The following is a 288,358-nucleotide window of genomic DNA, read 5'->3' as shown; positions in this document are numbered from 1 at the left end:
CTTAGTGGGCATGGCTCACGGGCCCAGCCGCTCCGCGGCATGTGGGATCTTCCCGGACCAGGGCACGATCCCGTGTCCCCTGCATCGGCAGGCGGACTCTCAACCACTGCGCCACCAGGGAAGCCCTGGCCCTAGGCATTTTGTGATCTGAGCCTGGACACAGTGTTTGCTCTTGAACAGGTCTCAGTAATTAATGATCTTAAGGGAACAAAGGAAGGCAGGAACAGAGAAGAGGCAGTCAGACAATAGCGCAGTGATAAAGCAGAGTCCTGGTTCCTCCTCAAGGGAGAGACATAGTAACATATCTCTGAGCTCTGCAGGAGCTGAGTCCTCCACCCAGGTGGAGGATGGAATGATGATGTTGACCATCCTGACGTCAGTCACTAGAGCCTGGACTCTGTCGACCTTTGCCCCAATTCTATGCTGAACTCTCCTCTGCTCAAGCCCCTTCATGAATATGCATGTACCCTTAGCTTAAAACTTCCCCCATTTTTTTTTTTTTTTTTTTTTTGCGGTACGCGGGCCTCTCACTGTTGTGGCCTCTCCCGTTGCGGAGCACAGGCTCAGCGGCCATGGCTCCGCCCCGCGGCATGTGGGATCCTCCCAAACCGGGGCACGAACCCATGTCCCCTGCATCGGCAGGCAGACTCTCAACCACTGCACCACCAGGGAAGCCCACTTCCCCAATTTTGCTGTAAAGATCCCCAGGCTTCCCTTACTTGCTACAAGCAATAATAAATCCTTCCTTCTCCCAATCTTTGGCTTGGTTGTGTCTATTGGCTCAACACCCACCAAGAGGCAAACCCAGTTCTCTGGTAACGTTAGAGGGCTTGATAAATGTTTGGTAAACTTGAATATGAATCTAGTGGTCAAGGGATTCTCCTAGGCAGCTAGGTGTGAGGAGGGCTGGTTTCTTTGAACTGCCATCCTGGCTGTGGTTGCTAGAGAATCAGTCAGAGGTGGGGATGGCGGCCACTGCACAGCTTGTGAGGACACAGAGGCGGGAGGCACAGGCACGCTGGCTCAGGTGGTTGGGGGCAGAAGGCAGGTGGGAGTGGCGGCAGGGGGACGGGACCGTGGGCAGGATCCAGGTGGGGGGGACCTCGTGCTGGTCATGCTTGGAGCTTGATTCTCATCCTGAAGGTTCTGAGAAGCCAGTGGAACATTTTAAGTGGAGAAGTTTTGGAACTGCCCAACTCAGATTGGGACTCGAACCCAATCGCACCTCAGATGGGATTCGAACCCAGCCAGAACTCGGGACTTAATGCAGCTCAGGTTCTTTACGTCTCAGCACAGAAAGAATTCACTGAGAGGCAAAGTGATAGGTAAGAAGTGGATTTATTCAGATAGATACACATTCCATAGGCAGAATGCGGTCGGTCTCGAAACGCAAGAGTGGCTCCCAAATGTGGGGTGGTTAGTTTCTATGGGCTGAGCAATTTCATAGGCTAATGAATGGATTATTCTGACTATTTCGGGGAAGGGGCAGGGATTTCCAGGATTTGGGCCACGGCCCACTTTTTGGCCTTTTATGGTCGGCCTCAGAACTGTCATGGCGCCTGTGGGCACGTCACTTAGCATATGCTGATGTGTTACAGTGAGCGTACAATGAGGCTCAAGGTCTAGGGAAGTCAAGTCTTCCGCCATCTTGCGCCTAATCAGTTGTAACCAGTTTTCGTTGCGTCCTCAAGGGCTGTGTTCTTCTTTGAAAGGTTGTGCCCCCTTCCCTCCTGTCTCATTTTCATGCCTGGCTTTCTAGTTCAGGAAGATCCCTCTGGCTCCGCATGGAGAGAGTGGATGAGAGGGAAGGCAGACCGAGGTGGGGAGCCCAGCTCTGAAGCCAGTTACAGCAACAAGCAGGTAAGAGCAACAGCCAGGTGAGAGATGACGGGCGCTCCAGGGCGGTCAGAGCTTTTTGTCTTTTACAAGGAAAAAGGCTTCCGAATGGGGACTGTGGGCAACAGCTCCAGGACTGCTGAGATGTGACCTTGATTGCTGCCACGCAGGGGTGTCACCCTGATACTGTTTAGTATTCTTTCTCAAACCCGATGAGACTCTTCCTATGGTGGGGTTGTTATTTTGAATTTTAAAAATCCTTCAGGGGGAGATAGCTGCCCTCACTGTCAGGTGGAGAGAAAGCCAGGAATGCCAGGGCTGCGTCCCTCGCGGGTAGGGTCAGGATCCAGGTGCGGAATGAATTCTTAGCAGTAGTGGCTGCAGGGCCAGCCCTGCATTCCCCCAGCCAAGATCTCCTGATTCCCCTCGTCCCTGGGCCAGCTGTGACTTACCACACTGCCCTGGAAGGGCAGGAAAACCAGGCCATGCTGGCTGAGGGGGACACTGGCGACACGCTCCTCAAAGCAGAGGTGATGTGGGGTGCAGGCTCCAAAGCTGTCGAGCACTAGGGGTACAGGGATACTTGAGTTCCCTGGGGGCAGGGCCTGCCCCAGCCAGGGTCAGAAGTGTGGCTCCAGCACCCAGCCCAATGCCTGGGCAAAATAATAGCCCACAGATATTTGTCAAATGAATCCACGAATAGCATGTTTTATACCTTGAAAATCAATCAGCGTAATTCACCATATCCACAGACGAAAGAAGAGAAACCCCATGATCATCTCAGTGAGTTCGGGAAAAGCACGTGACAAAATTCAGCATCCGTTTATGACAAAAAAACTCAGCAAATGAGAAACTGAAGGGAACTTTCTCAACCTGATAAACAGCCCTGTGCAAAAACGCACAGCTAACAATGCACTTAATGGTAAAAGACTCACTGCTTTCCCCCTACGATCAAGAAAAAAGAAGGATGTCTGCTATCACCACTTCTGTTGAGTATCACCCTGGAGGTCCTGGTAGGACAGATAGGACAGGCACAGATAGGAAAAAAATGGCAGATTGGAAAAGCAGAGACAACGCTGTTCCTATTTGCAGATGACAAGACCGTAGAAATTCCCAAAGAATCTACCTAAAATTACTAGAATAAGTGAGTTTTTCAAGGTCACAGAATACAATATCAACATACAATAGCCAATCAATCATATTTCTATATTTTAGTAATGAGCAATCTGGAATTGAAAAAAAATAGTACCATTTAAAATAGCACCCTAAAATATAAAATATTTAGGTATAAGTCTAACAAAATTTGTGCAGGATCTCTATGCTGAAAATAACAAAACACCAGCTATGTTCATGTGGGACCTGGCTAATTCGAGCTGACATTATATTTAGTTCCTTTTGTTGAAATGTGTTTGGGGATTTGCCGTCATGTCTGTGCATATTTAAGGTAATTCTAGCTGTTTCAGTATAAGAATGACTTCCAGGAATAATTGTATCATCCACCTACACGGCATCATGACCCAGATTGTTTTCTAATAAGAACGTGTCCCTCTGTGAACAGCATTGGAAGTACATATGTAGCCATTGATGAGATAAGGGTTGAAGTATACAAGGCCAGCTTGTCTTTGGAACATGTTTCCAATGATCAGATGTGTATTCGTGAGCAGAAACTTTGCTTTCTATTGATGCCTAATCAAAATAAAAGTTACTGGGAATTACCTGGTGGTCCGGTGGTTAGGACTCCAAGCTTCCACTGCAGGGGGCACAGGTTCAACCCTGGTTGGGGAACTGAGATGCCACATGCCACTTACGATGGCCAAAAAAATTTTTTTTTCTTTAAGTAAAAGTTCTCTTATTTTGTTAAATGAATGTACTTAAAAAATCTTTTTTAATTAAAAAAATTTAACTAACTAATTAATTAATTAATCTTATGGCCACACTGTGTCCTTGCGGGATCTTAGTTCCCTGACCAGGGATCGAACCCAGAACCCCCGAAGTGAAAGCACCAAGTTCTAACCACTGGACTGCTGGGAAGTCCCTAAAGGAACATACTTGGTCATGAAGCATATTCAATTACAGACACATCAAAATCTTTTTTTTCTCTTTAATGAATTTATCAGAATTCCTGTGAATACATTTGTGTGCCAAGTCATATGTTTTATGTATTCCAATGATCAGGAATAAAGAACAATAATTTAAAAAATTTCAATCAGCCATATTAGAAGAAAGGCTGAATTGTTTTTCTGTTCTCTCTATAGTAAATGATATTACAAGATTATTGCCATATAGAAAAGCAGCACAAAAAAGTAGGGAAATATTATAGAAGTATGTTAGGTCAAAAATATTATGTTTTTTTTTTCTGGGTTTGGTGATGTTTGTGATATTGGTCAGCTTTTTAAAAGTTGAAATTTGTTGTGATTCTCTCTCTCTCTCTATATATATATCCTTCTTATTCCTAATTTTATATCTATAATGTTTTATTACTTTTCTTTTTTTCTTTTTCTTTCTTTCTTTCTTTATTTTTTTGCGGTATGCGGGCCTCTCACTGTTGTGGCCTCTCCTGTTGCGGAGCACAGGCTCTGGACGCACAGGCTCAGCGGCCACGGCTCACGGGCCTAGCCGCTCCACGGCATGTGGGATCTTCCCAGACCGGGGCATGAACCTGTGTCCCCTGCATCGGCAGGCAGACTCTCAACCGCTGCGCCACCAGGGAAGCCCTACTTTTCTTTTTTTTAAAACAATTTATTTATTTTTGGCTGCGTTGGGTCTTCGTTGCTGCGTGTGGGCTTTCTCTAGTTGCGGCGAGCAGGGACTACTCTTCTTTGCGATGTGCGGACTTCTCACTGCTGTGGCTTCTCTTTGTTGCAGAGCATGGGCTCTAGGTGTGTGGGCTTCAGTAGTTGTGGTGCATGGGCTTAGTTGCTCTGCGGCATGTGGGAACAGAGATCGAACCCATGTCCCCTGCACCAGTAGGTGGATACTTAATCACTGAAACACCAGGGAAGTCCCTATTATTTTTCTTAATAAAGGCACTTGAAACTGTATAAGCTTTAGGTCTCCAGAAAACCTACATATACCTCTAACCAACAAGCTAAAAGAGTATGGAAAATATAACAACAAATAGTTAGTTAACTAATACAAAAGAAGGCAAGAAAGGAGAAAGGGAATATAAAAGATGTAGGACAAATAGGAAGAGGTGATGATGAGATGGTGGATTTAAATGGAAATATAACAATAATTACATTAAATGTGAATGAACTATATACACAATTAAGATTTAAAATCAATAAAATGGGTTTTTATTTATTTATTTTTTCTTTATTTTTTCTTTTTTTTTGAAAATGCTAGCTGAAGCTAACTTGAGACTTGCAAACAGGGACCCCGTCCTTAACAGCTGTGAGGCCTTGGGAAAGTAGAGTAATCTCTCATGCCTCAGTTTCCTTGTCTGTATGGGGTAAGCAGTAGTTTCTAGCACCTGGAATTGTGAGTAAAAAATGAATTAACACAGAAGAGGTCCTGGCACATAGCAAGGGGTCATGGAAGGTTAGTAAAAATTATTGTTGCTCTTGTTGTTTTTGTTTGCCAACTGCAGGCCTGTCTGAGCTGTAAGTACTAGAAGCTTCTGGTTGACCTCTCCTGCTGTTCACTTTCTGTCAGCCTTTCTGAATCTGTGTCTTTGCCTCAACTAGACATAATACGAGGCTCAAATGTGAGTGTGGGTGTATTTTGATTTGTACTTTATTTATGCATAAATAACAATTTATTGCACAATTTATTGCTTTTGTTTCTGCAATGAGTTATAATTCCTTTCTGCTTCTCTCTACTCACTCACGTTCCCTTCCCTTTCCTCATCCTTACTTCCCCACCCCTGCCAAAGTCACACCAAACTTAGCTGAAATGGCTCTTTGTTGTGAATTATCTGTGCTGGATCAATAGCTTTCAATGGAACAAAAACGTTTCCTACCTCCCTGAAAGTTCACTTTGCTTTTTTTTTTATTTTTTTATTTTTTTATTTTTTATTTATTTATTTTTAAAAAGATTTTTTTTTAATTTTACAAATTTAATCAGTTATACATATACATATGTTCCCATATCCCCTCCCTTTTGCGTCTCCCTCCCACCCTCCCTATCCCACCCCTCCAGGCGGTCACAAAGCACCGAGCTGATCTCCCTGTGCTATGCAGCTGCTTCCCACTAGCTATCTACCTTACGTTTGGTAGTGTATATATGTCCATGCCGTTCTTTCACTTTGTCACAGCTTATCCTCTCAATAAGTGTAGAAACAGCATTTGATAAAATTCAACATGCATTCATAAAAAATTCTTAGCACACTGAAGAAAGAAGTGATCTTCCTTAATCTGATAAAAATATATCTATCTTAAACATCCATAGCAAACATATAAAGGTGAATTTTTAATGTTTTCCTTCTAAGAACAGAAAGAAGTTGAGGATACTCCCTTGAATAGCCCCCTGCTATTCAACATTTTACTTACGATCATAGCCAATGCAAGAAGGCAAGAAAAAGAAATAAAAGGCATAGGGATTGAAAAGGTAGACATAAAACTAGATTACTTGTATGTTACATAATTTTATATTTTAAAAATCCCAAAGAATCTACAGGTAAGCTATTAGATTTAATAAGTCAATTTAGCAAAATTGTTGGAAGCACAGTCAATTTATAAAAGTCAGTTGTATAAAATACAATTGTAAGTTGTATTTAAAAGATAGCATTTTAAACTCTAATAACCAGAAATAAATCTAACAAAAACACAGTTAAGACTTCTGTGCTGAAAACTATAGAACATTAATAATAAAAAAAATGTAAAAGACGACCTAAGTAAATGGAGAGATGTTCACAGGTTGAAAATTCAACAATCTAAAGATGTCAGTTCTTCTCAACTTGATCTGTAGGTTCAATGCAATCCCTAAAAAATTACAAGAGGTATTTTGTGAAAGTTAATAGTCTGATTCTAAAAGTTATATGATAATAGGGAAGGACTAGAATAACCAAGCAATTTTGAAGAAGAAGAACAAAATTGGAGGAATTTCTCAACTGGATACCAAGACTTCAGAAATACTTCAGTATGGTATCGACACAAGAAAAGACAAACAGATGACTGGAACAAAGCAAAAAGCTCAGAAGATCACACATATAGCAACACTTGATTTATGACAGAAGTACCTCTGCAGAGCAGCAGGGCTGGGAATGTCTTTTCAGCAAATGGTGATGAAATTTGGCCACTACCTTACACCAGACATAAGTGAAAGAAGCCAGACACAAAAGGTCACATATTGTATAAGGCCACTTATTTGAAAGTTCAAAAGTAGGGAACACTAACATATGGTGTTAGAAGGAAGAACAGGTTAGTCATTGGGAAGGGCCAGAAGAATAGCTTCTGGGGTGCTTTTCAGGTTCCATTTCTTGTCCTGATTGGTGGTTACATGAGTGTATTCACTTTTTAATAATTCATCAAACTGTACCCTTAAGATGATGCACACACCTCTGTATACATGTTGCATTTCAATCTAAAGTTTAAATATTTTGGCTTTGCCACTTTATACCTTTATAATCTTGGGTAAATTACATAATCTCTCTAGGACTCCTTTTTGTTTCTATCTTACAGGATGTAAGAATTAAATAAGACATGTTTCATAAATAAGCATTTTGTTCAGTGACTGGCCCATACTGGATGCTTCTTAAATATTCAAAATTATTAGGTGCTAAGGTCACTTAGTTAGTAGCAGAACTGGGATTAGTCCAAACAAGATACTTTTCTTATCACATATCCTGTATCACATGACTGTTTATTAGCTGGACTTTAAAGGATTATTGGATTTAAATGGCATTTGCTGGGAGTTATCATAGATAGTCTGCATGTTCAACTTTATTTTTTGCAAGAGATCAAGCATCTTAATTCCACTCCCCCGCCCACCCTGTCAAAGTTCCTATGAGTATACTTTGGAATCTCATGTATCTTAGTGTCCTTACCCCTCACTAAAAATGGAAGTAAGCTCCTAGTATTCCAATTACCAAGTTAGAAAATTGTCCGGAGTTGTTGGCTCCATCCCACACCCAAAATAGAAGGAACGTGTTGAACGTGTACATTTGGCCAGGTTTACACAGCCACCAAGAGCTATCAAATGACTGGACCTGTGTTAAATACAACAGCATTGTTTAGCATAGCTCCCTTGAATCCTGTAGCAACCAAGATCTCATTAAGTGGAATAAAGAAAAAAAAATTTAAACCACATTAGCTGTTAAAGGGAATGTTTGGAAAAGTACTCAAATATGAAGCAACTAAAAGGTGTATCTTATTAACTAGGACATCAGTGGACTTCTGTCCAGTAGATTTTTTTTTTTTTTTAACGCGGTCCTCTCACTGTTGTGGCCTCTCCTGTTGCAGAGCACAGGCTTCGGACGTGCAGGCTCAGCGGCCATGGCTCACGGGCCTAGCCACTCCACGGCATGTGGGATCTTCCCAGACCGGGGCACGAACCTGTGTCCCCTGCATCGGCAGGTGGACTCTCAACCACTGCGCCACCAGGGAAGCCCTGTCCACTAGATTTTATCACAATGAATGTGGTTTTGGATGTGAATCAGTTCTTGAATCTTAATTAAATCAGTCACCAAAAGATAATTACATATGGTTCCTGAGCAGCAGTGAAGACAGGACTCTCTTACATAATCTCATTTTTTATGGAATCACACTGTCTGAGACAGACATGAGGAAGGCCTTGTGTCCTACTAAACTCATTATCAGAAAATACATTAATGCTACCAAGAATCTGTATGCAACTTTCTGTTTGCAAAGAGGGTTGATGAATGAGCTGTTTATTGGAATGATCTGGGATAGGTTAATTTTCTGATCATCTAGGGTAGTCAGCACATTGGAGAAAGCATGAACTTTGGAGTGACATACCTGGATTCAAACCCTGGCTTAGCCAAATTATGACCCATAGGATCCTGAGTAAGTAATTTGTCTTCTTAGCCTCAATTTCCTTTTCTATGGGATAGCACTACAAAACACATAAAGGGGTTGGACTTTATGGAGGCCATTTGTCTTCTACCTTATGGACTGCACTGAACATAGCAACAGAAGATAAGCCCTCTCTTTCAGCAGAATGAGAGTAGAGAAGGGGAGAAAACCCATCATGACATAGAGATTTCTAATTGTTCAATTAGTGATGAAGTTGACATAGGGGGACAAAATCAAAACTTCTTCAGTCAGTAGGTGGACTCTGGTTAGTTTACTAGTTTACTAGAATTACTGTTATTTATTTCATTCCTTTTTGTTTTATTTTTAGCACTCTAATAATGGTAAGTAACTCCATACAGAAATGTTTTCTCCCTAATAACCAAAGGAATGCAATTAAAGTAAACTCCAGGGAACTTTTGCACTAAATCATCAAATCATCTAAAAAGTAGTAATGCTCTCTGGTGGTAAAGATATACTGAAACTGGAAGTTTTAGCTAGTACTGTTGTGCAACCTAATTAGAAAGAAAAATACTGATGTTTGCTTACTGCCATATTCTCTAGTACATCAAAAGCTATATGTAACTAAAGTATCCAACCACAAGAGAATATCTGAAAAATTATAGTTTATCAGCCTGAAGACTTTGAAAAAATGATCATTTTAAAGAGTATGTATAAACATCACAATATTTTACCTTATAAAAATTTTAAAGCAGACTGCAAAAGTATGTATATGGTGTGATCGCAACAGCATGGAAATGTTCATATATGGCCAAAGAAGGGTAGACATGTAAAATTGAAAATAATTTTTATATTAGGATGGTGAGATTATAAGTATTACCTCAAAAATTTACTTATGTTGTTTTAAAAAGAGAACAGTCTTGAGAGCTCTGATTTTCTGTTCCTCTTTCTTTGATGTATATCTTACTGTCCTATAATAATAGTAAAAGTCACTAAAGAAGTATTTCTTCCACCCAGTATGATTAGCTGATGAGATAACGTAGCTACCATTTATATAGACTTTGTGGCTAAAATCTAAGGTCAGTGAGTTGAAAAGAAAATCTTCTGGGTAAATTGTTCACATTTTAATTTACCTTTATTTGTACTCCGCCTCCATCCTACCAGGAGTTTAAGGCTGTGGAACTTACTAATATGGATAGTTCATTCTCTCAGTAATAACTAAGTAACTGTGTGCTTCTGACTGTAAATCTGTCTACAGTTGTGAAGTCAGTTTTATTTAACATTGGATTGTTATTTTTACCTCCAGTACTTGAGGCTTTTAGCATGGCTCTACTGTAACATAGCTAGAAATAGAACTAAAGTGAGATTCCCTTGCTAGACAACCCAATTGTTAAGAAAAATAAGAAGTGGGGAGGGGGTGTGCCTACCTCCTTCCAAAAAAAAGCATCACTCTCCAGAGGAAGGAGGTTTTTAACACCACCTGACATCCTAGGGGGACAAAGCACTGGAACACAATAACCCAATATTGAGATGAATTTTGTTTGTCTTCTCATATCTGAGTTTGATTTAGTTCTGAGTTTTCACCCTTAACATTATTTAATGAAATATGTAAAGTCATGTTACCGTTATTAGCTCTTACTTATGAGAAGTACATTCAGTCCCTTAGCAAACAAATCCCAGGGACCTAGATTACATAATGCAAAGACTATTGTTTCATAACCATTACCCACTTTTAGCCTGGGATCTCGTGCTTGTCAGGAGGAGGAAGAGAACCTAGTTAGAGCTGCGGTCAGTAAATTTCAGCATTTTGTCTCAGCCACTGCTGGCTTTGCTGTGCACTCTCTCCTGGAAGACTCCCATATTCTCTCTAGGTTTCCATCCCCCACCCCGCCCCGGTACACGGACGGCCCACTGCTTCCCCCATACTCAGGCTTCACATCACACAGCCAGGTTTCTTCGCCGGACATCTCCCAGAAGTCCCATGGACACTTTAAGCTTCATTCGTATGGCACCTGACCCATCTAGATATCAGACTTGTTCTTCTGTGTCCATGTATCCATCCACCTTCCCCTCCCCATCTCAGCATCGCCTGCCTATGAGACACAGCAGGATGACCCCCAAGTCCACCTGGTGTGACACCCTTCATAGTCCAGCTCAGATCCCTCTTCTCCATCCCCACTGTCAGTTCTCAGGTCAGCTTCCCCCCTCTTCTGCCCACCCTGCAGCAGCTAGGGCTGCTCCAGGGTTTACAGGGACTTGGGCAAATACGTTTTGGCAGGGCCCTGTTATTCTATACACAACTTGATTAAATATGTATTACAAAATTTATAGACCACACAACTTTTAGTGCTTTATCAACAAAGATTTAGGATTATTGGTAGAAAAGAAGTGCTTGTGGTTTTGTTAATGACCCAGTTAGTGCCTGTCTGGGTACCATCTCTTCCTGCACAGCCCCAGGAGCCGCATCTTCATGCTCTTTTCTGTCACATGCGCCTTTGCTGCTAGTTTCATACTTCCCACCCTAAAGAAAAAGTGGCAACACTGCTCTTGCTTGCCGTGCCATGGCTTTCTGGTCCTGTTGGTATGAAAAGTAAACTTTTCCCTGAAGTTCCCTGATATCGTGTGTTGAGTGCTGGTTGCATCATTACTCATGACGCTGCATCCTCCCTTATGGCCCTGGTGAACATGGGCTTCCAGTGACTCCCTCAAAAGCTGTTACTGTGTGTGGTTTATGATGCCCATGAATGCAAGTCTTAGACAGAGTGTGCAGGAGAATGTTTTCTGGTCGCCTTAAATTTACCAGTTGAAATGAGTATAAATGTAGAACAGTACATCTGTTCTATAGTCATGCCTTTAGCCATGTCTTCTCTTCATCTCCTTGGTCCATAATTGCTGCATTCCTAGGATGTGATATCTTTTCAATGCTGACTTCACTCCTGCCTTCCACAAACCACCACTAGCGGGGAGGATAGACAAGGGGCATTGACCCGAAGAATGTCTATCCCTCATCTGGCATGGTTCAAGACTGACCTGTGAACACAAAATGTCACCACATGGTCAGAGGCAAGAGAGGACATCACTGAGAGTGGGGGCAAAAGAGGACATGGATGTGTCGCTGCTGACATTGTGGAGCAAGGGTCTCAAAGCCTTTGGAGGAAAGAGGTGCTGTCACCCCTAGAGGATTGCCCTACCTGTGGCCCAGATCCTTCAGAAGGTGGGGTGGCCGCCTGGTGTGGCCAGCAGCAGAGGGTGCACAGGTAAATCATGCCGCCACCTCTCTGCCATCCTCGATGCTGTAGACCAGAGGCAGCGCCATGGTTGGAACCTGGAAGGGCAAGAGCCAATCCATGGGGACACAGATGTGGATCCAGCCCAAGGTCAACCACGGACTTTCAGTAGCCCAGAGCCCTGAACTTGTCTTGTGTACAATGTGAGTGAGAATCAATGTGAATCAGCATGTCAACACCATTCTGGTGGCCCAGTCTCAGGATCCCATGAAAGAAATACTGGGCTGGCCAGCTGGAGCAATGTGTTGGCCCAGCCATTGTCCTAGTCCCTGGGCCCTGGGAGACAACACCGTTGACATGAATCTTGGGGCTCCACAGGACATCTGGTCAACCCCACGTGCATGCTAGAGGGTTGGAGAGCAAGCACCTCAAAGGGAAGGAATGGGGGCTGGGTCCGCACAGTTCTTGGTCCAGCTTAGTGCACCCTTCTCAGATGGCTCTGCAGATCCCAGTCAGTCCCAGGCACTGAAGGGGGACTTAGAGAACTTGGAGGAAGGCCCTCCAAAATATGAGGCACCTAGAGGCTAAGGGACTGAGCTAGGAGCCCTGTTTGGCCAGATCTAAGGGCAGTAGTGGCTGCAGCTGCCACCTAACTGGGCTCCTGACCTACACATCACACTGTTACTCAACTCTGGGCCTTTGCTCATGATGTTCCCTCTGCCTGGTAGCCCCTTCCCTTCATCCCAACTTTACCTGGACAACTCTTACCATGATTTAAGATTCAGTTCAGGGACCACTTTCTTCAAGAAGCCTTTACTAATCCCTTAGCCTGGGGAAGGCACCCCCTCCTGTGGGCTTATCTTTATCACAACACTCACTACGTGGTATAATAATACTGTGTTTCAGAATCTGTTTTCATCTTTGTATTTTTAGTCCCCCGCAGAGTAACCGGTAGATAATTTGTGTTCAATAAAGTGTCAACTGAATAATAAGTGATTAAAGTAATGGGTGAAGGCCATGACACTCTTTCTTCAGAAATAATTACGAGGGTATTTTCATTGACTCGCTGTCATTTTAAAACCTCTAGTTTGAAATGTCTCTTCCACCATAAACATGAGGTACTGTTCAGCTCTCATTATCTCTACTTGAGTTGCCCTGGGATTGAGAACTTGCATACTTCAGGGCCCAGACCTTCCATTGTTCCACCAAATAGACAATGGATAGAACACAATTAGGACAGTGTAAGCATGCATTAATGTATTATTTATTACTGTGGTGGGGAGACTTGACTTCCAATTTTTGGTTATGGTGGACTATTTTTCAGGCCCCCAAACTCCCAAATGAAAAACAACTAAAAATTCTAAATAAGTTATTTTAAAGCCATCAGAGATCTGAAAATATATTAAAGAATAGTCAGGCCAAAATTTAAGGAAAAATGGAAATCCAGAAACAGACTGGGAAACTTGAATTTTTTTTTCTTGGCTTCATGGAGTAATAGAAATCAAGACCCAGGTCTGCACTAGGTGGAGATTCTAAGAGATCTTCCAAGCATGAGCTGGGGCCCCACTGAGATTCCCTTTCATGGTAAGACTGAGATAAAAGTCAACCAGCCCGAACAAGGTTAGGCAGCTGGATTGACATTGCCTGGTTCATCAAGAAAACCCCCGAGCCACAGCCTTGGTTTAAAATGGTCCCATATTGGTCATGCTTACAGATGTTTGGAAAAAGGCAAACACCAATCCTCTCTAGATGAAGCACATTCATTACAGTCATCAATTTTTTCTTAATAATACATTTCGGGTCTAAGGCACAGCACATAATCAAACATACCAAGCATACAACAAAGCATGCAACATGTGAGAGAACCATCTGCAAGAATGGACCACAGAAACAGACTTTCCAATACTTTTAGATCTTGAAATTATTGGACACGGACTATAAAATAACTATGCTTGCTGTGATCAGCTGAATAATGGCCTCCCAAAATGTCCACATCCTTAGCAGGCCTATTTTGCAGTATGGATCTGAGAATTATTCTCAGGAGCTAATCCTATAATCTGTTTCTTCAGCTCTCTCAGTGATTCTTTCAATGATCTCTATCCCTTTCTGCTAAAACTAGCTGGAGCAGATTCTGCTTTCTGCTGCTAAGACCCTAACCAATGCTGTGATTATACTAATTCTCACATATCCACAGTATCTTTTTTGTTCGTCTTGGCTGCCTATGGGATTCTTGTAGACATGTTATTTTTTTCCTCAGTGGTTTATAGATTCTCCTCTGTTGTTTAGCTTCCAGAGTTACAGATAAAAATCTGATGCCAGTCTGATTCTATTTCCTTTGTAAGTATCTTGTTCTTTCTGATTGGAAGCTTGGAAGGCTTTATCTTTAAGTGGGTCTGTCATTTTATGATAATGATCGATGTTTGGAAAATTCCAACACACACCATTAAGGGATATGAGGTTTCTTTAATTGCAAAGGATGTGAAAACTTTTCTGCAGAGGTGGCTCCTCAAGGAACAGATGATGGCTCTACAGGGGCAGCAGTGTCACAGGTGGACACACAGCATCCCAGACCCCCTGAATCTTCATGGACGTACCCATTGCTTGTCAGTCCCCTCACGGAGTGTCAGCCCACCAGGCATGAGAAGCCCACTTTGGTCTTTCTTAGGTTTTCAAAGCACCTTCTTGGTCCCTCTGGATTCTTCTGGAAATCTGCCCATGTGCTCCAAGGGCAAATGACAGGGGCAAGCAACAGCAGCACATTCCTGAGTGTTCAGCGTGTGACTGTTTGAATATAAAACCCAAGTCTCCAGGCATTCCTTAGTTTAAAGCATCTCTTGGAAGAATTTCTGCTCTTTGGAATACTGAAATTTTATGAGAATATGCTCAGATGTTCTTCTCTTCAATCTTGCTTGATTTGGGGGACTTTTAAAATTTTTAGCTTTATCTCTCATTGAAAACATTTTTTTCTATTATTTTATTATCATTCTTCTTCATCTCTTATATTTTTCACATTCCAGGCTTCATATTGTTCCCTGTTAAGTCTCCTAAATCTCTCCTCCAAGCACCTTTTTTCCATCATGATTTTCAACTCTATTTTTGCTCAGCATTTAGAGAACCCTGTCTTCTTCCTTATCAACCAGACCAAGACCATGATCCAGGCCACAGTGAATGCTCTTTCTCAGTTTGACTATTGAATTCCCCCCCCCCCTAGTTTTATTGAGATATAATTGACATGCAGCACTGTATACGTTTAAGGTGTACAGCATAATGATTTGACCTACATACATGATAAAATGATGACTACAACAGGTTTAGTGAACATCCGGCATCTCATATAGGCACAACATTAAAGAAATAGGAAAAATTTGTTTTCCTTGTGATGAGAACTGTTAAGATGTACTCTCTAAGAACTTCCGTTTATAACATACTGCAGTATTAGTCATGTTTATCACGTTGTGCATTCATCTATCAGTGGGCACATAGGTCGCTTCCATATCTTTATCCCTAGTACTTATTGATGTGATAACTGGCGGTCTGTACCTTTTGACTATCTTCATCCAGTTTCCCCTCCCAACACCCCCTACCTCTGGTAGCCACAAATCTGATCTCTTTTTCTATATGTTTCGTTTTTTTTCAAAGTATAATTGACCTGCAACACCATGTTAGTTCCTGGTACAAGACATAGTGATTCAATATTTCTATACATTTCAAAATGACCATCATGATAAGTCTAGTTACCATCTGTCACCATATAAAGCTATTACACAATTCTGGACTGTATTCCCCACACTGTACATTTCATACCTGTGACATTTATTTTGTAACTGGAAGTTTGTACGTCTTAGCCTCCCTCACCTATTTCTCTCTTCCCCCTCCCCGCCTCCCCTCTGGCAACTACCTGTTTGTTCTCTGTATCTATGACTCTGTTTCTGTTTTGCTGTGTTTGTTCATTAGTTTTGTTCTTTAGATTCTACATATAAGTGAAATCATTCAATATTTATCTTTCTCTGTCTGACTTTTTTCACTTAAATAATACCCTCTAGGTCCATCCATGTGGTCAAAAATGGCAAGATTTCATTCTTTTTTTATGGCTAAGTCACATTCCATTTTATATATATATATATATATATATATATATATATATATATATATATATATATATATATATATATATATAAATATATATATAAACCTCAGCTTCTTTATCCATTCATCTATCAGTGGGCACATAGGTCACTTCCATATCTTGGCTATTGTAAATAATCCTGCAATGAACATTGGGGTGCATGTATCTTTTCAAATTAGTGCTTTCATTTTCTTCAGATTTGAATTTCTAAATTTGAAAAATATTTCATTGTAATTCTCAAAAGTCTGTCTTATGATCTAACCAAATCTCTGTAGGTGCTTTTCTGTTATTATTTGGCTCTTCCAAGAATTCATCTTCAGTGGCAGCAGCCTGCTTCGAGTGGGTCCACTGGTCACCCAGTGCTGAGCAATGTTTCTGACTCCACACATTTCCATCTTTGAACCTGTGGGAGTTTCATCATTTCCTTTTCTTTAGCTCACTTCTGAATTCTCTTTCCATATATATGAGTATATCCTGCCTTAATTCTCAGCAAGGCAAATCTTTTGTTTTTTAAGAGGATGGGAGAAGGAGGTGAAGTCCCGGCAACATTCGACCAGCACCTCGGTCATAAGGAAGCACCACCCATTTCCACATGCTTCTCAAACGCCAGCGGTCAGTTGGAGCACCCAAGGAAGTCTGTCTCAGGGTGTGACTCTTTAGAAGGCTGGCTATTTCCTCTTCGATCTTTTTATGTCCTGGTTAATAATGACTGAATTACCTGGGACACTTACACACCATTCCTATAGCCTATTATGGCACATACCCTCTCAAAGTGGCCATTTATGCTGTTAACATTTCACAGTTTATAGGAGCAACTTCAATATTAGAGTCTTCTGAACCCATCTGGTAGGGAGTTAGCTAATGCGGCTTCAAGAGAAAGGAATAGCTTTTGAATTTCTCTCAGGGCTTTGAAGTCTCCATGTGTGGGGCAAACTGTTCCACAGAATTGTCTTCTGAAATACGGTGGTAAAAACAAATTGGATGCTGTTTTTATGGCTCAAGATAACTGGGGTCACATTGCCAGTAGTACAACCTCCATACAACCCAGGTTGCAAGGAATAATTTTTAGGTCTTTTTTTTCCCTCACAGATAAAATATAGGCCTTTCAATGCTATAAGAGCAATTTTGTTCAATTCACAGGAAATTGCATTGGCATAAGACCCAAAACTATCTGTGGAACAATTTACCCATGATGATTTTTAACATGTCACAGTGGAAAATGGGACTCACAGCCTTTGGAAAGTCTCCAAGCTGAGAACTTTTGAAAGCAGTGCTGGTATGAGGTAATTGTATTATGGCATTGAATTTCAGACCCTTCCAGCTGTCTCCTGAACTTGTTGGTCACATGAAGTAGCTTAAACTGCGAATTTCATTTTCTGATGCCACTGAGGTTAATGGAACACAGGCTGGTAGAACCCGCTGGCTGGCTCAGTAAGTATCTGCCTTTCTGAAAGGAAAGGGGTGAAAGGGTCCATTCCTTGTGTGCTTGTCATAACCTTGAGTCTCTAATGGGCTGCCTAGAGGCAGTCATGTACAGCACCATGGCCTAACAGAGCCAGATCAAGGGCTTCTCCTGCAAGGATCCCTGAGCTCAGATCCGACACCCTGAAACAGGGAAGTCTTCCTAACTGTGGCCTAAGCCTTACTGCATGGGTGTCACAAAGGGACGGCAATGTGACAGCTGGAAAGATACATAGTTAGATGAGGTGATCAAGTTAATTTAATGACGAAGGATAAAAATTGTCTGGATATCATGATGTAAGGCAGAACACCACAGACACCAGTGCGGGTCTCCTAGACCCCCAAGGGCCAACCTGCTGACACTATCACGGCCTGGTGCCAGGACCCACCAGGGAAAAGGAGCTTGCTTTTGCCATTCTTATGGGGAGGGCGTGACTTAAATTTGCATCCCCTGCACTACTGGACCTCACTTTGGAGACTGTCTACGTGCCTATGCCTACCCAGCCCCCGCCCATCGCACACAGAATGTTTACTATGACTGCGGATTAATCAAAAGATAGTTTCCGGGCTTCCCTGGTGGCGCAGTGGTTGAGAGTCCGCCTGCCGATGCAGGGGACACGGGTTCGTGCCCTGGTCCGGGAAGATCCCACATGCCGCGGAGCGGCTGGGCCTGTGAGCCATGGCCGCTGAGCCTGCGCGTCCGGAGCCTGTGCTCCGCCACGGGAGAGGCCACAACAGTGAGAGGCCCACGTACCGCAAAAAAAAAAAAAAAAAAAGATAGTTTCCTACCCATCATGTCACTCAGCAGATCCTGGAGGTGGGCCTGCTGGAGGTCCATTTCTGTACTTCAGTAGAAATTATTTTCCTGTAAAACCCCTTTTGGGCAACAGAGCAACTGTAGCCTCGGTTCATTCTGAACTGGGGCCGGGGGCCACAGTGTCTTTGCTTTGTTCCTTTAACACAGGGTCCCCAACCCCCAGCCCCTGACAAGTACTGGTCCACAGCCCGTTAGGAACCAGGCCGCACAGCAGGAGGTGAGTGGTGGGCCAGCTGAAACTTCATCTGCCGCTGCCCATCGCTGGCATTACTGCCTAAACTGTCCCCCCACCCCTCATCCATGGAAAAATCGTCCTCCACGAAACCGATCCCTGGTGCCAAAAGGGTTGGGGACCGCTGCTTTAACATACAGCCAGGAGGCTTGAGTATTTGAGCGTCTCTTTTCAGTCCTCATGAAGATGCCCTCCCCTCTCATTTTCCTGGGGAAGATGCTGCTCGACCTCCTGCAGTAACAGTGTAGGACAAGGAGAGCCATCCAGGCGCCAGACAGCTGCCGCTGCTGTGTATGCAAACCAGTCGACAAATCTGAATGAGGTAACACCCGTGGATATCAACTCTTTAAGGCAGAGGAGATACTGCTAACATCATCTTCCTGTCTTCAGAGCTGTGATCACCAAACTCAGGTTCCAGGCAGCTAGGGCTGCACCTGGTCTGTATGGACCACACTGCTGGACACGAGGCCAGCTGAGAAACTCCTGGTCTAGAATGGGAGTTTCACTTATGGAGGAAGGAAGATCCCCTTACCCTCCAAGCATGCGGTACAGTAATTGACCAGCACGGTCATGTCCACCCACGGTAATTGGGGCGTGGGATCTGTTTCCACAAAAAGGTAAGAGAGGTGTTCTAGGCAGAGAATAGCTACCACATGGATGTGTTGCAAAGCCTGCTTTTCCTGCCTGCAAAGATGGCACGTTCCATCTCCACAGAGGCCGTGTTGATCCACTGGGATTGCCAACCGGTGCAGGGTGTGCAACTTAGCTGAGCAATTATTATCCAAGTCTCCATAGTTTTAAATGACCATGTACAGAAGACTTGTTCTATCGGGAAGTAATCACTAAACAACTGACCACTTGTAACATCAGTCTCCATTCATATGTCACTCCTACTTGATATGAGCATAACTATCCCCTATCCTGCTAGCTACATTCATCACTCTCTCACAAATTGTAATTGCATATGGAAATATAATGCAAATACATGCAAATAACTTGTGAAGTGATGTTGTAAAGTTTTCTAAAGATGTAGGACTTTGATGAAGTTGGTGAAGTGAGGCTGGAGAAAGGCTGGTACCCAACAAAAGAACTAAGAACACAAGACTAAGAACACAAGAACACTGCTTGAAAGGAGGATTTGAATAACAAAGGATTAAGAGAAACCCCTGGGAAAATTTATGAAGCTCTGAAATGTTTCTGCCAAAGTGCTTCTCTTTAAGATCATTTTTTGAAAGTCAAATGGGAAGTGAAGGATGTGGTTTGTTATTATGGCAAAATAATGCCAGTAAAAGCCATCAACATTTAGTTCTTTCTTTGTTCATTCTAAGAAGTAGTTTGTCATGGCAATTGTAAATATCAGGTACACTTTCATTTTTCAAGATAAAGTCCCAGTCAACCTTTTTTCACTATTTTCTGTAAAAATTTAGTCCCTATTTTATTCTTTAGTGATTCTTCCCAGTATCAATTATCTTCAGATAATGATATTGCAATGATATATATTTGATGTGGTACACATAATACATGACACTTGTAAATAATTAGAAACATTTAAACACAAGGATTGAAATATAATTTCTTTTTTCCACTTACTCTTGGTCAACTTCACATTCTTGTAATCAGCATATCCAAATCATGAGTGAATGCAGATGAACACTGGTCAGAAGCCTGTAGATTTTCTACCTTGTTTTCTAAGACCATAAAAGAATATTTGTGCCAACTGGGGTTACCAGGTGAAGTTAAGAAAACCTCTTAAAACCTGCAGTGCTACTTAATGCCAGTTTTATATTTTTGGCTTTGTCGCTAATTAGCTGTGTGACCTTTCAAAAGTTACTCCCCTTTTCTGGGCCTCAGGCTTAAAGTAAGGAGGCTGAAATAGATCAATGGTCTCAAACCTGGTTAGACATTAAAGTCACCTGGGCAGATTATGAACATGTGTTTTCTTTTAAAAGCTCAGAGTAACCCTCCCTCTCCCTCCTTAGATCAACTGAACAAGAATCTCAGGGACCCTGGCAAGCTCCCCAGCTGATCCTAATCCAGTAGGATGTGGAATTTCTGAACCAGGCAGTTCTTACATCCATTCCACTTTTATCATTATTTAATTGTCTTAGGGTTTAGTTTTAGTCCCAAGGATGTGTGTAGGTGCAAAGGAAGTGTTTATATAACCCCATCCCATTCTGATTGCGTTTTAAACCTTCATCCTAAACAGCTTCCTGATAAACAGTGAAGTTTAATGGGGGAAAAACACCATCACTGTTTTCGCCACATTTGTCGTGAACACAGCCTTCTCTCTTCACACAAATCGCTGTTCCAGTGAAACAGGATGCTGCCACCTTACCGTAGAAATGTCCTACAGCTGCTGTGAATAAAGGGAGGTGACAGACAGAGAAGGGAGCGGATGGGGTAACACCGTGGATTGAAATAGTCTTCGGACTTTTCTTGGCCACCGTTGGCCCTGGGGCTCCCGTGTCGTTTGACTCCTCCGGGTCGTTGGAAACTGCCTGACGAATATCTTAACGGGGACAAGTGCCTGGCACTGTCAGATCCAAAACCAGTGTCGCTGGGTCAGTACCATCAAGATGAGCCTCTCTGCCAGCTGACCTCAGGCATGGACTGTGTTCACAGTAGATGGTGTACAGCAATTAGACCGAAATCAAGAGTCCAAGTCCTATTACTGGGTTCCCATCTTTTTTCCTCTTGTAAAATGAGATTATCTTGAAATTACTTACTGAGAAAAAAGAAGATTGAGTGATAAAGATTTCACAGCAGCTTCTTCTTATGATCGTCACAGATGGACCTGGTGACAAACCAAACTTGAATCAGCCTCCACTGAGCCCTCTTTTTTTTTTTTTTGCGGTACGCGGGCCTCTGGACGCGCAGGCTCAGCGGCCATGGCTCACGGGCCCAGCTGCTCCGCGGCATGCGGGATCCTCCCGGACCGGGGCACAAACCCGTGTCCCCTGCATCGGCAGGCGGACTCTCAACCACCGCGCCACCGGGGAAGCCCTGAGCCCTCTTTTTGACCAGGCCTTGTCCTTAGGCCTTGTCTTTAGCCTGCCGAGCCCAGTTTTAGCAAGAATCCTGCTAAGTTATTTTAGCAAGTATCCTCCCAAGTTACTTTAGCAAGTATCCTCCCATCTTTGGTATTTGACCAAATTCCTCCCTCCTACCCCCACTCTTATGATCTGATCACTCTGCCCAGCCTTCAGCAAGAGTCCTGTTAGGTCTGTTTATCAAAGGCCCCCTCTCCCACCTCTTGATGTCCCCTGTTAGTAATTTTGCATCCACTGACCCTCTCGTTCTGTTCCTTGCCTATCATAAAACTTATCCTTGCTGTATTCGGAGTTGAGCCCCATCTCTCTCCCCTGTTTTAATAAATTAAACCCCTATTGCAATACTCCTGAAAAGTCTCGCTACCATTTAACAAGTGTCAGGATAATTTTCTTTTCATATTGGAACATGACACTTCAGCATTGTCCAAGCAAGAGCTGTGGAATATTAGCCCCTCAGGATGTTTATGAAGGTTGCAAGCTGGGAAAGACTGTCCTGGGCTCCCATAAGCTTAGGTTAAACCAACAGTTTTCTTTCCTATAGGACTTTTTAAAAGATCCTTTCAGATGCTAATGGGCCTTACATCTTTCCAAAAGTGGGATATAAAATACAGTGTTTCCCAGATTTATTTGACCTCCTTTTGTGGAGGTGTCCGTTATCTTTAAGTTCCAGCATTGCACAAAGCACACTTTGTAAAAGCTGGAATAGAGTTACTCAGTTGGGGGTTTCTAACAGTTTTATCAAGCGTGGACTCAGAAACTGATTGCTTAAAGAGGATCTAGTCAAAGCCTTTCATTGTATAATATATAAGGAATCCAAGGTCTAGAGAAGTTACATGGCAGTTACCAGGCCAGGTGGACAGTAAAGAAATTAAAACTAAAAAAGTTGGGCTTCCTTGGTGGTGCAGTGGTTGGGAGTCCGCCTGCCAATGCAGGGGACGCAGGTTCGTGCCCCGGTCCGGGAGGGTCCCACATGCCGCGGAGCGGCTGGGCCTGTGGGCCATGGCTGCTGGGCCTGTGCATCCGGGGCCTGTGCTCCGCAACGGGAGAGGCCACAACAGTGAGAGGCCCGCATACCGCAAAAAAAAAGAAAAAAAAAAATCATTCTTCAAAAAAGTACACAGGGCTCCTTAGAGAAATGGCTGATTCTAGGACTGGGCAGGAAATATATGAGATGATTCTGGAGCATCTTGCAGTGGAAGAAAATAAGGAAGTGTTAAAAAAAAAAACCCCAAACCAAAACCGCACATTGATCGCGGTATGTTAAACGGACAAAGGAGCCAACTGAAAGAGCACCCAAAGTCCAAAGCTGAAACAATGTGAGCAACAAAATAAATAAAATAGTTCTGGATTACAACCCAAAGTATAAAATAAATATCCATGAGTGCATACTGATATAAAAATGAGTGGGGGCTTCCCTGGTGTCACAGCGGTTGAGAGTCTGCCTGCCGATGCAGGGGACACGGGTTCGTGCCCCGGGCCGGGAAGATCCTGCATGCCGCAGAGTGGCTGGGCCCGTGATCCATGGCCGCTGAGCCTGCACGTCCGGAGCCTGTGCTCCGCAACGAGAGAGGCCACAGCAGTGAGAGGCCCGCGTACCGCAAAAAAAAAAAAAAAAAAGATTGAATAAATACATTCATGAGGGAAAAAAGACAAATCTTTCATGCATAAGAATCCCAAATGTTCCACGTAGATACCCTGCCCTTTCGGAAGTGGAGCGTGACCTCCCCCTCCTTAAATGTGGGCTGTGCGTAGTGACTTCCTCCCAAAGAGGACAGTATGGACAAGGGGGAAAAGAATAACTTTACAGTGAGAAACCTGACAAATGTTACTTCCGCCGGGTGATCAAGGTCAACATCAGCCATGATAAGTCATATTTATGGTCTGTACCCTTGATATGATGTGATGAAAATGGCACTTTACATTTATGTTTGTCCTCCCCCAAACCTAAAACCCCAGTATTATAATGAGGAAAATACTAGACAAATCCCACTCGAGAGGCATTGTAAAAATGCCTGACCAGTCTTTAAAGTTGTCAAGGTCTTCAAACACAAGGGAAGTCTGAGAAACTTTCACAGAAAAAAGGAGCCTGAGAAGACATGATATTGTAACTAAATATAATGTGGTGTCCTGGGTGAGATCCTTGAACAGAAATGGGATGTTAGGTAAAAGATAAGAAAATCTGAATACAATTTGGGACTTTGGTTAATAAGAGAATATTAATATTGGCTCATTAATTGTGATAAATGGATGTTACTCATGAACAGTGTTAATAATGGGGAAAACTGGGTATTAGGTATATGAAAACTCTGTACTATCTTCGCAATTTTCCTGTAAATATAAGCCTCTTCTAAAATAAGTGTAAGTAACAAAAACAAAAACAAAACTTATATGTTGCTGGCACTCAACCCATTAAAGGGTTGTGTTAATAGTAGTCAGTGTTTATATTTGGTTTTCTGTTTTCTTGATTCTGAGCCCATTTAGGTGATAATTATTATATAATGTAAATTGTCATTCAGGATAGGGCAAAGCTTGCAATAATTAAAATTCTAGAGGAGAGACTCTAAATTTGAATTCCAAATCTGACTCAAAAACATCAGAAATTCACATTTCAGAAGCCCATGTTCAAGGCTTGATGCTTTCATTTTATTTTACATTAAATAAAATTATACATCAAAGTGAAAAAAATGGGTTATGGTTGAACAGGTAGCATTTTTCCTTTCTCAATGGCTCATAACATGATGGTACATCATGTAATTAATGCATCTTAGATTTGATTAAATACAATATTATCTTTTAAAAGTGTTTAATAACCGATGGGGAAAAAGATTTCTAATTTAAATTTGCAGTTTGGGGGAAGGTTTAGTATTTGTATTAATTTGCACATTTTTTAGTATATTGGAATATTATTTGTCCCTCTTTTGTAATAAATATTTCCCCCCGTTTTTTTGCCTTTTAATTTTAATTATGATGCTTTGTTATACAGCACTTTTTGTTATAGAGTGCCTTTGTTACAAGTAGCCTGCTTGGGGGTCCCCGCTAAGCAGGCTTTCCAGGGATGGAATTTTAAGTGATCCCAGGGAGCAGTGGGAGGGAAGGAAGGAAAACCAGTATGGATGCATTACTGCATTGGCTATGTAAGGACAAATACAAACTAAAATAAGAGTCTTAATTCTCTCTGCTGAAACAGGGAAAGAGATTTGTCTCCTCTCCCTTTTCTCAGAGCATTTACTTTAGAAAACCTGTATGTACTTTCTCATCTCTTTAAAATGTGTTCCTTTGAATACATAAGTCTTTTGTCGGCTGGCTTTTTTTTGTTCTTGATTTTTTTTTTTTTTTTTTTTTTTTTTTGCGGTACGCGGGCCTCTCACTGCCGTGGCCTCTCCCGTTGTGGAGCACAGGCTCCGGACGCGCAGGCTGAGCGGCCATGGCTCACGGGTCCAGCCGCTCCACGGCATGTGAGATCTTCCTGGACCGGGGCACGAAACCGTGTCCCCTGCATTGGCAGGCGGACCCCCGACCACTGTGCCACCAGGGAAGCCCTGTTCTTGTTGTTTTTTTAAGCTTTATGACCCAGGAATGTCTTTCTCAAGAACCTGGGAGACATCTCTTAAAAGGCAAACATTTTGAGAACCATCTTTTGAAATTCAAGCATCAGAAGAAGTAGTTCCCTATCGTTAGTCAACTATACCTCAAGAAATAAAATTTTTAAAAGAGGTAGGCAAAAATCACTTGTAAATTAAAAAAAATCAAACGAACAAACAAATAAATGGCAGAATCTATGGGGAAAAAAGAGGTAGTTCCCCTACTTTCTAATTCCTATGGAAAGGGAGGAGCCTCACTTTGGTGGATGCTTTGTCCCAATTTGAGAAATGACTTCCTGTCATAAGATAGAGGTTTGGCGGCTTCCCTGGTGGTGCAGTGGTTAAGAATCGACCTGCCAATGCAGGGAACACGGGTTCGAGCCCTGGTCCGGGAAGATCCCACATGCCGCGGAGCAACTAAGCCCATGCGCCACAACTACTGAGCCCTCGCGCCACAGCTACTGAAGCCCACGTGCCTAGAGCCCGTGCTGTGCAACAAGAGAAGCCACCGCAATGAGAAGCCTGCGCACCGCAACGAAGAGCAGCCCCCGCTCACCGCAACTAGAGAAAGCCCGCGCACAGCAACGAAGACCCAAGGCAGCCAAAAATAAATAAATAAAGTAAATAAAGTTATTTAAAAAAAAAGAAAATAAGATAGAGGTTTCTTTTTCCACTGGATAACCCCAACTACAGGTAAAGTTGAGATGAACTCTGTGTGACCAATGGTACTGTCAGGTCATTGCATTGCAGGACGAGTTATTTTTTACCTTGAGAACATGCCTGGAATGGGCTGTATCTACTTGGCTGTGTGAGGCCGTAAGATTCCTTGTGTCTCTGCCTTCTCTTAGCAGATTGATTGCCTGTGATGCACGTCACATTCTGGTTTAATGCTTATTCAATAATAAAAATGTTTTCTTTTTCTACCACCACGGTGGAGAGGAGTTCTGGGTTGGGAGAAGATCTTGGTTCTGATTCTCCCACTGGAAGCAGCCACTCCATCACAGGGGATCAGGGCACGTGAGGACCACTGGAGCCTCAAGTAGGCGCATCTCAGAACTCCGCGCAGGGTTCAGGAGGAACGTTTAGCCATCGGCTCCCACACCCGTCCACTCTAGGGACCTGTTCAGCCCCCGCGCTGGTGGGTGGTGAGTGCCTGAGCGCAGAGAGGACCACGGTTTCCCCCTTGGGGAGGTGCCGGGCAGGGAGAGGTGCCGTGTGTGGGTCTCAGGTGAGGTCGGTCCGCTGCACCTGCGTGAAGCTGGCCAGAGCTGGAGCAAAGCCAGTCTAGCAGCAGTGGCTGGAGTGGAGCGAGAAGGTGGCGGCACACGTAGGCCTTTTTTTTTTTTTAAGTAGTAAAAATATTAGAGTGGGTTTAGCTTTGATCCTAAGATACCATAAATTAACAGGTCCTTATTTGGTCCTGCTGCCTTGCAAGTGTTTGCTTAGAAATAACACCGTAATGGTGATGGAGAAGGAACGGGCCGAAAAGGAATACACTGGAGCATTGCAGAGGAGTTGAGCAATCCTGTGCACCTTAGAGAACACGGAATCTTTGTGTTGGGGACACCCCAAGAACCATCCAGGCATGGCGCCCACCTAAGACATGGATTCCCTTTTCAACACCGCATCCTTTTTGTCACCTACGCTTTGCTTCCAGATTTCTTTCTGGCAAAGAATTCCAAATTATGGTAACAATTACTGTCTTCAGCTAACGTTGGCAATGTTGTAACATTCTTTAAATTCTTTTTCTAATATCATTAGAAAATTGAGCAAGTGAACTATTAGGAAATGTTGCCGAGGTCAAGATTAAATTAGACAAAATCTACTTATAATAAAATGAGGGCTTTGCTGCCTGGATAAGGAAACCGGATACGTCTTGTTTAAATAGACCTAACTAGAGAAAATCCTGATCAGCCATAGCATAGCCTAATGAGACAGATATGTTATATAAATATACTCCTTTAACTATAATAAATGATAGAATATTTGCCAGAAACATCAAAGAACAACACACCTACAGTTGCAGAAGCAACAGAACTGTTCAAAGGAACCTTGAATGAATTGATAGCAACCACTTTTTTTTTTTTTTTTTTTCGGTATGCGGGCCTCTCACTGTTGTGGCCTCCCCCGTTGCGGAGCACAGGCTCCGGACGCGCAGGCTCCGGACGTGCAGGCTCAGCGGCCATGGCTCACGGGCCCAGCCGCTCCGCGGCATATGGGATCCTCCCAGACCGGGGCACGAACCCGTATCCCCTGCATCGGCAGGCGGACTCTCAACCACTTGCGCCACCAGGGAGGCCCGCAACCACTTTTATAAAGGAGAAAAAAGAGACTTACAAGAGAATGAATGCTCTGTACCTATAAGCATTCGTACACTAATGTTTTCAGAGAAACCCAAGACATCCGGGTAGTTGTCAAGAGCAGAACTACTGCAGCAAAGACACAGTGGGGCTGATAATATACCAGCAGAGAGAACCCAAATTACAGCTAAATTATATGAACAGATGATAAGGATGCCAGTTAAATGAACCACCCTAGCTACTTAAATAAGATCCAACATAGCAATAATATTGGTACCAAAGAAACCAGACACTGCAATTAAGAAGTAATTAAAGAAGGTATTCCTGACATGAAAGCCAGTTTATTTGTGGCTCTTGAGGGGTCTTTCGACAAGGGACAGAGGAAGCAGACACATTGTTCTCAGAGGGTGGAGGGCTAGATTGAGATATTAATTTACCTTTCAGAATTGTGTCAGCTAATTTCCTGTGTCTAAAGTTAATGCCCTGATTAGAAAAGACTGGGTGTCCTGGCAGATGGATGGAGCGCTCCCTGCATGTGGGATGAAATACGGCGCTCTGATTCCCCCAAAACCTCCATAGTTTTTTCCAGCTGGAGTTGGGATGCAGCCTGAGTCTGTACACAATGCAAAGTCCTCAGCCGTCGTAACCTGCGGTTCCCCATCTGTGCTGAGGCCCACACTAACGGTTAAGAAGAGGAGAGTGTTGCTAACTGATCTCAGGCCAAGATTGTTAAACAAAAGGAGCCGTGAAAATACGGCTGAACACTCTTACTTCAATTTCTAAGAAGCCTAAGGAACATCACAATAACCATCATAAATAATATTTGTTCCATCTTTTATATTTTCCATGCCTAAGTGTTTTATATGCTCCTATCACAAATGACTGGATGTGAGCACTCTCATTATTCCCATTTATAGACTTGGAAACAGATTCAGTTAAAATTTGTGCAAAAGCACATCATTGGGAAAAGCCAAGATTCCAACACAGGTCAATCTGACTTCAGAGCCTAAGCTCTTATGCATCCCACGATACGGCCCGCAGCCTTGTAGGCGTGGAGGAGCTGAGACCAGTTGAGATTAAACCACTGACATTGCTTATAACAGAGTCTCCCCCAGATGAAACTGATGGACATTTCCCTCTGGTTCTCCAGGAGTTCTTTCCAGAAAAGAAGTTCTTTCCAGAAAAGACAATCCAATCCTGGTGATGAGAGATCCATGCTGGTCTTAACAGAGAATCTCAGCCTCTGTACACACACACACAGACACACACACACAGACACACACACAGACACACAGACACACACACACACACACACACACCCAATCACTCACTCACTTTCCCAGCCAGAGGTAGTTCTTTATTTATAACGCTCCTCTCAGATGTGCTACTTAAGCAAATCAGAAAAAGCAAATATTCCCAGTGGTCAAAACGTGATCAAGAAATCCACTCCTGGGCTTCCCTGGTGGAGCAGTGGTTGAGAGTCTGCCTGCCAATGCAGGGGACGTGGGTTTGTGCCCCGGTCCGGAAAGATCCCACATGCCGCGGAGCGGCTGGGCCTGTGAGCCATGGCCGCTGAGCCTGCACGTCCGGAGCCTGTGCTCCGCAACTGGAGAGGCCACAACAGTGAGAGGCCCACGTACTGCAAAAAAAAAAAAAAAAAAAAAGAAATCCACTCCACTGCCAGGGAAGAGAAGCTCAGCAAACTGACCCTCAGGGGATTTTTCAGGCCTAAACCAAAGGCCAACACACGGTGCTACTAAAGATCCTTTCCTCCGTGATCACCTTCTCTTCTCTAGATGGTCACCCTCTTCTTTTCTCTTTTATTCTCCTCTCTTCTCTTCTCTTTTATTGTGTTTTTCTTCTGTGCTGTGCCCCAACAGAAGTCAGAAATTGAATACACTCATGTTCAGAACATAATTTAGGATGCTCAACTTCATCTAGTTTAACGGATCTTCATCAAATTTAATGATGTATCAAAATATAGTTATTACAACCAATTATATTAGTTTGCTAGGGGTGCCATAAATAAGGACTACAGACTGGGTGGCTTAAACAACAGAAACATATTCCCTTACAGTTCTGGAGGCCAGAAGTCCAAGATCAAGGTGTCAGCAGGATTGGTTTCTTCTAGGAGGCTTCTCTCCTTGGTTTGTAGACGGCCGTCTTCTCCCTGTGTCTTCACTTGGTCTTCCCTCTTTCATGTCTGTGTCCTAATCTCCTCTTTTTATAAGGACACTAGTCAGATTGGATTAGAGCCCACCCACTCTAATGACCACATTTAAACTAATTATCTCTTTAAAGACTATATCTCCAAGTAAGGTCATATCCTGAGGTATTAGGAGTTAGGACTTCGACATATTTTTGGAAGGACACAATTCAGCCCATACACAAAGTGAGCTTTATATAACAGTCTGACTCCATTTTTTTTTGAGTGAAACTATGTATCCTTTGACCAACACCTCCCTCCTGCCAGCCTCTGGTAACCACCATTCTATTCTCTGCTTCTATGAGTTTGACTATTTCAGATTCCTGGTATAAATGGTATTGTGTAGTATTTGTTTTTTTGTATCTGGCTTATTTCACTTAGCATAATGTCTTCCAAGTTCATCCATTTTGTAGCAAATGGCACAACTTCCTGATTTTTTTTTTTAGTGGCTGATTTATCTTCCATTGTATGTACACAGCACATTTTCTTTATCCATTCATCTGTCAATGGACATATCTTTGCTACTGTAAATAATGCTGCAATGAACATGGGAGTGCAGATATTTGAGATCCTGATGTTAATTCTTTTGGGTGCATACCCAAAAGTGGGATGGCTGGAGCATATGGTAGATCTATTTTTAACTTTTTTGAGGCGATTCCATACTGTTTTCCATAGTGTCTATTACCTTCCCACTAACAATGTACAAATTTCCTTTTCACCACATCCTCGTCAACACTTGTTATATTTTGTTTTTTTACTAATAGCCGTCCTAACAGGTGTAAGATGCTATCTCATTGTGGTTTTGATTTGCATTTCCCTGATGATTAATGATGTCCTGTACCATTTCATATACCCATTGGCCATTTGTCTTTGAGGAAATGTCTGTTCAAATCTTTTGTCTATTTTTTAACAGGTTGTTTGGTTGTTTTTTGTTTGTTTGTTTTGGGTTAGTTTTTTTGTTGTTGTTGGTGGTGGGTGTTTTTTTACTATTGAATCATAGGAGTTCCTTATATATTTTGAATATTAACCCTTTATCAGATATATGGTTTGCAATTATTTTCTTCCAGTCTGTAGTTTGTCTTTTCACTTTGCTTATTGTTTCCTTTGCTGCGAAGATGCTTTTTAGTTTGATGCAGTCCCATTTGTCTATTTTTGCTTTTGTTGCCTATGTTTTTGGTGTCATATTCAAGAAATAATTGCTAAGGTCAATGCTAAGAAGTTTTCCCCCTATGTTTTCTTCTGCAAGTTTTATAGTTTCAGGTCTTATGTTTAAGTCTTTAGTCTATTTTGAGTTGATTTTTGTATATGGTGTGTGATAAAGGTCCATTTCATTCTTTTGCATGTGGATATCCAATTTTCCCAACACTACTTATTGAAGAGATTATCCTTTCCCCATTGTGTAGACTTGTCCCCCACCCCCCTTCAAAGATCAGTTGACTGTAAATGTGTGGGTTTGTTTCTGGGCTCTCTGTTCTGTTCCATCCGTTGATATGACTCCATTTTTGAAGTTTGACTGCTGGTAGATTTCAAATTCCACCCTTCTCTCTTCCCATTCAGCCCCACATTTGGACAAGCTGATAAGAAAGCCTGGGTTCTCCCTCCTTTGGCTCCTGAAGGAAGTTCAAGTCCTGTACAAGTCCCAGACCACACAAGTTCAAACCACAGTCTCAGCCTTTAACCATAATAAAAGGCAAACCAGTCTCCCTTTCCTCTCTCTCAAGCCACTGTTTTTTTTAGTTTAAGTTTATTTATTTATTTATTTATTTATTTTTTGCGGTACGCGGGCCTCTCACTGTTGTGGCCTCTCCCGTTGTGGAGCACAGGCTCCGGACGCACAGGCTCCGGACGCACAGGCTCAGCGGCCATGGCTCACGGGCCCAGCCGCTACGCGGAATGTGGGATCTTCCCAGACTGGGGCACGAACCCGTGTCCCCTGCATTGGCAGGCGGACTCTCAACCACTGCGCCACCAGGGAAGCCCTATTTATTTTTTAACATCTTTATTGGAGTATAATTGCTCTACAATGGTGTGCTAGTTTCTGCTTTATAACAAAGTGAATCACCTATACATATACATATACATATATCCCCATATCCCCTCCCTCTTTCATCTCCCTCCCACCCTCCCTATCCCACCCCCTCTAGGTGGTCACAAAGCACCGAGCTGATCTCCCTGTGCTATGCGGTCTCAAACCACTTTTGTACCAACTTGGGAACCTGCTCTGCTCTTCCCTAAAAGTTTCATTACATGAGTAATAAATCTTTAAATACTTTTTGGTGTATGTGTGGTGTCATCATTCTCAACATCCAAACCAAATTTCACATGGAGTGGGGTTCCATCCTGTTCCTGCCAGATGGCTACAACAGTCCACTTACATTTAACTAAGATAACACTCGTAAAGTCAACTATATTACCCATAATAGTAACACAAAAGTAATAAAAATGTAGCTATTTTGATAGATGTCAAGAAGCAATGTCTTCTTGACAAAACATAAATATCTAAAAACAATAGGAATGGAATATTCATTTCTTTACATGATAAAGAGTACATATTTAAAATGGATTCAGCATTATACTTGATGGAAGGTACTAACATCACTCCTCTTTTAAAATATAGGAACAAAGCCAAGATATGGTCTATCACCACTCCTTCTTCATATAGCACCTGTGCCAGTTAGTAAGCCGTTGTCTCTCAGCCCTAAATCGACTTTTCTTTGTGCTGCTCTGTGAGATGTAACATCTCTCCTTTGCCACATGGCTCCATGTTAGGTGTTATCAACAGGAGGTACGACAGGAGCCTGAAAGATAGACTTCCCCTAGCGCTCCTATTGACAGAGCCAGGCACGGAGTTGCTGGCAAAGTGGAAATGTGGTTTTCAGAGTCCTAGCTCCAACATCACAGAGTATGAAAGGGTGATTTTCACACTAATAGACAATAACGCAGTCACTGGCACAGGTCTCTTCAGCCTGTTCCTCCAGCACGCTGAAGTGGATTATTACCTTGCCCCAGTTGGGTTTTTTGGTAAAGAAAAACTCATAGACAGAAGTTATTAAGAAGACCATACTCCTGAAAATAACAACCATAATGGCATACTTCACATAAAGACTTTCCTTGCTCTGCGTTTATACTGCTCCACTCAGCTGTTCTTCTACACATACGAAGTAAATTTGTAGTTGGAGAAAAGCCTTGTAATGGTATTAAAACCCTCTAACTCGCTCTCCAATTCCCAAATACTTAGGGGTTATGTCAACATGATGCTATAAGGATATTAAAATGACAAGTGTGCTAACTAACGTTAGTACATGGACGTGATTATATAAAATAAAAATATGAAAAAAACCCAAAACAGAACATATTAGGTGTATCTTACTTATTACCATGTAAAGTTTATAAGTGTACATAAAAGGATTTGAAATAAAATTGGAATTATTTTTTATAAATTTATTTATTTTTATTTTGTTTATTTTTGGCTGCGTTGGGTCCTCGCTGCACGCGGGCTTTCTCCAGTTGTGGCGAGCGAGGGCTACCCTTCATGGCGGTGCGCGGGCTTCTCATTGCTGTGGCTTCTCTTGTTGCGGAACATGAGCTCTAGGCGCGAGGGCTTCAGTAGTTGTGGCTTGTGGCCTCAGTAGTTGTGACTTGCGGGCTCTAGAGCACAGGCTCAGTAGTTGTGGCGCACAGGCTTAGTTGCTCTGTGGCATGTGGGATCTCCCTGGACCAGGGCTTGAACCCATGTGCCCTGCATTGGCAGGCGGATTCTTAACCACTGCGCCACCAGGGAAGCCCTAAAATTGGAATAATTTAAATAAAGTTGCAATAATAGCAATTGCAGTTTAATGCTACATTGTTTTCTTCCTATAAAGTCACACAAGTTCATAAGTTTCTTTCTTTTTATATACCTTTTTTCCCATAAATTTATTTATTTTATTTATTTATTTTTGGCTGCGTTGGATCTTCATTGCTGTGCGTGGACTTTCTCTAGTTGTGGCAAGTGGGGGCTACTCTTTGTTGCAGTGCGCGGGCTTCTCATTGCGGTGGCTTCTCTTTTTGCGGACCACGGGCTCCAGGCACACGGGTTCAGTAGTTGTGGCTCGCGGGCTCTAGAGCACAGGCTCAGTAGTTGTGGCGCACGGGCTTAGTTGCTCCACAGCATGTGGGATCTTCCCGGACCAGGGCTCGAATCCGTGTCCCCTGCATTGGCAGGCAGATTCTTAACCACTGTGCCACCAGGGAAGCCCCATAATTGTTTCTTAAAAGAAAAAAAACGATATGAGAATATTTGCTCGTTTACATTTCTCAGACTGCCTTCCTCTCTGATCTTAATGTTCCTTTTAATTTGTTTTTTTAAAAATCTTCTTTGAACAAATGAAGTAATATTGATTTTGCCTGACCTCTCCTCACAGCTTTTAAAACAAATCTTGCTTTTACAGCTGCTTATTCTAATACTAATAGGCTGAGTGAAGTTTGCCCTCTGAATTAATTCTCAAAATAAAGTCAGATTGAGATGTATAATGAAGAAAAATGAACTATAAAAACTAGGACTCTCCAACATACAATGAATTGTTCTTTCCCCTCTTTTTTTTTGTTTTATAAATTTATTTTTTATTTATTTATTTTTGGCTGCGTTGGGTTTTCTTTGCTGCATGCGGGCTTTCTTTTTAGTTGAGGTGAGCGGGGGCTACTCTTCACTGCAGTGCTCAGGCTTCTTATTAAGGTGGCTTCTCTTGTTGTGGAGCACGGGCTCTAGGTGCGCAGGCTTCAGTAGTTGTGGCACATGGGCTCAGTAGTTGTGGCTTGCGGGCTCTAGAGTGCAGATTCAGTAGTTGTGGTGCATGGGCTTAGTTGCTCCACAGCATGTGGGATCTTCCCGGACCAGGGCTCGAACCCGTGTCCCCTGCATTGGCAGATGGATTCTTAACCACTGTGCCACCAGGGACACCCTCTGCCGTTTTTAAAAAGAAACAGCATTACCTGACTTTGTCGTGCTCTGTGCAGAATGAGACATGATTAAAGTAGTTTGTGTGCCTGATGATAATACAAAGCAGAGAGGAAAGGAAAAACCTCCTCTGATGAAAATGTGTTCCTTCGATAGGAAACTTACCATCTCTGGTTGCACAAAAGGAAGAGAAAACAGCCAGAAATATTGTTTTCTCTGTCATAAACGTGCCTTTTGGGAATGGTCAAGGTATCCCAAGGAATGAGATGTGGAGCAAAAGATTATTGAATTAGAATGACCTCAACTTCTCTTTTGTTGAGCTCAAAGTCATCTAATAGCTGTTCTCACAACCATCCTCTTCTCCTCATCACATCTTTTGTTCTTCTCTTTATTTTTCCCGTCCATGTTAAAGGAAGATTATTCTAAAACCTCAATTCAATATAACAGCTATATGCAAAGTAATTACCATGTGCAAGATATTCTGAATTCTGTAAGAAATTCCTCTTGCTGGCACTTCCCTGGTGGTCCTGGTGGTAAGACTGCACTCCCAATGCAGGGTCCCAGGTTCGATCCCTGGCGGGGGGAACTAGATCCCGAATGCCTGCCACAACTAAGAAGTCTGCACGCGGCAACTAAAGATCTCTCATGCTGCAACTAAGACCTGGTGCAACCAAAACAAACAAACAAACAAATAAATAAAAATTTTCTCTTGCCTTTTAAACTAGCTTGAATTTATTATGTTATATGCAAAGTAATTTTGACTAATGTATGTGCCTTTTTTATTCATTTATTTTTTAATCGAAGTGTAGTTGCTGTACAATATATGTTACAGGTGTACAAAATATAGTGATTCACAATTTTTAAAGGTTATACCTATACTTACTTATTTCTTATAAAACAAAGTCCAAATTTCTAAGAAGTGCACTCAAAGTTCTATATAATCTAGACATATCTTACCTTTTTGACCTTATTTTTTATTGCTTTTTAATTGAAATTTTTTTCTCCAAACAGCCTGGCGTACCCTGTATTTTTTTTTTTTTTTTTTTTTTTTTCTGTGGTACGTGGGCCTCTCACTGTTGTGGCCTCTCCCGTTGAGGAGCACAGGCTCCGGATGTGCAGGCCCAGAGGCCATGGCTCACGGGCCCAGCCACTCCGCGGCATGTGGGGTCCTCCTGAACCGGGGCACAAACCCATGTCCCCTGCATCGGCAGGCGGACTCTCAACCACTGTGCCACCAGGGAAGCCCTATTCCCTGTATTCTTAAACACATCCTTTTCACTCTATGACCACACCTCTGCTCATTTAAATATCATCTTCACGTCACTTTCTCCCTTTAAATCCCATCCATCCTTCAAAGCCCACTTATCTCAAAGCTCCCTTTTATGACAGAGACAACCCTTCTTTTGATGATTTATAGAACTTCCTGTATGTGCAATTACTTTGGCATTTGTCATATACTCTCATGAACCATTATTCATTAAAACATTTTTAAATGTATGTGAATAAAACTGTAAGATCCTTGGGGTCAGAAAACACCTCTTTTGCTTGTTTGTGCTCTGAAGGAGACACAGAAGTTCTTTCTGATTATTCACTACTTATGGTGGGCTACTTCCAAAGTTATACCCAAAGAGAAAATTACACTTTTACTCAAGGAAATAAAATATAACCCTTATATTCATTCATTAAAATGGGTTTACTGAGTACATTCTGTAACAGGGGAGAACATTTTGTATTCTATTACAAGTTAATCACTAAAGGGATGTTGCCTGTAAACATAAATGATACATAATGACCCATCTCTGGGAACACTGCCTCCCAGGTAATGGGCATTAAGCTAAAATACTTTTGTGTAGCTCATAGGAAACATCCTGACCAGGCCTACCTGTGAATGACTGCAGGGAGGAAAACATTAACACATCCCCTCTGGAGGCTGACCAGAACCAGGAAATGTTTGACTTTACTCCCTCCCTTTTTAGTATGAAAGAGGCATGAATTCTTGCTCAGGCAAGATGGTTCTTTGGGACATGAGTCCACCATCCTCTCAGTCTGCTGGCTTTCCGAATAAAGTCTCTATTCCTTGCCCCAGCAAGGAATCGTCTCTCAATTTATTGGCCTGTCGTGTGGCGAGCAGTACAAGTTTGGACTCGGTAACAATTCTATGTGCCAGGTACCGGTGATGAGATACACAGTAGGAACCTGGCCCTGCAGACCCACAGCCATCAGTGGTGACACAAATGGGTCACTGGGAGCTGAACCCAGAGCCCAGGTCACAGGGCACACGGACTGTCACAGGAGAGAAGAGCATGTATGCATGGAGCTGACAGAGAGAGAGGACAGTCTGGAGCTAAAGGTCATCACGTGCAGGCCAGTAGCTCCTTTCTGCGAAGACTCCACCCATGTTGGGGCTTTAGTGGGGATAGATATACAGCACTGATTTCTTCCACTTCAGAATCTGAATTTAACTGAGAAATAGACACAGGACCGAGACTGAAGGAGATGAGGACATGGCCTAGACTTGTGGCAAGTGGGATGCTATCAGCCCCTGAACTGAACTTACTCGAGCCTTGGCTGTCCTCACCTGCAGACAGAATCTGCCCTGCTAAGCTCACTGTGCACCAGATAGCAGGCCAGGATCTGAGGTGAATTAACCTCCAGCCAGGTGAGAATTTGGGGAAAAACAGAAAAGGTAAACTATAGTCCCAGACTCTATATGGGGCTGAAAACCACTGATGCATAATGTCATCTCCTCACTCTTCTCTGGGCCTCTGGGGAGTCAGGGAGGTGACCTCTGGCAACGTGTTGAAGGCATCTGGAGAGGAAGTGGGAAGGCATCTGGAGAGGAAGTGGGAGTGGGAGAAAGCCATGAAAGGTGGTGTCCTGTGAAATGCTGAGTGGTTTGGGTTTAAATACCAGTTCTGTCGTTCATTCACTGTAATTCTGTAAATAACAGAGTGTCATTTCCCTCATCTATAAAATGGGAATCTAACAAGGTTTTTGTATGGTTTATTATTAATCAGTATTTTTGATACTGAAATCCTCAAAAATGGGATTGAATTTGATTCAACAGATCTCAAAAAATGTTTTCAAAATTTTTATTTTAAAGATTCCTTTTGGGTCTCTAACTTACCTTCCGATTAAGTAAACAATTTCTTCTCTAGTAATAAAGAGATAAAAGCTATCTTTCATTGCAAAGTGGATATTGTACAGATTAGTTAACATGAAGCTTATGTGTTCCAGCTTAGGGGAAAGGGTAAAAACACATCTAGTTAGATTTAATTTCTTCTTCGAACCTGACAAAATATCAAAATTTGGGAGGAGTTGGGATGGGGAGAGTTGATAGTTGATAAAATATGTTTTAAATTATAGAAGCCCAAAGGCCTCATGTGTTTGTTTAGACTTCATCTGGTAACACTGAGTGTGCATTTCAGACATTTTGACACTTTATTTCATCAAATGGATGCATAGTCCTTCTCAGTGACATTGAACTTCAAGGGTATAATCATTCTATATGTGCCCCACCCTCTTGTGTTAATTACTGTGATGAACTGTCTTTCTCTAAGAGGTGATATTTCTTTAATTTTTATTCCAACAGAGAAACATGAATCTACCCATTTAAGAGCAAGGAGCATTTTGTAAACAGAACTTAATATTTGTTTTTTATTCAATTAGATACTATAATACAATTTCAATAAACAATCTCTAAATTAAAATGCCACTTTTTTGGATATTTTTATTTTTTAATTTAATTTAATTTTTTAAATTTTAAAATGCTACTTTAACTCCAAGGAAATAAAGCAGCTTGAAAATCAATAAATAAAAGGTGATTTGAAAACCAGGAAAAGAATGACATTTTATCAAAAATGATAATCAAATTGGCCAAAAGCCAGCTAGTCATCTTGACTATTTATCGCTAGAATTTCCATTTGCTATAGTTTTGTAAGGGTTTGTCTCCTTATTTTTGGTGGTATTTATTCCAGAGTTTCTAAAATTGGTGATATGTTGGTTGAAAAATTGACAGCATAAGATCCTTATTTTCTTCAACAAACTCCATTGACCATAATGTGATCTCATATAACCACAAAAGACATTCCTCTGAAGCAGGAAACAGACATATGAATTGGGACTATCCAGAGAAAGACAGAGGCCCTGCATCCCTTCCATTTTTATGACGTACTTAAAATAAAAACAAATAATAATAAACATTCTCAAAGCAGGATTCTCCAAGTTGCGGTATATTTTGAATGTTTACATTTAACCATGGGAGTGGCATGAGGGAAACCTTTTAATCCTGTCAGTGTCTCTGTAGTTATTTATAGAGATTATTCAGAGACAACTCAGGACAGCTGAATCTGAGGCCGTGTGTAAATTAGGCCCTGCTGTGCACAGACAATACAAGAGATCGGCCCTGGTCTTCGTGGCTGCTCCTGGAAGAAAGATACACAAGTTTTCTGGTGACGGGAGAGGTTTGAGTCCATGTTTACATGGGCCAAGATAGATGAGATATGAGATGAATATCTGGCTAATTCTAACACCTCCCCTGACTCTGCTTTTAAAGACAAAGCAAGAGGCTCGAGCCTAAATTAGGGGAACTGGATGAGGAACCAGGACAACAGCTGTTGCCCTGCTCACATCACGCCTCTAGCCCCGGACAGCAGCAATTGCCGTGGGGCGCCCAAAGCCACACCCATCCTCCCCACAGGTTGTCCTCCCTCACCCACTAGAGTTCAGGGCACCAGAGACCCCATGGTCCCTACTCAGCCCAGGCAGAAGGTCATGGGGCTTGGGGGACGAGGGACAGCTCTGGCTGGCTTTGAGTCCTGTCTCCAAAACACGTGGCCTTGGTTGCTTCATACCTAAATTTCAGTTTCCTTTTTAAAAAAAAAAATTATTTATTATTTATTTTATTTCTGGCTGCATTGGGTCTCTGTTGCTGCCCGTGGCTTTCTCTAGTTGCAGCGAGCAGGGGCTACTCTTCATTGCGGTGCGCGGGCTTCTCATTGCGGGGGCTTCTCTTGTTGCAGAGCACGGGCTCTAGGCACGCGGGCTTCAGCAGCTGTGGCACGTGGGCTCAGTAGTTGTGGTGCACGGGCTCAGTTGCTCCGCGGCTTGTTGGATCTTCCTGGACCAGAACTCGAACCCATGTCCCTGGCATTGGCAGGCAGATTCTTAACCACTGCACCACCAAGGGAGCCCTAAATTTCAGTTTCCTAATCTGTAAAATGAGGATAAGCATAATGGTAGCCAGCTCACTGAGCTGAGATGATTAAAGAGGAATTAATTGTTTAGCTCCTGGTAAGTGTCCTCTCAAAGGCAGTAATTAGGGCTGAGAGACCCACAACTAGACTCCTCATTCATTGATGATTCTTGCCTAAATCAATTATCCATATGATAGTTGCAAAACGGTAATTTTCTCAGTCCACCGTTCTCTCTAAATTTGTTAGTTGCATTAGATGACCTTTCCCTTCTTGCTTATGTGCTTTTTTGTTTCTTGTTTAATCAGTATGAACAAATGGAGTCTTATTTTACTTAGTGGGTTATGGACCACTCTTATCACTGTTACTCAGCTTTCCCAGCTGTTGGTCAGTGGGAGCTCCTCCTTTCTGGCTCCTGCGTCCTTTCAGCAGCTCCTGCCTGCACCTCATGTTTTGAGCACTTCTTTATTTTATAGCCTAACAAAGCAATTCAGCTTCATCTTGTGCTTTCCTTGCCTCAGGTTTGCTGTCAGCCATTTTTTTCAAGAAGCTCTGATTCTTTGTGGTGGAAAACAGTATTTAGAATCCAGCACCTGGGCACTAGATTCTTTCATTGCTTTTTGGGTATCACTGTTTCCAGGCCCTTTCAGCAGACAAAGCTAGAGAATATGCACACACACCCACAAATATAACTATATCTCCATCTTTTAAAACCACGAGTTCATGCTAATGCTCCCATTCTAGTGCGGCTCGAGGGATTCTTAGCCTTCTGCATTTCCATATTTGTTTGTCACGACATTATCAATACTTGCACTCGTTTGTTCACCTACTATATGTAGCAAGCTGCTTCAGAATTGCTAACTCACATCACTGCTGAAACAAACCCTACAAATAGAGCTTGAGATTTGTTTGCAATTGGTTTTGTCTCTATAGTAAAAACGCTGTGTTCGAAAAATTCTTGGGAGAGGGTGAGTTTTATGATATGTGAATTATACCTCAATAAAGACATTAAAAAAATTTCCATGGGTTAGTTCCCCTCTCCTTCAGCATGGCTACGCTCTCCATTTTAAATGCAATTAAGTTTATTTGCTTCTGTTTGTATTCCATTTTAGATTTTTTTCCTTCTCTGTCGTATTGACATTTAATTTTGGAGTATATAAACATGAATGTGGTTCTAAAAGCCCATACTATACAAAAAGGTATACTCAGAGGTATGACATTCCCATCCCCTTTCCTTCCACTCAACTCCTTTCTACCCCAATAGGTTACTAGTCTCATTAGTTTCTGCTCCACCCGTCCTGTTTCCTTTTTACAAAAATAAACTGGTGGAGATCTCTGTTCCTATCTGTCTATCTATCCATGCATCCACCCATCTCTCCATTATCTTCCATACACGAAAGATAGTAAAGTGTACTCTTGTCCTTCGATTTTTTTCCTCTGCTTAACAAGGTAATCCTGAAATCACTTTACATCAGTTTATAGAGATCTTCTGTATTCTTTTCTCATAGCTGCATAGTACTCCATCCTGTGGCTATTCCATCACTTAGAGCTTGTCTTTTGCATCACAGAGTTTTAATAGATTTTCATGTCTCATTGGATCCTTGTAATAACCCTGTGAGATGGGCAAAATGTGTGTCATTATTCCCATGTTGCAGTTGCGAAAATAGAGATTCTGAGAGGCGACAGAGGTGAGTAATAATGGAGTGGGGTCTAGAAACAGACATCAGAGTTCAAGGGCAGCAGCTGTCCCAGGACACTGTGCTGGTGGCCTTCATACCTCTTCATCCTGTGCATGATAGGGAAGCTCAGGCTTTGTGGAAATCTAGTCTGGAACAGTGACCACTATTCATAACATGTCTCTAGGTTTAATGATAAAAATAAAATAATGTATTCTGAGTTCCAAACAGCTACTTCAAAACAAAAATTTTTAAAATGACCTGTATCAGGACCCTGGCATACTTAAATTTGGTAATTTGAGGAGAGTTCATCAAGGACCTTGATGTCAGAGGAAATGGAAATTAAAACAATAATGAGATACCCTTTCCTAATCATCAAATTGGCAAAAATTAATGAGCCCTACCAGACCAAGTGTTGGAGAAGGTATGAAAAAATAGGAATGCTTGTGTACGATGATGAAAGTACACCTACAGTCACTTTAGAGAACAGTTGGCAGTATCTTGTAAATTTAAAGCTATGTGTAGTTTTAATGTAACAACATATAGTGAATTTATTGTTGCTATTTTATTTATTTATTTTTTATTTATTTAGGCCGTGCCACGTGGCTCACGGTATCTCAGTTCCCCGACCAGGGACTGGCAGTGAAAGCCCAGAATCTTAACCACTAGGCCACCAGGGAACTTCCCTTAATGCTGTTATTTTTTTTTTTTTTTTTTTTTTCTTTTTGCGGTATGCGGGCCTCTCACTGTTGTGGCCTCTCCCGTTGCGGAGCACAGGCTCCGGATGCGCAGGCCCAGCGGCCATGGCTCACGGGCCCAGCCGCTCCGCGGCATATGGGATCCTCCCAGACCGGGGCACGAACCCGTATCCCCTGCATCGGCAGGCGGACTCTCAACCACTGTGCCACCAGGGAGGCCCAATGCTGTTATTTTAAATGAATTAATAAATTTAAAAACTCTCAGTTTTTATCTGTAATATGATAGATATTAATAGCTCTAACACACGTAAACAAAACCTCTTTGGGGTCCTAAATAAACTCATGAATGTAAAGGGGTGTTGAGACAAAAATGTTTGAAAACTGTTTCTTGTGATGAGTTGTAAGAGTTGTGGGGACTTCTTTATACTTTCTGGATACGAGTCCCTTATCAGATATATTATTTGCAAATCTTCTCTCCCATCTGGGAATTATCTTTTTACTTTTTTAAAAAAAATACTTAATTAATTTATTATTGGCTGCGTTGGGTCTTTGTTGCTGCATGCAGGCTTTCTCTAGTTGCGGCGAGCGGGGGCTACTCTTTGTTGCGGTGTGCGGGCTTCTCATTGTGGTGGCTTCTCTTGTCACGGAGCACGGGTTCTAGGCACATGGGCTCAGTAATTGTGGCTCACGGGCTCAGTAGTTGTGGTGCACGGGGTTCAGTAGTTGCGGTGCACGGGCTCTAGAGTGCAGGCTCAGTAGTTGTGGTGCATGGGCTTAGTTGCTCCGTGGCATGTGGGGTCTTCCTGGACCAGGGCTCGAACCCGTGTCCCCTGCATTGGCAGGCAGATTCTTAACCACTGTGCCACCAGGAAAGTCCTGTCTTTTTACTTTTTTGATGATGTCCTTTGAAGCACAAAATTTTTTAATTTTGATGTAGTCCAGTGTATATATATTTTATCTTTTTTCACTTGCACTTTTGGTACAAATCTAATCTAATAAACCACTGCTTGAAATCCAAGATCACAGAGATTTCCTCTTATGTTTTCTTACAAGAGTTTTATAGTTTTAGCCCTTACATTTAGGTCTATGAGCCATTTTGACTTAATTTTTTGATATGATGTGAGGCAGGGGTCCAATTTCATTCTTTTGTACGTGCATATCCAATTGTCTCAGCGCCGTTTGTTGAAAACCTCATATAGTTTTACAAGTTTTGGTTACATCACTATTTAGTGTTTACATTATTATGTATATGCAAATATATTTTCTGCTGAGCCAAGAGATATACTGTTATTGTTTCCTTTCTTGTTAAAAAGTCTGCTTTTCTCAGAGTTAGCAGTAGCCTAATTTAAATTGTTGCTGTTGTTTCCTTTTTTTGAACTCATGCTGACATCTTTCCACACCCTTCAATGGCCTCCATTTCTACAAGGCCAAACCTGGGGCTTCCCTGGTGGCACAGTTGTTAAGAATCCACCTGCCAATGAAGGGGACGTGGGTTCGAGCCCTGGTCCGGGAAGATCCCACATCAGCCGTGGAGTAACTAAGCCCATGCACTGCAGCTACTGAGTCTGGGCTCTAGAGCCAGCGAGCCACAACTACTGACCCTGTGTGCCACAACTACTGAGCCCGTTTGCCACAACTACTGAGCCCGCGTGCCACGACTACTGAGCCCGTGTGCCTGGAGCCCATGCTCCGCGACAAGAGAAGTCACTGCAATGAGAAGTCCATGTACCGCAGTGAAGAGTAGCCCCCGCTTGCTGCAACTAAAGAAAGCCCACGCGCAGCAACAAGGACCCAAAGCAGCCAAAAATAAATTAAAAAAAAAAAAAAAGAGACCAAATCTGTTTGCTAATCTATCAATACCTCTTGCTTTCTAAAGAGACAGTGCTTTGGGGCGTCTGTTCCCTACGCCAATCCACACTTCCTGCTCCCTAAAAATGATTCTGCCCAAACCTCCACAGCACTCTGCCTGCTGACACACGTCATAGCAGTGCAGCTGCATTTTTTCTTTGGAGATGCTCCTCCAGCGCTCTTGGTTCCTGCCTCAGCTGGCTGGCCCTCCCCTTCATAATCCCCGAGGATCACCATGACCTCTCTCTCCTTTTAGTTCTCTCATTTCCTGGATCCCACTTCTCTCTCTTTTAACTTATTCCCTCATTTTGGTGGAGTAGAGATTCCAGTAGCTTCCCAAGAAAATGCATGGGAGATTAATTATTTTTTATCTTTAAATGAGTAAAAAATGTCTTTATCTCCACCCTCATATAAATAGTTTGGCTGGGATTAGAACTCACGTTTAGAATGCGTTTCCGCTCAGCACTTTGAAGGGGTTTCTCCCCTGTCTTCCGGTTTTCAGCGCTGCTTTTGAGAAGTCAGTGCAGTTCTCATGGGGCATCTGAATCCTTCTGCTCCATTTTGTTGCTTCAGAAGTCTTTATGATCTTTTTTTTTGTACACTTGATACTGTGAACTTTCATTATAATATGCCTTATTCTGGGTCTCTCGTCATGCATTGTGCTGGGTACTTGAGGAGTCCTTTAATTCTGGGGACTTGTGTTTCAGTTTGAGGAAATTCCCTCGTATTGATTCTCTGATCATTTCTTCCTCACTCTTTTCTCTGTGGAATTCCTATTACTTAGATGTTGGACTTCCTGGATGATCTTTAAAAATTTCACCAGTCTCTCTTCTCTTCCAGCTTTATCCCTTTATTACTTTAGAGGGTTTTTTCAACTTTAGCTTTCAATCTTTCCACTGACTTGAAAATTCTTTTGGCTATCTATTTTTTTAATAAATTTATTTATTTTTGGCTGTGTTGGGTCTTTGTTGCTGTGCACGAAGTTTCTCTAGTTGTGGCGAGCGGGGGCTACTCTTCATTGCGGTGTGTGGGCTTCTCATTGTGGTGGCTTCTCTTGTTGCAGAGCACAGGCTCTAGGCACGCAGGCTTCAGTAGTTGCAGCACATGGGCTCAGTAGTTGTGTCTCACGGGCTCTAGAGTGCAGGCTCAGTAGTTGTGGTGCACGGGCTTAGTTGTTCCGTGGCATGTGGGATCCTCCTGGACCAGGGCTCGAACCCGTGTTCCCTGCATTGGCAGGCAGATTCTCAACCACTGTGCCACCAGGGAAGCCTTGGCTATCTATTTTTAATTTCCAAGAGATGAGGTCTTTCTTGCTCTCTAATGGTACCTTTAAAAAAATTTCTGTTCTTGTTTTGTGGCTATAATATCTTTTCTCATCTCTCTCAGGATATTAACATTAACAACTCATATTAACATTGACTCATTTCCTCTGAATTCTTTTTTTCTCTTGGTTTGTTTTAGACTCTTGTTTGTTGAAATGTTTCCTCAAATGCCTAGAAATCCTTAAATCTCGTATTTAAGAGTGGGACACAAAAAAGCTGACTGGAATTGTGTGTGTGAGTGTGCATGTGTGGTATGTGCTTATGTGTCTGTGTGTGGTGTATGCGTGTATTTTGTGGTATGTGTGAGTCTGTGTGGTATATGTTTGTGAGTGTGTAGTATGTGGTGTGTTTGTGTGTGTGACTGTGTGTGAGGGTGTATGGTGTGTATGTTTGTGAGTGAGTGTGTGTAATAGGTGTGACCATGTGTGTCTGTGTATGGTGTGTGTGTCTGTGTTTAGTGTGTGTGTCTGTGGTGTATTTGTGTGTGTGGTGTGTGTATGTGTGTGTTATGTGAGTGTGGGTGGTCGGTGTGTGTCTGTGTGTGTGTGTACCGGGGTGGGGCAGGATGGGGAGTAAGGGTTGTGGACTGTTGGGCCTCACGGTTATATGATCAGGAAGCAAGTCAATTTTTTTTGCAGGGGAGAGTGGGGTTTGGGTTTGGGGTAACAGAAGTCTCCTGACTTTATCAAAGATGGATAATTTTCTATTTTTGTTTTCTTTTTGTTTTTGTTTTTGGATGATTTTCAAGAGAAGAAGGAGGTGGGAATATATTTCAGTCATCTTAAGACAAGGAGTTTCTTGTTGAATTATTTCTAGTGTTTCCCAAAGTAAGAAGACCAGCAAAAGAGGAAAAGCAAAAGAAGCCCCATGGAAGAAAGTCATTACAAAAAAAGCTGTACAGTTCTTTGGTGTTTCTTCTCAAGACTGTTACTGTAAGTGCCAGTCACACAACCAGTATAATGAGTAAATGCAGGATTTCATCTTCCCGGGAGAGCAGTCTAGCACATTTCACAAACATTTCTTGAATAGAAATTGCTCTTTACTGTAGGTGAAATGCCACTGGATTTTCAGTTATCTTGGAAAGAGTTCCATATTGTAGCAATAAGAGGTAGTACCTTTCTGGGTCTTTAAAATCTCAAACTCCTAAAATTTGATGACACCTAAACATAGAGCAAAGAAGTTCTTGGAAAGTTAAGTATGTAAGGACAGGAAAACCTCAAGAGCCAGCGTTCAAAATCATTGTCCTAAGTAATTGATAAAAATTGGCAGACAAGCAGAAGGCCCAGAGGAGGAGGCTGTGTAGTTCGACACAGAGCTTGGAGTTGAGCAGGACTGGGTCACTGTGCTCTGGCATGCAGAGTCAGTTCAAAGGCCAGCTTTCTATACATGTTTTTAAATTATTTTGCTTGGCATAATAGTTTTTCTCAAAATGCTCCAAGAAATAGCATAATGTGTCTTCATATATCATCATGAATTAAACGTACCCAATTACTTATTTAAACTGTTGCTTGGCCCTGTATATTCGTTTCATAGCTAATATCTGCATGCTTCACTGAGATAATTTCATGTACTTAGTAGATCTGTGGTTCCCTTCCTATTTACAGTGTTTTAGCGCTGACTAAGAAATGTTTTAGAGCTTCAGACTCATACAAGTAAGAGTGACTTGCAGCTTTGTCTCAAACAAGCAAAGCAGATTCATGATATCTTTTCCTAAGTTATTCAAGGTGTCACTAAAGATCCTATGTCCTTTATGGGGAGACTGTCTGAAGGCAGTAATTACACTCTTAAAAAACAAAATGACGTAGTCTAAAAACTAAATTTTGTATAGGAAGGCCATTAAAATACTTTGAGCCATGAGATAAACACTTTACATATTATGTAGCCAGGATTCTGAAATGTGTTGAGATACTCTTCGGTAGAGGCTACGCAATTTGGATTTGGAAGCAGATTAGAATTACTTCCCCAATATAACTGGCCCAGGGAAAATGGTATTTCCAAAAAGCATGGAAACAAAAAGAAAGATTGTTTATCCAGCTCTTTCAATTGCACCCTTAAGAATATATCAAAAGCCCTTGGGTGATGTTTTTCTTTTTTATGTCTTTCTGATTTCCACATACTCTGTAATGACTATATATTTTGTTAATAGTTGCATCAAGATTAATGAATTCTGCTTTGAAACCTTTACAATCCAAAATATATAAGTGAAGTTATGGGAGTTTACAACAGTAAATATTTCTGATATACCCACAGATAGTAAAACAAATTATTATCATCTAGGTCATAAGAGGAGAAAGTTCTTCTGCCATCTGTCCTACATTCTTCCACCCTCAATTATGCCATGATGTCCTAAAGGTAAATGTTAGAATCTTATCTCTCCATACACAAGAGAGAACATGAGCATACTCACTAGAAGATACCCTGAAATTCTGCCCCTCCCTCATGAAAATAGATGTTTCTCTTTTAACCATAATCTCTTAGAATTCATATTTCAAGGGTCAGACTCTGAACTATATTTGAAATTTTCCCCAGCTCTTTTCTTGGTGCAATTCCAAGTTGGCAGGAAAGGCTTTGCTTGCTAACTGCCAAGTAATTATTTCATTAGAAGGCTCATGAGAGAAAGAGTTTCTATTACCTTTACTTGTGAGGATGCATCTTCCAAAAAGGTTCAGACTCATTACACAAGAGATGGAAAAAGCCACAGATGCCCGTGATTTGACTTTGGCAGAAGCCCAAACGCTTTTGAGATATTAGATTTTCCAGATGCGTAGCCTCGCAGAAGGAGATCTGCCAAATTTGGAGAGGCGTGCGTATTTTTGGTATATACGAACAGTGTTCTGTTCATAGGGGTAACAAAGGTGGGGGGAGTCCTATGTTGTAGGAAGAAGACTGACTTGTGAAACACTTAGGTCTTGGACCTCTGTTGCAGATAGTATATATCATCTTGGATAAAGTCCCTAAATGAGAGCTCTGTGCCTTGGTTTTCTTTAAGGTGAGTATATCAAAGTCCACTACTCTGATGCCTCTTTTTAGATATCATGAGGAAATAAGCACTGGATTAGGAGGCAGACACAGGCTCTGGTCCCATTTTTGTTACTTACTGTGGGGCAAGACATCTGAACTTTGAACTTCAGTTTCCTCATCTATAAAATGGGGATACTAGGGGCTTCCCTGGAGGCGCAGTGGTTGAGAGTCCGCCTGCCAATGCAGGGGACACAGGTTCATGCCCTGTCCGGGAGGATCCCACATGCCGCGGAGAGGCTGGGCCCATGAGCCATGGCTGCTGAGCCTGCGCGTCCGGAGCCTGTGCTCCGCAGCGGGAGAGGCCACAACAGTGAGAGGCCCGCGCACCGCAAAAAAAAAAAAAAAAAAAAAAAGAGAGACCTAAGAGATATTCATCAAATGTAACACATGAACCTTGACTATCTCTTGATTCAAACAAACAAAATGGCAAAAGAGTTTAATAGGACAATCAAGGAAATTTGAAAACTGGCTGACATTAGATGACATTAAGTTACTATTCTTAATATTTTTAGGTGTACATTTTTTAGAGCTACAAATTGAAGTATTTATGAATTAAATAATATAATATCTGGGATTTGCTTTAAAGTTATCTATGTGGGCATGGGGGAGTGGGATGCATAAATGAAAGATTTGATCCATGTTGATAATTATTAAAGCTGAGTGATGGGTATTCCTTATACTATTCTCTCTACTTTTGCATGTTTGAGAATCTCCAGAATAAAAATAAAAATAAAACCGAGGTAAACAGAGTACGTATAATAGACTTTATACATACATTCTGTTGACGGAAAATTTTTTTATAGGATTTAAAGGATCATTGAGTCTATGATATTTCTATTCAAAGTTTTCTTCCTGTAACTTTGCTGAATAGCATCCCAACACTGCTGGACAGGTAGTACCTGTGGCATGTCTGTATTCTGCGTTGCTTATTGTAATGATCCGTTAGTGTGTCTGTCTCTCCCACTGTGAGCTCCTGAAGGGTAGAGGTTCTGTCTTTCTGTACCTGGTCCATAGCACAATGTTTGATGGGCACCAAATACAGAAATGAATTTGCAGGAAAAATGTTTTTCTCTTTTGCTATTGTAATCAAGATTTTGTTTAGTTATGTTGAAATGCAAATCTGTCTTTGTTGTTGCTGCTTGTCATTCTGCCCTTACTGAACATGGGAAACAATGTTTAAAAGAATCAAAAAAGAATAATCAAATCCCCATCTATAGTTCCCGCCTTCTGCCCCCATCCTTTGATTTTCAAAACTTTCTTTATGAATAATTACTTTAAAAAAATTATTTCTGTGTATCTGCCTTGGAACGTTTTCAGATTCTTAATCTCACTTAAGCTGAGATTTTTTTAAATTTCAAGATACCTGTACAAATTATTACAATAACTTTTGAATATTACTTTTCATCTTTCATGAACAGAACTCTCACTCGATGTAGGGAAAAGGAATTTATTGATCCTTTAATGATCACATTGTTCAAATAAAAGTCACATAATGCTTTCCTATTCAGCTATCTGAAACTCTCCATTTCTTCCTTTCCATGTTGGAATTCAAAAACTACTAACTTAACTTCAAGAAATTGAAAGGGTAAAAAAGGATGTGGTTGATTGTGTTCAAAGATCTTCCCATCCTATACATGCATGCTGCTCCTTCCATCAAGAGGTGGGGTGTATTTCCCCCTTTCTGAAACTGGGCTGACCTTATGACTTGCTTTCATCAATTGAGTGCAAGGAAAATGACCCTATGCCAGTTCCAGGCCAAGGCCTTAAAAGGTCTGGCAGCTTCTGCTCTCACCCCCTTGGAGCCCTGGGCTGCAATGTGAGGAAGTCAAGCTCTCCTGATGGAGACAGAGGCCACATGGAGGAGCATCAGTGCCCAGTCAACAGGCAGCACCAAGATCCCAGATGTGGGGCCATCTTGGATCCTCTAGCCTTAATTGAGTCCAGCTGACACAAAGTGGATCAGAGACAAGCCATTCCCACTGAGTTTTGCCTCAACTGAAGATCCACAGAATGACTGTTTTAAGTGATTATTTTTAGGTGTAATTTGTTACATAGCTGTAGAAAACTTAAACAAAGAGGGTAAGTGAAATCCTTTCTCTGTGTTCAGCATATTTCTTGTTTGAACCTGAAATACTAGTGTTCATTCTCTCTGCCTATCAAAATTCTACCCATCTTGAGAAGCTACCCGAAGGTTCAAGTATAAGAGACTGGCTGTTTCCAGGTAGTTTCCTCCCTAGGGCTGGGACAGAGTAGGTGTGAGATGGGTCTGGAACATACTGTTCCATAAATTCTTCCATATGCCAGGAAGTAAGGAAGTGATCAAAAAAAAACTAGGGCATACCCTAAGGACATAGGCACCAGCTTGAAGGCTCCCAATGACCAAATCTGGGAAATTTGCCTCAAAATAATTAAATACAAGAATGAATTGTAAAGCATTTAAAAATAGGAAATCAGCAATTCCTTGGTGGTCCAGTGGTTAGGACTCCACGCTTTCACTGCTGAGGGTGCAGATTCCATCCCTGGTTGGGGAACTAAGATCCCACAAGCCGTGTGGTGCAGCACAAAAAAAAAAAAAAAAAAAAAAGGGAAATCATTATTATCAAATTACAATAGACAAGAAAGAAAGGAAAGAAGAAGGAAAGAAAAAGATAAGTCAATCAACAGATAGACGGGTGAGAAGAGGGGCTCTGTTTTACACCAGAATGCTGAAGCCAAACATTAAATGAAGTGGGAGTGCTGGAGTTGGAAAATCCCCACTTTGCAACCATCGTTGTAAAGATTGACTCTGGAAATCAATGGCTACTAAGTTTAAGAGAAGTATTGATGAGGAGCAGGATATTTGAAAGATCTTAATATATCATTTCCTAATAAAACTATTTATTGGTTGCAAGGGAGAAAAAGAAACAAAATTGTAGAGTGGGGAGATTGGACAACACCTTGACCAAGTGATCAAAATGAACATCACCTCTGAAGGACAGATGGCTATCACGGGCAAAGAATACATTACCCCAATGCAATCATGAAGAAACAGCAGATAGGCACAAAATGAGGGCTGTTATATTAAAAGCAGAAAAGATAGTGGAAGCTAGAACTATTGTCTTCGAAATTGTCCATGTCACGAAAGACAGGGATAGGCTGTGGCTATATCCCAGGTTGATCAATGTTCCAGACTGATTGAGGCTAAAGAGACCTGATACCTCAAGGCAATACCTAACCATAGACTGGATCCTATACTGGGAACATGTCCTAAGATTTAAAAATGCTGTTAGATCAACTGACAGAATTGAAATATGGATTGTAGATTGTTAGCTTAGATAAATGCATTATCTAGCAACAGTTTATAAAGTTGATAACTGTGTTGTGGTTATTTAAGAGAAAATTCCTAATCTTAAAAAATACACACTGAAGTATTCAGGGGTAAAAAAGTCATCATGTATGTAACTTACCTTAAGTGATTTGGAAAAAAGTGTGTGAAAAATAAATGAATGAGTGAAGGAATAAATAAATAGTGCAGATGACAAAGCAAATGGGATAAATGTTAACAGTAAGTGGATCTGAATCTGGATGAAGGGTATACAAGGGTTTCTTGAACTATTTTTATTTTTGTAATTATTTTAAGGCTAAAATTATTTCTTAATAACAAGTTAGAAGAAAAGTTCTACTGTTCTAAGATATAGTTCATGAAACTATTTTTCGGTCCTCAAACCCAGGGTTCCCCAACCCCTGCCACACAGCAGGAGGTGAGCAGCAGGCAAGCCAGTGAGGAGCCAGCGAGGCTTCATCTGCTGCTCCCCATGGCTCCCCATGGCTCCCCGTCATTCCCCGTGGCTCCCCGTGGCTCCCCGTCACTCCCCGTGGCTCCCCGTCGCTCCTCATGGCTCCCCGTTGTTCCCCATCGCTCCCCGTCGCTCCCCGTCTCTCCCCGTGGCTCCCTGTGGCTCCCCATGGCTCCCCACCTCTCCCCGTGGCTCCCCGTCACTCCCCGTGGCTCCCCACCGCTCCCCGTCACTCCCCGTGGCTCCCCGTGGCTCCCTGTCACTCCCCGTCTCTCCCCATCGCTGGCATTACTGCCTGAACCATCGCCCTCAGCACCGGTGGAAAAACTGCCTTCCATGAAACGGTTCCTGGTGCCAAAAAGATTGGGGACCGCTGCTCACACCTACATTATTTCCCTTCTCTGAACACCTATAGCACTTCACTGTCTTGTTTTTGGTTTTTAATTTATCACATAGAGCCTTGTCTTGTTATTTAGCTGTTTCGGGTTGTTTTGGGTGTGGAAGGCTGTACCTCATCTTCTTAACTGCACGTTAAGTCCTCAGCACGCTCTTTGTGACTCTCTCATGTCCCCCGTAGAAAGCTGACACAGAGGAGGCTCTGCACCGTCTGGAAAGAGCTCTGAGCGGGAGATGTGGCATGAAGTCCCTCCCCTGCCACTCGATTGCTCTATGAAATTGGGCAAATTAATACATGTCCCCGTGCCTCGGTTTCTCCATTTGTTAAATTGGCGGGCTCTAAGGGCTTTTCCTGTTCTAAAACCAGGGGCTAAATATTTGGTTACATGGGAGCAATTTTATATTCTAGAAATATCTTGTAAAAAAATTAGGAATTAGAATATGAGTTTCTCTATATTAAAAAATGTTTATTAGCATAGCAGCTGCAGCTATTAAAAGTAATTCAACAATTCTGGGGAGTCCAAAAATCTTAGAAGTGACATGTTGAGCAAATCTGTTGAACCACACTTAGATCCTTCTGCTTGTTTCATTTTGGAAGCGTGTTTTCTTTACCATGAGCACCTGATAATTGTGGACTGAGAAAGCTGATGCCCCTCACCCTACACGCTTGCATTGTCTTTTTCAGCTGTTGTTGATTTTATAGCAATCCATCCACACTCTACCCAGCTTTCCTGTGGCTAATGAAACACATGTGTAAGATACTTGGCTGAGGTGATTAAATATGCCCGAGGTCCTTGGCAGTTTGATGTTCACTTAATAATTCTTCCTTTCTGACTTTATTATTGATGCTGATGATTTTGAGCAAAAGCACCAAAGAAGAGTTTCAGTCTTTCTCGCTCCCTCTCAGGGCTAACAATTGCTCAGTTTTCAGATTGAAGCTCATTCAAATACATATTTTGTTACTGAAAGGTTAAAGTAATGGACATAAAAGGAGTCCCTCTCTTTTATTGATTGAAATAAATGCTTTCTTTTAATTTGATCTTTGCCTATTTCATACCTATCTAATCCACCATGATATTAGAATTTTAAAAGGTGTCAGCCGTTTTTGAAAAAATTTGATCCATTGATGTAATAACAAAATATGCTCCAAGTTTTATTTATATCTACAAACAAAATTTCAGCTAATAAAAAGTTATTTGAGCATCGTGCTTTACAATTGTCGAAGCTCCTATAATGTGTATGAGAATTAACTTAAAGGTGGTAGGTGCACTAAAATTAGACATATAGTTAAGGAGGTTTGCAGTTCTTGGAAAGACTGTTAGATATATTTCTATTATCTCTTCAATAAACAAAAATAGTTTCAGAGTAAATGAATAAGTGTGTAATAGCTAACACTTAAGAACATATTAACTTAATGCACTTCATATGAATTTTTTAACGTTCTCTAAAAACTCAGTGAGCTGTTCAGTTATCAGTGAGCTGGTTTCCTCTTGATCTTGTCATCTGTGGAAGTTTCTAAAATTTTTTTTAAAAAATTAATTAATTAGCTAATTATTTTTTATGGCTGCATGGGGTCTTAGTTGAGGCACGCAGGATCTTCGTTGAAGCATGCGTGATTTTTCGTTGTGGTACGTGGGCTTCTCTCTAGGTGAGGCGCACGGGATTAGTTTCCCCGTGGCCAGTGGGACCTTAGTTCCCCGACCAGGGATCGAACCCGCATCCCCTGCATTGGAAGGCAGATTCTTTACCACTGGACCACCAGGGCAGTTTCTAAAATTTCTAATATTGGCATCACTCATGCTAATTTTGCTAATCCATTCAGGTTGAATCAGAGTTATTTAATTTTTCAGATGGGAACATGTGTAGTCAATTAGAATAGTTATGACGTCAGAAGGAATATTCTTTCGCACCTTTGTACCCTAGTTTTCCTCTACCGCATCACTGTGTTTGTGCTTTATATTGGTTAATTTAACTTATATTAGGGATAGTGGAAAATTTTCCAGGATTGAACTTGTTGTTTTCATTGCTACTTTCTTTAAGGTTGATGAGAATATTATCTTGTGCTATAAGCTCTTACAGACATCAAAATGGCCACGAGTGAAAATATTGTTCAGAATTTCTATCTTGTTAGCAGGAAACAGTGATGGCTCGTTTGACTCTGTCACTGTTACTTCTCTAAATAAAAGTATAATTTTTGACTTTGTGAATATGATATCTTGGGGAGTAAATGTCTGATTTGTATATAGAGAATCAAATATATTACACAGGCCATCAAATGAGACCACTGCCCAAGGTCAAAGATGCATCTACAGCAATACCATTAAGGAGAAGTAATACTGTGTGAAATTTATATCCATGTTATAACCGACTGCCCACATCTTTAGCAGGAGTATTGGTTTTTCTGAAACGAAAGGATTTTCAGTACGTTGGTGAGTTTATAACCCACCATTCTCCTTTTAAATAAAGGGTTTATCTTTTCTAGAAATCCAAGATTTGTTTCAACTTGGAAATCCAGGGGCTTATTATGAGATTGCATACATTTTAAGATGAAGGTGAAATTTTTTTCGCTAAATTGTTTGCCTGAGAAAATGTTTAGACCCCAAATCTGGACAAATATCTTCATTCAGAAGAAGTTTATACTTTCATATCTAATAGGTGGAAATTTGGCATTGGAAATACTACTGTAAGTTTGTTTAATTAATACACTTAATAATTACCTTTATAAGAAAATCTTGATGACATAAATATAACTTAGGAAAAAGTAAACATGGTCCAAAGCTTAAATCTGAATATTGTTTATGCATAATATGAAATATTTTAAATTATAAAGATGCATGTGTGTTTGGTTTTCTTTTCTAAATAAACTGTAATTCTTAACGAGTATACAAATATGAATTTGGGGTTAGGTATTTGGAAACTATTGATGGGTGAATTCAGATTCTTTGATATGGTGTTATGTCTTAGGTAAAGTTGGCTGATTTGACGAGCATGTAATTCAATTAGAACATGGTTCAAATCAATACTTTAATATGTGTAGGTATTACTCTTAGTGATATTTATTTGGTGTCTTTATTACTCATACTATTTTACTAGAAGTTGAGTCAGATTTTCCTTGAAAGTATAGTGAAATCCACTATTTCAGCAAAACCTGCTCAGCAGGCTCTAAGAATTGTCTGCTTTTTACTTTGGAAACATTTAACATTTAGAGTCAATAAAGATACTATTATGAGTCTAGCGCTGGCATTGTGAAAATTAGAAACATGAAGTGGATCTCATATTTCTTAATGTTCTCACTTATATTTCATAAGTGTTTGGTCTAGTAATTATGCAAAAAATAAAACACAGTCAGCTAGTTGATGGATATGTCTTTGCACATACATTTGGGTGTGTTCTGAGTGCTTGTTTTCTTTTGCTGTACAAATTCCTTTTCTTCTAACAGGAAATTTTTTAATGTATGAAACATATGTCACTGTTATCTCATTTTGTTACTTTTATTCATTACAAGAATTTTTGATGAGGGAAATGAATATAATTTTTGTCATTGATTTAATGAAAAATATTTGAAGGAAAAAATTAATTAGGAAAAAGTCAGAAGATAAAATTGAGGCAGTCTTATATAAGAAAAAACAAAGAGCTGGAAATAGGGAAAAAATTAAATTAGAGGATCAATCCAGGAAGTCCAGTATTTTACAAATAAGAATTCCATAAAGAGAGAGCAGACATAATGAACGGGAGAAAAATATCAAACAAAGAAGAAAATTTCCCTGAATTGAAGATCATGTGTTTCTAGAATGAAAGAGCTCACAGAAATATCCAACAATGAATAGAAAAGACCCACCTCAAGACACATCACTAAAATTTCAGAACATCAATGATAAAAAGAATATCCAAAAAGCTTCCAGAGGAGGAAGGAGAACCCCCCCCACCAAAACCCATAACAGGTCACACACAAAGAATCAGGAATTAACATGGCATTTCTTAGCAGCATCATTGGAACTTATAAGAAGATGGAGCAATGGCTTCACAATTCTAAGTGCAAAATGGTCTCAATCTATTCTAGACCCAGCTTTGGCAGATGTTACAGATTGGTGAACTCAACACCCACCCTCCCTCTCCCTTTCTGACAGCCTCCCTCTGCTTTAGACTCTAGAAAGCTAAAACCATATTTGCCAGGCTCCCTGGCAGTCACAGTTCTGCATGTTACCAACGACCCATCATGCAAACTCACCCATGAGAGACTTGCAGGGCTGAGATGTGAGAAGTGACAGCTACCTGGGGTATCTGACATTCTGGGGCATCTGTGGCAAAGGCTGTACCATCTCAGCGTTCCTCAATCTTTTTTCCTTTTATTATTGCTCCCCTGAGGAGTCTTTTTAGACTGCCCCCCAATTAGTCCCACTCATGAAATTTAAATACTACAGATATATTATATATCTGTTTATGTACTAGATGTATGTGCTTTGTATTTTAAAGAGTAAGTTTTCTTGGCCTCCCCCTTCCTCCAAAACAATTTTTGCCCTCTGTTGAGGCAATTGCCCCTGTTGCGAATGCATGTACCATCTGGTCCCTAAAATCCTAAGTATCAAATAGCAGGGGGTAGTTGGGCAGGGAGTGGTTACTGTTAGAACAGCCCAGTGGTGTGACTGAGTGTTGCTCCTGGCTGTGCAACATCCATGTGCTCCAATGTAGGAGAGAACTGAAAGGGGTCCTTCCATGACACCCTAACCCTAACCACCCCTCTCAAAAAATGAATCCTACACTGAAGGCTTGGTTTAGAGTTTAGCGAGCAGACAATCCAGAACAGATCAGAAGGAAGTAGGGTTCCAAGACTCCTGCAAAAGCATAGAACTGATAGATTATACAATGCATGTGATCGTGGTGATAAAAGAGTTTTAGAGTTGTGTGGTAGGATCTAGAGATGACTTAGTGATAGGTACATGGAAAACTGAAGAAAATGAAAAGCCAAATGTTAACTCTAGGAAAAATACAAAGTAGTAGAGAAATGGAAACATAATCATAGTATATATGTGACTTATCTTTGAACAATATTTATGAGGTCATAATAATGGAAACTCTGACTATTTACTTAACCCAAAGGAGTGATACAATTATATTGGGAGGATAGGGTTGGAGGGAGGATGAGAAAAGAGCTGTATTCTCACCAGGCATAGTAAAGTAGTCAATGTATAATGTTTAAAATGAGAAAGCCTTGAAATAGCAGTATAAACTTTTTTTTAAAGAAAATGTAGCGGACAATACAAATAGAAACAGTTATAAGAGTTGAAAAGGTTGGCTATGGGAAGCGAAACAGGAGTGGGGAGAGGTGGGACAGGGGACTTTCCTTTTTTGTTGACCACAGTGCTATTTGATTTTTTTAAAAACTTGTACATGTATTACTTTACAAAAAATAACAATGAAATACAAAAAATAAAAATGAAATTCAAAAAATAGAAGCCCGAGGAAAAAAAAGTCTGCATTGTTCTAAGACATCTTAACTGCTCCTTTTTTCATTTTCTCCCTGGATGGTCTTGTTAATATTTGTCTATAATTACTTTTTTTTCCATAGAAGACCTTAGATATACTATTCCTTGGCAAAGACTTTACATATGCATATTGCTTATAGGTCTTGATGTAGATGAGGCTCTTAAAAACTGAACACTGTGGTAAATGAATTCCATTTGATTTCCAAATTCTCTTCCTGGTCCTAGTTCTCTATCATATGAATGGTGCATTGGCCAATGCTGGCTCTCAAACACAGAATCTTATAGTTGGCAGATTTTTGATATTTGTAAGAAAACACAGAAATACAGAAGAATATTGATATCTTTATCTTTATTGCACATATGCAATTAACTAGAATGTACTCAGCACTTCATTTTGACTTTCAAAAGCATTCTCCTCCTCAATGACCAAAGCAGATGTACAACGCATGTCTGAAAGGCCACAAAACAGGCCACTTTGGTCAGTAAAGTGTAAGTTAAACCATGTATAAGCCGGAATGACTTCCCCATACCTCATTATGTGCAGATTTTCCCATCATTTCCCCTCTTCCTTACAAGTATTTCAATAGAAAACATCAATGATCAAAATATCTGTCCCTTGATGCTGGGGTGATTCAGCTGCTTGCCCTGGGTGTAGATCATGTCCCTCAGTGCTAGGCCTCTTTTATATTTGCCCAGTTAATCCACGTTGGGGGAAACTGATTAGATACAGTGAACAAGCTCAGAGGTATGTTAATAGGGAAACACTTCTTAAACTTTAGTATATGAGTAAGAATTACGCATTGGTAAAATGCAGACTCGAGCGCCTTGACCTAGAAATTATGGTTCTTCGTCTTATTTTTTTTAAAAAAAATTCTGATTCTTTATGTGTTTGGTATGGTACAGGAATCTGGATTTTAAACAAATGTCCTGGGTGATTCTGATTAAGGTGGTCCTGTGGAAGGCACGGAGACACACTGACTTGTTGGGTTGTGTCAGACATACTGGGGTTGATTTTATTATTTGTTTATTTCTCAGTGACACCCAAGCAACTCCAAAGGGAACAATTTTAAGTGCTCTCTCAGCTAAATATCTAGGGACCAGTAGGTGAATATATTTTATACAAAGAGGAATGGAATAGCTTTATGCAATAAGATCAAGTTCCTGGCTCCTATCCTAGAATAATGTAAGATCATTTCATTGGTTACCAGCTGGACATCAACCAGAAAAAGATAAATATTTGTGGATTCAGAGATGGTATTCAAAGAAATACTGTATGGAAGGATGAAGTCTAATGCTACTTGGAATTTTCAAAATCATCAATCAGAGTAATAATTTTTAAATGTGTCACAAAGTAATATGCCAAATTATAAATTATGCATTCATTTGCTTAGTTCTTACCCGTGAAATTCTTATATAAATTACCATTTGTCTTTTTTTTTCATCCTTTTCCTACTGTGTAGGTTGTAAAGGCTCAGAATAGATACTGACAGTTAAAAAACAAAATAATATAACTTACCATAATATATTCCAGCATCTAAGATGTAAAAGTTTAAACCTAGCTGTCATTTATTTTTGTAAATATAAAGCTCTGTTAATGCTTTCAGGTGAGATAGGCCAGGACTGTCATAAATCATTTAAGTTAATGTACTCTTTATACTCCAAATCTTAGCCCTTGGTGTCCCCACCCCCCCTAAGTTTGGAGGAAGAAGCTAAACCAGCCTTTGCTGCTAAACTACACTTCTACTTTGTATATAGTACCCATGGTAAATGTGACCATATACTGTAAGACCAGCAATTCCTATAATAATAATGGTGAGGATGATGATCATGATGATGGAGGTGATGATGGCTAATATTTATTGAGAGCTTACAACGTTACAAGCATTAAGTACTTTATGTGTATTAACTTATTTGAATGGCACAAATTATTATTATTCCCATTTTATAGATGAGAAGATTGAGGCTCAAGGAGGTTAAAAAACTTGCCCCAAATCAATTAAGTCATAAGTAGGCTTCAAACTCAGGCAATCTGGTTCCAGGGCCCAACTTCTTTACCTGGTACTTTCTATAATCCTAACTTCCCAATGCCTCAACAAAATTTGGGATATTTCAAATGAAGAATCTAAGAAAGGGGTTTCCACTGGAGGTTATTTCCACCAGATCTGCATTCTCATTCTGGAAGTGGCAACACATTATTTATAAATTTAGTAATACAATTGGTTTAAACTAACTTGGGAACATTTGGTACCTCTTTCATTACAGTTTTCTCCTTAATTTTATTTTATTTATTTTAGAAAATTTAATTTTTATTTATTTATTTTTGGCTGCATTGGGTCTTCGTTGCTGTGCACGGGCTTTCGCTAGTTGCAGCGTGCGGGGGCTACTCTTCGTAGTGGTGCGCTGGCTTCTCATTGCGGTGGCTTCTCTTATTGCAGAGCACGGGCTCTAGGCGCGCGGGCTTCAGGAGTTGTGGCTGGCGGGCTCTAGAGCGCAGGCTCAGTAGTTGTGGTGCTCGGGCTTAGTTGCTCCATGGCATGTGGGATCTTCCCGGACCAGGGCTCGAACCCGGGTCCCCTGCGTTGGCAGGCAGATTCTTAACCACTGCGCCACCAGGGAAGCCCTTCCCCTTAATTTTAATGTGTTGTGATTTTCATAAGAACTGTCTGTTATATACAGTATTTTAAACCTGGGTCAGAATTTACATACAAAAACCCAAATAAGAGAGAATAACTATTGGCTTTCAAATGGAAAATAAGATATTTGATGAAATTGAAACCATGATCTGTTTATAAGGACCTTCCTTAGCAGGTACCTCATGTTTAACCAAAAGAGTAACCTGTCCAGGACAGCAAGTCCTTTGGCAAGGGAAGTGGGTTATATGTGGCAACCACAGACTTTACATGTAGAGACGATTCTCATTCCTCATTCTTCACTGCTTAGGGCTCTAGCATTGGTATTGCAATTTGTGGAGCAAAACCCAGCATCTGAAAAATGACAGTAATATGAGAAGGGTCTAAGCAGAAAATATCTACAACAAAATATGTTTTTTGACACCTTTACTCACGAAGAGGGAAATTTGCTGAAAGTGATGGGCTTCTGAGCGACAACGCAGAATTCTTTGGTGGGCTGGAGACTCACTGAAGGCTTTCTCTTTGTTCCCGAGTCGGCAACAAAAGAGGTGAGGGCCTAGCTCCTCCCCTAGCAGCCAGACTAGACTATTTGGAAGAGCAGTGAGATGTCAATATATTTAATAATTCTAGATAAACTTCTTATAATTATAGATAAATCGAAATAACCTGAACTATTAGGCAGAACGAGAAAATGAGATCTTCTTACCCATTGTGGTCACCTAAGTAGACGCAATAGCGTGACTAGTGGTGATGGTGATTATGATGAAATCTGTGGTGGGTATTTTGATTTACATTTAAGATGTTTCATACTTTGGACACAAATGCCATTATGCTAGCATGGGGAAGCTTGAGAGTTTGTACTTTGTTTTTCTATGCCCAAGGATCAGAGGGTTTCAGATGGTGTACTTACAATAAATAAGTGCTAAGGGGATTTTTTTTTTTGAGACTTGACTCGTTTATACAAAGGTGGAAAAGCTAAATAAATCTATGAGGAAAATGAAATATTTCCCCAAGATGCACAGATACAACACAGAAATCATCACAGATCACTGAGAATAATAGATATTTTCGAGAAGAAAGTTGATATGAATACATTACAGGTAGTTCTGAAACCAGTGGAGCAACTGGAAAGCAATGCAATTCTCAAATTAATTAATAATAATTAGTTTTGTTTGTATCTCTTAGTCAAATAAACCTAGACTGAATGACTCAGAGAGACAGAAAAAATTCTAGAAATTCTTGGGAATCATAATTTTAGAGGAAGAAGGAACCATTGAAATTATTTAGTTTTTTAATCTCCTAATGTATAGACAATGAAACTGAAGATACGTGGTTTGTTTGTCATTACAGGTCAGCCTTAGAGCCAGAAAACAGCAGAGCCAGGACTTCGATGGCTCCAGGCAGGTCTCCTATCTCTACTGTTTCCTGTGTTTGTTACGCTTGATGTCCTAACTGAAGCACATTATGTCTTAAAGCAGCTGTCCCCAAACTTTTTGGCACCAGGGACCGGTTTTGTGGAAGATAATTTTTCCACAGACCAGGGGGTGGGGTGGGGGGATGGTACAGGCGGAAACACAGCGATGGGGAGCAGCAGATGAAGCTTCTCTTGCTTGCCAGCCGCTCAACTCCTACCGTGTGGCCTGGCTCCTAATAGGCCGCGGACTGGTAGCGGTCCGTGGCCCAGGGGTTGGGGACCCCTGTCTTAAAGGGTGTTTGCACTGAGTCTTCATTGCTGTGCGCAGGCTTTCTCTAGTTGCGGCAAGCGGGGGCTACTCTTCATTGCGGTGCGCGGGCTTCTCTTGCTGCGGAGCACGGTCTCTAGGTGCGCGGGCTTCAGTAGTTGCGGCACGTGGGCTTCCGTAGTTGTGGCACACGGGCCCTAGAGCACAGGCTCAGTTGTGGCACACGGGCTTAGTTGCTCCGTGGCATGTGGGATCTTCCCGGACCAGAGATAGAACCCATGTCCCCTGCATTGGCAGGTGGATTCTTAACCACTGCGCCACCAGGGAAGTCCCAAGGGTGCTTTCTGAATTTCATTTTTTGGTCTCAGGCTAGGGTTAGCTTGTAAGTGCTTAAAGATGTCAGCCAGTTACCTGGGGCTTTTTTTATGTGAATGGTCCAATGTCCCTCATCAAAATTTTCCCAAGATATTATATGAGGGCATAGAAGAGGCAAGATAATTGTCTTGGGGACTCATTTCATGACACATACCATTTTTATGAAACAAAAGCAGCTTGGTAGATTATTCATTTCTTCTGAGTGGTTTATTCAAAATTAAAAATAAGTTGGGAAGGGAAATCTTCATTTTAGTAATCTTTAATTACCATAGCCAATTCGGGGGGCAGAGCTATGTAGGCAGGATGAGAACACTGGTAGCTAGTCATTTAATTACATGTGAACTCTGCTTAGTGCTCTTACCATTTGGTCTAAGTTAGTAACTCTTGTTCAAATGTGGTTGCTATTTTGGAAGCTTTTTCCTGCTCATTATTATTTCTAATACTAATATTGCTAATATCTTTAAAAATAATTTAGCCTATTATTAATTTCATGCTCATAGTCATGATACTTCTGTGAGGCAGAATGAAAAGCTATCATTATCCATATTTACCAGTGAGGGGACTTCCCTGGTGGTCCAGTGGTTAAGACTCCATGCTCCCCATGCAGGGGGCCCAGGTTCGATCCGTGGTCAGGAAACTAGATCCCTCATGCCACAACTAAGACCCCGCATGCTGCAACTAAAGATCCTGCATGCCGCAACTAAGACCCAGCACAGCCAAAATAATAATAATAATAACAATGAGAAATTTAAGGCACAGAAAAGTTAAGCAGATTTCTCAAGTTCACAGCTATTTGGTGGAAAAGTCAGGATTAAAAGTTTGGGATTAAAATATACACACTAATATATATACAGTAGATAACCAGCAAGGACTTACTATATAGCACAGGGAACTATACCCAGTATCTTGTAATAACCTATAATGGAAGAGAATGTAAAAAAAAGAATATATATATTCATAAATACACATGTGTAACTGAGTCATTTTGCTGTACACCTGAAACTAACACAACATTGTAAATCAACTATATGTCAGTTAAAAAAAAAAAAGTCAGGACTAAAGTTCAGGTCTTTTGACTTCCAGCCAAGCTTTTTTCTTCTGGATGCTTTCTTTTGATTTTAACATTAAGAAAGGGATTTTACTTGGTACTTGTAACACCTCACTCTCTGTTTTGTGTATACATATGACTGTTTCTTTTTTTGATTATAAGCATCATTTACTCGTTACAGCACGCCCTGCCCCACAGTTCTTGAATATAGCAAGCACTCAGTAAATGTTTGTTTTTAAGAATCAAGTACGTGGGAATCATTTTTATAGGATGAATGTTATCTGTGATAGGACAGTGAGGCATCATATATAATTAATTCAATTCTTTCACCCTTCATCACAGTTTAAGAGCTTCAGGTCTAATTAGCAGATACTGGTCAGAAGGCCTGCATCAAATTTATGCTATCATCACTGAGCTATTAGCTTAAAACATGGGCCTCATTTTTTTCATTAAAAACATGAAGATGTAGTACTTTTTTATTTTTTAAATTTATTTTTATTTATTTATTTATTTTTTAAAATTTAAATTATTTATTTATTTATTTATTTATTTTTTATTTTTAATTTTTTTAGATGTAGTACTTTTAATATGAGAAAAATAGTTTCCACTTTCAGAATCACATTATATTTCTTGGATGGTAATGAATATTTCTTCAGTCTTACCGTATACAAAGCACAGTTCTGAGTTTTTCACTTAGGTAAGCTTTTATAACCTCATAACTCAGAGTTGGTGCTATTATTATGCTCATTTTTACACATGAGGAAACTGAGGCTTAGCAAGGTTAGGTAACTTGCCCAAGATCTGGTAGCTAATAAAAGGCAGAGACAGCTGAAAATCTAGGTCTGTGTGACTCCAAAATCTAAGTTATTAATACCTCACTATATTTTACCTATACCTTTACAACTCTGACAGAGCTAAATTTTCCAGATGGCTAATATCCTCCCCATTGTAGACATTCAAGTAATTTCATGTAGTCACCCCAAATAGGGAACTGTGTTCTGTCAAGTCCTACTAAAATAAAAATTCAGTCTAAGGAAACTCCTTTTCATAGACATTCCTTGATCTAGACCTGAGAGTGTATCTTTATGCTACTTTAGGTTGCAGTATGTTCCCAACACCTTTTAAGTTTTTAAAATGGTATTTCAAGTTTTCCCTCAGTTTGTATGCTCAGCCACCTGTATGCTTTCTCTACACTTCTCCAAAGTGGAGGAAAGGAAAAAATTTTTTTCTGAGATTAATAGAGGGCTCCAGATTTGGGGGATAATATGTTTGATTGAATCAGCAGCCCATTGAGCAGGTTTGGCCTCTAATTGATTACAACTCCCTCTGAATCACTACCCCAAGGAGAAAGAAGGTCCTGGCTTTTTTTTGTGTGTGTGTGGTACGCGGGCCTCTCACTGTTGCGGAGCACAGGCTCCGGACGTGCAGGCTCAGCGGCCATGGCTCACGGGCCCAGCCGCTCCGCGGCATGTGGGATCTTCCCGGACCGGGGCGCGAACCCGCCTCCCCTGCATCGGCAGGCGGACTCTCAACCACTGCGCCACCAGGGAAGTCCAAGTTCCTAGCTTTTTGATTCTTCCTTCTATCCCTCATTCAGTTTGCTTGTTAGGATTAAGTTAACCAAGCAAAGAAAGTTGGGCAGGAAGGAATTGAACCAATTAGTTCAACCACCTCCTTTTCAGAGAGACAACTAAGTTCCAGGAGAGCGATTTACTGAAGTTCATGTATATAAATCTGTGCCGTCTCATCATCCAAGACTCTACAGTAGTTATCAAGTAAATGGCACACCTGACAGCTGACGAACATTTCTGGACTGGGTTTAAGTGTGAGGAAGAAGAGGGCCTGGCAATTAAGCAAAACTCTGAAGGCACATACCTTGGATCCCAGGCCGGTCTCTACTTATTAGCTGTGCTCTCTTGGGCAAGTTACTTCTCTGTGACTCAGTTTCTTTGGTTGAGGGTGGTGGCAGTACCACCCTCATGTGGTTGGTGTGGGGATTAAATGATTTATTACACTTTTAAGGCAGCAATTAAAGCATGCGGCTGAACTCTCATTAACCATTGGTTATTTCTACCAAAAATTTCACACGCTTAGCTCCTTGGATTTTGAGCTCTCCTGATGCTCTCCTCCAGCGTTCCTCCTCGTCTGAAATCTTCTCCACAAAGTCGACGCTTCCATTTTCAAGGAACTCAAATGGCTCATTTTCACGGAGTTTCGACAAATAGATGTGACATACACATAACACACACACCACCATACACCGAAGGTACGTGCAAACAGCACAATGGAAGAGTCTGGGGGAGCTGGCGACTCAGGGGTGACGAGTTGCTGAGAAAGAGCCTTCGTTCTGAGGAAGACGGCAGAGGCCGGGCAGTTGAGGACACACACACACACGCACACACGCCGCAGGCACAGGTGAGAACTGCCTCCCTCCCTGGGGCGGGGCGCCATCGCGGCGTCGAACTGGACCGGTCGCAGCCCGCCAGGCCCAGGTGGGCTTGAGGGTGACCGAAAGGCACACACAACCGGAACTGGACTCAAGTTTGCGCTTTTCCATAGCAATCCTGAAGACAAAGGGACTTCTTATCTAGGTCACTTTTTTGGTTTGTTGCCCTCCTCCTCCCGGCCCCCAGCTTTGTTCCCAATTTCCCCCAGCGTTGGCTCGACGGCGCCCCGCACGTCGCCCGTTCGTCTGGCAGCCACCCCGTTCCCCTTTGTCGTCCACCGCTCCTCCTAGAGAGGGGTGGGCTGGCCGCCGACTTCGGGCAGGGAGGAGGAATAAGGGGATGAGGAGGCGGAGATCCCCCCGCTGCCACCGAAGAGCGATACCCGCGACCCGCCCGCCCACTGTGGCCAGACAGCCCCTCGTCCCCCGGGCCTGGGCCTGGGATGGGGGCGGGGCGCGGCCGGCGCCCTCTGATTGGCTGCGGGCGTCGGGGCGCCGCTCCGCGATTGGGCCGCGGGGCTGTCTGGTGCGAGGGCGCGCGAGGTGGGGAGGGGGCTGTTGGAAGCTGCTGGAAGTCAGGGGGCGGGGCGGGCGCGGGCGGTCGGGGGCGCGGGCGGGGACGCGGAGACGCGGGGGCGCGGCGGGGGCGTGGGGGCGCGGAAGGAGGGCCGAGCGGGTCACCGCCCCCGGCCCCTCCCCGGCCCCGCCCCGCGCGCTCCGACCGCGGGCGGCCAGGGGGCAGGCGCGCCGGTCGCTTCCCCGTCCTCGGCGTCGCCCGGCTCAGTCGCGGGCGAGCGGCGCGGGCGGCCGGAGTGCCAGGCAGGCCATGGCCACCACCAGCACCACGGGCTCCACCCTGCTGCAGCCCCTCAGCAACGCCGTGCAGCTGCCCATCGACCAGGTACCCGAGGCTGCCCCGCTGGCACCGCGCCCTCGCCGCCCCCTCCGCGGCCGTGTGCCATCCGCGCGGAAGCCGGGACCCGGGACCCGGGGCGCGGGCTGGGGCGGGGGCGAAGGGAGGAGGCGACCCGCTTGTTATTGTCCGCCCGCTGCCTGGCGCCCGCTGTCCCCCCGCCCGCAGCTGCCCACCCAGCCCCCACCCCGCTCGGGCAGCCTGGGGGGGGCTCCGGGCACCGACGTGCGCGCGTGCATGCTTGGCCCTGCTCCCTGCCACAGCAGCGCCCGACCCGGGGCGTGCGTGCACCTCGTAGTCGGCGATCGGAGTCCCGAAGCCGCTTCCAGCGCGTGTGGGCACGGGTGTAGACAGTGCGTGGAAAGGCTGTGCTTTGGGGGAGCCGGGGTGTCTGTGCCCTGCGCGCGTGGCACCCGATACTCCACGGGGAAAGGATGGACGTGCCTAGGTGGAGGGTGCGCTGGACACGACGTGTGTGGCGTGGAGGAGGCCAGCTCAGGGGTCAGCGACTGGCTCTTTGGGACAGTTTGCGTGGAAGTGCGGCGTATGCAAGAGAGAGAGGCAACAGTTTGGGGCAAGGCGGGCAGGGGTTAGGAAGAAAAGGCAAACTGAGTTAATGATCCCAGGGTGTTTAGCGGAGAAAGTGGCAACCTTGTAGATGGAAACGCCTCCGCCCCGCCCCCTCCCCCCCAAAAAGCATTTGACACAGTATAGGGAAGAGTGACATTTAAGTCCTCACTCTGAGTTTGCATGAAGGGCCTAAGGGTTACTGAGATATAAACAGGATTGTGTGGGAAAAGCAGCGCCATTTTTATTCAGAAAAGAAAGTTTGGGAGTATTTGTCAGAGTGACATTTAGGGTAGTTGGTGGTGCAGAGACCATTGCTTTAGCCCCAGGCTAGAGGTAGTTCACTGAAAATTTTGCTGAAAATTATTTCAGGTGGACTTGCACTTTCCAAGGGATCCGGGTTCACTGCCCGCCCGAATGTGTCGCTGTCATTGATGTCATCAGGGATGTCATTTATAATACTGGATTCCTCTGTGTCCAGACTCCGTTTCATAGCAGCAAGATGGGAAACGACCCCTGTGCCTAACGTTATGACACTAAGTGCTTTGCGCTCCAGTGTTTTAAAAAGTAAAATAGAAGTATGTTCAATGAGTATAAAAAAATTCTACCTCTGTTCAGATCTGAATTCCTTACTTATAGTTCAGTAATAGCTGTTGGTTCTTAGTAAACACCTATCCCCCATACATCTTGAACTACAGTTATAATGTGAATCTTGCTAATAGATTCAAGTGCCACTAGTGAAGTTAATCGCATACTATAAGAAAGTAGTCTTCTCTGTTTATTAATAAACTGATCAGAACTTATGGTTTTTCGTCTTCTCAGCCCTGTGGAGAATTCTCACTTTTCTGAAGTGAAGCACAGTGTATGGCCTTTTAGTGTATTACAACCCTCCTTGACTTAAGTAGGTTGCTGCCAGGGTATCAGCAAATGCAGGGTAGGTATCTGTTTAAAAATTGTTTTGCCAATGACAGCAAGAGAGATAGGCCTATAGCTTTTCACTTATTTTAGGGAACAGGATTATGCTCTCTTTCTCCCTCTTCCTCTCTGTTTCATTTTCTCTCTCCCTATCACGATGAAATATTTTCTCTACTGTGCTCATGCCTTCTAATTTATATAATGCCTGTGACTTTAAAAGTGATTTAATATAATAAACTCATTTAAAAATCTCAGCAATCCGGAGCAAGTTCTTTTTAGTGCTGACATAAGCAGGAGAATCAGGGAAGGGGACAGGACTTAAAATTCTGACTTTCCTCCTTTATTATCTACAGGTTTTGATTTGGTACCTTGGACACCTTTGTTCTCTTGAGACCATTCTGAATTTGCATAGCCACTTGTATTTTGGGTTGTTTTCTCTTAGCAAGTCTTAAGAATATTGGATTAATACCACACCAGCCTTAACTTTTTATGGTAATAATAAACTTTCTCTGAAGCACCGAAGAATCGACTTTTTTGCCGATAAGGCACTTGGAATAACTGAAAACTCATTTAGTAAAATTGGATGAATAAGTAGTCACTGAGCCATTATTTTGAAGTTGAGCAAACTAGAAAATAATTTTGGTAACATGTAAATAACTGGGTCCCAGTTGAGAGAAAGCCTAAGAATTAGTTGTAATCAAATAGTGTGATTCAACAGGAAAAAGACAAATCAGGAGATGAAAAGTGTAAAAGTATGACTTTTTAGTGTGTTAACTTGGTATACGCTAATTAACAGTGTTTTGAAAATTTAGGAAATTACAAAAGCAGTTATTTGATGTCAGAGGAAGAGAAGGACCTTAGAGCCAGAAAACAGTTAAACTGTTTTACTAGAGTGAGTGTGGAATTTATGAAATGATAGAAAGTACTGGTATGTATGGAGTAGAAGAATGCAGGTTGCAGGGTCAGGTAGGAGAGAAAGGAGGAAGTATGTTGCAGTAAAGACCAGGCAAGCAACAGGGACAAAAGATCTTGCCTGCCTTAGGCTCCTGGATTCTCTCATCTTTTCTGAGAATTCCAGAGTGACCTTGAGGTAACCGTAGTATTTGTTCAGTAGGTCTTACATTTAAATAAAAATATAAAATCTGGTATTGAGTGAGGTTCGATGATGCTTTAAGATGGGAAATATTTAGCATCTGATGTTTTCCCTTTCTAGGCCTTGCATTCCAGGCGACTTTATTTCTAGGGCGGTTAGTTATCGTTAAAGGAATACCTGTGGGGATTTGGGCTGAGGGAGAGACAACGGCCAAACGTGCTGTCGAGAGGACATCAGATGTCATTGAACAGAATCGTATTCTTTATTAGTTGGCTATGTGGTGAATTTTTTAAAAACCCCAACATGAATACCAAACAAGGCAGAATAATTGTGTCCAGATCAACCAATTTTCTTAAGAGGTTTTTTTGTTTTTGTTTTTTAACCTGAACGTATATGTTCTATGGCATTTGACTTCCCTCACTTCTGAGTTATCAGACTGAGGGGCTCTCTAGCTCTCGTCTTCCTCCCTCTCTTTACCCTTCCTTTCCTTTCCTTTTAAGCCATGTTTCTTTCCTTATTTCCCTTGATGCTGTAATTACTATGAAATTGGAGTAAGATTCCCTGGTGACGTGATGTACAGGATGGCATACTTGGCCGACAGCCAGTGAGGAATGAGACTGACCTCATGGAACAGTCCTGTTTGGGGACAGGGTCCTTGTTTTAGAGATGACGTGCTGAACTTTTTGGGGTGGGGAGAGGGGGCAAGAGGGAGACTCGAGATATTCGGAAAGGTTTGGAGGAGGAGGAGGAGGAGGAGGAGGAGGACCAGCCGTTGTAAGCATTCCTGCCAGGTCAGGTAATAATCATCACGGGTCCCATCTTACAGTTTTCAGATCTCTTTCACATGCGTCATATTATTTTCCTGCGTCCTCACAACACCTTATGAAGTCAGATAAAATTCAAGTCCTGAAGTGTTTTAGCTTCAGGTACGTATGTACATATGGTATTAAGCATTTGAGTAAAAGGTCCATTTTGATTTCTATTCTGAACACGGGGCAAATCATTTTGACAGATCCGTGTTTTATTTTTTTATTTTTATTTTTTTGCGGTACGCGGGCCTCTCACTGTTGTAGCCTCTCCCGTTGCGGAGCACAGGCTCCGGACGCGCAGGCCCAGCGGCCACGGCTCACGGGCCCAGCCGCTCCGCAGCACGCGGGATCTTCCCGGACCGGGGCACGAACCCGTGTCCCCTGCATCGGCAGGCGGACTCCCAACCACTGCGCCACCAGGGAAGCCCAGATCCGTGTTTTAGATGCAGGTTGCCAGTGTATTTTTGGAGGGCAGGGTGGAGAGGAAGAGCTTTCCCAACACTGAAGTGCTGGTGGTGATGGTTGGAGTGGGGAAAGCCATGTGTGTACAGAGGGAGAATCCTTGTTTCCTTCTTTTTGGTCATTTCGTCGATTGACGGGTCGCTGTATATTCTCCCCCGCCCCATGCCATGTAAACAGCCAATGAAGTGAAATAATATATTAGGGAAAAGAATAGTTTAGAACATTAACTGCTTTAATCCTCTTAGAATTCTGTGCTGTGATGAACCCCGTTTTATAGATGAAGAAATAAATGACGTTCTCAGTTTTGAGCCTTTTGAAGATGATGACTTTAGGAGAAGAAGGTGAATGGCAACCAAACAAGAAAATCAAAAGCCCATTTTATCTTCAAGTTGCCATTTGAACGCTTTAGGTTTTGGACATAAATATTTAACTCATTTGTCGCACCTGTCTACTTTGACAGCCGTTATGAGCCTCAGCCTTCATCCTGAGAGCCCTGCCATACTGAGGCAATCTGCCGTGGAAGATTCCTTTTCATCAGGAAGGCATATGGGCCTGAGAATCTTGAATCTGTATTTTGGGCCCTGTCAGTTAACTAATTTTAGAAATGTCACTTTACATAAATGAGTTTCCCCCTGTGTAAAATGTGTGTTGCACTTAGTTTTAAAATTCCATGATTCTGTGTTTGTTTCATCAAGCTGCCTCCAATTCTTTTTGGACTGAGTTGGAGGGAATATAAATATGAACTCAGGGGAGGAAAATGGACTAATAAATTTTGAAGTTGAAACCGCCTCTGTGGTTAATTTGAGGCAGTGAGGCAAAGGACCGCGTGCCCTAAATTGTAGTCCATGTCGGTTTCCCTGTGTCTGTTTCCCTTCATCGGTAGGAAGTAGTCATGCCGTGGTGATGACTGGCTTGGAACCAGATTCTGCTAGCCTTGTGCTCGTTGGCAAATTACTGTTTATTTCTTTAAGGCCCAGTTTCCTCACCTATAAAATAAAGATAATAAATAGTAGCTATTTGTAGATTATTGTGGAGATTAAAATACATAATCTATGTAGAGTACCTGGCTCCTGGTATACATCTGCTGCACGTTCCTTTCTTCTTTACAAATTATGAGATATTTGGAACTTGTCTTCTATTTTTCTTTGGGAAGTTAACATCTGTTCACATATATTCCATTTTAAATCTCTAGGACTTCCTTTTTAGGAAGGGAGATATCAGGCTCAGGTTCAGTCCTGTTCCCCACACAGTGATTAAACTAGGATTAAAATCTCATTTTGAATGTGGAGTCAAAAGTGGTTTTTCTGCTTCCTCACTGTTCAAGAGTTCTTTGTCCCCTGCTTTAAAAATGCTTCCTGTGTTATTACTGCTTCGATAGGTACAAATAACCCTAGTCTCTGTTTACTGTGGCCCATCAGGGCTGACTTTCCAGGGAAGTCATCAAAACAGCTCACACACAGCTTTGGCCTGCAGTCGATTTAACAGGTGGGAGTCTACGATGATAGAACTTGGCAAGACTTCTTTAAAATAAAACAAGCTGTAAACGGGGCCCCCAGCAGAGTGATCATTTAATGATTTTACGAATGACATGGGTCCTGCTTTGGTAAATGTGTAGGGTTTGGAAAAGGGGAGGGATAGCTGATGTGTGGAAAGATAGAATTCGGATTCAGGAGATCTGAATAGGCGGCAAGGATGTGCCCTCCTCCTTTGCTTATCAGAATCCTCACTGTTCCTCCAAGCCCGCATCCAGTGCACCCTGCAGATGAATCTTTTCCTGAATCCCATCTGATGTGACTGCTGTTGTATTTGAACCACAGTAGCATTTTGGATTTGGCACTGTTCTGGCATTTATACTCTGCTTAATGTTGTATGTATCTGGCAGGGTTCTGGTAGGAGACAGATTGAACTAGGTAACCAAGGAGACTTTAAGAACCATTTACTAAGATATGGGCAGGTTTAGGGAAATCAGCAAGGAATCGGGTGGTCTCCCAGGACCAGCTCCTCTAGGCCTGGAGGGGCCACAGGAAGGAAGGGTAGAGCCCTAAGGGGATCAGAACCCCACGAGGGCAGCTGTAGGGGCTCCCGCCAGGAGCAGCTGTGGCCCCCAGCGAGGGACCCATCCAGCCCGCGGTGGCCTTGAGGGAGGGGGTGAGGGATGATGAATACCCCGCTCCCTCCCATCCTCTCTTTCCTGCTGGTGCCTCCTTCAGAGGGCAAGTTGATACTTTGGGGGCCCAGAGTAAAGTGGAGAGTGGGTCTGGAGGGCGTGGAAATCCTGTGCAGGACACTGTGATTACTGATATGTCCTTTACAGTGTTACTCATCTCTCTCCGTGATGAATACAAATAAAAAACCTTTTGTCAGGCCCTTAAGGCACATCCTTATTCTGTCTCTTTCTTCTCAGTCACACGTTTTGAAAGAACAGTTGAATCTTGCTAATCGCTGCTCACTCTTACAACCATTATAATCAGGCTTCTGCCTGCAACACTAATAGCCACATCCAGCGCAGGCTGTGTAATACTGATTAGTTACTTCTTGCTTAAACCTCGTCCCAGCTTCCCTGCTGCCCTTTGCAGTGCTTTTTCCAAGTATGGCTGTGAGACCACTTGTATCAAAAATCATGTGGGATTGTTGTTATATATTCCCAGGCTCTACCCAGAGCTACCCAGTGAGGGCCAGGGAACCTACATTTTTAAGCAGGCTCACTCTTACCCACCTTCTCCTACCATCAGAGGTAGAGAGCTACCTGGCCACATTTTTTTAAGGTTCTTCATATTACTAAAAGGTTATCAAAGTGTGATGCATTTTTTAAATGTTTGCATTTAACTGATTAACTTGTAATCTCCAAAAGGTCACACAGTGTAATTGTGCTGTTGACAATATAGTCACAATATACGGGAAGAATAAAATTCGTAAGTGCACACTAGGCAGTGTGGCCCCCAGTTTTCAGTTGAATGATGTCCATGTCCCCTTCCAGTCCTGTCATTGTATCTCTAGTGACTGCCTGTGTAACCTCATGTGTAGAAAATGTCAGAAGTCTAACTTTGGGGTCCTTCTGGGCTGAGAGGCCTGCCCTGTGAGAGGCCCTGCCCCACCCATTCTCAGGCCTGCTTTACCTCTGGGAACCCCTGGCCCACAGGAGAGGCCTAGAACCTCCCGAATATGGCTGCCAGCTCCTTTTCTGTTATTCGGGCCCTGCCCCTACTTTGGCCACCCCTCACACACCCACACTCTCTCCCCGGAGGAGCAGGAAATTGCCAGAAGCCCCCATGCACGTGGCAGTGGCTGGGCTGGAAGTGCAGTCCTGGTCTGCTGTCCGAGGGACCTGCAGAACCAGTTAAGTTCCTTTTCTTATCTTTTAACTCCATGCCTTTGATCAAACGATTTCCTCTGCCTGGAATCCCCTCCACACTCCTTTGGGTCAGCAAACCCATCTTTTGCAACACTCCGCTAAAGCTTACGCCTCCCGGATGAAGCTTTTAAAGATCCGCCCCATCCCTTCCAGGGGCGCGTCACTCCCCATGGGGCCACTTGTGCGCGTCTAATGCGGGCACAAGCGGTAGGTAAGTATATGCTGCTGCCTGAGGCTGTGGGCATCCCCGGCGGAGCCCCTTCGAGGAGCTGTTCCTCGAACCTCTGCCGAGGTTCTGCAGGGAGGCTGGCGCTGCAGAAGCAGCTCGAAGAGAAGACAGACAGATAGCCGTCCTGCTCAACCTCTGCCCTTGGCTCTGGGCTCCCCCAGCCTCTCCTGTGTCTTCCAAGCAAAAGCCCAGCATCGCCTCGGTCTGGCTTTTTCAGGAGGGGGGTTAGGGGCACATGCTGGGGGTCTTTGCCCCTTTCCACAGCTGCCTGTCAAGTCAAGGGTGTGCATCCTCCTCGCTCTCGGAGGTGGTGGTCCGAGAGCCCCCGCTGACTGGCGGTGATTTGGCCGCCCTTGCCCTTGTCAGTCGGGGCCTCGGGGGCGTTGCCTCGGCTTTCCCTGCTCTGATGGCACCTGCTGCACTTCATTTCTTTTGCTTCCTTCGCGCGCCTCCCTGCCAGCGTGTAAACCCCGCAGGCACAGGGCCTCGCTCGCAGGTTTGCCTCGCTCGCGCTCAGGACCGCCGTGGGCACAGAGCGCGTCTGGAGTGGGCAGCTCGCGCGGGGGGAGCACAGGCCGGCTAAAGTTCGCTCGTCACTGAAGAGCGGGGCGGTCCAGGCGCTGACTGCGCTCTCCTAAGTGGCAGGTTCCCGGTCTGTATCCTGGGGCGAGTGAGGGTCCCTCCCACACGGCTGAGGTTGGCATCAGGGGCCCTGTCGGCAGAGGGCCGAGCACGCAGAGCTCAGGCCGTGCTGGGTGTTGCAGCTGCCGAGCTGCTTTTCCAGGGCTTGTGGAGGACACTGTGTGTACGTCCCTCGGGGGCATCCGGGTGTGCAGTGCCCATTTGCCGTGATGCATTTTGCAGGCATTGGAGTGTCGGGCGTGTGCCGGACAGCGTGCTGGCCGTGCGGGATGCAGAGGAGAAGGTGGCTGCTGCAGTGGTTAAACCACTTTAAGCAGTGGTTCTCACACTTTTCAAGGCAGCAGCTACCAGAGGAGTTGGCCGGGCGGCCAGGCAGAGGCTCCCGGCCGGGCTGGTACCCGTGCCCAGCTTCTGAGCAGCCCTGCGCCAGGGGCTCTCAGGGATCCTTTTCCCGGGTACACTTCACTTTTCCAGCGTCTTTCGTTGACACCCACACCCTCCCCGGCTGGAAGGCTGGTCGTGGGGTCTTGACGGCAGTGGCGTCCCCTCCCTGGATGGGGTGCTGCCTTGTCTCTGCAGCTCCTTGGGCTCCCCAGCTGGCCGAGCTCCGCAGATCGGGGTCGGGTCACTGTGACTCGGTCCCTCCGTGTGGGCACTGCTGTGCTTCCTCCTAGCTGCACAGCCGCGAGAGTTACGGGGGGCCTCTGATGTGAGTGTTCACGTAAAGGGCTGCACAGGACATCTCCGTGGGTTAGAAGGAAGCTGTGCAAACCTTTCTGGCTGACTCTTATTTTCCTCAGGAGGGTTACTTAAAAGGAGATGTGCAAAGCATTGAAGAATTTTGGAGGAATCTGACTGATGATTCAAAGGGAAATGAAGATAACTGTGAGAGGTACCAGTATCCCCAGCTAGACGATTATACTGTCATTACACTGTTGGGTGATAAGGGGTGACTGGAAAGAGAAGCTCTATCAGCATTGTTATCAAGCTATTGAGAAAAAAAGCCTTCAGAGTGCAGAACTGTCTTTCTCCAGAAAGAACAAAGGGCTGTCCTTACAGCCCTGTGGGCGGGGCCCTGCAAGAGGGCTCCTTGCCCATATTACCCCTCCACCCCCTTGTCCCCCATCCGGCCAGTCCGGGGAAGCCTGGCTTTTGGCCGGCAGCAGGTGTAATCAGGGGATCCTCCCCGGGCGGCCTGTGTCCTTGTGGAGTGAGGAAGCCAGGGGCAGCCCAGTTGCCAACTAGATGGACCTCCCTCTTCCGTGAACTTCTGGGCCTCTGACCAGCTTGCCTTGCTCCTGTCTCGGCATCGGACAGAGATGCCACATACTTTCTGTTTTAATCCATAATCCCATAGAAACTTTTTTAGTTTTTAGAGGTTTTCTGTGCCAAACTAGATATCTGTAGAAAGTCAGAGTTGTAGTCAATATATACTTTTAGACATATTTAAGTTACTCGGTTACATGTTATTTTAAAATAAATAACTCCCAGCTTATACAAACAAAAAATTCTGAATCCTTTCAGTTTCTTTTTGAAGGTAGATTATAGGTAAAACTAAGCATATGAAAGACATTCAGGTGATCCTTACCTTGTTAAAACTGGAGAGAGAGGCTCTGCCTTTTGCAAAACCACTAGTTTCAAAACCGCTCCTCCTCTGGGTGCACAATAAATAGTGATTGAGTTGAATGTATCTAATTTAACAACATCAAATTTCAAAGATAAATGTAAACACTTGCAGTGAAGTTCTCGAAGTTAACTGTATAGAAGAAGACTTGCCTGAGACCAGGATTAAATTTTAAGAATAAACCGTGGGAGTTTCTGTTTACTGTAAGGTGTTGTTACTTGATGAGGTCATGGCTTAGGTGAAGTAGCTAATGCCAACATAAATTCCAAATTCACATGTCTAGAGGTTGCTGGGCAAGGAACGTGAATGGATATGAATGTAGATGCAGCCATTTTTTGAGATATAGACAGCATGACCATATGGAAATCCCATGCCCAGGCTAAAAGGAAAGCCACCCCCCCCCTCACATTTGCTGATGGTTACCAAAGCTGATTTTTCAAAGGAAGCTAGAATTCTGGATTTTTTGGTGAAAATTTGTGATGTTTAAAATTTTGGCTGAAGTTTTCTTAAGTCTTCTGTTTTTTGAGCCCAAACAACATAGCTAGGCCAGATTTAGCTTATTGGCCATCAGGAAGTAGGTAGCAGTTTCTGTTATAGTTGGTGGTGGTCGATCCAATCTGAAGAACACTGTGCTCTTCTGAGATGTCAGAGGAACCTTGACAGACCCAATTATAACCATAGCAGGGCAGTCAGGGCTGCAGAAGGTTTGGGAACCATGTCACGGGATTGTTGAAGATGTAATTCTTGTATTTCATCACTTAGTAATTTCGTCCTTAAACTGGCCAGCAGGATTTCAGGTTAAATTATGTCTGACTAGTTCTAGTCATTTGGAGAGGGTCACACCTTAGAAATAATCTTGAAAGTTAATATCCCATTAAAGTGGGAAGGTTGGACTTTCACACCGCTATCATCTTGTTCTTTTTGCAGATCCAGCATTTCAGTTATTAACTGGCCTAAGTGGTCAAGGCTATCTTATGGGTGTGATGTTAAAAAAAAATGTCTAGCTAGTAGAGAATAAAGTCTCTTGGAAAGGTCTTGATTGCCCAATAAGCCCCTACCAATTTTTCAGGTTTTTAAAGTGTACATTGAATTTTGGCCAGCATGTTTTATCTTGTGATAACTATTCAGGCTTTGGAGTTTAAGTTTAATCTACAGTGCGTTTCACTGCAAGTGTTAGGGTGCCTTTTCTAATACTGGGGCTGGCACAGCTGTTCACGTTAGCTGCTTACCAAGGAGAGAAGTGACGAAGATTTTTGGTGTCTGAGTAGAGCCAAGAGGACAAGGTAGAAGTACCCTTTGGCTGGTGCTTAGTATCTTTGGGGATGGCTACGCATCCTCAGTCTAAGATTATCATCCTTCTATGCGGTCCCTGTAGCTTTCCTGTAGTATGAGACTAGTTACGTCTTCTCCTTTTGTTCTTGGAAAATATTTTAAAAGCCACATAGTAAAGGAAAGTCTTGGTATATTTAGCATCACAACACTGAGCTTCAGCCTTCCGTTAGATTTGAATGGAAATTCTGATAAACTAGTCAAAATCAAAGAACAGAATTTTTGGGTATTGTCGGTATCGTTGGGTATTTGTTACACTTTCCCATATGGATTGGAAGGATTCATTTCTAAAGAGTTAGAGTTCTTTGGGCCTCCCTGGTGGCGCAGTGGTTAAGAGTCCGCCTGCCGATGCAGGGGATACGGGTTCGTGCCCCGGTCTGGGAGGATCCCATATGCCGCGGAGCGGCTGGGCCCGTGAGCCATGGCCGCTGGGCCTGCGCATCCGGAGCCTGTGCTCCGCAACGGGAGAGGCCACAACAGTGAGAGGCCCACATACCGCAAAAAAAAAAAAAAAAAAAAAAAGAGTTAGAGTTCTTTTTTAAGGTATAGGGAATATAAATTAATGGGGAAATAAATATGCTGTTCCAGGTAGGTTTTTGGCACAGGCTCAGTTTTAGCACATAGGACTATGCAATGATTGATGCAGTAACTTTGTTAGGAATGTGGCATTTGGTAGGAAACGTGTGAGTCGATTTAGAAAAAAATCCTGCTCGGAATATTAAAGACAAAAAGGATGTTGGGACCATTTCAGCAAAGACAAAATAGATTAGAATAGTGCCAGAAGGCTGGTCTTGGATTGTTTTCCTTTTAATATTGATTTTATTGAAAGCAGGAACCTCTGGAAAATAATGAAAATATTAAATTGCTTTTGTCCATTTTGTCCCTAACTCCAGATTTGGTAAATGCACCTTTCAGCTCTTGTAAAATGAAGGCGAATGTCAGTACAGACCAGCGCCCTGGCTAGGCTAGTACCATGGGTAACAAGGAGATTAGCTATCTTTATGTCGGACAGTAAACAGTGAGCAGGAGGGTAAGGTACAGCAAGGGAAAACCAATGTGTATTAGTATAAGTTATAGATCAGGGAAGATGGACTGGATCAAAATCAAGAGCCTTCTCTCACACTGGGACCCAAGGAAACAAGGCAGTAGCAGTGCCGAAGTGAGACCTTTGACAAATTGACCTCATTCTGAGAATCGCAGAGTAGGAAAGTTTTAGTCTATAGTGAGTGTGGTTGCTTTTAGAACATTTTTATAAAAGGAAGCTGCTGGCTTATTGGTATCATTTTAGAGATTACGAAATACCATTTTGGCAGTAAAGACGGAAAGGGGTAAGTAGGTATTGTTGTTCGTTGAGTACCTGGTATAGGCCAGGGGTTTTCTAGGCCCTGGAGAGATGCAAAGGTGAGTGAGAGCTCGTCTGGCTCCTGAGCTTCTAGTCTAGAGGGAAGAGAAAGACTGATACATCTGCACAGCATGTAAAGCTGTGTCAGAAGAGAGATGCTGGACCTAGCTTGGATAAAGCTGCTGCAGGGAGTCCCAACAATAAGTCAGGGCCTTTTTCTTTTTTTTTTTGTGGTACGCGGGCCTCTCACTGTTGTGGCCTCTCCCGCTGCAGAGCACAGGCTCCGGACGCACAGGCTCAGCGGCCATGGCTCACGGGCCCAGCCGCTCCGCGGCGTGTGGGAGCCTCCCAGACCAGGGCACGGACCCGTGTCCCCTGCATCGGCAGGCGGACTCTCAACCACTGCGCCACCAGGGAAGCCCAGTCAGGGCCTTTAAAGGTAATAGACTACTTGTTTTCTCACATAAGTTTTGATGCAATTGGTCCAGATTGGTGGATAGTTCCACTTCACCTGGTCCTACAGAGACCAGTGTTCCTTCCAACACATTGTTCTGCTACCTGGGGCCTTATCGCCTGATTGCAGTTGAGGCTGGTTTCTTGAGGGCAGTGGTCCTTAAGCGTGAGTTTGCATGAGAATCCCCTGTAACACTGGTTAAAACACAGGTTGCTGGGCCCTATGACCAGAGTTTCTGATTCAGTTAAGTCCAAGTTTGCAAGTGTGACAGGTTCCCAGGTGATGTTACTGCTGCTGGTCTGGCAGCCAGACCTTGAGAACTTAGAGGGTTCCAGTCCTCCAGCAGACAAGGGGGGAAAGAACCCTTGCAGCTGCAGGTGTGGGCCAGAAGTGGCACATACGCGTTACTTTGACCGTGCTTCCTTTTGCCAGAGCTCTGTCACATGGCCACAGGTCACAGCAAGGATATGGGTGGGGTGAGGGCTAGTAAATGTAGCTCGTCTGTGGGAGGGCAGGGCAGGCCCCACCATGCTGGCATCATCTAGGGAAAAACAGCCGTAACTCAGGCTTGGATTGGTCAGGGCAAGGTAACGTCTGAGCCAGAATCTTGAAGGATAAAATTTCCTGGCATCCCAGAGCAGAAGTGCGACTTGTAGTTAAGGAAGCAAGGAAAACGGAAAGCAGGGCAGGCTCGCCCTTTGAATAAGTATTGATTGATAGCCAGGCTTTTCGTGAGCCCTCGAGCTGCAGAGACTAGAGGGGAGATGGGCAGGGTCTGATGCAGCTGATTAAAAAGCAAACAGGTTTCGTGTGTTAAGAGTCTAGCAGTTAAGACCGTGGGTTCAGGAATGAGCTTAGATTTGAGCTGTAGTTCTGTGTGAGTGGCCTGAACCTTGCTTTATCTGCATTGCTGAGCCTCGTGGGTAGGAAGCACTCTGTAAATGTCAGCGATCATGGTCATCGCACCTTTGGTGTGAACTGCTTGTGTGAAACGAAATCCTCATGGGAGTCTCTGGTGAATGGCCTTCTGGCTTCTGTGTGAACACATCTGTGCTGGAGAGCTTGCTCCCTTCTCCAGGGCAGCCAAGGCCATTTCTGGGTAGCTGTCATGGTTAGAAGGTTTGTCATCTTGGTGCTTACAGACTTTCTGGAACAATCCAGAAGTGGTCTGAATAAGCCCACTTCTTCATGGTCACCTTTTGGATTGTTGGAGACATTCCGTCTGTTTTCACATGGTTGGCTTATGAACAGGTGCACTTTAGTAAATTAGGTATCGCTACCCCTAAATCTTCTACTTTGGAATGCAGGGGCTCATGAGTGAACGTTTCTAGCTGTCCTGGGATGGGTAGCCCTGCGCCTGAAAGTCTGGTTTCCAAGGGTTGCCCTCTATAGAGCACTGAATACTTGTTTGAAGATTTATTGCTTTTTGCCTCTATTATTTGCTAGTATGTACTCAAAATAAAAATAAAATTGCTGATTTGGTAATAGGCATGTTCTTTGAGACAATGATATTTGAGACACTGATAGAAACCACTAGGCGTACCCCGAATGCCACTTCTGTAGGCTCAGTGGACTCCTGGTACTCATGGTTTATTGTGTTCAGGCGTGAGAAAAAGAGCATCACTGAAGAACGTGGATGAAATGCTGGAAATGTGTTACCTAAGGTTGCCTTTAAATAGGGGTCCATCAAATCACAATCTTGGTCAAATGTCTGATGGCTGAGTGTTAAAATCAATAGTGAGTTAAAGCTGAATATTATCCAGACAAATCTCAGAAATTTCTTTGTCTTCAACTCCTGAAAATGGTTGATGGTGTCCTGTAATCATTCTGCAAACAGTTGTTTCTTTGTAGATTCAAAACAATAGGAATTCTCTTCTTAAAACATTCTTTTTTTTTAAACATCTTTATTGGAGTATAATTGCTTTACAATGGTGTGTTTACAATGGTGTTTGCTTTATAACAAAGTGAATCAGCTATACATATACATATATCCCCATATCTCCTCCCTCTTGCATCTCCCTCCCACCCTCCCTATCCCACCCCTCTAGGTGGTCACAAATCACCGAGCTGATCTCCCTGTGCTATGCAGCTGCTTCCCACTAGCTATCTGTTTTACATTTGGTAGTGTATATATGTCCATGCCACTCTCTCACTTCATCCCAGCTTACCCTTCCCCCTCCCCGTGTCCTCAAGTCCATTCTCTATGTCTGCGTCTTTATTCCTGTCCTGCCCCTAAGTTCTTCAGAATCATTTTTTTTCTTAGATTCCATATATATGTGTTAGCATATGGTATTTGTTTTCCTCTTTAAAATATTCTTATGAAGACTATTGACCTCAGGTTTAATTAGTGAGAATAAAACATGTTTTGGGAACCCCAATTCTCTTTAACACTTTCCTTTTTTTCCATACTTCTTATATATTTTTATTACGTATGTATGATTCATTATGGATATTATTGTTTGTGAGTTTAGCATTCTTTCTCCTTGTGAAATTGAGATGGCAGAGCTAATTATTCTGCTTTTAATTCATTTGCATAAGATGTATAGAATTCCCAAATAGAGCTTTTTCATTAAAAAAGGTCATTTTTTCATGATTTAAAACTAAATAACTAAAAATCAAATATGGTTCTTAAAGGTTATTTTGTTTTATGTTAGTACACTAAACAATTTTATAAGTATAATAGAATGATAAAATCATATAATCTCTTATTGACTTCCAAAAAATTTAATAAAAATTTTCCTCAGTGAATATAATGTTCTTCCTAAAGCTGTCATATAAATGAACCCTTTCTCAACTCTCACGTTAACTCATTTGCTTTCCTGTTAATAGTTTCATACTCATCAGTTATAACAGCATTTTATTCTCATGATAGCAAGCACATATTCATATTTTAACTGATAGAATATTAATATATAGGCACACAAGGTGATTTCACACCAATTTAAATGTAGAATTCTTATCTATATACATATATTTGAAAGTTAATATTCATTTATGAACAATAGATATGAATGACATGCACTGTTTATATTACTGGTTTTATTTTGCTGATCAGAAATGACAGTAGGATTAAAGACCTAAATGTAAGACTGGGAACCATTAAAATCCTAGATGAAAACATAAGCAGAACACTCTTTGACATAAATCGTCATAATCTTTTTTTGGATCTGTCTCTGAAGGCAAAGTAAACAAATGCAAAAATAAACAAATGACACCTAATTAAACTTAAAAGCTTTTGCACAGCAAAGGAAACTATTGACAAAACAAAAAGATAACCTACTGAATGGGAGAAGATATTTGCAAGTGATATGACAAATAAGGGATTAGTATCCAAAATATATAAACAGCTCATATAGCTCAATATTAAAAAACCAAACAACCCAATTAAAAAATGAGCAGAAGACCTGAATAGACATTTTTCCGAAGACAACATACAGATGGCCAACAGGCACATGAAAAGATGCTCAAGATCGCTAATCACCAGAGAAATGCAAGTCAAAACCACAGTGTTATCACCTCACACCTGTCAGAATGGCCATCATCAAAGACCACAAATAGGGCCTCCCTGGTGGCGCAGTGGTTGAGAGTCCGCCTGCCGATGCAGGGGATACGGGTTCGTGCCCCGGTCTGGGAGGATCCCATATGCCGCGGAGCGGCTGGGCCCGTGAGCCATGGCCGCTGGGCCTGCGCATCCGGAGCCTGTGCTCCGCAACGGGAGAGGCCACAACAGTGAGAGGCCCGCATACCACAAAAAGAAAAAAAAAAAAAAAAAAAGACCACAAATAACAAATGTTGGTGAGGATGTGGAGAAAAGGGAACCCTCCTACACTGTTAGTGGGAATGTAAATTGGTACAGCCACTGTGGAGAACAGTATGGTGGTTCCTCAAAAAACTAAAAATAGAACTACCATATGACTCAGCACTTGCACTCCTGGGTATATATCTGAAGAAAACAGAAACACTAATTCGAAAAGATATGTGCACCCCAACGTTCATAGCAGCATTTTTTACAGCAATGACGATATGGAAGCAACCTAAGTGTCCATCAACAGGTGAATGAATAAAGAAGAGGATATATATGTGTGTGTGTGTGTTTGTGTGTGTGTTTCTGTGTGTATACAGGAATGAAATTTTGCCATTTGCAACAATATGGATAGATCTGGAGGGCATTATGCTTGTTGGAATAAGTCTAACAGAGAATGACAAATGCTGTATGTTATCATCTATATGTGGAATCTGAAAAATGAAAGGAATGAATATAAAGAAATTTACAGATCTAGGGAACAGACTAGTGGTTACCAGTCTGGAGAGGGAAGCGGGGAGGGGCAAGATAGGGATGGGGATTAAGAGGTACAAACTACTATGTATAAAATGAATAATCTACAAGGATATATTGTACAGCATAGGGAATATAGCCAATATTTTATAATAACTTTAAATGGAGTATAATCTATAAAAATATTGAATCACTATGTTGTATACCTGAAAGTAATGTAATATTGTAAGTCAACTGTACTTCAATTAAAAAAAAAAAGAAATGATAGATTAGTCTATCTCAAGTGATAAAATTGAGATAAGTGTGAAATTCAAGGATGCTAGAAATGACCAGGAAAAAGGCATTAGGCCTTTTTGTCCTTTTACAGGCTAAGATCCAGAGCAAAGCAAAATCATGGATTTGGGCTGAATAACAGGGTGAAACCAAACTTTAGTTCATCTATAACTTGAAAAGTTGGCGAAATTAGGGTTTTTTATTTTGTTTTGTTTTTTGCTCATTAGGAGCTGATTCTTATAACATGTAGATGCGTTTTACATTTGTGCATTTCCAATTTCGTGTGTTTTCACTAATGTATTTTGTATCCTAATAGGGAACTGAATATAGTTTGTGTGTTTTCTACCTGATTTTAAAAGTAATATATATTCATTGTATAAAATTTATAAAACACAGAAAGGTATAAGATGAAAATTTAAAAATCACTCATTGTTCTTCAACTTTTGCTACCTTTCTTTTTAGTGTGTGTATATTTAAACAAAATTGCCTGCATACTGAATGTAAGATTTTTGTAACCTTTTGTTTTTACGTAACACTTTGAGAGTCACTTCCAATTTAATTAAATTGATTTTCAAAACCAATATAATGTTCCATCATTTGGATATATCATCGTTAATTATTCCTCTGTTGTGTACAATTTTTTGCTATCATGATATTGCCGTAAATTTCTTTATATATTTGTTTGGTGCATATACCTGTTTATTTCCTTAGGAAAAGAAGTTTCCTGAGTCTGAAACAATATGCAGAATCACTGGTTTTGAAACAATTATTAGAACTTTTGCTTTTGTTTTTAATTTATTACAGTTTGTTTTCTCCTTTAATATTTTAAGTTGTTTTCACTTTTTATTTCTTCATACTTGCACCCTTTAGAAATTACACTGCCTTGTTCTTCAGTACTTGATTGTTTTAGGAGTCAGAAAGTTACCAGAACTCCCCAGCTTGGGTGGTGTCAGCTCTGGTCCAGTGGCTGTGCTTTCCCCACTGCCTTTACCAAGTGCTGAAAGGATTGAGATTATGCCTTAGAGGCGTGGCCTCCTTTTATCCCTTGCCTCTGGGCGTCTTCTGCTCTGTTCCTGTGTCTGTTTACTAGGTTATTTCCCCCACTAGACGAATCTTCCTTCTCTCCATTGCTGGTGCCCTCTCTCTGCAGGCATTTGTCAGATGTTTGCATTGCATACAAGTTCATGATGATTATATTTCTAATTTTTAGAAAAATGACATTACATTCATTTTAAGACTCCGAACCATCTGGAAGTCTACCAGCAGGATTTATGCTCAGCCTATTCAGAGCATTTGCTCACCAGTTCTCCTTGCAGGCTTGGTTCCCATTCCAATTGGTTTAGCGTTGAGAGAGTTAGACTCACCGTGAAGAGGAACCAGACCACTGGCGGGTTGGCTGGTGCTGTTAGGGATGCTGGAGACGGGTGTCTGCTGCCTGCACACCTTGCTGGTGCCATCTGCCTGCCTCGTGCTCAGAGGTCCTGAGCCCCTGCCAGCGAGGGTCATGGTTAATAGAGCAGACACTCCCCTTTTTCCTCCCTCCTTTTAGAAGCCCTACTTCATGTTCCTGAGAATAAGAGGGAAAACTCCACTCTTCCTTGATTTCTCTGCTTGTAGGTGAAGAAGAAACAAAAAATTATCACATAACTTTAATCTTGTAAAGGAAGTGATGGTAGGCATTTAGTGCAGATAGTATGTCCTAGCGCTGCTCAGACTGCTGTGGGGAATCCTCTTCTCACTTGGAATGGACCCCCAGGTCCTGCCGTGATTCGGCCCTGCCGACCTCTCTAACCTCATTTCCTACCGTTTTTTTCTCCTCTACTTTGTCTCCACTGGCCTTCTCACAATTGCTTGAATACTGTGAGCACGTTCCCACCCGGGGCCTTTGCCCTGATGTCCCTGCTCCCCAGCTGTCTGTCCAGCTCACCCCCTCACTTGCTGTAGCTCTCTGCTCAAGGCCTTCTGAAGGAGGCCTGCTCTGGTCTCCCCATCCCCAAAATAGAGCCTCCTATCATTTTGCTCTTCGTCAGTCTTATTTTTTTTAAATATCCACCTTACATTCTTTTGTACATTTTGACATTATACATTTATTTGTTTATTGTCTGTTTCTCTCACACTAAAGTGTAATCTCCATGAGAGCAGGGACTTTTTTTTTTTTTTTCTTTTTTCCACTGTCTAGTGCCTGGAGCAGTGCCTGGCACATAGCAGGTGCTCAATACGGATTTGTCTATTATATTAGAGAACTATCAATCTGATGATTATATGTGTTTTTTAGATTTTAATTTCTTAATGCTAACTGAATATAATTTACAGCAGCAAATGATAGAACAAATGACCTGTTTTAGCATTAACTGCTCTTTACTTTTTGGAATTTCAGCTTAAGCTTAATGCAATACCAGTTTTGGAACTTATTTTTCTCTTGTTGTGAGGCAGCGGTTTCGAATGGTGATATTGCCGCTTTTTAGGAAGGAAACTTAACCTCTGTAACCTGTAGAAGCCTCCATTCCCTCATATATAAAATAGAGTTAATGATCATGTTGGCGTTTTCAGGTTCTAGTAATTAATAGCCCTTTCTTGTCAAATTTAGCCCTGGCTGAGAGAGAGATAGATACAAGAGTCAGACGTGGATCAAATTGTCAGCCTTACTGATGAAAGCTGAATTGGAGGGTGTGGCTTAGGGGTCCTGTCATGTGGAGTTCCCAGTACTTTACTCCTGAGTTAAACTCCTCCAACACAGGCAGAGCTGGGCGCCTGCAGGTTCCCCAGAAGGAGCAACTTCCCCAGTTAACTTCCCACACAGTGAAGCAGGCTGAGGCTGGCAGGTCTAAAGAAAGCCCCAAAGGTTTAGTGCAGTCTTTCCTCTGATGGGGAGGATGGGGAGGCGGCAGCATTGCACCAGAAGAAAGAGGAGGCCCTGGGAGCGGAGGGTCCCCCAAGCAGGTAGTACCTATTGTGGGGAGGACTTCTGTAAGATCTTTTCTCTGTAAAGAGTTTGGAACATAGCAAATGCTGAATACCTATTAGCCATTATTATTATAACATCTGTGCATGTCATTACTTATAGCAGTTACCGTACTGGACTATAATAGGTGTTTGCTTTTTTTTTTAAATATTTAGTCACTAGGGTAGACTGGAAGCTCTTGGGGGAAGGAACTCTTCATTATCTCTTGACTCTCCAATGCTAGACTAGCTAGTGTTGGCTTGTAGCAGTCAGTGAATGGATATTTGTTTGAGAAGAAGAATGGCTTACTGGAAAGAACGTGGGTTTTGGAGTCAGAAAAAGGGAATCTGCTTTAAAATCTTTTTAGACCAGGGAGGAGATAAGAAATACCAAGAGAGGAACGTGGACTAATATATATATATATTTATTTATATATATATATATATATTTATATATCTATATTTAAGATGTTTAACAATAGTTGAAACAAGTTCTGCTTCATCAAAGAAAGTAGCTAAACAAAATAGCACACACCCAAAATGTTTCAGTTTATCTAGGTTTCGCTAGGTTTCTTTTCTTCACGTTCATAGGTAGTGGTAAAGAAGTTAGGCTCCTGCAGAGTGACGGATAGTGTACACATGTTAGGATGTGTTTCTAATTAAAAAGTAAGGACAGGGACTTCCCTGGTGGCGTAGTGGTTAAGAATCCTTCTGCCAATGCAGGGGACACGGGTGCGAGCCCTGGTCTGGGAGGATCCCACATGCCGCGGAGCAACTAAGCCCGTGAGCCACAACTTCTGAGCCCATGTGCCGCAACTACTGAGCCCGTGAGCCACAACTACTGAGCCCGTGAGCCACAACTACTGAGCCCGTGAGCCACAACTACTGAGCCCGCGCCCTAGAGCCCGTGCTCTAAAACAAGAGAATCCACTGCAATGAGAAGCCCGCGCACCGCAACGAAGAGTAGCCCCCGCTCACCACAACTAGAGAAAGCCCGTGCGCAGCAACGAAGACCCAATGCAGCCAAAAATAAATGAATAAATAAATTTATAAAAAAAAAGTAAGGACAAAGTAGGAGAAATTCTTATTGAAATACACAGTGAGGTCTTTTTTGATATATCCCAATATGAACAATAAGTGAATGTTGTATGGGGAGGTGTGCATATGTTCACAGAGTTTAAGAAGAGGGCAGATGTCACTAGTAGACAGTCGTTAGCCCTTTCCTGTCTGCCTCCCCCGTTAGGTGTCCTTGAATCCAAGCTCCTTGTCGTCCTTAGCGATGCTTTAGTTTTAGCCATTTCTGTGCCCTGACAACGTTGTCACATACTCTTCCGATGGCACGTGGTGACACGGTGAAGGCTGTAATGACGTTGGTGCTCCTTTTTCACTGTGGCGAATATTACCTCTATTAACTCTGACAGAGACAGCCTTTCTCTTTCTTTACCCTGGGGCTTCCCTGGGCTTCTCCAGTCATGATTTCACTTGCAGATTAAAATGTCGTATGGCACATTCACAAGATCAGGTTTGGTCTTCAACATCCGGGCACGCACGCCTCCCCATGGCTGCAGGGGGGATGGGTGCCAGCCCAGAAGTCCCCCTGCCTCCCTGGGAGGGGTGTCCCTGGAGCACGTGGCCCTGGCGGGGTCCCTGCCGCACACCGCCTGCACGGGTCCTGGACACGCCAGGAACTTTCAGTCCCATAGTCCAGAATGAGCACTTGTGTATTGGAAAATAGTACTTTTCTGAGCTCCTGTTTTTAAAATGGAGGAGGGTAGTGACTATTTTCCAGGTTATTGGGAGTGTTATTCAGTTACTGGAGGATGTCAGATGCTGCTCACGTTCTAACTGCTCAACAAACGACATTTCGGAATACGGGCAGGTGGTGTGACATCGCCTGTATGTGGTGAGCGCCCACCTGTGCTGCACGTGCTGTTCCCTCTCATCGCTCCATCCACTCCACTGCTCCTCATGACCGCGCCCCGATGCTCTGGCTGCAGACAGACAGACGGCAAGGGCACAGCTGCCTGGTGCCTCCCCGGCCTCCTGGCTGGTGAGTTGGCAGGACTTGGACTAGAACCCAGGGCTGGTGACACGTGTGCAGTGTGGCTCCCTCTGCTATGTGCACACGTGCCAGTAAGTGCTTTGGATAGTCAGTTACTTCTGAAATGGGGGAGGGGGGACAAATTAGGAGGTTGGGATTAACATGTACACACTCCTATATATAAAACAGATAACCAGCAAGGACCTAATGTGTAACACAGGGAACTATACTCAACATTCCGTAATAACCTACGAGGGAAAAGAATCTGACAAAGAATATCTATCTATGTATCTATATAAAACTGAATCACTGTGCTGTACACCTGAAACTAACATGACATTGTAAATCAATTATACTTCAATAAAGTAGAAAAACAGTATATCATGGAAACTTTTTTTTTTGTGTGGATTTACTATTTAGTGGATAACTTTTTTAGAATTATGGGTTTGTTTGGTAAATCACTTCTAGTAGGACACAGAATGGGACCCTTAAAAACTGATCATTTTTGTTGGCAGTTAAATGGGAAAGAAAACTATTTTCTTTGTTTTGTGGGCTGGGGAGCGTAAGATTTTAATGGTCATTGTTTCTCTTTTGGGAGGAAAAAAACTTCCAAAGACTTAGTTTTAGACAGAGAAGCAGGCAAATTTTAAAACTCTTTAAAGATAGTTTTCTGTCATTTAAATTTGCTATTGAAAAATTTTCTTTACATAAAAAATTTTTTTGTTATTAAAATTAACAATACTTGCCCGTTGTAGAAATTTGGAAAGTATATTATTAACATAAAATTTGAATTCTACACCCTTAGGGATAGCATCTGCACTTCGAGAATTTATCTTTCTCTCCTTGGATAATGGTCTTCTGGAGCCTTTCACTTTCCATCTCAAATGTGGGGTGACTGCTCCCCTGGCCTACTGCACAGTTTGCATTCTGCAGCTTCCTTTCACTGCACCTATGAGCCAAACTCATTATTTCTTGAATCCTTGCCTTCATTCTTGGTTTAGACTTTTGTTTTTGCTGAAGGGCATCTCCAAGTAACTTCCCAAGAAAGACTACATGGAAAGTAAGTTTTCTGCCTCTTTATATATTTGAAATTATCTTCATGAAACTTTAGGTTGAAAATATCTTTCCCTTATAACTTTCAAGATATCATGCCATTATCTTTCAGCATGTAGTATTGTTGATGAGAAGTCTGATGCTAGTCTAATTCTCTTAACGAGTAGTTGACCTGATTTTCTTTCTTGAAGAGTAGTAGGATCTTCCGTTTTCCTTGATGTTCTTACATTCACATTGTGTCTGTGTGGATACTTGGTAAGTTTGTTCAAATCGAAGACTCATGTTCTTTATCTCTGGGAAATCCTCTGGAATTACTTCTTAGATAACTTCTTCCTTATGTTTTCTTTGTTGTTGTCATTGTTTTCTTTCTGGAACTCTTATCTATTAGATATTGATTTCTTGGATGAATTCTGTCTCTCTTGCTACCTGTGTCTTTTGGAGACTTCCCTCAACTTTATATTCCAACCTGTGATAGATTTTATTTTCCACAAGCAGTGACAGCAGTATTTCTGGTACTTGTCATTCCCTATCAAAAGATGAGATTTATTTCCTTTCCCCTTGAACCTGGCAAGGTTTGTGACTGTTTCAGCTGAGAGAGTACAGTGGATGCTGTGTGACATTGAGGGTTAGGTCACTAAAAGGCTACAGCTTCCGTTGCTGTGGGTGTGTGTGGCTCTCTTTCTGTCTGTCTGTCTCTCTCTCTCAGAATGCTGGTCCTTGAACCCACCTGCCGTACTGTGAGGAAGCCCAGGGCACACAGGGCATGTGAAGCTGACTTGAGAGTGAATGAGCCTTTAGATAATTACAGTCCCTGGCTGATGCCAGGAGAGCGGAGATGAGTTCTCCCTTCCTAGTCATGCTCAAATTGCAGATTCAAGTGCAAAAGGTATATTATTGTTTTAAGCTACCAAGTTCAAGGGTAATTTTCACGTCATCAAATTTCTCATTTTGGCAATCCTGTTTTTTTAAAACGTTTATTGAAGTATAACATATACACCCAGATCTGAAGTGTACAGTTCGGTCAATTTTGACAAATGCATATGTATTTTCTTGTGTGACTAACCCTTGTGAAGGTGATCTTGGTAGACCAGACTATTAGGTATTGAGTTGAAAGAGATTGGCAAGAATTTGGTTAGAATATAAATAGGATAGGAAGCCATTGGATTTTTTTTTTTTTTTTTCAGTATATGGGCCTCTCACTGTTGTGGCCTCTCCCGTTGCGGAGCACAGCCTCTGGATGCGCAGGCTCAGTGGCCATGGCTCACGGTCCCAGCCGCTCCGCAGTATGTGGGATCTTCCCGGACCGGGGCATGAACCCGTGTCCCCTGCATTGGCAGGCGGACTCTCAACCACTGTGCCACCAGGGAAGCCCTGGATTTTTTTAAATGAACTTTTTAAAAATAATTAAAAATTTTTTTTATTTATTTTTGGCTGCATTGGGTCATCGCTGCTGCATGCGGGCTCTCTCTAGTTGTGGCAAGCAGGGGCTACTCCTCGCTGTGGTGTGCGGGCCTCTCACTGCAGTGACTTCTCCTGCTGCAGAGCACGGGCTCTAGGTGTGCGGGCCCCAGTTGCTGTGGCGTGTGGGCTCAGTAGTTGTGGTGCACAGGCCTAGTTGCTCCACAGCACGTGGGATCTTCCTGGACCAGGGATTGGACCCATGTCCCCTGCATTGGCAGGTGGACTCTCCACCACTGCGCCACCAGGGAAGCCCTTTATAATTAACTTTTAATTTACAGAGAGTTGCGAAGATAGACCAAAGTTCCCATATAACCCACATTCACTTTTTCCCGTTGTTAATGTGTTACATTAGAACGGTCTTTTATCACAATTGTCCTAATCAGGGTGCCAGTGCGGTCAAGTTCTGGTGAGGCCTCTCTCCAAGGCTTGCGGATGGCTGCCTTTTTGCTGTGTGTTCATGTGGACTTTTTTTGGTGTGTATGTGTGTGTGTGTCTGGTGTCTGTTCTTACAAGGGCACTAATCCCGTCATGAGGGCCCTGCCCTCATGACCTAATTACATCTCAAAGGTTCCATCTCCAAATTCCATCACACTGGGGCTTAGGGCTTCAGCGTATGGATTGGGGGGATACAAATATTCAGTCCACAACAAGGTCCTTCCTGTGACCCAGGACCCTGTGCGGGATATTCCCACTTACATTTCGTCGTCGATGTTTCTTGGGTTCCTCCGGACTGAGAGTTTCTCCGACCTCCCTTGTTTTAGGTGACCTGATAGCTTTGAGAGTCATCAGGGATCTTGTAGGAAGCTCCTCAGGGGGGCTGTGTCCAAAGTTTTCCTCACGACGAGTCTGGCTGGTGGGTGTCTGGGCAGCAGAGCACAGAGGTGCAGCGTCACTTCCGTCACGTCATAAGCAGGGCACGCCTTTCGGCCTGACTTAGCGCTGTTGACGTCAGCCTTGTCACCTGGCTGAGAGGATGCTCGTCAGGGCTCTCCACGGACGCTTCTCTTTTCTACCCTGACTCTCCACCTTGTCCTCTGGCAGAGGGCATCTGGGCAGCCCGCACGTGGGGGCAGGCCACCCGCCGAGCTGAACAGAGGAATGAGCTCATCTGGTTTCCTTTAGGAAGACCTTGTTAGTGTGTGGAGCGCTAGAGGAGAGCCAGGAGGAGCAGGGTGTGGCGTGCTAGCAGCGGCTTTGCTCGGGGGCTCCTGGCGGGAGGCGCTGCCATGACTTCCTGGTGAGGGATGTATGTGAGGGAGAGGAGTCGGGGGCGACGCCTGTCCTGCGCGGTTGGCCTAAGCAGCCGGTCAACGATGGGGGCTCCGGGGGCGATGTGGCTTTCGGAGCGTGGGAAGGGAAGGATAGAGTGTCTCCTTTGGCCGTGTTAAGCTTCGGGAGCCTGTTGGACTTGAAGAAGGACTGCTGAGTAGACCATTGACTGTGAGTGTGGAGTTCAGGGTGGAGGGCAGGGCTCAGGACGCAATTCAATAATTCCATTGTGCTTTCAGACTAAGACTTTGGTTTGGTAGAATAAAGAGCCTGTGGTAGTTTGATCAGAATGATGAGAAAAATTAAAATCAAACAAATGTCCTTTCTGAGAGCGTCATGAACAAAAAGAAGAAATGCTGATTTTGGTCAGCATCAGTAGCCCTGTGTCCCAGCTTTTACGGCCAGTTGAGCAGTGGAAGATTCAGAATTTGATTTGGATGTCTTAGTTTTTTCCCCGAGGAACTGTGTACATATATTTTGGGGGCCTCGGAGACAGCCAGTGTGCAGTGCATTACATTTCCTCCTTCTTAGAGGGAAGCCAGGCAGGAGCGGGAGGCCTCCCACAAGCTGGATTTTGACGCGGCCGCGGCTGTGGCTTTTGTCCTCTCTCAGGCAGAACGCCGGCCCTGTGGCCCCTTCTGGATCCCTCCTGCTTCCGCTCCCTCTCCCATGACCAGTGCGGGTGACCGGCTTTCCTTTCTTGGTTCCTCTCCCGGTGATGATGAAGAGAGGAGACTGAGGGATTTATATTATTTGGCGCTGTAACAGGACTTTCTAAAGGTCTTTGACAGTTACACCTCAAATTACGTAACATTTGACCAGCGGTACTGATGGCTTAAATGTTAAGTTGCTATATACAGAGAAGTTGTTCCATTATCACTTAGAAAATGGAGTAAGTGAAGACTTTGGGGGAATTTATAGTTCTTTCTTGTTTCCTTTTCTCCCCCAAAGCTCTTTACTTGTTTTTAGATCCTTCTTGTACCAGTACGTCTTCCCTTTTCTGGGGAGTTTTTATAAAAATCAGATTTGCAGGAGATTGTGTACCAGCACCACACGCTCTTAGAGGATGGTGAAACCCTCCCTCACGCTTCCAGCTTCAGGAGAACCTTTCCAACCTCCCTGGGTGCCCCTCTTAGGGCCCATCCAGGAGAGGAGTGATTTCCAGAGTTTGGGGTTTATCATTTCCTTGCTTTTCTTCATAGTGTTGACCACAAACGTGTGTATCTGTAACAGCATCACGTTTAGTTTTGCTCAGTTTTGATTTTGATCTTTATGTAAATGATTCATATACTGTGTGTTTTCTTCTGAGTCTTGCTTTTTGCATCAGGTTATGTTTATTTACATTGGTGGCTGTAGCTGTGCTTTGTACATTTTCACTCTGGACTAGTGTGAATATACCCTCACTTGTTTGTGTTCTCCTGTCCGAGAACATTTGCATGGTTTATGGTTTCTTACCGTATAAACAGTGCTGCACGGACGTTCTTGTTCATGTGTCCTTGTCACATGTGCAAGAGTTTCTCTAAGTTTATCTCCCTACTGGTGGCCTTATGGTCATGGAGATTGTATCTTTTTTTTTTTTTTTTTGCTGTACGCGGGCCTCTCACCGCTGCGGCCCCTCCCGCCGCGGAGCACAGGCTCCGGACACACAGGCTCCGCGGCCATGGCTCGCGGGCCCAGCCGCTCCGCGGCATGCGGGATCCTCCGGGATCGGGGCACGAACCCGTGTCCCCTGCATCGGCAGGCGGACTCTCAACCACTGCGCCACCAGGGAAGCCCTGGAGATTGTATCTTTAACTTTACTAAATCATGGCAAACTGTTTTCCAGAGTGGTTATACCAGAATACACTCCCACCGACCGTGTATTAAACATTCTCTTCTTCCTCATCCACACCAGCACCTGCCTCCTATTGTTACCAGGTTAATAAATTTTGGCCAGTCTTGTGGGTATGAAAAGATCTTTTGTGATTTTCATTTTCATTTTTCCTGAATGAGTGAGGTTAGTGTGTTTTCATATAGCTCCTGGCCATTTGTATTTCCTCTTCTGTGAAATGCTTAGTCCTGTCTTTTGCCTGTTTTTAAATTGGGTAGTTTGTCTTTCTCATCTTGATTTTTACAGGTTCTCTCTGTTTTGGATTTGAATTATTTCTACATTATATGTGTTGTAAAATATCTTTTCCCAGTTTGTAGCTTGATTTTCCATTTTCCTTACGGTGTCTTTCAATGAAGACATTCTCGATTATTTATTTATTTTAAAAAGTAATTTTAAAAATTGAAACATTGTGAAGGCTTCCCTGGTGGCGCAGTGGTTGAGAGTCCGCCTGCTGATGCAGGGGACACGGGTTCGTGCCCCGGTCCGGGAAGATCCCACATGCCGCGGAGCGGCTGGGCCCATGAGCCATGGCCGCTGAGCCTGCACATCCGGAGCCTGTGCTCCGCAACGGGAGAGGCCACAACAGGGAGAGGCCACAACAGGGAGAGGCCGGCGTACCGCAAAAAAAAAAAAAAAAAAAAAAAAAAAAGAGAAAATAAACATGCTTACATTGGCTCATTCAGATAACGTGTTGTTTAAATGTTTAATGGCTAAATATTCCAAAGGCAAGGTGTTCAGATCCCAAGCTAATCATTAAAAGTTAATACTTTTTATGTTGACATGATTGTTATTGAAAAGTGTACTGTTTTTGATGGGAGGCAATGTAATTTCAAAATCAAGTCAACATATTTGTAAGTTGGTATCGCACTGAACGGAAATCTGATGATAATGAGGTAGCCCAGGAGAAAAGTGAGTCTTCTGCATCATTTGAAGCCTTGTGTAATTAATAGGATAGCTAAAATTGACTTTTTAATTTTTATTTTTAGGGTGGGTGCTTTTTACCCAGTAGCACCTAAGCCCCTGGATATGAATGCTTTCAAGTTAAGTCACTATTCTTATTTGGACTAAAGCTTCTAATAGTCATATTGAAATGAATGAACGAATGGGTATTAGAAATATAATAAATAAGTAAGCAGATTTACAAGATACTTTGAGATAGTGATGAGTACTGTAAAGTCAGTAAAATGAGATATAGTATATGTTAAAGTATTGGGATGCCGCTTTAACTTGCAAGATACATGGACCTTTTGAAGACATGATGTTTGAGTTCTGATGTGAAGGGTGAAGTGTCTGCATTTTGTGCATTCCAGGTATGGGGGGCTGGGGAGGCTTTGGCCTTGAGGCGGAGGTGCGTTTGGTGTGTTAGGGAAGATCCCGCGTTGAAAGGTAGCCAGCGAGAGAAACAGTGGTAGGTGAGGCTAGAAAGGGGGCCCGGCTCTTTGAGGGCACAGTAAGGAGTTAAGATGTTATGTTGACCATGATGGGCAGTCTGCTGGGTGGAGTGTTTTAAAGAGGAGGACTGACATGGTCACATGAGTGTAGTGTGGTGCCCGACTTGGAGAGGCAAGAGGGGACATAGGGAACCCCTGTGGGCTTGGTCGTCCAGGCAAGCAGAGATGGCAGCAGTGGGGATGGAGACAGAGCTAAAAGGACTTAGGGACGGATTTGACGTGGAAAGTGTTAAGGAGTGTGTGCCTGCTGGGTGTTCGGTTGAGCCACTGAATTTGTGCAGGTGCCCTGGCTGAGATGGGTAGACTTGGGGGAGAAGTTGCCTGGATGACTAAGTACCCTTTTGACTGCAGCGAGTTTAGGATACTTACTATTGTTCAAGGAGGTGGCGAGTCTGAAGCTCCGTGGAGAGGTCAAGATTAAAATTACAAAGTTAGGTGTCAGCAGTGTAGACATGAATTCCTGGGAGAGGATGGAATCTTCAGTTTCCTCCTTCAAGTTGAGGAAGTCGGACTGGATGGTCTTTCCTTCTTTCTGAAAATCAGACATTCATTGAGTCACAGAAGCTGTCTGTGAGAAACTTGAAGTGATGGGAATTTTCACTAAAATTCTTTTAGCTTTTTAAACCGTGAAAGTGACGAATGGGAAGGAAATACAGGCATTTAAGTATTCCGCATCTGTATTCCTTCCAAAATTGCTTGTCAGTTGCTTGTCCACAAAGCAGGATATATAACTGAAATGAAATATCTTTCCAAAAGCAAAGGTAATCTCAATCACATTGTTAAGGTTTTCAGTTAAACCCCAATGATGGTCAGTGTGAATTTATTTTTATTAAAAAAATTTAAACAGCTTTATTGAGGTATAATTGATGTACAATAAAGCGTGCCTTTTTAGATTGTAAAATTGAAGGTTTTGACATACGCATCCATCCGTAAAACCACCACTGCAATAAAGATAATGCACGTCTCCACCACCCCAGAGTTTCCCTGTGTTCCCTAGTAATACCTCTCTCTTGCTTCTCCCTGCCTGGCATCCGCAGGCAACCACTGATCTGCTTTTTGTCATTATGGATTAGTTTGCATTTTCTGGAAATTTGTATAACTAGAATTGCACTCTTCATTTTTCTGAATTCTTTTACTCGGTTTAATTATTTTGAGATTCATCTATGTTGTGAGTGTCACAATAGTTCATTCCTTTTTCTTGCTAAGTAATATCCTCTTGTGTGGATGTACTAGGATTTGTTTATTGCATCATTGTGAATTTAGACTCCTCTTCCTTTTTCCCTTTAGTAAGTCTTCTGATTTGCTAATATTATTTGTAACCACCTAAGAGATAAATATTGAGTCTCTCTCTTTCACCACAAATGCTCCTAATAAAAGGGGAGCTGGTTCCTTGTTCTTATATTTATTTCCCCTTTATCCTTTTTAGGAATGAGCTGCTCAGTCATTTGTCAGAGTACGTTTGACAAGTGGTGTTGATGCGAAGCAGATCAACCCTTTTTTTATGTCTGTGCTCTGTGTGATATTTTGGGATGTGTGTATGGTGAGTTTATTTTATCTGGATTCAGCTTATTTCCGTAGATTGCCTTAACTTGAGTTTCATAATTTAGCAGTTGTGGATGCAATTAATCTAGCACCTTTTAATTTTACAAGCAGATAGAAATAAATTCCTTCTTAGTTCATAGGAATCTTATATAGATGGCAAGACTGAAATTAAATAAACTCTCATTAACCTCGTAGGTAAGAGGTGTGTCCTTTTAATCTCTGGTGTTTTGATTGAATCACTTGCTTTCTGCTTCTGTTTCAGTGCCTTTGAAAAAGCTTACTACTTTTTGGTTTCTGTGGATGATCTGAGAATATACTTCAGGATCTGTCAGTTAATGAACCCCCGGGAGTCTGGCTCTTTTTAACGTCGTCAAATTTAGCACAGAGTAGGAGGTTAGGGGATGTCTGGGCTCTCACTTTGCAGCTCTCTGTGCTGTTGTCTGGGAAGGAAGAGGAGGGAAAGTTGTATCTAAGGGCCGGCCCTGTCCTGGTGAACACGGGGCTTTGCTGGCTAAACCCAGTGTGTTTTGTTTATGTCGGATTCGGGTAGGCAGTTGCCATGTAATTCAGGAGGCAGGATGGAGCCCCCAAAGGCATGCCCTCTGCCTCCCAACCTGCCTGGCAGCCACCGTTGTTATAGTTCATTTGTGTGTCTTCTTGCCCACCTCTAAGTTTTATGAATGCAGAATCTGCCATATCTGTGCTTTCTTCTACCTAAATAGTATTTACAGAATGCTGAGTAGAATGCATACTTATGCTTACATCTTTATTTTTTATTTCTTGTTATGGAGTTTCTAATTGGAGCAATTATTATTAAGGCTTGAAGTCTCTAAGGAAGAAGATAAAATATGAGCTGTTATATTCGTAATACTCTATACTATTTAGGCAAACTCTTGAAGTATATTTTTTTCCTCCACTCTTCCAGTAAATTAAAAGCACAGATGGAGCCAGGCACTGCAGTCTGGGATGGGTAGGGATTCATACATGAATAAAATTTGTTCCTAAGCCCTGAGAAGTTCACAGTCTAGAGGGAAAGTCAGACTAATAAGCCAGTAAGTGACAAGTGCTGTATAGAACTGATTTAACAAGTGTTCTGGAAGCCCAAAAGTATGAGTACAGGTTCCATAGTTTCTATTCAAGGAGCGGGATGATCCCGTTAACTAAGATATGGGTCCTTGGAGGAAACAAGCCAATTGGGTAGAATGATAAGATAGACGAGGATGCAGTGAAGAATTCTGTTCATGTGTCCAATTTGAATTTTGTGCAGAATGTTATTCTTTTGGTGAATCTGTGGATTTTTATGGCAGTTTATAAAGACTTGTTTCCCAGAGTTTTGGTTGGGATTCATTTTTACTATTTATGGGGAGGTTGTGGTTGTTGAATTAAATGAGTTTAATTTACCAAAGTTGCTTCTAGTAGGAGTGGAGTTTAATTTACCCTATGCTTGAAAGAGTCATTTTTCTGTGGCAGTGGCCTAATCATGTTTGAAAATGCTTATGTGCTGTAAGACCTGGCTGCCACTGTATTCAATTTAGTAGGATGAAGCTAGCAATGCAGACTCAGTGTAGGCAGATGAGATCATTACAATCTTAAATCCTGGTGCTCAATTTTTGGTTTGGAAATTTGAAAAGAAGCATGAATTACTTTATTTACTTAAAGAATCAATTTTATTTATTTAGTTTTGGCTGCGTTGGGTCTTCGTTGCTGAGCGCGGGCTTTCTCTAGTTGCGGCGAGCGGGGGCTCCTCTTCATTGCAGCGCGCGGGCTTCTCATTGCGGTGGCTTCTCTTGTTGCGGAGCACGGGCTCTAAGTGTGCGGGCTTCAGTAGCTGTGGCACGTGGGCTCAGTAGTTGTGGCATGTGGGCTCAGTAGTTGTGGCTCGGGGCTCTAGAACGCAGGCTCAGTAGTTGCGGCACACAGGCTTAGTTGCTCTGCGGCATGTGGGATCTTTCCAGACCAGGGATCGAACCCGTGTCCCCTGCTTTGGCAGGCGGATTCCCAACCACTGCACCACCAGGGAAGTCCCAGCATGAATTACTTTTTTTTTTTTTTCGGGTACGCGGGCCTCTCACTGCTGTGGACTCTCCCGTTGCGGAGCACAGGCTCCGGACGCGCAGGCTCAGCGGCCATGGCTCACGGGCCCAGCCGCTCCACGGCATGTGGGATCTTCCCGGACCGGGGCACGAACCCGCATCCCCTGCATCGGCAGGCGGACTCTCAACCACTGCGCCACCAGGGAAGCCCATGAATTACTTTTAAAACATTTATTTGGGGGTAGATAATACATGTCCATGATGCAAAATAAAAAGTTGGACAGGGCTGTACAATGACAAATAAGTCTCCCTTTACCTCTGTCCTGTACCCTGAAGGGTGACCACTGTTACCAGTTACTGGGCTTTCCTTCCAGAGAACGGTGTGGTAGACCGCTAGCTCTTCCCCAGAAGTCACTTTTTTTCCTGTCCTGGCATGTTTCCTGGTCAGCCTTGCAGGGGGGTGGGCTCTGTGACTAGCTCTGTGCGTGAGTATGAGTGACAATGACCCACGTCCCATTTTCAGGCGAGGGCTCTTTAGAAACAAGTGTGCCTTTTCCATCCTCTCACATTTCTCTTCCGAAGGCCAGATGCAGCAGTGATGAGGTTCTAGGTGATGGCATCACAAAATGGAGCCAGGACCCCGAAATCATCTGCCCAGGAGGGCTGCCCACTGACCAGGAATATCTGCTCTAGACTGTTACCTGAACCTCAGTTTTATTGGAGCCACTGCATATTTTTGTGTGTGTCTGTTTTTTACAGCACCTAATGTTACCACAGCTATTACATAAAGTTTAACAAAAAATTAAAAAGCCAATATCTCTGTAACCACCCTGGGCAAGAAACAGATGCTCACCGGCACACGAAAGCGCCCTGTGTGCCTCTCATTGTGACCTCTTCCCTTCCTCCATAGATTATCACTTTGCTGACTTCAGTGATATTCATTTCATGCTGTTTATAGTTTCACCACTCATGTGGGCATCCCCAAACAGTATGGTTTATGGCTTGTTTGGGGGAACTCTTTATAAACATATGTTTTTATGTTGTATGTGTTCCTCTGCGTTAAATTCAAGAGATGTATGGCTCCTTTCGTGCAGCGTTGTGTGTTGAGTTTAGTCCGTATGCTGTAAGAAGCTGTAATGTTTCATTTTCATTGTTCTGTGTGTTGCCTGTTGTATGAATACACCACAATATATTTAGCCGTTTTACTGTTAATGGGCATTGGGTGTTTTCTAGCATATGGCTATTATGAACACCACAGTTCTGAACATTCTTGAACATGTCTCCTGGTCCCCATGTTATACCTCTGAGTAGTGGAGTCCTAGGGTGTAAGTATCTTTAGTCCTGTAAGAAGATGCTGAGCTGTTTACCCAAGTGGTTGTGTTAGCATGTGTGAGATCCCGTTGCTCCACACCGTGGTCTACTTGGTATTGTCAGACCTAAAAAGTTTGTCAGTCTGGTCGATACATAATGGTATCTTATATGGATTTACTTTATATTATTTCCTAAAGATACGAGTGGTTCTTTGCCTTGCCTTTGGGCCCCCTTGTATCTACTTGACTTTGAGGTTGGTTGATGAGGACACGTTTCTCAAACACAGAGCACAGGAGTTTTGCCTGCGGAGTTGAAAAAAAAAAATTCAAGGTTCTGCTTCAGACCAGGGGAATAAAACATCTGGGTCTAGTATTCAAGAATCTATTTCTAATCAGCTGTGCAGGTGGTCATTACACAGCTGGACTTACACCAGTAGGTGCAAGCACAGGGCTGAGGATGCTAAAGGTTGTATCTGTGGGGCCTTGAGAACCCCTATGATCCTTGGCCACGGGCTGTGTGCCTCAGTCCCCCAGCTCCGCCCATACAGGGTCCCCCAGAGACTGCCTGTTTACCTTGGGAGCCACTGGCTAAGAATGTAAGTATGCTACCCAACAGCTATTTATACTAATAGAAAAGTAACCTTAGATGTAATTTATGTTCCATTGATAGAGATATGGAGGCAGCAGTTGATTTGGGGGTACTTCTGTTAATTTGTTGAGTATTACACTTCATCTTTTTAAAATTTTATTGAAGTATAGTTGATTTACAGTGTTGTGTTAATTTCTGCTGTACAGCAAAGTGATTCAGTTATACATATATATACATTCTTTTTCATATTCTTTTCCATTGTGGTTTAACACAAGGTATTGAATATAGTTCCTGTGCTGTACAGTAGGACCTTGTTGTTTATCTGTCCTATATATAACAGTTTGCATCTGCTAATCCCAAACTCCCCTCGCCCCCTTGACAACCACATGTCTGTTTCATAGATAAGTTCACTTGTCATATTTTAGATTCCTCATGGAAGTGATATCATATGGTATTTGTTAGTCTTGAGCTGCCTTGAAATTTAAGTTTTTTCACTCTCAACTTATTATAAGTCAGTTGTTGGCTTATTATAGAACGCTTAGTTCTGATGTGGCGGTAATTAACTGTCGTATGGCATGTGTGGCAGTTTATACATTTTTTCATAAGAGGTGTAGCTGTTGGTTTGGTATGTCCGTGGAAGGAGGTGAGCTGACAAGCCTCCGATGTCCCTGTCTTGGACCCTTCCCTCCCTGAATGCTTTTGCAAATTTGTTTGGGGGTATTATTAATAATTTCTTTGAATATCCTTAAAAATAAGTGAATCTAGGGCTTCCCTGGTGGCACAGTGGTTGAGAGTCCGCCTGCCGATGCAGGGGACACGGGTTCGTGCCCCGGTCCAGGAAGATCCCACATGCCGCGGAGCGGCTGGGCCCGTGAGCCATGGCCGCTGGGCCTGCGCGTCCGGAGCTTGTGCTCCGCAACCGGAGAGGCCACGACAGTGAGAGAGGCCTGCGTACCATAAAAAAAAAAAAAAAAAAAAAAAAAAAGTGAATCTTGTTGCTATTTCTTTGGAGTGGCATAAATGACTGAGCAGCAGGCTTTCACCCTGCACGCCTGGACACTGACTTAATTGTGAGACTGAAACACGTCATTTGGTGTCGAAGAAAATTCTTCTCTCGCCACCTCACGTGGAACACGCTCCTCAGAGAGCGTCCTCTGGTTTGTCTACAACAGTTGCTTTCATAGGTACTTCTATGTGCCACTTCTCACAAAAGTTAAATTTTTAATTAAAAAAATCTTAAATTAGCTGGATTTTCCACCCTTGCTTCTTTCCCCTTCCTGTGCCCTGCCTCCCCTCCCACCCCCCGCTCCCAAATTTCTTTGGAGCTTTGAAGGTACATCAGGTCATTTGTGTAGGTATATTTTCAACAAAATGGTGTTGAAAAAAAGAACATAAAGTCTTTTGGGTCTATATTTCTTTCCGTTTGGAAGAAAGCTTGTACGAAGGGTTGACCTGTAACAAACCAAAACAAATGTACGCAAACTCAACGTGGCTTCTCTTTCATTGTGTGTGTTAGGTGTGGGAAGTAGCCATTTGGTGGCATTTTGTTAGCTACGATGGACATACTCTGCGGGTTGCAAATTCTCTCTATGGTCTTGTCTGTAGCAATCAAGTTGGACCCTCAGACCTTCTCTAGAAGTAGAGAGGCAGCCATTGAACAGCCTAGACTCAGACATGGGTTAGAGCCTGGGGTACTCGCTTGTGTTGTAAGTGACTTTGAGTTGGCTGAGTAAACTTGGGGAGGTAGCACCTTGCTTCAAGGATTAAAGGCGGGAAGTAGTGGAAAGTGCCAGTGATGGATGTCCACACCTTGTAGGTCTGTTAGTTCTTTCTTGCTCTGTGTCCGTCTACAGTATGCATTTGCCTCCCCAGCCCTACCCCACCCATGAAAGAATGACTAAGATATGGGAAAGTTTTACCTTTAAGACCTTTCACAGCAGCTATTTGAACATCTGGGTGTGTGCCCGTTCTGGTGTTTCCTATGTAAAGTGACGGGATTCCCCCCACCCCGCCCCGCATATCCTACAGGGTTTTTTTCTCGATATGAATTGCAGCCCCCTCCTCCTCGAGTTGCCACCATTGTCTGACTGGCCGAATCCGTCTTCTCCTTTGCAGCCCAGTTACAAGGCCCGGATACCAGCTGTGCCTCTGGATGCTCCCCCAGGTCAGGGTACTTAATTGCACCTGCTCCCGGGGCTCTCTCCCTGGCACTGCAGTTGTACCCTGGTTCTGCATGCTTTCAGAGCAGGGTCCCGCTTCATGCATCTTGTGCCTCCTGCACAGCTGTCCTGGCCACTAGTGGATGACGTATGAATCATTCGTAGGCCGTATTAATTTGGACGGGTTCCCTAAACACTGGGACTTAGCTTCCTCATCTGTGACATGTGGCTTTCTGCTCTGGACATGCTCTCACCCAGCTCACTGATAAAGGTGCAGTTGCCAAGGTAGGTGGCTTGTCTTGGATCTTGTGCCCCGTGACCTGACCGTGACCGTGGCCTCTTGAGCCTCCTCTTGCCCCGCCCACACACAGCGTGCCCGTTCTTGCTGCTGTGACTTGGCCCGGCTGTGACTTGCCTGCTGTGGGATTCTGCCCGGGGCCCCCTTGTCTGTCCACAGCTCTCCTTCCGCCGTGTCCCTCACTCCCAGACTCGCATCTGCTCTGCTGGCTCCAGACCTGCCTCGCAGATGTCGTCTGAGCGAGCATCCTTGCCCCCTGCACACTCTCAAACTGAGCATGCTCGAGGGGGTGGGTCTTTCTCCCCTAGGACCCACGCGTCCCCGCATTGGTTCATGTCATCCTCTACTGATGACTCGCGGCCTTTCCTCTTCCTTCAGGCCCTGGTCCAGTGGCCAGTCCCAGTGGCTCTGTGGCCTGAGTGTCCTTCGAACTGGCTCTTTCCTCTCTGTCTCCTTGCCACTTCAGGCCCTCCTTTCTCAAGGAGGCTGGAACAGCAGCGGCCTGAACCCTGTTGCTACACACTCCTTATTCTGGTCCTTCTTTTGCAGAAGCAGAGCTTGGGTCACATGTTAAGTTGTTGGTGTTTTTTGGTTTTGTTTTTTAAATTAATTAATTAATTTTATTTTTGGCTGCATTGGGTCTTCATTGCTGGACGCGGGCTTTCTCTAGTTGCAGCGAGCTGGGGCTACTCTTGTTGCGGTGCTCGGGCTTCTCACTGTGGTGGCTTCTCTTGTTGCGGAGCACGGGCTCTAGGCGCACGGGCTTCAGTAGTTGTGGCGCATGGGCTCAGTAGTTGTGACTCGCGGGCTCTAGAGCGCAGGCTCAGTAGTTGCGGCGCACGGGCTTAGCTGCTCCGTGGCATGTGGGATCTTCCTGGACCAGGGCTGGAACCCATGTCCCCTGAATTTGGCAGGCGGATTCTTAACCACTGCACTACCAGGGAAGTCCTTGTCGGTGTTTTTTCGTCACTTATGGGATCAACTATAAACACCTCCGCACGACATGCAAAGCCCCTCTTTCTCTGAACCCACCCCCATCCTGATGTCATCTCCCGCCGTCCCCACCACACCCTGCTGCTTTGCATTTTCAAGCCTCAGTGCTTCCTTCACATTGGGGTTTTTTGTTTTTGTTTTGTTTTTGCTGAAAATGCCCTTTCTCTAATTTTCCTACACCGTGGTTCTCATACCTGGAAGATTATTGGGACCTGTGTTGTTCTTTTTGAATTATCGACTTCTGCGCCTGCCCCCAAAGATTTTGTTTGATTCAGTGTCTGGAGTGAGATCTGGTCTCATTTTCTGTAAGACGACAACGTTGAAATGGATGTTTACAGAGATACAAAATTCTGTATGTCAGTGGTTCTAGAATGCTTCTGTATTAGTTCACACTTTGTTTTATGTTAGACAAATATGAAAAGAGAGAGAGAGGAGGAGGGAGAGGGAGGGAGCGACTCCTCGGATGTTTGTGGAGATCAGCTGTTGTTAGGTCTTATGTCCCCAACTTTGTGACAGTCACCCCTTCATGCTGTTTCCTTTGGGGTGTCCTCAAAGCACTTTCTGTATAGTCTTTAATAACTGAGTTGAAGATCCTGGTACACGTGTTTGCTTTGAATTTTAATATTTATTTATTTATTTGTTTAAACATCTTTATTGGAGTATAATTGCTTTACAATGGTGTGTTAGTTTCTGATTTATAACAAAGTGAATCATTTATACATATACATATGTTCCCATATCTCTTCCCTCTGGCGTCTCCCTGCTTTTTTCATTAGATTCTAAAGCCATCCAGGGCTAGCGCAGGGCTTATGCATTTTTTGATTTCCCATGCTTTGCCCAGAGTAGATGCTCCATACATTTTTGTTTAGTTATGAGATATTTGAAAGTTTTTAAACTGTAAGAAGTTTTGTAGATGTGAGTAGTTATTAATGTCAATATTCATTTTTCTGGTATATCTACTTTTTGCTTAATTAAAAAAATATTGTTGGAACCCTTTAGGAGAGAAAAAGTGCTTAGAACCTGTTGGAATGACAGTTTGCTTGTATTAAGTGTAGCTGTTTCAAAGAACAATGGTCTCTCAGACAATGTACAACAATGTTCAACTGTTTTTCTCCTTGTAATGCAAGAAAAAGCACGTAGTTGTCTGTGTCTTTAGGCAGCGATGTCTCTGTGGATCTGTGGCAGCATCGACATGTAGATGGTGTGATTTGTTCCTAATTTAGGTCCCTGCAACAGTGATTTTGTTGTTGTTAAATGTGTTTCTTACAAGTCCCTAATGTCAAATGTATTTTTCCTGTATTTGTAGATTCTAAAGCATGTGTTCCTTAACGTTCTATGAGAATCTACTTCATAAGGGATAGAAATGCAGGTTTTTCTTGAGTCTTTAAACACCAGAGGAGAGTCTTATTTGTAGTTTTTTATTTTATCATTTTGCAAGGGCAAAAGTAATGTTAAGGGAGAGAAAAGAGCTGCAGCACTATTACCAGCTTGTGTGCGTTCCTGAAAATTGAGAACGATGTCGCTCCTGGTGAGTTATGAGGACGTTTAAGAACTTGCCTTGGTGGGCTTGGGGGAGAACGCTATCCCTCATGGCTTTCTGGAGGCTCCTTTCTCTTATTCACCTGCTTGCCTCCTGGACCAGTGCTTGAGGCCCCCAGAGCTGAGACATTTGGTTCCTTTCAGTGGTAGTTTCAGACCAGCAGCATCCCCTTGACTCCCTCGCCAGGGATGGAATGGAACTCCAGATGGAAGAGGGTGCATTCTACAGACTCTGAGGGATCTTGACCAGGTCTTGACCCAGAGGAGTTTTGGAGACACTCAGAGCTCTTCTTTTCCACCAGTTACAGGGTCGCCCAAGTCATTAAAATAAGTTTCTCTTTCTCTCAAACCATAGGGTACCCCGTGCTTTCCATTTCTGCGTCTGCATCCCTGTGCCTTCCAGATTCTTCCAGGCCCCCCCCCCCGGCCTCTCCCCACGCTGGGCGCCAGCGTCCCTGCCAAGTGTAGCACCCAGGTGTGCATCTGCCCTTCACTTTGAACTTGAGGCTGTCATCCCTGGGAAGACACCCCGATTTTTGTTTTGTTTCTTTAGTAAACTGGGAGATCTTAATTTTCTGTAACCTTGGTGTTTTTGTCCTGAAAATTTAAATGTAACATCAAATGAAAAATTCAAGTCTGTGTTGCTAATATGAAATTTTAATTTTTCTTCACAGGTCAACTTTGTAGTGTGCCAACTCTTTGCCTTGCTAGCAGCCATTTGGTTTCGAACTTACCTACATTCAAGCAAAACTAGCTCTTTTATAAGACATGTCGTTGCTACCCTTTTGGGCCTTTATCTTGCACTTTTTTGCTTTGGATGGTAAGTAATTATTTTGATCATATTTAATGAAGACTTTGGACGTCTTTGTGACTTGAGTGTGTAGAAGGATACGTTATGTGGAGTTTTGTTCTGTTTTTATTTTTAATATAAAAAAAGAGTGGAGAGTGGGCTCTTCAGTTGGGGTTCAGAGGGCAATTTATTATTTACAACTTAGGAGAAAGGACAGATGAAGAAAAAGGATATAAGGACGTTTTATTCTGTCATGAGTAGCTATTTCACCTGTCTTGCAGGTCTTTTATGCCAAGACAAATGAACCATTTAAAATAGCTTTTTTCTTTCTGTGCAAGTGGCTTTTAAGAGTCTGGTAAAGCCCATTGATAGAACTCTATTACCATTTTTTAGATTCTGCCATTAGCCAAAAGAGGTTTTTTGTTTGGTTGCTTTAGGTGGGGGAGAATTATTTAGCATGGAAAGCTTTTATTTATGGCCCTTCAGATGCTGTGTGTATGTGTGTTTCCTTCACTTAGCTCCCTTCTTAATTGTCAGGGCTGTAAAGCAATACAGAAACACTGTCACTTCCTGTTCGTCCCAGGTGACGGTGGTTGTACGTGACAGGGAATCCGGCGAAGCGCACGGTGTCTCCATGAAACAGCAGAGACGCTCAGTGCAAGGACCCTCTGCTCTATGATTTCTCCCGAATTTTCCTTCTTAAGTGAGAGCTTATGCTGCTTGCTCATTTGCTATGTTTACACAGTCCCGGAGAAGGCTTTCTAGGTCTGCTGTTCGGCAGACTGTTGTTGGACATGGAAATTCCCTGAGAGGATGGAAATGCAGTCACTCAATCTGTGGTTTCGTAGCTTCTGTTGTGGGGTGTAGACTGTTGGAGTTTGACAATGCCTCTGCATTTGTTCTAGGAGGTTGTTTTTGATTCTTGGGAGAGTTGAAATGTACTGGTATTTCTTAATCTAGTTTTTGCCTCTGGCAATTGCACATGTGTCCTAGAAACTCACGAAGAATCAGAGATAATTTATTCAGTCTCTGCCATGTTGCCCTGTGACCAGTCCTCTGATAGGCCCGGCCAGTGGTGGGTGTGTGCGGAGTCCTCGGGGTCTCAGCGGGATCTCTTACCTCAGATCGAGGCATGGTTTCTCCACTTCCTTAATAACATCGAATTTATGTCATCAAAGTTTTCTTAGGTTTCTCAGGTGATTCTATTTAAACTTCTTGTAAATCATGTCATGGGGGTAGTGTGTATGTGTGTGTGTGTATTTAGCTTTCTGTTATGGAGCCTTTCAAATACAAAAGTACAGAAAATAATATAATGAACCCTCCTATATCAACCATCATCTATAAGCTTCTATTAACTGAGAATTACTTTATACTTTTATTTACTTATTTAGCTATTTGACAGTGGTGTAGAGTAACAGACTGGAGCTTAGACTCTGAATCCAGACAGACCTGGATTCCACTCTGGGTGCCTCGGCAGTAGCCGTGTGACTGAACATGTTATTTAGCCTCTTTAGCGTCACTTTTCTCATTTGTAAAATGGAACCAGGGATGGTTGTGATGACTAAAAGATGTAATACTTCAGAAGGGGGCTCCACACAGTAGCCAGCTCCTCGTGAGGAGGGAAAGTTACTCAGGGTCAAGACTGTTATTGTGACTATGGTCTGTTGGTCCCATTGTCCAGCCGGTGGTCCAGATTAGAAATGTTTATGTTTATCCAATGTCTTCCTCAGTTTATCATACAGTATTAAAGTATGCCTTTCTCTCTAGACTGGACAGTCTGAGACTAGACTCTGAGGACAGAAACTGTATCCCCTGACTCTTTATTCCCAGTGGCCAGTACTGTGCCTTTCGGAAAATGGACGTTCAGTAAAGATCAGTGGAACAATCGAAGAGGTGTTTCTCAACCTTTTTAAAACTCTTTTTTTGCTAAACATAAATTTTTTACCTGCCTTTAGTGTGATTTGAAATTCAACATATGTAAAATGTGATATCTAAAAAAAACTGAAGTTTGGGGATAAAGGATTGTTTTGTTTGAAAGATTATGATACACAGTCCATGGGGTTCCACTTCAGCTCACCCTGTGAAGAATCAGCCAGTGGATAAGTTGCCCAGGAGGAAACAACTTGAGTCTCAATGTCACTTAGGGTACTAACTGGGTATATGTTAGGACTTCATTTTCTCAACTCTAAAATGATGAGGGCTGGATTATAATAAACTTCTAAGATACCTTCTTGGTTGCATTTTTACCTCCCTAATAATACTTAATATTTGAAAGCTTACTGTGTGCCAGATAACCCAGTCAACACTTTTCATGTGTTATCTTTTAATCCTGAAAAGTACTAGGTAGCTACTGTGTACTTATTATGCTCATTTTTCTAATAAGGGCAAGTAGAGTAGCTGCGGATGGGAAATTACAAGGAAAGTCACCAGTGCTGTGGTTGAGTGTACAGGCAACTTGATGCTTGTTGTGGAGGCCAGTGAAATAGAGGGCAATGCAGGTCCACTCTGTACAGATAGACTTATATTATCCCAGGAACAAAGGCTTGTACTACTGGCAGAGTGTCATATGGCACTCCAGAAGGTCGCCAAGCTTGTCATCTGAATGGCGATGCCCGGGGAGTGGGCGTCTCCAAGTGACAGAAGGCACCACTTTGCTATCTGAAACATAGACCTGTTAGCTTCTAAGTTGTCATATATCCCTCATGTTCCAAGGAAATTTATTCAATAGGAAAGGAAAGGTATTTCCCCAAGAGTCTTCAAAATCTTTTTTCATTTAAGACGCTTATCGTTAATGAGTTCTATTCTAATGAATAAAGCCCTTGCAGGTGTCCAGCAGGCCACTTCAGCATTTTCACACGAACTCCGTTAGTGCTGGCAATAAATAGGAGCTGGTAATTAATTTGCAAAGTGTGTGTTTTAATCATGTTTTCTTAGCTTCTTTCTGTTTCAGTTTATACACAAATGTGTTTTTCTGCCGCCTCCTGGTCCTTTGGTTGTATAGTAGCATTCCAGGCCAACATTGTTTCTGTGTGTGTGTGTGTGTGTGTGTGTGTGTGTGTGTGTGTGTGTGTTAGGCAGAGGAAGAGACAAGTAGACAGACTGACAGACATTCTTTGTACAATGAGTAAAATAAGTTTCTTCTATGGGCCTGCCTTGGAGCCTACTTCTTATTTGTAATATTTCTATGGAAAATTAAAAAAAAATTAAGTAGCTTTTCCACATTGGAGGTGCCTGTTATTCTATGATGATTGGGTTAGAAAGTAATTTTAATCATAGCTTAAGATACTTATCGATACTTTAAATTGTATACAATGATTTGAAAATGTTTTCATACATTATTCATGCCATCAAAGGGGAAAGAAAATGGAAATTCTGTGTTTGTGTGTGTGTGCGCACATGTATGCGTAATCTTAGGGATAATTTGGATGGATTTTAAAACCAGTGATCTGAGTCATGTTTTGCCTGAATTTTGTGACATGAATGGATAAGTTAGTTCTCTCAGTTAATGGTAGATTTCTACACTAGAACGTTAGAAGAAACTGTGTCATCTCAGTGAGAACGTTTTGTAGATAGATTACTGCAAATTAAGGGTTGACTGGATTTGTATAAGGAAGCTTATTTGACTTGAGCCGTCATGTTTTCAGAATAAATAAATTAGGGTGTACCTGCTTTTAAGTGAATTCTAATATTTAGTATTTCTTGCTATTTTGTAAGTAATACTTGAAAAGATAACTGCACATACAAAGCTGTATTGGCGAAGGTAGTTTGGGTAAAAGCCCAAAACTGATGTTCTGGCAGGACTATTCTGAAATCCAGGTTTCTTACTCCTTTTCATCCCTGTTCCTGAGTTATAGAAAACAGCTGTAAACCTTGAGCCTCAGGACCCCATAGGGCTTTTATGTAGCTGGTAAACGTGGAATGCTGGGACCCCAAGTGTGGCTTTATGGGGTTTTGTCTTATTTTTCCAGCTCTTGTGGGGCTTGTGGGATGGGACTCCCTCTCTAGGGTATCCACAGAATTTTAGACTTTGGAGGTTTGCTTCCTTTTTTTAATCTGGCAGTGTCGTGTGTTATATATAAGCACTTTTTGGCCTAAATTATTTCAATTTGATGTTTGTGCGTGGGCTCTTCTAACAGTGTTCTTACTTTTCACAGGTATGCCTTACATTTTCTTGTACAAAGTGGAATCTCCTACTGTATCATGATCATAATAGGAGTGGAGAACATGCACAAGTAAGTGTTCGCTTTATTCACATACAATACGTATTCCAACATAATAGAATTGGGTCAAGTAGAATTCTATTACATTAAAAATTATTATTTTTAATGATAATTGTTAAAAATTATTGTAAGTTGTGATCACTTTTTCAAGAACTGTCATAAATACAAAAATAAAACCCTTGGTATGCAGCACTCTTCTATTTACTTAGAGCAGGGTTTCTCAACCTCAGCGCTATTGACAGTTTAGGCTGCATCATTCTTGGATGCGTGGGACTGGCCTGTGCACTGTAGGATGTTTAGCGGCTTCCCTGGCCCCCGCCCACTAGATGCCAGTAGTACTTCCTCCCCAAGTTGTGACAACCATGGATGTTTCTAGATATTTTCACAGGTCCCTTGGGGGGCATAACCACCTCCAGGTAAGGACTCTTGGCTTAGTCTAGGAGGGGCAGCCGAGGAGAGTTGGAGTGAGTCTGACACATTGGAGAGAGATTTAGAAGGTAAGTGTGGAAGGATTTAGTGATTGACGGGGAAGAAGGGTGTCAGGGGGCCTCCAGGTTCCTGGTGTGACCAGTCAGGTAGCTGGAAGCACTGTTTTCTGAGCGTAGAGAACCCTGGAGGTGGGGAGCATGTCTAGGGGATAAGTGTTTCAAACAGGTATATGGTCACCTAAAACAGTGCTTCGTATGTAGTAAACACTCTGGGTATTTGCTGAATAAGTGCCTGTTGACTTTAGGGTGTCTGTGAGGCAGTTCTTCGATGCTGGGGAGCTGGTGTGGAGGTCTGGGCCAGAGATGTACACTGGAAAGTAGAGGTGTGCAGCGCTTACTTGGTTGAACACCCAGGGGCCGGGTACCCGCAGATCTTGCTGGCCAGTCCTGCTGGGGGTGTTCCGTGATATCTGGTGCACTATGTCTCTGAATTCTGACGTACATGTGGCTCCGAGAGTTCTGTACAAGGAATGGTGGACTTGTAACTAAGTGATTAGCTTTTTTCCAAATCTCATTCTATTTTGCATCTTCAGTGTTTGACTCATGGGTCACCCGCTCTGTTTTGACCCAATGTCTTCCCTCAGTTTCCACTGGTGCCACCTGTGTTGATTTCCCCCTCCCTTCTGTACTGTAGTACTCCAGGTTCTTGGTGTTTTGATTTTAATTTTTATAAGAGGAGTAAAATATTTTGATGGTGTATCAAAAAAAAGCAATTTTTATACCATCATGACCCTGTTTATAAAATCTCATACAGATGACAGGTTCGAAGCGATACTGTCTTTAATATCTGAACAAAGGAGCTGTATGTTTTGAATCTGGAAAAAGAAGGAAAATCTGGTTAGATTACTGAAAACAGGTAACTTGTGTATCCCTGCATAAACAAAAGTCTTTTAAATCGAAAGGCTAGTAGATTCATATTTGGTCAAAGGAAATTGTTTCTTTTTCTGAAAGGCAACGGCAGTCTATGAAGTTAAATTTTAATGCTTCAAACCCTGTCCACTATGGCACCCTTAGCCACATGTGGCCTGTAGATTGAAATTAATTGACATCTAAAGCTCAGTTGTTCAGCCACACTGGCCACACGGCATGTGCTCAATAGCCACAGGTGGCTGGTGGCTACTGTACTGGGCAGTGCAGACAGAGAAGATTTCTGTGGTCATAGAAAAGTCTGTTGGAAGGTGCAGCCTTAGAGACACACAGTTGGATACAGTTGATTTTGTTGCTCTTTTACAGTAAGTGATCAGGAGGAAAGTGGTACTTGCATATATGCTGCCCGTGTTTAGAATTTGACACCATCCACGGAGCAGGCTATTATAAATGGGTTTGCCATGTTAGTTGCTAGTGTTGGCAATAAAGAGTAGGTGCATAATTGAGTTAGAAAGTGTGTATTTTAATCTTTTAGCTCCCTTCAATTTCAGTTTATACCTATGTGTTTTTCTGTTTGACTTTACTTTTTCCTTTTTTTTTTTTCTTGTTATCCATACATGCTTTTTCCTCCCTTTTCACTTAGGCCTTTACATTAATTTAAAATGTTTAATGGGTCCAGACTTCAGAATTTCATTCAAATATACTAGATGGGGCTTATAGCATTACTCTTTTGTCTAATGTTGTTGTTTATGTATAATACAGTTCTGTTTATTTCTTTCAGTCGAGTTTTACATGGTATGTGTAATACGTTTCTTTGAACAACAAGGGTTTAAATCTTTTTAAGTAAAGGATTTGGACTCCCTGAGTATTTAACAGTTTAAAAATTCTTGGATCTCTTTGTTTTATATACTTTGTAAGCTGTTCATAGTGTAGTTTTTGCACTCTCTGTAACAAATCCATTTGTAAATTAAAATATTTTAATATAAACTTTATTTTTGTAGCTCCCTTTATTTCACACTTATATGTATGCTGTTTTATTCTGATCCATAATTAGATAACTTACCATTAAAATTTAATTTATTCTAGAATTCAGTGCTTTTTAATTTACCATTAAAATTTAATTTATTCTAGAATTCAAAGCTTATTTTCATATAAGCTTTGAAGTTTTTGAGGAAAAAAAATTGAAAACCTTAAGTGTTAGAGGCAAGAAGAAAAAGAGTATTTAGGGATAGAAGGTCCTGTATCTTAGGATATTGATTCTCCTTAATTAGTATGGGGAGAATTTAACTTTCACAGATTTGAACAGCGTTTCTGAGAGTAGGGGTTGGCAAACTGTAAAGGACCAGATAGCAAGTATTTTAGACTCTGCAGGACACACAGCCTCTGTCACGGCTTTTCTCAGTTCTGTCGTTGTGCACATAGACAGTATGTGAACAACGAACTTGACCTGTGCTTCCATCAGACTTCCTTTACCTAAAAAGTGGGTGGACCATATACTAAGCACACTCCTGCCACAGGGATTTGAAAAAAGAGAGGAAGGCAGATACACACTCTTCCTGCTAGTTTCAAAAATATGAAATAAAGTTTGCCAAGTGGTAATTTTAAACTTGCTATAGCACAAAAAATGGAATAATGAACTTTGTTTATTAATGATTTACTTTGGATTATTGTTCTAAAGCAGATGGTTTCTAAAAAGCTGGTTGAAATGTTCACCTTCTTGGCATAGCTTTTGCTTGAAAGGGAAGTGAAATAATGCAGGACTCAGGACTTGATGTTTAACACTTAGCGTGATAATGAAAAACATCTTATTCAAAAAAATTATAAAGGGAAGAGTAAAATCACAGTATATAAGAGCAATACACAAAAATTCTTTTTATTTCTACATATTGAAATAGTCCAAAAGTGAAATTTGTTAAAAGTTCATTCCCAGGAGCATCGAAAAGGATAATGTGCTTGGGAATAAATGTATTGAAAGAAGTGCAAGACCACTAAACTGAACATAAAAATCTTTGCTGACAGAAATGAAAGAAGACCTAAAGCATGGAGAGAGACACCACATTCATGGATCGGCAGACTCAGTATCGTTAAGACGGCAGTTCCCTCACAGTTGATCCATAGAATCAATGCAATGCCTGTCAAAATTCCAGCAGGCTTTTGGTTGCAAAACTGCCTGTATAAATTCACTAAAATTCATTGAATTGTACATTTAAATTAGGTGAGTTGATGGCACATACATTTTACTTCAATAAAGCTATTAAAAAGATAAAAAACACTGTAAAGGGAGGTGCAAGAAGGCAGATCAGTCTTAAAGTAGCGTGCTTTCTGAACGTCGGTTCAAGAGTTTTGTATATTTTCTCATTTAGGCAAATTTATAGATGTTCAGATGCATCCACACTTTCTTGAGTTTAGTTATAAGAATGAAGGGTCGAAAGGAACGTTGCAAACCTGCAGTGCCCTTGAAGGAAGGAAATCTAGGTGTTGAAGGGGGACTTGAAGCTGTCTTCAGACGCTTAACGGGAGTATATGTGCTGTTCTTAGGAATCCTGAGATGGAATTGGTACCCGATAGGTGAAGTATGAAGATGCACATATTTGACCCAAGGAAGGATGGCCTCAGTTACAGTGAGAAGCTTAGGGGAGTAATGTCTTTTGCCTTCATACACCACAAATTCAGTGACGGCAGTCACGTCTTACCTGTTTGGTCTTCTGAATGTGGTACACCGCCTTGGAGGTTGTATGCTCCCACTAGGTGTCTGCTGAATGAATGAGTGAATCATAACCTGACTTCTGTGTGACAGCAAGCCCTTTCCAAGTAGCCTCCTAGAGCTCTTGCTTCTGGGCCACAGTCTCTGCCTCCTTCAAAATCCCTGTGCACCATCTCAGGGCTGCCCCATGAGAATTTTGTGAACAAGCATTGTAGCAGCCCTGATTCTCAGAACTGAGCATCTCCTGGGCTTTGCTTGGATCTCTGTTCCCGGGGAGAGTGGACTGTAGGGGAGAGACAGAAGGGATGGGAATGGGGGAACGGGTGGAGGGAGAGCCTTTCTCACTTGGTTAAAAGAGGAAGGAGGATAGCGATGCGTTTCAGGTGCTCCCAGCTGGGGCTGGAAGGCATTTTCCCTGGAGAAGGTAGCGCAGTGTGGCTGGGTCCCATGGTGTTCTGATGGGCTCAGTAAGCTTTTGTGGATGGGCGTGAGAACCTAAGTGCCCTTCATGTTAGTTTTGCGTTTTTTGTTTTTTAACTTTTCTGTGGGGAAGCTTGTTTCAAGTTCCAAAAAACAGTCGCAGATTTTGGAACACGGCACAAGGCAACTGCCCTTGTTTAAATATAAACAGCAGAAATGTGGGATAGTTAACATGGGAAGCACAGGAGAGCCTGATAACCTTGAGAAGTTAAGCAGAAGTATTTTCTTTATAACCTGGCAAGTAATTTTCACCAAAACAAATGACCTAAAGAAAACATGAAAAAGAGGTAGATACATAGAGTAAAACTGCATCTGTGAATGGGTTGCCAAGCTTTGTATGGGATGATATTGTAAAAGCTGTAAGAAGGTGATTTTAACCCCACCGTCCCATGGCTCAGCTACCCACCAGTTTGAACAAACACCTTGTGTGCCACAGTGTTTCCAGAAACTCAGAGACAGTGGAGATGTGGTCCTTACCCTCTGATAGGCACCGCTGAGTTGGAGATGTTAAGACAGTCAGTCATGCAACAAGTATTTGTTACGTGATGCTGGGACCCAGTGATGGATAAAAAGACATGCTCCGTCTCTGCAAGACACTTACTGTCAAACTACGGATCACACTGTGATTACTGTTATAAAAGATGATGCCCTCAGGGCTGAGGAAGCATAAAGGAGTGACCAGCTTGGAAAGTAGTAAAAAGAAGAAAGTGTATCTACATCAGCCATTTACTATGTGCTCAGCAGAATACAAATGTTTGGTGTTAAATAGACTTATGCTAAAATATATTTTTAAATATTGGGAAATATTAAAAACCATGTTCCTCAGGATCCTCTTGTATTGGTATAAAATTGAACAGCAGGCCTAGGACATGAGAGAAGATCAACTTCAAACTCCGACTTCCCCCCAGGTGGCCTTAGTGATTCACTGGATGAGTAATAGGGGCAGATATGTATGGGTTTGAATTCGGTTCTGCTACATTTCATTAGCTCTGGGACCTTAGCCAACTCACCTTACCTTTCTGAGTCTAAATTGCATTAAACCAGTGACTCAGCTGAGGAGCATGTGGGTGCCCAGGTGAGCCCAGGTAAGCTTTTGTCTGCATACAGGGATCGGCTGCCAAGAAGAGGGTTCACATTCTGGGGGAAATGCCTTCAGAGGCCAATCCTGGTCACCGAGCGTTTTGCTGGGTTTTGCTGCTCCTGCCGCTGTCACGTCAGAGCTTTTGCCGTCAGTATTCACGCAGTCGCTGTAATTCATTTTTTCTCCTCCCAGACTATGAACTCCTCAGCAGGGATGCTTTCCTCATTTTATAATACCATTGTTGAGCGTATGGGTGATAGAAGCTCAGGAAGAGAGGTTCTCTGTTCTGTTCCGTTGAATGAGTATTTGTAGGCTTCTTTTGCACCTCTTTTTGGTTGGGTATTTCCGAGCTGATTATATTCATCCGTGCAGCAGGCCTCGAATGGCAAGCTTGATGGGTTGACTGGCAGTCGGTGGTGTTCCCTGCTCCCTACCTGATCTTCTCCCCCTGACGCTGGCTGTAGAGCAGTGGCCCTGGGCATGGGGGTGAGGTTAGGGAAGGACCAGGCAGTTTTAGCTGATGTGCTTTTGTCTCAGTCATCCGTGACCCTGAAGAGCAGGTAGGACAGGGATCCATTTTCACCTGTCATCTGCCAGTACCGCCGAGACTCCTGCAATATGGATATCTGGATAGAAATATCGTGAAGAACTGCTTGAGGTCTACTAGGAACGAATGAAGATCTCGGAAATGCCGTCTGGCGGGCAGAAGCCTCAAGTCACTTGAAGATTTGTCCTCATGAAGTTAATGAGCAGTAGTTAGTGGCACGGCAGGAGCTCTGTGGGGAGAATATTAACTTCACCAAGGACAACCCCATAATCCCACGAGAGGGAATAAAATGTGGCAGGAAGGAAACTGGGCTCTTAGACTTTTCCTTTTCCACTCTCTGTGGGCCGTACTCAAAAGCCTTTCAGTGGCTTGGAATGAAGGTACAGGCCCTTTGGGTATTGCTGTGCTATCCTGAGCTAAGAGCTGGATTTCAACTGGAAGACCGTAAGTAATTCTAAACTTGATTTTTTACATTATCTTATCCTTACAACAGTTGATGTTTCAGTAATTATTCGTATCCATCACTGTGCAGAGCACATGGATTGTCACCTAATCCTAGCAGCAGCCCTGGAGGTGGGCGCAGTAGATCTGTTTCCCCAGAAGCAGGTTAGTAGGAGGTAAATCTGGGATTAGAGCTGGGTGTGTCTGATTGCACCCAGCACCCAAGCTTTTTGCTTCTGCACTTTATTACTTCTAAGCATTAAGCTTTTTTTTTTTTTTTTTTAAGCCTTATGATTAGGAGAATGGGTCGTTAAATAGAAATACCCTGAATTGATTGAGGAGCGGTGATGGGAGCCAGCAGGGTCCTGAACAAAGGCAGGGATTTGTATGTGTTGGTTACACTTCCTTAGAGCAAAGATGCAGATATTTTTATCCAAAAGGATGCAGTGGCCTTTTGGCATATTGTGCTTAGGATCTGAGGTTTTTCGATATTCTCAATTCCCATGGGAAGGAAGACCCGTTACTTGGTGAGAGGTAGTAGGATGTCCAGACCGTGTTGGATTCTGAAGAAGCTTTAGGACATACCGTCATACCATCAAATCCTGCACTCGGGAAAGGGTCTGATTCAGATTCCTTTACACCGTTAAGGCACAACAGTATCTCTTTGGGAGGTATTTGAATTCTAAGTTGTGTTTCCAGTTGTAAACTGGATCTCTGTTAAGGATCCAGTCATTCTTGAGCCAGGAAGGGAAGCTTTTTCTCCTTGGATTAAGGGTTTCTCTATGAAGTAGTAGGATTACGTTAATGTGGGGTTGCTGACAACACGAACACCCATCCCTTGGTAAATAGCACTGTTACTTTGGGTGTTGCTCTTATATCTGAATGTGTTAGCATAGGAAGAGGTTTGCACAGGTGACTCATGTAATGGGGCCCTGCCAGGTCAGGTCTGTCTAAAATGCCAGTTTGATACTGATAGCTCATTCTCCAAATTAATCAATTAAAAAACAAAAGGGAGTTTTGAAGATATTATCCAATTAGATGACATATCTTTCTTATTTTGAAAATAACAATTCATATATTAATAAACATAACCAGATAGTTGTAATAATTAAAAATAAGAATATGTACTTTTCACTGGCAAAGTACAAGGACTCACCTTTTCATCTTGGGTACCTCTGGAAACTAATCTTTTACAACAAGATCCTAATCCTTGATAGGATGTTGAAGGAAAAATTAAAACCCATGTAACCATCTGTTAAAATGATGAACAGAATCATTCAGTTATGTGTGTCGTAACACCATGCTATTTACCTAAAATATGTGGTCCGTGTTGAAGTTTTGTGAGAGAAAAAGCTTGCATGAATGGTCTTTTTTTTTTTACTTTTAGGTAAGAAATGAGGAAATTGTTTTGGAAAACTAGGGCTTGCTGAATGCTCAGTCTGCTTGTGGTGTATTGTTATGGTACATTTATAGACTTGACATGGGCAGGTTTTGTCTTCACTGTATAAGAAACAGTGTGATTTAATAGGGTGTTTGGACTTGGACTTTGGAGCTTGAATGGTGGAGTGACTTCCATGTTCAGCCACCTTGTTGAGTGCTCTTTATACATATTCCATTTAACTGTGCCTACAGTCCCGTGTGGGGGTGTCATTATCCCCTACTGAACAGAGAAGAAACTGTAGTTCCAAAATGTGAGGTCACTAGAACCAGTAACAAAACCGGTAACGGTCAGCCCTGGAAGTCTGTGAAATTAATTTCTGTTGTTAGATTATTGATTTACTGAGATTCTTTTAAAGTTTTTTTTGTTTCTTTGTTTTTTTTTTAAATTGGAGAAACAAAAAGAAATTCTCACCTGCTTACCAGATAACACAAACAGACTGGTTTATTTTTTGAAAAATAGCAAGAATGGAGACATTGTATTGTGACTGGCTTTTCCTTAGTCTTCATTAGAATGTGGTGTTGGAATCTTTTTAAAAGCCTTTACCCTTTAGAGAAATATTTGAATAATTGTGATTTTATTCTCTAAATAATCTTCCTTTATTTAAAATTGTTCAGATTTTTACAAGCTCCATGCTTGAAGTTGATATTATTTCAAATACATAATAATTATAGACTTTAAAAAAATTCTTACTAGAGTTGATTTATGATGTTGTAAATACTACTATAAAATAGTGCTTTAGTGACTTCCCTGGTGGCTCAGTGGTTAAGACTTTGTGCTCCCGGTGCAGGGGGCCTGGGTTCAATTCCTGGTCAGGGAACTAGATCCCACATGCATGCTGCAACTAAGAGTTCACCTGCTACAACTAAGGAGCTGGCGAGCCACACGTAAGGAGTCCACCTCTCGCAACTGAGGAGCACGCCTGCCTCAACTAAGACCCAAGTGCAACCAAATAACTAAATAAATATTTAAAAAATAGTACTTTAAAATACTATTTTAATGTCAGTTGACTAAAAAGAGAATTTTAAAATTCTTTCTGATAAATTAATTTGTGTAGAGGAAAGATACTGACCTTGTTTGTCCTACCTGCTGCTGCTGGCTTATTAAACAGAGTCCTTATTTAGAGTAGTTATGGAGAGAGAGAGACAAAGAGTAATAGGGGAAATATCTGATGACCTGAAAAATGGCTGGGCATTTTAGTGAAAGGATGTTACAGCAAGTGAGCCTGGGCATCTATTTCTCACAGTGAAAACTGAGCTGTGGCTTAAACTTAGCGAGGCCCAGAAAAGAGATGGGATTGCTCATCTTTTCCTGGCCTGGAAATTAACCTTGGGGTAGTACAGAGTATGTGCCTTGCCAAGACTTGCCTTGGGAAGAAGATAACGGTTTCAGGATGGGCTTGGCACTATTTGCCTTTCAAAGCTTTAAAAAATCTTGTATAGAACTCATTTTGTTGGAGCATAGTTTCATTTCAAAACATGAGTGAATTCAGAGCTATTATTTAGAATAGTATGCAAAGCATTTTTTCCTTAGACACGAGAGCTTTAAAATGTATAGAGAGTGGACTTAAAGACTTGAAAATAAAATCCAACGAAGAAAATGATAAAAGTTAAGAAATGAATAAGATGAAACCCCTAAAGGACGATAGACAACTTTAATTGCAAATAAGTTACCCTTATTTTTTTTTTTGCGATACGCGGGCCTCTCACTGTTGTGGCCTCTCCCATTGCGGAGCACAGGCTCCAGACGCGCAGGCTCAGCGGCCATGGCTCACGGGCCCAGCCGCTCCGCGGCATGTGGGATCTTCCCGGACCGGGGCACGAACCCGTTTCCCCTACATCGGCAGGCGGACTCTCAACCACTGTGCCACCAGGGTAGCCTGGAAATAAGTTACTCGTAATAGCTAAACTGCCAGTAATAGCTAACGTTTATTAAACACAAATCCTATGTCAGATACATGTTAAATGCTGAGGTGCATTCCCATGCAATCCTTACAGCTGCCTGTACTGTAATAATTGTATCTCAGCTTTATAGTCAGTCATACAGAGTGAAGTAAGTGAGAAAGAGAAAAACAAAAACCGTATGCTAACACATATATATGGAATCTAAAAAAAAAATGGTTTTGAAGAACCTAGGGGCAGGACAGGAATAAAGACACAGATGTAGAGAACGGACTTGAGGACATGGGGAGGGGAAAGGGTAAGCTGGGACGAAGTGAGAGAGTGGCATGGACATATATACACTAGCAAATGTAAAATAGACAGGTAGTGGGAAGCAGCCGCATAGCACAGGGAGATCAGCTGGGTGCTTTGTGACCACCTAGAGGGGTGGGATAGGGAGGGTGGGATAGGGAGGGTGGGAGGGAGACGCAAGAGGGAGGAGATATGGGAACAGATGTATATTTATAACTGATTCACTTTGTTGTAAAGCAGAAACTAACACACCATTGTAAAGCAATTATACTCCAATAAAGATGTTAAAAAAAAAAAAAAGCCCCACGCAGCCACTAAGATCGGTTCTTCCCCAACATTCTCAATGTGTGGGTTTTCCATGGGAAATGTTCAGTGTCCCACCCATTTTATTTTGGGGGTGTTTTCCCTCACTGTTAATTGGTGTGTATGCAGGTAGTATAAATTACTCTTAGTGTGAATGCTGAGTTGGGGAGCTAAAGTTCTTAATTCTGTTTCTTGGGTTAGTCTCTTAACTTATCTAGCCTTCATTTGACGACTCCTGTTAAATCTAAGAGCCATAAGTTAATCAGTGATTCTTAACCATTTTTTCTCACCCCCAGCACACCGAACAGAACATACTTTTATCAGGAGTAGTATTTTCTATAGCAGTAATTCTCACCTCTTTGGGATAAAGAATGGGATAGTGATTCTGATATATGACCCACTCCATCCACCCCTCGCCCAGACAAACAAAAACAAAAGGTGCTAGCCAAATTTGGTATCTGATTTAATGTTTGTGCCTGCTAACATATCAGATGGAAGTTCTCTTGCCTCCCCACGACTTCTTTCCCAATCTTGGGGCTTATCTGGCCGCTCTGGTGTTTGTCCCTCCAGAGTGCTGTCATCTACCCTTCTCTAGGTTAGCAGTTTGCAAAGTATGGTCCAGAGACCCCAGGAGTCCATGCAATCCTTTTAGAAGGCTGTCAAGTCAAAACTGTTTTCATAAGAATCTTTAGATATGATTTGCTTTTTTCACTTTCTTTCCCCCCTGCATGTACAGTGGGGCTTTCCCGAGGCTACATGATGTGTGATACCGCAGCAGAAACATTTGCGAATTCAGCTGTCTTCTTATTAAGTCAGATATTAAAAAGATTTGCAAAAGCATAAATATAGTGCTGTCCTCAGTAATTTTGTTTTTTTTGGTTTTGGGAAACATACTTATTTCTCATAAAAACATTGTTTCATGAAAACCTAGCATCGTAGGTTTATTGTTGTTATTCTTGAATTAACAAATATTTTAAAAATTCTCAGTTTTGTTCTCCTGTGGTAAATATCAGTGGCCATTATTTAAGTGCGTTATGCTTCTTTGGTTTTGTCAGTAATGTTGAAGAGGGTAGAGGACCCTGGGGCCATAAAGCTTGAGGACAGCTGGTCTAGAATTCTCTCATGCCTTTGGTAACCTGGCCCTGTCATCAGAGCCATCTGGGCTCTCACACTTCCTTGTGTTCATGCCCTCGCCGTCCACTTCTTTGCCTGCTGCTGCTCTGCCTCTGAAATCTGCCAGCTGAGACCACAGATCCCGTACCCGAGCTTCCTTCCTCCCTTCCTCCACGATTGGACGTGCTCCTGGAGGTGCAGTGAAACGACAGAGACGGGTTGAGAGCCTACACACTGTGCTAGAGGGGATGCTGGTTCCATGTGTTCTCCTGGTTGGTGTCCTCCTGACCTCACCTTCCTGCTATACATTGTCTCTGCCACTCTTGCTCCCGTGTCACTCTGTACACAAGGCAGATGTCCAGTCTGGGGTGGACACAGATCCCTATCGTATTTGGGCAGCAGAGTGTTGGAGAGAGACCCATGTGATGGTTCTGGGCTGCTACAGATTCATGATTTATTCCTTCACTTAGCCTTCAGTTCTCTTGAAAATTAGTTGAATTGACATTTTTCAGTTCCCTTTCCCATTCTTTTCAAAGATTAGTGTAAATCTTAGCCATCTTTAAATCTACTCACCTTATCCACTCATGCTTAGCAGATAACATAAATGCATAAGTAAAAGTTGAAGATAAAGATACTTCTTGGGAGATAATCCTTAAAGATGCAAGGTAAGGCGTTTAGAAGTAACAGAAACGGAGGCAAAGGAGGAGGGGAAATGTCCCTGGCAGGAGGAGACGTGAGTCAGTGGCCTGCAGGTGTTCCTTCCCTGCAGAGATGGTGCTGCCCGCTCTCTGGTCCTGCCCGTCTCTACTGCGGCCCGAGTGATGAACACCCAGAGCATCTTGGGCCCCAGCTCTCTCCTTCCTCGCTTACACCCTCCTCGGGCAGCTGAGCAGCAAAGCCAGGCCATTGGGATAAATCCTTACTTCTCCCTTCTTCTCCCGCGTGTTAGCCAACACTGAGAACAACCTTGCTTCAGTTTCCTCTTGGGTTGTTTTGAGGCTTAGAGGTCTGAAAACCACACCTGGCGTGGTCAGCCTGCAGTCGGTGGTGGTGCTCATCAGCTGTGATTCTTTCCCTCTTGACCCCCCCAGTCCGCTGTTGCTCTGCAGCTCCAGCCGCTTCATTAGATCACATCACACAGCTGGACTTGCATCGTCTTCCTTGCTGTCCTTGCTTTGAAGATCTTTACAGAATTAACTGAATCACCCTTTTCCTTTTCTCCTTTTCCACCTAAGTATTTTTCACCCCGAAGTATAAGAGAAGAAAGGTGAGTGACCTTTCATGCACATGGGGAGGGAGCTCAGGACCCTTTGTTACAGTGCAGCCCTGAAGAACAGAGAGTGACAGGTTCCTGGCCTTCCAGTTGGGAGGGGCCCAGGATCTCTGACTTGGGGGTGGTAGGGATGACATGAAGCCTTTTCCAAACTTTTTTTTTTCATAGTCCTGGTTTTAGTAGCAACTAGAATAGGCTGAAATCTGGATGCATTTTTGTGGGTAATTGTCTTTCTCAGTTCAAGATTCTGTCATTACATTGTCTGCCAGACATAGTTTTCGATGTTCTAAAAAACTTTAAATTTTCATTTCTGTGTATTTATTGACTTAAGGACTATTTAATCAGATGATATTTTGAACTACAATTCAGAGGTCTTAAATCTTGATGTTAACTATAGAAGTCTTTGCTTTTTTTTTTTTTTTTTTTTTTTTTTCCCGGCCATGCCGCGCTGCTTGTGGAATCTTAGTTCCCCAACCAGGGATTGAACCCGAGCCACGGCAGTGGAAGCACTGAGTACTAACCACTGGACTGCAGGGAAGTCCCATAGAAGTCTTTGCATTTTGAACGATAAAATAATCTTGCTGAATACCAACAGCCAATACCCAATTTTATTTGTGTATCTGAATCAACTTTGGAAATTTTCTTTATAAAACACAATTAAGTGACTTCATTATGTTACAGAGTCAGGTGTGGGAACAGAGTTAGATTTCTTAAAAGAGCTGAACAGTAGCCAGGCGGTTTGGGTCATTTCTGTCATCCATAAACAAAGTGAGGACAGGAAAGAATCGAGTGGCTTCATGTATCCATGTCACTGTTTGTGTCTGGTGTAGTGAATACAGCTAAGCTCCTTTCCTTTTTTTCATGAATAAGGCTTTGTAAAAGAACAAACACACTCCCTCACGACTTGTATTGTATTTGTAACCTGTGGAGACCTCATGGTTCCAGGTGAGAGGGCACCTGGGCAGAGCGCCAGGGCAGGGAACCCAGCAGGCCCTGCCTTCCGAGCCACAGCAGTTTTATTGTGGAACAGAGATTACCTGCAGGTCTCTAGGAAGAAATCAAGAGTGTGTGCTGGTCCCTGGACTCCAGAATCTGGTGTCTCTATATCGAGGGAAAAGCCTAAAATGGGGCTCCTGGGGAGGTGGTTACTGACCCCACAGAGGACAGTGGCACATTAGTGACTGGGAACAAACGGGGGGCCTCTGAATCTTTATGAAGACGGCATGGCTGGCTTTTGCTGGTAGAGCAGCTGGTTTTTTAAAGTGTTTTAAAATTCTTCTGTTAGAGTCACAAATACAGAGCCGATTTCCCAGTAACAGAGCTCAGCTGGCTCTCCCATTGAGGGCTGGCAAGCTCTTCCTGCCACCAGGACTTTTCTAGGTGTGGATATGTTTCTGATTTTCTGGATCTATTTTAGAACTTGAATTTACCCCCCACAGAAATAATATTTCCATGCTAGCCTACCAAATCCTATTTTAATTGACAGAAGTTCCAGCTGTTGAGGAATGAGAAGGTCCGCACATTTTCTCCCTCCAAAACAGCGATAAAACTGGATCAACTGGTCAAAACCATTTTAAGGCTCTGGAAATTGACCAAAAGTAAACAACAATTTGAGACGCATTTATTTAAAAGAAAACAGGTGACCTTTGAGTGAGAACAGTGGGAATTGTGGTGTTCTTGCCTGGGCTTACCTCCATTCTTCATTCCCTGGCAGAGTAGTTCTCCTGGGGCAGGAATGGCCACAAAAACAGCAGCTTTGATTGACTTGATTTAAAGTGGAAGGCAGAAAACCCATGCAGTGGTTCACAGAGAATATGCCTTCAGCTCTCCTGTCCTGAGGATGTGGTCCATACGTTCAGCAGAGAGATCCTGGCGGCGAGAGAGCTCTAAAGGGACTAGGGAAGACCTCAGCGCACCCCTGGCTGACTGGAGCCTGCATCCACGCCAGGGGAGGTCTGGGAAGGCCTGAGGGACAGGGAAAGTTGGGGTGGACTTGAGAACTGCTGGACCTTAGCATGAGCTCTCAAAACCACACGTAGATCCCTCGTCGGAGGACAGAAGCCTTACTGGCTGCAGGTGTTTGAACACAAGCCCTGAACAACCCTTGGCTGACCACTGAGATTACAGACACAGGGGTGACTCCTCGAGTGAGGCTGAAAAATAAAACCAAGAATTAAAAAAACTGAGTGGAGATGTCAGCCGCTGTGTACCATGGGTGAGAGAGATTCAACACAAAATAGCACAACAATGCTCAAGAAAAAAGACAAAGTTGAGTTACTATATTATTTTAACGTGTCCCTTTTTTTTTTTTTTTGCGGTACATGGGCCTCTCACTGTTGTGGCCTCTCCCATTGTGGAGCACAGGCTCCGGACGCGCAGGCTCAGCGGCCATGGCTCACGGGCCCAGCCACTTCGCGGCATGTGGGATCCTCCCGGACCGGGGCACGAACCCGTGTCCCCTGCATCGGCAGGCGGACTCTCAACTACTGCGCCACCGGGGAAGCCCCCAAATATTTTTTAGTACAAAAGTAGGCAGTAAAGGAGGAACAAAAAAGACCCAAGACAAACCTAAGACAAATGGCAAAATGGCAGGTGTACATCTAACCGTATCAATAATTACATTAAATGTGAATCAAAAGGCAGACTGGATAATAAAAGATCTAACCATATGCTTTCTATAAGAGGCACTCTTTAGATGAAAAGACACAGCTTGAAAGTAAAAGAGTGGAAGAGATATATCTCACAAACAGTCGTCAAGGGAGTGCTGGAGTGGCAACAGAAGAGACCACCAGATCTAATAAATGAGTTTGGCAAAGTTGTAGGATACAAGATGGGTATACAAAATCAACTATATTTCTATATATTACAAATATTCCAAAAGTGAAAGTGCAAAAACAGTTCCACTCACAAGAGCATCAAAAGGAATAAAATACTTAGGAATAAGTTTAATAAATGCAAGTACACTTGAAAACTATAAAACATCCCTGAGAGAAATTAAAGAAGAGTAAATGGAGAGGTACTTCATATTCGTGGATTGGAAGACTTTATATTGATAAGATGGCAGTTCTCCCCAAACTGATCTACAGATTCATTGTAATCCCTAACAGAAATTCCAGAAGGCTTTTTTGGTAGAAATTGACAAGCCAGTCATAAAATGTATATGGAAATACAAAGAAACTTGAATAACCAAAACAGTTTTGAAAAAAAACAACAAAGTTGGATTTACACTCTCCGGTTTTAAAACTTCCTGTAATGCTACAGTAATAAAGATGCTGTGATAATGATATAAGGATGGATATGTTAATCGTTTAAACAAAATTGAGAGTCTAGAAATAAGCCGTTAGATTTGTGGTCACTTGATTTTTGACAAAAGCTTCAAAGCCATTCATTTGGAAGCATGGTCTTTTCAACGTGTGGTGCTGGGACAGTTGGATATGTGAAGAAATGAGCCTGGCTGGGCCTTACCTCATGGCCAAAAAAAAAATTAAGAAAACGAAAAGGCAAGCCTCTGGGGGAAAATATTTGCAAAACATATATTTGATACAGGACTTATGTCCAGAATACATAAAGAACGTTTACAACTTAATAATAAGAAGCCAGACAACCCAGTTTAGAAGTGGGGAACTTGGGGCTGTCATCAGCAAGTCCGCGTTAGGTACCCAAGTACCTTCTGTGTGCCATGGTTGGTTCTAGGTGTGGGAGTGGTAGCCGCGAGCAGGACTGCCTTGCTGGAGTTACTGTTCACATGGGAGCAGACAATAAGCAGGTAAACACAACATTCAATCAATGTTATTTCCAAGACTGAGATGAATGAAAGGACATGGCTGCTACTTTAGATGAGTTGAGAATTAAATGATGCAAACGAGCCAGTTATTCATGGAACCAGAGGGAGACCCCTCGAGGCAGATGGAGGAGCCTGGGCCAGTCTCTCAGGAGTCCGGTGTTGGGCGTATTCAGACCCAGCAAGAGCTCCAGCCTTGCTGGTCCCTGGTGGGCCAAGGTCTCCAGTGGTGTAAAATGAGGTCAGAGAGGTGGGCCGAGCCGGATTGCAGTTAATTAGCTTGTTTTTTTAAAATCAATTTTTATTGGCGTATAGTTGATTTACAATGTTGCATTAGTTTCTGCTGTACAGCAAAGCGAATCGGTTATACATATACATATATCCAGTCTCTTTTAGATTCTTTTCCCATATAGGTCATTACAGAGTACTGAGTAGAGTTCCCTGTGCTATACAGTAGGTCCTTATTAGTTATCTAAGTAGCGTGTATATGTCAATCCCAATCTCCCAATTTATCCCTCCCCCCACTTTCCCCCTTGGTAACCATAAATTTATTTTCTACATCTGTAACTCTGTTTCTGTTTTGTAACAGATGGTAGTTTTTTTTTTTTTTTTGGCTGTATGTGGGCCTCTCACTGTTGTGGCCTCTCCCGTTGTGGAGCACAGGCTCCAGACGTGCAGGCTCAGCAGCCATGGCTCATGGGGGATCTTCCCGGACCGGGGCACGAACCCGTGTCCCCTGCATCGGCAGGTGGACTCCCAACCACTGCGCCACCAGGAAGGCCCAGATTGTAGTTTTAAGTGCAGTGGGAGCCCACCAGGGAATTCTAAGTAATGTCACAACATTGTTCCCACTGCTCTGTGTGATAGGATTGTTAGAGGGTGGGCGTGGTGGAAGGACCACCAGTCAGAGAGAGCGGGCGAGTCAGTTGGGAGACAGGAGGGTCACCGTAGAGATGGGGAGGGGTGGGTAGATACGGGCTCGGTTTCAGAGGTAGAACTAGTGGGACTGGATTGCAGACTGGTTGTGGGGTGTGACGACCAGGGAGGAATCGACTTTTTCTGGCCTCAGCGGCTGGGTGGACTGTGTTAGGCGGGAGTGGGGGGCTGGGGGGAGAAGCCGCTTACTGGGCAGGCGGGCTTTTCTCTGCCAGGCTAAGCCTGAGAGGCCTCATTAGATACTCGTGTCGGGACGGCAGGCAGACAAGCCTGGTGTTAGGCTTTCAAGGCTTAGAATTCAATGAAATCATCTAAGAAAAAATGTACGTGGAAAAGAGGAGAGGACTGAGGCTTCCTTTAACAGCCTGGCTGGAGTCACCAGCTGGGAAGAGATCAAGCCAGCTTTCCAGCCGGGCCAGTCTTCACTCCAGAATCGACTTCTATGTTCTCCTGATACACCCTAATTTACAAACCTGACTTTTTCTTCTTAGTTTCTATAGCCGGTATGTTACGAGATGTTTTTTAGTTCCTCCTTGGAAATCCTGGGCATTTGCTGTCCCATCCCCTGTCTTAGCTCGGAACGTCTTTCCTCCTGCTCTGTAAGTACTCTTCTGACTCCCAGCCTTCTCTCTCACCATCCCTCATATATATGGGTTAGTCTTTATTATTTGCCTAAAAATGATTTCATTGTATTGCTCTTTGTTCAGAAATCTTTGAACGCCTCTGGGAGAATAGCCGCAATACTCAGTCAAGAAACTCACGGCCCTTCAGAACACTCTGAATCCATCTTACCCACTAAGCTTATTTCCTGTTGTTTCTCCCAGTTTTCACTAGGTAGGCGTCAGGCTGACCAGTCTTGGCCCTGGGCACTCAGCCTGACGGGGCGGCGTCACCTTTTCTGTGTCTGTCCTGCTCCGTGTCTGCAGCTACGTCGACGTTGCTGTGCTCCTGAGGGGAGCCTCACTTACGTCCCCAGCCTGCGATGATCTCCTCGTGCTGCTTCTGTTCTGCCTCTTCGCAGAACGCCTTCTCTTTGTCAGGCAGCACACCAGGCTCAGATACGCAGATGTCTGAAGTCTTCAAGGAGTGCGGTCTAGCGAAGGATACGGACCTCTAAGAGAGCAGTTTTCACCAAATGTGATTAAGACGCTCTAAATAGACCTAGTGAGACGGGTGACTGGTATTTTGATGGCTGAGCCTGGGAAACCCAGCACTGCAGTCACGGTCGGCTGCCAGACATGGTGACCGTTGTTCCTGGCTCGATGTCAGCTTCTTGAGATGGAGAAGCGGTATCTTACTGTTCCTTCTATAAAAGGCAAGTGTGTGGAGTCAAAGTGACATCTTTAACAAACCAACTATGCGAAGAGATGAGACACGTGATCTAAAAATGTGAAGAATGGCTACCGTGTATCTTTAAGAGGGTGTGTTTATAAATGTGGTGATAGTGGAAGGAGCCTTTCAACTTGGTTCTTAAAGACATCGTGTGGTTAGATAGTTGATAGTCACCTATTGGTTACCTGAGGATAAACTTAACCTTTGGTTCTTAACCAAACTTAAATAAACTTAACCTTTTTAGCAGAAATAATGTATCTTTTTAAAAAAATATTTATTTATTTGGTTGCACCAGGTCTTAGTTGTGGCAGGCGGGCTCCTTAGTTGCAGCTCACCGGCTCCTTAGTTGTGGCATGTGAACTCTTAGTTGTGGCATGCACGTGGGATCTAGTTCCCTGACCAGGCATCGAACCCAGACCCCCTGCATTGGGAGCACGGAGTCTTATCCACTGTGCCACCAGGAAGTCCCAGAAATAATGTATCTTAGAATGTGTTATTGTACACAAAGTAAAAATAACAAGAAACGTTAAGGATCACATTTATTAAAATTCCATTAAATTTATGACTGGCCTATTAGAATAAAATGCAGATACTATCAAAAAGATTTTAGAAAACTGATGTTTTGATGATGGTTATAAAACTAAGTTTTGAGACTTCCAGTTAATTGTAGCAGATTAAACACACACATTTATCTGAAACTCCACTTAAATGGTAATGAAACGTCAAAGAGGTGTAAACTACAAGACGGGGGCTGGAGATGGCATAAGAAGCCGAAACCTAAGTGCCTGCGAGGATGGTGCTGTTGAGGACCAGCTAGTCTGTCCTGCCAAGTCCAGGGCTGGATCTGGGAACTGGCCTGGCAGCCTCTGGAGAGCAGAGCCTGCATGTGGGGTGTAGGGCTGTAGAAGGCTCTGTCTTGGTGACCGGTGTCGGACCCTTTGACTTTGAAACGGTGCATGTGTTACTTTCATAAAAGTAGAGGTGAAGAAAAAGCCGAGCTCACTCCCGGATGCTGGTTTTAGAATAACAGCCTCATATTTAGGCCACCTCTGAATGCCACCCCATAGACAAATAACTCTTCAGGTTGCCTTGCACATAATAGCCACTAAATGAAAACGAACAGACTTGATTAATCATAAATTTTTACATAGGAAACTTGAACAGTTTTTAAGCAGTCATCTTTCCAGGTCTCTGCTGACTTTATCAGGCTTAAGATCCTGTTTTGAGATATACCCAGAAATAGAACATTCACCTTTGCTTTACTTCATTCGCCCGTAGGTCAGCAAACTCTCATTATTGTCTAATAATTGTGTTTGTATTCACATGACTGGTGTATTTTTAGTGCAAAAATTTTTACCTGTGTACATATTTAGCATTTTAGCCAGTTGTCTCTCTGGTTAGTTAATGTGAGTATTGTACAGTTTTCTGGTTACTTGTTACCAAAGTCTATTTTTAAGATCCTGTAAATCATTTATTAAGTACTTTGCAAACTCTGTTTCTCACTAGTGCCATCTTTGGAGTTAAATCTAGTGTCCGCCCCCTGCCAATATTTACTGCTTTTTTGTATCAACAGTTCTTGGCTTACATTTATTGCTATTTAAATAGATTAAAATGTAGAAATCACTAGATTAAGTGAATTATAGTTTTGATTATTTAATTTGAAATGGTGTATTCTAGAAATGGAAATGTGTAATTGTGGAAAGTAATTTTGGAATAGATTTTAAAAGGAACGGAGTGTAGGTTTGGAGAAGTATTTACTTAGAGGGGTTTGCTTTTTAAACTGAGTGGCGTCTCTCTTCAAAATTACATAATAACCTATGATATGCAGGGTTATATGCCAGGAAGTAGAGGTAAGGTTTGGAGATACCAATTGGAAGAAAACTTGACCCCTGACTTAAAGGCTGTTGTGACCCCCTAGCAGTGTTAACCTGAGCTTACCTTCTGTCAGCTTTACAGTTTTCACTTAGCAGGGCCATCGAGACAGAGGGAGGGGAATCAAATAAGACTCAGGACGGTTTAGCAAGAAACGATTATAAAAGAACACAGTTATCTTTAAAGTGAAATGGAGCCTTGTTTCAGCAAATCATGACCAACCTGACACAACACTGATGGTGACTAACCTATCCTCCCCCAAATTGCTGGAATTCCATGGATCACCTGTGTGCATGTGTGATGGGTGAGCTCAGTGTTGCCAGGCTTCTCTAAGCTTCAGTAATATTCTAGTTTCATCTATCTTAAATAATTCTTTATTTCTTACGTTATCAAAATAGAAGCCTATGTAAATGTGTTTCATTCATCCAGTAGAACCAAAGAAAGAACTCAGTTTTGTTTTTTTTAAAGTTAGATTCTGGGGCAACAAAAGTTCATGAAGAAATTTGGATTTTGTTCTAAGTGTGGTGGGTAGCTGCTGGCAAGTCCTGAATATTCTGGATGCTGTGTGTATAACAGACTTGGGAGGGAGTGGGAGCAGGGAGCTAGTCAGGATGCTCTTACAGTGGTCCAGGCCTGGACCTGCTTCCAGTGGGAACTACTCAGTCCAGGGTATATTTTGATGTGGATGTGGGTCATACATGATGTGAAATATGAAGATGGATTTGAAGACTCGGATATGGGATGTGAGTATAGAGATACATCAAAAATGACTTTAGTTTTTTGGGCAAAGCAACTGGGTGAAAGATGATGCCATTAATCAAGACAGAGAAGACTAGGGAGAGGAATTGTTTTGGTGAGGTCAGAATTTCTATTTTGAACATGATAAATTTGAGATGCTTGTTAGGCAACCAAATAGAGATGTTAAGTAGCTTGTTGATTGTTTGAGTTTGGAGGTTAGGAGACACGTCTAATCTAGAGATATAAAATCTGGGTGCTGTCGGTATGCAGCAGTAGGTAAACACCCACATAGTTTAAAATCATGGAGCTGGATGAAATCCTTTTGGAAATAGGTGGAAATGGAGAAGAGGCCTGAACCCTGGGGCCCCAGGTGGAGAAGGAATCTGCAATGGAGATGGTAAAATTTGTTTCCAGGTAATTTTTAAATCAACTTTATTTAGGTAAAATTTACCTAAAACAAAATAGAACCACCAGTTCCGTGAGTTTGGACAAATGTATAGACCTGTGTAAGTACCCCCCAAATCCAGATACAGGACACCTCACTCATCCCCCGAAGTTCCTTCATTCCCCTTGTAATCATTCTAGCCCAGTCCCCTGCAACCAGCTGTCTGCTTTCTATCACCATAGATTAGTTTGCCTGTTTTAGAATTTCATATAAGTTGAAGTATGTAGTAAGTAATCTTCTGTGTCTGGCTTTTTAAACTCAACTTAATGCTTTAAAATTCATTCATGTCATTGTGTTGATCAACAGTATGTTCCTTTTATTGCTGAGTACCCTTCCATTGTGTAAATATACCACCATTTACATATCCTTTCACCTGTTTATTAATGGTCATTTGGATTATTTCAAAATTTGGGGGACTTCCCTGGCGGTCCAGTGGTTAGGACTTTGCCTTCCAGTGCAGGGGGTGTGGGTTCAACCCCTGGTCAGGTAGCTAAGATCCCACATGCCTCGCAGCCAAAAAACCAAAACATAAAAACCAGAAGCAATACTGTAACAAATTCAATAAAAACTTAAAAAAAAAAAAGTCCACATCAAAAAAAATCTTAAAAAAAAATTGTATGTATTTAAAAAAAACCCAAATTTGGGTTATTAGGAATAAAACTTCTAAAACATTCTTGTACAAGTCTTTTTATGGATATACGTCTTCATTTCTCTTATGTAATAAATACCTAGAGAGGATTTGCTGGGACATAGGGTAAAAGTATGTTTAATCGTATAACAAACTGCCAAACTTTCCCAAAGTGGTTATACCATTTTACACTCCTACAAGCAATGTGTGAGAGTACCAGTTGTTTACATTCTCATCAACACTTGGTTTTATCTGTCTTTTCAATGTTAGTCATTCTAATGTGTGTACAGTGGAATTTCACTATGATTTTAATTCAGATTTCTCATGACTGATGATGTCAAGCATCTTTTCTTGCCCTTTTGACCAATTGTACATCTTCTTTTGGGACACGTTTATTCGAACCTTCTGACTTGAATTTTATTACTATCTTATAATTCATTCTTTCTGTTTTCTGGTTGTAAGTCTTTTACAGGTATGTGGATATATTCTCCCAGCCTGTGACTTGCCTTTTCGTCTTCTTGGTGGTGACTTTTGACAAATAGAACTTTTAAGTTTTGATGAAGTCAATTTAACAATTTTTTATTTGGTACTTTAGAGCTTTCTGTGTCTTTTCTAAGATGTCTTTGCCTGCCTAAGGTTATAAATATTTTCTTCTAGAAGATTTATGGTTTTAGTTTTTATGCTTATGTCAGTGATCCATTCTGAGTTAATTTTTTTGTGTGCTATGAGGCAAGGGTTGAAAGTAGTTTTTTTCCGTGTATGTATCCATTTGTCCCAGCACTATTTGTCCACATACTGTCTTTTCTGTTTTGAATTGCAATTCACCATATATGTGTGACTTTATTTCTAGACTCTTTGTTCTGTTCATTGATCCACGTGTCTAACGTGCACAGCACTTGTAACATCTGAATCCTAACTTTACTTTCTCCTTAATTATTTTTTAAAGTTCCACTGTATCATTTTTTTAATGTACTTATTTTATTTATTTATTTTTGGCTGTGTTGGGTCTTTGTTGCTGCGCGCAGGCCCCCTCCAGTTGCAGCGAGTGGGGGCCACTCCTCACTGCGGTGCGAGGGCCTCTCATTGAGGTGGCGTCTCTTGTTGCACAGCACAGGCTCTAGGCACGAGGGCTCAGAGCACTGTAGTTGTGGTTCGCGGGCTCTAGAGCGCAGGCTCAGCAGCTGTGGCACACGGGCTTAGTTGCTCCGTGGCATGTGAGATCTTCCCGGACCAGGGCTTGAACCCGGGTCCCCTGCACTGGCAGGCGGATTCTTAACCACTGCGCCACCAGGGAGGCCCGTCTCCTTAATTTTTTTTCTCTGTTTGCTTACATACTTTTTGTTTTACAGTGTCCCTTGTATTTAAAGTGGCTTCAGAAATTACTTAGAAATGCAAAGACTACAGAATGTTTTGAAAGAGAAGAGTAGAGTTTGAGGAGTTAGGCTACCTGATTTCAAGATTTCAAAGAGAGCCTTGGAGAGTATAGACAGTGGGGAAGGCAAAATAAGGAGGAAATGCAGTTAGCACTCAGATATGCAGGCCTTTCCTGAATTTGGCTTGCACCCAAAGCCATCTGAGCTCAGGCACCTTGGAAAGTGAACAGTTTAATTTGATTTCAGCACATTCAAACAGCTACTCATTTATTAGTTTTTGTCTTTATTCCCATCAAGATTTTGAACCTTTTGTTGATGTTGCCTGTTTTCCTCATTAGGGGAGAAATTCTTTCCCAGTTCACATCATTGCTAGCCCATTAGTTTCCATAGTCCCTGAGCACTTTGTTTTTCCCTGAACAATTTCCAATTTGTATCTAATATCTAGAGAATGGGTATTTTAGATGTGGTTTCTCTTTTTAAAATGGGGCAGTAATTCAACATTTATATTTTAATGAATAATAAAAGGTTCTTTCTGGAGCTCTTCAAATCTTGTTGACTTAATTTTGTTATGAGTGATGATAATATCAGGATGCTTTGAAAAACTGCAAAGAGCAGAAATCCCAGCTCATAGAGGTATAATGGTATAACAGTTCAGGAAGATTTACCTCCTGAAGCAAGAAGTCCTGAGGCAAGGCAGTTCTTGTTGGTTAACTCAGCAACTCAGTTTTAATGAGGGCATCAAAAAGTTCTATTTTTTGCTCTATATAGCTTTTCTGCTTTGCTATGTCAGCATATTGTCTGTAGGCTAGCTCCTTTTATAAGCTGGGCTTATCAACATGACAGTAGCAAGTGTCCTACTTCAAGGAGAAAGCCTTTCCAAAAGCTCTGTGTCATGTTTCATTGACCGTGCTTAAGTTTTATGCCCACATGTAAACTGGTCAGTTGCGAGGAGGACGAGACCACAGTGATTCAGTTAGCAGAGTCAGGCTCCCTCCCTGTGTGTCTGCCTTTTATAAGGAAGAGAACTATGGTTCAGAAGTAAAGAAGCTTTCTTAAGATCACACAGATAGGAAGAGTAAAAAGTGATGGGGCCGCTATTTAAATCTAGATCACGTCTGTCTGGATTTTATTTGCATGCATATTTTTCTGTTTGAAGACATTCAGTGAAACCCATGTAGTGACCATAGCACTTATAAGAATATCGTGCACGTATGTATTGACTTATATGTCTGCTTTCCTCTGCTGTTGTGTGAACTTGAAAAATCAGGGGCTTTCCCCATCACCCTTTCCTGCAGCCTATCTCAAAATAAAAGATAACAACAAAAGTTTGGTGTGCTTTGGTATCAGTTAGGAATACATTTCAGCTGCAGAAAAAAACCACCACCTGAGATTTTTTTCTGGACTTAGGTTATTCAGAGCCAGCGTAGCTGCTCAGCAGTGTTTATCAAAGGAGCAGGTTTCTTGTTCTGCGGTGCTGTCCTTCGCCTGTTAGATCGCTACTTCATGGGTGCAAGATGGTTGCTGCAGCAGCAGTCAGATCCATAGTCTGGGCAGAAGGAATTCACACCACACCAGCTGCGTGTATCCCCTCTTTTTCTTTGATTCTCACAGAATGCTTTCATTGACTTTTGACAAACTCATAGCTAATCTATGGTTGCAATTCAACCATGATTTGACAGCATTAGACTACAGATCTTTTTCCAGTTCAGTAAAGAAGTTCCTCACATCATGGGCAAACAAATGTGGTTCCATTTTGAATGTTGGTTGATATTTTTGTTTACATTAATGAGTAAATTGAAAGTGAAACGATAAAGATATATGTTGGCACTTCACTCTTCTTGTCCATAATGTGGGTAAGAGCAACTTCTTTGCTGAATTGAATAACAGTTTTTAAATACTGGAAGAATAAGATTTCCTCTTTTTTTTTTTTTTTTTGGCTATTCACAATGTAGTGGCTACAGGTTATGACATACTTTTAAAAGTTTAACATGCATTATTGGCATTCTCTTCATTACTTCTAATTCAGCTCAGCAAACTTCTTCCGTAAAGGGCCAGATCGTAAATATTTTAGGCTTTGAGGGCCATGCAGTTGCTGGTGCAACTATTCAGCTTAGCTCTTCTAAGGCAAAAGCAGGCATAGCCAATATGTATGTAAACGGGCATAGGTGTGGTCAAATAAATTTCATTTATGTAACAACAAGGAAGGGGCGAGATTTGTCCTACAGGCTTCAGTGTGATGATCCCTGCTTTAAACATTCTATAGTGTTTGCCAGTTTTCAAGATGTGTAAATACTTCCACCATGGTGGATTTAAAGCTACTAACTTGATGCCCCTGAATGTGGAATCGGGAAGAAATGCTCAGTAGCTCACAATTACATACTATTTCTACCGCACAGATACAGGAGATGTAAATCACCTCAAGAGCACAGAAAATAGCAAAAGTCAGGAAGTAATTGAGAAGTGATGAGTTTGAACATTTAATACCTTTGAAAGATAATTTCTTTAATCTTATGTTTATATCATTTAGTTTTTAGTAATGGCTGTGTTTAACAACCACTTTACAAAAACTCTTGAAAAATTAGCAGCTTTCATAAGCTGGTATGAGCCAGATCTGGAACACTCCTGCAGACGGCCACCACCATGGGCCACACAGACGTGTACCTTCCCAGGAGCCTCAGCAGACGCCTGCATACACCTCATAGGTAGAACTGTGTCTCTTGCCACCTCTAATGGCAAGAGAGGCTGGGAAATGGAATATTTAGCCTTTGGCCTCTATAGGTAAGGAAAGCAAGGGTGAACAGAGATGGAAATGCACATGGAGTGAGTCAGCCTAGAGTGTCTGCTACAGTTCTGTTCTAGAGCTTTTTCCATGATGTATCTGTATATGTTTAGATATACACATACATATGTGTACATATATAGAGAACCTAAAATGGGATTGCATTTTAAGCACACTGTTTTTTAGCTTACTTTTTCCACTTGACTCTGACTTTCATTGTGTGTACATACAAATGTCTCTTTATTCACTGTTACTGAATGCTATAATGTGGCTTTCTATTTATTTTATTATTTACATTTATTATAGCTAATATCATTGGAGACATTTAGTTGGTTTCCCATTTTTATCATTAAATACAGTGCTTTAGTGAATATCTTTGTATGTATCCTTGTGCATATATATAAGTATTTTTATTTTTTAGGATAGACTTCTTGCAGTGAAATTGGCGGTTCAAAGAGTATGTACAAATTCTGAGGTATGCTGCAAAATCACTACCAAAAAAAGATGTTTAAAATTTCATCCCTACCAGCTATGTTTGCGAATGCCTGTTTTTCCCTCCCAAACTGGATATTATCTACTTTTAAACTTTTGCCAGTCTTACTAGTCTTTTTTTTTTTTTTGGCTGCTCTGTGCATGGCATGTGGGATCTTAGTTCCCCAGCCAGGGATCAAACCCGTGCTCCCTGCGTGGAAGCACGGAGGCTTAACCACTAAACTGCCAGGGAAGCCCCTACTTTTAAACTTTTGCCAGTCTTAAAGTATTATCTACTTTTAAACTTTTTATATTGGATAAATATTATAATTCTAATAAGCATTTCTGGATTATTATTATTATTTCCTGGTCATTCTTTATCATGAATCTAATTTATTTTTCTAAATGGACTGGCCGTTATAATTTTTTTATTCTATAAGTTGCTCATTCACATTCTCATCCATTTTTTCACTTGAATTCTTAATTTCTTTCTTTGTTGACTTGTAGAATTTCATCATTAGGGATATTAACCTACGTGTAGTAGATAATTTCTGTTACTTATTTAATTTTCTGTCATCTCTCATACAGAAATTTCCAATAATCTCTATACAATAAATATTGTCACATTTTGTCTTTGTGGCATTTATGATTTTTGTCATGCTTTTGAAGGTTTCTCCAGTTCCAGAAATTTGAGGATATTCTTTTGTGTTTTATTCTAGACTTTTTACTGTCTTATTTTTTTTCACAGTCTGACTGGATTTTTGTATGTGTGTGTAGTGTGAACTCGAAAACTATTTTTATTTCTGAAAGGAGAGCTAAATTTTTACACTTCATTTGCCTCATTCATCTTTTTCCCACTAATTTCATATGCCAGCTTTATAATTACCAAAACTTTCAGTTGTACAGTGAGTCTTTTTTTGAACTTTCTTCTCTGTAAGGTTAATCTTTTGGCCTGTTTCTGCATCAATACTGCGTTATAAATCACTGTGACATTTTCTTTTATCTGGTAGGAGAGGGCAAGTCCTCCTCATCGTATGTTTGTTTAGTTTTCCAGAAGACCTTGCAAGTCAACTAATCAGGTTCCACTAAAAGTATTGTTGGGATTTTGCTTGGGATTATGATGCTAAATTTAGAGATTTGAGGGGAGTGGACTCTAATGTTATTTGAATTTTCAAAATAAGTCTAAAAGTAAGTTATTTTACACTAACCCATATACCTCTTCTTTCCCACTTCAAAAACTTTCATATGCTTTCCCCCATGAGTTACTAGTGTTTCAGGGCCAACAAAGTACTGAATTTTTTTTTCTTTTTTTTCTTTTTGTGGCACGTGGGACTCCCACCCCCGCGGCCCCTCCTGCCATGGAGCACAGGCTCTGGATGTGCAGGCCCAGAGGCCACGGCCCATGGACTAAAGAGGCCCCTGGTGGACCCAGTATACAGTGGTGAACAGTGATAGGATAGCTGTAGTAGACCTTTCTGTTCAAATAGGAGGGGAATGCAGGTCACTTAGCAATCCCCAGTCCGTAACAATTGTGACCTCCAGACAGACACCTGTTATCACTTCCTTGATTAGGGCCCAGACCTAGTCCCTACAAGTGGTTCTCTATGGCTCTTGGCTTCACCCCTAAACTCTTGACTCCACACCCTGAGCTCTCCTTCCTTTTTCATAAGAAATAGCCAGATTTTGCAGTTGAATAGTGTTCTTAGCCTACGACCCAACAGTAGATAGTTGGGCACCCAAAGGTCTGTTTTCATTTTGAGCTGTCTCTCCCTTTCAGTCCAATCTCATGTAACTCCCTTAAAAATGATGTGGGCTTCCTGTGTATCTAATTATAACCCCCTGCATTAGACAAAAGCTGCACCCACAGATCTCTTTTTGATAGTCCCCTTTTTAATTTGGTCTGAAAGTGCTGTGGGACAACATCCTTAAGGTTCCTAAAAATGTTCTTGCCTTGTAGAGAGTCTAAGAGGTATATACCCTTAAGATTCTTAGAAACTCTTTTTTTAAATCTAAGAGGTTCCATAAAGTTGTGTCCTTAAATCTTTCTGAGGTGTCATCAAGAGCACCCCTGACTTCATCTTTACTCTGATTACTTTAAGAATATTTTGCTGACAAGAAAGACTATCCTGAGCCCTTTCTACTTTTCCTAAATTCTGCTCAAACCCTGCACATTTTCTTTTTTAGTTCATCTCTCTCTACCCGTACCTTGTTGTATGCATCTAAGAGAAACCTTTCAGCACTTTTATTGGGTATTTTTTGTATATTCCATGTTACAGCAGGCAGCAGTGTTCCCCAGTATAACCTGGGGTGCCTTTTCTCTGCTTCCAGTTCTAATTTCCCTCCTGCTCTTTAGGTCTTTGGTAGCAATCTCCTCGAGACCTTTCCTGTTGCCACCTGCTCCCTGTCCTACAGCCAGTGTGTGTTAGGTTTTTCCTATGGTAGCACCCTGTTTTCACTTACCAATTTCTGTTCTGATTATGTCACTACATCAAAATGCAGTGGCTTAAAATAAAGTGCTTATTGTTCTGTGAGTCAGGAATTCAGGAAAGGTTCAACTGAATCGAGCCCTCTTTGTCACCTGACATCAGCTTCTTCACGTAACATGTCTAGAGACTTAGTGCTCCCTGGCACCTCACTCTCCGACACTCCCTTCCTCCAGAACCTGTACATGTGTTGGTCTTGGGACAGTCATACTTTTTTCCTGACAAACAACTTGCAAAAGGCAGGAAGGAGAAACTGCCAGGCTAATTATGGGCTGCACCTGAACTAGCAAAGTGTTACTTCTACTGTAGTCTACTGGTCAGTGCCGTTAGAGGGCCAACGGAGATTCAAAGCGGGTAGAGAAAGAGACTCCTCCTCCTGAAGAGGGGACCGAGGGGCAGGTTGTAGAAGAGCATGTGAAGTGGGGCCCTCTTTGGAAAATGCAGTCTGCCACATGATATTAGAAGTTATGTTAGGTTTGATTTCTCAGCGTTTTGTGTATGGGTATGCACGTGTGCCATTTTATCAGATATAGCTATCAGGAATATATTAACTCTGTAAATCATTTGAATTAGGAAGCTTTCCTCCCTTTTTGTTTGCTCAGGAATAATCCAAGTAGATCAGAATTACCTACTGGTATAAAGTTTGAAAGGACCTTTTCATAATACCTCCTGAATTGCCTACCTGAGAAGTTTAAGGTTTCAATTTAGCCAAATACGTTGGTCTTTTTCCATTGATTTCTTCATTATATATGTTTAGAAAGTCCTTCGCCAATTTGAGAATGTTTGAATATTTATCCACAGCCCCTTTGTGTTTTGGTTTTGTGTTGTATTCATAATTCTTTAATCCATCTAGAATTGTTTAGATGAAGATACAACTCCCTTCCCCCAGCCACATTGTTAACGAATTAGGTGATAATCAATACATTCCTGCTAATTTGCATTGCAGCCTTCATTTTATGCAATGTTATGGATTCTAGAGTCTGTGGATTTCTGTTCCATTGATATGTAAATTCTTTTTCCCATACTGTGTGTTTATTTATTGTAACTCTCTCCCATACATCTTAAGACTGAAAATTACTAAACGTTCATGTTTTAAAATGTGACTAAAGACCACTTGACCCACACTAAGTGTTTATGATTTTAGACAATTGAGGACAAGTTTTAAAAATCCTATTAAGAACTTGTTTAATGTATATTTCAGCCAAATATTTTCATACTAGATTTTGTTTTCTAGAAAGAAGGAGGAATAAATAGAACAGATATCAATACTCAACATATTCAGTTTCATGCTGTGAGCATGACTTTCAGATACATAATTTGGTGTATGGAGTTTTTTCAGAAGGAGAAAATGAATAAAGGTAGGAACTAAATGCACTTACCATTGAAGATGGTACAAAGTTCAAGTAAACTGAAGCAGACACTAGTAAAGATTTTTAAACCTTATTGAAGAAAGCTATTTGTGGAGTAGATCTAGTAATGTTTAATTTTTTGAACCATATCATATAGTTAATAAATTAGTTTAAAATGTATTCTTTAACAAAATGAATCTTTTTATTTCACTAATCTAGCTTATTTTTGTTTTCCAGATATTGTTTTGTGTTTGCTTTGGGTTACCTCACAGTATGCCAAATTACTAGAGTCTATATCTTTGATTATGGACAATATTCTGCGGATTTTTCAGGGTAAGCCTGTTTATCTATTCTAACATGTTGGTTAAAGGACAAAATATAGTTGCATTTAGTAGTTCAAATGAAAAGCTCTGTTAGTTGAAAATTCTTTTATGAATTTAGCATTTTTCTTCTTGTAAAGTGGTCTTTTATAGTGCTACATAAGTCACAAAAATAACCTGGTTTTTAAAATTGACTTATACAAAATTTCTAAATACATGGCAATTAAATTTGTTGTACAGCATTCTGATATTGAAAGCATTTTCTAATTCTGTTAGGAATTTCTGCAATCACTTGTCACTAATGAAAACCAGCCCCTTTGAGCCTGCATCCTTGCTACCTTCCCTCCTCCCCACCCTTCCCTCCCTCCTTTCCTTCCTTCTTCCTTTCTCTGGAGTCCCTTTTATACAATCGTTCCACCAGCTTCTGTGGAACATCTGATTGCTTGTTCTTGCTTCTTAGCACACTGTGGGACTTTCTTCGGACTGGAGGTCCTCGGACTAGGTTTGTCATTCTGAATTTCCAAGGGAGAGCACTTGAGCATGTATTTTACTTCTATGCATTTCACTTCTATGGAATGTTTTACATTCTTTTATATTCAGTATTCTACTGAGTGGTAGAAATAACTTCTGGCTTTTATTCCTTCAAAGGAGATTGAGTCCCTCCTTGGTACTGGAGAGGTCTTTCCCCTGTAACAAAACTGATGGAATGTCTATGATGAGATAAATGCAGTCCAAGTCCTTACGAAAGAACTTGCTCACCATCTTTATAAAGGGACACCTGCTAACACCTAGGTACCAGGTGGGGAAGTTGAAGATAAAACTCTATAGTCTTTATGTCAAGCCTGACAGCTCTCTCTGTTGAACAAGACACAGAAGACCTGCTTTTAAGTCAGTCTTGAGTCATCTGGACAGGATAAAAAATGACCAGTAAATCCAACTTAAGGATAAGTAAGTGGAAAAAATAAAACAAATCATGACATCTATGAAAAAAATTGTTCAACAATAGAAAAGGCCCCAAGTTGTATAAGCTTAGAGAAAAATCACTGTTGTAAAACAAGAGAATTTCAGAAGATGAAATATCTTTTTCTCCTTAATGAGATCAAAGTGGATTTTACTTTTATTAAACAGATTTTTAAAACAGGCTTAGATGAAAGGAGACTGCATCCAAAAGAACAAACAAAACCAAGACAAAACAACATTGATTAAATACACTAAAACACTAGTTAGTCAAATTAGCAATATATTGAATAGAATTGAGAAATACACCTGCCATTCAGAAGAAGTGAATAGATGCTGGCGATCTAGCTTATAAATAATAGGAATTCTTGAAGAAAAGAGCTATTGAGCAGAATCAATAAATGTATTGGGCCACCATGAAAATCTTGGTGAACTTGAAGAGGTAACCCAGGTCACGTGTTGTCATCCTAGTATAACGAACGTAGGAACTAGCTGCTTATATTTTTAAACTGCCAGATTTAATAAGTAATTTAATGTAGCTGACTTGAGTTTATTAGTATGGATTGGTGCAAGTACAAATTCGTGAGACCCAGTATTTGCTGGATCCTTGTAACCCCTCCTTCGTTTCAATCTTAGTCCTTACCTTTTTTATTTACTTTATCTGCTGTTCTAAACTCATGTCACTCTCTAGCTAGGGGTAGGCTAACCTGTCAAAACAATGACATCATTTTGGTGGCTTTACATAATGAAGGTTTATTTTCCACTCACAGTCCAGTCCAGTGAGGAGGGGCCCTCTGCTCTGCACAGTCATTCAGGGAACCAGGCTCCTGCTTTCTTGTGGCCCTGCCTCCTTCAGGGTCTCTGGAATCCTCTTGATTAAGTCGATGGCGGGGGCGTGTCCAGCAGTGAGTTGAGCAAAGAGAGAACATGCCATGCTTTCTCTCATTCTGTTGGAAAAGGCTAGTTCCGTGACCCCACAATTTAGAGGATAGTTTACGTTAAGAACAAAATGCGTGTGACATGGCTTTAAGTATTTTAGTGAAATTAAAATATTCATTTAAATGTTTAAGTATAATTTAAAATATTGAAATATGTCAAAGAGAAATAACATAGCGTTTTAAAGGTGGACAACCTGATATAAAACTCCCAGTTTAATGTGTGATTTTTATCCATTAGGAGAAAACATATGACCATTATCAGTGAACTGACAAAGATTAGACAGAGACACATCAGCTCAAGGAGACCATCGAGGCTGAACTAAGTTAAAGGACTCTCTCTTTTTTTTTTTTTTTTTTTGTGGTACGCGGGCCTCTCACTGTTGTGGCCTCTCCCATTGCGGAGCACAGGCTCCAGATGCACAGGCTCAGCGGCCATGGCTCACGGGCCCAGCCGCTCCGCGGCATGTGGGATCTTCCCGGACCGGGGCACGAACCCGTGTCCCCTGCATCGGCAGGCGGACTCTCAACCACTGCGCCACCAGGGAAGCCCCTCTCTTTTTTTTTTTTAATGGGCACAGAAGAGAAAAGAAGCATTTAGAAGCCTTGAGTGTGTGACAACACATGAGCAGAAAAGATCCTGACTTGATCCTAATAAGGATAGATATGGTAGCCATCCAAAATGCTGGCTGTCTGAAGAAGGTGGAACTGAATAAAGGGAACCATTCTTTGTGCTAAGCTGTCCCGTTGCCCTGAAGTTAGAAAAGGGAAGCCAAGCTCTTGCTGAGAAATAGCATGGGAACTGTTTTGTACAGGGCTGTGTTACTTGCAGAGGTGTGGAACACTGATTTTGTGTGTGTGTGGCACACGTGTGTATGTGTGTGCAATGAGAGAGAGAGAAATAGGTTCAATATACATTTAAAATGTTGATTAGATTAAAGGGACTCACCTCTTAATAGAAGCTTCTTTTTGCAGAAAGGTTGAAAAGCTAGGTTGTTAGCTTTCACGTTGGCCTCAGAAAATAGATACAAGAGAAGTATAAAACAATGAAATGGCTTTCCTTTATATCAGCAATAACCAGTTAGAAAATACAATGGAAAAAGGATCCTAGTTTCAAAAGCAGTAAAAACTATGAAATATTTAAGAATACATGTAAAAAGAAATGCGGGGACCTCTGTATAGAAAACTATGAAACTTTACTATAGGATATAAAAGAAGACTGACTGGAGAAACATCTTGTTTATTCAGAGAGTAACAGTCAGTATTGTAAAGATGGTCCTTTTTCTCTAGTTAATCTGTAAATGTTATGCAATTTAAGTTGAGGTTTTGAGGGAAATTAGACACATTGAAAAGTTTCTCTAGAAGTGTTTGAGAGTTACAAATTCAATATAAAAACATACACTGCTTGTAAAGCAGCTACCATTTAAATATTGTAGGACTGACATAGGAATAGCCAAATCCAAGAAGCCAGCATAGAGAAACAGACCCGTGTATCTGGGAAATAAATGTACAGAATGAAAATGCTGGGATTATAGGTCAATGAGGAAAGCTCCTCTCTATATTCAGTAAATGGTATTGAGACAGAAAAAGAAACATAAATACTTGCATCCTTGTAGATGGAAGCAGAAAAAGATATTTTGGGGGCAGGAAGATAATGAGTTCTGACTGGAATATGTCGATTTTTGTGGAGCTTAAGGGTTGGTTAAGCATCCACCAAAAAAAAGATATACGTGACATGTTTTCCATTGAAATCAAGAATATATTTTAGAGCTAACCAGATAGTATCAGATGCTCAGTAAGTGTCTTATTACCAGCTGCCCCTGTGTGTTCATTCAGCTAAGATTTATTGAGCATGCGCTATACGTTTCACTGGGTGCTAAGCACTTTTGCAGGTGGCAGTCGTGTCAAACAGAAGAAGGGAGAGACCATTCGGTCTAAAAGCTCCATTCCGCCCCTCTGTACTCACTGAGCCGGGTCCTGGAAGGTTCCTGCTGCTCTCACCATCCTCCGCTCTGCTGTGCCCTGCACCTGTGTTGTAAATAGGGTTGCTGTAAATTATTCAGCCCGTAAACCGCAGTGTTCCATTTATCCTGTTTCATCCTGTGGGAGCGTCTCCCGACACCTTGACCTACATTTGGTTAGGGGAAGCATTCCGCCCAGCTGCCACGGATGTAGTTCAGGTTACCAGGAGTAAACAGGCACGGGTCTGTTCTATGGTTTGGTATGTCTGTTCCCCGCCCTACCTGAGCCTTTTCCCCGAGTTTATGTTTGTTCACAGAGCAGTGTGGTATCACGGTATTTGTCAGAAATCTGCAGTGTTCTCTTAAGACTCTAAAAAGTTGATCACTGGCCTTCAAAGCCCCCACTGCGTGTGCTCAGCCTCACCTCTCAGCCTGTCTCGTCTGATGCTGCAGCCACTTTCATGTCCTCACGCTTTACTGCCCATCAGATGCTTTCCGCCGGGAACACCCTTCCCAACCCTACCTGCATATCCAGACCTCCCTGCTCTTAAAGGCCCAGATGAAGTGACTCCTGTTCGAGGTGTTTCCCCCTCAGTTTGCTTAGTCTGAAGTTATCTCTCATTTCTCTGCACATTTCTTCAGATATCTCATTTAGCACTTAACACTTTTTAATGCAGCTCTTCATGTACCGGTTTAGCTCCTAATTGAGTGAGAAAGCTCCTTCAGAGAGAGCACTTGACAGTTAAGTATTGCAGCCCTCCAGCGCCTTCTGCTGAGTCGCAGTTCCGCTATTTATTGAACGAAGGTTTTATCAGACATCTGCTGTGCCTCAGATACCGTTCATGGTATTTGTCCTATTGCTGTTTTATTGAATCCACACAGTGGCTTTATTATCCCCATTTTATAGATAATAATTTTGGGGGGGCAGTTAAATAGCTCCCCCGTCTCCACAATGGATTAAGTACTGGAGTCGGGACGTGAGCTGTTTTCTGACTCGTGGGTCCACCTGTGTGTCCCCCACGTCTCCGCCCGGTGGTCCAATCAGCATCTCACACTGAACTTGCCTAACACAGAATTCCCAATTTCCCTTCCCTCTTCCTCCTGCACTCCTTCGCGGCCAGCCCCACCCTTCTGTTTCTTGCTGCGGTCAAAAACCTTGGTGGCTTCAGGTCTCAAACCCTGTATCTGACCCATCGTCAAATCTTCATCAAATCTCACTGTCTTTACCATCAGAAGGTGGCTGGAACCCACTTCACAAGCCCTGTGCTGTCACCCTGATCTGGGCTGCCATTCTCGCCTGTCTCTCAGCCCCATCCCAGCACCCCAAAGTCCTTCCCACCCAGAGCTGGAATATACCCACTTAGAACCAAGTTAGTGCTCTCCTGTCACCCTCCACAGTTCCCAGTGTGTCTTGGGTCACAGCCTGTGTCCTCACAGCGCCCTGCAGAAGCCTCCTAGATCTGGCCCCTGCCCCCCGTCTGTCTTCACGGTCTGTTCCTGTCCTTACTTGCCCCCTCCAGTCACATCAGCGTCCTTACCAGCCTTCCAGCAGGCCAGTCACACCCATCTGGGGGCTGGTGAACTTGCCTCACCAGGGCTTGCTCCCTGACTCAAGTTCTCTGTGAACCGTCACCCCCGGGTGAGGCCAGTCCTCACCTGCATCCTGGCACTCCCTCTCCCCCACCCTGATGAGCAGAACAACAGCTGGCGCACCGTATATTTCCCTGTAAGTTCATCTGTTATCCATCCCTCCCCAGTACGAGAACGAGAACGCTGTCTCATTCACCGCTGTGTCTCCAGCACCTGGTGCCTTGTAGGTGCTCATTAGATACTTGTTTTCCGAATGAGGGAGTAAAGGGGGTGGATGTGGCTCAGAAGCCTTTTCCATCCTCTCTCATGCACATTCCTTTGGTGTTAGGTCCGTGGGGTTTGTTGGTTTCAGTGGGTTTTGCTGTTTGGGAGGAGAGAACACCTGTGTATTAGACATGCCTGAGAGTGGAGAAGTTAAGTTTGGTTCTGTTGTTAGGTTGCTTGTACCCTGGTGACAAACTGACCTTTACCTAGTAGGTGCTCGTAGTTGCTTTGTAGCCTCGTTGATAGAGTTCAGCAGTCTCCTAGAGATAATGGAACAATCCAGAAAGTGGTTGTTCTTCTTTAGTATTCATTCTCTGATAATGTTTAACTACAGTTTGAGTTTCACTGTGTGATAGAAGTTAATCCCATTATTCTCCTTCTTTGTAGAGGAAAACAAAATGCATGTAAATGTTTTAGTTAAAAAGCAAAGTTAATTTGTACCCTTTTAAAAAAATTATAAGAAGTCTAGAGTTTTTTAGTTCTTTACATCTTATTTTATATTACCTGAAGCTCTTTCATCCATTGAGGTATTTATTTTGAAGAGCTCGATGGCACATTTTTCCACGTTCCTAGTAGAGTGCCGGGGGAGAAAGTATGTGTCGTTCCACCTAAATCTAGCGATGTCGTGGTACAGGACGTGCAGGCGGCTCCATCCAGGCCCGGACCTCGCTCCATGGAGGCCCGGAAGCCAACTGCCTGCCCTCCCCACTCCACCTCGCAGCCTCCACCCCAGGGAAACAGGAGAGTCTGACTCACAGCGCGCGTTATCTCAGACTTCCAAGGACCTGGGAAGCGATTAGATATTGGAGGCAAACAGGTAGTTAAAATGTCAATAAAGGTGTAAGTGAAAATTGCTCGAGTCACTCGAATTGTCGCCATTCAGGTATTTGTGAGCAAAGTGCACTGCTCAGAAAACCACTGCAGTTCATCTCCTTGTCAGCCCTGGGAGCGTCTCCACTTAGGAGCGTCCTCTGTGCACGCCCGCCACCCCTCCCTCCGTCACTCCGCTCTGTCTCCCGGCCAGGCTCCTGCCCGTGTGGGACCCACCGGCCTGCCTTCCCCTCTGCTTTAGGCTGTTCCCCGCGAGCCGAGCTTCCCCCTGGTGCTTGTTTGCTTTCATTCATAAAGTGCTCCTTCTTAGTCACTCTGTAATGGTTTTGTCTTCTGTCATTGTACTGTCACGTTACCCACCCCCTGACCCCTGCCTGTGACAGGTTGGACCAGAGGCTGTGGAATGGCCACCCCTTTAAAACCAAAGGAAATGCTCAAGGATAACGATCATCAGCTAAGGAAACAGAAAAGGGTGTGAGACAGTTTTACAAGCCGGTCAGAACTTGGAGCCCGGGTGGGTGCCGAGGGCACGGGGGTGAACAGGGCAGCGTTCCTGCCGTGAAGCAGTCCATGGGTCTTGTGGTGACAGGAGAATAAACCAATAATCACAGAACAGTCTGGTCCCTGTTTTCAAGCACAGAGGAGAGTGGACAGGAGGGAGGGAATATAATCAACCTACGGAAGGAGTGCTGGATCTTGACACTCAGAAGATTCAGTTTATGTGGTATTTTAGAAATATTTATTCAGCACACATCCTATGCCAGGCACTGGGCCCGGCACTGGAGGGTCCGTGGTGGAAAAGACTGTTAGCTCCTTATAGCAGGGACCTTCTAAAGAGAGAAGACATTTTAAAACACAGCCATCACTGGATAAATGAAACACCCGTGAATGTGAAAAATCCTTTGAAGGAAATAAACAAGATGCTGAGATGAAGTGAAGGGTGTGTGTCGCATTTGGGCACAGGTGGCTGCTGGGGAAGAGCTGCGCACGGGCCTCTTGTACGAAGTGACTGTTAAGCTGAGACCTGAAGCAGGGGACGGGGATCTCCTTGCAAAGCAGCTCCAGGAGGAAGCAGCATCCGGGGAGAGTCTGGAGCACGTGGGTCTGCGCCCCGCCTTCTTCCCGCCTCTGTTAGGGAGCATGCTCCTTGGAACCACTCTGTCCCCCGACCCAGCTCACTTGCCTGAGAGCCTGCGTCCTGCACACCTGATAGAGTAGAAGTTGCATGGGGCTGCCAGGAGGCACAGTAAGGGCACGCACTCGAGAAGCACATATTTGCCTTTGGGGAACATCTGATGTATATGGACCTAGCAATTTAGTACGTCACTGAGTCGATAGTATAAATTTAATAATTATTTTATCAGGTGTTTTTATGATGTTTTAAGGTGATGCGAGAATTAAAATTTAGAACCGAAGAGTATTTTCTCATCCATTTTTAAACTAAACTATGAAGAGAATTAGGCTGGTGAGGAGAATGATTCTTTTCCCCCAGGGAAATGGGAGTTACAGGGTATTTTATAATCCTCAAAGGCATGTAAAATATCTTGCAAAATTAAAAATATGGCAACTGGGTGTTGAAAGCAAGCAGCCTGGGGGATAGGTTAGCCGAGGGATAATTTCCTGAGAGTGAGTGATGTATATGTAGGAACTGACCTTTAAGGGAACTCAAGAGGAATCCTCTCCGTTAGTGCCTTGAGTTTAAGAGGGATCGTCACCTGACAGGTTTGTTATGAGATCTTGCCTGTTATGTGAAGACAGTGAGCTGTAAGTTCTCGGGGGGCCCAGGTCTGTGCATCTCATGCCAGTGGTCAGACCGATTAAAACAAACCCTTGATGGCGTTGCTGACGCGGTGAGACATCACCTCCTTTCTTTACATGTTTAAAGATGCTGGTCGGGGCTTCCCTGGTGGCGCAGTGGTTGAGAGTCTGCCTGCTGATGCAGGGGACGCGGGTTCGTGCCTCGGTCCGGGAAGATCCCACATGCCGCGGAGCGGCTGGGCCCGTGAGCCATGGCCGCTGAGCCTGCGCATCCGGAGCCTGTGCTCCACAACGGGAGAGGCCACAGCAGTGAGAGGCCCGCGTACCGCAAAAAAATTAAAAAAAGATGCTGGTTGTTTTGGTGAAGGTGGCAGTCTGTGCTCTGAGCAGTGGGCATGGGGAGGGGTGGCGGTGGGGGGGAAGCTCAGGGTCTTCGTGGTGGGTCTGAGCCCCCCTGCCGCTCCCCGGCTGCGATGGGCCTTCCATGATTTCCTCCTGGTTTTATTGAGATTCCAAAAATATAAACAAGTAACTTAGGGTTAATTGTTCTTTAATACTAATGTCTGTAAGCTAACGTAAAGGCTAAAAATGTAGCCTGGTGGGTTTTCTTATGTGGATTTTTTTTTCTTCACAAGTTATCCATTCAATTAGAGATTATGAAATATGGGAGAACGGTTGCCATTTTCTCACTTGTGACACACATTTAAAGTCCTCTTTCTGTGGAGCGTAACCTGGTTTGTGTGCGCTCGGTGCTGCTCCAGGGCGTTTTAACAGCTGCTCCCCCGCCTTGCCTGGTTCCTGGAATAGGGACATAGATGTCGTCCTTTCTCTTTTTGCCCATTTCCCTCTTTCTGTTTTGCTCCACATTTCTTACCCAAACTCCTTTAATTTTCTACCTATTCCCCTTTTCCCAGGCGACTTCCTTTCCATCTTTAAATTCAACCCTGAGGCAAAAGGCAGCACAGAGTATTGAAAAGTACTGAGTGAGCGTGGGGTGATGGGGTCCCATCTGGTGGCTGTGTGGTCCTCAGCTCTGGCCTCAGGTTACAGGCAGGAAGTGAGGAGGTGGGGCTGCATCTCTGCTCACACGGGTTTCCTTGAGAGGATGAGCCTTTTCTTAAAGCAAGGGAGAAAGCCCAGATCCCCTGTCTTCCGTTGCTTCCCCAAACATAGCAGCCCCGGAGTTCTCTCTTTGAAATTCCTTGGGGTCTTGTTTTTATTAAAAAGTTTCAGGGTTTTGTAGTCATAAGCAGAATAAAAACTCTTTCATATATCATAAGTGTTATTTTAAATTTCTTCTTATAAAATTTTTATTTTCTGTTTTGTCATAGCCCAATGATGATAATTACCCAGAAGATCACTAGTTTGGCTTACGAAATTCATGATGGTAAGAATTTGGAAATTAATTTTTCATTGCTGAAAAGGTTATATTCCAACCATCATTTGTTTGAGAGATTATGATAACTTTCTCTTAGAGGAAAGAAAGGGATGGTGGTAAGATAGGGAAAATATTGAACTCTGCTTAAGGTTACTAAAGTGTGCTTGTTTTCTTTCACTGTTTATTCTTAATTTTGCATTCAGTTCAGTGACAAAAACAAAGTAAAATAGTGTGAGTCAGGCACGTGATCCACATCAGTGGCAATTTAAAATATGAAGGAAATAGACATAATAAAACTAAATCAAGTTTTATTAATCCCTGCTTCATCTCTGTGTTACATTTTTATTAAAATTTGCATGTTTCCCCCCTGCCCCGCTCCCTTATACACATGAACACACACACATTTACGTATCCTTTTAGTACAAATACTTACGTATCCATATTCTGTATCCTCAGTGAGTGGACACCTTGCCATGGCAAATGCTGGCAGTCAGGACTCTGGGTCGTAAGAGTTAGACTCTGGTCTCTTCAGAGACTGAAGGAGGATTCTGTATAGGACAATCACTTATATGTAGCCTGGATGGATTTTCAGCCTCGTAGTATCCATCACCCATCCTGTGCCACCTGCTCGGGAAGACCCACAAGAATTTTCGAAGTGTGTTGTTGCTTCTTAGACCTCCTCTGGCCTTTAAACTGGGTTTAAGATTTAGTAAGTTGATGTGTAATCATAGGTAACGTTCTCCTGTCTGGAGGAAAGGTAAAGACGTGGATGAAGCTGGTATACTGAGTTCAGTTTCATTCACTAGAGTCACGTAGGAGTGAGGAAATCCTTCCTTGCTTTATACTGTCCATACCATTGAGGTTAGTCATTGGAATCGTCCAATAATAGAAACATTTTCATGCCTCCTTTTGAAAAGTCATTGCGTTTACTATTAAATAGGCTAGCATTGGGGAATTTTTCAATGTAATAATACTTTCCTTCAGGAAAGAGTCAAATTAGCTCCCTGACCTGTGTTATTTATCTTGCCCAGAGCCAGATGCATTTGGTTACATGATGGTCCTGGCACATGATTGAGCCTATGTTGTAATGAGAAAGAAAGGGACTAGTTATGCCAAATGGTTAGACCGAAATTGGGATTATAACATGAATTTAGAACGAGGGAAGTAATGCAAGCATGAATGGGAAGAAATACCATTCTTTTCCTGGGAGAAATCATAGTTGATATGTTGCCTATTTTTATTTCTCAGGGATGTTTCGAAAGGAAGAAGAGCTGACCCCGTCACAGAGAGGCTTAGCTGTGAGGTATGTGCCTTTAATCGTCTCCAGCCGAGGTCCACGCTGTCCCTGCTGGGGACACACACTCATGGGCAAGGCTAACCTGTCCTCCTGGAAGCTCTTAGTTCATGAAAACCAGACGTTCCTCCATCTGCACGCCTCCTGCCACGATATCTGGCTGGGCTGGGCCTCCCTTCTAAGACTCCCATAGCACCTTGAGTATTTCATCATACGGCACGCACCTCCCGTGCACCACAAGGCATCTATGAAATCTTCTGTCTCTCCTGCGAGGCTCTGAGTTCCCTGAAGACAGGAAGATCGTTTGGTCTTCACGTAGTAATTATGAGTCATAATCACAGCTGCCATTTATAGACCAGTGACCTGATGGCAGGTGCTGGGCTTAGATGTGTTAATATAGCACAGAGATGCCATGCTTTGAAATACTGAAGAACTAGCCAGATATTCTCATTGGCACTTGAGGAATTCATGTTGGGATAGGCTGCTACGTGGTTTATTGTGCATCCTCTGTGGACTCATCTGAGGAATAGCTTAATTTCTTGGCAGGGCCTATCTTAATCTAATATAATCAGAGGTCAGATCCTCAATTTACCTAAAGAAAAACTTCCCACAAGCACCTTGTTTCCTGTAAATCTGGAACTAATAATATATTCTTGGCTGTCAGAAGAATGAAATTGTGTAGTAGGAAGGCCCTACCCTAAGTGCTCACCTTTGATCCCAGGTAGTACGTCTTGAGGATCTTCTTATATTTTCCCCATCTTTAAAATGATTCTATTTTGATATTCACTATAGCCAGTCTTTATATATCAGCGAATATGTGCTTGAATTTATTTGGTTGCTAAGAGCTTAGTTTGACCTGGGCTCTGTGATCTGTATGAGTCCTTGGTCCATCCCAGGAACTGCTCATCAGGAGCCCCTCAGCCCTGGTCCCCCCTTTCCCTCCCACACGGCCACCTGTCACCCCAAACCCGGTGACATTCAACTCTCCGCCTGCCCAAACGGCGGAAGAAGGCAGAGTGGAAAAACGTCATCTTGCCGATTGGAGTGTTTCGGGTTTGTTACCCCAGATTTAAATCTACAGAGCTCAGTATTAACCACGGTTCCCCTGCCTTCTCCCCGCCGTCCACTCGCTTTCCACCTGCTGCAGGATTGGGAGCAGCGTCCTCCTTTCTCCCCCACTCCCAGCACCCTGTCCCCGACACGCACGTGGGATGGTGTTTGCTTTTTGGAGAAAATAAGGCAACTCTACTTCATTCTGCAGCCGCCAAACCTACCAGCCTGCCTGTGTCTGTAGCAGAATACTCTCCTTTCCTTCCCGTTGCCACGTCTACACTGTCCGCAGTCCAGCCCCAGGCCAACTTTTCACGTCAGCGCTGAGTCCAGTTGCTTCTTGAGTACAAAACTCAAGGCTTTTGCTTCTTCAGTTATTCCCTCTTGTGCATCATCGCTCATCAGTTTTTCCCCCTCTGTGGGCTCATTCCCACCAACTTAAAGGGAAAAGACCCCTTCCTGACCTCACAGCCCCTTCCAGCGTCCACCCCATGACTCTCCACTCCTTTAGAGCAAGACTCCTTGAAGGATTTCTCTCTTCTTACTTCCTCATCTCCTTTTCTCTCCCCAACCCACTGCAGTCAGGTTTCCATCCTCGATGCTTGTCTGCCTCCATTCTTTCAAGGTTGTTCTTCACCTTGGCAGATGTAATGGGCCGCCTCGGTCTGCAGGGCGCTCGACCTCTCAGCACCACGTGACCCGTTGGCTCGCTCAGTCCGTGAAACACCTTTGCCGCTTACCATCTGGGCCACCACGTGCTTCTCACTGTCCTCGTGCCTCACTGGCTGCTTCTCTTGGTCTTCTCTGCTGACTCCTCCTCCTGTGCCTCACTGCGAAGTGTTCCTGTGCTGCTGGGCACATCCTTGGACTTTCCCATCTTCTCTGGGCGACCGCTTGCCTTCCATTGGCTTTAATACCGTCCACACATTTGAAGTCTCCTATGTTTATATCCCCATCCAGCCTCTGTCCTGGGCCCTGGCCTCGTATGTCCACCTGCCGTCGCAGCGTCCAGGCGTGGAGGGTAAACAGTGTCTCAGACAGAACCTGTTTGGAACAGAACTTCTGATTTCTGTGTCCCTTGTCCTGCTCCCCATCCCCAGCTGTTCTTCCACCGTTACTTCCCCTCCAGCTGCAAAAACTTGGGCAAACTTCCTTTCTCTTACTGCAAACCCATCTCACCCTCAAGTCAAGTGAACACTTCCTCCGAAACCTGTCTCCCGCCTGACCGTGACATCTGGCCGTCTCTCATCGGGCTGGCCTCTCGCCACCGTTCCCGCTGACGACACCCCAGCCTAACCTCGCTCTCTACCTGGTCCACTGTCAGAGCTTTCCTGGCCGCTCTCCATTTTCTCTCCTGCCCATCCGGCAGCCAGAGATTCTTTTACTCCGTATTGGATTATATTCTCACCGTCTCCTGGTGAAAACCCTCCCGTGGCTCCTCTTGCCATCGAGAATAAACTAGCAGAGGTCCGACGGCCGCCTGGCAGGTCCCACAGGAGCTGGAGCCTCCTTTCCTCCCTACTCAGCCCACCCGTCACCACACAGCCCTCCCCTCCGGCACCCTGGAGCCCTTGGCCCTGCTTTACTTTCCTTCATCATATGTGTCACTGTCTGATGTTTTATAATACATTTATTGGGATTGTCCCCCTCCCTGGCCCCCACTTGTCAGCTCCAGGAGCACAGACCTTCCTCTTCCTTATCATTACATTCCCATCTCCTCAGGGGCAGTTTGCCCTGGGGGTGCTTGTGGCCCCCAGGAGACACTTGCCAATGCCAGGGACATTTTTGGTTGTCACTGAAGGAGACGGGTGGTGCTACTGACTTCTGCCGGGTCAAGGCCAGGGATGTTGCTAACGTCCTACAGTGCACAGGATGGTCCCCTGCAACAAAGAAATGTTGTCCCCAAATGTCAGTAACGCTGAGACTGAGAAGCCCTAACCTGGGATGACACACGGTTGATATCAAATAAGTATTTATGGAATGAAGAACGAATCTTCCACTTGATGTCATAAATAGAGTATTACGGTTATACTTAGTTCTCATTCCATAGCACGTATCATAGTTATCTGCCTCTTTCCTAACATGACTTGTCATTTGTACATCAGCAAGTTTCATGGTTCAGAATCATCTGTCCTTGAAAATTATGATACATATTTGGACATGGTAAGATTGAGATGTGCCTTGACAACCTGGCATTGTTTTGGTCTTGAAATAAGTGGTGTTGAAAATGGGGCTCTGTTGCCTGAGCACAAGGGGCTCTTTGGCAGCCTTGTGACGACGGGGCACTTGTCCAGGTGTCTGAGGTGGTGAGCAGGCCCTCTGTTACATGGAAAGAACTACGAGAGAAAATCTGCCAGAAACATTTTGCTCCCTGTCACTTGTGAGCCCTCAAGAAAAATTACTTAATGTTGCAAAAACTTTTAAATGTAGAAAAGTAATTCAGGAAAAAATTTTTAAGGCGTTTTGGCTATGGGGTGACCTAGCTGAGTGTCAGTTGGGCCAGAAGCACTGTTTTCTCTTTGTTTTATTTAATAAAAATATACGTGAGGGGGTTCTGTCGACTTCTCTTGGTCATAGAGACTGTGCTTTTTTAGGAGATCACCTGTTGTATTAGAGAGGAAGACAGGGCTGTAACACGTTCAAGAGCCTACTTACTCTCCCCAGGTGTAGTTGTGCTTTTATTTGTGGTAGTTTATAGCTGTCAGTGGATGGCAGACTTCACAGATGGAGCTGGTTTTAAAAAATAAAAAAATACACTTCTGATGCATTTACATGATAATATACATGGTCTGCATAATCTCCTACGTTATTAACTGGTTTTCTCCCGGTTACCTGCATTGAGAACTGGAATGCTTCGTACACTTTAGATACTGTGTGCCACTTGGACTGACCTGAGAGCAGTTGAATTAAAAATGTTGCAGTAGGGCTTCCCTGGTGGTGCAGTGGTTGGGAGTCCGCCTGCCAGTTCAGGGGACGTGGGTTCGAGCTCTGGTCCGGGAAGATCCCACGTGCCGCGGAGCAACTAAGCCCGTGTGCCGCAACTACTGAAGCCCGCGAGCCACAACTACTGAAGCCTGCGCACCTAGAGCCCGTGCTCTGCAACAAGAGAAGCCATCGCAATGAGAAGCCCATGCACCGCAACGAAGAGTAGCCCCCGCTCGCCGCAACTAGAGAAAGCCCGCGTGCAGCAACGAAGACCCGACGCAGCCAAAAATTAATTAAAAAAAAAAGTTGCACGACATCCTTGATTCCTTTCTCCCTGACGCCGCACATCCGGTCCATCAGCAGACCCCAGGGCTGTCCTGCCAGAATGCAGGCAGACGCTGCTGCTCCGCGGCCGCAGCCCGTCACCTCCCCCTGGAGGTCAGCGGCCTCCTGACTGGTCTTCCCCATCCACCCTTCTCTGTCCACACCCAGGGGCTAGAGGATTCTTTCAAAACATAGGTATTTTAAAAGCCGACCGTAGTTTTTCAGCACATTCAGAATAAAATCCAAGGTTCCCTCCGCGCCTTGCAAGGCAGGCCCCGTGTTGGCTCACCTCGGGTTGCTGACTCCCCTCCCGCCTCTCTGCCTGGCTCAGCCCGCCCAGCCACACCGGGCTCCCTGCTGCTGGGCCTGCCCCCGGCTCAGGGCTTTTGCCCTCATCTTTCCCTCTACCTGGAGCCCTTGTCCGGGACCGTCACACGACTCACACGTCTCCTGATCAGAGAGGCCTCCTCTGACTTATTCATATAACAAAATGCCTCCTCCTTGCACATAGCATCTCTGAAGTTACTTTATGTATTTTTTTTATTGTTTATTTTCTGCAGCTGTTCTGTAAGCTCTATGAATGCAGAATTCCTCTGTTTTATTTACTGCGGTATCTCTAGACCCTGGAGCATATGTGTAGTAGTCGGTGCACATGTAGATTTGTTAAATGAGTGAATGATTGACTAGTAAGAGATGATTCTTCCTGCCATATCTTGTCCCCCTCGGGTTTGTTTCATCGTGAGGAGTTAGGTGGAAACCCTTCGTAGTTGCTCATAAGGACCTGTATGGAAACTCTTTTATCCAGAAATGCTGTTGTGCATTCCTTCATCCTGAACCTTTAAATTCTCATTGTATGGATACAAATGAAAATCAAAGCTAGTTTTATTTTGGAAATGATAAGAGAAGTGAGATTGGAGAAGATCATTCCTGTCACATTTTCTGGAAGCAAACGTTCCATCTCACATGTTGCATGTCTTTTTGTTGCAGACGCATGCCGAGCCTTCTGGAGTATTTAAGTTACAACTGTAACTTCATGGGTATCCTGGCAGGCCCACTCTGCTCTTACAAAGACTACATCACTTTCATTGAAGGCAGATCGTACCATATGACACAATCAGGTGAACACGGAAAAGAAGAGATACAGTATGAAAAGACAGAGCCATCTCCAAATGTAAGATCATGAGATTCATCTGCAGCCTCTCTAACATGTATTGATTAGCCTTGTTTATTTCAAGATACTAATGTTTTCAAGTTTTGAGTTTACCCATCTTCTTCTTTAAAAACATTTTTCGAGGTAAATGACACTTCACACAGTACCTAGTGGTGATGCCTGGTAGAAGTACAATCATGATTGAAGAACACAAATAAGGTTACTTTAAAAGCTGTGCTGCATTCCTTAGCGAGGATAGTGTTTTGTTGTCATGGAGTGTTTTACAGAAAAGCCCATCTTGTGGATCTGGCCGAGCCTCATTTTCCAGGCTTTTTCCTCAGCTGTACCTTACGTCTCTCCTCATGCGGACCATTGCCAGTTGAAATCTTACGCCTCTTTAAAGGCCTACTTCAGATATCACCTTTTCCATAAAACCTTGTCCAGTTTTCACAATAAAAAAGATAATAATAGTGAACACTTTCACAGCACTTTCAGCCCTTAGGAGGGTCTTACGAGGCAGGTGCTTTCTTCTCACAACTTCACAGATGAGGAGGCTGAGACTCAGAGGCTAAGTAATTTGACCAGGGTTTCCCAGGGTGGCAGTGGGAGAACCGGAATTCAAGCGCAGGTGGTCTGAGCCTCACACCCGAATGTAATCCTTATTCCTTGGAACAACTGAGGCTCCTTGTCCAGGGAGCCTGTGCAGCTCTGTGCAGACCAAGTTCTGCTGGATTTGATCTGGTAGAATCTAAAGATCCATGAGAAATAGGCCAATCAACAAGTCTGTGAGACAGAAAGGTGGGGCTAGGGCTTCCCTGGTGGCGCAGTGGTTGAGAATCTGTCTGCCAATGCAGGGGACACGAGTTCGATCCCTGGTCTGGGAAGATCCCACATGCCGCGGAGCAACTGGGCCCGTGAGCCACAATGACTGAGCCTGCGCGTCTGGAGCCTGTGCTCTGCAACAAGAGAGGCCGCGATAGTGAAAGGCCCGCGCGCCGCGATGAAGAGTGGCCCCCGCTTGCCACAACTAGAGAAAGCCCTCGCACAGAAACAAAGACCCAACACAGCCATAAATTAATTAATTAATTAATTAAAAAAAAAAAAGAAAACAAAAGGTGGGGCTAGTATGCTTTCTCTGAACGTGGGGTTTGGAGCAGAGGGCCAGCTCCTGTCTAAGTTATTATGAAACGAAGAGTGAATGAAGACGTGCACGCATTTGCAAAATCTCTCGTATTTTCTCTTTCGCGCCGCGCGACTCATTGTGTTTTACACCAAAAAGATGCTCTCGTCTTCACAGTTTCCGTTAACTGGCCAAGTGTTAACTGATAAATGCCAGCTCAAACTGGGACGAGAAACTGGGTATATTCAGATCTCTTCGCTGACTGTTTTGTGTCAGGCTGACCACTTAACCCTTTAGAGGCCTCACTGCCGTACGAGGAACTCAAGGTAGTTATCAACAGCTTCGATATCCCAGAGGTTTATTTTAGAATACTGGGAAGAGAATGAAATTAGGAATTTAGGAAATTCCTAGTAAGGAATTTAGGAATTTAGAAATCCCTAACTAGGAAATTAGGAATTAAGATGCTAGACTTAATTTTGTAAAATGCCGGAAAAATATCAAGCGCAACAAACATATAAGTAGTGGTAAATCAAACCCAACAAAAAACAGTGCAACTTTATATATTCTGTCACCTCACTCTGAATTTTTATGGGATTTGCTCTTAGAAAGCATCACTTTCCTCCTTCAGGTCATGGACATCATGAATAAGAGACTGTTGACAATAGCAAATACTCTTCATATATTATCTCACTGTTTTAATATATTTTAAATTTAAATTCCGTATGTACATAGTTCACACAGTCAAATAGTGGTAGTTATTTACAGATCACTCAAGGGCACTTAGAAGCTCTTTGTGTTATGAGTGGGATTCAAAGACTCTTTGAATCCAAAGTGGGTCAGTCAGATACCCAGCGGCCCATTTGTTGGGGGCCTCCCAATTGTCTTTGTCTGCGTTAGTTAAGATACAGTTCTGGCTGCTGAACCAAGGACCAAAGTAACAGGAGGTTAAACAAGGTGGAAGCTTATTCTTCTCTTACAGGACAGCTCAAGTGTCAGCAGTCCATGGGTAATATGGCAGCTCCACGGGCGGGGGATCCAGGCTCCCATTCTGGCCACCCTTAGGGCGTTTCCCTCATCCTCATGGTCTAAGATGGTTCGCCACAGAAGTTGTCCATGTTACTTGTGACCGCGTAGCTACACTCAACTGCAAAGGAGGCTGTGACGTGTGGTCTTTAGCTAGACTTCACCGTGCCCAAATAGAAAATCCATTGCTATGTAAGAAGGTGGGGCACGTATCCTGGGGAACACCTGTCAGTCTCTGCTGTGATGCCGGTAGGTCTTTTCTCTGAGGCTGTTTGGTTTCTTGAGTGTGGGCTTCTCCCGTCTTCTGCCCAGGGTGTTCAGACTTGACTGCTGGTCTCTGGAGCTGGGAGAGAGGGGCTGCGGACATGGCCTCTCGGGATGCATCCACCACAGGCTCCACATTCATTCCAGCCCCACTCTGGACCCGTGTCCTGAAGCCTGGCTCTTTTCTCGTTAGGCTTCCCTGAGAGGTAACTTGTGGCGTCCTGCCAGCATGGGGGAGAGGAGGCTGAGGGAACCGGGGGTTACACCTGGCTTCCCAGCCTCAGGCCCCCTCGCCCCTGCCTTTCAGAGTTCCTGATCCCGCCTTGACTGAGCTTTTTTTGGGACTCTTGGTGGTGTGTGTGCCAGCTGGTAGTTGAGATCAGGTATATGTTACTTTAACTTGTTTTAAACTGAGACCTGGAAACTAGTGTGTACAGTCTAATGGCCACAGTACTTCTCATTATGTTACTAAAGTGATGTATCCGATTTTTAGGTTCACATATGAGGTCATTCGGTTCATCTCACTTCATTTATGATTATAATTTTCCCCTAATTACCTGTTGTAAATTCAGATGTGTAGGTTAGAAATTCTGGAGGTAGGAGAGAAGAAAAGGTAGCCTTACTTTACTGGAAGAAGCTTTGAAAGACGACCAGGAAAATGAGAATAAGAACAGGTGCAGCAGAGAGCCCTTGACCTTCCAGCGTCTCCTGAGAATAAATAAAGGTTTTTCGAAAGTGCAGGAAATCAGGCATGTGCTCTGACTCTCGCCTTTGAGCCTTTCTTTTCGGCCCCGTTACAGAAAGTGTTAAAGACGGGTGTTCATCTGCAAATCACTGTAGTTAATTTGAATATTATTTGATTACTGTGCAGGACACTAAATCCAAGTATTTTGTTACATTCTTTCATCGGGATCCAGCCTTTTCTTTCCTCTGTTTGTTTCTTTACCTCTGTAGCCTGTATAATCTCCTTTATATTGAATCAGATTGAAATAGTCTAGCCTACTGAAAACCTAAAAACACCATGAGTTGGTGTTTTTCCAGGTAACTGAACCTTACCAGATAAAGTAAAGATTATCCTTTTCTTTCCGTCAGAATCTTTATGCAGATCTTTTTGTTTCTTGGGTGTGGCTCTTTTGGTTTTATCATTTGAACAAAATTGCTTTAAAGAACTTTCAGGTTTAAAGAAACGTGAAAGTTGTTTATTATAAAAATAGTTTTCCGTGAAATACCTAGAATTTGGAAAGTAGGGAAAAAGCACAATGGAAAAAATAAGCCGTGTGTGTGTGTGTGTGTGTGTGTCTCTGTGTGTGTAGTCACGTAAAATCCACTACCAAAACTTATTAATGTTAACATTTTTACGTAGTCAACCTATACACCTGTGTTTGCTTTTAGTTTTTCTAAGTTTACTGAAAGCCCTGAAAATACACATTGGGGTTTCTAGTGTGATGTGAGCCATAACCCAGAGGCAGTCATTAGACATAAGGCTTCATGTGTTCATACTGAGACAGTGGCTGCTTTAAATGCTGAGCACGCCTGAGTTCAGGATTTTGGATGGAGTTACGGGGTTAATACTACCTTCAGGAAGAGTTATGTGGCAATAATACGTAAATATGTATCGACTAAGTTTATGAAGTCTTGTCTTGCTTTCAGATTGCAGTCATTCAGAAGCTCTTAGTCTGTGGCCTTTCCTTGTTATTTCACTTGACCGTCTCTAAGACGTTACCTGTGGACTATAACATTGACGAGCATTTTCAAGCTACAGCTTCATGGCCGACCAAGGTTATCTATCTATACGTCTCTCTTTTGGCTGCCAGACCCAAATACTATTTTGCATGGACGTTAGGTACGTAACACGTGAATAAACCTTCGTGTCAATGTATGGAAGTATCAATCTTACCCTGGTGATAGCTGGGCGAGTACCCTCTTGAGAATATATAGTTGAAGACCCATGAGAAAAACCAGGGTCATCTATGCAGGAGAAACAAACCTTACGGTTCATGTCCTACGTATAAGGATAGATCCTAAAAACTGTTAGGAGAGCCTAAAAACTGGAAGGCCCATTTTATTATAACATCATATAAAAATGAGAATGAATCTACTTTGTTTAAGAATTAAAGATGATAGGATATGATAACGTACATCTTCTGGGAGAACACAGTAGTTTGTTACATAGGTTTGTAATCGTTTCTTTCCCTTTGTTTGTTACAGCTGACGCTATCAATAATGCGGCGGGCTTTGGATTCAGAGGATACGACAAAAATGGAGCAGCTCGTTGGGACTTAATCTCCAACCTGAGAATTCAGCAAATAGAGGTTAGTAACTCGTGAGGGAGTTGGTTACCATGCGACACTTTAAGTAGCATAATTTGCCTTCATAGGTTATGATGTGATGTCCCAAGAGTGGTACTGAAAGATTTGTAACAATAATACTCATTCTTTCAATCAGCCAGTATTTATTGGTCATCAACCATGTGCCCTAGGCCCTGGGGAGCCGGTGAATAAGATCAGTACAATCTGGACCCTCCTGGAACTTTAATCGAGTGGGGGTTACAGGGATACAGAAAGATTGGCTGTGATCAGAGAGGTATAGGGCGTTTCTAAGATAGAAGGCCAGCTTAGACTAGTGAGGTGATTGTGTGTGTGTGTGTGTGTGTTAGGAGGATGGGGCTATGTCAGGCAGAAGGCGTCGCCCTCCTGAGACAGTGACCTATGAGGAGGGTGCTGTGTAGGTCCAGCATGATGGTGACCTCAACCAGGGTAGTGGCAGTGGGGCTGGAAAGATGTAAACACACTGGACACTGTTTAAGAGACTCAGCAGAACTTGGTGATACACTGGAATCAGCAAGAGAGAACGAGTTATGAATCATGCCCAGAGGTCTGGTTTAGACCCCTGTGTTCACCGTGGTACCTGTCACTGGGGTAAGGAGCAAGGAGAAGGCTCAGGTTTGAAGGGAAAGGTGGTGTGTTCAAATGTCCGTCTTACCCGAGTGGTCCAGCAGGCCAGTGAATGCTGAGGCATGGGCTGAGATTGTAACTTGGGAACTATCGCACTTCAGGGTTTGGGAGGAACCATGAGAGTAGCCATGAGGGACACTGAGGGGGTGGGAAGAGACGAGAGCCCCCAAAGGAGCCCCCATCTTACAGGCCAGGCAAAGGAAGGCATGCAGGAGGGGGTAGCTGGAGAGAAGAGAGGAAAACCAAGAGCAGGCATTGCTCTGCAAGCCTGTGTAAGGGGCTGTTCCCGATGGGAGAAGTTACCAGAACTTTGGGTGAGAGGCTGACCGGGAACGAATAGTGAGCGGAGCAGCTGGACCCACTGCTGGACCTTGGCACCTGCAGTTGTGGGACCACAGGAAATACAGGCCTGATCAGGTCTCTAGATCCTTCTGCCGTTAGAAGGGACCCAGAAGATAGAGAAGTAAGTTAGACACCAGGGCCAGAAGCGGGGAGTGCCACAGGACCAGTGACCTGATTTCCCGCACAAATGCATGGCATGGGAAAAGTGGGGGGCAGAGAGGGGCTGTTACACATTAAAAGAGACATCAGCCAGACGTGCCATATGTTTGGATCCTGATTGAGCCCGCCAACTGGAAAACCGTGTTTTTAAACCGTCAGGGGTATTTGAATACAAAATGGATATTGGATGATATTAAGGAATTATTGTTAATTTGGTTAGATGTGGTCATAGTTTTTTATTTTTTTTTTTTGGTCATAGTTTTTTTAATTTATTTTTTTATTTTTTTGTAACATTATTTTTTAAAATTATTCTTATTCTTTTTTTAAAAAAATATTTATTTATTTGGCTGTGCCGGGTGTTAGTTGCGGCCTGTGGGCTCCTTAGTTGCGGCATGCGAACTCTTAGTTGCAGCACGTGCAGCAGTTGCAGCAGTTGCAGCATTTCCCTGACCAGGGATTGAACCTGAGCCCCCTGCGGTGGGAGTATGGAGTCTCAACCACTGGACCACCAGGGAAGTCCCTGATCACAGTTTTTTTTTAAAGGTCCCTATTTATTGGACATAAATTCTGAACTATTTACAGGTGAAATAAGATGTCTGGTATTTGCTTTGAAATACTCTTAACGGTGTCAGTAATAAAATGGCGAAGGACAGGCGAAAATGGATAATTGTGGAAATTGGGTGATGAATATATGGCCGTGTTTTAACGTTTTGTTCATTATTGCCAATGAAGGAGCTTTTGAGACTTTTTTTTTCCCTAATCAGGCCCCATGAAATTTTAATATCACAGATATATTGTATATCTCTTTATATCCTCTATGTATATATGTACCTTATTCATAAAAGAGTAAGATGTTTTTGCCTCGTAAGAAGTTTTCATCCTCGGATTTCGACGAAAGCAGTAAATAACGGACCAGAGAATCTAAAGTGGTGAGAAGTGCAGAGCGAGGAGGGATGGTTACACAGGGAAGGAGGAGCAGCCAGGAGCCCAGAGCTTCCCTCTGAGATCGGAGGGCGGCATTAGTGGGGGGAGCTTGAGTGACACACTAGAAAGGTAGGAAGATGTGCAAGCCACTCCTCCAGGGGGAGCAGGTCCCGGGAGGCCAGGACTCCCAGTAGCCGGGGAGGGAGGCACTGAAGGAAGTGAGGCTGCACCTGATGGGGCGTCCAGTCCAGCCCCCAGTGAACGGCCACTGAAAGGTCATTCACCTGCTCCACCAGGAGTGTCTGTGGGATAATTCCATGGCTACCCCTGTAAGTGTTAACACACAGGAGAAAATGGTGAGAATCCATTTACCTCACAGATGTTCCCCCCGGTAACTCCTTTTATAGAATGATGTTACTCTGTTAGAAAAAACGGTGTTAAGGAAAGAGATCGTCCACTACCATCATTGTCAAGTAATGTACTCTTAGCCCAGTAAGATGTTACTTACATTTAAAGCTTCATTATTTTGTCGGCCAAAGAAGAAAGTTCCTTTGTTTTTCAGATGTCAACAAGTTTCAAGATGTTTCTCGATCATTGGAATATTCAGACAGCTCTTTGGCTCAAAAGGTAAGCTCCCTCAAGAACCGTCATCCGCTGAGTGTTGGCCTCTAGTTCTTGAGGCTGACCTTCACTGGTTCACATTCTTAACTACATTAACTTAACGCTGTGACCTTGTGTTAACCGCAAAACAGAGTTGGTGTCCTCCGAAGCAGGGTGCTACCAAGTCAGAGAACTATTTCGGCGTGAGTCATGAATGTGGCCACCACTGACCTCGTAGCCTGCCTTGAAAGGTGCCCACCAAGGTTTGAGATCACCAGTATGTCCCTCATTCATGGGAGATTTGGCCAAACAAAAATGCCTATGCAGCCACCATACGTATGCCCTAGATTTTGCACAGCACTTCCAGTTTTAAAATATTTCAGGACAACAGACCTCTATATGTTGGGCACAGGATGCAGAGACCCCGCCTCTGCAGTGGGAGGTCACCGTCTTGGTACAAACTCAGCAGTCATCTCCATGTGCTGCCCCCTGTCGTGAGGATGATGAGAGTGAGTGGGAAGCATGCGAGAACGAGGGGCAGAGAGGCGCCTGTGCTGAGAGTCATGAGGGCTTGTCACGTGCACACGGGGAAGGCAGAGGACCGATCACAAAAGCCGGAGTTAGGACACTGCGCCGAAACTCCCAGTGGTCCTTTTTCCTTGTTCTTGATGGGGCACCCTGCCCGATTGTGAGTTTATTTTATAGAAGACTGCTCCTGTGATGGGCGGGCTCTAAGCACCGTTCTGTGTAAAGAAGCCTTCTTTTGTCATGTGCTTTACTCATGACACGTTCAATCCCTTTACCTCTTGAAATATCCAAAACACATTATCATCGCTTCATGGTGCCTTGCAGTCTCCCCAATGGGTGCGGATTTTCCGAGCTAATCTGTTGTGTTATTTTTTGTTGTTGTTATATTTTAAATATGATACCTTAGGAAAATCTTATTTTCATCCAAGTTCTCTACCTGTGACAGGAAAACTTTACACTAAGCACAGCCTACTTCCCAGAAGACTATCGTTAGATCAGTTGAAAGTTCTAAATGTTACTAAAGAAAATAATAAAATAATGTGAAACAAAAGTAACCTTTATATTTGTTAAAGTTCTTCTGTACATAGTATAGACTCCCAAACACTAGGAATGATCAATTTGGCCATTACGTGTACCAGTAAAAAGATGGAAATGAAACTTCTTTTCATACACCTGGTCCCTAATAGCCGTGACCTCTGTGAAGTCACAGATCAAGCTGATGCTCAGAATAAGTTGTGGCTGTTTCCCTAGGTCCTGGCCAGGAATCAGAGTGATCGTTGTGGACTTGATAAGCTCTAATCACTCATGTTTTCCATGGTTTCCAGGGTGTGTTATGAGCGCACCTCCTGGAGTCCAACCATCCAGACGTTCATCCTCTCTGCCATTTGGCACGGGGTGTACCCAGGCTATTACCTGACTTTTCTCACGGGAGTGGTGATGACGTTGGCGGCACGAGCTGTGAGTATGAGTCCCTTCTCGTCCTGCGGTGCTGGCCACGTGGCCTGGTGCCAAAGGCCCAGTAAGCCTCTTACCTACTGGGCAGCCATGCTCCTTTGGCCGGGTCAGTGCTGCAGGCTGCCTGGGAGGTGTGCCTGGCAAGTGTGCTGAGTGTGCCTCGCGGGCTGCGCGCTTGGCTCATCTGAGAGGAAGGCCCGGCCCACAGAGGCCCCCACACCCTGTTCCTCGTGGTCACAGAATCTTCGGAAGGATTGCTGAAAACTGGGTGAAACAGAGACGACCAGACGAGCAGGTTTATTTTAGAGAAGTTTCCTGAAAACTACAGCCTTTGAGTCCTCTTTTAGATGAAGAGGGGACCGTGGCCAGGCCTAGATAACGTGGACGGGCCCTGCCCCATGGCGGACACCACGTGGGAAGCAGACCGCAGGTCTGTAGGGTATTTGAGACCTGGTGTATTATCTGGGAAACAGTTGAGGAATTAGGTTGGTGACCTGGGAAAGAAGCGGGCAGTTTAGTGTAAGTCCTTGGAAGTCAGTCGGAGGAAAGTGACAAAAACAGTGTGTGAACAAGCTTCTTAGGTCACTTACAGGTGAGGTGGCTTCATTGAACAAACTCGCAGATGTTTATTGTATTCAGTTTTAAGGTACCTTGGAGATATATGAGGTAAAATGTCAAGAAGTATTAACTAAAGGCTATTCTTCTGTGGTTTGTAGTCTAGGGGCATAAGGTGTCTGTATGTGTGTAGGTATCTGTCTGTATATGGGGGGGTGTGGGTACATATACCACAAGGCATATATGATAGATTCCATCGCTTTTATGGATAGTAAGTACCCTAGCTGTTTAGAGGGAAGGAAATCCCTTTTGGTTGGGTTGACTAGAGGTGGCCCCAGTAGGAAAGTGTGCTTGGATTTGGGCTTTGAATGACGAAAGTTATTGCAGTAGTGACTGAAGCGTAATGGGGGGAGAAAATGCCTTTCTAGGTGTAGAAAGGACATTAGCAAAACCAAGGTAGAAAGTGTGTGGTGTGTTTGGGAATGACGAGCAAAGGCAAAGGGCAGGGGTGGGGTTGGGCTGGAGAGAGGGGAAGAGGCCAGTAATAGAAGAACTTGAACAGCAAACTGGGGAAGAGCCTCATCCTCATTCTGTCTGTCCCACGTCAGGGAGTCAGGGAAGGTGGGTAAGGGTGGGAATGGCATGCTGAGAGCCACGCCTTGGGCAATGGACTTGCCCCTGGTGGACAGCAGGGGAGAGAGTGCAGGGAGCTTTTGCCTCCTTGAGCAACGCAGGAAGCCTGGGTAGGGCCCTGCCACTAAGCATGCTGGTCTGTGTGCGGAAGAGCCACTTACCTCACACTGCATCCCCTCTGAAGAACTCGCGTGGCATCTCAGAGCAGGGCCACGCTTCACCTATAACCATATTAGACGAAAAAAGCGGGGACACAAGAGAAAAAAAATAGTGTTTCGTTAAGTTGGCACATATCAAAATTGAAATGTGTTGACTGTTTTAGAAGCTAAAAAGTATTGAAATAGTGGTTATTAGAAAGCACTTTTTTCCTGAGAAGCCCTTCCCAATTTCCCCTAGTGAATGGTGTGTGTAATTGCCATTCATTTTAATAAGTGCTCTTTGACCTAAGCTCAGTGTATAATAGCTGTCTTTCACAAATGCAGAGGTTAAAGAAGAGGAAGGATGTCTCCCTTCATCATAGTAGAAAAACTGATCACGGAATGAACCTTATTTACGTATAGGCAGACATTGCGGATTCGGTTCCAGACCACGGCAATAAAGTGAATATTGCAGTAAAGGGAGTCCCACGAATTTTTCTGGTTTCCCAGTTCACGTAAAAGTTATGTTTACACTATTGTGTAGTCTAAGGGTGCAATAACATTATGTCTAAGTATACATACCTTAATGAAAAAATACATATTGCTAAAACGTGCTAAACATCATCTAAGCCTTCAGCAAGTCATAGTAATAACATCAGAGGTCGTTGATCACACAACACCATTACAAATATAATAATAATGAAAAAGTTTGAAGTATTACAAGAATTACCAAAATGTGACACAGAGACAAGAAGCGAGCAAATGCTGTTGGGAGAATGGCTCCAGTAGACTCGCTCGATACAGGGCTGCCACGCACCTTCAGTTTGTAAAAAACGCAGTATCTGCGAAGCAGGATAAAGTGAAGCACGGTAAAACACGGTGTGCCTGTACTAGAGTTTACAAAATATGATTTAAGGAGCTCTAGGAAGTGTCATTTTTAACTTTGGGGGGGGGAACTTTTAATTTTAATACCACTTCAAATCTACAGAAAAATTGCCAAGACCTCCTCTACGCCCTTTACCCAGATTCACACACTTTGCTCCCGTGCTTCCCCATTGCACTCTCCATATTTTTTGTACATATGTGTATTCGTTTTTTCTGAACCAGATCCAGCCTTTCCCATAGTAACAGTACCATTTTAGATGCCCACCAGCAATGTACGAGAGTTTTGCTTATTCCACATCCTTGAAACAGTTGATATAGTCAGTGTGATTTTATAAGCAATGTTAAAGGTAAATATTTTTGTTTATTTCAGGTGAGAAATAACTTTAGACATCATTTCCTCGAACCTCCCCAACTTAAGCTATTGTACGATGTCATGACGTGGATAGTGACTCAGATAGCGATAAGTTACACAGTTGTGCCCTTCGTTCTTCTTTCTGTGAAGCCATCATTCATGTTTTACAGGTAAGTGTTACTCTTAAAAATAAGCCATCGGAAATTTAAAACAAAATTTTTTATTGAAATATAGTTGATTTACAATGTTGTGTTAGTTTCAGGTGTATAGCAAAGTGATTCAGTTATTTACATTTGTATGTATGTGTGTGTGTGTGTATATATATATATTCTTTTTTAGATTCTTTTCCATTGTAGGTTATTACAAGATATTGAGTATAGTTCCCTGTGCTATACAGTAGGTCCTTGTTGGTTATCTACTTTATACATAGTAGTGTATATATTTTAATCCCAAACTCCTAATTTATCCCTCTCCCACCCTTTCTCCTTAGGTAACCATAGGTTTGTTTTCTGTGTCTGTGAGTCTATTTTTGTTTTGTGAATAAGTTCCTTTGTATCATTTTATTTTATTTTATTTATTTTTCATTTTAATTTATTTTTAAAAGAAAGCTTCTTGCTATTGGGTAGAATAGAAAAATAGTACCCTAGCTTGTTTCCTGCAGTTAAGTGCATTGTCAGTTACTTTTAAATCTTAAACCAAGCAGTCACAAGTTTATTTATGGAATGATTAACACCACTCAGACCTCCGATGAGAGTGTGATTTACAGTGAGGAATGTCAGCTGGGTAACCACTGCTTCAGATCTCTCAAAGGTTACACTGGAGAGTAGAGCTCTTCTTCCTACACTTGGATGTGAACTAGATCATTGTGGTGATCATTCCATGATATATACATATATCGAATCATCATGTTGTACACCTGAAACTAATAATGTTATATGTCAGTTATATCTCAGTTTAAAAAAGAGAGAGACATCAGACTAGCTTTGGCCCACAAGCCGTAGTTTGCTCACCCCTGCTCTAGAGCCAAGGTTTAAGAGTTTAATTGTTAAAGCGGAGGCTTAAGAGTCACTAGGGATATTTTAGGGACGGAAGTAAAATATATCCTCTGACAGTCACCAGTAACGGTTGGTAAAGTCTGTGGAACAAGAGTTCAGCTATAAGACTGCTAACTCCAAAAGGAAAGGAAAACTTAAAAAAGATGAACAATAAAGAATATGATGAAGCAGTTAAAAAACAGCATAGCTTGTTCTTTATAACGAATTATTAATTCTCTTAATTTCTTCAGTCAAAAGATAATAAATTACTTGTATTTCATTTATTGGTTCCCTTTCCACTCTTTTATATTTCATTGGTACTTTGTCATCTCTACATGATAGAAATTATTGTTTTGAATTCCATATTTCGTTTATCTGTTTATCTTCTCTCCCTCCCCCACCAAATTCCATTCCCCCCATAGTAGATAGTGATATCTTTGAGATCAAAAACTATTTTCCATTACCCTAGCATTTAGAGTGACAGCACAGAGTCATAATAACAATACAGGAAGACATAAGTAACTTCTGTTAAAGTGTCCATGTGAACAGAATTCTTACATATGTCTAAATGTGACTGAGCTATTGGTTGGATTTTCTGTCTCAGGTACCTTGTTCACAGGCACTGGCACTTACAGCTATAGAACCAGGAGGTCACATTTGGTTTATATTTAATTTGAGGCATGATACTTCTAATAATATCTTTACTAATGTGACCTTTATTTTGTGACAGTAACCATCAAGAAGCAATATTGCTTATCTATTACTCACATCATTGGAATATTTGTAACTTAATTAGGGACAGTAAATAGCAGGCAAGGCTATTACTGTCCCTTTACTACCTCCACAGTTTGCTCACTATTTGATTCTGTGGATTTGAGAGGTTTCTTTTCAGATCTCTGCAGCTATTAATAAGTACATTTTTGTCTTGTTCTGCTTAGTCCTGGCCTTATGACCTTTACAAAGGAATGCAATATGATATCTAGTATGAGCGCTTTATAAATACCCACTGGCATACATGGTTAGAGTTTCATCTAAGGGGGATGGGTAAAAGAATAGTGTAGGGCTTCCCTGGTGGTGCAGTGGTTGGGAATCCACCTGCCAATGCAGAGGACATGGGTTCGAGCCCTGGTCCAGGAAGATCCCACATGCCGCGGAGCAACTAAGCCCGCACACCACAACTACTGAGCCTGCTCTCTAGAGCCCACGAGCCACAACTACTGAGCCCACACGCCACAACTGCTGAAGCCCGCATGCCTAGAGCCCGTGCTCCACAACAAGAGAAGCCACCGCAACGAGCAGCCAGTCGACACAACTGGAGAAAGCCCGCGCGCAGCAATGAAGACCCAGTGCAGCCAAAAATAAATGAATTAAATAGATAAATAAAAGAAAAAAAAAAGAATAGTGTAGTAAATATACACATCCGAGGTGGGGCTTGTGACATTTTGACAAATGTCAAGTTAAGTCATGTTAATTATCAGAATTTAATAAAGTAAAGTTTTCCTTTTTTCTTTTAGCTCCTGGTATTACAGCCTTCACTTTGCTGGTATCTTAGTATTATTGTTGTTGCCGGTGAAAAAAACTCAAAGAGGAAAGAATACACATGAAAACGTTCAGCTGTCACGATCCAAAAAGTTTGATGAAAGAGAAAATTCTTTGGGACAGAATAGTTTTTCCACAACAAACAATGTTTGCAATCAGAATCAAGAAATAGCCTCTAGACATTCATCATTAAAGCAATGATGGGGAAAGCACTCTGATGGCTATTTTTTGTATGTTAACAGAAACCAATCTTAGCACCTTTCAAGGGGTTTGTGTCTGTTGGGAAAGAGATCACGTGGGGGGAAATCGGACAGTTTTAGGTAGGGAACGCCCTGTATACCAGCTTGAAAATGGAGTGAAAGACCCCTCCCATGCCATGTCCCTGTGGGCCATGCCTTATCAAAAATGTTTCCATTATTTCAATGGGCACTCAGGACCTCAGCATATGTCCATAGGGTCATAAGTGTGCCCTGCTGCTGAATGTATGTTGTGTATCCCAAGGCACTGAAGAGATGGAAAAATAATTGTGTCAATCTAGATGACTGAGAAAAATTAACTTTTCCAAATGAATGTCTTGCCTTAAACTGTCTATTTCCTAAAATATTGTTTCCTAAATGGTATTTTCAAGTGTAGTATTGTGAGAACACTATTTCAATATTAGATGTTGTATGCTGCACAGGAATTCCGGAGGAATTTGAACAGGATATTTAAGACTGTGGATACTTTAAAATGCAATAAACATCTCAGTATTTGAAGGGTTTTCTTAAAGTATCTCAAATGACTACAGTATGTTGTGAAACTGTAAAGTGATGGATGCTAATTTCCTGGAGAGTTTAATTACCCTGTGTCAGGCAGAGAGCCCTTCAAGGAAGGATTTCTTCAACATAATTAAAGGTTGGTAATGTGATATTTTAAGCTATTTTTCTTAAAAAAAAAAAAAAAGGAGAGAGAGAGAAGATGACAAAGGAAAGAAGGAAGACGTGAGTGAAGGAAGCACTGCGGGGGCCGGAGCCTGAGCCAGTGGCAGCTGTGACCAGCGCACACAGGTGTGCGGGGCAGGTGACCGATGCTCTGCAGAAGTGCGCTTCGTCCCTATTTATCTGAGTTCTTTGTGATTCGGTAAGACATAAAAGCTTAATCACTTTTTACTACGTTGGACTTTTAAAAGAATTGTATCAAGCATAAATTATATAGAATGATAAAAGGATTGTGAAAATAATAGCTGGAGATTGCTTGAAGGTTTTGAAAGAGAAATCATGGAGTGAAATTACTCTCTAGCTAATCACTTTTTCATCCTTGACAATTTGTATTTGGGAAAGTTTTAGGAAAATGAAAACTTAAAGTCATTGGATCTGGACCACCTCTGTAGGGAATAATATAAATTAGTTTCCAAACTCTTAACTTCTCACATAAAAGTTTTGCCACTAACGCTTGTTAATGAGTTTCAGATTATTTAAGTAGAAAAATGTGCTTTTTTTCTTATGGGCTGTTTTCACCATAATTAATTTCGCCTGACTTGCTGGGTATCTCCTTTAACCCCACAGTCTTTTGATGCTGTAGTAGCTGAAAGCAGAGGAGTGGCATGTGATGCCAGCCTGGCATCAGGGCCACGGCCGGAGATGATGAATCACGGGCGGAAAGGGAGAAGGGTGGGCAGGGCCTTCTGACTTCACTTTCCTGTGACCCATCTTTTGTGGAACTTATTTTCTTTTTTGCCTTAAATTTTTAAATGAAATGCAAATTGTTTATGATGAGTCTCTCTTTTTTTTTGTCATTAATAAATTTGCAAATGAAGTTAAGGACAGAACAGCTCTCTGGCTTAAGCTGTGTAGTAGTTCAGTTAAAGACGAAAGGAAAAGCAAATGTACTTGGAACTTTTGAGGTCTAATCAGCAAAAATATCAGTGTACCTTCCCAGAACTTTAGAAATAGCCTCCTCTTTGTTTATATGAAATGTTTTTATTTTTCTAAAGGTAATTTTTTTTTTTTCTCAACCTGATGATGTTAGCCATGCCCTGTTACCTCCTGGGAAAAGACGGATTGCTAAATAAATTTTCTGTTTTCCCATGCATTGAATTTAAGCAAACTGTGGAATGTGAGAGGCTAGAAAAGAATAATCATGGAAAGTATCTGCCCCCCACAATGTCTCCTCCATTTAATTAATGCTGCAGAGAATCTGATCACTATTAAGAAAAAGTAAACAAATTTAGAGGTTAAAAGACAAGTCTAGGCATGTCATAAGTGAAAACAAGAAAGTGCATTAAAAACTTCCTTTTTGTTCAGCCTACGTAGCCATTAACAAATAATCATGATTTAGTTCTATTACCTGACTATTTTTGATTTCTCAGCCTATAAACCTAATATCACTGTTACCTGTTTTTCGCTCAATGAAGGTAATCATAGCACTACCATCTAGAAAGCAAGATGATTGATGAATTTTCCAATTACTTTGAAGATAATACCTTATATATACAATTTGACTGATTTCCATCCCCCTGGATTATCTAGGTATTTTGGGTTTTTTTGTTTTTGTATGAAATGGGTTTTGAATAGCTTTTATTTAATTTTGGAGAAATTATAATCACAGGTATACAATCTAGGAGAAAAACTAAAGGAATAATTCTAATTCTCAGCTTGACCTTCCTCCTCAAGAAGAGACTTTTTGTGCTCTATAAACTGAATATATCTGCTTGGAGTGTTGTAAGGATTAATACTTTACTTCTAATTATAATAGAAGAATTGAAGACTGGTATATCTCTACTATGTTAAACTTAAAGGGATTCGTTGTAATATGTGCTTGCTTCTTTTTTAATCAACAGAATAGGATTCAGCGCATATTTATATTATTTCTCCACTCTTCAGTTGCCATGAAACCACTCCAGAGATGATCAATCAGCATCATATTTATATCAATATTTTTGGTTATTGTTATACTACTCAGGGAAAAAATGAACAAAATACTTATTTTTCCCACAATTTTATTTTTTGAAACAATAGCAGTTAATTTATTTTGATGTATCTCAGCTGTCACCATTTTACAACCCGCTTATTCTTGGTTTTTAAAATAAGCATTTATAATTGGAACTCAGGGTAACTGAAGAAATTTATTTAGCTTCTAAAATACCCAGCATAATAGAGAAGGTTTATTTGGCTTCCAAAATGTCCAGCCGCCACTTATGCCTCCACCATACTTTTGCTTAAAAAGTATTTTTGTTACTGATTCCCACCATGTGTGATGTTCACATACAAGATTTCCACAGATACCAGTTTTGAGAAAAATTTTTCAGTAAAAAGAATGGTTTTAAAAAGTAGAGGTAACCCACATTGAAGCACTAATTGTCCTGGGAGGAGACCTGGATATTCATCTGGCTCAGTCATTAGTGAGCCTTGTGACTTGGACGAGTGACCTGTCCTCTAGCCGAAAGTTCCTTAATAAGCCCAAAGGGTTATAGTTCCAAAAGTTTGTGACCAGTTGTGTTTGTAATGAATGGAAACCGTTAGCAAGGTCTGTAAGAGTCACGAACCGGGGCAGATTCACCATCAAGATTATCTTCATGGTCACTTATTTTTACTACTTGAGCTCAAAGCCCTGACTTTTCAAAAGTTTTCTGAGGCAACCAGAAGGCGTGCAGCATACCGTTTCTACTGAACACAGCCCTTGAAATGACTCTTTCATAACGAAATAGTCTCCACTGAAGGAAAATATTTTCTCTTTTTGATTTCTCCGCTTTTTTGGTTTCTGTTTGTGCTATGTAAAACTGAGGAATATATTGCTAAAAACTATGTTATATGAATTATCAATTTTACTGGACAGGGTTTACCACCATATAACTTCTCAAATATTATTTCATTCAAAGATATTTAAAGAATATTTAATTTAGTTATACCTTATTTTAAACTACAGAAAAAATTACTTTAAAATGTTGACATTAAAATAATTATAAAATTTATACTTTTATTCGAGGACTAGATTACACTTAGGACAAAAATCTTTCCTATTTAAAATGTATACCTTGTAAATTTTCATTTGTAAGTTCATGAACAACTCTGAACATTTGTGCTTTTTTTTTGTTTCCTTATTTTAAATTGTCCAAAATTATTAGTTTATTGATTTGAAGAGTTCTGCATTTTAGTCGAAAGAAAAAATTACTTGAGAGAATAATTGTTTCAGAATGGTGCCTATTATTGCTGTGTCAGTGAAGCATTTGTCCAGAGTTTTAGATATGAACCAGTATTTCTTAAGAGTTTTATTCAGCCACTAATAGTCCATCCTGGCTGACACTGAATACATCATATTTAACAGAGGTGCAGAATTCTGAGTAACACTGTGAAATGTAATCTTAACTGCCCTCCAGGACTTTATAAAAATTACAGATAACCCGGTGTACATTTAACGAGTAGCTGATCGTTTAGACACTTAAATTAGATGCTGAAAGTTCTGCTTTCTACAGCCCTTCCTTGTAAAAGTGTTTGTATCAGTGCACACTCCTTATGCTAAAGAAAAAGATTTGCTTTAAAAAAAGAAATTTCACTCTGAAATATGGATTTGAAAGACTACGATGCAGAGGGTCTGTTAGGATGCAGAGGGTCTCTACCGTGTTTTCCTGCAGCACCACTTAGTCAAATCTATTTCTAGTAACTCATTACAGAAGAAAATTTTAAATGAAATTTTCCATGTTGGCATTTTGTAGGACTGCTCTTAGAATCAACAACTAAGCTGCTTTTTGAGCTCTTGTACAGAGGATGCAGCCAATTACATTTTACTTGGTGGGCTGCTTAATAAAGTTTTATATATGTTTTCAAATAATATTTATTTTAATAGGTTTTTAACGTTATGCAAACCCCAGTAAAGAACTGACAAGCTCTAGAGGTCATTGATTGGGAAGACTTTCTGAAATGGAGCCTAAAGACACATTTTTATGCCAACTAATTTGTCTTGCCTTTAACGCTGATTATAACTGTCTTCTTTCTGTACACCTTTTATAAAGCAACAAAACAAAAGAAACCCCAGGACTGTATGATCTATAGATAAGAGTACAAAGATCCATGCAAAACCCCTGTCTAACTTCCTCAGTGACGCTAGCCATCTCTCCAGTCACATTTTATCAAATTTTGCTACTATAAAAAGAAATGGAAATGTAATGAAAAACCAGAAGTTACAGAGCAACATCAGTAGAAGGACTAACCATTTTCTTAATAACATGTTTGAAATGGAAAAAGTGACTGGCTGCCTTTTACTGGAGTCGTAAGTGACTGTATCCTGCCCAGTCTCTATTTTGGGTTAACTTTGAGAAGTTGACTTGTCAATATTCCTCTTTGTTTTTCCTATTAAAGGGCAAACACGTGTAAAGAGTTCGACAGACCTTTCAAATATGCTTCTTTTCCGATGTTAAGTATTTTTGGTTCTGTATCTATGGATTCGTCAACGAAGTACGTTTGCTCCTGACTTTTTAATCGCAGGAGAGAGGAATCAAACCAGCACACATGCTCCGTCTTCTGTCACTCGTCTGCACCTGCCTCCCCAAGCCCCAAGGGGCACGATGGAAAGCAGTAGGAATGAGAGTAAAAATAATTCCCGCGGAACAAGAGAAACCCTCCTCCATGCGGAGTGAAAATGTGGGATTTCATTCCTGCCCTCCTTTAAAGCTTGCATCTTGATCTCTGCGTAGGAGTAGTTGAACACTGTTACCCCAACACGAGGCGGGCCCAGCTCCAGCAGCCAGTATTCACAGCCCTTCATTTGCCTTCGCTGGGGGAGAATAGAACGTGGTGTCTGTGCTTTTTGTTTTTATGATTCCAAAATATTTTTTTAAAGATGTGTTATTTTTCGACAGATCCATAAAGTAGTTCCTGTTGTATGGTAAATTAAGATTACCACTATGTCAGTTACACTGTGATGTGATAATTTCATAACCCCTTGTTTCTAGTCTGTGTCCTCAGAGCTGCACTGGTGGCTTATTGCTGGGTTTTAAAGATGTTTTTAACTGAACATATAAATGTTTTTTTTCTAATTTGTGTGTCTTTAAAACTGATTAAACAGTAGTTTAAAAATATATGTGTGTGTTTGCTGATTTCAGAGGCTTTAAATTCCATCTCTAGAACTGAATATCAGGCCTGTCTTGAGAAGCAATGGTCTTTTTTCATTGAAGGATTCTTCAGTTCAATAGTAATACTCTCAGGAGTCATTGACTTTTTAACTGGTTAAAAATTATTTAAAAGGGGCTTCCCTGGTGGCGCAGTGGTTGGGAGTCCGCCTGCCGATGCAGGGGAGCGGGTTCGTGCCCCGGTCCGGGAAGATCCCACATGCCGCAGAGCGGCTGGGCCCGTGAGCCATGGCCGCTGAGCCTGCGCGTCCGGAGCCTGCGCTCCGCAGCGGGAGAGGCCACAGCGGTGAGAGGCCCGCGTACCGCAAAAAAAAAAAAAAAAAAATTATTTAAAAGAAACTGTTGTCACATTATAAACATTTTGGGAGGCAATTAGAAGAACCTTAGCTTAGTATATAGTATCTTGTATTCTCTCTTAAAACAGACTTATAAAGTAAAGAGGGTGCTGACTGTCCTGTTACAAAGAAAAAGAGTTGGCTTTCCCAGTCCTGCTGTTGGCGCTTTCACTGGCCTTGTTTATGGATCTGGTCTTTGCTTTTGAGAAGCTGAGCACTGGGACAGCCGCTCGGTTTCTGTACCGTGATTACAGGCTTAAGGGACCTTTGGGCTGCACTTCCAGGCTCTTCTCGATGCTGTCGTGCACAGCGGTGGGGAAACCATCTTCTGTTAACTTGTACTGTTGTACAAAGATGCTAGATGAACACGTATGAGAAAGTCCAGTTGTGGTGCTTTCTCACTGGAAGGCCTTAGACTTGATGGCAGATTTAAATGACCCCATTTTGAGATTCATGATAGTGAGCCACGCCCGGGAGAAGCACGGGCCCAGGCGCCGCCTGGCAGCACAGCACTTCCACGTGCTTGTCCCGACAGGCGTGACCGCGAAGGGAGCGTGATTCGCCCCACGGTAAGGAAGGCCAGGAGGCCAGGTGATAACAGGACTCCTGCTGTACATAGATGAACACCGTAAGGTGTTTCGTATTTTACGAAAGTCATTAAATGACTTCCAACCGAACGTGCTGGGCAACTAAAGAACAAATCACGGCTCTTGCCTTTGAGGAGCTAATAGTCACCATATAATGTGGTAAGTGCTTTATTAGAGGCAAGTACAAGGGCCTTGGGGCAATTAGAGGGGTGGGGAGCTCAGGAAGAGGCCCGGGTAGCTGCAGAGCAGTTGGCCCTTGGGTTTGTGAGAAAGCGTTTTACTGGGCCGACAAAGAGCTGGGAGGTGAGTTAATTAGAGGAAGAAAGAACAGCATACATCAACGATTTTATAGCGTTTACATAAGTAGAATAAAAGCAACAGGAGTCTGTGTCTTTATTCCTGTATATGTATAGCTGATTCACTTTGTTATAAAGCAGAAACTAACACCGCTGTGAAGCAATTATACTCCAATAAAGTTGTAAAAAAAAAAAAAGAAAAATGAACATCCAACAGAAAAAAAAAAAAGCAACAGGAGTTATGCAAGTTTTGATCTACTGTGTGCCAACTACCCGTTTAACAATAACTTATCTTCCCCCAAGTAGAAAAAGGAATAATAGGAAAACATTGAATTTAGCCAATGTTTAAAAAATGAGACTTTACAAACTATTTCAAGCGTACGGTTCAGTACAGAACAATAAAACAGACTCTAGTGCCCACCGCACAGATGGAACAGCTCTTTCTGCTTTGCCACATTAGGTTTAAAGTTTGTCTTTTGTTCATAGAAAGAACGTTGCACATGAGGCCAGTACACCTGCCCCAACCTCTGCCTTCCCCCTCCCTCCTTAGAAGTCACAACTACATCAATGTGAGCCTTTTTTGGTAAGCTTTTCATTTGGTCACCTTTCTTATAAGCTTAGCTATATGATTTTAAAAATAATTGTGTGCTCTATTTACTATAGTTTTCTAGGTCTTTATAGCAAGATGGGTCGTGTTGGCTCAGTCTGCAGGTTGCTGGAATCAGACGTCAGCTCAGATTCTTAATGTCATTAAAAGATGGCATTTCTCTTTACTGGTAAAATCCTTTCTACTACGATGGATTTTTCTTTTTCAGGTACGTTTTGTTTTGTGCTTGTGTCTTCTTTTTTTGTCACATCATCCCAAGTGATACCCATGGTGTCCGTTAGCACAGCCTGAGACTCCCGCCAGCAGAAGGGTGGGTCCGGATCCGCCAGCCAGGGCAGAGCTGGATGCACTGTGCCCAGGAGAGGGATGCCGCTCACTGGTTGCCGTCCCTTTTTGCAGGGTGAGCACGAGCACAGCCTTATAAAAACAGGCCTAGGATCTGAGCTTAGCCGCCAGCTGCTTACAGCCATCAGTGGGGAAGTTGGCTGCCTGGCACCTGGAGACCCAGGGCCCCGTGAGAAAAGGAGGCCCTGCAGGGGGGCCACCAGTCCCATGGAAAGCTGAGTTCCTGTTTCTCTCTCCACGCTTTTTTAATGCACGAATCATCAGCCTCAAGAAGAGGCTAAAGAAGAAATTCGCAAGTACTGGAAGTCCATCCCACGGTCCTGAACCTTTACTATAAATCTTCTGAAAAGAGTAGTCAGCGCCGCACCCCGCTTCCTTAATTGTCTCCTACACTCTGCAAGGGTCATTTTTTGCCTGTTGCTGAATGTGATGCTTAGTTTTCCTTCTTTGCATCGCTCAATCTCTGCAGCATTTGGCTATGTTGACCACTCCCTTCTGGAGATTCTTTTCTCAGTGTCTGTGAAACTGTCCTTCCTTGCTTCTCCTCCTTCCTGCCTCTGGATGACCTAAGTCAGCCGAGACCCCTCGTCCTGGCCCCAGTTCACACACTTGTCTGTTCTCATAGGTCCTCTGTGCTGACCCGACCTTCAACACTGACCTCTGTCTCCTAACTTCCCCCCACCAACTCCAGCTAAATATCTGCACCCGGAAATCACAAGCAAACTCACAACATCCAAAACCGTGCAAAACGTGTGATTCCTCTCATAGTGCTCATGTCATTAAATGTCCTGAATATTTCCCTCGTTACCCAAGTCAGAAGCCTGTGCATCACCCTCACTCTTCTCACTCTTTCTTCCTTACCCACCATCACGTGTTGCCAGCCCCGGTGTGTCCCGTCTCCCAGACAACTGACTCCATCTCGCCGGCCTTCCCTCCCCATTCCTCACCTAGTTCATGGCAGGGACCTCCCAACTGGTCCTGCATCCTCCAGGCGTGTCATTCTGTGACGTGCAGCCTCGAGTCATCTCTCCAAAGTCAACAAATTGGGTTTTTATTTTCCTGCTTCAAAAATGAAACTGTTAACCAAAGCCTTTGTGATAAATTCAGACTCTTAAGTATGGTGGGAAAAAACTTGCCATGATCTAACCCCCGCTTACCCTTCATCATGCTTCTCTCTCCTGACTTACACCCCTCCCAGTACACACATGCTGCCGTAGGTTGAATCTGTCCCCCTAAAATTCATGTTGAAATCCTAACTCCAAGGTGATGGTATTTGGAGGTGGGGTTTTGTGGGTGTGACAGGTCATGAGGGGAGGCCCTCATGAATGGGATTTAGTGCCCTTATAAAAGATCTGAAACGATCTGAAAAAGAATGCATATAGATATATAGATATATATCTATATATCACTTTGCTGTATACCTGAAACTAACACAATATGGTAAATCAACTATACTTCAATCAAAAGTAAAATTCAATTTAAAAAAGACCCCTGGGCTTCCCTGGTGGCGCAGTGGTTGGGAGTCTGCCTGCCGATGCAGGGGACACGGGTTCGTGCCCCGGTCTGGGAGGATCCCACATGCTGCAGAGCGGCTGGGCCCGTGAGCCATGGCCGCTGAGCCTGCGTGTCCGGAGCCTGTGCTCCGCAACGGGAGAGGCCACAACAGTGAGAGGCCCACGTACCGCAAAAAAAAAAAAAAAAAAAAAAAAAAAAAAAAAAAGACCCCTGAGGGCTTCCCTGCTGGCGCAGTGGTTAAGAATCAGCCTGCCAATGCAGGGGACACGGACGGGTTCGAGCCCTGGTCCGGGAAGATCCCACATGCCATGGAGCAACTAGGCCCGAGCACCACAACTACTGAGCCTGTGTTCTAAAGCCCGCAAACTACAGCTACTGAGCCCACAAGCCACAACTACTGAAGCCCGCGCGCCTAGAGCCCGTGCTCCGCAACAAGAGAAGCCACTGCAATGAGAACCCCGCGCACCGCAACGAAGAGTAGCCCCCGCTCGCCGCAACTAGAGAAAGCCCACACACAGCAACGAAGACCCAACGCAGCCAAAAATAAATAAATAAAATAAATGAAGTTATTAAAAAAAAAAAAAACGAAAAAGACCCCTGAGAGTTCCCTTGTCCCTTCTACCATGTGAAGATACAGCAAAACGTTTGCAGTCTGCACCCTGGAAGAGGTCTCTCACCAGAATTTGACCATGCTGGCACCTTGGTCTCCAACTCCAAGCCTCCAGAACTGTGAGGGATAAGTTTCTGCTGCTCAGAAGCTGCGAGGTCTCTGGTACTTTGTTACAGTGTCTGAACAGACTAAGGCAGCTTATGCTCAAGCCACGCTGGGTAATCATACTTCCTCCAGTCCCTCTCCCTTGCCTCCTACCTGCTGCTCCTTTTACCCAGAATTACCATCTACACCACATCCTCCCCACCTCTCCCCTCCAGCTAACTCCTGCTTCATCATTGGGATGCAGCCTGATTGTCACAGCCAGAAATGTTCAGTGAGCTTGCACTATATGCCAGGTACTAAGATGAATGCTAAGCGTCAAACAGATGCTTTTCTCTGGGCAGCTCTTCCTGAGCCCTCCCGTCGCAGGTTCTCTATTCTCATATGTACCTTACACTCACCGCACAGTGCTGTAATTGTTAATATATAATATATATTTGTTCAGAGTTGCACAACCAAAGAAGGAAGTAGAGTGATGAATGCAGAACAATATGCAAATTCATAATTATCTGATATCTACCCCAGACTCATAAACTAATTCTTTTAGCTGCAGGACCTCCATTGCCAAGGACCCTCATTACCATCAACTTGTGGTTGATGTAGGAATAGATCCCCAAAGTCTCCACATTGCGTGGTAGAGACACAAACTAAGATGCTTAAGTCCCTGAGGCCACATTGAAGGCACGAGGACCATGTACATCCCAGGTATGGGTATAAACAGAATCATTTAGAAAATCAGTCATCGTTATGCATTTGCTAAACTGAAGCAACTTATACTACTTAATACTAATAAATTGCCTTTCACACAAAGCAACAAGGTTTTGTGGAATTTGATTAATTTTAGAAAATCTTCAGTGTGGCCAAAAATAAAAACCTTAACACTAAGACCAAAGGTGTTTTGTAGGCAAGATTAAATAGTTTCTATCCAGACCTTCAGATTAGGGATTATTTCATCGGTTCCTCCACACCCACACTAACTGATCGTCCCCCCCCCCTTTATATGAGGCACATCGTAGCTCGTAAATGTATTCAAATAAGTCAAACAAACACCCATCATTCTGTCACTGATAACCGATTTTAATATTCTGGGGTATTTCTAGTCTTTTTTCCTGTTGCTAGATAAACGTGTGTATTTGCAAAATAATTTTGTAACCTTCATTTTTCACTGATATTTTGTACCTCTTTCCTTATTTCGCCTATTAAGTTTACTTAGAGGGGCAACAGCAAGAAGAAAAGAGAGAAATGAAGGATGTAGTTAATATGCAGATTAAATAAACCACATGTTCATTGAAGCCTACTCCAACCCATAAAAACAGAAAATCAGTTGTCTGGTTCATTTATCAATGAATTTGAAGCAGGAAGAGAATAAGTCACATCTGCTTCTCTCCCTTTATACTGGTGCATAGTATTTTCCTGAAAGTACTTTTCTTTCACGGGCACATTAGGCCATATACAGATAAAATCATTTAAAACTCTTATAAACTTTCATCAAGAACAGAAAAGTGGATAATGGAATGGTTCAAGATAGATCCAATATAAGGAAACAGCCCAGATGACTGTCATCTGATTTCCTGAATCAGTTTGCTCTGGGAGAGACTGACTAATAATGAAGAACTAAGGAATTTTATGCCAATAATCATGCACTCCTGACGTTTTATTCCATTAGAAATACGGACCCATAAACCACAATGTGAGTAAATATTTTTAGCATATGATGGTGCAACTTCCTGTGTGAATGGCTAAACAATTTGAACTTCATGCCGCCACCGTGGGTACATTGAAGTGTCGTTTATGTCTGGAGTCATAGCATTTCAACATGTTTACGTTTGCCAAGTCATCTCCGTTTTCATCACTATTGAAGATAGAAAGCTTGCTATCCCCCTGCAGCTCTGTACACCCATCTTGCACTCCCCTCCCCAACTCCCCCAAACCTGCCACTCTCCTGGGACACATGGCACGTTGTTGGTAAAATCTCTCCTATTTCCTCTAGCTCCTTCCTCTACCTTGTGCTCTAAAGAAAACCCATGTCTCTCCCAGGACGTGACATCCCTTGCTGACCTCCCAAGTAGTAGCTGGTTTCCCTCGCTCATCACTGGGCCTGGAGGTGGGGCAGGTGCCCTCCCTCCTGCTCACTGTCACATGCAGACAGTGGTCCCTGCTTTCCTCCTAAAATACTGGAATTCAGAAGCACGTATCATCCCTCTTTCCTGCCTCCATCTCCAGACTTCCCTGGGTAACTCCCCACTAGAAAAGATTAGAGCCTGATTGCTGTCTCTCTCCAACACAAGGCCCTTGATGACGTCAATATCCTCAGAGAAGAGCCTGCCAACACGGGCCTCCCAGCTCCCTGACCTTCCCCCCGACCTTGTTATCACCAACGGTCTCCATTTCCAGCACTCCACTCCCAACCCCCTCCAACTTGCCTTCTCACTTCCTCTAGTAGACAGACTCCATCAACTCTTTGACGCCACCACGCATGCTTATATTCCGGTGATCTTAGCCCGTGTCCTTAGTCCTCCCTGCCCTGCTTAAGCTCTCTGCTCTGTAGTCAGTTTGTAGTAATGCTACTGCTACAGCCCTGTAGACTGCTACAGGCTTCTGTCCTAAAAGCACGGGGATTCTGATGAATTCTATATTGTGTGATTCAGCAAAAAAGAAGAATGAAGTAAGTGCCAAATCACTGTAAAAAAATACATATATTCTGAAATAAAAAGTTTATTTTATATATGTATATAAAATAGTTTAGATACATAATAAACTTTTAATTTTAGGATAGTCTTAGATTTACAGAAAATGTGGTGAAGATAGCGCAGAGTTCCCACATATCCCCACACAGTGTTTCCCAATAGTTAGCATCTTACGTTAGTGTGTATGTTCGCCACAGCTAATAAACCAGTGCTGAACAAGGGCCACACTTTATTCAGATTTCCTTAGCCTTAGTTTTTTCCTAACGCCCTTTTCTCTCCCCAGGTGCCTTGCAGGACACATTAGTGGTCCTGTCTCCTTAGCCTCCTCTTGACTGTGACAATTTCTCAGACTGTTCTTGTTTTTGGTGACCTTGACAGCTCTGAGGACTAGTGGTCAGGTATTTTGCAGAATGTCTCTCCATTGGGAATTTGCCTGAATTTTTTCTCTGAAACATATTCTGACAGGAGAGAACTTCCTTTTTGAGTAGGTGTAGATCTTCTGCTTACGATTTTACCTGCCTAGTGTTAGAAGTCACGTTTAGAGACCAGCTTCTGGCTCCATCTGTTACAGACCTTGTCTTCCATCTTCCAGATGCTTCAGTGCTGGGTATCCCAGGACATCTTGTTCCAAATGCACCTAGAACCTGACTTTCTTTCCTTCCACTACTAGGTGCCCCTGTGCAAGCTGTCACCTTTCACTTGTGTTACTACAAAAGCCTCCTAAAGGGTCTCCTATGTCCCTCCCTTGTTACCCCTGAAGGTCCATTTCGCACACAGTAGGTAGAATGAGTTTTCTAAAACAGCTTAGTTGTGTTCCTTCTCTGTCAAAACCCTATTTTCACCTGCAGTAAAATTCATCTTTGTTGTCGCAGAAGAGGCCCTGCCCTCTGGGGTCTCACCCCCTCCTTTCCCGTCTCTCTCATGCTGCTTCAGCCACCCTGCCCTTGCTGTTCTTTGAACACGCCACGCACATCGCCACCTCTGCGGCTGCGTACCTACTGTCCCTTTTGCTTGCACTGTTCTTCCTCCAGGTGGCGCACTTGAACCGCTGCTCTTCCAGACAGCGCCTGGCTTCTGCGCCTGCGCACCTTAACCATCTTCTGCACGTTCCCTTTCTCCACGGCACCTACCTCTGTCTGCAGGCTAGAGCTGACTTGTTGGCTTGTTGTCTGTCTTCCTCATTGGAATATAAGGTCCATGAGGGGAGGTGGTAGGGATTTTATCCTCACGCTGTATCCCTGGCATCTAGAAGGGTGCTGAGTGAAGCTTATAGTGGCTCATTCACTTATTCAAGACGCATCTGGCACATAACAGGGGTTCATGAATTTGGGTGAGTAAAATGAATGAGTGAATGGAGCCTGATCCTACAATTGAAAGCCTCTACTGATATTCCTGGTATATCCCTAAGTAGACATCCTGTAGCTTTTTCATTATTTTCTTGTGAGTAATCTCCTAGTAGGTCTCCAGGGGGTTCTGTTAGCTGGGGTTACCAAAGTTTTATACTGACTGCACATTGCTTCAGGCTTAGTTTTCAGATATCTTGATACACTGCTATTTGGCTGGTATTATCTACTTTTCTTTACACCCCTCCCATACTCTGGTTATATAACTGTATTCGTCATTTTTTGACTATACCTCACTCACATTCCTGCTTAAAATGCTTCTACCTGCTGGAAGAACCAGCTCAAATCTTATCTTGACTGAGAAGTCTTCCCAGCTTCCTCCAAACTGTAGTTACTCTCTTCCTTTTCACAGCATACATCAAAATATACAGAGTGAAGCATGAAGAGAAAAAAAAGAAAACACAGAGAAGAGAGTCGGAGCTGTAGAAGATATGGTGAAAAGGTCTAGCCTATGAGTGATTGGAGTCCCAGAAGGGGAGAAGAGAGAATGTTAGAGAAATGTCTGATGTTGATGAAAAGTGTCAGTTACTGTGAACTTTACGGATAAACAGTGGAAACTCAAAGGGCTAGGAAGGGTAATCCCAGAAAATATTACAATTTATTGTAAAGTGATAGTAATTCAGACAGTGTTGTATTGGCTCAAGGATACCCAAATGCATCAATCAATCAAGCTGAAGTCAATTTAACTTAATAAAGAACCACTTGGTAGGCAATTTGGAAGTAGAGGAGAAAAGATTTAATACTTCATAAGAAACACATGGAAAAGCAGCTATCTTTAGGATAAATATTTTAATTAAAGTACAGTTAATTTACAATGTTGTATTAGTTTCAGGTATACAGCAAAGTGTTTCAGTTATACATATATACGTGTGTGTGTGTGTGTATATATATATATATGTATATATTTATTATTTTTCAGATTCTTTTCCCTTACAGGTTATTACAAGATATTGAGTATAGCCCTGTGCTATACAGTGGGTCTTTGTTGGTTATCTATTTTATATATAGTAGTGTGTATATGTTAATCCCAAACTCCTAATTGACCCCTCCCCCCCAAATGTTGGTTTTAAAGAAAGCTATAGGTTATATGATTAGAATCATTAGTAACAGAGGAGTTGAATTTAATGCTCTGTTAAGTGATGTGCTATCCTAAATTTCTAATGTATCTTTAGCAAGAAAAACTGCTTGATAATTTAAAATATGAAAAAATAACACTAAATTTCATGATTAAGGTAAGAGACAGGTGTAATTTCAAAACATATACCAACTAGCAGATCTGAATTACATAGTTTTTATGGCACAATAAAATTAAACATTCATTCATAGCCTCATCCAACTGAAGGGGTTTAAAAAATCAACCAGTGCACCGAATGCAATATTAACTAGCCCTTTCTGTTCCAGCTCTTGTTCCCTTTTATGGGAATCCATGCTGATGAGTGAACTTTGGCTTCAGAGGCTAGGAGGGGTTCAAGGTTCCAACTTAACTAGAACGAGATGCTGAGATCCTGGAAACAGAAAGAGTTCCACATTTTCAAGAAGGGAACAAAGCACTAGACCTCTTCCTAACTTAAGGTTGCCCTAAAAATGCTTTTGATATAAAACTCAAAATGAGTACGGTTGGGTGTCCACCTTGAGTAGGATTTCCTGACCATGTAACGCCCGTTCCCACCTCCTGGTCAATATAGTTCCCCTGACCCCTGCTTACTCTCCTCGTTGCTTGGAGGGCTTTGCTCTCCTCCCACCAGTCCCCAGACACCGCTCCCTCTTCTGAGCTACCATGTCCGTGGGGCTTAGCCTATGCCATCTGGAGCTGATAATATTGTCTGTTAGCATATTACCCATCTCCCTAATTGGATTGAACTCTCATCGCGGGGCCCCGAATCTTCAATCTCTGTTAGTGAGTAAGAATTTGGCAATTTTTTGTAAATTAGTATTTTACTTTTATTTATTTATTTATTTATTTATTTATTTACTGGGCATGCCATGCGGCTTGCGGGATCTTAGTTCCCCCACCAGGGACTGAATGTGGGCCCATGGCAGTGAAAGAGCCGATTCCTAACCACTGGACCGCCAGGGAATTCCCAAGAATTTGATGATCAAAAAGAGCTTTTAGAGAGACTAAAACAGCCACGGCAAGGCAATGGGTTGGCAACACCAACATGTGTCTGCCCTGCTGGTAGTTTCGTTTGACTTACGTTGAGCTTGTCAACCTCTAAAACCCAAGGTCGTTTTTATATTGATTCAGTTATAACTGTTTCTCTTTCTTCCAACTCTTTGTCTGACTCTTTTTCCACCACTCCCTGCCCGCCTCCCACTTGAAGGCAGGGTTTTATATTTGCCCCTCTTCTGTTGCCTCTCAAATCTGTTCTTAACTCTGTCCAGGAGTGTGTTCCTTTTCTTTCTGACACCATCCCAGGGTTGAGGAAATGTCCTTCCACCTGTTTTTTATGTAGCAGGAACATGCTGATTAAATGAGTCAGGGAGGGGATTGGCAAAGCTATCAAGAGAAATGATAGTGACAGCCCTCACTCTTCAAGGCAAAAAATGACATCTTAGGACCCTCCCTGTTACCCCTCCCCTTCTCAGTAAGACATGTTTAAAATAATGGCTTTCGTCAATAAAGTTTTTGTTTCAAATCTCTGTTTAAGGTATCAGGGAACTCTGAGTGGTAAATTAGGGGAGATCTCTCTTCTTCAAATATTTCTGTTTTCCAAATACTTTATAATGAACACATATTCCTTTTAGAGTCAGAGAGAAACATTTTTTAAAGCAAGATGGTATGTGAAACATCTTAAGATTTCCGTGGAAAATCTGACGTACAATGAAACTGAAACCATGAAAAAAGATTGGACTGCTGAAATCATCATCCCAATATGCTGATACTGTTGAAAAAGATGAAAGCGTGATTAAAATTACAGTTTTCATGGGGAGAGTGGTGAGGAATGGAAAGATAACTCATATTTTTCCTCCTCCATAATACATGACAAGTAAAAAGACAGACTCTTGAAGTGATTTGAGTGATTCTGCTGAAGCAAGAAACCCTTAGGATGCCTCTGCCAGAAAGATTTAGGCGAGCTGCATAAACCATAAAAAGACCAATGAAAGTGGAGAGAGTGATACATTTGAAACAAAACTGAGGAGAAAGCATCTCAGTTCTATTTTACAGCAGTCATATCATCACAAGATGAGAGTCTGAGTCCATAAATATGAAAGGAGTCAACAGTATTTGGCAGAAGTTGGAAAATATTTAATTTATTAAATGTAACCATAATGTAGATAAAGAAGAATGGGCTACAGTGGGATCAAAATACTTTAAACAAGGTCCTACTGTATAGCACAGAGAATTATATTGAATATCCTATGATAAACCATAATGGAAAACATTATAAAAAAAGAATGTATATGTATGTATAACTGAATCACTTTGCTGTACAACAGAAATTAACACAACATTGTAAATCAATGATACTTAAAAAAAAGTAATTAAAAAAAAGCAACTTTATTTTTCCTCAGGACAGCTCCTGTAAATGACCCCTGTCTCTTTCTTGTTTCCCAGACAAAATTTCTAATAGGTCTCATAATTTTTGTAATTTTTCTCATTACTCTTGGATCATTGAATATCACCTAGTCACGTTTGGTCATTAAACATTCTCATTTTAGTAATGAAATGCCTGGCTTGGACTACTAATAAAACCCCGAACGTAAGATTTCTCCCGTCCCCAGTTCAGACCTGCAATGGAGGGGGGGACCCTAGCTGATAACCCTATTCCCTGCTCCAGGGCTTCTCCCCTTTCCTGCCATCCTTGAACCTGACCCTTCTCTCATCTTCCATTCAAACGTTTGCCAAAGGAAAGCCTGTTTCTAGTAGCTTCTTTCCAGCCTGAAAGGACAACTTGTACACCGAATATCTTCAGGGTTTTTATCGGGGGAGAAGTGGGGAGGGGATTCAGGTAGTGTGGCTGATGGTCTTAGTGTCTGGGACTCAATGTCCCACTTCTAGACGGGGATTTGCAAAGTCCTTGACTGAGAAGCCCCCAGCTGCGGTGCAGCGGTGCTTGGGACCACCTAAGCTGGAGGACCACTGCTTCCTGTCCCCCGCGCCCCCCCTGCTTTCTGTTATATTCCAATTGTCCCCAAGAGAGGCGTTCTGGTCGTGCTGGTTCACTGCTGCTCAGTGTGGCTCACCCCTGGTGGGCATGAGCCGACCTAAAGCCTCCTGGACTTGCTGTGGAGAGGCTAGCTCACCGAACAGGCGTTGCTTCCTGGAGTTACAGAAATTACCAGGTGAAGCGGCTGGAGGTGGTCACGGTGAGGCGGGCTGGAATGGTGAGGACTGTCACTGTCAGCTCTCTTCTCTTCCATAGGGGAAGCACTTAGGGACTCTCTTCTCTTCCATAGGGGAAGCACTTAGGGACTCAAGACCCCTTCTCCCTGAGCCACCATTTCATAGCTGACACACCTCAGTGAGATCTTGCAGGGCCCCCAGTCTCTGATATGTAATCCACATTTTCCCTTTGTGTCCCCAAGCTCATCCAGAAAGGCTGTCAACAGCCCAGGGGAAGAGTAAATCTCTTGGAGAGTAGCTCAGAAGGTCAAGAAACTCAAAGACAAGGTTTAATGTACAGACAACTTTCTTGGAAGAAGAGCAACCCAGATTTTCCCCAGTACTACGAATCCTGGAAACAAATTTAACCATTGTGGGATGAGTGCAGCTTTTTCACACATGGTAACCCAGAGGTGTCAGGAAGTGTAGGAAGTCTCATCTCATTTTTAATATTTTTGCCCAGGGATTCTTAACCACTTTTGTGTTATAGTCGTTTTTGGCAGACAGGTAAGACCTACGACTGCCTTCTCAGAATGTGTTTAAATAGATACAAATAAAATCAATATGATTAAAAAAGACACCAATAATATTGAAATGCACTCGTTAAAATATTTTAAAAACAACGCCCCACTCCCAAAATAACAAGAACAAAAAAGAAAGCCTTTCAAATGCCTTGCTGACGATTCAGATGGCTCCTTATGATGAGAGCACTGGCTCCCACGCTGGGGCCATAGGTCCCCGTGAAACCACAGATTCCAATTCCCATGTTGCTTTCACAATCAGTGGCTACTAAAAGGCCACCTGCTATACTGTGTAGGTCCTCAAAAACCTACTCGACACTGAAAAGGGATATTCATATCTGCTATCACCGATTTGGACACAATGGGACAAAAACCACGTCTGAGAATGATGTTTCATTGGAATCAGCTGGGAAGATATTTTAAAAATCCCCAACAAGAGTCGAGTTTTGATTTTTAAAAAGATCTACAGATGATTTTGATGTGCCAACTTTGGGCACCATTGAAAAGTGTCTGAAATGGATCACTCTGGCAACTCATGGAAAAAGCCAACAAGGAGTCAACATGTGGCTCCATCAGATGCTGGTGTGGCATGCATGGACAATGAGAGGACTCCCCAAAGCGTGTGACGAAGTCATACATGGTGCTCTTTCTTCCTTCAAGGCTTTCCAAGGCCACACACTGCTCTAAACAGGGTGAGGGAAGCTGGTGTGGAATAAGAACGGAGTGAACCTTATAGTGGGGGAGAGACATGGAAACAGGCTAAATATGCTTTAACACATACTTTTGGAATACCTACTGTGCCCCAGGACTGTGGAGTAAGAAGGTGAATACAGACGATGGATGATGAACTCTGGTTGAGGTCATGCAGAAAGCTACACAAGAGGGGACTGCTTAGGCTGCCTCTTAAAGACAAATAGAATTCACCTGTTGGACTCAGCTAGACAAGAGGCAGGAAAGAATATCCAGGGGAGAGGGAACAACGCTTTGGAAACAAAATGGAGATGAGAGAGAGCATGGCCCAATGTTCCAGGAACTGAACTTGCCAGCCTAGGGTGGGGGCAGGACGGGAGGAGAGTGGTGGACAGGACAATGGCACGAAGTCTGGCAGGGGCCAGCTCCAGAGGAGCCTTGCCTCTTAAGTACTATTTGGGAATCTCTTCTATGGAAATGGAAGGCTGCGGAGGAGTTTAATCAAAGAAGGGACATGATCCCCAGTCTCCTGGGGAGACGGTTAGTGGGGCGCCAGCAGAGGCAGGGAGGGTAGTTGGGGGCTTTTGATATGTAGTCCTGCTGGGGAGCTTCTGAAGCCTTTAAGCAGCTCATGGGTGATGAAAGTGGCTGCAATCAGGCGGTGTGGGCTGACTGGACATTAGGCAGGGGCGGAGGAGGAGGTGCATGACTTCCCAATTCCTGCCTCGTCGGATGGGGCAGGAGGCAGGTCCCCCGACAGTGTCAGGACGGGAGGATCACACCAGGTGTGTGTGTGGGGGGCGGGTGACGAGTCCAGCTTTGAGCTGAACTCTGGAAACATTAACCAGTTTGAAGGGAGGTGAAATCTGAGAGGAGCAGCTAGAGAAATGGGAGGAAAACGAGGAGAATCAGAGTCACAGAAGCCGAGGGAAGGGAACATTTCCAGGAGGGAGTCGCGAGGGAAACTGTGAGTGGAAACGTGGTCAATCACATTTGGCCGCCGGCAGGTCAGAGGTTCCTTCTGCAGAGACCCGGGTAAGGCCGGGCTGCCGGGCTACAGAGGCGGGGGTGAGGAAGCGGAGGAGGCGGTGGGCTCTCTGGGCCGGGAGATTAGATCCCACAGGTGTTCTGGGTTCAGGAGGACGGGATTTCAGCTAGCCTCCATTCGCAGTATGTTTGCAGAGTCGTTTGAAGTTATAATTGCGGTTTATTTCTCTGCATAAGCTTTGATGATAATGGTGAACTGGGATAAGAAACTCGCCATGATATGAAGAGTGACACTGAAGATGAAGAAAATATTGCCTGGAGCGCTTGCCAAAATACGCCAAAATTTGGAGGCCAGAGAGGTGCCGAGGGAGGTAGGGCCGGTTGACTCGCTTTCCTCTCCCTAGCCCGCCTACCCGCCATTGCTCCCGCTGGCGCCGGCAGCCCCACCCAGCCCGCCTCCTTAGGGCTCCCCGGGCAGAAACGGGGCGTGGCTACCCGCCGCCCCGCCCCTCAGCCCGGGTCACGTGATCTGTCAGTTGGCGGAGACGTGGGGGAAAATGGCCGCCGGCTGTGGTGAGGGCTACGCGCTGAAAGCCGAGGTCTCTCCCTTTCTAGTCTTCTGACAGCGCCTGCGGCAAAGTGGGCCCTTTCCGCCCGAGCTGTGGAAGCCGTCCTGGGACCAGGTTCTGAGACGGTCAGTGTGGTGGTCGGCAGGGAGGGGCCGTGGTGGGGTGTGTAGGGGGACGAGGCCGAGCGAGGAGGGAGCGGAGGAAGGGTGAGGCCGGGTGTGGGGAAGGGGCCGTGGCCGGGTGAGGGGGGCGCGAGGCCGAGTGCGTGTGCGGGGTCGAGGGAGGGGAGGGGAGGGGAGGGAGGGGGCGGGGGGCGCCGGTGTCTGGCTTTCCGGGCCGGTCCGCGCTTGCTGGGGCGCCGGGAAGGTCTTGGACTTGCTGTCGCAGGTGGTCAGCCTTTTGAGGGGGTGAGGTGGGGGATGCTAGTGAAACAAGTGTCTTTTGGTTATTTTTTCGGAGCAGCCGCAGGCACACCCACCACCTCGAGAACCCTCTTAGCTGGTACCTCTAGGGCAGGCGTTCGAGGTTTCTTTCCCTGGGCTTCCACGGAGGAGGTGGTTGGTTTTTCTCCCTTTGCTTTCATATTGGGCTCCATTACTCCATTGTCCTGTGCAGGCCGTTATATCAGCAAAATATCAGCAAGCCATTGATTACGACGCTTCCTTGATTTATTTATAGGGAAGCGATTTGTCAGCCAGTAACGTTGGATTATTTTTCTTTAAAATTGTTTTGACACATAGTAAGGTTTAAACCAATGAAGAATATTTTCTTATTAATAACTATTTATGGAGCTATCTTTGCTAGCCGCTAGGGGGCACTGGTTAAAAATGTAGCTTTCTTAGCCTTACCCTCAGAATTCCCATTCAGCCGGCCTGGGGTGTGGCTCAGGAATCATCCCTTCAGATAGGTGACTGTGATACGTTCTGTCACTGTCCCCACTTTGACAACACTGAGGATCAGATATCTAAATTTTTTTAAAGCACCTTAAGAGACCTGATGCAGAGCCAAGGGTGAGAAATGCAGCGTCAAGGTTGTGTTCTTTGTTCTCTAGCTTTACCAGCGTGGAAACTTTCATCAGAATCATTTTGGGGTGCTTGTTAAAATGTCAGTTTCTGCGCCCCAGATCTACTGAATAGGATTCTCTGGGGGAGAAGCCCAAGGAATTTGTGCATTGACAAGCTTCCTGAGTAACTTTAATGCACAAGTTTGAGGATCTTTGTTTTACGCTCTGTGCGAGTGATTTCCAGGTCTGTTTTTCCGAAAACTGGGTGGATTCTCCAGCCCAGGTTTTTTCGAGCACCTCACATTCATCATGCTGGAGTGGTGGGGAAGGAGGGGAAACTAACCAAACAGGAAAGTCCTGACCTTCTCCGGACTTCACTTTTTTTTTGTTAGCGGCACCATCATCCTCTCATCACCTATGCTTGGTATCTATTCATCTTTGCCAGTTCTTTCATTTCTGGTCACATAATTTTTAAAATTTCGACGTTCAGAATCTCTCTTCTGGATATTTTGGTAGGTCAAAGGGTCCAATATGGGGGATTTTATACTGTTCAAGTTCATATCGCTCATTTCTTCTGCATCCCTACCCCCTGTCCCCTCTCCTGTGGGCTCTTCTGGTGGTTGTCTGACTGGTATCCAGGGTTCCGATTCTGGGCCGCATACACTGCTGGGGGAAATTTTTCCTAGGATCATGTGAGTGTGCCATCCCCCTCTTCCTGCTTTTGCTCAGTTTCTCTGCTACTATATTAGTCAGGGCTGTTTAGAAGGCAAGGGACAGAGATTTACTCTTTTACCTCAGGGAAAAGGAGATTTGCAGGACTGACTGAGAATCGGAAAGAAATCGGGATCTAAGGCAGTTCCACCTTCTGTAGATCTCTCAGGGGCCACACTTGTTTTCTCACTTATGAGGAGTCTTCTCTGTTCACATCGTTGGATCCTCTCTCTGCTGACTGGCTGCCTCAAAACTGTATCGTTTTGTTCATGGTCTGTAACGACTGGGTGTCTGGTTTCTAATTTCCAGTTCTAGAGAGAGGAATCTGATTGGCCCAGCTTATCTTTTTGAGCAGTCACGTGTCCTCATATGCTCATCACTGGTTGTGGCTGATGGTAGAGAACATGGCTGTTGAGGGTAGTGGGAGCTACGGGCAGGCAGAGTCCTACAGAAGAGGCATGTTTAGTATACCTATACAGTTACTCAGTTTGGCAGTTGTCTTTGATGTTTCTACTTGCTCTGGACCTGTAATAGGTTCTGGGGACATAAGAACAAAAGAGAGACAGCCCTTATCTTGCAGAGATTACAGATCTAACCACCCTCACTTTCCAGTCTTAGCTCTAACTTTTTACTTACATTCCCTATCCACGCTGTTCATTGTTTCCTGGACATACACTACATAGCCACTCAGCACTCTCTGTGTTCATTCTGTTCCTTTTGCCTGGTATGCCCTTCTTTCATTTCCCACCAGTGGACCCAGTCTTCAAGGATCAACACAAAGTGATACTTCCATGATATTCCAGTAAGAGTAGGAACTTCTCTTCAGAACTCTCATAGGACTTTGGGTTTCTCCAGCAACGTTCTACCTTAAATTATGACTTGATTTATCTGGATACTGCACATTTGCTTTTTGAATTATGTTGGGCAAATTACTTGTGTATGAAACCTGTTTTCTCATCTGTAAAATGAGAGATAATACTTAAGATTATTGGAAAATCAAATAGATCATAGATATAAAAGCATCTCATAAACTATAAGGTGACATGTAAATGCTCTTTTCGTGATGAAGTTCTTTTATGTCTCCTAGTAACGGTAAGCTTGTTGAAGGCTTGATAGGAATCCACTAAAGGCTGTCATGGGCCTTGCACATGATGGTGCCCCGGAAATATCTGCAGAACAGATGAGGTCTGGCCCCCTGGGCTGCCTTCCTTCACCTGATGCCTATTGAGCCTGTCCTTTGTTCCTGGAAACGTGTCAGGCATGGGGGAAACAGTGGTGACCAAACCAGACATGCTTCCTGCCTGGGAACACAGTCACTGCAACGAAGTGCAGGGTATCTTTAAGGAAGACTGAGAAAGGAGGAGGGAGAGAGGAGGCCCTAAGCTGGTCTGGGAGGGGAGTGGGCGGTCAGGGAAACCTCACTGGGGGAAGTGACTTTTAAATTGAGACCTCTAGGCTGTCTGTCGGTGGGTTGGGCATAAGTGTCTGTTGGGATGTCGGGATGATGGAACCTGTTGAAAGGATTCATTTAAGAGGGGGAGCACGGCTAATCAAAAGTGAAGCCTCTGAGGGAGGGATTGGGAGACCTGGCCGTCGAAGAACATAATCTGATTTACTGGGCACACTTGAGATCAAATTCTTGATTTGTTAGAAGCCTGGCTCATGGGAATCATTTTATAACTGTCAGCTGTGGTAGACTTTTCTGTTAAATTAATAAATGTGATTTGATGATCAAATTCAATTCAGGAAACATTTAACAATTCTTTAATATGCACAAGAAACTGTTTTAGGCGCTTCTGAATTTGTGAAGGTAAGACTTGTGAAGTTCCTCCCGTTAAGAAAGCAGCCGCATAGCATAGCACAGGGAGATCAGCTCGGTGCTTTGTGACCACCTAGAGGGGTGGGATAGGGAGGGTGGGAGGGAGGGAGACGCAAGAGGGAAGAGATATGGGAACATATGTATATGTATAACTGATTCACTTTGTTATAAAGCAGAAACTAACACACCATTGTAAAGCAATTATACTCCAATAAAGATCTTAAAAAAAAAGAAACTTAACAGTAAAGAAGGGATGGGTGGATGAATGCAGAGATTACCAGAATTCCAGGCGTGTAATGCTGAACGATCAGCAAAGCCTGCTCTAATATTTCCCCCTAAGTACACAAAGTAGAGGATCGTAATGAACCCTCGTGTGCCCATCCCCCAACTTCAGCCAACCAATTTTATTTCAGCCATTTCTCTCTTCCTCCAGTCACCTCTTTTCTCCTCCAGTACTTTAAAGAGCCCTAAGTCTCCATAGGGCAGAAACAATGTATTATTCAACTTGTCAGTGACAACCTGAAGCATTGTAAATGACAGACTTCCAACAGACTACTGTTAGAGCGAACTGTTATTCAATTATGGCTGTGTAGAATTGCATTTTCTCAGAACTGTATGACAAACGTAGATCACCTTTCCTTAATAGATTCGTTTAAAGAATATCCTTCAGGTGGCTTAAGGCAAGGCAGCTTCAATTTTTTTTTTTTTTTTTTACTATTACCATTTTCTGCTTAATCTTAGTCTAAAGGGATCTAAGTCTGAAGTCTTTTAATATTAGTCACAATCTATGAGTGATAACTTTTAAAGTTTTATGTATCTCAAGGTGATACACATACCATCCACATAACAGGTTGGAGGAGAGAGGTAACAAGATTTGAAAATCTTAAGAGTTTCAATTTTTTTTTCTTTTTAACAACTGAGGTCAATGTCTATAACTACTTTTCTTTACTATGCTCATTCCAGTCTTGTGTGATATTACAGTGAGGAAAAATATTTGATCTAAATAAGGGCTTTGTCAGACATCTGCATGTGTGTTTAAAATTTTTATTTTAAAGTAATTGCAAACTTACAGAAGACTTATAAGAGTAGTACAAAGAACTCTATTTTACACCTTAACCAGATTCACCAGGTGTAACATTAAAATTTAGGGTGCACATATCCTCTGTAATTATAAAATATTCCTGTTAATTACGTAACCATTTAATGATGATATACCAAGCCTTTCCTTAGTTGCTGAGGATGAAAAGGTAAGACACGATCTTGTTTTCAAGGATTTCAAAGTAAATTAATAATTGTGATATGTTATTATAAGTAATACTGCAGATATGCATGACATGTAGGTGTACTGGGTGAAACTGACCAGGGCGGGGCAGGAGGTCCCAGAGGAGGATCCCCCGGAGGTGGGATTTGAAGGAATGTTTCCGTTTGTTAGAAAGTTAAAGATGGGTGAAGAATTCCAGGTGGGTGGATCAGTGTAGGCATGCTCATTCGTTCTTAGATATTGGTGTCTGCTGTGTGCCAGGCACTGTTCTACATGCTGGGGATTCAGCATTAAACAAAACAGGAGTAGTCTCTACTCTCGTTGAGCTGCATTTTGGAGGTGGGGTGGACAATGAGGAGGCAGAAAAACCCAAAAACCAAAACACAAAGGTTTCTTGAGTGATGCTCAGTGCCGCGTGGAAAAGTAAGGCAGGGTGGTGTAATGAGGAACGCTAGTGGGGGTGATGGCTGTTTCGTACACAGTGGTCAGGGACGCTCTGATCAGGTGACATTTGAACAGAAACCCTGGCTAGCCCGAGCAAAATGAAGGCGAAAGAGAGTGGTAGATAAGCTCAGGGACATGGAGAGGGGCTGGAATAGGTCAAGCAGGGCCTTTGGGGCTGTGATAAGGAATTGGGGTTTTCATTTCGAGTGAGAGGACAACTGTTGGGGAGTTTTGAGCACAGGATCGCCAAGATGCAGCTCAGTGATTTAGGAGTGGTGTTGCAAATGCAGGGAGCAAACTGAGCAAAGGCAGGTGTGTGGAGCATGTTAGAGATACAGGTACAGGGGCTGCACCAGGACCTACTTGTCGGAACCTCTGAGGGAAGGGCCCAGGCATCTGTGTTCTACAAGCTCTGGGTGATTCTGATGTATATTATGATTTAAGAAGCTCTGGTCCAACTTACATTTTCAAAAGATGACCTGGTTGCCTTGTGGAGGATAGACTGTGGGGAAGGCAAAATGGAGGAAGGGAGAGCAGTTGGGATCTAGGTGAGAGGTCACGGTGGCTGGACCAGGGTGGTTGTGATGGAGGTGGTGAGTGGTGACCAGATGTGAAATACATTTTATAGGTGGAACCAAAGGATTTGCTAATAGATTGAATGTAGAGTGTAAAGGGACGAGATAAGTCATGGATAATTCCAAGGTTTTGACCTTGGAAGAATGGAGCTGGAGTGGCCGTTGACTGAGATGGAGAACGTGGCAGGAGAGGGAGTGGAGCGCTTCCTTTTATTTGTGGGTGGTGGTGAGGAGGAGGGTTTGGGGGTTGGGTCTGGAGTTTGGGGTTTGGATGAGTTAAGAGAGAGATGAGTGTGAGTCTTGGGAAGAGGGGGGTGGGCACTTTGAGAGCTGAGCTATGGGGCCTTGTTTTTACTCCTGCCCATGGAGGTATATTTGTACAAGTTTAAGGTTAAGAAAGTAATATAGTTAGTAGTAACTTTTTTTTCCTAATCCCAAATTATGATCTGATTTAACAGGTATTGTAGCTTTCTGTGAAAATGTCGGTTCTCATATCACAGAGCGTAATAAATTACGTAGAAGAAGAAAACATTCCTGCTTTGAAAGCTCTTCTTGAAAAATGCAAGGATGTAGATGAGAGAAATGAGGTAAGACCAAGTTTCTAAAATTACATTCTTCTTACAAATATTTGTTGACTACCCACTATGTACGAGGCACTGTGCTAAGGATAAAGGTAAGTAAGAAATTTGTAGTTCTCACCCTCAGTAATGATATAATTTCTTATAGTTAAAAGTGCTTTGAATTCTGTATTGTTGGAATACATTTGAACTTATATAAATGATTGAATATTGAATTTATGCTTTATGATTGAGACTTATGTTTGGCTTTTTTCCAGATAGAACAGTCACCCTTCAAGAAGTTTAATTACTGAAATCAAAAGTGTTTCTAGGAAACTTTAGAAGAGCTTCTAAACCCAATCTTCTTTTAAGTAGATTAACCAAAAAACAAAAAAGAAAAAAAAAAGATTAACGAGACAAAATTAGGACTTTCTGAAATATTTTCTTTCCTGGAGCCTCAGCCCTCTTCCTGAGTTGTTCATTCCACACGCCTTGGAATTTTAAAGACTTACATCTTTAAGAGACAGTTAAATAGGTCGTATGTTATGTTTAATAAGACAGGGAAGTATATATTGATCATTTTCATTAACTCGTATTAGATATTTCTATTCAACAATACAAGCAAATAAAATGTTGATTATTTTATTGTGAACAGCCAAGCTGCAACATTTTAGGGACTAATAAACTTATTGTATGAATTTTTTAAGTGGCAAAATATGTATATTTTATAAAACTTAAGAAAAATAATCCTTTTTCTTAGGACTGTATTTCAATACAGTGTAATTTTTTTTTTTTTTGGCCAGTGAATAAGATGAACATGGACTGATTTTAGTTATACACAAATGTATATATATATGTATATGTGTATATGTGTGCACATATATGTATCTGTATGTGTAGACATGCAGAGTTGTATTTATGATTTTTTTTTACAGTGGGAAAAAAACATAAAATTTACCATCTTAACCATTTTTAAGTGTACAGTTCAGTGGTGTTCAGTAGTGTTAAGTAATTCACATGTTGTGAAATATTTCTCGAACTTTTTCAAATCTGAAACTCCGTATCTATTATACAACTCCCTATTCCCCCTACCCCGACCCCAGCCCCTGGTAACCACCATTATACTTTCTGTCTTTATGAATTTGACTACTCTAGGTACTTCATAGAAGTGGAACTGTACAGTGTTTGTCTTTTTGTGACTTGGCTTATTTCATTTAGTGTAATATCCTCTAGGTTCATCCATGTCGTAGCATGTGACAAGATTTCCTTCCTTATTAAAGCTGAATAATATTCCATTATATGTATGCACCACGGTGTGTTTATCCACTTATCCATTGATAGACAGTTGGGTTGTTTCCTCCTCTTTGCTGTTGGGGATCCTGCTGCTATGAACATGGGTATGCAAATATTATAAATGTTTTGAAAGCTGCTGAATCAACAGTTATTACTTTATTATTATTATTATTTTTGATATGGGGTACCTAATTTTATTAAATGTTAGCTCTCATTAAAGAAATCGTGATATAAAATTTTTGTTATTGCAATACAGTGATGATAGCTAATGTTTTTATTGACTATGCAGATATGGTAATGGTTCTGTATATTTAGCTCATTTAATTTGCATAGAAACTCCAAAAAAATTATACTCTTATTTATCTTGACTTACAGATAAATGACTTAATCCTTCAGTTTCCTATCCAAGATATTACCTGGTGAAATCCAAATTGAACCCATTCTGTTTGACTTCAAACAAGCTATGATCTGTTTATGCTCTTTTGTCTTTGAGTTTTAAGCATAAGTTCATCTAATGATAATGTCTATATCTTCAATGTTTCTATATTGAACAAACTATATTTTGGTTAGTTGACATCATTATTCCCTTCTATGATTTTGAATAGTCAATAATTGTTATGCATAAATGAGATAAAATTAATAAATGGAGATTGTTCATTGTTACAAAAGAACTGCTTATAGAAGTAGTCATTAGCATATATTAGCATATTTGGAATAATAAAATGATAGTTTAAAAAGATTAAGTTTTACTTCATAGACAGTTTCTTTAGGAATACTGAGAAAATAGCTTCACTTGGAAGGAGAAAAATAGCACATAATAAGCATAAACTTAAATTAATCTTACAAAGAATGAAGTGTATTTGGTATAGAGCTTAACTTGTCATCATGCATGCAGTAGCATTTACTGGTTATTAGTGACATTTACATCTAGTTTAGTATTCTATAAATTAAAATTGGATTTTTAAAATAATACTTTGAAGCAACCTGGGATTTTTACATTATGGCTTAATGTGAAGGTTGTGGAGAAAGTAGCTTTTTTCTCAAGGCCTTTTTTAGCATTTTGCTTCTACAGCTTCTGATTAAATTTAATTTTTATAGAATTCTAAAAAGTTGGTTAGACCTTCTTCCCTCTTTCTTGCCTTTAAAAAGTGAAGTACTTAATTACCTCATGTTAATATGTTTGGTTATCAGTTTTCAAAAAGTTTCTTAAATGTTACATCAATAAAATAAAATAATGTGGGGAAAATTGCCTGATGCTGTGCTTAGCATATGATGGGCTGCAATTAATAAATGCTAATTTCTGGGCTTCCCTGGTGGCGCAGTGGTTGAGAGTCCGCCTGCCGATGCAGGGGACACGGGTTCGTGCCCCGGTAAGGGAAGATCCCACATGCCGCGGAGCGGCTGGGCCCGTGAGCCATGGCCGCTAAGCCTGCGCGTCCGGAGCCTGTGCTCCGCAACGGGAGAGGCCACAACAGTGAGAGGCCCACGTACAGCAATCAATCAATCAATCAATCAATCAATCAATCAATAAATGCTAATTTCCTTCCTTTTTTTCTTTCTACTTTATTTGTAAACTAGATAAATCTCCTGGCCTCTGAATGTTCTCAATGATGGCAAGTCTTTGCCCTTTGTAGATCAGTGAAGGGCTTTAATTTAACTTTATTTTTGAAAAGAGCACTCTCAGCTCTCCTTGATACAAGGATATAGTGTTGAGGTTGGACACTATTCCCTGTCTAAGAAAATGAAACAGGGCTCTAAATTCAGGAGGTGAATTTTGTTACGTGCTTACAAATGTAGACCCTGAAGGAAGCTTCAAAGGAGAATTAAAAAATGTTCTAGTTTCACTACAATTATTGGAAGATGTATTGATCCTGCAAAGGTGACTGCTTTAAAGGGCAGTGGTTATCTAGGTCCAGTACACCTGAATAAATAGAAGTGGGACTACCTAGGAATTGGGAAGAGCAGAAAGATGCTGAATAGGAAGTGTTTTTTTTTTTTTTTTCCTTTTTGCGGTATGCGGGCCTCTCACTGTTGTGGCCTCTCCCGTTGCGGAGCACAGGCTCCGGATGCGCAGGCCCAGCGGCCATGGCTCACGGGCCCAGCCGCTCTGCGGCATATGGGATCCTCCCAGATCGGGGCACGAACCCGTATCCCCTGCATCGGCAGGCGGACTCTCAACCACTGCGCCACCAGGGAGGCCCTAGGAGGTGTTTTTGCATTGTAGCTTCTGGGAAGCTGAGATAAAATATGGTAGCTGTTGTGCGGAACCTTAGTTGGCCCGCAGTGTTCTGTTTTGGTGTTTTGGTTTGAGGTCATTATCAATAGAGTATTATATGAGTTATGTGATCCTGTACTTTTTGGAAAGAAATGGGTTTGGAGTTTGCTGGGATGTGTATGTGGGGTTAGGTAGGGAAGGGCCCTTTAGTGATTCATATTGAAGTGAAAGAGTAAAGTCGTCGTGACCGTTTCTAAGTCACTCTGTCTCCACAACTGTAGTTACTAGATTGGCTAAGCAAGAACTAGTAGAATAAATATGTTTTGTGATAAGGTGCAACTTATAAGGCAAATATCCTTCTACCTTAAGGGACTTAATAAAACTTAATGGCAGTCTTTCCTGAAAATCACTTATCTATTTGGATAGTGTAGCTATAAAAGGTTAAAGATTGCTTTGGACTGCATGTAACAGCTCCCCAAATAGTGGCTTAATCAAATTAAGATCTTATTTTTCTCATGTAATGACAAGCTGGAGGAGCCATTCCAAGGCTGATATGATGGCGTCAGGATCTCTTCCCAGGCTCCTCTGCCCTTCTGGCCACTCCTCTCTGTGTGCTTGTTACTTCACATCAGCTGTCTTGATACAACTGCAGCATTGTGTCCACATATCAGACAAGAAGGAAAAGGGAACGGGCCAGCCGAGTTAGTCTAATTACTGAGCCTTCCTGGGAGACCTAGCCAGAGTGGTGCTATGGATTATTTCCAACTGCGAGTAAGGCTGAACAATGTAGGTGTTTTTAGCTGAGCATGCTGCCACCCCCAACAAAATCCTGTCGCTCTAGATACTGGGTAGACAACTAATAGTTTCTGCAAGAGAAAGTTATGACTATTCAAGTCTTTCATTTGTCTTGTTTCTAGTTAATCACGTTTATACCATCTGTCTTATTTTTTTTTTTTTTTTTTTTTCGGTATGCAGGCCTCTCACTGTTGTGGCCTCTCCCGTTGCGGAGCACAGGCTCCGGACGCGCAGGCTCAGCGGCCATGGCTCACGGGCCCAGCCGCTCCGCGGCACATGGGATCCTCCCAGACCGGGGCACGAACCCGTATCCCCTGCATCGGCAGGCGGACTCTCAACCACTGCGCCACCAGGGAGGCCCCCATCTGTCTTATTTGTGTTATGGATTTTCATACACATCTAACTTATTTTTTCCCTCATACTCTAAGAGCACCTGTCTTTGTGAACTATCTGAAATGTGACTGTGACCCGAGAAACTAAACAGAAAGCTCCTGAGTCTTTGGAATTACAATTTTGAAAACTGATGTACAAGTTATATATCCTTAGGGCCATAGATTCAATTAGTTGGCTTTAATTTATATATTATACCATTGATTTTGATATTTCACTTTTTATCCCAGTTAATCTAATCAGAAGGGAGAAACATGCTGTAGAAAGTAACTCAAAGACATTAGAGCTCACAGAGGCAAGCCTGGTGTAATAATTGATGTCTGTAGGTATGACTCAGAATCATAAACATAGTGTTTAAGTTAATCTGTTTAACAAGTAGCAGTGTGTGTATTACTTTTTAGAAAAGTGGTAATCATAAAAGTTATAATCAAATTTAATATTTAAAGGATAAACTTTTTCACCTGGAAAATCTATTTATGCATCTATTTATGCATCTCATTCCCTAATGACCCTGGTTGAATGACAGGTGACTACCACATGTAATTTAATATCCATCATTATATGAGTGTCTGTATTTAATTTGATTTACTTTTGTACTTTAACTCAGTATTTGTGTTTCTCTTTACTTGTATTCTTATAGTAGCATCTGTTGTATATTGCCTGTTACTATAATTATTTCCATGTTTGTATGTTGCCGGTAGTGGATTTTTAAATTCTTTCAGACTTCGTTCACTCATTTACTCAATTAAATATTTGAGTACCTGTCTGGCAGTCACTTTCCCTCACGCTGGGGGTGTACAGTTCTAAACAAACAAAACAGACATGCTTCCCACCCTCTGGGAGTTTAGGGCCTTTAGAGGAGACACAATAATCAGTTGTTAATCACACAAATAAATGTGTAATTATAAACAAGGATTAGTATAGTAAATGAAATTAGAGGGGGTTAGCAAGGCTTCCCTAAGGGGTTGATGTTTGACCCAAGAGCTGCCTGGTGGGTGGTGGTTAACTGGGTGGGGTAGAGGGAAGACTTTGTCTGAGGGTCCCGAGGTGGGAAAGAGCTTGAGGGCACATTGGTGGGGAGGGAATGGCCTGGCACAGGTTTCGAGGTAGGCCTGCTGTCCTCTCTGCATCCTTAGACCACAGGCCACGTAAGGATTTTGGTTCTCATCCAAAAGAGCAGTAGGAAACCATTGAGGGTTTTAAGCAGTGGAATGTTGTCAGATTAGCATTTAAAAAAAATCACTGATGTTTCTCCCCCCACTGATACACATTCAGTAAGTAGGTGCTTAGATAAATATTCCTCTAGTTGAACTTAGTTTTTGGTGTAATTTTCGTGTACCATAGTATGTTTCAGCACCTTTAACCCAGTGCTTCTAACCTGTTTGCTATCACGGCATGTACAGAAAATGATAATGTGTCTGCTGCACTTGCAATAGCCGAGGCTTGCTGCTGGAGGGAACCTGTCCCAGGATCTCGCTGCCCAGGCCCTGCTCTGCTATCTCAGGGCTGGGGAGCACTGTGTCTTATGCTGTGACTCATTCTAGGCACAGGCTGGGCAGCTCTGATGTAGCTAGTAGGGGCTTTAGTTTAATGAATTAAGGTTATAAGGGAAGGCTTAAAAAAACTACGTAATATATACAGCACCTGTATTGTTTTTATTTATTGCTTTATTTTCTTCCCTCTAGTCCTGATAAAACATCTTATACATACAGTAAAACCACCTTCTATATCATATTCTAACTGTATTGGTAGAGAATTTGGTTACCACAGATATCCTAAGATTTTTATATACATTGTGATAATTACGTTTCAGTGCCTAGTATTATTCATGCTTACTTATTTTGAATAAAATTGCAGTGCCAAAAACAGATTGCTAATGCTGTCATAAAAAAAGTCTCATTTTCTCTTTGACTTTTACATTATTAGTAATCTGAAAACTTAAGAATTCAGAGGTGTTTCTAAATTAATGAAATACTGTAAATAGCGCTTAACATAACATCAGGAAAAAGTAAGTGTGCTATAATTAACTGGTATTTCAACTAAAGTACAGCATCTTGACAAGTTCTCTGTGTCTTTTATATCTCCAGTGTGGCCAGACTCCATTGATGATAGCTGCTGAACAAGGCAATCTGGAAATAGTGAAAGAATTAATTAAGAATGGAGCTAATTGCAATCTGGAAGATTTGGTATATATTGAAATAATTTACTCATTTGTCTTTTTCTTTTCCTTAACTTTGCTTTTAAGAAATGATTCAAAAATAATAGATTATAGATTGTACTTCTTCTGTATCTCAACTTTGCCTAGTAATATGCTAACTCAATTCTTTAAAAGGGGTAATAACAGGAGAGAAATTTTTACTTTCAGTGAAAGTTCTCAGCTCTTCAGGTTTTTTTATGTATAGATGGCACTGGTTGAATAGGGAGCACGTATACTTAAAATTAAATGCCTGCCTAGAAGATATGTATGAGTCATATTGTGAAGTAACTCCCCATAATGGTATCTTATTATTATAAATATCACATATGATAAGCCAGAAAGATGTGGGCCCTTCTGATATCGTTTATGAGGGATAAATCACTATTCCAAGAGACTTACTTTCTCTGTTTCCCAGGAATTATTTTTCAGGGTCACACAGCTACATCTGTTTTTCTGTTTGTTTTTATGATTCAAATTGATGATATTAAATTGGTGATTTTAATTGAGTGATCATTTGAATTAAATTATAGTACACTCATGGATAAAAGTTAGGATAGGATACTTGTAGGCTTTATTTAAAAAAATAAAGAATAGTTCTTTATAATATAGTTTCTAAACTCATCATATGGGATCTCTTTAATAGTTTGTAAATGTGCTCTTAAATCTGATTGCAGGCTCTTTAATTTCAATTTATAGCAATGGTTGCCTAACCACAAGGGTTAGCTTTGAGGTTTTGATAGTCATCTTTTCTCCTTTTTAAAAAACACAGTATGTGATTAGAAGTCCAGTGAAAAGACTGAACAAGCAGTTGTGAAACTGTGTTTACACCATTGTAGTCATACAGGTAGACAGATAAATTCTTAACAGAGCTTATGCTTCAGTGTAATTTCAGAGTAGTTTAGAGTGGGTCAGATCATGTCAATTTGGTATGATCATCTGGTATGTAAATTCACATTTATTTTTCCTCACTTTGGAATGTTATTTTTGGTTTTGAAATGATAACATTTGTGTCTGTGTGTCAAGGATAACTGGACAGCACTTATATCAGCGTCAAAAGAAGGGCACCTGCACATTGTGGAAGAACTGCTTAAATGCGGGGCTAACCTGGAGCACCGTGACATGGTATGGACATTCTTTATCCATTGTTAATCAGCTGGAATCTTATCAGCAGTAATGGATATGTGTTAAGTCTTGTATTTTTATGTGTGAGGTGATACTATAATAATTTTTTTAGGATTTGGGATTGGGCATTGAAATGACCCTCAAGAATGTTTTAAAACCCGGTGATACAATGCACCTCCTTTAGAATATTCTTAGTCATTATTTTCTGTTTATTTCAGAATTTTAATTCTGAAATGTTGTTAAAACAACTTATTACCCTTTATAATGTATCAGTTTTAGAACTCATGAGAGAGTTGTTCCCTTTAAGGAGAACTTTAAGAGAGACATAATATAGTTTTAAAAATATTTTCAGTTGTTTAAAGTCATGATTTTCAGAATAATATTTATAAACTTATTTTCAAAATGTGATTGTGTTCCTAATGCCATCTGTACACATTACAAGTTTGACAAGATATGATTCTTAATTATCTCAGCTCTTATTTGATCTTGGCATCTGCTTAAAGCATAAAGGTGAAGAAAGGGATCATTTCTGGCTTATTTATTCTGCAAAATGTTCAGCCTTTTCAAAGATTAATTTTAACAGGGGAGAAAAAGAAGGAATTGAACTGCCTTGATATAGAAAACATGTATTACCTTGCTGATGATGCTTTATGAAGTACAGGTGGTCTGAATTTTTAAGAAACTGCAGCACTCCACCATCTTGCACTTAATATTGTACGATGTAATTTACACAGTGTTCTTCTACAGTGTTATATTTATTCTTAAAACTTAGTGAAGTGGTTGGTATACTTATTTTTACAGAAGGATACAGAACCATTTGTATCCTCCCTATTTCTGAAAAAAAATTGAAGTACATTGCTATAAAAATTTAGGGAGAGAAGGTAATGATGTCAGTAACCTAGGCAAAGGATGGGTATGGCAGATAGCAGTAAAATGCAGTGTTCTTATCTTAACTGGCATATAATAAAGCAGAAGAGAAATTCATGGAATTACCTAGTCCTCAATATTTTATTAAAAGCACCATACCATTTTATCAGATGAATTAATATTAGGTAGCTTTTGTATGCCTAATCCCTTTAGGTGCTTTTTAGCCTCTCTATCATTAATTGACTTCTCAGAAGAATCCTATGGGCTAAGGGTTAATTTTGTTCTCAGCATATATGGTTCAGGAAATTGAGACTGGAAGAAATACTCTTTGCCCAAAGTCACTTATCTCTTAAGCAGTCAGACTGAGGTTTGAACCCAGGACTGCTTACTCCAGAGGCTTTCTCCTTTATCATTCTTCCATATATATCAGCAAGGGAGTTAGGAACTATAAACTATACATTATGAATGTGTAAAAACTTGGCAAAATTTGTAAAAAATGGTTTCTTAAACTTTCTTAGTTCTCCATATTTCTCATTTCCCTGAAGTACTTATCAAATCACAGCACATTTTAACATTTAAAGGGCCTCTGTGTTTGGCTTTTAAACTCCCCAAATTAGGGAAACTGAGGACTGTGTCCCCTTAGTAGTTAGTATTGAGGGACCCTAACCTCAGAGAATTGGGTGGGTGGTGGCAGCTGCTGAACTGTGAGGGAAGGCAGAGTCCCTGGGACTTGTGTGAGGAGAGGAGAGTGTACCAGGGCTTGTCTGGGATTCGGGAATAATTCCAGGATATAGTGTCAGGAAGTCTAGTGAGGCTTCTTCCTTGAGAAGACCTTTAATGGACACCAAACTACAGCACTGCTATAGGCAGTCAGTTCCAGTGTTTTCAGTTTGCAAATTTGGGCGTAGGTTTCTCAAGATTAAATTTTTATCTCAGAGATTCTTGCATAGGGTGATACTATACAAATTAAAATGAGGGAATGATATTAACACAATTCTGGGCAGGAATTTTACAGATTAAAATATTGGTGTGTGTAAGACTTGACTAAATGCCCTGCTCAATAATTTGACCTAAATAAATTATGTCAGCCTTTCTTTGTCTTTCATGACCTTGACACTTTTGAAGACTTCTTGTCTGGCATTCTTAGAATGTCTCTCAATTTGGATTTGTCTGATGTTTCTCATGATTAGATTGAGGTTGTGCTTTATTGGGAAGGAGGTGATATGCCCTTCTTAGTGTACCACATCTAGGTACATACATCACCAGAATGTATCACTGGTGATGTATCTTGGCTAAGGTAGTGTCTGTCAGATTTCCCTTTGTAATTACTAAATATTTGAGGGAAGATACTTTGAGACTATATAGATATCTTGTTTTTGATTAAACTTTCATTCGTTTATTTTAGCATCCATCAATGCATCTTGCATGCAGCAGTTATGACTGTGGTGTTATAATGGTGATTTTTCTATTTTCATCATTCCATCTACATTTATTAATTAGAATTCTTCTGTAAAGAAGAGTTCTCTCTCTCTGACTCTGTCTCTGTCTTTCTCTGTCTCTCTAAATATATATCTATATATAGATATATGTAGATATACATTTTAGCACTTCCTTACTTTCTAGCATTACAAAATGCTTCAGGCTCAGGTTCATCTTATATTTTCCCTGCCTTATTTCCCTGATTATCAGCCCTGGAATCAATCAGTTTTCCAAGGAGCCCTAGTTCCTGCTTTTTGAAAATGATATTTAGAAACCAGTAATCTAGGTGTTAGGTGTGCTTTTTGTTACTGGGATGTCACTGCTTGTAGTCCTTCTCAGTGGATAGATGTAGGAAATACGTGTCTGTATATTAACTCCTGCATACACATACATCTATTCTGTATCTGTGTGTGTGTGTATATCTATATCTATATCTCTATCTATTTATTTTTAAAATAGACTAGGTCGATAACCATGAACCCAATCCACTGTAGCCTTCTCCCTTTTCTTAATTTGTAACTCTCCTCTGACTGAGAGAAATCTGGCTCTCACTATCTACACAATATATTTACTTATTTGTTCACCTCTAGTATACAAATAGTTTCAGAATTTCTAATCCATACCCTGAGAGAAACAGATTTGCTACTAAATACATTGTTTGTGTACAGTTCTTTTCGTCTTGAGCATTATTACAGAATTCAGTCAAAATATTGCTTTCCAGAGTTACCTAGATCAGCTTCTAAGTAATTATGTGGTTCATTTGTAATATAATTAATTCATCCCAGTCTATATTCTGTCTTTCTTCCCCATATTCTAGTTGATTTTTAAAAACTTTACTTACAATAAAATTCGTCTCTCTGGTGTTCAGTTCTGTGGGTTTGACAAGCGCATGATGTCATATGTCCACTGCCACAGCTCTGTACAGAGCAGTTCCATCATTTCAACAGTACCCTCATGCTGCTTCTTCATAACCAGCCCCTCCACCCACTCCCCAACCCATGGCTACCCCTGATCTGCTTTCCCTTTCTATAGTTTTGCCTTTTTCGGATTAGGGCAAGTATTTTTTTTAAATCTCTTTTTTAGTGACAGTGAAACAAAATCAGAAGGATTAAGTGATTTATATTCTTGAACTGAAATTTGGATTGGTGCAAATACTGATTAAAAAAAAAGCAAACAAAACATTCACTTCTTAGTATAATTTGATTGCATTTGTCTCTTTCATTGAATTGCATTATAGCTAAAGAGGACATTGCCAAAACAAGAACACTGCCCCTGTAGCTTAAAAAATAGAAAGTTATCATGCTGTTAACTCATACTTAATGACTTTGCCTACCCCTGGAAATCATGGTCTACAGATCATTGCCTTCTCATCCTCTCTTTTTTAGCAAGAGGTATGATAATGATCTGGAATTTATAGGCTGGGTTTAGATGCAGGAGTTGAATAGGATTGCTGGAATCCCTCTCTGGAAAAAGTCTAGACTCATACCAGGAGGAGAATATCTAGAGACATAGAATGTTTACTGAAGGAAAATATTTATAAAACCAAAATAAATCTTGGAAATGTGGAAAGAGTCCAACATGAATGTTCCCTATGTCAATTTCCAAAATATAATACAAACTTCGGAGTAATCATTACTGGACTTAAGAGATTTGACTTTTTTCAGATACTATTGTGTGTTTCTCTGGGGAGCTTAGGTATTTAAAACTACATAGTAGTGATTTCTTAAAACAATGGTTCTATAAAGAATAAAGCTCACAAAAGGAACTTCATTAATGCCATTTTTGTGCTTAGAGACAATCCAGTGTTTTGTTTCCCTCCCCCGCCCTACATTTTTGTTTTCTTTAGGGAGGATGGACAGCTCTTATGTGGGCATGTTATAAAGGCCGTACTGAAGTGGTTGAGTTGCTTCTTTCTCATGGTGCCAATCCAAGTGTTACTGGTCTGGTAAGCGTTAACAAAAAATCCATCTGTAATGTAAGTGGTAAGTTCTTTTAGGGAATACTTAAGGCTGGTTATGCTTTGGACTTCATAGTGGATAAAAATGACCTAGATCTTACTAAAGATAATAATGCAGAATGTGATTTCAAAATACAATGAGAATTTTTTTCTGAGGCTAAGCTTATTTCTCAGTTTTTATCAACAAAAAGGCAACTCTTAGAGTTTAAATGTTAATTATAACTATACAATATTTCAAAAGGAGATTTTGAAATCCTTAAGTCATCTTACCTGTTCTCTGTGCGTATGTATTCTTAATCTAAACTCTTTTAAAGAAAAGAGACATTTACCAAATACCATGCCACTTTTCTATATTCTTTTTTTTTTTTTTTTTCTGGCCCTCTCCACTGCTAAAACCTTACTCCAAGTCACCTGTATTAGTTTTCTGTGGTTGCTGTAACATCACCACAAACTTGGTGGCTAAAAATAGCAGACTGTACATTCTTATAGGTGGTAATACATGCATTACTATTGTACTTTGCTTGAGACTTGATCTCAGACTGCAGATTAAGAAATTGTTTTATTGATGGGGGGATTCCTTTCACGATGTATATGTATGTCAAATCATTACATGCGCTTTAAATGTCTTACAATTTTATTTGTCAGTTATACCTCAGTACAGCTGAAAAAAAGGAAATGGTTTTATTCAAGTTAATGGATGGATTATAAAGAAAGGTTTTATATTCTTATTAGTCTTACCTGTTGGTTAGATAATTACATTTTGTGTTGAATCTATAAAAATTGATGTGTTCATAATATATATTTATTTAAGGTTGAGTGCATCTCAGTTCCCAGTTATGTATTATGAGTATTCCATGTGTTTTTAAAGTAGAGAATGGTCTGTAACTTGATTTTGTAAAATACTGCTTTATATTGCTCCCTTTGTTGTTCCCTCTTCTTAGTAAGTGTGTGCTGTAAATAACCACCTAAAAGACTTTTTCTTCCCCTCCCTCCCTCCCCCTCCCTCCCCCTCCCTCCCCCTCCTCCCTCCCTCCCTGTGTACCTACTCACCCACCTGCCTCCCTCCCAGCAGTACAGTGTTTACCCAGTCATCTGGGCAGCAGGGAGAGGCCATGCAGATATAGTGCAACTTTTACTGCAAAATGGTGCTAAAGTCAACTGCTCCGATAAGGTAGGTCAGCAGGATCTTTCCAGGTTCTAGTCCATGTTACGTCCACTCAGTGTGTCTAACTTACAAGGATTTTCATATGATCTCATGCGGCGGCTCTGATGTATCTTATGTTTATATTTATTAATATATTTTATAAAGACACATCTCATAGGTGGGTTCCTTCTAGGTATTAAATACGTGCTAAGTGTCCTTCCATTGTCTTTTATATCACATTCATCATTCTCAGGAAAATAGATAGGGTTGATTCCCTGTCTTCATTATTTTCTGTTGTAGCTCCTCTTTCTACTGTGGGTCCTGTCTGCCTTCTCTGTATTGTTGCCAGATGATCTTTTAAAATTTAAGTCTTGTTCTTTCTCTCTCATATTTAAAATCCTAAAGACATCAATTCCTGTTACGATGTATAAAGATGATCCTTGCCTCCGTCTCTACCCTTTCTCCTGCTCTCTCTACCCCAAACTACCTTTGCTCAACTATCAAATGGTGCAGTTTCCTGAGTCCATCTGTTTTTAACCCTCCACATCTTGCAGGTGCTCTTTCACAGTGTGGAGTGCCCTCTCATCCTCGTCTGCTTTACCTTCTGTTCATCCTTCACACTCAGCTCATGTGCCATCAGCTCCAGAAAGCTCCCCAGGATTTTGTTCTATTCATTTTTTTAAATCCTTAATACCTCAAATATTTGATAAATATTTATTGAATTATTTCATTCTTGCTTGCTTTTGGAGAGCTTTGATAGCTTCTGTGGTTTCAGGGCAAAGACCAGACTTTTCAGTTGGACCCCAGTCTTTCTTCCCAGGTTCACTTCTTGCCATTCGTCTCCATATACACTAAGCTTTTGGATACAGAAGATTGTCTATCATTCTGTGAACTTTTTTCTTTTATTTCTTTATTTACTTATTTTTGGCTGCATTGGGTCTTCGTTGCTGCGCGCGGGCTTTCTCCAGTGGCGGCGAGCGGGGGCTACTGTTCGTTGCGGTGTGTGGGCTTCTTATTGTGGTGGCTTCTCTTGTTGCGGAGCATGGGCTCTAGGCGCACGGGCTTCAGTAGTGTGGTACGCAGGCTCCGTAGTTGAGGCGCTACTACTCAGTAGTTGTGGCTTGCGGACTCTAGAGCACAGGCTCACTAGTTGTGGCGCACGGGCTTAGTTGCTCCGCGGCATGTGGGATCTTCCTGGACCAGGGCTCGAACCCGTGTCCCCTGCATTGGCAGGCAGATTCATAGCCACTGCACCACCAGGGAAGCCCCATTCTGTGAACTTTTATGAATTTCTATGAAGTGCGTGTCTTTGTTTATCCTATTCCCTCTGCTAGGAATGTTATGACCTCCTCTGCCTGATGAACTCCGATTTATTTTCTCAAGGCTTAGTTGAGGTGTTAGCTTCTCTGTTAAGTCTCCTTAACTTACCCAGACAACTTAGATGCCCCTTCTTCTGTAGTCAGTATTCACTGTCCATACCTCCATCAGTGCACAAAAGTTCTGTTGGTCAAGGCTGTTACAAAAAGTAGGTATTCATTAAATATTCATTTCAACCTGCAGTCTCCCATGTAGTTAAATGTCGCTGTGAGTATTCTTGTGTCTCTTCATTGCCTTATGAATCTTCCCAAAGATAAAGCATTGCTTTTATGCATGATTTACATTCTCTGATGTCTTTTGAATCACGTTCCATCAGAAGGTGCTTTTGAGTGCAGTTTCTAGGCGGACATTTATTTTGTCAGGTACAGAGGCTGATCTGGGGTGGTGGTTAAGAGCACAGACTGAAGCCAGGCTTGTTGGGTTCATGGGTCTTGCTCCACCTCTTAGCAGCTTTGTGACTTCGAGCCTGTAATTAACTTCTCAGGGCCTTGTTTGCTCATCTGTTAAAATGTGATATTATGATTTGTACTTATTCTTCTGATAAGGATTATACACATTAACTCGTGTAAACTATTTAGAACTGTATTTGGCACTTGGTTGTTACTATTTCAGACTGTTGGACTTTATATTTCACAAGATATGGGAAGCAAAGAAAGCTTGTTGGGAATTAGGGGCTGTGTGACATTATGATGGAAAAATTGTCACTGATTGTAAAAGTTAAAGTTAATTAAAATATATTTCATGCAGTGGTTAATCATCTATTCAGGAGAAATAATATGGGGAAAATATGATTTGTCCAGGATTAAAATTATGATTGGTATCAACCGTAATCTAAAAATACTCAAAGTATGATTTTTATCGAAATTCATGGTGAGAGCTAGTTTCTTTTAATACACCTTAGGTAATAATTTTAAATTTATTACTTCTTTAATAGTATGGAACCACCCCGTTGGTTTGGGCTGCACGAAAGGGTCATTTGGAATGTGTAAAACATTTATTGGCTATGGGAGCTGATGTTGATCAAGAAGGAGCTGTAAGTATCTTTTCTATTTTAACTGCTGGTAGTAGAGAGATGTTTTTAGTTTTAAGAGAGAGAATACTTTTTCCTTAGTATATACCTAGAAAAATTTCCCTATAGTTTCTAAACGATACTTAGAAAAACAAACGTCTTCTGTTATCCTGGTAAATATATTATATTATAGATATTATGTATTATAAATACGTGCTTTTAAGGATTTATTGCTAATGCACATAAATTTTGGGAGGCTAAAACTATATAGAATATCTTTTAGTAATCTTAGTATAAATTAAAATACTCCCCAAATCAAATTGTTTGAACTACTATTGTGGAAAGAGTTTCTATTCTGTTAAAATACCTTTTCTTTAAAATTTTAAAATAATATCATAATTTTTTGCTATTTTAATCTGTGACTTGTTTTCTCTAATAGATTTAAAAATATCAAAAATCAGTGGTCAAAACCTATATAGATTAAAAATTGGTTCAGTATATCTTACAGTCTAGCAGTTATGAATTCCTTATTGAGTACCCGCTGTCCACCCAGCCCTGTGCCAGACGTGCTGGGGATACTGGAGAAGCCTATCATATCGCTCTTCTCTTGAGCTTATAAGAATATAGGTAAGGGAGATGACATTTATGCACAAGAAACAATGCAGACTTCTATTAACATAATTATTGTTATTATGTGAGATGGATCATAAAGGATTCTGAGAAGAGTTGCTACCAAATCTCTGGCTGCAGTGTAACAAAAGTGAATTCTAAATCATCAAAAGTGACTTCCTGGCATAATACCAACCAGCTCCTCCTATTGTCCATGTTGACAGAAGCTACCAATTGATGACCTTCAAGGGGTATATAATATTTTAGTGGTGTGCAGAGATAGAGCATGATTCTTACCCAGCCATGGAAGTCATACCTTTCACTTGCCTCCTTTCTGGACAGTTTATCAAGTGGATGAGTGGCTTGTCTCTATGATTATTGACTGCTGAGGAATCTGAAAAGGCTGTGTTATTTTAATATTGAGAGAATTATGGCTTAGCTCTGGGGGCTGATATAATAACTGAAATATTTCTATAAGGAAATTGCATGGTATCTCAAACTAGATCAAAATCTCAAGAATAAGTTTTAATATTTCTTTTGTAATGAGTCAGATTCTTCTATTATGTGATTTTGTTATAAATTAAATGTGCAGTTTTTAAAAGAACCACTAAAAATAAGACAGTTTTGAAAATGTGGTTTCTAGATCACTGTGGAAAACAGAGGAATATGTTATACTTTTATTGAAATATTCTATAGCTTATTAATTCATTGTTTTACTTCAGTTTTTTCATACAGATTTTATTATAGACAATTCTTTGAAGTCTGATTGATTCTTACTTTGGATTATTTAACTTAGAATGTGTTTAATTTTGAATCATCCTGTCAGCTATTTTATATGTCAATACTTTAGTGAGAGGGTTTGTTCATTGTAAATGACTCCAATTTTGGATTATCATTTAAAGAATTGAATGTTGTAACAGTCCTATTGACCAAAGAGAATTAATGCATCTTCAAAAATGGAAAATATGCTACTGGCCACTTTTGGTCTGTTTCTGGTTATTTATATTGGCATTTTATTATCAGAAATAACTGTTAATAATAGGCCACCTATTTGAAAACATCAGTTTTTTGACTATAGAATAAATTATATGTTTTCTGAAAGTACTAATTTCTTGGGCATTGTTTGATTTGTAGAATTCAATGACTGCACTTATTGTGGCAGTGAAAGGAGGCTACACACAGTCAGTAAAAGAAATTTTGAAGAGGAATCCAAATGTAAATTTAACCGATAAGGATGGAAATACAGCTTTGATGATTGCATCAAAGGAGGGACATACAGAAATTGTACAGGATCTACTTGATGCTGGAACATATGTAAACATACCTGATAGGGTAAGTTATCTATTTAGAATTTGTCTTTCAGTGGTGACCTTGATGGAAGGTTACCTTAACTTCTCACCACCTTTCAAGATTCTTCCTGTATGACATACATTTAAGATGTTTTATTTCTGCCTTTAGAACTAATAAGTTAAAACCTGTCCAATCTTTGTGAAGGGTGTTCTTTTAAATTTTTCAGAAATAATGCTGTTATTGAAAATGTGATCTTGAAACCATCCTAACTATAGGTGTTGTTCATGGCTGGTGTTATTCATTGTTCCAAGGCTTCAGGTCTCCCGCCCTCACACCTAGAATTTTCAGATTGGTGTCTCTTGCTCTCACCTCTTCTCGGAAGTCTACAGTTGTCTGTCCAACTCCACTTGAACCGTCCACTTGAATGTCTAATGGGCTTCTTAACTTACAGCAAAACAGGTGTCTTGTTTGTTTCATCCCACACCTGCTTTTCCCTCAGTCTTCTCTCTCTCAGTAAGTGGTACCAGCATCTATATATCCTGTTGTTAAAGCACCAAATCCTACACGTCAGTCCTGATTTCTCAAGACTACCCAAGCCAAAGTAGCTACCCAGTCACTTTCTATCACATCACTATATTTTATTTGCATTACATTTATCTGATTTCTTATTTGTGTTTATTGTATGTTGTCTGTTAGTCTCCTCTAGGCTATAAATTCTCTCAGAGCTGGGACCTTGTCTGTCTTATTTCCTAGTGCCTAGAACAGTGCATGGCACATCGTAAGCAATGAAATATTTATAACCTTTTATTAATTTACTAGTCTGAACCCACATTAATGCTAATATTCTCAACTAAAATGTGTCTGCCATGGGTTTATTTACACTTTTAATGTAGTAGTTAAGGTACTACATCATGGTGCTAGACTTAATAATCCTCGAGGACCTGCATCTTGATATAGAGCCCACTGGGGCCCACTTAGGATTGACATGAGCTGTAGCTCATGGAATCACCCAACCCAAACTCATACAACTGATTTGTAATTTAGCAGTTAAAAAAAAAGACCATTTACAGTGTTTGAACTAGGGGAAGATATAATTAATAATGATTATTGCTTGGTGGATATAATTTCAGGGCAGAGATGTCATTATGAGGTAGTGAACTTCATCTAAGCCTTGTACTGGAGAGTGAATCCGTCTTGTGCACTGTTGGCCTGTAATGCCAAATTGATAGAATAGAGATGCTGTTCTGGGAACCAACCTTCTCCCTTAAGTAAATGTGGTTATAAACCCACAGATGGCTCTAGCTTTGTAACTCTCTTCTTTTTAGAATCCATGGCTTTTGTCATATAGCATTATTCCAAGGGATTTGTATTATGTAATTTCCAAATGTTCATCTGGTTCATTGACAGCCACTGTGTCATTTTATTTAATGTACATCTGTAATGGGAGGTTACCTTCACATAGAATGGCTTATTCTTCTGGGTGACGTATCTTTCTAAACCTTTGTCCTGGAATTTCAGGTATAAATGTTCTCATTTTGAGGTATAAAGTCTTCTGTCCCTTATTCTGAAGGCTATTAATATCAGGTATTAATATTAGTTAACTTTCCATTATTTAGAGATAATTTTTTCCAAGAAATTTTCAGAAAAAATGTGTTAAATTAATACATGGCTAATTTTAACTTCAAAACAGTGTTTTTTGTTCCATCATCAATTCACCTTTTTTTTTTTTTTTGTCTTTTTAGAGTGGAGATACTGTTTTAATTGGCGCTGTCAGAGGTGGTCATGTGGAAATTGTTCGAGCACTTCTTCAAAAATATGCTGATATAGACATTAGAGGACAGGTGTGTGTGATTACAGGGCTGTTGTTATCTTAGTATAATTGTTTGTATATGTTGGCTGATCATAATGTCATTCTTCCAGTTTTCCTATGGAGACAAACATATAAATCCTAGTACGTTTAATGGATGCCTGTATTATTAAGTTTCACTGCCATTATTATGAAATTTCTGTATTGATGTCAAGTTAGATTTAGATAGAAGTAAAGCATAAAGAAGTTCATTTTTTCAAATACACCTCCCTTACTAATGTCTAAATAGATTCAGTTCTGACATGAGTAGTGTATGATACCGAGACAGTTGGTGGCACTTTGAGTGTATGTGACTTATTTTCTTTAGTATGCTTCCTCTGTTTTGTCTTCTTCATCCATATATTGTCCTTCTATTCCTGTTGTTTCATCTTTCTTCTCCTTTTCCCCCATTTGCTAGCCTTTCCCAGGACCACTTGGTAGTGCCTGTGGATTTGGCTTAAGGCAGTCGTAACTCACAGAGCTGTAAAGGTTATTTATTTTAGAGAAAAGCTTCCCTAAAGTTGAGAATTTATCCAATCTGTCAAGAGCTTTAGATTAAAAAAAATCTGTACTGAACAGCCTGTTTTGTGGTTGGAGAGTCTACATTTCTGCTCAGTTTTTTACCTTGTATTTAGCTTGTATCCAAATCCACTTTTGAATCAAACTGTTAAATATTATGCCAAATGCCATGAGGGTCTTAACATGGGTCCCTTGCCTGAAGAAACATGTGTTTTAGTTAGGAAGGTTTTAGTTTGTTTTGTTTATATTTATTCTTATGTTTTTATGTAAACATAAAAAGTGATGCCACTTTTGGTATAAGATAGTATATGATTGCCTAGTGAAAGGTTCAAATGTAAGAGTCTTGAGGTGGAGAAAGCGGGCATTAAGGAGAGCTTTTAAGGGGAGGTAGAATTTGAGCTAAGGTTAAAAGGTGGGTTAGATAGGGAGAGAAAAGGAAGGCTCGGTAGTTCAGGCAAGGATAGTGGAATAATGGGATGAGAAAATTTAGGAAGAAGGGAAAGTGAAAGACTGTATTCCTTAGTTGGTGAATAAATCAGGTTGTCAGCGGGATGGCAGGGAGGGTGGGATGGGAGATAGAGAAATAGAATGTAGTGGGATGTAGTGCCAGAGAGGTTGGAAACTAGTGTACAGTGTTGAGAAGGGAACTGCATTGGGGAAATCTTGGTGTAGGAAAATTAACGTGGCAGCGGCAGAGAGTCATTCACTGTCTTTTGGGATAAAATCATATTTTCACTAAAAGTTGGTGACTGGATCACCTGTTTAGACTTTTACCGATCTCCTTTGTGTCTGTCAATTTTGTTTTCCTATGTTTTAGTCAGTTTTTCTGTTCTCTACCTCTGCATTCAAAGTCCACGTGGATCTGTTTTTGGTTTTTGAACTAGATAGGATTTTAAAGGATCTGATGAAGATCAGTATATAGGTGCAGTGTAGAGATTAAGAAAGCTAAACACGGTAAAAAAACAGTTCACAGCATGTTTGTGTAGTACACTCTTATGCATTATCTTTTGAAAAGATTGGGCAGATGAAAAGCCAAAAGCCAAAAGTCAGAATATTTATGTGACTTATCACAGGATACAGAGCTCAGGTACTGATGACTCCAACACAGTGCAGGGTCCTGAAACCTGGTCGCTTTCCAAAAGCATAGCTTCTCTTATGAACTATGTGGGGTTGCTGCTTTCTCAGTCAAGAAATATTAAGTTTTCTTAGGCTTCTTTCATAAAGAATTTCTCACAGGTAAATGCAAGATAGAATAAGGATTAATGTTATTTTCCACCATGCTGCTTCTTGGTAAGATATATTAATGCTTTAATAGAAATGTTAATAATGTTTTATATTTACAAATAGAAGTTTTTAATATTATATCTTATATGAAGTGATTGTTGATTTTTTTATTATGCAGGACAATAAAACTGCTTTATATTGGGCTGTTGAGAAAGGAAATGCAACAATGGTGAGAGATATCTTACAGTGCAATCCTGACACTGAAATATGCACAAAGGTATGAATGACATTTCTGTTCTCTTAGCAATACCTAGTGCTGAATGTTAGTACTACGTATTTTTTTCAATTTTTTACAGTTGTTTGATATTAGAATTATACTGATTTAACTGGAAATGTTCTGTATTAAATTAAGGAGTAAGTTTATAACCTTTCAGGAGTTGTGTGTTCACAGCAAAATGCAGTGTGTAATTTATTTTAATTATTATTTAATTTATTTTAATCAGAAAATACAGTATCAGCTCTTCATAAATTGTGGACAGATCATTTCCCCAGAATTATTTTATGCTCCTGTTGTTTGGAATGCAGAACACATTTCCTTTTAAAAGATCATTGTGTGTGGTTATTGGTTCCCCAAACCAACCACTTTTAGTCTATTTTACTCAAATCATGTGGAAAGTATAAAACTGTATAAGACTTTACTGATTATATTTGGCTTTACATGTAATAGTTGTCCATGGGGAAAATATATTTGGAGTTCTGGATTGAAATGGCAGGAATGAATAAAGCAAACTTACGGAGTCACCCGTAAGACAATCCTATTTCATCCGTTAGAGATTTGGAGCAGCATCTTCTAAACCAGTGATGGTAACCTCAGTGCCCTGGGGCAGAGCTTTTCCTGGGATACCTTCTGCTTTGCAGGTGGTGGCTCCTTGGAATCTTGTTTCTTTTTCTTTTAGACCTTTGTGTCAGCTACTGTGACCACACGTGGCTTCTGACCAGATTTTGCTTTTTCCTAATTCAGTGCTGAACTGTGGTCTCTTCTTATTTCTATTAATTTGATTTTGAAAGCAATTGTTAACTCCTTTGAGGTTTCCCAAAGGCATACTGCTTGTATCAGATTGTTTCCCTGTTATACACAGGTCCTTAGATGCACAGAGGCGCTGGTAAAAACATCTGACAAATCTAGACGCTGGCTTGCCTGGACATTGACAGGCTAGGTAGTGGGTTGCTTGGGTGAGGTGGTCAGAACGGGAAGCAGCCTCTGGAGGAGGTGCCCCAGGTGTCAGCGGTGGGCCTGGGGAAAGACAGTTAGTGGCGAGGGACAGAAGCGGCTGGTAAGGAGTGGGGCACATCTCTTGCTCTGCTGAGTGATATAAAAGTATTTTGATACAAGTGATTGGTTGTGAACGGAAAAGCACTTGTTAGTTTTTCCAACTATGTTTTCTTGAGAACATTTTCAATATAGACTGGTCAGATATTTGAATTCTTGACATGTGTGTTTATGTGACTTTAAAGATTTAGGAGTAAAGGTATTAATCTGGCAAACTTTCTTATCTGTGCCCACAGGATGGTGAAACACCTCTTATAAAGGCTACTAAGATGAGAAATATAGAAGTAGTAGAACTGCTGCTGGATAAAGGAGCTAAAGTATCTGCCGTAGATAAGGTAAAAACATCCGTGTAGAGAGCCGTTTTTTTTGAGGGCTGTAGGTAGACTGACTGTATATCCGGTGGGTTTAATGGGGGTCTAATTTTATTTTGTGGAGGGAGAGCTTACTTGCTGGGGCTATTTGTGTGGGATTTGGATGCTGTGAGATCTTCTTGGCTGTTCTGAGAGCATGCTGAGGAGTGGGCGGGCTCAGTATGCAGCAAAGCACCTGCTTCAGAGGTTCCCTCTATGGCTCAGATCAGTTATGGCGAGCTGCATTGACCACCATGCAAGGAGGATGTCATCAGGTGTGGAGCTTGTTCAGAGAAACAGGAGGAAAGAATCCAAAAGGGGCTGGAGAAGATAGACTCTCAAAGGAGACTGGCATTCATGTTCACCAGCAGGAGAGATGTTCTGCCATGTGTCCTTGCCTTAATTCTTTTAGAGGAATGTTCATATTTTCCAGAATAAATTTAACTCTAAATTGCTTAATACTTCATATAGAATTGATTCCTGGTTTTAGTTTGTCTACATTTTAAGCAGGTTTCTTTCTCTACTTCAAATTGATTTCCTCACAGAAAAGAAGTGAATTGATTTATGTATGAACTAAGAAATATAAATTTTTCCCTCTGAATATATAATATGATTTGGGCTCTCCTAATCCATAATAGATTGAAGTTTATCTTTTTATTATTCATGAGGCAATTAAACAAAAAACACAGAATTTATATATATTTGCCTTTTATTTTATCAAGAAACTTTATTAAAAAAAAACAAAAAAGCCTCCCACCTATTATTACCATATTAATGTATTTATATATGGTATATATATTAATATATATTAATACCATATTAATATAAAAGAAAATATAAAGAAAAATTTTAATCTTAAAAGTTAGGGCATAAAGTGAAAGAGAAGTTGTTGAAATTGAATATACTTAACTTTTCTCATTCTGCTGTTGACTACTTTCTGGCACTGGTCCCCTAATTTGCAAAAGGGAACCACTGGACTACGTGCCCTTTAAGGTTCCCTGTCTCGGACCCTGTTGTGTGTGCTTTGTCTTGAGTCAGCACATACTTGCTGAGAAGCACACATGATACCTGGGATGTTCTTGGAGTGAATGTGCGTTTATTCACACATACTTACAAAGGATGGATAAGGTGCTGTCCTGCTCAGATTTGGAATACAAACTTGTAAAAGTCTTGAACCTGGCTCTTCATAAAGGATTACATAAATAAAAATTCAAGAATAAAGATTAATGTTATTTTTACCTGGCCCATCACCAATCTCTGTTTATCTTTAGCATAAACAGGCAGAGTGTGTTGATGTCTTCTCTGCATTTTCAGAAATTTTGTGTCTGGCTGAAATGCCACTGATGATATTTCTTCCTTCTCACATGTTTGGGGATAAGAAATGGAGTTCAGGTGGAGAAATAAGATGATGAAATTCAGTTTAGATGTGTTTAGTTTGAAGGCTGAGACGTTCAGGAGGCCGTGACCGATAGGGCTTGAATTTGGGCAAGAAATCAAGGCTGGTGATAGGAATTTCACAGTTAGTTACCAAGAGATGAGAGCTACATGGGAGTGACTGAGATCATCAGTTTGGAAGACAGATGAAAGCTGAGGTCAAACTTTCCTTACAGCGTGTGTCACATTCTAGTTTGTTTTATGATTGTGCGTGTTTATCCAATCTCCTCCTGTTACATTGTAACTTAGTTAAGGCCATGGACTGTTTTGTCTCTCATCTCCATATCCCCCAAAGTATCCAGCTCAGTGCCTTACTATATAGTGAGCTCAATATGTAGCTGTTGTGCCATATTTAGAATGTAGGAAGGGAATCTAGAAAAGAAAGAAGTGGACCTGAGGCAGAAGAGGAGATTTAAAATCACGATCAGGTTGTGCTATACAAGCCACAGGAAGTGAGTGGGTGAGAACTGAGAATTTCATTTGTCAACTTGTGGGTCATTGTCTTTAAGAGAGATGTTTGAAGTAAAACGTGGAGAACACCTTGTGGACTGAATTTGGTTTTTTTTTACATATTAGTTTTCTTTCCTTAGTGTTGGATGCGAATACTAATATGATGGAGATTCTAATAAGGGAAGAAGGCAGGTTGATGTTAGGGAGCCATGAAAGCTGAGGAGAACGGAAGAAGTTGTAGTAGCCAGAGAAGGGTGGATTCAACATAGAGGACTCCGAGGAAGAGAATGTAGGGAACTAACATAATGGTGACAGAGGGCGTGGGGAAGGACGAGGTCGCCCGTGCTATTGGAATATCAGCACGGATTGGGAAGCTTTCTAGACAAATGGAGACCACGTTGATAAATAGAATATAAATTAGTTGGGGAAGGTGGTTGACATCTGTGGACAGTAAGTATCTGGATGATAGATGGTTACTAACCTGTGATGGAGGTGGATCCAGGGCCTGGGAGGAGCCACAAGGAAAAAGCCTGTTGCTTGTCCTCTTTCGTTCTAGAAGGCTGTGGGAGAAATAATACCTGAGAAAAGCTAGGGAAGGAACTAGAGAAAGAAATTGTGGGGAGGATACGGAGATAAAAATTCATATTATTTATACATTCTATATGAAAAATATGAAAAGTTCGGATTTTCTGTTATTTTATAGAAACATGAAAATTGTTACTCTGTATATACTATATGTAAGAAATGTGAAAGTTCAAGTTTCCTGTCACTATTTTACAGAAAGGAGACACTCCTTTGCATATTGCTATTCGTGGGAGGAGTCGGAAACTGGCAGAACTTCTTTTAAGAAATCCCAAAGATGGACGGTTACTTTATAGGCCCAACAAAGCAGGCGAGACTCCCTACAACATTGACTGTAGCCATCAGAAAAGTATTTTAACTCAGATATTTGGAGCCAGTAAGTATTGGGTTTTGTACCTAACTGGGCTTTTAAGAAATGAATGTCTATGAAAAAATTAAGAGACTTCCAGCAGTTCTGCATTTCTCACTTAACTGATGATTATCAAAGTTAAGAAAGTTATTACTTTACTGTAGAAAAATAACTTTTCCCTGTCTAAAGCTGTTTTGCATTATATTGTAGCATTCACATTAAGTACATTCAGAGTCAACAATCAGCTTTTAAGACTTCTAGAAATCTAGCCTGCTTTTCTAAAACTCTCTCCCCCCTGTTATTCTCTCAGGTGTACTTTGTGCTTCTATCAAAATGCACTGTTTTCAGAGTGTGGCTCTCTGCCTTTGCTTGTGCTGTGTCCTCTCCATCCCCATGAATGTTCCTGTTAAAATCGTCTCTCTCCAAGGCTGGAGTCAGTTGTCTCGTTCTCAGTGACGTTTTAACTGATCTGCCTAACCAGATACAATTTTTGTCTCATTTGAATACTTAAGCATTTGTGTTTATATTTCCTTTTTTAATACTTATTACATATGGCCTTTTATTTTGTTTCTTTTAAAATTTTCTCCCTTATTTCTTTTAGAATTTTCTCCCTTCCAGATTCCAAGTTATTCAGGGCAGGGATTCTTTCCTCTTATCTTGTATTCCTCCATAACATCTAGCACATAATGCCTTGAATGTTGTACTAAAATAGTTTTTGCTTGTAAAGGACGCACATGAGAATGTAATCATTTACATGTGGTCTTTTGAAATACGGAACAGTTTTCTACTAGAGTTAAAAAAGAGACATGTTAGTCCCAGAAACCAACAGGAGATAGTAGAATCCTGCCACCTTCCAGTTTAGCTGTTTACTTACATAAGCAAGTATGATTCTGTTCAACATTATGAGTTGTATTTTAAAATATTTTTTTCTGTTGATAATCACACATTAACTTTTAAGGATTAAAACACGAATACAGTAGAAAGTGCAAATTTCCCATTGTCCTGTATCTCCTAATTTGTAATTGTTTGAATGACTGGCCAAGATTTTCTTTATATTTCTAAAAATGTTTTATACTATGTATATAGCCTTAAAAAACTTGAGATACTATAATATAAAAATTTTAAATAATGAACTATACCATATTTTAATTGTTGCATAATCTTTCATTCTAAGTTCTAATAGTACATTCAGTTCTTTATTGATGAATATTTGGTTTGTTTTGCTGTTAAAAGCTAGTGCTGAAGTGAACATCTTTTTTGTATGTATATCCGTTAACTCTTATTTTTAGGATTATTTTCTTGGAATAAACTCCCAGAAGTAGAATTGGCAAGTCAGTGGATGTTCAGTTTTTTTTTTTTTTTTTTTTTTTTTTTCGGTATGCGGGCCTCTCACTGCTGTGGCCTCCCCCGTTGCGGAGCACAGGCTCCGGACGCGCAGGCTCCGGACGCGCAGGCTCAGCGGCCATGGCTCACGGGCCCAGCCGCTCCGCGGCATATGGGATCCTCCCAGACCGGGGCACGAACCCGTATCCCCTGCATCGGCAGGCGGACTCTCAACCACTTGCGCCACCAGGGAGGCCCGGATGTTCAGTTTTGATAGACTTTCCAAAATGGTTGTAACAATTTCTCCTTTCTTAGACCGTGTATGATAGTGCAGTTTCCTGCAACCTTGCTAAAACTGGATATTTCCGGCTTTCTTAAGCTTTCTAATCAGATCAATAAGAAAACATTTCATTTTAATTTGCATTGTAAAATTATTAGTGAGATTGAGATCTTTTAATATGTTCATAGGCTATTTGCATTTTTGCTATTTTCCTCTTTGTATCCTTTGCTGTCTTTTTTCTTGAGTTTTTAAAATTATTTAAAAATTGATTTTTGTGTCTTTAAGGATATTGATCCTGGATCCAGCCTATATATTGTATCTCTCTCCCTTGCTTATTCTTTGTTTATGGTGATGGGGTTTTTTAATTCCCCATCCAAAAGTTATATAAATTTGTAGTTTATTTGTTGGTCTTTTCCTGCAGTTCTGCCTTTAGTATTATATTGAGAAAGAAAGGCCTTTTCCACACAAAGATTTTTATAGTTTTTTCTCTTATATTTTCTTCTAGTGCTTTTATAGTTTTACTCTTTACATTTAATTTTTTAATGTTTCAGAAACTTATTTTTGTTAAAATATGAGATGCAGAGTTTTAATTTTATTTAAAAAAATGGATGGCTTACTTCTCCCAACACCACTTACTAATTCATCCTTTCCCCACTGGTTTGAAATGCCATGTTAATATCCTGTGTGAGTTCTGTGATGTTGTAATTATTGTAGCTTTAGAATGTATTTTGATTCTTTTCCAAAGACAGCTACTTTTTGGTAGTCTTTAAATTATCCTTCCTAGCTATTTTTACATGTTCTTCTTGCTTTTCAGCTTTTCAAAATACTCTCATGGAATATTATTATTGGAATTGCCTTCAAGTGGTAGATTAATTTGGGGGAGAATTGCTCTTTTTAAGTCATTGAACCTTTCTGCCTGGAACCATAGAATGTCTCTTTTTCTCTGGTTATCTATTATGATTTTCACTAACATAGCCTTCTTTATATAGGTATTATACATATTAAAATGATTCTGAAGAACTAGTTACTGTTTTAATCATTTTATCAATTCTAAAATGTACTTTACTCCACATTTTAGCATCCCTGAAGTTGGAATACGTCTTATAATTGATGGGTAAGAAAGCATCGTGTCATACTTGGCAGCACTTTTTCTTTCTTAGTCGTACATAATAATGATGCATCTTATAATTAGTAGGTATCTTAAGTTCTATGAAATATGGTATTAACTTAAGCACCTCTGAACCTATTTTTACACAGGTCTAACCATTTAAAATAAGTGTTTTTCCTCAATTTAGTAAACAATTAATAAATGAAAATTGATGCTCCTTTTTAATAGTAATGTCTTTAATGCAAGGATATGATGTGTTTATAATTACAGGACACTTGTCTCCTACGGAAACAGATGGTGACATGCTTGGTTATGATTTGTATAGCAGTGCCCTGGCAGATATTCTCAGTGAGCCTACCATGCAGCCGCCCATTTGTGTGGGGCTGTATGCACAGTGGGGAAGTGGGAAATCCTTCTTGCTCAAGAAACTAGAAGGTATGTTTGTAAAAAGTCTGCATATATAACAAAGTTTTCTCTTGTGTATTTTTTTTTAAGTAAAGAAGAATAGAGTTTGTTTTTTTTTAAACATCTTTATTGGAGTATAATTGCTTTACAATGGTGTGTTAGTTTCTGCTTTATAACAAAATGAATCAGTTATACATATGTTATACATATACATATCAGTTATACATATACATATCTCTTCCCTCTTGCATCTCCCTCCCTCCCACCGTCCCTATCCCACCCCTCTAGGTGGTCACAAAGCACCAAGCTGATCTCCCTGTGCTATGCGGCTGCTTCCCACTAGCTATCTGTTTTACGTTTGGTAGTGTATATATGTCCATGCCACTCTCTCACTTCGTCCCAGCTTACCCTTACCCCTCCCCATATCCTCAAGTCCATTCTCTAGTAGGTCTGTGTCTTTATTCCCATCTTGCCCCTAGGTTCTTCATGACCTTTTTTTTTTTCTTTCTTAGATTCCATATATATGTGTTAGCATATGGTATTTGTTTTTCTCTTTCTGACTTACTTCACTCTGTATTACAGAGTCTAAGTCCATCCACCTCACTACAAATAACTCAATTTCGTTTCTATGGCTGAGTAATATTCCATTGTATATATGTGCCACATCTTCTTTATCCATTCATCTGTTGATGGACACTTAGGTTGCTTCCGTGTCCTGGCTATTGTAAATAGAGCTGCAGTGAACATTTTGGTACATGACTCTTTTTGAATTATGGTTTTCTCAGGGTATGTGCCCAGTAGTGGGATTGCTGGATCGTATGGTAGAATAGAGTTTTATGTATGGGTATGTGGTTGCTCCTCCACACCATTATTTGAGTTCTCTTTCTAAAACAGAGATCCAGCTGTGTTATAGCATACTTAAAACCCCTTCGTAGCACATTCCCTGCGAGTGCAGTTTATAACCGTCCTACCCAGGCCCTTCACAGACTGTCAGTTTGCGTGAGCACCCCTGCCGGGACTGCCCCCTGTGTGTGCTCAGGGCTGTAGGCGTAGGGGCTCTCTGCGCCCCCGCGAGCCCACTAGACCCTTCCTGAGTGGCCTCCTCTACTAGGAGCTTCCTGGACAGGTCCCCCACCTCCCCCAGCTAAGCCCCACTCCTTTTGTTTGGCAAAATCTCACTCGTTCTTCAAGGACAGGTGTCAGTATTGCCCGTAAAATTCTTGCTAAGTTTTGTAGTAAGAATGCCTTGTTTAGCGCTCATCTGGACTGAGCACACACCTTTAAGAGCAGTGATCCTTAAATGTAATTGGAGGGAGAAGGGGTGAGGAGGATCGGAGAGGAATGGTGGTGCTAGCTAGGTATAATAGTTTGAAGACACATAACAGAGTAATAGTTTTTAGTTTTATATCTGGAAACAGTACCTTGTTGATTGTGTGATACAAACCACAAGAATAAATATCAACAAAATCTTGACAGATGGGAATATACGAAAGAGGATTTTGTGCATTTTCAGTAGGAAGCAAGAGAGTGGGTAGGTCAAGGGTCAAGGGTAGAGGTACCCCTAGGGAATGAGATTCTTATCAGAAGAGAACATTGGTTAAAATGGTTAAGTAGCAGCATTCTATCTAGGGACTTGGTAAGTGCTCAGTAAATGTTTATATTGAAAATGTGAAATTTTCAAAATGTTTGAAGTTGTATTTCTTAAATAAAACAGAAATAATGTTTTCATATTAATTTCTCTTTCAGATGAAATGAAAACCTTTGCAGGACAACAGATTGAACCTCTTTTTCAGTTTTCATGGCTTATAGTATTTCTGACCCTGCTCCTTTGTGGAGGGCTTGGTTTATTGTTTGCTTTTACGATTGACCCAAATCTTGGAATAGCGGTGTCACTGAGCTTCTTGGCTCTCTTATATATATTTTTTAGTAAGTCTTTGCCTTTTGTCTTTTTAAAAAATGTAGAGAATGTCAAAACTCATTGTTTTACTTAAAATTGTATCTATATCTTTCTCCTAAAGTCTGTAGGAGGTTTTCATAATTAGGTGAGAAAATTGATTTTTTGCTATTTTGTAAGTTGGCCTAGAGGAACATTGTCCCCAGCCTGGCTGGTACAGCTTTAAAAACTAGTGCATTATTTGTTAATATTGAAGCAGAACTTTAATTTATTATACTTTCCCCTTTATATGTTAATTAATTATTTATATTTAAATCTTTTTTGAAAATAAGTTTTTATAGCTGTCATGACGTGCTCTTGATCATTTTGACCATGACTGTAATTTTTATTTTATCTAAAAGCAAAGTAATAAATATATATAATCCCTGTTCTCGGGAGTGTCTTCAGTTGCAAGAAAGGAAATAGATTTACCTTTGGAGGAACTACTGGTAACCTCAGCATTTGCAAGTAGTGATAAAACCAGTCTTTTACGTTTGAATCTGAACTAAGGGTTATGTTTCTGTTTAAGGCATTATCTTTCTGATTGTGTTTCTTATGTCATATTTTAGTCAGCTTACTTTCCATTTTTCACATACCTGATGTATGTTGGGGGAGGTTAATTAATTGAGGAATTCTTTGAGGAGTAGTTAGGAAATGGAATGGGACCATGAAAATTATGTAAGTCTACCCATTACTACTTGATACTTGACTGTTTGGAGAAAAGAGGCTGCTTGACTAATGATTGTTCTGGATAATTTTGTTTTAAACCGTGAATTTCAGTTGTCGTTTACTTTGGTGGACGAAGGGAAGGAGAGAATTGGAATTGGGCCTGGGTCCTCAGTACTAGATTGGCAAGACATATTGGGTATTTGGAGCTCCTCCTCAAATTGATGTTTGTGAATCCGCCTGAATTGCCAGAGCAAACCACTAAAGCTTTACCCGTGAGGTGAGTTGGTCCCTTTGACAGAAGTAACTTTTAATAAGATGAAGCAAGTAAAAGTTTATAATGCATCATTTCTCAGTGTATATTCCAAAAAAACATTGGTCCCTTAAACTTTTTAATGTGAGAAATAAAGCAAACAAATACTCCCTGGTCAAATCTGTGTGGGAAACACTTCATATTATAGCTCCCTCTTGTACATTAAAGGATCAGAGACACCTTTTCATAAAGAAATCAATTTAACTTTGATTTACCAAATTTTATTTGAGCATAAACCCATGTTCCCCCCTTATGACACCTGTTATCATCCTTTGGACAAATTTGAAAAACGTGCTGGTCTATTTGAAAAGAGTGAAAGGAGTCTTGGCATCTCTTTACATCAGGGTGTAACTTTGGCAACTCAGCTTGTGCTCCGAGCTGCTTTTTCCTCACCTGTGGAAATATATTTACCCACTCCTCTAAAATTATTTTTAATATCAAATAGGAAATGTATGAGAAAACAGTTCAGAAAAGATGGGAAACATGTAAGTCAAAGAGTAAAGGAAAGCTAGAGGGCTCCAGAGGAAAGTGAAATGAAATAAAAAAAAAGTTTAGAGAACTGAAAGCAAAAGGAATTTGATAGAAATTAGTAAAATAATTAGTAATAATTAGTTAAATATGCACTAAAAGATTAAGAATTTAAAAATTATTATAAGATAAAATATGTTTAAGTTATGCTGAAAGTAAATAGGCCAAACCAGATAAGACATCAAAACTATAATATAAGAGAGAAAGATAAAAATAAAAGCTTACAAGTAATTGGCATATAGGAGTATTAAGAAAAGGATTTAAAATGAGAAGTTAAAATGAAAAGTGTAAAAAGAAAACACGCAAAGTGTAATAAAAGAATTGGAGAAGATATTTTTACATAAAATAGAAACACTTTAAATTAATGAGATGGTATTTTTTAAAAAAATTAGAACAATTAAAATAGCTTGCATATACATAGTACAATGTGATCCTAGATTGTATTTTGAAAGCAATGCCTATCTACAGGATTGAAATGAGAGTTTAGTTTAGGGGTAGAAGGGAGGAAAGGAACTAATGCAGAAATAATATCCATTCAGAGACTCAAAATACAAATAATTCAGCTACTTTGCAGAACAACTGTGAAATGAATATTTTATAGCTTCTTTCTAAATCCCTGATAGACGTTTAAGCTATAAATAAAACATTCTAAAGCTTGAGTTTTTAAATGGCATTCAATTCTTAATTACTGTAATATTTTTTCAAGGTTTTAATCTCTTCAGTTGGTGCTTAGAAAACTTTCTTTGTGCAGCATTTTTTGGCTGATATGGGGTGTCACCTTTTTTTTTTTTTTTTTTTTTTTGTGGTACGCGGGCCTCTCACTGTTGTGGCCTCTCCCGTTGCAGAGCACAGGCTCCGGACGCGCAGGCTTAGCGGCCATGGCTCACAGGCCCAGCCACTCCGCAGCATGTGGGATCTTCCCAGTCTGCGGCACGAACCCGTGTTCCCTGCATCGGCAGGCGGACTCTCAACCACTGCGCCACCAGGGAAGCCCTGGGGTGTCACCTTTTCATAATTTTAATCGTTGTATCATGAGATCTGTTGAGATGTCTCATTCCTTGGCTAAGCTGTTATAATCTTTTTCCCTTTCTGCCTTTAGTCAGAATTACTTCATATAAGTCTACCACATTTAACTTTTGTTGTTGCCTTTTCCTGAGAAAAGTATATAAGACGTTAGAAATGGAAGATACCTAATTACAAGTTGTTTTCCCTCCTTAGAATTTTAAAAACAACATTTTGAAAGAGACATGAAGAAATACAGGCTAAATGATAGAGATAACATATGTTGAAATCGTTTCTTTAGATAGCTGAGTAACATTTTCTTTCCCCTTTCCCCAAGGTTTTTGTTTACAGATTATAATAGGTTGTCCAGTGTAGGTGGAGAAACATCAATGGCTGAAATGATTGCCACCCTCTCGGATGCTTGTGAAAGAGAGTTTGGCTTTTTGGCAACCAGGCTTTTCCGAGTATTCAAGACTGAAGATACGCAGGGTAGGACCTCCTTCTCTTCTTTGTGTGTATGTAGGGCTTGAGGATGGGATAGACGAAAAGCATGAAAACATGAATTGAACATCAGATTTGTCATATGCTGTCACCGTAATGATTGAGATTTTCTGGATGCTTGACATGTTAAAACCATTTGTTGTATTACAGGTAAAAATAAATGGAAAAAAACGTGTTGTCTCCCATCTTTTGTCATCTTCCTTTTTATTTTTGGCTGCATTATTGCTGGAATTACTCTTCTGGCTATATTCAGAGTTGACCCAAAGCATCTGACAGTGAATGCCGTCCTCATATCAGTTGCATCGATAGTGGGATTGGCCTTTGTGCTGAATTGTCGTACATGGTGGCAGGTGCTGGACTCTCTCCTGAATTCTCAAAGGAAACGCCTCCATAATGCTGCCTCCAAACTGCACAAATTGAAAAGTGAAGGATTCATGAAAGTAAGCACTCACTGCTTCTTAGAAAATAATCCTGGGAGTTTCTTGGTGGTCCAGTAGTTAGGACTTCGCGCTTTCACTGCCGAGGGCCGGAGTTCAATCCCTGGTCGGGGGGAACTAAGATCCCACAAGCCGTGCAGAAAATAATCCTAATGTGAATATGCTCCCCATGACCATGGAGCTTTAGGGAGTGTATTCTCTAAGTGTTAAAGCATTGCATTTGTTTTTAGTTTTACTCTAGATTTTTCCTATGAAAATACATACGTGAAGTGGGAAAAGTTACAAAAATAATGTATTTTTATAAAACAGACTTTTATAAGATACTCAGAAAGTTGCAGATTATTCCACAGTTGGTAATTACTACCTAATAACACAGGTTACTCTAGAGCCTGGTAGAGTAAGCAGATTGAACCACCAGAACATATAAGATAGGAACATACTTTTAGAGCAAAAAAGGGCTTTATACAGTTATCTGCAGCCCCTTACTTTGATCAAGGTCACATGCCATCAGGGAGTCAAATGTAGTGTGGTATTTAGATTATTTGGATTTGCATTCAAATATGTCTTCTGACATTCAGAGCGTGTGATCTCAGCAAGTAAGTCACTCAGCCGAGTTTGTCCTTTTAAAATGGATGTGACAGCGTCTACCTTATTGTAATAAATGCTCTAATTTAGGTGAAGCACTCGCTGCAGTTTTAAGTGGAACCACAGCTGGCAGTGAGGACTTTGGGTTCCTTTTCTTCCTTTAGCTGACTTTCTGTCCGGCTTTCTAAGAAATGTGCTTAACTTTCTCAGATTCCAGTGCTTTGTATCCTTTCTTTTGCACAGGTTCTTAAGTGTGAAGTGGAATTGATGGCCAGGATGGCAAAAACCATTGACAGCTTCACTCAGAATCAGACAAGGCTGGTGGTTATCATCGATGGGCTGGATGCCTGTGAGCAGGACAAAGTGCTCCAGATGCTGGACACCGTATGTCTGAACCAACTTGATACTTGTCATTGTCACACATGTGGCAGCTGAGAGGAATCGCTTCATGAATATCTCAAGTGGAGTTTGAATACTACTTCTTTTGTAAAAACAACCATATTTTATGCAGAAACATAGCAAGAGTAGAAGTTTCATCACAAGCAGATTTAAACAATTCTAGCTTAACGGCAGTGTGAGGAAAAAAGTGAATAGAGGGTCTCTAAAGTCCATAGTGTGACTCCAGCTTTTCTTTGCAGATAGTTATGGTTAGAATAGAGTTAAGGGTAGGGAAACCACAGAATTTGTAGAGTTCTGTTAAAGTAGGGCACGTCAGTGGCTCTCTGTAAGGTACGTTATAAACAGCAGTATGTAACTGAGGTCGGAGACCAGTGTGGCTAGTACGTCATATATATTCATGAATATTTCTTGTGTGTTGATCTTACCTCTTATGTAGACCATAAGTGTCTGGAAATACGACAGGATTAATTGTTTTCTTTGGAGATTTTATCACTGTCAAATGTTGAAAAATTGTCAGATGGTGACAAACCAGATTGCGACTTTGGTAAAATTTGTTTTCATATAGAATAATACTTGAATGAAAAGGAAATGTTATTTTAAAAATATAGTCACCAAAGGACAACACAGATTTTGAAGAGGTGTTTTATTACTTTGGATAATTTAAAATTTTTATCTTATCATAACTATACATTTCTTCTACTGCAGGTCCGAGTTCTGTTTTCAAAAGGCCCATTCATTGCTATTTTTGCAAGTGATCCACATATTATTATAAAGGCAATTAACCAGAACCTCAACAGCGTGCTTCGTGACTCAAACATCAATGGACATGACTATATGCGCAACATAGTTCATCTACCTGTTTTCCTCAATAGTCGTGGACTAAGCAGTGCAAGAAAATTTCTTGTAACTTCAACAACTAATGGAGATATTCCATGCTCAGATAATACAGGTAAAGATCAAGTTCCTCAGGTACTTTGGGTTTGAAGTAGTTCTATAGTTTTTTATGGTGCATCTCCTTTTACCTTGAAAAATATTGTTCATATTTCACTACTCTTTAAATATCACATACAACAGGGTTTTAATACAATGGTGCTTTCTTGATAAATTCTTTAAGGGTTGCAGGAAGATGCTGACAGGAGAGTTTCACAAAACAGCCTTGGAGAGATGACAAAACTTGGTAGTAAGACGGCCCTTAATAGACGGGTAAGTTACCTTATGTTTTGAGCCATTTGTTTGTATTGCTATTATTTAAATAAAACCAAGGTGATGCCACGTAATATTTTATAAATACTGCATTGAGCTCACCAAGTAAATTTTATCATTGGATTTCCTTTCAGCTTCAGGTGGTTTTTCAAGGAATGTCTGAACCTAGAGCCATAATAACTGTAAATTATATAGGAGTGCCTGTCCTCTCCCAGCCTGCTCTCAGCCCAGGTGCCACTCCAGACTCCAGACCAATTGAATCAGAACCTCTGAGAGTGAGATTTTAAAGCTCCCCAGATGATTTCATCGAGGGTTAGAGAACCACTGGGTTCATTCCAGGTCAAGTTGTGTTCATTCCAGGGACCCATGTCACCATAGCTGTAAGGGAGAGAGAGGCGCGTAGTGTGAGAACAATCCCTTGCTTTGTTTTCCTGTTGGCCTTCCTCCTCCCCCGATGTTTGTGAGATGTGTATTCTTCTTTTTTCTCCCCCACATAGTGATTTTGTGCCCTTCCCAGTCCCTTGGTTTTCTCCTGGAACACGGTAGTTTCCCTGTCCTACCCTATCTTTAGGAGCCTTCTTTTGTAAAGAATAAGGGAGTATTACAAGGCAGGAAGATGTCCACTTGCAGGTAAGTTATGGTGATAGTGCTGCTTAAGGATGGCTAGGTTGTGCTAGCATTAGCGCAATTTATGTCCCCCCCTAGTTTGCTAACATCAAGTTGGGACATTTTACATTTTAAAAAATGTGTCTTCAGTGATATTTTGACTTTATTCCTCTACCATGTACAAGTATGGATGTGAAAATAATATTATGAATGACAGTTGACAACTCTAACTTAAGAGCAGGGTGTGATTTTCAGTTTTGACTTTCTCTCCTGTGAGTCTGGATTCCTGGGTTCCCTGTAATTGTATCCACACTCCCCTGTCTCATGACCTTAGGTGAGAACGCACCTCTGTTGTGCCTCTTCCTCCTCAGATTAGATGGGGTTCCCCACCCCACCCAGGAGGGAGCCTTTAATTCTTATGCAGATGTGAGGATAGTTAGAGTAGCTGTGTCACACGTTTAAAAATAACCTAAAAATCAAGATGCTGAATCCTTAAATCTAGACGAGGGGTCATTTGCTTTATTATTTCAGGGTTCCTATAAATACTGAGCTCCTGTAAGAGTTTGAGTCGAATTTTCTTTACACAATTCTGCTTATTTATGATCTTCAAGGCATCGAGCTTTCTCTGTACAACTATAAATCAAAATACATCTGAAGCTAAACCATAGCATTTGATGCAGTTGCTGCTAATATTACTTTATAACTGTTCTGTAAATATTCTGCCTCAGGAAGTAATAATAATACTTTTTATTACTATATAGTCTTCCTCTTTGACTAAAATTTTGGATTGTTTTTGTTGTTGACATAAACATATATTAACTTCTCAAAAAGCCTTAAGTTCTCAGGCTCGAAGTATGGGTTCACTGTTTCAGGATACTTACCGAAGAAGACAGATGCAGCGCACGATTACTCGGCAGATGTCCTTTGATCTTACAAAACTGCTGGTTACAGAGGACTGGTTCAGTGACATAAGTCCTCAGACCATGAGAAGATTACTTAATATTGTTTCTGTGACAGGTGAATTTTGTTTTCTTACTGTTGTATGGTAGATAATAAGGTTTAACATTAACAAAGCAATTCAGTTTCAGAAACAAAAGGTTGTACTAGGTTTATATGTTTACACTGCTGAATACCAGTTTTATTTGCATTAAGTGTGTCTCATAAAACCAATATTAGCTTTGACAATGAAAATCAACTACCAGTTGTCTATTGTTATTTTAAAACTCGATGATTTAAAAATTTTTAAATTTCATCTCAGCTTTAATTTTTCTCTTTGTATAAACATAATTTTATGCTAATTTGTATAACTGAGTAAAATTAATTTATAATTTAAAATGTTGAAATTCAGATTTTACATGCTGCTCTTTCTGTTTTCAAATGATATATATTTTTTCTTTTTTTGTTGTGTTAAATGAAATACACATAAAAATTTATCACCTTAACCATTTTTAAGGGTACAGTTCACATAGTTGTGTAGCCGTCACCACCATCCATCTCCGTCACTCTTCATCTTGTAAAACTGAAACTCTGTACTCATCCTCCTGCTCCTCTCCCCCCAGCCCCTGGCAGCCACCATTATACTTTGTCTCTATGATTTTGGCTACTCTAAATACCTCATATAGTTGGAATCATACAATATTTGTCGTTCTGTGACTGGCTTATTTCATTTACCACAATTTCATAAAACATTTTTTGTATTCCTTAAAGGGCGATTACTGAGAGCCAATCAGATAAGTTTCAACTGGGACAGGCTTGCTAGCTGGATCAACCTTACTGAGCAGTGGCCATACCGAACTTCATGGCTCATATTGTATTTGGAAGAGACTGAAGGTATTCCAGATCAAATGACATTAAAAACCATCTATGAAAGGTACTTTATCTGACCTCTTTATATTTAAATTTATCTTAAACTGAGTTGACTTTTCAGAAGAAAGTTAATGCATATAAAGCAAAATGAATACAAAATGTATAAAATGTAGAGTTCTGGGTTCAACTAATCATTCTCATTAATTCCGTTATAATTTGGAGTTGTATTAGCACAGGTATATATCCCATTATGTAAAATTTACAGCTTTATTTGTCTCTATTCTTCCTTTCTCAAGGTAACCTATATGATGAAAAATGTTTCATAGTCCTGTTAGCTCTGCAAAATGCAAACCTTAAAACATTATTATTTATTTCTATTTTATTTTTTATTCTAAGTGTCTTTATAGAATATTAAGGAGGTTACATTTTCCAAATCATTAGTGCCGGTATATTCACAGCTTTATATCTGGAGGATTTGGGGAACTGTGAATACTGGCTGGAAAACATTCTTTGCATTAAACAATAAAGGATTTATAAAATATATGAACAATTTATTGTTCTTTTATAGAACAATGAATTGTTCTATAAAACAATAAAAAGAACTATTTTTCTTTTATAGTCAGTCATTTGAAGTACTTTTTAAATCTACTTCTGGTAAAGAAATTGATTACTTTTTCCTGGAAAGCCATACAGTTAATGCTCAGTGAAATATCAAGCATGTCAAGTTTTATGAGTTTGACTTTCTTGTCAAATAAACAAATAAAATTATAATCCCTTTTGTTTACCAGAATACTTAATACCTTCAAAGTTTTCAATTACAACTCCAAATAAAAATACCTCTTAGAAAAAATACAATACAAGGGAACTATACAATTGTATAAAACTTGGTATAATTGAAACTATTATTTTGAACATGTAAATGAAATATTAAATCTAACGAACCATTCAGTGTAGAGTTTATACATTAAAACTTTTAAGATTCCAAGTAATTTTTCTTAGAGTATTGTCAGCATGTGGTTTTCATTATTTTCCAATCCCCACTTTTCATGTACCTATTTTATCTAATATTTTCTAGGTGAATAACTGATTTTAGAATATAGAGGCTGGTTGTAGTATTCGTCTACACACTTGAGCTCTTGTAGGTTTTGCTGCTTAATTAAACAGATTGAATTCTGTGAGCTATGTCGAGTGGGTGCTCTCGTAGATGGCAGCGACACACAACTACCATGGGCCTGTGGGGCACTGTCACTGATTGCATCTGCTCTTTGATGGTTTAGAAATCATCTTCTTCTTATAAGATACATGACTGGTTTTTCCCTGGGTTGTGCAGTAAAATATTTCCTGAATAAACGTTTGCATCATAGCATAGGTGCTGTGTAATAATGAGTGTTTGCTAGATGAGCACAGTTTTTGGTTTGATACACATAGGACTCAAGTCAGTCTCTTCACCTTCCTTTAATTGAATATAATGCTTAGAAGTTTATTGTGTCTCAGGAGTCCAGGAACATTGATCAGTTGCTCACATGTTAAGGACCGTGTGCTGAGGGTTCCCAGCACTGGGCCCTCTGCATGTTCTGTGAAGAGGGTGAGTAATTGGTGAAAGAAGGTCTGTGTCCTCAGGAAATAGAAGCAGGAGAGATGTGAAAATAAAGAGTTTTTAAAGCTCTCAAAAAAATTCCTAATTGAGTTCACTCGAAAAAAATCTACTAAGTGTCTGCTACTTGGGGGCCCTGCTCCTGATGCTGGAGGTACAAAGGCGACCAGGTAAATATATGTTTACTTTTTGATCCTATAATCTCACGTGTAGAAATTTAAACACACACCTCCACAGTTATAAAACTGGTTATACAGGGTTGTTTATTGTGACCTTACCTGTAGCAGCATAATTTAAATGCGCATTTATAGGAACATTGGTTGGGTAAATTATGCCACAGCTACCATAATAGAGTACCTTGTAGCTGTAGAAAATGAGAAAAAACTATGATTTGATATGGAGGAATTTTCAGGATATATTAGTAAGTGAAAAATGTAAAGTGCAAAAGAGTATATAACATGTTTCTGTTTGTATAAGAAAGAATGGGGAATAAGAACATCTGTATATACATATGTAGGTATATATTATTTTTTATGAAAATATAAAACAAACCCATGGGACGGGTAAGCCAGAAACTAATAAAAATGTTTACCTAAAGAGGATGCTTAGATGGGGAATGAGATGTCTCTGAATGTACATTTTTATGTAGTTTGCCTTTCATATCATAATCGAGAAACAAAAAGGATGGGAAAAGCAAACCCTAATATTGAATACAAACAGAAAGAAATGATCCTAATGGTACATGAAATTGAAAATACAACCACACAGAAAAAAATTAATTCAAACACCTTTGAACTCAGTTCTCTGATTCTTTATTCTTAGTATAATATACCGAAGACAAAATTAACTGCAAAGAAATCTTGAGCTTAGCAGGTTTGTTGCTGATAATAGTATTGGTGTTATACTCCTGAAATCCTTTTGAATGTATCATAGGATAGAGTAAAAAATGAATTAATAGATATTTTTGGAAGCCGGTGTTTTCCGTATGGGCGAAGGGATATACAAATATTGAATGGAAGAAATTAGGAGGAGCACTATGGTAGTAGACTGGATTTGGAGATATTAAATATTAACTCATAATTTAAAATGAGGTTTCCTCTAGTTTTGCCCACCAAAAGGGAGCAAAAATACCCCCAAATTGTGAGCACATCTGGTACCTAGATCTTGGTTTCTGATTGGGACTCCTTGGAGAAATGGCTAATTCCAGGTCTAAGGCAGGGAAAGCTCGGGGAGCCTGCATTGTTGTGTCAGAAATCAAGGAAGGAAATGTTCAAAGACAGTGAGGTCTGCACAGAAGGGCACAGGACTTAGCTTGAAGGAGCACCTTTCAAACTTGGGCCCATTTGAGAATCACAAAGAAAAATGATGGTAATGGATTATAACATATCAACAAAAGAAATCCAGTGAGTCCATAGTAATACTTAGAAGAGAGGAAAAAGGAATAATTCTTTGTTTTAGGAGAATGAGGTAAGTGTAGAAGGAATGAATGAAATAGAAAAATTATCGTTTTTTAAAATCCCCAGTATGATAATTGATTCAAGCAAGGATCATCGGTGGTTGCAGAAACCACTGGAGGAAGGTTGTTGGGGAGCACAGGAGGTGCACATGGTCTCAAAATATCACCCCCAGGTTACACATATAATCACAACGAAGACACGTGCTTGCAGTGGCGAGATCTGGCTGTCACCCCATTTTTAATCAAATAGTCAAGCCTGGCATCATTAATGGGGTGCATAGCATCATATGCCACTAGATAAAATGCGGTAGAAGGTACCACATCACCTTTCTGGTATAGTTGCCAGCCGTGTTGTACTATGATTCTAATTCTGAGGACGCAGCCAGATGAATCCGGAATGTGGACCATTCTACAAGACAACTGGCTTGAATTCCATATTGGTGACTGGGGGAGACTGAAGAGATAGCTCCCACAGCCAAAATGCAGTGTGTGAGCTGTGATAGGGATCTGTATCAGAAGAAAAGCAGGGCACTGAAGGGCATCTTGTGGGCAATTGGGGAGGAAGAATTTTTGAATTAATGTTAATTTCCTTAGGCATGGTAAGGGTATTTGGGGGAGGCTCATGCTGAAGTACTGAAGTGTGAAATACACTTTCAGATGGTTTGGCAAAAGGAAAGTGTATGTATGTGTGTGTAGATACGCATATGTCTGTAAGTATACCTGTGTATATATTATGTGGATGTGTATACATGTACATATATATGGGGAGGAGGGAGATAGCAGGTGTATCGCGACATGATGTTGACAGTTTGTGAATCTAGGTGAGGCGTGTTTGGGAGTTGGTTGTCCTGTTCTTTCACCTTTTCTTTGACTTAAAAAGACATTTTACCGCAGTGGAAAAGCACAGTAAATAATTAAAATATAGGACGATAAATGCTATGATTTGAGCAAATAAAAAGAGAGGAGGGATACAAACATGAAGGACCTGGTTCGTATTAAGAAAGTTTTCTCTTCCCGTTCCTTTTCTCCACAGTGATTGTTCAGTAAATATTTGTTGCTTTGTTAAGAATTTTACTTAAGGACTTAGTTTACATTAAATGAATCCAAGAACTGTATTCCTTAGTGCACTTATGTGGTTTTAGTAACCTTTACACACATGCCACGTGTAATTGAAAATCATTATGTATATATACATAGCTCTATTGAAAGCTTTAAAAAAAACCCTACCATTTTGTTTCATGGTGGCAGGATGAATCACAAACCACACTTTATTGATTGATTGATTCTAATGTTAGAATCAGCTGGTACCTCTAAAAGGCATGGAGCAAGTGGATGCAGACGGTGCAGTGTTCATTAGTATTTTAAGACCTGCAATCCACAAATGCCAAGAAGCCAAGTTAGCCAGTTCTGATCCTGTAGGAAGTAAGATGGACAGTCCATCAATGAGGTCAAGTATGATTAGAATCTGAAACTCTTGGGTTAATGAACTATTCAGGTGAAAAATCATATATAGTTTAAAAAATTTTTTTAAATGCACAGTGTCTAATTTCTTTGCAGAAAATTTATCTTATTTCTTCTGCATGTTGTCAAACTATATAGAAAATATTGAGCATGTTTTTATGAAAGTGAGCTTTTAACTTATCATTGGCAGTAATTTAAATTAGAAAGTCATGGTTTTGTAGTTTTCTAGTTACTTTTTTGCTGGGATGGTTGTTGGAAGACAAAAGATATAAAAAGGATGAAGAGTATTTCAGTCTCATTTTAGATATTATCATTTGAATAAAACATGCCTTCCTGAAATCTTGTCTCTTTTCTTAAAGAAACCAAGATGAGTAGGTGTGAGACCTCATGGCTTCCCTTGATTTTTGTTTATCCATTCTAGTTAATTTTCTTCATTTACTGTGTATTTAGTGTGAGTTTTTACTATGGGTCAGGGCTTAGATTGTTGTCCTTTGTGCTTTCATGCATTCCAGGGGCTGGCTGAGCACGTGGGGTACACAGAGAGACAACTATACAAAGCATCTTAGGCCCTTGAGCAACTTACACACATATCTACACACACATACATACACTTTCCTTTTGCCAAACCATCCAAAAGTGTATTTCACACCTAAATACTACAGCATGAATCTCCCCAAAACACCACTACTTGCCCCCCCCACACACCCTTTTTTTTTTCTTAGGCCATTAGAGGGTGTATTACATACAACATATCTTTTGTCCCTAAATACTCAAGTGTTGAGGAACTTATATTCTGATTGAAGGTAAAACGTACATATTTGAAACAACTGGAAGAAAGTAAAAATGTGATGGCTCAAACAGCCAGTTAACAGGTTTTTATCAATATCAGGCTAAAACATTGCCTTCTGGATGATAGAAAACTCTTCAGGCTAAAACTGCTGTTATTTGCTAATAGGCAATTACTTGACCTTTTAAAACTTTCACCCTAATTTCCAGCATTTGAGCCTCAAGCTTATATGACTTCCTAATATTCAAGGAAACTTTCAAACATTTATATTTTTAATTAATTAATATATATCTTACAAAAGAGAATGTATCACCTGTAGTTTAAAGATAATAGTAATTTTTCACCCTGTTCATTAATATATCAGTAGAACAGTTGTCAAAGAAATGCTTTTGGGGGGGTATTTTTAATCATATAATAAAAATAGCTTGGAGTAAATTTTTATAGGGGGAATATTTTATTTTGTTCAAATAAATATAGACTGTTATATATTGGAGGTATAATGAGGTAATGGGAACTTTGTTTTGCCATTAAGTTAATCTCTTATTTTGGACTTCACCTCTTGGTGGGCCTGCCACCCATGAATGGGTTGGATTCAGGGTGACTTTGAGATGCCTTTTTTTTTTAAAAGAAATAATTGTGTCCTATATGCCTGCAAATACTTACAAAGACTGCTTTGTAGCTAGTCTAAGGAAGAGAAAAAAGACAATGTAGTAAGAATCTGAGAATTCATTAAGGAATTGACAAAGTAATTTAAGATGATTTCTTAATGAAAAACTATAGGAAGCCAATTTGATCAACATTGAAAAAGCATATATTGGAATATGTTAGAATAACTTAGATGACTGTTTCTAGTTAACCATAGTTGAGTTCTCTGATGCTATTGCTTGTCATTTGAATAATAAAAAGTGTTATTTACAACAGACAAAAAACAGCAGTATATAATTGATATTCATTTATTTTATTAAAGAAATCTGATTTGGTGAAAACAATCAGAAAATAGTATTTTTAACACTAGTAGTAAAATTTTTTTAATCCATAAAAAGCCTCATTTATTTTTATAACAATTTGATGACACATCTGCTTGATTTATTCAGCTGAAAAAGAAATGTTGGTTCTTGGTGTTTCGTAAAATTGCTTTGTTAAATTATTTTCTAAATTGTTCAACTTTTAACAAATGACATTTGATACTAACACTGGAAAGCAATTTCAGCTAATTAAGTAGATCCCTCTGTAAACCATTGGAACATTAAGATGACATACTGTTCATTCAAGATTATTTTAATTGGTACAATTATTGTAATTTTCTGGCAATTATGTGTTGAGCTAAAAGCTTTTGTCTAGATCATTTGAGGGCTTTTTTTGTTAACATACATTTAGTAAGAAGAAAGGGAGTAAAATAAAAACTGTAGATAAAGATTTTCTGTCTACTTTTATTACAGAGTTTTAGACACCATTGAGATATTTTAGTATAAAACTTTATTTCTGATATTTTTCAGTAAGCATTTTAAGCAATGATAGAGGTTTTTTAAAAGATCAATTTAAATAGCTTTCATGAAGATAATGTTTCAAATTTCTGTTTTGACACTTCTCAACCAGCCTTTTACTTAGGATGATGTGGTCAGAATTAGTTTTGTGATAAGGATAATGCCTTACCAAACAATACTTTGTTTTGGGCCTTTATTTTGATTTTTTAAAAACAATTTAATAAGTTTTGAGAGAACCTCAGAATCAAAGCCATTTTCTTTTTGCGGAAATATCTACTACTTGCTGACTAGACACTACAGACATCTAGTTTGTAACATTTATCCTCAATTCAGTATCTTTAAATTATTCAAGTAGCAGTATTTCTGTACTTAGGATGTTTTTCATAATAAAACATCATATCGTCTGATATTCCTTCCTGATACTCAGCCGAAGTTTTCATAAGCTTAGTTTTATCACTTCTGGTTATCTCATGCCTCTGTTTAGCTCTCACTAACCGCCTTCCTCTTTCCTTGAAGCTCTGGGTGATTACTGGTACCCCTCCCTACCCCATTATGTGGCTCAGATTATGCACAGACTTGTTTCTTTTGCATGTGGACTTAAGTTATGAATTTGAATAGCATAAAAAAATTGGACAGTAGTTAGTTTAGATTTGCGAAGAAGTCTTATCTCCTTTGTAGCACAAAGTACATTCTTTGTACTGATGATTTTTTCCTAATTTAGATTTTGAGATACTATAAATATTTATTCCCAATACTGTTTTATGTATGCTCTTTTAGTGTTTTTTATATATAGTTGAGAATCTTAATGAAACTCTACCTTCTTGATACGATGTGTCTTCTCTGTAGGTGTTGTCATCATTCCACCATTATTAGATTACTATCTTGTGTATAGTTATTATTTCCATTTTTTCCCCCAAAACACTCTTGCCCTTAATGTATATATAATGTAAATACTTTATTCAGGGGTTCAATACTTTATCAATATCTTTATCTTAAAAAAAAAAAACCTGATTGAATTCTTTGCAAAATCATGAAATAATTCTCCATATAGGAAAGGAAGCTAAGCAGGTTTGTGCTGAAAAAAATAAAATATAATCTAAAATAGAAATCATATTTTAACTGGATAAAGTAAATGACAGTATATTTGCCAGGTTTAACGTGAAAATTGCGTCTTCAAACCATGAACAAAGATGCTGTAAACAGATGTAATGTTGACAGTTAAACATGCATTTCTTATTATGCATTGTTTATTTTTATTCATTGTCTGTGTGGAAATTGATTGGAAAATTCAGTTTCCCAAAGATAAATAAAGGTGAAGGGCAGGGTGTTTTAGTTTACTTCGATGTACCTGCAAATCATGCCTACTTTTGTTGTTCGGAGAAAAAAAATGAAGCATGAAAACTAGACACATTTGACCGTTTCTTGAGTTTATCTATTTATATATTTTGCTACTTCTTTGTTTTATTGTTGCGACCAGACTCATAGCAACATCCAAAGGTATGAGAGAAATTAATGGGAGAAAGCTTAGACTTCATTCATTTATTCAGAAAATAGTTATTGAGCACCCATTATGGACCAGGCACCATTGTAGGAGCCTGGATATGTCCATGACCAATGCAGACACAGATCCCTAAGCTGAGGAGCTTATTACTCTATCAGGGAGGTATGAGTGATAAACAGTCTCTGTAACACACACCTCTACAGCATGTTAAAAGGTGACAAGTGCTATGGAAAAAATAAAAAGAGTTAGGGGGAGGAGGAGTGGTGCAGGGTCCACACTGCTCAAGAGGCTCAGGGTAGGCCTCCTTGAGGAGAGAAATATTGACCAGAGACTTGAAGGAGGAGAGAGAGAATAGCCAAGTAGGTATCTAGGGAACGCATTTCTAGGCAGAGGGAACAGTTTGGACAAAGGGCCTAAGGCCAGAGAGTGCCTGGGATGTTTGGGGAACAGCAACAACAAGGGATCTGGTGTGGCTGGAGGGAATTCTGTAGGGGGAAGCGGGGGAGATGAGGTCAGGGAGGTCAGGGAGTGCGAGTCACCGACAGCTTTTAGGAGGACCATTGTAAGGACTTTGGCTTTTACTCTGAGTAAAATGGAGATCCACTGCAGGGTCTTGAAAAAATTGTACACATACCCGGAATGCTCTAAGGTGCCTGTTATTTGGTCATATCAGTGTAACTTGGAACAGACTTAGGGAACCCTGTTGACCTAAGGGAGTGTATTTTCAGAATCCGTGCTGGGAAGAAGATAACAGTGAAACTGGGTAGAAAAATTAGGGTAAATGGAAAGTTGTGGAGAAAGTAGGTGGCAGTCACACAGTAAAGATGAGATGAGTGGTAGAGAATGGTCCATGGTGGCACTCCCATGAATATGAGAAAGCTGAGAAATAAATAACATCATCTATAGTCTTGTTGCAGTGTTCTGATAGAAAACTCATTAGTTACTCTAAACATCTGCAAGAATTTATATGACTTCCCTGCCTGTTTCTCCTGCTGTAATAGTTTCATGTTTCTTAAGATCATTTTATTCTTTATTTTCTAATAAAACGATGGATTTATAAGCCTACTTTTTGGGTCAGTGTTTTCACCTGCCTCTTTCCTTTGGAATTGCCAACTGCATGTCCGGTCCTGCCTCGCTACCCCTCACATCTAAACCCCTGCTTGAAAGTGAAAGGTGCTTCCCGTTGCATTGAAAACTGATAGGTGTACAGAGCGCCTTGCTTGTAGAGTAGTGTTGAATTTGATGTATGAGTAGTGTAAGATGGAAATGGTGCTCATTTCAGTATCAAATTGGGTTCTAAGGATGAGAAATAGTTGGTCAAAATTCTAACTACAGGAATCAGGTTTATCTGGAGCTCCAAACAATCTTAGCATGGATTTCCAGCCCCTTCTCATGCCTTCTTCCTCTTGCCTTTTACCTTTCCACCTGTATTTCTCTCTGGCCCATCCTCCCCTCTCCCACCTTATTCTGGTCTCACCTTAAATGTCACTACCTCGGGAAGCCTTTTGTATCCAGGCATATCCCAGTCTCCAAGATTTTATTAGATGTGTTCATTATAGACTGGTATGTTACTTCATGATACTTCCCATAGTTACCTTTTGTAAATATTTGCATTGCTGTTTCTTTAATATTTGCTTCCTGAACTAGACTCTTAACTCCACGAAATGTAACTTCCTTAAACCTTTCTGAATTCCTTGTTTCTAGACATTCTTGGCATAGAGTAGGCAGTAGTGGGTATTTCTGAAAGAATAAAGAAATATGATGATGACATTTGCATTGAGGAAGGCATGGATTTGGGGAAGGTGGTAAATGAGAAGCCACATTTTATCTTGAAAAAAATAACTGTCCATACAGACGTGTCCTTCTTTGGTTCTAAACGTGGGTAAACATTTTCCTTTGTCGTTAATACCAGTAGATCCCTGGGCAAGGCACATAGAACGTTCTCAGAGCACAAAGGTTGAATGGTGACTACATATTTCAGCCGACATGTAGTAGATTCTGCCTTTTGTCGGGTGATAGTAAAATCAAAGCAATGTTTTCATAGGCATTTCCCTGTAACGGTGAGTTCAGCTGCATTTGGAAGGTTTCTTACATTTGTAACGGTTTTATGAATGCCCCGATTTGGAGTTGCTTCCTATGGGCACACTTATAGACAGGTTCCTCCCACTTTAGTTTCTATTTACAGGCTGTTGTCAGTATTGTTTAAAAAGGCCCTTTGACTTAGCTGGACTCCGTTTTTGTTATGCTAAACATTTTGATTGTGTTCATTCATTAACCGAATGTTTATAGAGTTTATTACGTGCCGGCACATGCTAATAAAAGCAGTAACTAGTATTGCTTGAGCACTCAATATATGCCACACATTGGATTTGCCTAGATTATTTCATTTAATACTCGTAACTCTGGGAGGCAGAGAGAGTGGGTATTACCTAAGGTCACACGGCCATAGCTGTTGGAGCTTCCCCAGCCCCATTTCTGGAAGCCAGGAGGCTGTCTGTGACTACAGAGCTAGGCAGTGGGTCTGAGATATTAGAAATGCAGAACTAAACTAATTTTATTATTTCCAGATATAATTTATTCATTTTCAAGTGAATGTTTAGAATCATTTATTGTGTATCAATGGGAATGTTATAGCAAATACACATTTTTTTAGAGGATGGAATTTATCTTTTCCATTAAAAAAATGCAAAGTTCTTACCAACTTATGTAAAACCCCAAATCAGTGCTTCATTCAGTTCCGATTGTGTCTACTAACTGCAGTAGGTTTTGTACGGAAAACTGAAAAAAAAAAAATCAGTTGTGATGTTTAGCACTTAAACAGCTGGTACATCTGTGTGTTTAAGCCTTTATACCATTTTTATGTACGCTAAGTGTCTGTTTTTTTTTCTTGATAGCGTTTTCAGTAGCTTTTCTTTTGTTTTCAATAGGGTAAAATTGATTTTTAAAATATTTTCTCATTTAAACTCATAATGCCATTTTCAGTATTTTATACTAATACAGAACAAAGAAGGACTTTTTAAAAAATTAATTAATTAATTTATTTTTGGCTGCGTTGGGTCTTCGTTGCTGCACGTGGGCTTTCTTTAGTTGCTGTGAGTGGGGACTACTCGTTGTTGTGGTGCGTGGGCTTCTCATCGTGGTGGCTTCTCTTGTTGTGGAGCACGGGCTCTGGGAGCACAGTCTTCAGTAATTGTGGCTCACGGGCTCTAGAGCGCAAGCTCAGTAGTTGTAGCGCACCAGTTTAGTTGCTCCGCATCATATGGGATGTTCCCAGACCAGGGCTCGAACCTGTGTCCCCTGCATTGGCAGGCAGATTCTTAACCACTGAGCCACTAGGGAAGCCCAAAGAAGGAATTTTAAATGTTTCAAAGTTGTGTGTTTCTAACTTTAACATGAAAAACTAAAATATATTAACTAAGAAGGCTATTTGAAAACAGTATTAAAAAACAAGTTTTTCTAAAATATGTTTTAATATGTAAAATAAAAAATATCATTACCTATGTAGGTTTATAGTTTATTTTATAATACAGTAAGAATATTATGCATATTTACATTAAAAAACAAATATGATTATTGAAGGATTCAAATTTGTCCAAAAAATTAAATATACCATTAGAGATCAGGTAGAGATCAGTATTTTCCCTGAAATTATTTTTTTTCAACAGAGGTTTGTGATTTCAGAGTTTCAAATCAAAATACTTTTAAGACTTCAAAATTTGAGAATAAGCAAAAGTAATGTATAATAAACATGCCACCTAATTGAAGTGCTAAGGTAGTGGTGAGATGCTTAGGTAAAACCACGAGGCACATGACCTCTGTTTGCAATGTCCAAAAAGTCCACGAGGGGGTAGTATTTCACCAGAAACATCGTTAGCACGATCGGCCAAGAAATAAGAGTGAATGCGTTTTGCTTTCCCTTTTCCATGGCAGAAGAACAAGAAAAACACTGAATTTAATGAACATTTTAAACTGTCTAAGGTTCAACTTTAATTCCTGTTATTTAAAGAATGGCTGCACAGGACTTTTGTAAGCACTGAGAATCATGATCATAAGCGAATGGTTATCTGATCGTATGGTATAGTTTTTACTAAGTTTAGTGTAGTACTTTTTTCTCCCAAAATTCTTTTAAAGTTATTAATGGGCAAAGGGATATGAAGAACAAGGAGTTTTTTTTTAATTGATCTGCTTACAAATTTATGTTTATATATTAAAATACTAAATCCTAAACATGGTAGATCTTGGGTTCCATGCTGATTCAACGTTAAACCTTTAAGATAACTCATATAATAAAAGTTTTGCTTTAATCTTGGGCATATTTATAGGCAGACTCTGAGTTCAGAGCCTCCATTCCCTGATTGTTATTCAGAATTTTACTGCAAAACATTTGTGCCCTGTATATGATTAGTGTAACACTTCGTAAGATTTCTTAAAGGCAGCGATAACATGAACATCTGTTAATGCTTGCTAGTACCTCACGATGTTATTAGTGTTCTTTAAACAGCTATGAAAATTGGATCTTATTTACTTTTGTCAGAATATTTTAAAATTTCACGTCATCATATAAACTCTTGATATAAAACTAGGGCTTTGCTTTTTTAATGAGAGAGAACTATTTTCATATTGTCTGTTGTGAAATGTTTTGCCTCTCTTAACCTCTTTACTGAAGTTTTCTCTGTTACCTTAGCTTGAAATGACTGTTTTGTCATCTGAATTGCTATCATCTGATCACCTGCATGGGAATAATGGGGTAGGCATCATGCTATAGTACATGGTTTTTCAGGCTTTTCCCCCCCCCGGTGGAAACCTTGTTGCAAATTCAATCTTATGTAGAAACCCAATAAATAAAGCAGAATGAATATAAATTAATTGATTCAAATTATAACATTTCCTGATAAATTCAGTTAGGAAAATGAGCTGTTCTGAAGAATATTAAAATTAAAACGTGTGGATGATTGTTGCAGTCCTATGTTGGATCAAACATCTATTTGTTTCTATACTTAGTTTTGGTTATGTAATATCAAGAAAATTCTAAATCATGAGTCGTTGCAAATGTTAACCAACATTTAAACTTGCTTTGCAATGGTGGGATATTTTCGATTAATCTGATTCAGAAACTTGAAAGTTTAATTGGGGATTTTGTTTCTTAGGTGAATCACTAATATAATTTTACAGTTGCTCACATTTTTTTTTTTAATAGTCAAAGTGTTGGGTGCTGCTTCTCTGACTAGGTCCTGTCACCCGGGTCATGTCAGGAATTATTACTGAGATTTTCTAACTAGCTTTGGCACTCTGTGCTCAGGCATGTAGGGTGGAGTAGTGTACTTGCTTGCATAACTTTGTTAACGGAAAAGTGCTGGTCTGGATTTTAAAACAATGAAGGAATTTGAATATATACATGAAGATGGAGGAGAAACTTTATTTCCAAGTCTGCAAAAAATTGAAACAAAAAACCAGGATAACTTGCTAACACAGGCTTATATGTTGGTCTTCTTCAATGTGTTAAAATTTAATGTGTAACAGCATTCTATTTTATTATATTTTAAGGAGTTAAAAACAGGTAAATCATTAATTTAAGAATTGTGAGCCATGTCTGTGGTGCTCGGTTTGAACCAGCGCAGGGAGCAGGGTACAGGGTTGTGAATCTGGCCGACGCAGGCTCCAGTTCTGCCCCTTACAGCCAGGCCACGTCAGCCAGTTGCTTAACCTCTCTGAGCCTCAGGTTCCTCATTTTAAAAACTGAAATAACACCTTATGGAGCGCTGGGAAATTAGATAAACTAGATAAAACATCTGGCTCAAAGAATGGCAAGCAGAAGGTATTCAGCAAATACTGCTTTTTAAAAAAATTTTCCCTTTCAGTTCTTTACAATATTTAAATATCTTTTCTATTAGATTTTATATAAGAAAGGGCTACCTCACTCAGCATTTTACATAATACACATGAATGAAGGCAGTACCTTACCAGTATCACGGTTGAGCCTCAGCGGATACTTCCTTCGTTACTTCTCTGGGCTTTTGTGTCTTACCTTCCCTGTTGATCCTTTCTCATCCCTGCAGTTACCAAAAGTACAGTCTTGCAGCCAGTAAAATTATGCTTACGTGTCTCGTGTTTACACCGCGAATCAAGGGAGCTCGGACATGGAAGGGACATCTGTGCGTAGGCCAGAGCTTTCGTTCATCACTTTGAGAGAAAGAGCATCTCCCCACATGGCAGGGGCACGGGAAGCATCTGGAGGGCCATAGATAGGGTTTTAGAAATCTACCTCAGCCCCTTTGAAATAAGGAAGCTGGGGTCTAGAGAGTTAAATGACTTGTCCCAGATCACACACAGTTAACAAGTGACCCAGCCTTTAAATACATTTTTATGCCTTAAAAAAGTCTCATGGCTTTTAATTTTAATTGTCAAACATTACAGCCTTATGCTAAGGAATCTGAGATCATCAAGTCTGGATCTAAGGAAAGTCATTGCAGTAAACACTCTGCTTTTTGTTTCAGAATACAACCAAGTTGCATTTCATGCAGGCATTGTATTCCTAGAAATCACTGCCTTTATTAAAACTGAATTTAATGGGAAGCACCTAACATGTAAATACGCAGTAAGTTTATATAACAGCCTCAGAGGGGGATTTTTGTCCCCCTCAGACTTTGATTATACTACATTTGTTTCCTAGTCAGTTGAACAACCTCATTTCTCTTTGAGTGTAAATGCCTTTGTGTCAAAATGATTCAGCGCCTTTTTTTTTTTTTTTTTAAACAAGAATGAGATTTTTGTGGTCATAAAATTTTCCTCCTATTACTTCTACCACCAGAGTTACACTTTGTGCTACCCAGGTGAAGCTCAGCTGAAGCCCAGCTGCAGATATGCAAATTGTGTGTCTAATGGTAGTCTACTGAGTTTGCATATTGAACACTCTTTTATCCATTAAATTACAGGCCTACATGTTTCCTCATTAGTGTAAAAAAAAGTAATCTTGGGCCCTCATGTTTTTGCCAAATAGATCTCCTTGGAAATGAACACCCTCAAGGGGAAATAGTTTTTTAAAAATGTAGAGTAAGCTCTTCTAGTAAGTAAAAGAGTAACATTGTTTAGCTCTGCCAGTGATCCCTGTGGCAACCTGGACAAGTATTTTTATGGTTTGCAGTAGTTACCAACCCTAATTAGATCACCCTTGAGCATACAAGTCACACATATCAAATATCAGACATCAGAAACAAGCAAGCCTGAAGGTTGGCATGATTACATACCCAGTGTGCCACATGTACAAGTGCTTTGTTTGTTGTTTCCTAGTGTGCTTACTGAATAGGATGCCTATAAAATGCAACATTACTTTTGTGACTTTAAAGAGTGAGCAAACCTGACACTGTGCGCACTGTTGTCTTGAAAATCAGCTCTGAGCACCACGTGGAGACGCCTCTTTGTTTTCTCTGCAACAAGTTCTTTGCTCCATTGAATGTTGCTTTGCACTCAGCACAGCCTTCTGCATATGGAGAGTTTTAGCTTTTAATTACTTTAGTAACCGAAGTAATAAAGTAATTCTGTTACTTTAGCTATAGCAAGGAAAGTGTCTATTTTTCTGACCCCCTATGCTAACGTTCTCTCCAACACAATATGAAAGGTGACTCATGGAATCATTTTCAAGGTACTTTTTTCTTTTTTTGGCTGTGCCATGTGGATCTTAGTTCCCCTGACCAGTAATTGAACCCATGCCCTTAGCAGTGAAAGCACAGAGTCTTAACCACTGGGCCACCAGAGAATTCCTTCAAGGTACTTTTTAGGGGTGATTAAAACTTATGGGATGCAGCAAAGGCAGCACACAGGAAAATTTATAGCTATAAATACTTATATTTAAAAAGGAGAAAAATCTTGTATTAATAGCCTAACTTTAACCTTGAGAAACTAGAAAAAGAGGAGCAAATTTTACAAATTTCAAATCGAGCAAAAGGAAGGAAATAATAACGATTAGATAGGAAATAAATAGAGAATAAAATGACAGTAGTGAGAATTGATGAAACTAAAGCTCTTTGCAAAGATCAACAAAATTGACAAACCTTTCACTAGATTGACAGAAGAAATAAAAGACAGAATTAACTAAAATCAGAAAATATGGATGTTACCACCCACCTTACAAAAATAAAAAGGATTGCAGACTACTCAATGGATACACAAAAGGCATCTGACAAAATGCAACACCCTTTTGTGATTAAAAAACTGTTAGAAAGAGAAAGCTAACAGTAGAAGGGAATTTACTTAACGTGGTAAAGGGCATTTATGGAAAAACGCACTGCTAACATTCTCGATGGTGAAAGATTGCAGGCTTCCCCGCTAAAGACAGGAAGAAGATAAGGATGCCTGCTGCTATGGGCTGAATGTGTCCCCTGCAAAATTCATATGTTGAAAACCTACCCCTCAGTGTGATGGTACTCAGAGGTGGAACCTTTGGGAAGTAAGTAGGTTTAGGTGAGGTCATGAGGACTGAGTCCTTACGATGGGATTGTTGTCCTTATAAAAAGAATCAGAGAGCTAACTGCAGATCAGAGAGAGGGTTCTCATCAGAACCTGACCATGCTGGCACCCTGATTGCAGACTTTCAGACTCTTAAGAGCTGTGAGAAATAAATGTTGTTTAAGCCACCAGTCTATGGTATTCTGTTATAGCAGTCTGAGTTGACTAAGTCACCTGCTTTCACCACTGCTCTTCAACATTATACTGGAAGTTCTAGCTAGTACAGTTAGGCAAGAAACAGAAATAAGTGGATCCATTTGGAAATGAGGAAGTGAAACTATCTTTAATCACAAATTACATGATGCTGTATGTAGAAAATCCCAAAGAATTTCACAAGAAAGCTACTAGAGCTGATAAACTCATCGTTTCAGGGTACAGATCAACACAAAAATCACTTGAGTTTCTATACACCTCCAGTGAACAATCTGAAAGGAAATTAAGAAAGCACTTCTATTTACTATAGTGCCTAAAAGAATAAAATATCCAGGAATAAATGTAACCAATGAGGTAAAGAATTGTACACTGAAAACTACAAAACACTGGTAAATTAAAGAAGTTCTAAATAAATGGAAAGATATCCTATGTTCATGGATAGGAAGACTAAATATTGTCAGTATTACCCAAAGGATCTACAGATTCAGTGCAATCCCTTTCTAAATTCCAGTAGCCTTTTTTTTGCAGAAACAGAAACCCGATCCTCAAATTCATATGAAATTGCAAGAGATCCAAATAGCCAAAGCAATCTTGAAAAAGAATAAAGTTGGACCCTTATTTCACACCATGTACAAAAATTAACTGAAATGGATCAATGTACTCTTTCCCAAGCACAAGGTTTTTTTTCAATATCAGAAAGGGTAATTAAAGTGAAAGTTATTTTAAAAGAATAGAGTTCTTTGGGAACAATACTTTTTTGTGTAGTTTGTTCACTCTACAAATATTTATTACGCAAAAGTCATATGACAGCATTCTGCGCTAAGCACTGGAGATACAGTGGTGAACAAAACCAAACTTGTTCTTCGCTTTAATGGAATTTACCGTCTGGTGGGGGGAGATAGACATTAATAAAATAATTCCACTACTGAATAATGTAACATTCTAATTGTGATATGTGTATGTAAGAAAGCATATGTGCTATTATGAGGGTTTGTAATAGAGGAGTGCAATGTGGTTTCACGGAAGACTTCCCTGAAGAGGGGGAGCTGAGCTGAGAGACAAAGGATCAGTAGGCATTAACCTGGTTAAGACGGAAGGGGAGAGTGTGGTTAGCTCCAAAGTTGTCTAGGGTTTTTGTCTGCAGACAGTAATGGACTTAACAATGGATTTCATTTTATCTTTTGTTTCTGACCCTTTGACTACAATGCTGAGTGGCTGTTTTCTGTGTGTTCCATCTATCTTCCAGAATCTCCAAGTGTTCTGTGCATAGAGAGTATTTAACAAATGGACACTCACCGATAGAAAGTATTTGAGAGTCTACTGGAAGTTAAATTGTTTCAAAGTAATTCAATTCTGAGGCAGTTAAAAGTTTTCCCTTTTTAAATTTTTAAAGAAAATTTATCTTAATTTTTCAGCTCTTACGATTAAATAATGACATTATTAGGCAGCTACTTTTAGACAAAGTAAGGTAAATCTGCCTTCTTCATAAATTATGCTCTTAGGACCTATTTATATTTTGATTTAAAATGGAATTTTTTCTATGTAATTTAAAACCTTATTTTGAATGGAAGTGATATGAATGGCTTATGTAATTTCTGCCAAGGAATTAATATGGACTTTCTATAAACCACTGTCATTTATAATCAAAATGCTTTTAACTTACATTGATGTTGGCATTAACAAGTACTGCTAGATTGGTAGCATAGAAGGAGATTGCATTTAAACTTACTGGGAGATCACTGATGCCTGAGGTTTTATAATGCCTTCTGTGGGCCATTTAACTGCTGGCAACTTTAATTCACATGATTCATAATACTGGAAATTTAAATTCACTCTTAATTGAAAAGTGAAGTTGCTTAAATTCTTTAAATACTAACCTTTGGACAAATATCTGAAAAATAAAGGCACATATGATTTTGGTGGCCTACTGCCAAAAGATTATCATTTACATAAATATCTCTTTCAGTAGAAGAGTTTAATGTATTGAGCTCAAAAGGTTAGAATAGAGACTTCAATCTGGAAACCAGCAGCAGACTGTTGGCTTGTGAACAGCAGTATTGTTCATCATATTGAGAACACTGTTCACATTCAAGCTCAAGCAGAGCTGGCATTAAAATTCAGTTAATTTGTTTCATGTGACTTGTCAGCTGTGTGTTTTTATCTAAATCTTTCTAGCTTCTCTGCTTAGTATTTTATGTTAAACTCCTGAAATAGATGAACTACCTTTTTAACTGTTTAAGCTCTGATATTTCGGCCACTTCTGCAGATGATTCTGTGAAACCATTCTTCAAGTTTTCCATTTCATTTTAAATATATTTAATAATCAGTTTGAAAGCCAATTTAATTTATTAAGAAGTAATCCCATTTCAGAGGGCTTTTTGTTTTGTGCACGTGTGCATGAGTCCATAAAAGGGACTTCCTGAAATTCATTAAGACAAAATTGCTATCCTTATTTTCTCACCAGCACCCTATTCTTTTCTTGTTTGCTAATTTTGTCCTCTGGATTTTCTTTTAGTTGGCTTTTAATAAATGGCTACTAGCCAAGTAGTGGGCCTGAGTAGTAAAGTGCTAGTCCCAGAGAAATAACGCAACTATAACTAGTATTAGAGTAAGATTCCATTTCACTTTTTTGAAGGGCATGAACATCTTACTGCTTCTCTGAAACTAGACTCAGTATAATCTCACAGTTAATATTCTTGACTAATTGGGAATTGAGTGTTTTGAAGACATCTTCAGATTTACAGTGATTCTAAAACAGCTTTATAAGATATAATTGACATACAATAACCTGCCATATTTCAATTGTACAATTCCTGAAGTTTAAATATATAGACACACAAAACATGCATCCCCACCAAATTGTTGCCACCGTCAGGAGAGCAGACATATCACTTTGTAAAGTCCCCTCCCATTCCTTTGAAGTCTCTCCCTGTCATTTCTCTTCCCCACATCGCTGACTTCACAGGGAACCTTTATCCTTTTTCTGTCACTATAGGTTGGTTTACATTTTCTAGTTTATATAAATGAAAAAATATACAACTATGTATTCTTCATTTGCTGTATTCTTTCACTCAACATAATTTACTATGAGATTTATCTATGTTGCATATATAAATAAGTCCATTCCTTTCTATTGCTAAGTAGTATTCCATTATATGGCTATACCACAAGTTATTTATCTTTTCCTTGTTAGTGGACGTTAGGATTATATCTAGATTTGTCACCTACTTCCTTGTCTTTTAAGCTCCTTCATATTTTCCCTTCCTTTATCTCTCTGTGATGCATTTTTACTTACTGCCTCAGATTGGCACATGGCCTGGCATGTAGTAGGTTGAACCCTATGGAACTGTCAGTATTTGACCATTTTGACCTATAAAAATGGCAGTTTCGTATAGTTCAACATAGAAGTGTTTACTAAGTATTTTTAAATGAATGTCGCTTGTTTTTACATTTAAGACCTCTGCCTGATACAAACGTATTTACATATATAAATTCAACTAGGTTAAAAGTTATGCATAATGTAAAATAGACTAAGTGACACTGTAATTGGTAGTTATCGTGTCTGGTTGGTAAAATGATGTGTTTTTTTTCCCCTTTCTGTTTTTCTGTATTTCTTTGCCTTATATATATATGCTTATATAGTAAGCACAGATTACTTTTATAATAGAAAATAAAACCTTTTTTAAAAAAGGAAAAATCTGTGCTTTTTTCTAGTTCATGTAATTTATTTAGAAATTATTCTTTATTTCTTCTTTTCTTTGCAAAGGCAAGAACCATGGTACTTTATAATAAGCATGGATTTTAGAGCCAGTCAGATTCTCTTAGTTGTGTGGCTTAGGCAGACTGTTTAATTTGTCTGAGGCTACTGTCCACATGTGTAAAATGGTAACTCATTTAGTCTTCACTGAGAGGTAATCATTAACATGTGACATACCTAGAATATGTTACTTTCCTTTCTCTGTTTTCCTAGCCCAAATCCTGCCTTTCATTAGGGCAATGTAATTCTGACCTCACACTTGTTACCTTAGTAATTTTGTAACTATACCGCTTGTTTTGTTCCTTTTTCTTTTCGTTAAAAAAATTATGAGAGTAAGGTGTATAATGTGTTATTTTTATAAATAACAAATTTTAAGTTACATGCAGAATTTGCCTAATAGTCACATTAATGACCATTTTTGTTTGTTTCTTATTTGAAGAATATCAAAGAATATTCCAACAACTAAAGATGTTGAGCCACTCCTGGAAATAGATGGAGATATAAGAAATTTTGAAGTGTTTTTGTCTTCAAGGACCCCAGTTCTTGTGGCTCGAGATGTAAAAACCTTTTTGCCATGCACTGTAAATCTAGACCCCAAACTACGGGAAATAATTGCAGGTGGGTGTTAGTAATAAATTTACTTTTTCCTCTCTGCAGCACTGAAGGCTTTTCCTGTTTCTGACTTAGCTGTGTACGTTTCTCCTGCGCTCCATGAAACACCAAGAAATATCGAACCAAGCGCTACACAGGAGAATTAATGAAACTGCAGATCGGCAGTCTGACATCTTTTGGGAATGCTAGGAAAATGCTGTTTGTTAAATTGACCTTTTTATGTTTCCCAGCCTACACAGCTGAAACTTCTTTGGAATCAGGTTCCTTTTAACAGTATAATCACCACTTTAAGATGTCAGTCCATTGTAATTCTTCTGTCACCCGTCTTCTGTCTTTAATAGGGATCTCTATCCAGAGGGGTAAGAAAATCTATATCACTTGTAAAATTTTAGCTTAAATCTGTGGACTAGAACTTGAGGACAGTGACATGAAGATTTTGGAAAAATTTAAGTTCTTGAGGCACCACTGTATATGCACATGAACACACACAGAACCTTTGTTGAAACATACTATCTTTTGTATGATTGCAGGTGCTCCTGACCCACCTTTGCATTTTCCAGGAATTATGAAGAGAGAGCCTTATACTCCTACATTCTTTGTTTAGATACCTGTTACAAGGCTGTTGTCAGAGGGGTATTTTGTGACTATGGAATTGTTTATTGTTACTGTTCAGAGGCGGATGAGACATATAGTTTGCAAACCCACAATCTTAGCTAACGTTATATTTACTACACAAGTTTGAATTATTAATAATTAACAAGACTTTATGAGTCACAAGAACTGTTAGAATAGCACAAATACCTTGAAAAGTCAGAAAAAAATGTATAGTTCTGGTAACTGAGGAGAAGGATCCAGATGTTGGTGACTTTTCAAATGGTGAAAAAAAGCTTTTATGCAAAGTAGTTGCGTTTCTCTTGCTAAAATGTCTATGGAGTATTCAAAATTTCCTGTCTACTTCTGTAACCCGTTGACATCCCTGGCAAGAGCGATACAGTCATGTTTCTATGGGGTACCTAACGGAGGACATGGTCATTGGACTAAATCGTGATGTTCTATTTTCTTTTGCCTTCTGGGGTGTCGTTTACTCTTTTAGATGTTCGTGCTGCAAGAGACCAGATTCATATTGGAGGACTTGCGTACCCCCCGCTACCTCTGCACGAAGCTGCCCCTAGAGCGCCGTCGGGCTACAGCCAGCCTGCGTCGGCCTGCTCTTCTTCCACCTCCTTCAGTGCCCCGTTGGGAGGGGGGGTTCTGTCACCACAGCCTCATAGCAGCTATTACAGTGGTATGACGGGACCCCAGCATCCGTTCTACAACAGGGTAAGCAAGTGCTAGGAATCTTAAATTTGAAGAATTTCTTCCAGGGACGTATTACAAGTTTTCTGCTAATGGAGTCTGTTATTATTTTAAAACTGTACTTTAGCTTTAAAGACAAAGAGTGTTACGTTTGAATGCAGTATGATTTTTTAAAAATTAGAAGAATTTTGAATTTTCACGGTTCTAGATCTCCCTTGAGTCTGAATATTAGAGATGCTTTTTGCTTTTATGTACTATCTTAATAAGAACGTGAACTCTATGGGGTCAGCAGAGACTATCCTATGCTTCAAAGGGATCTGCTTTTCTATTTGTTTATAAACAAATATTCCATGTGTTGTGTCTTGTATAATAATTTATATTGGCGTTTAAAACAATGATAGTTTTTATAGTAGTTCAGTAAACCTATATTTAATGTGTTACAGCTTTTAAATGTGAGATAATAATGGGAAATACTGCTGGTAGGACTCAGTTGCTGTGCTGTTGCCAAATAATCGCCAGTTTCTAGAGTTTTATTTCAAGTTATCTTCAGTCATGTATAATTGTTTGCATAGTATAAATGTGATAATTTTCTACTTCGAAAGATGAGAGCACAATTAATTATCAGCAGTATTCAGACCCTATCAAGTTTAGTAGGTCCAAGCTGTCCTCATTTTAATGGTCTTAAACACTAATATTTCCTATAGGAAAATGGAGCATCGGCTCTAGTGTTATACTTTCTGGAACTGTACTCTAAGACCCCTTGCAGTTTCTTTACTTTTGTTGTCTCCCTCTTTAGTCTAATTTGAGAAAATACAGGGGCTACTATTCATAGAAGCCAAGTGTATGCCTAAATAAATTTCATATAAGCTAGGAAGATAGAGAAATTTGAATAAATGTGGCAAAGCAGGAATTCTAAAATTTAAATTTTCCAGGTTTTGAGAATTGCCAGCCATGTAAGTTATTAGGTGTACCATTTATAGAGGTCCTGTGAGTGTTATTCCATTCTTTTACTCAAATAAGGAGAAAAAGGTGGAACAATAGCATTTTATAATGTATTTTATCCTTGTAAACTTTAACTGAGTGGTAGGCAGTGTGAAATGCAGGTTTTTATTTGCCAGTCTTAAAATCTGCTATAATTTTTCATAAAATGGTTCAATTGATAATTAGATGACAGTTGAAGTTTTGAGACCAAGAATTTTTTTTTTAATATTAAATTACTGTACCATCTAGGTGGAGACCTTGTGTTCACTAATTTCACATGAATAACAATGATGTGATGCTTTAATATCGTTTTATTATTTTTAAAACATTTAAAAATTTCTCATGTTTTTAGATCTAGTTATTTTTTGCTCTAGTTATTTGAGGTTTTTAGTCTGAAAGTTAAAAGCAGAACAATTTTCTTAAAATGGCAGGAGTGAAAAAGGTAAGGGAAGATGTTACATCAGTGTAATGAAAGTTAATATGTTTTAATCTTTATTTTTTATTTTATTTTATTTTATTTTTTTGCGGTATGCGGGCCTCTCACTGTTGTGGCCTCCCCTGTTGCGGAGCACAGGCTCCGGACGCGCAGGCTCAGCGGCCATGGCTCACGGGCCCAGCCGCTCCGCGGCATATGGGATCCTCCCAGACCGGGGCACGAACCCGTATCCCCTGCATCGGCAGGCGGACTCTCAACCACTTGCGCCACCAGGGAGGCCCTAATCTTTATTTTTAACCCATAAGATCTGATAGCTCCTGTTTATATGAAGCTGGATACAAATAAATGGTATAGTATAGATCTCCTCTAAACAATGAATTCCCCGTTTAAAAAATATGCTTGCTTATTTAGGAGACAGAGTAAAGTCCAGGATATAGAATATAAAGTAAACTCTAGGAACCTAGAGTAACAATATTCCTGGAATCCATGTTTAGGAGGTTCTCATATAATTCAGACTTTCTTTGGTCTTACTTAAGGCTAATCTTTTTTTGGTAAAGAATAGTATTCTATTGAGATTCTATTTTGCTTTTTTTTTTTTATGAGAGTGTGAGTTAATATTTGTAAATCACTTAGAACCTGACACATGGTAACCCATAAAAATGTTAAATGTAAAGAGAAACTCTGGTGTCAAGTTGTAAGGTACAAAACTTTAGTTGCTTTTTAAAAAGCTTTATTAAATCAACAATATAAAAATTTAAATAATATGTCTTAAGTTTGGGTTTGGTATCTTATAGAATATGAGTGAGGCATTTTTTCTTTTGTTTTGTCACTTGCATTAAAAACTTGGAGTTGTATTTTATTGGTTAGTTTCATTTGCTACATCTCATTTTGGTTTGATTTCGGTAATTGTTTTGTTACGTGTTTTCTCCATAGCCATTCTTTGCCCCTTACCTTTACACGCCAAGGTACTACCCTGGCGGCTCCCAACATCTCATCTCACGTCCATCAGTAAAAACGAATTTGCCCAGAGATCAGAGCAATGGCCTAGTAAGTATAAAAAAGCATAACTAAAGTATTACTCTAATATGAAACATAGTCAGCATTAGAAGTTTGCTTATTTCCTTTCTGTAGTAAAAGAGCAACTTATTTTATAAGTAGTTTTAAGAAACATAAGCTGTTACTAACACAAAATGTATTTTGTTTTCATTTCTGGTAAATATCTATGAAAGGAAAGTGACTTGCAGCGTCAGGAAGTAAATGATGAGTTGTTTACAACCAGAGTTTCTGGCCAATAATGTTTGTTATCAAACTTTTAAAACTAAACCTTTACATCTTCTAATTTCTGATTTCTTTTTAAAGGACATACATATATGGTATCTGTGTCTATCTATATATATGCTAGCCCTATGGTATAAAAGTTAGAGGACGTATTGAGAGAACATTTTGATTGAATAGCAGAAATTAAATAGAATCAGGGAAGTATTCAAATATACTATTAACTCTAATCCAAAACAAAATACATTTGTGCCTAAAATTTTAGGTGTTCCTGATGATAAATGTGCGTTAACAATTAAAAAAAAAAAAAGAAATTCCCTGTTAATGTATTTTTTAAATTAGGAGGCAAAAGCTATAGAACTTAAACTGTTATTTAAATTTTAAAATATTATGATTGAAGGAAAAAAATCTAATCACGTCCAGGTGTCAGTGTTATATATTATTTTAGCATCATGTTCATTCATCATCCTTGTTTGGCTCACCCCTTCACCTTTTACCCACACTCTTGTTTTGTGTTGTTAGGAGGTTATCAAGGAGGATGCTGCTGAGGGGCTTTCTTCACCCACAGGCTCCTCGAGGGTAATGGAGTATAGTCTTGTGGTGTGGAACGCGAGCATCTCCCGCTTCTGCAGCAGGAACGACTGTCTTAATCATGACAGCAGTTCACTAACTGTGCATCTGCAGTGTGATGGGCAGCTGGTGTAGAGTAGCTGAATACTAATAATTATAGTTCACGGATTAATTAAAAAGCTAATGTTTAACTTTACCCTTCATTTCCTCCTGCTTTTCCCCTTTTTCAATGACATGGGATTTTTTTTTTTTTTTTGTCGTCCAATAAGGAAGGGGTTTTTCCAGCAGCCGTCAGGAGCATTCATTTGATGGTGTTAGTTCCTTAATGTTGGGCTTTATTCTCACACTTGCCTGTTTTTCTGAGGCCTGCAGTTGGTACCACACATGTAGAATAGATTTGAAAATATCTCCAATCAACCTTGAGACTGAAAAAAGACATTATGAGCTAGATGGTATAGACCAGGAATGGATCCTTAGTGGCTCGTGCTTAATCTAGGTGCCCATGCTTAGTGTAAATTCAGTACTACTACAGTGCTACTTTTCTTTATCTGTATACAGTTGATCCTTAAACAATGCAGGGGTTAGGAGCACCAAGCCTCCTACCAGCCTAAAATCCTAGCACTCTAAAATGGAGACTGTAACTTATAGTCAGCCCTCTTGCAGAAGTAGTTCCCCCTTATCCGTGGTTCTGCACCTCCAGATTCAACCAACCGCAGGTCGTGTAGAACTGTTGTATTTACCATTGAAAAAAATCTGCGTATAAGTGGACCTGCACAGTTCAAACCTGCGTTGTTCAAGGGTCAACTGTATTTATTAAAATAAAATTTCCAGATAAACAGAGCTAGTACAGCATGCAAAGGGAATTATTTAAAAAAAATTTTCCTCCAACACTTTAGGATGGGTATCTTTAAAAAAACAACTTTTGTAGGAAGTCTCTTTGTTTATTTATTATTCAAGGCTTTGTACTTAATAAGAAATACATTTAATGTGATGAGCCATAAAATCTTCATTCATTCAGTCAGTGTGGAATTTAAGAACCCAGTTTGTATCTTAAGTTCTCTTGATTTATTTGCAGAATGTTATGCCCATGTAAACATGATCAATTTAATCTAAAGAAATGTAGCATAGCAGTTAGAATTACTTTGGTGAAATATTGCATCCTGAATTTATGCATAATTTTTAACTTAAAACATGCATTTGAATAGGCAGTAGTTTTTTTTAACTTTAATTTTCTTTGAGTTAATATTAGTGAGATAGGAAGAGAACCATTTTGGTGTTTTCATTGAGGAGCTGATGATTCTTTTAAAGTCATTAACATTTTAGCTGAAGTGTTTGAGAGATTTCAATTATCCACAAATGATAGACACAATAAACCATAGTAATTCTATTTGGGTGTTGGGTGAATATTTAATCCATGGATCATTGCCACTATATGCAAGAATGACTTAGTTTAGTCAGAGAGCCTTTAATACATAGTTTCATGCATGCAATGCAATTCTCTGAGCTAAAATTCCTCCGCAAACTTTTTTTTTTTTTTTTTTTTTGCGGTACGCGGGCCTCTCACCATTGTGGCCTCGCCCATTGCGGAGCACAGGCTCTGGATGCGCAGGCTCAGCGGCCATGGCTCACGGGCCCAGCCGCTCTGCGGCATGTGGGATCTTCCCAGACCGGGGCACGAACCCGCGTCCCCTGCATCGGCAGGGGGACTCTCAACCACTGCGCCACCAGGGAAGCCCCCTCCGCAAACTTTTGATCAAAGTTAGATCCTGTGAGGAATTCGATGGTCTTAATGACAGAGACATGCTGAAGTAGTAGCTGTTCCCATGCTTAAGGACAAACACTTGTGAGTAAAAGGTGTCTGTAATTTCAGGGACCAGTGAAGGAGCATTAGGCAAATTTTAAAATGAGTTTTTGGGGAAGGGGAAATAATGCAATTCTTAAGAAGTGTTTATGCAAGCGCAATAACGAAGAGTAAAAATGCTCTGAATATATTAGTGCCTTTGTTTAGTAAAATAACCATACTATTTGCTGTTTTTTTAATATTAAAAGGTAGTTTTGTAATCTGCTTAGTGAATAATAGTTGCTTCCCAAGCCTTCTTTGCTTTTAAGAAATTAACAATGACAATAGCATGTAAAATTTATTTAGAAGTAGACTAGTTCAAGTAGACACTTAGTTCAAAGCCGTGTTAAAAACAGTGGTGGAAATGTGGAGAAGTATCTATACATGAGAACATTGTATGGGATTTTTATAGCTGAACCAACGAAGGAGTAGTTAATATAATACCAAAGTTTTTTTAGCCCTTCATGGCTCCTGTAGTTTTCCAGTACTGTAGTAGAAAACGATATGATTTCTGAGATAAGAAGACTGCAGGTGAGTTCATCTCTGCTCATGAGTTCATCTCTGCTCATGCATCTGTCTCCTGTATGCAACACTTGATGATAAGAGCTGCTTATAGATAAGTCAGGAGCTACGTGAACATTTTTGGACAAATCGTCTTGTCATTATGGACACAGAATAATGAGTTTAAAAAAAGAAAAAACACCAGAAAACCAGATCATAGAAAGTTAACCAGCTCTCTGTGGACTTTTCAATATAGGTGGTCCCATCTTTTTTTTACCTCAAGGAATTTCTCATAAACCTTCATAAAGCAGAGCCTTATGAAAATAGTTGAGTTTTCTCACATTAAGGAATGTTGTAATGATTGTGACTTGTGAAGACCAGCCAAGGACTTAACAGATAAATTATAGAGATGTCTGAGTGTCTCACTAAGGCGAAGACATAAAATACAAGCCTCTGCGCTGGCTTTTTTCCACTGTGATTTTATAATAGAGAAAATATATGCCAAATCTTGTAAAACTGAAAAAAATATATTAACATTGGGCCCAGGATATGATCCCCAGGATATTAGAGCTAGAAAGGACTAGTGCTTTTCAAACTTTAAAAGCAGAGAAGCCTTTTTTAGAAATGAAATCTTAATGAGAATTCTAGTTTACAAAACCAGTGAAAAAAGAACTCTGGCCCCCCACCTTGGACTTGCCTTCCCTCTGGGGGATCCTCAGAGAACGCTAGGACCCATGGTCTAGTCCAGTACCACGGTGCAGACTTACCTGAGGCTCATGGGAGGGCGCCAGGCGCAGAACTGGAATCCGTGTAGCTGTTTCCATGGACCGTTCCTCACCACCGTGCTGCCCTCTTTGCCCCTGTTAATACTAAGCATGACTTGGTCAGGTACTTGGTCATTCAAGTTAAATAGGCCCTGGTGATTAGCTCTTTGCCTTGGAGAAATTACTTAACCTCTCTGATACTCAACTTCCTCATCTGGAAAAAGGAGACCTACTTCACAGGTCTGCTTTAAGGATTACTCAGGCTTCGCATACTTTAAGTACTTAATAATCATTATTATTACTACTGTCCCAAAGACCAAATTCCATGGAGCTTTAAAAAGACTCAGAAACTAAAACCGTTTTGTGTTAAGTAACCTTTTCTCAGTGGTGGGAGTAGTGTATAAACACTCCAGTCAGTGTAGATTAACTCAGCCTTTTATCTGTTGATGCTTCTCTGGCCCAAAAGGTGGTTTGATTTCCCTAGAATCAGTTTGTTTTCCTAGAATTTAGGAGGATTTCCAGCTTATCTGAATGCTCCAAATATTTTACAGTTTTGAAAGCTTCCCAGGAGAATTTTACTTGGTGCCTTTACCTTCTTTCAGTCCAGGTCCCACTAGGAAGTAGTGGCATTCAGATCATTCTGTGACCATGAAGGGAAGGACCCACCAAGGAGGGCCTGCATCGAGCCAGGTCCCCTCAGTGGCATTTTGTTGTGGTCTTTCAAAGAGTTGTTCTTATGAGTGTTGTATTCAGTCTGTTTTTATTTAGGGTATGTTGCTCATGGTGGTAACTGTGTTTCCTTGAAAAGCATTTTTTCGAAGGAAGGAGTGATAGAGCATTTCTTTATCCTTTTATCCTTCCTTGAATTATTTAGCATTGAGTCCTTCAGATGCCTGTTTGATCATCCACTGGTTCACTGTTACAGTGGGATGTGGCAGTGAGCAAAACTGATGGAAATCCTGCCTTCTTGGAGCGGATGGGTTTGAGGCTGCCAGGCGGGAACGATCAGTGTTGCTACCAAGTCATACTTTCTCGACCTCCTATGCCGCAGGGGTTACTAGATACCTTTAGATAGCTTCATTTAGATCAGCTACCTCACTGAAAAGGCATGAAAATAATTAGCACAACGTTTAATTGCGGAGAACTTCAGAGTTGCAGAGGCAGTGTTAATAACAGTATCCTGCCTTACAGTGTGCTGTTACTTTTACTTTCACAGAGATTGATGAAATTTACTGAATTAATAAAAGTCTTAAAAATGAAGGTCTTGGTTTTCATTAAACCAGATCCGATTGGTGGAGTGACCAAGTTAAAAGGGAAAAAAAGATGAGACTCAACTGTAGATCATTTTTATTTCCACCACTGGTTTAGAACTCATAACCTGTTAAACAAATATATGTCCAAATCAAGCTGTCTCTCATTGCTCAGGAGCAGACTTGGATGAGAAAACTAAAGATGCCGTGGGTAAGGCAGGGCGCCTTTCAGGTTTCATTTAGATGCAGGCTTAGGGCGGGTGCTCTTTGCCAGCAGTCAGCACCTTTTCTCAGGAGGTTCACTCACACTTTCTAAAGCATTTTAGGAGTGCACTTTTTTATTGATCTGTTTCAATTTGGAAAAGTTTTAACATATTTTTTCTCCAGTAATGTAGTGAAAAATTATATTCACTTCCAGCTTCAAAGTCTTTGTGCCAGACTTCAGCTCAAGAAAGCTTTTTTCCTAACAATAAACTGCAACTAAATTGATTGAGATATTATCGAAGAAGTGGGATACTGCAGTAAGGATATCATTGAAATCCTAGAGTACAGTTAAAAGTTAAAAAATAACAAAATCGTGTCCTGAACTTGTTTTTTTAAAGATTGCCCTTTACATGTGGTGTTAAACCTCATCTGTCAACTTTGACTTAATGGGTTGGCCAAAATGTTCGTTCGGGTTTTTCCATAACATGTTACGAACTTTTTGGCCAACCCAAAATTTCTCATGCAGTTCAAGTCTCCACAGATATACATAGTAACTTTCTAAAAAACCTACTTAAAATAACGTTGATATGTAAACTAGAAAACAAGGTTCCCATAAGGTACTCCAGATAATGACATAGTAAAAGAAAAACATTGTAAATTAACTTTGACTCAATATTGTCAATTATCTATAGATTATTTTAACTATTTTAAGAATGTTTACCACCAACCTAATTTTTACAGAAGAATAATTAGTAGCAGCGTGTCTGCTTTGAATTAGAGTTTTAAAGAACTACATCAGTAAAATAGTTACGTTACTCACAGTATGCAAATAGTTTTCACTGTTATATTTACGATTTCTTGAGCTGCAAGGCTCTTAGGGCCTTTCTTTTCAAATGGTATTTTAGTGCATCTATTACGTGCCACATGCCTAGTGAAACAAACCCCAAATTTGAAAAGTATATCTCTGAATGTTAACTATAGTGTGGCTAGATAATATTTTATTTTATGAAGTGAGCATGTGAATTCCAAGTATTTAAACCTTATTATTAAATTGGCCTGCAATTAATAGTGGCAGTTTTTTATCAGAATATTTAAAAATTAATTTTAAACTTGTACATAGTAGGAATATTGACTTTTTGTAGCAACTTTTATTTACCTGGTCTTCTTGTTGAATGTATGGCCCATGATTTATTCTTTTAAGAGGGAGAATATAAAATTTGAGAGTACAATTTTAAAATTACCAAGCACATGTTAATGACATGAAACTACTGTGTGTGTGTGTATGCGAGTGTTCCTTGCTTTGTGTTGCCGTAGAGGTGGTGTGTTTGAAGTCATGGGAAAGTAAGAGGAGTGACAAAAGTGCTGCCCGTTTTTATTACATATGTGTATTTGATGTTTTACTTTAAGCTTGTGTCCTTCATTCTGTTTTATTCCTTCCTTAAAGCCGTGTGACTCTGGGTTTAACAAACAGAGACAGGTACAGAAACTTTCAGTGAAATCTTACTTTTCTTGTTTTAGACTATTAGAAGCAATCATTGGCAGCTTCATGCTGGGCTGTTTATAAATCTGTGCTCATTTTGGTGCCTTGGGTTTATTTTAATAGCTGCTTTCAGCCTTTGCATGGCTCTCATTTCTGGCTAATCAATTCTAAGCTTGTTTAATAAATTTACCAAAGATGATAATGTTTCAGAATGTAGCTTTAATCTACTTATAATATAAAATCATATAGTTATATCAAAGTAATTTAAATCTGTCTTGTTGTTAGCTTTACTTTGACCCGGAGGAATTCTGATTTGTATGTATTTTGAAGTTTATATTTAACAGTTTAAACAAACTAACATCTGCTTTCAATCTTCCGTATTAGAAAAAAAAATTTTTTAATAAATTGTGATGTATACTGAAGTGATCTTTTCTTGACTTGTAACAATTAAATTTCAAGTAAGAATGCATGATAAACTTTAAAGTATTACCATTCTTTGTATTGCCAAAGTAATGTAATTAGTTTCCTATTAAGAATTTACATATTGAGTTACTGAATATGCTTTTTCCTTATCACTTTTATACTCTTTCTCCTTTTTATGAGAGTTCCATCTAAAGATCATTATTTTGGCTACTAAGATTCATTTGGTTTCAAAATAATTTTATTATATATGATTATTTTAGAAAAGACCTGGCAAGTAATCACTATTTCTCTTTTATTCAAAGACGCATATTGTAATGTATTGTAATTTATTGATAATTTACCCCTTTTCTTGAGAAAACCCAACTCACAAATAATGAATAGTCAGACTATAGCTTTGATGGAATTACAGGGATATCCATGGTGTCTTTTCTTATAGCTTCTCAAAGCCATTCAGAGATAATATATATTTTCTACATAATTCCCAGTGAGGGACAAAATATGTTTTCAAGTGATAAAATGTAAAAGTTTTGAAGGATCATGAAAGTAAAAGAATGTGGAGTTTTTTGTTTTAAAGGAAAAGGGTAGTATCTTTATTAATGTGTCTCCATTGCTGAATTCTCAGATTCCTTTAAGATACTCTTCAACACTTTACATCCCTCCCCCGCCATGCAGACAGAGTTAATCTGTCCCATGTCTGTTATACTTGCCTTTTTTAGCACAATCAGAAATAGAGTTTTTTTGTGATTAAAAAAATTTTTTTTAACTTTAAAATAATTTTAGACTTCAAAGGTACAAAAATAACATTCCCTTAATGTTAGCATCTTTCCTAACTGTAGTATATTTCTCAAGAGCAGAAGTGAAAATTTGTACAATACTCTTAATACAGACTTTATTTGAATCTTACCAGTTTTTCCACTAATGTCATTTTTCTGGTCCAGGATTCAATCCAGTTGTATTTTGTTATTTCTCCTTAGAGTTCCCTAATCTGTGACAATTCCTCAGTCTTTCCTTGTCTCTTATGACCTTAAAACTTCTGAAGAGAACTGATCAGATATTTTGTAGACTGTCCTTCTATTTGGGTTTGTTTGCTGTTTCCTAATGATCAGAAGATTATACATCTTTGGCAAGAGACCCACAGAAGTGATGCTGCGTCCTTCTCAGTGCATCATATTTGAGCATCTGTGAGGGCCTAAATCTTCCCACTGGTCATGCTGATAACCTCAGTCGTGTGGTTAAGGTGGCATCTGCCAGATTTCAACACTGTGAAGTTTTATTTTTCCCTTTGTAGTGAGTAAATATTTAGGGGGAGATACTCTAAAACTCTGCAAATATCCTGTTTCTCCTTATACTTTTGCCCATTACCTTTAATGTCCACCAGTGCATCTTGTGTACAGCCACTCTTGTGGTGTTTTCCTGATGGTAATTTTCTGTTCCCTTCTTCTGCATTTATTAATTGGAATTCTATAAGTAAAAGCTGTCTCTTCCTCCTCATTTATTTACTTATTCAACTTTTTATTTATATCAGTATGGATTCATGGATATTTTATTCTATGAATTATAATCCAGTATAATCATTATTTATTTTGGTGATCAGACTGTTTGTGATTTTTCTAATCAAGAAAATGTAAACAAGTGTAAATGTACCCAGAAAGAAGAGCTAGGTTGAGGACATTTGAAAGGCAGTATTAAAGATCATTTAAAAGATAAATGTTTTTCAGCAATAAAAAAGAATGAAGTACTGATCCATGCTATAACATGGATGAACCTTGAAAACATACTAAGTGAAAGAAGCTAGTTATAAAAGGTCACATATTGTGTGGTTCCATTTATATGAAATGTCCAAAATAGGCAAATCCACAGAGACAGTAGATTAGTGGTTGCTAGGGGATTGGGACTGGGTGTTGGAAGGGATAAAGAATGACTGTTAATGGTACAGGATTTCTTTTTAGGGATACGAAAATGTCCTAAAGTTGATTGTGGTGACGGTTTCACAGCTGTGTGAATATACTAAAAGTCATTGAATTGTACACTTTTAATGGGAGAATTGTATGTGAATTATATCTCAAATAAACCTGTTTAAAAGAAAGAAAAACAAAACAAATATGGTGATTAAAAATTCATAGAAAGCAGTTTAAGTTTCCATAGTAGATACTGGATAATTAACACTTTGAATATTGGTTGGCTGTACTCATCCAGGCAGAAAATAGAACTTTGTATAAAAATATGAAAACTAAATTCTGGAAGTACTAGTGTTTTGCTGTTAGTATTTTTGAAGTAATTGAACCTCAGACCATATAATATATGGCATGTTTTAAATTTATATTTAATTGAAAACAAACTATAAATAAATGTGTTTTGTGTAGTATATTCCAAGGCATTAATTTACAAATTTTTATGGGACTGTCTTACACTTGTAAACTTGCTAAGACTCCCTCTCATAAAATTACTGCCTCACTGTCTGTTCAATATGGTCTCATCTCCTAGCTGTATTTATATTTATATGTAATATAGGTATATTTTGTTTATATACTATGTGTGTATATTTATCAGTTCATAATGGAGTATTATGTTACACTTTCATGTTACAAATCATGTTTAACAAGTAGCTAGCAGGCATTTTTGGCTGTCATAGTCTACCTTGGTAATGATAAAAGAGGCAGTAGAAAATATAAATTTACACATACTTGAGGATAGGATAAATTGTATTTATTTTAAGACTAGATTGACTGGTAAACAAGACAGGTCATTTGGAGCATTTTCCTCTATACTAGTTGGTTGGTCTTCTCTTTATTTTGCTTATAGTTTCTATAAACTCTTTAAAAATAGACAGTTGCAACAAAGAAAATAGGAAGTTATAAGACCTGATAAGTTAGGGTTCCTATCCAAATCTACCACTAACTAGCTATTTATTCTGTGACTTGGAAGCCAGAACTTACCGCTCTGTAAGCCAATGTCCACATCTGTAATTGAGGAGCTTCATATACACTTGGCCACAGGCAAATACTTCTTTAGTATGTCACCATATTCGGAAAATATTTTTCTTCTAAGTAAATACTAGATTTATTATTTTGACTTTCCTTTTAAATGAGACCAAATTTTTTTTTTTTTTTTTTTTTTTTTTTGCGGTATGCGGACCTCTCACTGTTGTGGCCTCTCCTGTTGCGGAGCACAGGCTCCGGACGTGCAGGCTCAGTGGCCGTGGCTCACGGGCCTAGCCGCTCCGCGGCATGTGGGATCTTCCCGGACTGGGGCACGAACCCGTGTCCCCTGCATCGGCAGGCAGACTAAATGAGACCAAATTTTAATGGATCATATTTACTTCCACATGTGTTAAGAAGTAATACTGTTGTTTCATATTTACATGATTATTGTATAGATTCTTAAGGGGAAGTTTTAGATCCCTTGGGTATAAAATATGGTCACGATCTGAAAACTTCAGATAGTTAATAGTCGTAGACTGTTAAGGTAGTCTGTAAAGACATTTAACGCTGTTTGGTATAGGCACTTTTAAAATAATTTCATAGATTCACTTTTTGTATTTTGTAATATAGGCATCAGTAATTCCCCCCATTCCTTTTCTTTTTTTTAACCCCCTGTCCTTCTGTTATTAAGGGCTACACCCTTCTCTCTTGAGGTTTGAAGTTAGGCTCTCTTGCAATTGGCCTCGGCTTGGCTCGTGGAATGTTCTGTCTTCTTAGAAAAGTGGTTTTGATCAGGCTGTATCTGCTATAATAAAAGATACTTCTTAAGGTGTAACAGTAGCTAAATCTGTTCCCTAATGGCATTTCCCCATACTGCACACATTCGCTGTCTTTACTTTAGTTTGAAAATATATTGTTAATCAGAGTACTTATAGTGTAACTTCACAAGTTCCTCTGTCACATGACTGCGTATATCTGACATTAAATGCTATTCATACATGTATTTTTCCACGACTTATCTAGGGATCAGGCCCAGCCTCAGGAACAATATCACTGAATTCAATGAATGTGGATGCGGTTTGTGAGAAACTGAAGCAAATAGAAGGGCTGGAGCAGAGCATGCTGCCTCAGTATTGTGCGACCATCAAGAAGGTGACCAGCATGTTTCCCCGCTGACTCGAGACAGGGCTGAGGGCGCCAGTGGCGGGCTTTGTGCATGGCGAGCGCTTTGTATTTAGCTTCTCAAAGACGAGTTCTGTGTTGAAATGGGAAAGCTCTAGCTGGAAACAGGTTTCTTACTATTTGTATCCTAAAATTGCCCCTTTATCCCTTAGTTTAGAAATGGATAAAAGAAAATAAAGTGTTGTATTACAACGTTCCTGTAAAATGATCTAATATAAGGGGGAGTTCCCTGGCGGTCCAGTGGTTAGGCCGTGGTGCTTTCACTGCCTGGGTTCTATCCCTGGTCAGGGAACTAATGTCCCACAAGCCACGTGGCATGGCCAAAAAAAAAAAAAAATCTAATATAAGTCAAAAATGCTTTGATGAGAAGTACAAAGCTCTAAAGGATTTCACATTAAGATTAACAATAACTTATATTTCCAGTATGCAACATAGAATATTTGAAGGCCTTTTATGTTACATTTTCTTTAATTATAATATCTATTTGTGACTTAATAATTATCCAAGTAAACCATACTTACTTCATTTTCCTCAAATTCTCACTTTCATGTCTTAGAGGACTTCTGATCATGTCCTGTTTGATAATACCTCAGAGGTTTGGGTTTGCAAGGCTAATGCATTTGAGGAAGTTTATTTCTTCCGAGATCTTTTCTTGCAATTCCAATAACTACCACGAACCTCGGATTTTGAGGAGGCTTCCCATCTACAAGGCTAACCCAGTCCCCGTTTTAACAGATACTTCCACTAAGTTATACTTTTTCTATCAGAGATACAGTGAAGGAGAACATGAACAACAAGCCTGTAATATTTACATACTTTAAAGCCTGGCATCTAATAAGGTTTTAAAAGAATTATGAGCACATATACCATTTCACTGATCTTAACTTGTGTTTGGTCAGAAAGGTTCGGATAATGTTAGTTTTCTCACAGATCTAGATTCTCATAGATTAGTGTTAATCCCCATATGCGAAAGTGTTGAGCACTGCCTTTCCAAGGTACAAACCTGACTGTCCTCAAGGCAGCTTGACGAGCGTCAGGGAAGAGGGAGGTCTCCACGTGAACCCTTTGTGGGGATTTGGTTTCCCGCAGGACAGTGGTTCTCTCCCCACTCAGCTCTTTACTCTCAGGCCTTGGCTGTTTGAAGCCCATCGTAGCAACTGGTTTCTTAAGTGCTGCTAAGCTCCTCGCCTGTCCACAGCAGGACCTCTGCCGTAGGCTTGCCCTGTACATTCTGTTCTTCAGAATTAACTTGGAAACTGAGCATTCTGTTGGTTTTAAACCCAGGTATTCCATAATTTTACCACAGTTAATAAAGTCAGGTTTTGTATTTTTGTAAAAGAAGTAAGCTACCTGTTATTAATAAAGAAAATTCTATCATTTCTTACTTGGAAGGGACTAGAATTACAGAGACCCAAGAGTGACAAGTTCATTTTCTGTGAATTTAATAGACTGGGAGATTTGTGGGTGGACATTCTTGGTGGCTGAAGTTATCTAGTATAGTTGATAAACAAGTTTGTCAGTGCTTCGCTTCATTTAGAAGTTCATCAGTGACCAACATGCTGACAGATGTCTTTGTCCCCTCCCAGCAGCTTGCCTTCGTGTTCATGTTTTATGATCAGAGGGAAAAAGCTAACAGTTTTGTTATTGCTTATGGCAGAATAGGTAGTTTTGGAAATAGTTGGAGGGTTAGCTCTTGGGTTGGTCCCTGAAGAATGATTTATTTTACTTGAGCGCCTAAGACACTTGGAAGAGTATGGAGTGGCTTATGTTATTCAGATTCTACTTGTTTATTAATTATTACATGGGGTGATAACCTTCTTTAGGTCAATATTTTCTGGTCTCTAATATAAATGTACTTTTTAATCACTAGAAGTTCAGAATCTCTCACATTTTGTTTATCTTTGTATTTGTGTTTGTTTTTATTCAGGCAAACATAAATGGCCGTGTGTTAGCTCAGTGTAACATTGATGAACTGAAGAAGGAAATGAATATGAATTTTGGAGACTGGCATCTTTTTAGGAGCACAGTAAGATATTTTTAGTATTTGTAGAATTATTTACAACATTTTATAAAACAAGTGCCAGTAAGTACTGGTCTAAACTGATATTTTCCTATATTTTTAAAAAAACATGTAAAAATTACATTTCACACTTATGTGTACAACTCTTTTATATCCTGTTTGTAGAATATACACAGCAGCACTTAGCAACATTTGCCTTTTGGGCATTTCACTTGGAAATCTGGGAGAGAGGCCACCTGCCAATCCTCCACGCTTTCATTGACCAGGACACTCTCCTTGGCCTCACTCAGTCAGGCTTCCCGGAGCCTGTAGGCCTCGACCTTGGTGTCTGTCCTCGTTGGGCCTGCATTGCCCCGTTGTAGGAAGAATCCTGTTAAGTCAGTTGAGAAAGAACCCCACCCTCAGTGTCTGATCACCCTCGCTATGCGATTACACTCCTCATCCTCCACCCCTCCTCCGCTCCCCGTGAGGTCCTAGACCCCAGGCCTGCCTCCAGAAGGTATCCTGTCAGGTCAGTTCAACCAGAATCCCACCCCCACCCCTTACCCCTGATGCTTCCTCTTAGCAACTTTCCACCCACTCACCCCCCGCCTCGTTCCTGGGCTGTAAATGCCCACGTGTCTGCACTGCTTTTGGAACTGAGCCCAGTTCTATCCTGAGGTCCGTTTTTCCCCATTGCGATAGTTCCTGGTTAAAATCTGTTTTTACTGCTTTAGCTACTCTCCAGCTCTGGTTCTCTTTGACACACTCCAGTTGCATTTTGTCTTGTTCTTAAGTTAAATTTTAAATTAAAGTAGTAACACAGTGGTCAAATTAGAATATAGCATATATGTGATGGTTGTTGTCATTACAGTTATCTGTTGGTATCTGTGGGTGGGTGGTTCCAGGACTCCTGTGGGTACCAAAATCTTCAGATGCTTAAGTCCTGTATATAAAATGGCATAGTAATATTTGCATATTACACACATCCTCCTGTATACTTTAAATCACCTCTAGATTACTTGTGATGTCTCATACAATGTAAATGCTGTGTAAATAGTTGCCAGTGTGTGGCAAATTCAAGTGTTGATTTTTGGAACTTTCTGGAATTTTTTTTTCCGAATATTTTCAATCTGTGATTGGTTGATTCTGCAGGTGCTAAACCACTAGATTCTGAGGGCCAACTGTACTTCTTTTAGTACAGATGATCCTTGAACAACTCGGAGATTAATCCACTGACAACAGAGTCAGCCCTCCATATCCAAGTTTCCTCCGCATCTGCAGATTCAACCTACCCTGGACCGTGTAGAAAATATTGCCGTCTTCACTAGTGAAAAATATCTGTGTGGAAGCAGATCTGCGCAGTTCAAACCTGCGTTGTTCAAGGGTCAATTGTATTGTTAATATAGAAAAGCAGATAAGAACAAATGTATTTGAAATTCACTTACAGAAAGTATGCTTTCTCATTTCCATTAGAGTAACTTCATGTTTAATTTTTAAGATAATTTCTAAAGCTTCTAAAATGTGATTTGTCAGTGCAGATACTGATGACTTTTTTTTTTTTCTCTCTCTTAAGGTACTAGAAATGAGAAATGCAGAAAACCAGGTGGTCCCTGAGGACCCACGTTTACTGAGTGAAAACAGCAGCTCAGTTCCTCACGGTGAATCTGTGCACCGCGCGTCACACGAGTTGCCTCACACCGAGCTCTCCAGTCAGACCCCCTACACGCTGAACTTCAGCTTCGAAGAGCTGAACACACTCGGCCTGGATGAAGGGGCTCCACGTCACAGTAACCTAAGTTGGCAGGTATTTATTAAATGCCATTTTTCATATTACTGACGAAGAGGGTGCTGTTTAATTCTCCGAGATTATGTCGGTGCATTTATATAGTCATTCAGAAAATCTTTAATGAGTCCCTGAATGAAGAGGATGGAGGGAGGAGTCCCTGTTCTCCAGGAGCTGTGTTCTTCTGGAGAGGACAGTCAGTAGAACAAAAAGAAAATAACGTGATTTCAGAAATTGATACGAATTGAGAAAATAGTAAAATAGAGTCATGGCGTCGAGGGTGAACAGGAACTGGCCTACTTAGGTGGTTAGCTGAGTTCATCTTTCACTTGCTGTTTCCTTGTTAAATTCAGTAATCATTGGCTAAAACACATCTTTATTGGATAACCTGCCATGTAATCCCTTTGAGCACCACAACCTGGTTTTTCAGTACGTATGTTGCACACTGTTCTTGGATATTCGTTTTCTTTTTATTATCTGATGTTAGATACGGCTGAGTTCTTTCTTTGGATGTTCTTAGAAGAGGGAAGAGAGGCGAGGATCAGGAGTAAAAACAAAAGTGAGAGAACGTGAGAAGGAGTAAGGGCTGGACAAGAAGAAAAATAAACTAGGAAAAAACCTAGAGCAGGGTACAGAACAGAGAAAAGACAAGCAAGGGAGGAAAAATAGTAAGTAGCTACCAAGAACTCTCTACTGAAAGGGAGCCGTATTTAGAGAAAGGAGTACCTGTTAGGTCTACCATTTTGAAGGGTGTTGTGTTTGATTTGGTAGTAAAAATATTTTTTGGTTGTTATTATCTTTTTCTACGTACTATCAATCTTATTCTTTAAGTTGAGAAGCTATTTTATTGTGTGTTAATAATAACTAAGATAAAAATTTCCTTATTTTACGATAAGTCCACACTTGACCCTTTTATCTCACTGTTTCAACAACAGTAATTCCTTTCTTTTCCCTGGAATTCCTTTTAACATTTCTTAAGAAATCCTCATCCTCTGCTTTTCCATACTTGGTATTTACCACCGTGACCTGGAAAGTCTCACAACCTTCCTATCAATGCAGGAGTTCTCAAACTTTTTTTAAATCTCAGAATCCTTTTACACTCTTAAAAATTATTGAAGACCCCCAAAGAGCCTTCGTTTATGTAAGTTTTATCTGTCAGTATTTACTATATTAGAAGTAAAAACTGAGAACCTTAAACCAACTATATGTTAACATAAATAACATTTTTATGAAAAATGACTGTTTTCCAAAACAAAACATATTTACTAAAAATGATATTGTGTTACAAGTCTCTTTAATGCCTGGCTTTGTAGAAGACAGCTAGAGTCCCATATCTGCTTCTACATTGAATCTCCTGGGAGGTCACACATGAACCAACCTCTGGAGACTCCACTGTACACTATTGTGAGAATGAGAGTGAGTGGAAAGGCAAAGGTCATCTTCATATTCTTAGGAAAATAGTTTAGACCTCGTGGATCCCCTGAGAAGGGGTCCACATACTGCATTTGAGAGTGAGGGCAGCACTGTCCTGAACTGGGTCTCAGGGAACCTTCTCAGGGAACTGGGTCATTTTCTCCTGGTGGCAGGAAGACTCTGCCTTATTTCTGCTTCATTTCAACCTTTGCTCTTGCCCTTTCTTAAACTTCCTTGATTCTTTTTCTTCCATTTCCTTCCTCTTTTTCCTAATCTTTACTTTTTTTTTTTTTTTTTTTTGCGGTATGCGGGCCTCTCACTGTTGTGGCCTCTCCCATTGCGGAGCACAGGCTCCGGCCGCGCAGGCTCAGCGTCCATGGCTCACGGGCCCAGCCGCTCCGTGGCATGTGGGATCTTCCCGGACCCTGGCACAAAACCGTGTCCCCTGCATCAGCAGGCGGACTCTCAACCACTGCGCCACCAGGGAAGCCCTAATCTTTACTTTTTATTCCTCATGTTATTAACCTTTTCTGGGGTCTAAAGCAATTCTCGTCCCAAAACTTCATTGGAAATCAAACTTTTAAAAATATTTTATTTCTGTTTACTTGGACCTGAATGTTGACCCTCAAGGCTTCCATTTTTGTTCATTTGGATCCTGTATTTATCTTTTTATCTTTTCCATTGCACTTTATTTTTTTAATTTTTATTATTATTTTTTTTTGCGGTACACGGACCTCTCACTGTTGTGACCTCTCCCATTGCGGAGCACAGGCTCCGGACGCACAGGCTCAGCGGCCATGGCTCACGGGCCCAGCCACTCCGCGGCATGTGGGATCTTCCCGGACCGGGGCATGAACCCGTATCCCCTGCATCGGCAGGCGGACTCTCAACCACTGCGCCACCAGGGAAGCCCTCCATTGCACTTTATACTTTTCCTTTTAAAATGTTTTTTTCTCTTTTTTTTTTTGCATTTTGAGTACATTTTTTCCTCTGAATTGGAATTTGACAGAAACTTCATGTCGTGCAAGTTGAGAAAGGTTCTATTTAACATACATTTAAAGACTTGAGTATTTTGTTTTTGAGATATATCTTAACTCTCATCTTCTTTCTCTTTTCTAAGGGGAACTTTTATATTTTATCAACGAAGGTGACTTTTGCCGTAGATAAGTTTAAAAGTTTGAAATGATAAAAACAAGTCCTAAGGTTATTTGTTAATATAACCTTAAATTATACTTTTAAATATTAACAATAAACTAATTTTATTACAATTTGTATAAAGCTTTCTAATAACAGTCAAATTATTCATAAGTTCACAGCTTTTGTTAAACTGTGTTATGCAGAATTCTCCTAAAAGAATTTGGTATTTTAAGGACTTTAAAAATTCTTATTGTCCATATATATATATATATTTATATATTTATAAATATATATATATATATATATATAATTTCCTAAGCTGATATTTATTGTGCCTTTTTTTGGGTTTATTTGAATTCTTAAATTATTATTATTTTTTTTTCTTCACAGTCACAAACTCGCAGAACACCAAGTCTATCGAGTCTCACTTCCCAGGATTCCAGTATTGAAATTTCAAAGCTTACTGATAAGGTGCAGGCTGAGTATAGAGATGCCTATCGAGAATATATTGCCCAGATGTCTCAGTTAGAAGGGGGCGCGGGTTCCACAACAATGAGTGGCAGGTCTTCCCCACACAGCACATATTATATGGGTCAGAGTTCATCCGGGGGCTCCATTCACTCTAATCTAGAACCGGAGAAAGGGAGGGATAGTGAACCAAAGCCAGATGATGGAAGGAAGTCATTTTTAATGAAGAGGGGCGATGTTATAGATTATTCCTCATCAGGAGTTTCCACTAACGATGCCTCACCCCTGGATCCTATCACTGAAGAAGATGAAAAATCTGATCAGGCAGGCAGCAAGCTTCTCCCAAGCAAGAAGTCCTCAGAAAGGTCAGGTCTCTTCCAGACAGATTTGAAGCTGAAGGGAGGTGGGCTGCGCTATCAGAAACTTCCAAGTGATGAAGATGAGTCTGGGACAGAAGAATCAGACAATACTCCACTGCTCAAAGAAGACAGAGACAAAAAAGCTGAAGGGAAAGTAGAGAGAGTGTTGAAGTCTCCAGAACACAGCGCGGAGCCTATTAGAACCTTCATTAAGGCAAAAGAGTATTTATCAGACGCCCTCCTTGACAAAAAGGACTCATCTGACTCGGGAGTGAGATCCAGTGAGAGCTCTCCCAATCACTCCCTTCACAACGAAGCAGCTGACGACTCCCAGCTTGAAAAGGCAAATCTCATAGAGCTCGAAGATGACAGCCACAGTGGAAAACGGGGAATACCACATAGCCTGAGTGGCCTGCAAGACCCGCTTGTAGCTCGGATGTCCATTTGTTCAGAAGACAAGAAAAGCCCTTCCGAATGCAGCTTGATAGCCAGCAGTCCTGAAGAAAACTGGCCAGCGTGCCACAAAGCCTACAATCTGAATCGCACACCCAGCACTGTGACTCTGAACAACAACAGTGCTCCAGCTAATAGAGCCAACCAGAATTCTGATGAAATGGAGGGGCTTAGGGAGACGCCCCAAGTCATTTTGAGGTCTGGTTCCAGTTCCCACTCAACTGCCATTCAGAATGAAAATCTAAAAAGCATGACGCATAAGAGAAGCCAGCGTTCAAGTTATATGAGGCTCTCAAAAGATTCTTCAGAGCTGCACGCAGTAGCCTCTTCTGATAGTGCAGGCTTTGGAGAAGAAAGAGAAAGCATTCTTTAAGAAAAACAAGCAACTTTAAGAAAAACAAGCAAAAGTAGAATAGTGTTACTATAATCCCTGTGACAAGACTGACCTGAGTTTTATGGTGAATCCATCCACGCACTTCACCTGTACATTTCACTCAAATAATTAATGGATGAGAAGGTCTTTGGTAAAAGAGACATACACTATACAACAGAGGGAAGTATAAGATAGCCTGCTTCATCTGTCAGCCCCCGTTGTCTTTGTACTTAGAAGCTTAAAAACCCAATATTGTTATTGCACCTTTTGTTGGCATATAACTGCAAGACAAGATCTGAGTATAAAGATAGGTCAGAAATAGTTTATTAAATATAAAGGGCTTAATTCGCCAACAAAAATTAAAAGCTAGAGACCCCTTTTGTAGAACATTCATTCATTAAATATTTGAGGGAAGACATGTTAAATGAACCAGAAGCACATTTTGCTCTTAAGGGGTGAAACATAAGAACTTACAGCTTATGGAATAGCCTAGAGACTAAAGGTTAATGCTCTGTAAGTTGCAAACCGGTGTTCTGTGTAATAGACAAATTGCTTATCAAAGAGTTTTTAAATTTTAAGTAGAAAATATAAAGAGGGCTTTAAAAATTGGTAAGAATGTGAGTCAACAGTGCCCAAAGTAGAGCCCCAGTAACTGGGTCATTGTGAGCTGCTAGGAGAGTGGCCCGTGGAGAGGGGCCGATCACCTTCCTATGACCTGGATGCTCTTCTCTCCAGGTCCCAGACCTGGCTTCAAGCACCATCCACCTGCCCGAGAACCCGCCCGGGTCTACTCTGTAGCTCCTTTAAATTGTGTGCTCAGCTTTCCTTAGTGAGCCGAGCGATAAGAGGAAAAAAATGAATTCTTTCTCTGGGAGAATCAGGGAGACATGGATAATAATAGGCACTAAAAATCTTTATGGAATGGGAGACTGAGGACATAACTACAGCAGCAAGGTCAGTGACCGCTGACAAGTGACAAGGAAATATTCAGTTAGGGAAAACGAAATCATTGCCTTCTATACCAGGGCAGGGCTTATCTGCTTCACCTGTTCCCAAATCAGCATGTTAATTTTTGGGGAGGATCATAAGGAATACTTGTAGACAAAAGTTTAAAGACATGTAACAAAGAAGAGTAAAAAGAAGATAAATCTGGGTGTGACTTTTCATTTACTGTTAGCAGAGTTAAGAGAATGGTCACATTTAAGTATTGTGTGGACTAGAAATTTACCCTGGCATCATGCATTGACATTTTTTTGGTCACTTTAACATAGCTTACTTATGTAGAACAATTTTGGTAGTATATCTTCAGTCACAGATAAAATTGTAGGTGGTGAGATCATAGAGGAGCAGTTCCCTAAATTTAGTGTTTACATTTTTGATGTTTTTCACTTACTGGATTTTTAATATGCTGAATAGTTTATCTACTTGACCAGTCGTTGCATTAAGAAGTTGCTCTTTTGGGTTTCATTGCCTTGATGTTTGAGTGTAATCTAACATTTTCATAAAGTGTTTATTTTGCATGACCTGAACAAATGTTTTAACCAGTTAAAAAAGAAGGCAGGATGTTGTTGACATTGTATGTTGAAATGTTAACATTTTAGTACTTACAGTGTTTATTAGTCTGCAGTATTGTGTAATTAGTAATTATTTCGGGGGCGATACTTTGTTCCTTTTCAGGTGAGTAGGTGCAGCTTAATATCACTGTAGTGTATTCTTTATTCTGTTTGTAAAGTTAATACCAGAGTATTAAGTGTACAGATAGATTTAGAAAACAATAAAAAAAAGTTGCATGCTATTCTGAGTCATGAATTTTTATTCACTGTAGTGGCGATGATTCACAGTTCAATTAAAAATAAAAAAGTAATTTGTGTGTTTGTTTTGTCAGAGGTCTAAAGTTCATTAAAGATGTTCAGATGCAGGTAGCAGTCGTGCAGCTGGCAGGAGTGTTCTGAGCTGCTGTCTCTAGTCTTTCCGGGAGAGCGTGGCTCGGGCCTGAATGGTGCCTTTGTGAAGCATTAGTGCCCACGTCACAGCTCTGTACCGTGCATTTCTGTAACTACAAGAAGTAGGTTTTCCAGATCCTGGGAGGGTATCAATTTAATTGTTGTATGAACATTCTGGAAAAGTTTGCTTTTTCATAGTGTTTTAGAAATTGACAAACCAGTTGGGTTATTGAGTCACACCATCATCCCTTTGATTCTGTGTGTCTATGTGCATGTGTATCTGTATCTGTTTATAATCCATAGCTCAGCCTAACTCTCACATATGCAAAACTCTGTTTTAAGCTGGGTGACAAATGATAGAAAAGAGAAGTGGTGCTTAAATTTGCTAGTCCCTTAGATTCTGCCTCAGAGTCTTGCCATGTTTTATAAACCGTTTTGCCTTTACTTTAAGCCACCGATAGTTCTGTTCATGTACCATAATGTTAAGCCAGATCCATTCACCGTGGACGTGTGGAGTGGTACCTAGGAGGACAGCCTTTCAGTAGGAGAGACTAGAAAAGAAGCTGTTGCTCTCTCTCAGTTGATACAACTTTCAGGATGCTGAGCGTTTAAGGATCAGCTCTCAAATTTGGAGAAATGTAAAGTTCATAATAACCAACATTTTCAATATTAACAGGAAAACTTGTTTTTGTCTTATATTTTTATTTATTTGAGTTTTCTATAGCAGTCAGAATAATTTTAATTGCCTAGCCAAATAATTTTAGAAACTTACTTGATAAAATTCTTAATCTTAAATTGAGGACTCTTTGGATCACTTGCATGTTATAGTTCTGAGTGAAATATACTTGTAATCATGATTTTTTTTCTTACAAATACTAACCATTAGAAAATACTTTCGAATGAAGTTACATCCTTTATCCTTCTGGCTAAAATACTAAATTTAAAAGGTTTTAAAACTACATAGATTTTGGCTGTACCAGGAATTCTCAGCCTATTTAGAGCTTAAAAATCCCTGAATTCCTGGCTAACCCTTG

General features: G+C 40.9%; 2 protein-coding genes across 7 annotated transcripts; both read left to right on the top strand.

Moving 5' to 3' along the window:
* Positions 1-67,072: 67,072 nt before the first annotated feature.
* Positions 67,073-174,498, top strand: MBOAT2 (membrane bound O-acyltransferase domain containing 2). Its single transcript, XM_060117416.1, has 13 exons — positions 67,073-67,198; positions 107,800-107,945; positions 112,070-112,147; positions 143,487-143,582; positions 153,197-153,252; positions 154,492-154,546; positions 159,824-160,007; positions 164,044-164,236; positions 164,602-164,705; positions 167,335-167,399; positions 168,725-168,857; positions 171,435-171,586; positions 173,965-174,498. Exons 1-13 carry the CDS (start codon positions 67,124-67,126, stop codon positions 174,188-174,190), a joined length of 1,563 nt encoding a protein of 520 aa, XP_059973399.1. The 5' UTR covers positions 67,073-67,123; the 3' UTR covers positions 174,191-174,498.
* A 20,325-nt stretch (positions 174,499-194,823) lies between these two features.
* KIDINS220 (kinase D interacting substrate 220) lies at positions 194,824-287,176 on the top strand. 6 transcript variants are annotated; one of them, XM_060116858.1, is made up of 31 exons: positions 194,824-194,899; positions 195,339-195,472; positions 201,942-202,070; positions 208,821-208,919; positions 209,954-210,052; positions 214,245-214,343; positions 215,425-215,526; positions 217,811-217,909; positions 219,629-219,826; positions 221,527-221,625; positions 223,552-223,650; positions 224,940-225,038; positions 227,718-227,895; positions 230,850-231,014; positions 232,731-232,910; positions 233,698-233,863; positions 235,764-235,915; positions 236,078-236,367; positions 237,193-237,333; positions 238,054-238,297; positions 238,463-238,551; positions 240,030-240,174; positions 240,865-241,027; positions 262,098-262,276; positions 263,364-263,590; positions 265,917-266,030; positions 272,832-272,864; positions 277,235-277,363; positions 279,321-279,419; positions 280,969-281,199; positions 284,119-287,176. In XM_060116858.1, the coding sequence occupies exons 3-31, from the start codon at positions 201,963-201,965 to the stop codon at positions 285,379-285,381; spliced, it is 5,289 nt and encodes a 1,762-aa protein (XP_059972841.1). In that variant the 5' UTR covers positions 194,824-194,899; positions 195,339-195,472; positions 201,942-201,962; the 3' UTR covers positions 285,382-287,176. The 6 variants fall into 6 exon arrangements, with proteins under 6 accessions (XP_059972841.1, XP_059972842.1, XP_059972843.1 ...); XM_060116859.1 differs by lacking the exon at positions 194,824-194,899 and adding an exon at positions 195,129-195,149; XM_060116860.1 differs by lacking the exons at positions 194,824-194,899; positions 195,339-195,472 and adding an exon at positions 195,648-195,795 and having other exon boundaries at positions 215,428-215,526.
* The last annotated feature ends 1,182 nt before the right edge of the window (positions 287,177-288,358 follow it).

This window comes from Mesoplodon densirostris, chromosome 14 (assembly GCF_025265405.1).
Source record: "Mesoplodon densirostris isolate mMesDen1 chromosome 14, mMesDen1 primary haplotype, whole genome shotgun sequence".
NCBI classification, from domain to species: domain Eukaryota; kingdom Metazoa; phylum Chordata; class Mammalia; order Artiodactyla; family Ziphiidae; genus Mesoplodon; species Mesoplodon densirostris.
This window is presented reverse-complemented; position numbering and strand designations above follow the sequence as displayed.

What these genes read in the sequence shown, in the direction of transcription:
- MBOAT2 (XM_060117416.1), top strand. Translation starts at nt 67,124, where the DNA reads ATGGCCACCACCAGCACCACGGGCTCCACCCTGCTGCAGCCCCTCAGC. An exon ending in GGCTTACGAAATTCATGATG is followed by an intron (nt 153,253 to 154,491) that starts GTAAGAATTTGG and finishes TTTATTTCTCAG; the next exon opens with GGATGTTTCGAAAGGAAGAA. An exon ending in TGAGAATTCAGCAAATAGAG is followed by an intron (nt 164,706 to 167,334) that starts GTTAGTAACTCG and finishes TTTGTTTTTCAG; the next exon opens with ATGTCAACAAGTTTCAAGAT.
- KIDINS220 (XM_060116858.1), top strand. Translation starts at nt 201,963, where the DNA reads ATGTCGGTTCTCATATCACAGAGCGTAATAAATTACGTAGAAGAAGAA. An exon ending in ACTAAAGCTTTACCCGTGAG is followed by an intron (nt 233,864 to 235,763) that starts GTGAGTTGGTCC and finishes CCTTTCCCCAAG; the next exon opens with GTTTTTGTTTACAGATTATA. An exon ending in TCCATGCTCAGATAATACAG is followed by an intron (nt 238,298 to 238,462) that starts GTAAAGATCAAG and finishes AAATTCTTTAAG; the next exon opens with GGTTGCAGGAAGATGCTGAC.